General features: G+C 39.3%; 18 protein-coding genes and 3 long non-coding RNA genes across 35 annotated transcripts in view; 12 read left to right on the top strand and 9 right to left on the bottom strand.

Moving 5' to 3' along the window:
- The window catches only part of wdr20b (WD repeat domain 20b), a 6,057-nt gene extending 5,100 nt beyond the window's left edge, over window positions 1-957 (bottom strand). For 2 of the 3 annotated variants that reach the window (XM_086061605.1, XM_086061604.1), the window contains exon 1: window positions 665-957. In XM_086061605.1, the coding sequence (XP_085917731.1) occupies window positions 665-913 (249 nt within the window). In that variant the 5' untranslated portion in view covers window positions 914-957. The remainder of the gene's footprint in view (window positions 1-664) is intronic. The other variant, XM_086061606.1, reaches the window with a different exon arrangement.
- Window positions 958-2,208: 1,251 nt separating this feature from the next.
- Window positions 2,209-7,823, top strand: hsp90aa1.1 (heat shock protein 90, alpha (cytosolic), class A member 1, tandem duplicate 1). Its single transcript, XM_086060495.1, has 11 exons — window positions 2,209-2,535; window positions 3,382-3,531; window positions 3,649-4,015; window positions 4,100-4,233; window positions 4,310-4,615; window positions 4,697-4,862; window positions 4,946-5,136; window positions 5,217-5,364; window positions 5,456-5,724; window positions 5,798-6,131; window positions 6,727-7,823. The coding sequence occupies exons 2-11, from the start codon at window positions 3,382-3,384 to the stop codon at window positions 6,834-6,836; spliced, it is 2,175 nt and encodes a 724-aa protein (XP_085916621.1). The 5' UTR covers window positions 2,209-2,535; the 3' UTR covers window positions 6,837-7,823.
- A 229-nt stretch (window positions 7,824-8,052) lies between these two features.
- LOC147158623 (heat shock protein HSP 90-alpha-like) lies at window positions 8,053-14,109 on the top strand. The gene is made up of 11 exons (XM_086060494.1): window positions 8,053-8,221; window positions 9,553-9,693; window positions 10,103-10,469; window positions 10,550-10,686; window positions 11,208-11,540; window positions 11,703-11,868; window positions 11,950-12,140; window positions 12,215-12,362; window positions 12,448-12,716; window positions 13,311-13,644; window positions 13,740-14,109. The coding sequence occupies exons 2-11, from the start codon at window positions 9,553-9,555 to the stop codon at window positions 13,844-13,846; spliced, it is 2,193 nt and encodes a 730-aa protein (XP_085916620.1). The 5' UTR covers window positions 8,053-8,221; the 3' UTR covers window positions 13,847-14,109.
- A 614-nt stretch (window positions 14,110-14,723) lies between these two features.
- On the top strand, window positions 14,724-39,261 carry ppp2r5cb (protein phosphatase 2, regulatory subunit B', gamma b). Of its 4 annotated transcripts, XR_015090901.1 has the most exons (17): window positions 14,724-14,852; window positions 15,254-15,316; window positions 17,639-17,804; window positions 30,296-30,495; window positions 31,971-32,081; window positions 32,852-32,944; window positions 33,021-33,151; window positions 33,250-33,309; window positions 33,390-33,498; window positions 33,585-33,638; window positions 34,906-35,076; window positions 35,177-35,304; window positions 35,378-35,479; window positions 36,745-36,817; window positions 36,936-37,052; window positions 37,690-38,121; window positions 38,215-39,261. XR_015090901.1 is itself a non-coding variant. In XM_086061440.1 (16 exons), exons 1-16 carry the CDS (start codon window positions 14,826-14,828, stop codon window positions 37,822-37,824), a joined length of 1,740 nt encoding a protein of 579 aa, XP_085917566.1. In that variant the 5' UTR covers window positions 14,724-14,825; the 3' UTR covers window positions 37,825-39,261. The 4 variants fall into 4 exon arrangements, 3 of the variants coding, with proteins under 3 accessions (XP_085917566.1, XP_085917567.1, XP_085917568.1); XM_086061440.1 differs by having other exon boundaries at window positions 37,690-39,261; XM_086061441.1 differs by having other exon boundaries at window positions 17,642-17,804; window positions 37,690-39,261.
- Window positions 39,262-41,804: 2,543 nt separating this feature from the next.
- LOC147158625 (uncharacterized) lies at window positions 41,805-52,582 on the top strand. Its single transcript, XR_015090834.1, has 3 exons — window positions 41,805-46,003; window positions 46,093-46,201; window positions 52,424-52,582. It is a non-coding gene; the product is annotated as an uncharacterized LOC147158625 (long non-coding RNA).
- A 2,705-nt stretch (window positions 52,583-55,287) lies between these two features.
- On the bottom strand, window positions 55,288-57,349 carry LOC147158626 (thyroxine 5-deiodinase-like). Its single transcript, XM_086061388.1, has one exon. It carries the CDS (start codon window positions 57,253-57,255, stop codon window positions 56,455-56,457), a length of 801 nt encoding a protein of 266 aa, XP_085917514.1. The 5' UTR covers window positions 57,256-57,349; the 3' UTR covers window positions 55,288-56,454.
- A 24,745-nt stretch (window positions 57,350-82,094) lies between these two features.
- Window positions 82,095-87,053, bottom strand: slc25a47a (solute carrier family 25 member 47a). Of its 2 annotated transcripts, XM_086061793.1 has the most exons (8): window positions 86,842-87,053; window positions 86,446-86,676; window positions 85,560-85,594; window positions 84,742-84,785; window positions 84,575-84,646; window positions 83,646-83,825; window positions 83,319-83,574; window positions 82,095-83,245 (listed from the first exon to the last, which is right to left on the bottom strand). In XM_086061793.1, exons 4-8 carry the CDS (start codon window positions 84,772-84,774, stop codon window positions 82,932-82,934), a joined length of 855 nt encoding a protein of 284 aa, XP_085917919.1. In that variant the 5' UTR covers window positions 84,775-84,785; window positions 85,560-85,594; window positions 86,446-86,676; window positions 86,842-87,053; the 3' UTR covers window positions 82,095-82,931. The 2 variants fall into 2 exon arrangements, with proteins under 2 accessions (XP_085917919.1, XP_085917918.1); XM_086061792.1 differs by lacking the exon at window positions 85,560-85,594 and having other exon boundaries at window positions 86,842-87,052.
- A 204-nt stretch (window positions 87,054-87,257) lies between these two features.
- Window positions 87,258-94,322, top strand: LOC147158628 (mitochondrial basic amino acids transporter-like). The gene is made up of 4 exons (XM_086061387.1): window positions 87,258-87,629; window positions 91,332-91,375; window positions 91,564-91,647; window positions 92,945-94,322. Exons 1-4 carry the CDS (start codon window positions 87,602-87,604, stop codon window positions 93,707-93,709), a joined length of 921 nt encoding a protein of 306 aa, XP_085917513.1. The 5' UTR covers window positions 87,258-87,601; the 3' UTR covers window positions 93,710-94,322.
- Window positions 94,323-96,950: 2,628 nt separating this feature from the next.
- Window positions 96,951-105,248, top strand: sytl3 (synaptotagmin-like 3). 3 transcript variants are annotated; one of them, XM_086061324.1, is made up of 13 exons: window positions 96,951-97,009; window positions 99,734-99,945; window positions 100,447-100,662; window positions 101,348-101,415; window positions 101,508-101,559; window positions 101,652-101,718; window positions 101,796-101,868; window positions 102,093-102,211; window positions 102,946-103,068; window positions 103,329-103,498; window positions 103,585-103,681; window positions 104,069-104,239; window positions 104,384-105,248. In XM_086061324.1, the coding sequence occupies exons 2-13, from the start codon at window positions 99,848-99,850 to the stop codon at window positions 104,468-104,470; spliced, it is 1,341 nt and encodes a 446-aa protein (XP_085917450.1). In that variant the 5' UTR covers window positions 96,951-97,009; window positions 99,734-99,847; the 3' UTR covers window positions 104,471-105,248. The 3 variants fall into 3 exon arrangements, with proteins under 3 accessions (XP_085917450.1, XP_085917451.1, XP_085917452.1); XM_086061325.1 differs by lacking the exon at window positions 96,951-97,009 and adding an exon at window positions 97,440-97,541; XM_086061326.1 differs by lacking the exon at window positions 96,951-97,009 and having other exon boundaries at window positions 99,656-99,945.
- Window positions 105,249-106,719: 1,471 nt separating this feature from the next.
- Window positions 106,720-125,718, bottom strand: ezrb (ezrin b). Its single transcript, XM_086061241.1, has 13 exons — window positions 125,547-125,718; window positions 121,311-121,394; window positions 118,286-118,381; window positions 116,367-116,641; window positions 115,588-115,671; window positions 114,713-114,859; window positions 112,811-112,907; window positions 112,036-112,199; window positions 110,801-110,931; window positions 110,512-110,672; window positions 109,301-109,393; window positions 108,668-109,222; window positions 106,720-107,666 (listed from the first exon to the last, which is right to left on the bottom strand). The coding sequence occupies exons 1-13, from the start codon at window positions 125,556-125,558 to the stop codon at window positions 107,502-107,504; spliced, it is 2,064 nt and encodes a 687-aa protein (XP_085917367.1). The 5' UTR covers window positions 125,559-125,718; the 3' UTR covers window positions 106,720-107,501.
- A 358-nt stretch (window positions 125,719-126,076) lies between these two features.
- Window positions 126,077-144,023, top strand: LOC147158631 (uncharacterized). The gene is made up of 4 exons (XR_015090838.1): window positions 126,077-126,367; window positions 135,833-135,958; window positions 143,435-143,561; window positions 143,699-144,023. It is a non-coding gene; the product is annotated as an uncharacterized LOC147158631 (long non-coding RNA).
- Window positions 126,825-130,387, bottom strand: rsph3 (radial spoke head 3). The gene is made up of 8 exons (XM_086061244.1): window positions 130,141-130,387; window positions 129,731-129,812; window positions 129,312-129,456; window positions 129,094-129,239; window positions 127,994-128,197; window positions 127,635-127,797; window positions 127,463-127,549; window positions 126,825-127,313 (listed from the first exon to the last, which is right to left on the bottom strand). The coding sequence occupies exons 1-8, from the start codon at window positions 130,263-130,265 to the stop codon at window positions 127,243-127,245; spliced, it is 1,023 nt and encodes a 340-aa protein (XP_085917370.1). The 5' UTR covers window positions 130,266-130,387; the 3' UTR covers window positions 126,825-127,242.
- Window positions 132,210-147,904, bottom strand: tagapb (T cell activation RhoGTPase activating protein b). Its single transcript, XM_086061240.1, has 14 exons — window positions 147,736-147,904; window positions 146,600-146,685; window positions 143,448-143,618; window positions 141,965-142,129; window positions 139,154-139,195; window positions 138,886-138,970; window positions 138,756-138,803; window positions 137,069-137,138; window positions 136,660-136,805; window positions 135,779-135,940; window positions 135,364-135,473; window positions 134,988-135,174; window positions 134,816-134,897; window positions 132,210-134,043 (listed from the first exon to the last, which is right to left on the bottom strand). Exons 1-14 carry the CDS (start codon window positions 147,808-147,810, stop codon window positions 132,995-132,997), a joined length of 2,478 nt encoding a protein of 825 aa, XP_085917366.1. The 5' UTR covers window positions 147,811-147,904; the 3' UTR covers window positions 132,210-132,994.
- On the top strand, window positions 145,823-149,873 carry LOC147158634 (uncharacterized). 2 transcript variants are annotated; one of them, XR_015090840.1, is made up of 3 exons: window positions 146,966-146,993; window positions 147,074-147,131; window positions 149,279-149,873. It is a non-coding gene; the product is annotated as an uncharacterized LOC147158634 (long non-coding RNA). The 2 variants fall into 2 exon arrangements; XR_015090839.1 differs by having other exon boundaries at window positions 145,823-147,131; window positions 149,282-149,873.
- On the bottom strand, window positions 148,449-155,367 carry opn8c (opsin 8, group member c). Its single transcript, XM_086061243.1, has 5 exons — window positions 155,179-155,367; window positions 154,445-154,568; window positions 152,345-152,635; window positions 150,716-151,047; window positions 148,449-149,703 (listed from the first exon to the last, which is right to left on the bottom strand). Exons 1-5 carry the CDS (start codon window positions 155,218-155,220, stop codon window positions 149,191-149,193), a joined length of 1,302 nt encoding a protein of 433 aa, XP_085917369.1. The 5' UTR covers window positions 155,221-155,367; the 3' UTR covers window positions 148,449-149,190.
- A 446-nt stretch (window positions 155,368-155,813) lies between these two features.
- On the bottom strand, window positions 155,814-178,964 carry ppp2r5a (protein phosphatase 2, regulatory subunit B', alpha isoform). The gene is made up of 13 exons (XM_086061242.1): window positions 177,863-178,964; window positions 166,281-166,477; window positions 165,166-165,267; window positions 164,846-164,938; window positions 163,223-163,353; window positions 162,550-162,609; window positions 161,231-161,339; window positions 159,949-160,002; window positions 159,710-159,760; window positions 159,512-159,631; window positions 159,227-159,354; window positions 158,371-158,472; window positions 155,814-157,494 (listed from the first exon to the last, which is right to left on the bottom strand). The coding sequence occupies exons 1-13, from the start codon at window positions 178,008-178,010 to the stop codon at window positions 157,338-157,340; spliced, it is 1,452 nt and encodes a 483-aa protein (XP_085917368.1). The 5' UTR covers window positions 178,011-178,964; the 3' UTR covers window positions 155,814-157,337.
- A 632-nt stretch (window positions 178,965-179,596) lies between these two features.
- On the bottom strand, window positions 179,597-186,673 carry dtl (denticleless E3 ubiquitin protein ligase adapter). The gene is made up of 15 exons (XM_086061619.1): window positions 186,475-186,673; window positions 185,890-186,027; window positions 185,714-185,806; window positions 185,584-185,645; window positions 185,361-185,481; window positions 185,158-185,223; window positions 184,968-185,083; window positions 184,817-184,890; window positions 184,621-184,727; window positions 184,432-184,536; window positions 183,551-183,663; window positions 183,366-183,455; window positions 183,165-183,288; window positions 182,198-182,823; window positions 179,597-180,411 (listed from the first exon to the last, which is right to left on the bottom strand). The coding sequence occupies exons 1-15, from the start codon at window positions 186,524-186,526 to the stop codon at window positions 180,346-180,348; spliced, it is 1,953 nt and encodes a 650-aa protein (XP_085917745.1). The 5' UTR covers window positions 186,527-186,673; the 3' UTR covers window positions 179,597-180,345.
- A 458-nt stretch (window positions 186,674-187,131) lies between these two features.
- On the top strand, window positions 187,132-195,230 carry ints7 (integrator complex subunit 7). Its single transcript, XM_086061618.1, has 20 exons — window positions 187,132-187,313; window positions 187,474-187,603; window positions 187,729-187,875; window positions 188,084-188,221; window positions 188,374-188,420; window positions 188,551-188,750; window positions 188,846-188,968; window positions 189,156-189,273; window positions 189,377-189,505; window positions 189,606-189,703; window positions 189,852-190,091; window positions 190,938-191,075; window positions 191,502-191,708; window positions 191,945-192,139; window positions 192,895-192,998; window positions 193,292-193,360; window positions 193,701-193,833; window positions 193,915-194,013; window positions 194,453-194,641; window positions 194,874-195,230. The coding sequence occupies exons 1-20, from the start codon at window positions 187,220-187,222 to the stop codon at window positions 195,153-195,155; spliced, it is 2,880 nt and encodes a 959-aa protein (XP_085917744.1). The 5' UTR covers window positions 187,132-187,219; the 3' UTR covers window positions 195,156-195,230.
- Window positions 195,231-196,048: 818 nt separating this feature from the next.
- On the top strand, window positions 196,049-225,328 carry lpgat1 (lysophosphatidylglycerol acyltransferase 1). Its single transcript, XM_086061485.1, has 8 exons — window positions 196,049-196,625; window positions 198,367-198,626; window positions 206,153-206,271; window positions 207,519-207,614; window positions 209,767-210,046; window positions 214,925-215,051; window positions 222,070-222,176; window positions 223,146-225,328. The coding sequence occupies exons 2-8, from the start codon at window positions 198,389-198,391 to the stop codon at window positions 223,295-223,297; spliced, it is 1,119 nt and encodes a 372-aa protein (XP_085917611.1). The 5' UTR covers window positions 196,049-196,625; window positions 198,367-198,388; the 3' UTR covers window positions 223,298-225,328.
- nek2 (NIMA-related kinase 2) lies at window positions 223,840-230,417 on the top strand. 5 transcript variants are annotated; one of them, XM_086061483.1, is made up of 13 exons: window positions 223,870-223,976; window positions 225,368-225,458; window positions 225,562-225,670; window positions 225,775-225,922; window positions 226,707-226,838; window positions 227,283-227,488; window positions 227,579-227,819; window positions 227,892-227,974; window positions 228,055-228,181; window positions 228,267-228,495; window positions 228,703-228,757; window positions 229,159-229,232; window positions 229,827-230,417. In XM_086061483.1, exons 5-13 carry the CDS (start codon window positions 226,743-226,745, stop codon window positions 230,003-230,005), a joined length of 1,290 nt encoding a protein of 429 aa, XP_085917609.1. In that variant the 5' UTR covers window positions 223,870-223,976; window positions 225,368-225,458; window positions 225,562-225,670; window positions 225,775-225,922; window positions 226,707-226,742; the 3' UTR covers window positions 230,006-230,417. The 5 variants fall into 5 exon arrangements, with proteins under 5 accessions (XP_085917608.1, XP_085917609.1, XP_085917606.1 ...); XM_086061480.1 differs by having other exon boundaries at window positions 227,268-227,488; window positions 229,827-230,414; XM_086061481.1 differs by having other exon boundaries at window positions 225,610-225,670; window positions 227,268-227,488; window positions 229,827-230,414.
- A 943-nt stretch (window positions 230,418-231,360) lies between these two features.
- On the top strand, window positions 231,361-238,183 carry slc30a1a (solute carrier family 30 member 1a). Of its 2 annotated transcripts, XM_086061700.1 has the most exons (3): window positions 231,361-232,187; window positions 234,824-235,706; window positions 237,232-238,183. In XM_086061700.1, the coding sequence occupies exons 1-2, from the start codon at window positions 231,638-231,640 to the stop codon at window positions 235,696-235,698; spliced, it is 1,425 nt and encodes a 474-aa protein (XP_085917826.1). In that variant the 5' UTR covers window positions 231,361-231,637; the 3' UTR covers window positions 235,699-235,706; window positions 237,232-238,183. The 2 variants fall into 2 exon arrangements, with proteins under 2 accessions (XP_085917826.1, XP_085917825.1); XM_086061699.1 differs by having other exon boundaries at window positions 234,824-238,183.
- The last annotated feature ends 5,610 nt before the right edge of the window (window positions 238,184-243,793 follow it).

Consider the following 243,793-nt stretch of genomic DNA (forward strand, 5'->3'; position numbering starts at 1 on the left):
ATTCGACTTATAGTAAAAGCTATCACTAAGCCGCTGTGCGTGCGACAGCTCGCATCCATAATGTTATATTGTTTACAATATTAAAATATAAAGAAAGACGGACCTGCTATGCTACTGTGTATTATTGTTGTTCATGATGGCGGTACTTGTTGAGCAAAGTCACGTGTTGATTAGTGTACAGTACAAAGTTTGAGACCCACTGATAATTAGACAAAAGTCGCCAAGTCCAATAGAAACAAACGTGATCCTTTCCCACATGCAAATGAGGTGTCATGAACCCACCGTGACGTCACTACAACCAACCACACTCACTTCTGACCTCATAGTTGATAGCGAGAACCTGACATTTAGGCAATTACGTCATGTTATCGTCCCATTCCTGCAAGCACGTGAAACGTAAACAACCCATTTGCAGCATGGTGGTCACTCAGAACTAGTGAGGAAGTCCCACAAAGAGACGAGTTCACTGTTAAACAAGTATGGCGATTAGATTAGCTGGTGATGCTAATTAGCGTGTAACATAGCTGAACGCTACATGGCCTCGTCCGGACAATCTGCGACACAAGCCCGGCGGGTCTACAGCGGCGGTTGAACGAAGACGCCGAGCCGGTCCGGCTGCTACCTGGCACACGCGTTCACGGCGGCTGCTGTCAACGTTGTTTACCTTTCTCACACCTTTATAGATATAAAAGTAGAGCTCCCGGCCCACATTGAAGCAGATCCTGTCGCCGTTGCCCGACTGGTCGTTAACGTTGACGAAGGAGACCCTGACGGGGTTGGAACCCTGCGAGTTGAAGGGCACCCTGTTCGGGCGACTGTACTCGGAGTGCGTGAGGAGTTTGTAGACGCCTTCCCGGGTAGTGAATTGCGTTTTAATCTCGTTCGTCTCCTTCCCTCCTCCCTCCGCCGCCATCTTGCAAGTCGCCGTTCATCCTTGTCCAAGGCCCCGGATGTTGCAGACGGCGCATGTGCAAATCAGGGGGATGGAAAGACCAGCGGTCATGCGCACTGGGGGTTACTACAAGTCACGTGAGACGAAAGACGAAAAATAAACAGTCAGCAGGTGACGAAACAGGTACGAGAATATGATTAGATGTCGTAAATATTGAAAACACGTGCACAATTAACAAAATAAATTCCACTAAGCACGTATTATAATTTAAATTGCGTTCTCGATATAATAACATCAATGACTCATAACCTCAATGTTATATAAAGTTATTATTGTAAATATCGTCTTACAAGGATTGCGACACAGGAATCATGATCCGCAGGTAGTATTTACTCCCCCCTCAACTGCAACTATTTGGATTACATAACATGGAGTGACTTGCAAGTGTCATATATTGCTACGGCCGTATCATCTAGCGTAGTGCCTCCCAACCTATATTGAGCTAAGGTACATATTTTACATTAAAAAAAAAGGGTAGAGCTACCACACAAAGATGTCACGAAACTGTACCTGCTGAGGTGTGGGACACGTCGGTGGCATAGATAGAACAGAACAGCAAATAATGCATTATTTGGAGTAAATTATTTTCATTTCATTTTTGTTTGTCACACCACAAAACAAAAATGTCACAAAAAGTATATACACTGTGGACACACAAACTGGACACTACAATCAATACAAGAAGAAATATGAACACAATTAAGCAATTTGATTATTCCTGCCTTTTTAATCAAATGATTCATCCTAACATGATGTGTATTGATTTTATGCAAAATTGTCATCTCAATGCAACTATTAACACCAACCTGCTCAGTATGTCACCAAACGGGCCAGACTGGCTACAAAATATTATTTCACAGTGCTGAGGAACAGGCACAACTGAGATTATTGCAATGTTTCTTCTTTACATGAAATGAAAAAGATGAAAAATAAAATGAAATGACTTTTTTTTTGTGCAGGTTTTCCCATTTAGTATCTAATAAATAATAAAGATAATTCGGATTCTGATCAAAAACTATTGGAGTGGAAATTAGGCTCGGATCTGAATGAAAAGCTGTTGCAGATTGCTGATTAGTTTTAGAAATTCAGAAATTAAATGCACAGGCTTGTGACTCGTGTACCATATGTGAAAATGTGTGCTTCCAAAAAATAGACATCTTGCCCATAGGCCTGTGTGTGTGTCACAGCAGCTGATAGCAAAGGCAATGCACAGCTGTGAGGACTTGGAGGGCGGGTGGTGCGTAGTGGGGTGGTCTTAGGGCCTAATGGCCAGTCAAGCTATCAGGAAGACTTTGCTGCCCTATAAGGACACACCAGCTTTAGGACTCTGGTGTTTCACTCGCCACCCACTCCAACCACCACCTCCCCCGAACCCCCTGATAGTGGTCGTATCTTCTGGAACCTTCTGAATGGGAGCTTCCAGAAGCCCCCCTCGCTGAGGTATAAAAAGACACCGACGTGTCGTGGGAGCCTGTATCGAGTCCAAAGACACTCACCGACCGGTAGGAGCAGCACAGCACTCAGGCTTAGAACTCTTCACAAAAGCATCGACAAACTCGACCACCACAGAGTTCATAATCAAGGTAAGTCTGAAAAAAGCAGAATGAAACGCAGGGATGTAAATTCTTGTTGTTTTGAAGGAAAATAGCAGAGAAACAAATATTTGTTTCTGGATTGATTGCAGCAATTCAAGGAAAACAATATTCCATGTTGACGAGAGTGTCCAGTAGGACAGATCAGTAGAATGGTGTACCGCGACTATCTTAATGACACCGAAGCATAAGCCAAGCACATGGCATGGAGGGTGACCCTGAGCATAAGCGCAATGGCAGATGCCACAAAAGCAGGAACAGAGCAGGACTTTCATATTTTACATGTGTTTGTGCTACAATATTGTCTCTATATTAAATCGACTCAGATTTTAGTTGAAATCCTTCAACATAGGGGTGTTAGGTAACCCATTGGGGGATGGTCAAAGGTGTTTGATTGACAGGATGAACATGTGCTGTTCCACCATAAGCAGCTGTTAACCCCAGCCCCCCCAATTCCTTCAAGCTATGTGGTAGACTTTATCACCAGAACTAGCGTTGAGATATTAAGATATTTTGAGTTTTATTTGAAAAGGTAACACAGTAGCCTTGTTGTTTGCCAGTCTGTCTCACAGTTCTGAGGTTCAGGCCTTCCAGTGTCAAGTTTGCTTGTACTCCATGTGCTTGGTTGGTTTACTCCAGGTACTCCGGTTTCCACCCACATTCCAAAAACATGTATGTTAAGTTCTTAAAAAATGCTAAAATTGTCTATAGTCCATGCCTAGACTTGTGCTCTGCGATTGGCTGGCGAACCCTCTTGGCCAAAGTCACCTGTGCCCCCAATCCAAAAGAAATTTGATGGATAAACGGATGGTTCATTTGATTTATTTTCTCTGATAGATGCCCGAGAACGCCACACATGCCATGGAGGAGGATATGGAGACCTTTGCGTTCCAGGCTGAGATTGCTCAGCTGATGTCTCTGATCATCAACACCTTTTATTCCAACAAGGAGATCTTCCTCAGGGAGCTCATCTCCAACTCATCTGATGTAAGTGTGCTTCAACACAAAAAACATTGGCCAGCCCAGACGTATTTGAATTCCTAAAAATGTGTATGGTTTTAAAGATTGTGAAACAAAAGACCGTAATGTAATACCCTCTAACAGGCTCTGGATAAAATCCGCTACGAGAGCTTGACCGACCCCAGCAGACTCGACTTCTGCAAGGACCTGAAGATTGAAGTCAGGCCCGACCTGCATGCTCGCACCCTCACCTTGGTAGACACGGGTATCGGCATGACCAAAGCCGACCTGATCAACAACCTGGGCACCATCGCCAAGTCTGGAACCAAAGCGTTCATGGAAGCCCTGCAGGCCGGAGCCGATATCTCCATGATCGGTCAGTTCGGTGTTGGCTTCTACTCAGCCTACCTGGTAGCCGAGAAGGTGACAGTCATCACTAAGCACAACGATGACGAGCAGTATGTGTGGGAGTCTGCGGCCGGTGGCTCGTTCACTGTCCGTGTTGACACTGGTAAATGAAAATTTCACTTAACATTATGTCGCTCAGTGCACTTATTCACAAAGCATTGGTTACCTCTATATTGCTGACTTTCAGGAGAGTCCATTGGCAGAGGCACAAGAGTAATCCTGCACCTCAAAGAAGATCAGACGGAATACTGCGAGGAGAAGCGCATCAAGGAAGTTGTGAAGAAGCACTCTCAGTTCATTGGCTACCCTATCACACTTTATGTAAGGGAGTGTGTTAACACTGTTATTTTTCTGAAATGGAACCAAAAAGATCCTAAAACTGTCCATTATCCTCAAGGTGGAAAAGACGAGAGAGAAGGAGGTGGACCTCGAGCCAGGAGAGAAGGAAGAGGAAGCTGACAAAGATGCTGCAGAGAACAAGGACAAACCGGAGATCGAGGATGTCGGCTCTGATGAGGACGAGGACACCAAGGAGAGCAAGAACAAGAGAAAGAAGAAGGTCAAGGAAAAGTATATGGACCAGGAGGAGCTGAACAAGACTAAGCCCATCTGGACGCGCAATCCTGACGACATCACCAATGAAGAGTACGGCGAGTTCTACAAGAGTCTCACTAACGACTGGGAGGACCACCTGGCTGTCAAAGTAAATGAACGCTGCCGATCTTTGTCAATGTGATTGTTACAACATAATCCATCTAAACTTGTGGCTCTCATTTGTCTGCAGCATTTTTCCGTGGAGGGCCAGTTGGAGTTCCGAGCGCTGCTCTTTGTACCCAGAAGGGCTGCGTTTGATCTCTTTGAGAACAAGAAAAAGAGGAACAACATCAAGCTGTACGTGCGCAGGGTCTTCATCATGGACAACTGCGATGAGCTGATTCCAGAGTATCTCAGTAAGTATCTCGTTCTAAAGGTTCCCCTCAGGTGTTTTGTTACCTTTTTCATCACGCACCAGTTTGGCTTCCTTTCTTCTCAGACTTCTTCAAGGGCGTGGTGGACTCTGAAGATCTGCCCCTGAACATCTCGAGAGAGACGCTGCAGCAGAGTAAGATCCTCAAGGTCATTCGCAAGAACCTGGTCAAAAAGTGCATGGAACTCTTCACGGAGCTCAGCGAAGACAAAGAAAATTACAAGAAGTGCTATGAGCAGTTCTCAAAGAACATCAAGGTAGATTGATCTCAAACTCCACATCCCTCATGGACTCCTACAGACAATGTTAATAAGTTAACGTACATTCATAATTTTAGCTTGGCATCCACGAGGATTCCCAGAACAGGAAGAAACTGTCAGAGATGCTGCGATACTACACTTCTGCTTCTGGAGATGAAATGGTTTCTCTGAAGGACTACGTTTCACGCATGAAGGACAATCAGAAACACATCTACTACATTACAGGTTTGTATTAATTCTGTTGCGATCCCGATTTCCCCACATTTGCAGACTTATTTAGCATGTAAAGCAAATTAACTCCTGACTCTTGAAACAGGCGAGACGAAAGACCAGGTGGCCAACTCCGCCTTTGTGGAACGCCTCCGCAAAGCCGGCTTGGAGGTCATATACATGATCGAGCCCATCGACGAGTACTGCGTCCAGCAGCTGAAGGAGTACGATGGCAAGAACCTGGTCTCGGTCACCAAGGAAGGCCTTGAGCTACCCGAGGATGAGGATGACAAGAAGAAGCAGGAGGAACTCAAGACTAAGTTTGAGAACCTTTGCAAGATCATGAAAGACATCCTCGACAAAAAGATTGAAAAGGTTTGAATGCAAGACACACTGTTTATTATTGCGCTTTCGCTGTGCCAATAACAAAATGCGGCATTCTTTGAAGGTGACAGTTTCCAACCGCCTGGTCTCGTCACCCTGCTGCATTGTCACCAGCACGTACGGCTGGACGGCCAACATGGAGAGAATCATGAAGTCGCAAGCCCTGAGGGACAACTCCACCATGGGCTACATGACAGCCAAGAAGCACCTGGAGATCAATCCCATGCATCCCATTGTGGAGACCTTGAGGGTGAAGGCTGAGGCGGACAAGAACGACAAGGCGGTGAAGGACCTGGTCATCCTCCTGTTCGAGACCGCGCTGCTGTCTTCGGGATTCACGCTGGAGGACCCCCAGACGCATGCCAACCGCATCTACAGGATGATCAAGCTGGGTCTTGGTGAGTGTTTTTCCATCTTCTAAATTTCCCCAGTGTGGGACTAATGAAGGCTATCGTATCTTTCTTAGTTTCTTATAGCTGATCTTACCTTAATAAGAATAAGAATAATGCATCGGGTTTATATAGTGCTTTTCTAGACACTCAAAGACGCTTTACAATGGAATGGATACATTATTCATGCACTCACACATTCACACTGTAGTGGTGGTAAGCTACTTAAGTAGCCACAGCTGCCCTGGGGCAGGCTGACGGAAGCGTGGCTGCCAGTGTGCGCCTACAGCCCCTCCGACCATCACCAAACATTCGTACCTACCATACACCAGTGTGAGTAGCAATGTGTGTGAAATCACATGACTTGGGGAGAGCGGGGATCGAACAGCCGAACTTCTGGTTACTGAACGACCGTCTCTACACCCCTGAGCCATGGCCGCCACAGATTTCTTTAGGTTAGCTTACCTTAGTTAAGCTTAGCTTGTTTTAGCGTATCTTATCTTAGTTTAACTCATGTGATCTTAGTTTATTTGATCTCAACTTAACTTATCCTATATAAATTGCTAAGACACCCAAGTTGCTCACATGAATGTATAATTGCCAGGCATTGACGATGATGACTCGGCAGTCGAAGACATTGCTCAGCCTGCTGAGGAAGACATGCCAGTCCTAGAGGGCGATGATGACACGTCAAGAATGGAGGAAGTCGACTAAACGGTCCACCTGCTTTCATAATACTGTACTACTTTTTGTAACTTATTTAAGTCATTTGTTTCTAAACAGTAACTGTTTGTCACAATAATGTAGAAAAGGTCGCCTATGGAGTTGTTACAATAGTACCTCAGCTGCTTATGTTAAACTACACTAAACAAAACTTCATATTTTTATTTTTACCAAATCCATGCATTGAAGTTTTTGTTCCTTAAGGATAATACAATTCATTTGATGATGTCGCGGTACCCTCGCCTGATCTCCGTTCAGACAGCCTGTGTTTAGATCCCACTGAGTGACAATGTGAATATGAGTCTGAATGGTCGTCAGTTTTTATTGGTAGCCTGTGTTGGCTGTTGGTAGCCCAGTACTCCACGACCCTGAAAAGGATAAGTGATTATAGAAAATGGATGAATGGATGATTATACAGTTCATCCAACCATTTATTTTTTATACCACTTGTGCTCATTCGGGTCGTAGGTCAGCTGGAGCCTATCGCATCCTACGGACAATTCATAAGTCAAAATGGCGGTCTTAGTTGGTGAAAAGAAGCTCTCAGATAAAAAAAAAAAAAAAAGCATTGGATTTTAGATCGTTGCAATTTAATTTGTGAGGATTATTTTGATTTCAAAATATGATGAAATGTCATCTGACTACTATAACAAATCTGCCTGGTTTTTATGCTAGTCACAGGCAAAAAGAATACAATACGCCATTTGTTTTCACCGTGTAAAAGAAGCGTTGCATTACGGAATAACACATGCTAATTTACATTACTGTGCCATGTTATTATCTGAACAAACAAAATACCATTGTTTGGAATAGTGCATTCACTTTCTTTTTGAAATATACTTGACACCTCAAAAAAAATAATGAAGTCACTGGAAATATGTAGCTTGTGTCTTTTTGTAACTTTTTTTTTTAAAAATGAAAGCATTCGAATTTGTAATAAAATCAACTGAGAAATTCAAACGAAATTATTGCCTTGCATGATTACGGTTGCCTTTTATTTCTTCAAGGTAATTGCATCACAAAGTGAAGTTTCGAAATTTAACACGTTTGAACTTTTACCCGATGTTCTGGAACGTTCAGTAAACGCCTCACGGATTTGCATTCCGCCCCTTATGACGTTTCCGCGTCGATAGCTCCCGCCCCTTTTTCCCCGAATGACAGCCAATTTGGGCCAACCAGCGTTCGATGTTTTACCGGCTGTATCGAGGAAGATTCCAGAGAGTTCCAGAAGCTCCTAGGCTGAGCTCAGTTCGACGTTTCTCGAACAGTCTTTGAGGAAAGGCTATATAGAAGAACTCAACACCCCGTTCCTGTCACACTCGCTTGAGCACTTTAACGTCGGAGTTTACGTCCTGAAAAAAAAACTAGGGACCAAGGTAAGGGAGTGAACACCTTTAAATCCTGCGAGCTAAATCGTTTTTATCGCTCACGTTTTGACGGTTTTGTCTCGTATTAAGCTATCGAAATTATGTGTCGTGTTAAGTACTTGTGTTTTGGAGAATTTTTTTTAAATAGGCTCAATAAAAATAATAAAATTCGATTTTAATGTGTGTTGTTTTGTGAATAATCCAAATCCATTATCTGGTGATGTGAATTGCATTCAAGCTAGTAGCCACACAGTCTTTGCAGTATTGTTAGCAGTAGGTAAATGAATAAGATTCCCATTGATTACTTTTCCGCCTTTCTCTGTGTTATATTTACATATGACAACGATTCCTATTTTCTAATTGCTTGTTTCTCGTGAAAGAAGACCACATGGCCCTTGGTGGTGCACTTGCCATACTAGGATTACGAATAGGTGTACAGCATAATACAACACAAAGTTTTAACATTCTACGCACAAATGGTGGTCAAAGAGGCGTTTTTCCATACCGTGCTTAATCATTTTCTTAAAAGACTTTACAATAGAAACTAGAGTACCTTCTAGAAATGTGTAGTTCCCCACTTAAGTCGCTAGGTGGGGCCACCGAGCGCTCAAGATGACATGCAAATGACCGCGTGTCAAATGCAACACATCGGTCATCATTTTGCGATATTTCAAGGTTATGAACGGCGTCACGTGGAACAAGGAAGGAACACTCAGTTACTACTTGACTGGGATTATAAAGGGATTTAAAATTCTCAGATTTGCTTTATTTCACCTCATACAAACACATTAAAAAAAAAGAATTGCTTGCATGGAAACATGAAAAAATGACAGATAATGTGAAAATGTGCTTCCTCTTGGACGTATGTTATTTCTGTCAAAAACATTTTTGCATGCCAGGCCCTTTATTAAATTAAAACTAAATGTTCCAACAATTTAACAAAATCAGCCATTAAACTGTAAGGGCTTGATTGGTGCAAATGTCTGTCTTAGAATACCTCCGCTCCAAAGTTTTCACCATGTGAATAAATTGAACTGTGCAATGAACCAATTACGCCAAAAGCATCGTTGCAGCAGTATGCAATGGGATTTTAGCTTCAAAGGCCAAAGATGGATTAATGACGGGCAGTCTCTTTTACCACCTGTTTTGGGAAACTCGTTAAGTTGTCATAAGTTTTATTTCTCTGCAGTACTGCCCTGCAGGATGATGGATTTTTTTTTTTTTTAAGTTAGCTTAGTTAAGTAGATTCTGTATGTTCGCCACTGACGTATCGACCGTTTTGCATGTTGCGATGGGTAATGAATGCACATTTTAATGAGCATATGTCTCTTGTGCCAAAGATGCCTGAAGACCATCCAATGGAGGAGACGGAGACCTTTGCGTTCCAGGCTGAGATTGCTCAGCTGATGTCTCTGATCATCAACACCTTTTATTCCAACAAGGAGATCTTCCTCAGGGAGCTCATCTCCAACTCCTCTGATGTAAGTTGCTTAATAATGATAGTTATAAATGTGCCAGCTTTGCCTGTGGTCTACTGTGGGAAATTATCTAAATTCACATAACTGGTCAGACGTTTATTTATCACTAATAATTGATAGTCATCTATCTATGATGGCAGTGGCAACATACATATATTGAGAGGCAGAAAAATTAGCTTGTCCACTAGATGGCAGAAGCCACCTATTGCTTTATGGTTAACTAATTTATTTTCAGTATACATGTGATGCTTATTGTGACTTTGTTGTCTGGTATATTGTAAAAATAATAATAATAATAATATCATGTAAACTGTCTTGGCTCCGTCAAGGTTGGGAAACGCTTCACATTGAGTACATTCCATTTAAGAAAACTAGTCATTGAATGCATGAATTCTTTCATTTCTCTCTCAAGGCTTTGGACAAAATCCGCTATGAGAGCCTTACCGACCCCTCCCAGTTGGATATGGGCAAGGAGCTGAAAATCGAAATCATTCCCAACAAAGATGAGCGCACCCTCACCCTGGTCGATACGGGTATTGGCATGACCAAGGCGGACCTGATCAACAACCTGGGCACCATCGCCAAGTCTGGAACCAAGGCGTTCATGGAGGCCCTGCAGGCCGGAGCCGACATTTCCATGATCGGCCAGTTCGGCGTGGGCTTCTATTCGGCCTACCTGGTAGCCGACAAGGTGACGGTCATCACCAAGCACAATGACGATGAGCAGTATGTGTGGGAGTCTGCTGCTGGTGGCTCGTTTACTGTCATGGCAGACAAGAGTAAGTACACACGATGCGCTTAGCACAATTTATCACTTGAAGATTAACTGTAACCCGAGTCGACCTGTCTTGTCATCCAGTAAATGAACCAATTGGTCGTGGAACCAAGGTTATTCTGCACCTGAAGGATGACCAGATGGAATATGTGGACGAGCGGAGGGTCAAAGAGATTGTGAAGAAGCACTCGCAGTTTATTGGCTACCCCATCACACTCTTTGTGAGTAAAATGGACAGTCGGTTGTTAATTTATTGCAGTACTAGTTATCAGTTACAATAAGTTAAAAAGTGCAGCTTCTCTATGGCTGAGTTTGAGAGTTCAAGTCCTTCTGGTTGTGCGCTTTAAGTGTTGTTTTGCGATGGCAATACTAGTATCAGCCGCACTCTAGCAATTACAAGAAATAAAAATAAAAATAAATTTTTTTAGAAACATACAGTACATATTGGAGCAATAGCCTTGTAATTAAAAAAAGTTTAGCTTTTTTTGGGTGGAGAGGGCTTAATGTATCAAAGGTACTAGTGGTATCGGTGACTTACTCAAACCGAATGAATGCTCATGCTGGTATCGGTCCGAAAAAATGGTGGACATAGAGCAACATCATTCATCAGATAATTTCTTTCCTGGGTATGTCGCTTGTTGCCAGGCAGAATTCACTGGTCTCAGTCGTGTAGCTGCCCTAAAGGAATCAGTACTCTATTAAATATGAACCTCTTGGTGACTAACAAGTTGTTTTCCTTCAGGTTGAGAAAGAGAGAGATAAGGAGGTTAGCGATGATGAGGCCGAGGACGAAGGGGAGGAGAAGGAGAAGGAAAAGGAGAAGGACAAGGATGAGGAAGAGCAGGATGACGACCAGCCTGAGGTGGAGGACATCGGTGAGGATGAGGACGAGCACGAGCACGAAAAGTCCTCAGACAAGAAAAAGAAGAAGATCAAGGAGAAGTACATCGATCAAGAGGAGCTGAACAAGACCAAGCCGCTGTGGACGCGCAATGCCGACGATATCACAAACGAGGAGTACGGCGAGTTCTACAAGAGCCTTACGAACGACTGGGAGGAGCATCTGGCTGTCAAGGTTGGTCAGAGGTGGCAAAAAGCACTCACACTCTGTACTTGAAGTAGAAGCAGATACTCAAGTAAAAAATAATAATAATACACCCATTGTGATCCTGATTTGAATTTGAGTTAGTTCCCCTCCCCCAAAAAACGAACAACTCGATACTCTTATTTTCATCAGCACTTCTCAGTGGAGGGCCAGCTGGAGTTCCGCGCCCTGTTGTTTGTGCCTCGCCGCGCTCCTTTTGATCTCTTTGAGAACAAGAAGAAGAAAAACAACATCAAGCTGTACGTGCGCAGGGTCTTCATCATGGACAACTGCGATGAGCTCATTCCAGAGTACCTCAGTGAGTACACACTTGCCACTGATTTTTTTTTTTTTTTTGCTCCAAAAACAAAATGGCTCACCGGTCTGTCTTTGGCTTTAGACTTCATCAAGGGCGTGGTGGACTCTGAGGATCTGCCTCTGAACATCTCCAGAGAGATGCTGCAGCAGAGCAAGATCCTCAAGGTCATCCGCAAGAACCTGGTCAAGAAATGCCTGGAACTCTTCACGGAGCTCAGTGAAGACAATGAAAACTACAAGAAGTGCTATGACCAGTTCTCAAAGAACATCAAGGTTGGTTCATCACAAAGTTCACATCCCTCGAGGACTCCTCAACACCTTGTTACTAACACGCATTTATGTTTTAGCTCGGCATCCACGAGGATTCCCAGAACAGGAAGAAACTGTCCGAGCTGCTGCGCTACTACACCTCCGCTTCTGGGGAGGAGCTGGTTTCCCTGAAGGACTACGTGACGCGCATGAAGGACAACCAAAAACACATCTACTACATCACAGGTGAGCGTGATGCTCATCTCTCCACCTTGACAAAGCAGTTGAAACTATCAAGCCGTGGTAGTTACAAACATGTCTGCGTTGACAGGTGAGACCAAAGACCAGGTTGCCAACTCGGCCTTTGTGGAGCGCCTCCGCAAGGCCGGCTTGGAGGTCATCTACATGATCGAGCCCATCGACGAGTACTGCGTCCAGCAGCTGAAGGAGTTTGAGGGAAAGAACCTGGTCTCGGTCACCAAGGAAGGCCTTGAGCTGCCTGAGGATGAGGACGAAAAGAAGCAGCAGGAGGAGAAGGCGGCTGAGTTTGAAAACCTGTGCAAGATCATGAAGGACATACTTGAGAAGAAAGTGGAGAAGGTAAGCACATCAAACCAAAATAATCAGAATTGGCACCGTCATGAAGTGGAAGCTAAGGCCAGAAGTCTTCTAACACTTAACGGCACAAAGGTTTTGAACTGGTCAAAAATGTCAACATTTGTCTATATCACAAAAAAGATGGTCTGCTTTGAATGTCCTGTCATGGCAACAAAAAGGAAGTAGAAACCTACCAAAATAAAACCAGAAACAGCGCTTAACATGGGGGGCGGGGGGGGGGGGGGTTGTCTAGTAGTCAGTATCAGCTTGAGATGTGTCCCATTTGTCCAAAAAAAAAAAAAACTGAAAAAAAAAAAACACCTACCAAAATAAAACTAACATCAACAAAAACAGGAAGTAGCCTACCAAAATGTAACCAGCAACCTCAGTTGATTTGACCTCATGTATGACAGGCACAAAATGTCCCAGTTTAAGCTCTTGGAGTCACATTGTGACTCAAATGCACTGCTAGATATTCCCACCAACAGAAACGGCAGCTAAAAAACAAAAGGCTGCTATGAGATTTTGACAGCGTGCAATGAAGCCAACCAAGGGAAAACGACTCTGACGTAGTTATTCCCGGATCCTCCTCCACAGGTCATCGTCTCCAACCGCCTGGTGTCATCCCCATGCTGCATCGTGACCAGCACGTACGGCTGGACGGCCAACATGGAGCGGATCATGAAGGCCCAGGCCCTCCGGGACAACTCCACCATGGGCTACATGGCGGCCAAGAAGCACCTAGAAATCAACCCCGAGCATCCCATCATGGGGACGCTGCGGCAGAAGGCCGGGGCGGACAAGAACGACAAGTCCGTCAAGGATTTGGTCATCCTGCTGTTCGAGACCGCGCTGCTGTCGTCGGGCTTCACGCTGGACGACCCACAGACGCACTCCAACCGCATCTACAGGATGATCAAGCTTGGTCTTGGTGAGTAGATGCACAAGATTTTTTTTCTTCTCTCTTTTGACTCACTCGAATTTATTTTGCTATAAATTCTCAATTTCATGTTGGTCTTCTTCTAGGTATCGACGACGATGATCCGACTCCCGACGACACCAGCGCCCCCGTTGAGGAGATGCCGCCACTGGAAGGCGATGACGACACATCCAGGATGGAGGAAGTGGACTAAAACTGCGCCTCATACTTGGCCGATATGTCTCATTAAAGTTCTCCAAGCTCACTGTTAATACTGGAAGATTTCCCTGTTTGGACTTTCCCCCCCTCTTATGCAGTTCTGATTATTTAAAACTTGTCACTTTTTGTATTTGTTTTTTTTATGTTATTGTTGTTGATGCATTCCATGTGTTTGACTTGGAACTGCGTAAAGGCAGTGCAAGAAAGTTAATGCTGTAAAAAGTGGTGGGAACCTTGAATAAACGAACATAATGAAAAGACCGTTTACACTGAATGAAATTAGGGAAACATCAGCTGTTTGTCGTCAGGACCAACAAAGTCTTCTTGTGTAAACACTCAAGAATTGTTGACCTAAATTCACAATCTTAATTGTATTTGTAATACTTATGAAGAAATTATCTTTATTTCTGTTGAGCTATTTTCTTCATTTTGTAGCTTTTCTCTTTGCTGCTCTATATATATGGATATTTGTGTCTAATGGATTTCAGCTTCTTCTTGCAATGTGGCCAGAGCTTTCAGAATCAGCAGTGCAGTTTGGTGTAATCTCAACTATTCTAGCAATAGCAGTTTCTAAAACCAATTGATTTAAAATTTGTCGACACAGGGCCAGAGCACTAAGCAATTGACGAGCTACTACATGCCAAGTGAGCAGCACAAATTAACTTGGAGAATCAGCAACTCTAGTATGTATTTTTGGGGGGTACATTTTTGGGCTGAACATGATTGTAAACTGCTCCAGATGAGAGCCAGCCTACACCTCTCGCGATATCGGCCAGCTGGGGGCGCTTTTCTCCTTCCGCAATTGATATGACGTCATTTGTTGCGTGTGTGGGTCAACTGACTACCGGGAACCAATCGGATGCTGAGGACAGGATGAACCGCCTCACACTGTGCGACTGGCAGCAGGCAGAGAGTTGCTGTGGTTTCGCCAGTGGACGATTCGAGAGGGGAGAAAGGGCAGCGACGTTTATACAATGCCGAATAAAACGAAAAAAGACAAGGTGAGTTGCGGGGAACTCGTGCCGGCTTACCTTTAGGACCATTTTCACTACTTTAGGCTCGTGGGCGCGCCTTGAATGAAAGAGTAAAAACCGCCTTAGCAGAGGATATGAAGTATCAGTGCACCACCCCCTACCCACCACTCCTCATAATTGCTAAACCAACTATCTATCCGCAATCCTTGCGAATAGGTTACGCTGCCCTAGTTAACCGAAACACCCGTTTCCATCTACTCGCATGCCCCTGATCTGTGCAAAAGTGATTTTAATCGTATTTTCCCTCTCTCGGCGCCCAGAGGGTGAAATGCATGGCAAACATGCTAGTGGGGCTATTTTTATTTTTGTGTGTGGATTGTTTATGTATTTTTGTTTTCTAAATTGAGAGCTAGTTTTCTTTCTTTCAGGATTCGTCTAAATCTGGCAAAGTGAGCAAGAGTGGAGGAGGGCAGGAGAATTCACAACATGAGGTAGGGCTAGCTCTCTAAGCTAATTCGGGGGGGACATAAAATAAGGATATTTTAGCAAAGATGCAATTTGTGTTTTGTGAGTGTGTTACATGGTGGGGCCAATATTCCGGGATTTCACAGTTGTGGGGCCCACCGTCCTTGTGGGGCCATTTTGCTGGCCCCCACAAGTTTAGACCTAATTTTGAGGGTCAATACTTAGTTTTATAGTTATGGTTGAGGTTAGGGTAAGGAATGGGGTTAGGCAATAATTTTTTATGGTTGGGGTTAGGGGAAGGGGCTAGGAAATGCATTGTGTTAATGAGATGGCCCCCACAAATATAGTAAAACAAACGTGTGTGTGTGTGTGTGTGTTATAAACCCCATCCAATCCTTTAGGGGCAGCGGAAGTAAGGATTGAGCATAATAATATAATAATACACTATTGTGCTATATGACTTGCTTGTGCTTTTTAATAAGGAATAATAGCACACTGTGACATTGTACTTCATTAAAACATACAGTAACGCCATCATTAAATAGAATGTCAAGAATTCAATAGTTTGTGCATCATCATTTATTACCGCAATTATATTCATAGTTCTGCTCCTCCTGGTGTTCTTGCCTTGGCCCCCAGGAGGCAGTACGTGCAATACTTTACAGTTCTACAGACAAAACCAAAGAACAAGAATTCTTCTATTACTTTAAGTGACTCAGTAAGATGCTGTAATTTCAGGCTGTGGCTGAATGTGCACACTACTCCGCATTTGACAGAAATAATGAATTAGTTTTAATTTAAAATATGTAAAACAAAGGAAATAAAATAAAATTTAAAAACATTTTTATTCACAATAAAAAGTGTTTGGGGACATTCGGACACAGCCTCAGTTATTTGCTTCTAGAACTGTTAGCATGTGAATAGCGTTTTGCATTTGTTAGCATAAAGCTAAGCAGGCTTTTTTTTTTATACGGCAAAGGTTTGTTGTTTTACTTACGCAACGTGTAATTATCATAGTTTTATGCTTAGTGTGACATTAAAACTTCAACTCCGAGTGGCAATAAAAACTTTATTTGAGGAACAGTTCAATATTTGCCAAACTACTGCTTATTGTGCAATGAGTTGAACGGAGTTCAGTTGCCACCATACAGAGCTCGTGAGTCGTATCTCAAGTTTGCGCTCACAAGTCCAAAACAAACAAAAAAAATCTGCGGAGTGACATCTTGTATCTTGAAACATTAAACACACCTTACAATACATTAAACTGCCTATTCACAAGCACACCTGCTCGTTAACTCATTTACTTGGATTCGTTTTTCGCAGAACATACTTACTTTTAAAACGCAAACCTAAGCTATTAAAACGTAGCTATTCACGCCAATCAGCTCGTGTTTGTACGCCCTGCTTCTTTTAGGTCGTCACGTTAGTAGATGAGGAGCTAGCGATGTCCACACTAGCTGATGGTTGACTCGATGGCGAACAGTAGCACGATGTAAGATTACATTAGAGGTCCGAGGCTCCTCACTAACATGCACGAGATGTGCGTTGTAAACATTGTTAGCCACAGATGCTACTTTGGTAGCATCACTCATTCAAAATGAAGTGATTTGATTTGTTAAAAAAAAAAGAGCTAATCAGCTAGCTGCTTAACGGAGCAGTGGAGGTAGACACTCGCTGTGCTGAATTCTCATAAATATGCTTCATTGCTGAGTAATCGTGCAGCTTCCCTGGCCTATCTCCCTCCCCCCTCGAAAAAGACGTACAATCTACAAGCAGTTTCATTTTTCTTGGTCTCATGACACAGCAGCATAACTTAACGGGACATACTGTGCTTGTGGTCCCGCGGCCAACGATGCGATCTTCAGTGAACGCGATGGATCCCCCCACGTGACTGTGCGAATGACACACACTTTCACAGCTGCGTGTTGCTAAAGTCAGCTAGGTGGGGGTACACCGGGGTCGCGGTGAAGGTGCGGGGGTTCAAGGCTGTGAGAAACCTGCCACATCTGTCTGCCGGCACACAGCTGGCCTGGACAGATTTGTGGATAAGAATGTTTATCGCTTATTTTCTACTTGAGGGTGCTCCGTCTTGGAGAAAGAAGAAACGTGTATTTTTAAACCTCCTGTTATGTAAATTGGAGGTGGAACGCATGTCACACATCCAGGCTTTTTGTTTGTTTGCTAAAATGGGGTGGAATATGCTGTGTATGACCTAGAGGAAATATTTCGGGAATAAGTGTATACTATTTTTACGAGAAAAAAAAAGACATTTGATAAAGTTGACATCTGCCAGGTCAAACTATTTGATATACCATAATAGAGTAATATTTTTATTTTGTCCCTCTCAGCAGGGCTCCAACAGGAAGACCAGCAACAGCGTCCCGCCGACCACCCAGCTGCTCAAGGGCAAGCAACCGGGCTCCCAGACGCCCGTCAAGAAAGACAAGCGGCAGAGTTCTTCTTGCTTTAGCTTGAGCAACAACCGGGAGCTGCAGAAGCTGCCCGCCTTCAAAGGTATTTTGATGTTTGGAACCAACTCCCAAATCTAAAGCCATAAATCACCCGGAAGCTTTACATAACGAGGGATTTTCCTTGAATGATGCAATCAAACGGCTCGACCTTAAATTGTGCTTTAATCTTCACCACTGTCTACTACGTTTAAATTGCAGCGCATAACAAAGATGTTAAAATCCCCGAAATCTCGTTACAGAGATGTACAGCGGGACTTTCGCTCAAACATCCGAGTCACCCTCATTTTCATATTGAGCTGATGACACACGGAAACAAACACGGGGGGTTGGTGGAGGGGTTGGAACATACACGGCATTGACTTTGCGCTGGATTTATTCCAAGCGTCTATATTTAGTGGTAATCCAGATAAAGCTTTAATTCCGCAGGCCCTCGTGTTGCGCAATGTTAGCCGGCGAAGGAGATAAGCGACGTTTTTCAGACGTGCCGCTGTCCCTTGGTTCCTCATACCGGTTGGAAGAAAGTTTCGTGTATCCTCATAGTGTGGCCATGTCAGTCCCAGGCGTTTATTAGGGAGGAAGCTGTTAGTCATATAAACACATTTGCATATTACTTAATGCCGTGACAGACAGAATACATCCACTCAAACTTTCTGTGTAACGCCGTCCTAAGTGCTAATATAGCAGCGCTATATAACTTTAGTGTTTACAGATGCCACATATACCAAACAACATAACTTCTATGTTCCCTCATAATAATTGTCACTTCCATGTGTAAGGTGTTTAATCAGGGCGAGGTGTTTATTTATGTTTTTTTTTTTTTTACTTTACTAAATGTCACACTTCAATCAAACTGCAAGTGTGTGTGTTGGATGTGTGTTGTGGTAAGATGTGGTTGATAAAATTGACCACTTGAAAAAAACTTTTTTTTATAAGAAGTGTCTATTTGAGGTGCGGTGTTTATTTATTCTATTGGACGACTCATTATGCGATTAATTGGGGCAAGTTGCAATGTAGAGAAGGATTTTAGCTGTCGAAAGGTAATTTAAATTTTACTGAACACCATGTCCCGTGTAAACAAAAATCTTCTCCCAAAAGTCCTCACATGGCAGCAATTACTCTTACATGTCCACTTATCAGCTTTACAGATGCCTCATCTGCCCTTTCCGCTGTTTGAATTGTGGTAACGAGGTCTGATTCAACACATCAGTCATGGTAAAGGAAAAAAAAGGAGGCATCTATTTTGCGATTTAGCATTTATTTATGCATCTAGCATTTAATTTGGACACGTTGGTCTAGGAGAGTGGAGAGAATTCACAACACCGACGGCTATTCATTTATGTTTTTAAAAAGGATATAATTGACAGTGGCAACAGCACTGCAAACGATACAATGACTTTATGGAATGTAACGCAATAAACGATTGCTTATCAATGTGGGAGAGAGAGCAGTCGTTCTCACGCTCTTTAATCTGACATAATGCAACAGTCAATATGTAAAACTACACGGAGGCAGTTTTTCCTCTGACCTTCCCCATCGGGACCATACATTCTAATGAGTTTGTAACTGCAGCTGTTGCCTGGCAACGTGTCAAGAAGCAGCACTGTTATTGTTACTTACTGTTGGCTTTTTGCACGGTTCGAGCACATAGTTTACTTTGGAAAAGCTCTCGCAGCACACCGCCAAACAAATGTAATAATAAATAATTATGATCTTGTGACTCACAAATTGATTTACTTTGTGTAAAATCTAGTTTTGTTTATTTGAACTAGGGGTGTCAAAATGAGTATTTTGAGTTAATTTAAAGTTCCTTTAACGCGTCACCACTCATTTTTTTTAACGCACGATTAATGACAGCCCCTTACTTGGAAAGGCTGTACATTTGGGGAATTCCAGTCGCAACGCAGCAGACACATTCACGTAAAAAATTAGCAGTAATAAATTAAATAATAATGCATATATTTGTGGAAACTGGGGTCAAGTTGTATTTTACAATTTTAAAAAAGTGCAGAATTTCACAAATTACTTCATATTAGAGTTTAGATAGCTCTTAATATGAAAATAAAAATGCACTGAGCTGTCACCAATGTCTTACAAATGCAATTATGCCATCTAGTGGCAGACAAATGACTTCAACACAAGTCAACAAATCAATATCACACTCGTTTTTTACAGTACAGTACATCTTTTTAATTTTAACTCAATTTTATGAATTATTATGAAATTGCTGTATCAATGATTAAACTATGCAACCATATTTCTATTAGTTCATAGATATAAAATTTGCCATTAATCGTGAGTTAACTATTGAAATATTATGACAAAAAATCGCCTGACACTCCTAATTTGAACATAAAGGTATTGTTATTGTTATTGCACAGGGTAATTTTGCCAAATGGTGGAAGAGCTGTAGCAAATAAATAATTTTCTGACTGATTAAGTTGAACAAGATAATTATGGAGGACCCAAAATTTTTTTTTTTATATATATATATATATATATATATATATATATATATATATAAATAAATATATGTTGTTGTTTTTATTTCCATTTATTTTATTTTGTTTTTAGTTTTTGAATTATATTATTTATATCCATTTTTATTTTCACTGTTTTATTTATTTATTTATTTATGTATGTATGTATTTATTTATTTATAATTTTGGCAATTTTGGTCCTCCATAGATAATTTCCCACAGAAGGCTCAAGGCAGCCTCTGTGGTTTTCTGTAATCATTTGAATCTACACTTCTTCTTTTTTTTAATGAATTCCAATCAATCCGGCATCATTAACTTTTAAAGCTGAATTTATCCTTGTGCTGAAGTCGATGTACTCAGTGTGGCCATTTTATTGCCAACAGCAGACTTTTCTCTGACATGAACGCACACACAAATCACTAGCATACACAGTATATATAAATGCAATTACATAATGCCGGTTAGCTATTACCAAGCTGCTGTGTCAAGTTGACTCATTTCCGATAAAGGCCCCTCACTTCCCACATCCCGCTGAGCGTTCCGTGCAACATTATCCCACGGCGGCCGGCTGGATGTTATTGCGCCGTCCTGCCCTAACAGGCTCCTCGCTTGACCTGTTTTCATTCCGTGCATGTACGCCGCCTCCCGACGGAAACGCATGTCAGACAGCCTGTCCCGCGGTGCGCTTGCTTCGACTCCCTTGCTACGTCGGCGGCGGGTACTTAAACCGCATGCTCACCTCCCATGAAAACCCAATTGTCACCCAGATTAGCGCACTACTGCTGCCATATTGATATTTTCAAAAGTAGACATATTGTAAAGTGGATAGGGTGTGAGCTGACCAGATAAAGAGGCCGCGTCGTCAACAGTTGTCGCCTCTGCGTGTGTGTGCGTGTGTGTTCCCTTTTAAAAACAGGCGCTCTCCTAGCAGGGTGTTATCGATGCCATCTGATGGCCAGTTGTTGTTGTTCCCAAATGGAAACAACAATGCTTTGACACCATATAATGCAAAACAAGAGCAGTATCAAGAATTAGACGAATCACAAAGGTAATAACGTTCTATTTTGATTGACATTCATTTAACGTGGGGGCACGAGAGAGAACATTTCCATTAATTATTGTATTTTGTATATACACATTTTTTAATTTATTTTCCCTTTTAGTGAAAGTGGATATTGGCTCCAAACATCCGTTTTTGGCCTCCTTGTCTACTAATAATCAGTATTGGCCATGGAAAAACAACAACATATCTTGAGTTAAAATCAATTTATGTACATAATGTGCTCTTCAGGGAATTGCTATGCTCAATACTGTATTGTATTGAGCAGCCTCTTAACGAGCGCCTATTCTGATCCTGTGGTCATCCCATTTGATTTGCTACCACTAATACTACTCTGTGGTTGCCTCTGAAAAAAAGCAAAACACACGTGAATGACGTGATGATAATGATGGTTTGAAGTGTCATTGCCGCGTCCTTGCAGAAAAAAAAGAAGAAGACTTTTTCGGTGTTCGATCTCTGCTCTGGAATTAATGTTGACGAAACAAAAGTCACATTAGGGTGAAATTGTTGCCCAGTCGGGCTATAGGGAGTAAATGCGATTAGCCACACAGGCTCACATGGCAAGCAATTATTTTTTTCTCCTGGGAAGATGCTGAAGGGGGGGCAAAATGACACTGGGCTTCTGTTTTGAGAGCTCTTGCTCACAGCGTGTCAGTGGGTGTCTCTCTGCAAATAGACTCTGTCGCCTTGAGCGCTTGCAACAATGGGCCGTGACACTCTGATATAGAGGGAGGGCGGGTAAGATCGGTAGACCCCCACCCCCGCCCCCCGCCCCCCTCCTTTTTTTATTTTTTATATGAAGCGCTCAGCTGAGTTGTACCGCAGACAGTACATTTAGAGAAGCTCTGCTGCGTCCTCACGTTATCGGAGCCCGAAGTGGTCCCATGACCGCGTAACATAAGAAAGAGCCCTTTATGCGAGTCGACAGAGACCTTCCGGCCCGATGAAACAACTTTCTGTGGTGCTGTTGTTTTTGTTGACACAGCTTGTTTCTTATTATTGAAAAGGAACTAATTATGGAAATTGTGATTGGCATGTTTATATCACAGTTGAGAGGTTCTAGATTGTAATCTTGACTCAAGCCCTCTTGGGGTTTGTCACCCCCCCCCCCCCCCCTAAATATTGAAGACACTAATTTGTGAATGAATGCGCATTTGAATGTTTTTTTTTTGTCTTTGCTATGCTATCCTGCTATTGGCTGGTGACCAGTTCAGGGTATACGCGTTTTAGACAATAGATAGTTGTTACTGAAAATTAACTTTTTAATATAATTTTGTAGTTGGGTTTTGGGAGTTTTGGCCCACCCCATCAATTGCGAAATTAAAGAACCAATTTGGGGTGTCCCAGTCACACTTTTTCCAAGTTCGAATCTAAGTCAATTGATTTTGAGCATCTGCTGATACTAAATCCTGATCCAATACTTGTGCAATGGGTCATGCAAAAGAACGAGCACATACAAATTGTCTCAATTGTCTTGTGGTATTCGAAAAAAGGTATCGTAACATGAAACACCTTTATATAGCTTTAGTGTAGTGCAGCAGTGGTTCAAACTAGCGATAGACCGATATGTTTTTTTCAGGGCCGATACAGGTTATTAGTAGTCAAGGGCGCCGATAACTGTTATTTGGAGCCGATATTAATTTTCACTAAAAGGGAAAATATTGGCATAAAAAAAATACAAACTCCAACTCTTACATTTTTTGAATTTTTAATAAAAATATGGCTTTTAGGGTTTGTAAAATATTGGAGTAAAAAAAAAAAAATCTTATTCAATCTTTGTTTTAAAAATCTAGCGAAAAATTCAGGGATCTCCCAGGGGCAGGAGCATGTCTTCAAGAGTCAAATAAAAATTTAAGTACATAGCTACCTGTTGTTGTTTAACAGTAAATAAAGTTTTCCAAAATTTCTAAATATCTGAATTCTGAAGTATTAGAATTTTATTTTCATTTCAAACAAAAAAAGAAGGTGCAGAGAGTTCCAAGGATCAACAGTATCTCTGAAAATGTAAATAATTATATCCCTGAAGTTAACACTTTTTTTTTAAATGGATATATTATCGGCTGTATGATTCTTCAAAATGGCCGATATTTGTCAAAATGCTGATAATCGGTCTATCCCTGTTGTCCAAACTGCGGCCTGTGACTTATCATTGGGGTATTTTGACACAAAACATCTCATATATTAGGACACCTTTAAATTGTTTAACAAATATTGTGCATCATATTTCCCCAATTTAAAACTAACAATTCGATCAAAAACAATTCCTCTTCTGCTTTGGCTGTATTTGTCAATTTGGTGTTTTTTTTTGCTGCCTGGCTTGCGTGCGCTTGCATCCTGTGCGGCTGATGCTTCCTGCCTTCCTGTTTCTGTCACATACACCTGGGCACCTGCTGGGGCTCAGAGACAGCCATCTGTCATGTGCATGCACAGCAGAAGACCAGAAATAGTGTTCGTATGACAAGCGGTGTCACCCGAAAGCAGACGGCAGACTTGGTGCTCTCTTTAGTTTGTCGACTTTGGAATTTGACAGCAATTAGCATGAGAGCCTTATGCATGGATGTTAGCGGGTTTGCACAAAAGCTACTAAACAACACAACATGCAAATAAACCATTGTGTTTTGAAAAAACTTAGTTGCTCCCAAAAACGTACAAAAACTTTCTATATTAAACAATGTCATGCCCCCCCCCCCCAATTTTTTTTTATTATGTTTTTTTATGCTACAGCAGTGTCTCTCAACCGCAGTCCTCGAGTACCCCAGCTAGCCTGTTTTCCATGTCTCCAACAGCCAGCACAGGTGTTTCAAACGATCAGCTAATCAGCAAGCTCTGCATGAAGCCTGATAACGATCCTCAGCTGTGTTGGCTGAAGGAGACATGGAAAACAGGCTGGATAGGGGATACTCAAGGACCGGGGTTGAGAACCACTGTGATGGACCATACAGAAGGCTTTGATGCAGCCTCTGACCTTAATAGGTCATTTAAAGCAATGGTAGTAATTACCCAAAAAAATGGCCAGCAGGTGGCAGCAAAGTAGATCAACTAGGGCCATGTTGCAAAAAAGCTCTTTTCCCCAGTGTTTTAAACAGATTTATAAATAATGATGAAACTTAGCTATATTCTAATGCTAATTGCTGCAAAACAGAAACAGATAGAAATATACTTTTTTTTTTTCTGATGAAAGAAGAGACTGTAATCTTTCTTTTAGTAGGTTCCATGTTTTTATATCAATAGAACACAGTATTCTGCAGGCCTTGCAAAATCAGTCAAAATCCAGTAAAACAGCCGGGAGCGAAGGGGGTTGCTTCAGTGAAAATGGCTGGGAGTGAATGAGTTAAGGATAGACCAGCCAACACTTTGACGAATATCGGTATCGGCCTTTTTTAAAAATCTGACGACCGATAAAAGGTCAATCTAAAACCATTTTAAACTCAGGGAACTTATTTATTAAATTTTTCAGTTGACTTTATAAGGCCATGCTGCTGACCCTGGGAACCTTTTGTTTTTGGTTGACGTTAAAACAAAACATTGGAAAGTTTAAGATTTCAGGTATTTTAAAATGTTGGTATTGTCTAAGATAAAAATAAAAAAAAACTTCTACATTTTGTAAATTTTACAATAAAGATGCTTTAAGACATTACAGCAAAGTAAAGATTGCCATTTGTATTTGCGTTTTTTTTTTATGCCAACCCCCCCAATGTCAGGTATCTTCCTTGGTGGAGGTCTGCTCTCTCCTGATTGTCATTCTGGTTTTAATTTGGGTGATTTTTTTGGGTGCCAGTTTTCTATTTTGCATTGGAAAAAGAAATTGTGTCGCCACCCGTCCTCTAATCACTGCTTCAGCGTCGCCACTTCCCTCCTCGCTCCCCCAAAGAAGCCCTCCCCTCATGTTTATGTATCCCCACAGCCAGCCCACGTGAACGCTGCCGTCCAATCGGGGCGCCCGCACGCAGGGGGTGGAGGGTGTTGATGACATCACGGCGCTAGCCGCTTCCCTCCAGCTGCAGGGGAGCTTCATTTTCTGCCCAGAGCATTTGTACTAAAATGGAGGCCGTCTCCTCACCTTGTTAGCGTCGGGCCTCCCTCCCTCTGCTTTCCCGCCGCACCTCACTCATGCACTCGACATGCGCTAGAGAGGCCAGCGGGATGGTTGCGGACGTGCCGGGCTGCAACGGGCCTCGCCGGTTTGTGGCCCTCTTGCATTTTAGAGGTGAGAGCAGGAAATGCACCTAAGTGGCATTTGTGTGTGATGTGCCTTTGTTGCAAGTGGTGTAGTTGCCAGGTGACTTTTTTGGGGAAGTTGCTCCAAGTTGGTTGCTGCTGCTGATAGCAGAGCTTAAACCCAAGTGAGGAAGCAAAAGTGTACGGAGTGCTGTTTGGAGTCTCCCATCCCCCCACCAGGACTCAGGATGTCAGAGGAAGTGAAGTCAACGCTTGTCATCTCTGGCTTGTGCTTTTTATTTGTATTTTTATGAACTCGTCTCGCTAAAATAAGTACCTTATTTTCTCGCAGTTATTTTCTGCGGAAACAGTCGACTTATGACCTAGTTAAGGGTTTCCTGCGCACGCTTATGTGAGAAAAGGTTAGTCGTTCCATCCGTCTCCTAATATTTCAAGCTCGCAGAAACCTAAGTGCTGTTGTGCAACAGGAGCTGGCCGACCTCTCGACACCTGCCTTGACGAGATGTTGCGCTCTCGTAGGATAAAGACTGAATATGCAACCGTTTTTGAGTGATAACAAGGTTGCCAAGCATGCTTTGTTTGTTTTTTACAAGAAGACAGAATAAACTTGACATCTCCTAAGCAAGGTTATTTTAGTTAACTAAAAGTAACGAAATAACAAAAATGTAAATAAAATAATCATTAACGAAAAAATAAATACATTTCAGTTTAACTTATTCACTTCCAGCCATTTTCACTGACGCAACCCCCCTTCGCTCCTGGCTGTTTTACTGGATTTTGACTGATTTTGCAAGGTCCACAGAACATTCTGCTCTATTGCAATAAAAACATGGAACCTACCAAAACAACGATTAGAGTCTCTTCTTTCATCAGGAAAAAGGTATATTTCTATCTGTTTCCGTTGTGCAGCAATTAGCAATAGAATATAGCTAAGTTTAATCATTATTCACAAATCTGTTTAAAACTGTGGGGGAAACAGCTTTTTGCAACATGGCCCTGGTTGATCTCTTATACTCTGCTGCCATCTGCTGGCCGTTTTTGTAATAACTACCATTGCTTCAAGCGTTCTCTTTAGTTCAGAGGCTGCAGCAATGCCTTCTGTATGCTCTAACGTAAAAAATAAAAATAAAACATTAAAAAAAGGTATACATCCATTTTTTGGGACCATGGTAATATTTAAAATAGAACGTATTTATACGTTTTTGGGAGCAAATGAGTTAAAACACAAAAACTAGCTGAAACTACATTTTACATTTACAAAGCTAGCTAAAACTAAGTATATTTATTTCGATATTAACCGGAATAAGGATCTTTGAAAGTATGTCGCACAGACATCATCTAGCAGCAGCCAATAGAAAAGCACCTTCAGATGACGTCGTTTCTTGGTAGGTGACAATTTTGCATGCTTGACTTTTGGCTCCAATGTCTCGCCTTGCCTGCTTTTTCATTTCACTCCGCCAAAATGCAACGCTAGGAAAGAAGTGTGTTGCTTTTTTTCATTTGACCAAGGTGTTACATGGTGTTATTAGTTGAAACCTAATACTAAAACTAAGCATTTTTGAAATGACTAAAATTTATAAAAACTAACAGAGCTACCCTGAAAACTAATGAAAACTACTGTAACTAAATTTAAAAAACAAAACTCAAAACCTGCTCCCAAGACAATACATTAACTCAGGAGCAATGAACGGCGCCCTCGCACTGCTTTTTTTTTTTTTTCACACAGAGTCATCAACATCTGCCTGTCTGCTTGATTTGGTGAATTATGATATCCCAAAGTTTGACATGACAGGAAGTGCCTTGTGTGCAAACTCTAGAATGAGAATCATCCTAATTTGTCATGTACACAACACGTACATGAAATTTGATCTCTGCATTTGACCCATCACACTAATGGACACGGCGCTAATGGCGCATACTGGAAACAGGGGGCTACTTCTGCTTACTTATGCTCAAGATACCACCGCCTTTTGTCCAGGTGATTGTCTTGAAATGGGGTCACCACAGGGGTATTTGACGATTCTAGCCACATGACCACAGCTGCCATCTAGTACACGCAATCTCTAGTTCATTCAAATGCTTTATAAACATGGGAGCGCATAAGTGGTGCGAAAGTGCGCTGAAAGTTCACTGTGAATTCAAACAAATTTTTTGTCATGAAATTAGAAGCAGCACATCCATTTCCTTTTGTGAGTTCCAGCACCCTCTGGTGGTTAATTTATTAGTGCAGTTTAATTTTAATTAGGCATGTTTTGCCCACCTACGTTTAAGACCCATGCTAATCGCCAGATGGAGGGAAACCTAATATAATTTCAATTCCTCCACAAATTGACTTTATTCACAATGTGTGTGTGCATTAGCAAGTAAGCGCCTCAATATTTAATGTTATTAGTGATTGAAGATCGTTTATGTGCATCAAGGTTGATGTTACTATCTCTATATCATGACTTCAGCTAACTAGTAGGAGTGTGCCCAAAAATGTATTCGAATAAAAATCGCGATTCTCATTTTGTACGATTCAGAATCGATTTTAAATGTCCCAAAATCGATTTTATTTAAATTATTTTATACCGTCTTGCCTTTGTCTGTGTGCGCCTTTTATTTGGAGCGCTGTTCATGTTGTACCCGGTTTGGCCACTGAGGGGCAGTGTGGTTCCACGCGGTCTAATACACTGTTAAGTTGTAGCCACATTAGAGAGTAGAAGGAAAAGGTCACGATCAAGTTATTCAAGTTTTTTTTTTTCCAGCGTGAAGCCGTTCTTTTAAGTGATAAAAGTGCCGCGTGTAGCGCGCTAATTAGCATTAGCGAATCAGACTGGAATAGATTATTACAATTCGTTGCACATCTATAGAGTGAAGCAAAATCATTGTCAATCAAATCATTTTGAATCAAAAATCGTTCTTAATCCAAAATCGCAGGGCCCAAAAATCGGAATCGAAACGTGAGACATTCAAAGATTAAAAATAAAATGACTGGCCACAGTTATTTTGGGGGGTTTCTGCTGTTACGTACAAAACCACAATATTGTAGTTTATTTTTTATTTTTTAAATACAATGTTTTTATACAATTTCGTGAGCGTTTATTTATATCGCCAACCTCCCCACCATATCGTGATAATATCGTATGACTTTTGGATATCGTCACATCCCCAGTTATTAGTGCCTCCTGTGAAAGTTGCTTCTCTGCACTCGTACACTTAAAACTCACAAGAACAGAACCAGGTCAGTCACTCGCTGTTAACCAGTATCGTATCATTCAGCGTGAGCGGCGGCTGCTCGCATCTCGATTTGAACCCCCTTTGGTCCAAAGTCCTGCCTCGTCGTGACTAGACCCACGGTTGCCATGGTGACATCTGCAGGCCGGTTGTTAATGTAGCGGCGGCGGCCAGACGTCAAGTCCTGAAGTCGGTGCTGAGGGAGGTGCGGGGCGAAGGAGGTCAATTTAGTTGGACCTAACTGTACTTTTCGTTCGTCTCTGTCACATCATCGCGTGCGCACAAGCCACGGGAATGTGTTATCATTTCCAAATGAAAAGGCGTAGCGGCGCCATGCTGAGACAGGTGTGGCTCAGCAGCTTCATAATTAATCCATGCTAAATTATTGATTTAAGTTTTGATGTGTGCACCGCGCCTTTAAGCAGCAGTGAGGTTACTGATTAGGGTTGCGCATCGATTCTAATTTCCTCAATCGAGTTGATTTTGATTCACACGAGTTCAGTTTGATTCGATTTTGATTTTCTCTGATTCGATTCACTTCAATTTTCAATTTCAATTTTATTCGAGACTCAGGGTCCACTTTTTTAATCCGATATTGATTAATTATGGCTCGGGCTGGGCGATATATGGCCAAAAAATAAAATCCAGATTTTTTCATTTAGGACGATTACGATTTTAATGTATTTTAATCGAATAAACCCAACAAATATGTATTTAAAGGTTTCATCTATTCAAAAATAATTCCTGTACAAAAATGTTCAGACAACAATAATGTATACTAATTCTAAATTAGTTTTTAACATCAATTTAACATTCATAGCTTAAAGGCCACAATTGAGTAGTTGGTAGCTATTGTAAACCACCCATTCAGCATTCTGCCACATGTGCAAAATTACAACTCACAATAACATCTGGATATAACAGAACATAAGAACAACAGCTTTTAATAATCCAAAAGACAAAATTAGATTTCACGATTTTGCTCATTTTCAACGATTCGATTTTTAAAATGACGATGTATCAAATTAGTTCGATTTATTGCAGAGCCCTAATTATGGAACATCAATTCTTCTTAAATATCAAGGAAATTATCAAATTCCAAAAGCGTTAAATTCCAAATAAAATTTTGTGGAGACAGTAACTGGTTAAATGATTTAGTTTATTAATGAAAGTAACGTGTTTTACTGATACACAAACATTGACATCAGCAAGGATGAGATTTAAATATTTTCACAATTCTAGTTCAATAAATGAAAAAGATTGTGAATCGTCTTTAAAGTGCAAGTTTAAGTTTATTTCATGAATGTAAGAAAATATTTTTTAATTCATGTGAAAAGTAAATAAAACAGTGAAGAAAACCGTAATATACAAAAAAAAATTGTTCTTTAAAATTCCGTTATGAATTTATGGGAAAAAGAGATATAAAAATAACCGATTCATGGTTTTATGAATCGATATCAGGCTCAAAAATGAAAATCAATTCCATATCGATTATTCGATTTTTAAAATTATTTATAAGCCAGCCCTAGAAATCATTGGTGGCCTTGTATGAAATAAAACATGTTTCTCCTGTATTTAAAATTCTTCTCCACCATCATGCAGATGCTCCACCCACCGAGCAGGAGAAGCTCTTCATCCAGAAGCTGCGTCAGTGCTGCGTCCTCTTCGACTTTGTCTCGGACCCTCTGAGTGACCTAAAATGGAAAGAGGTGAAGCGGGCGGCGCTGAGCGAAATGGTGGAGTACATCACGCATAATCGGAACGTCATCACCGAGCCCATCTACCCTGAAGTCGTCCACATGGTCAGTAATCTCTTGTTTCATATCAGTTGATATTCATAACTATAGTTTTTTTTTGTACCCAATCAAAAGAAGTAAAAGTATTAAATGGGTTAAACTACAATAAAACACAACTATCAGAGAAAACATACAGTTCAAAATATCTTTTTTTTCATTTTCATGGAATGTACAATGTAGACTGTTGTGTACCTTGTCTAATGTTTACATCCACGCTCTCCTAGCAGTTATAAATGCGTACTTGCGGGTAATAAATATGCTACCCAAAGCAGTACTGTTAATATTAGTGATAAACCGATATGGTTTTTTTTCAAGACCGATACTGATATGATTAATAGTAGTCAAGGCGAGCAATAACCGATATTTCAAGCCGATATTCAATTACAGTAAAAGAGAAAATATTAGCGTAAAACCAAAAAAAAACGTTTTCTTTTCAGTTGAAATATATGTTTTTTTTAAATTACAGCTTTGTTAAAAAAATAAAATAACAAAAAATTTTAAAAATTGCAGGGAGCTTCCAGGGTCATCAGCATGTGTTAAGCTAAATTAAAAACTAATGGTTTCGTAAAAAAATTTTTTTTACTATAAATAAAGTTTTCCAAAATGTCAACATAATTTCTTAATTTATTTATTTATATATTTTTACTTTTTAAATATAAAAAGTGTAGGGAGTTTCCAGTGTCTGCATAATTTTTTAAAAAGTGGAATGTGAACGTAGCTAATTTGGGGTTTTCGTGAAAAAAGTTTCAAAAGATCTTCGCAGACAGTGAAAAGTTGTCGGAATATTTCCGAAATGTCTCTGGGACAAGTAAAAACTGTGAACATCTAACAAATCCTAATGAAAACCCTAAATTCGCCAGCATTCACTGCTCAGTGAAATACTAGTTTTATCGGCCTTCAGATTCATACAAAGGTCGATGCCGACATTTGTCAAAATCCCAAATATCGGCACCGATAATCAGCCCGGCCGATAATCGGTCTATCCCTAGTTGATACTCTCTTGGCCTTGCTGTGGTCAGCGTTGCTTCATTAGAAATGTGCCCGGCGGATGTGCTCTCGTGTTTGGCATTACCGGGATAACCGCCTTTGAAGTAAATCAAAGCGCAGCCTCAATGCTGCATGACATGCAGCTGCCGACCGAGGTGCAAATTTGCCCTCCCCGCGCCTCCTTTTTGTGTGGCTTCATTTGATCCATGCGGCAGAGTGAGCCAATCATCATGAAAACGTGCCCCCCCCCCCCCTCGCCCTCCACAATCAGGCTTTGAAACCCGCCGGCCACTTTCATCATCAAAGTATAGATTGACACACACTTTTGAGCCAAGCGTGACGTCGAGACTTCGTACGCCATGTAACGCGCACCTGAGTTTTGTGGCTGGCCTTTTGGACCTAAAGTGAAGCGTCATTTCCTAAAAAAAAAAAAAAAAGCTGTGTTTTCTATCTTTATGTGATGTGATGGAACTTTCCTCCCTGTTTGTCCTCAGTTTGCCGTAAATATGTTCAGGGCGTTGCCGCCGTCGTCCAACCCGACGGGCGCTGAATTCGACCCAGAGGAAGACGAGCCCACGCTCGAGGCGGCGTGGCCGCATCTTCAGGTGCGTTTATCAACAATGACCTCATTCACTCCCAGCCATTTCCACTGAAGCCAACCCCCTTCGCTCCTGACTATTTTATTGGAATATTGTGTTCTATTGCTATTGAAAGAAAGATTACCGGTATTCTTTTCTTTCATCAGGAAATACAAGTATAATTGTATCTGTTTGCTAAGTTTGATCAATATTCACATTCCTGGTGAAAACACTGGCAAAAAGATCTCTTATACTCTTCTGCCACCTGCTGACTACAATTTCTTTAAGCCACCTCTTAGTGTCAGAAGCTGCATCAAAGCCTTATTGTATACTTTTGCATCAAAAAACAAACATGAAAAAAAGGGTTGTCATCGGATATCCCTAATTTGTCAACATGGTGGGATATAATAACAGACATTTACAAAATGGAAGGCTTTTAACAGCATTTGTGAATCAGAGCCATGGTTGGTTTGAGAATTGTTGGGAAAAATGGTTACAGTACTATTAAAATATGTTGTTTTTCCTTTTTTTTCATTTTAGATGGGAATCTTTTTTTGGGGGAGATATTAATGATGACATGCATATTCTTGCATGTGTGAATTGTACCCATCTGTTAAAGTGTGAAAAGTTCTAAATAAAGAATTATAAAATTAAAAAACAAGCATGAAAAACATGTAAATACGTTTTTGGGAGTGAAGGACAAAAATAACAGATTTTACACGTTTTTGTGGTTTGAATGAGTTAATCCCGTTCGCCATTTGGCCACAGTGTTTTAATCCATTGTTTTCCTTCAACAGCTCGTCTACGAATTCTTTCTACGCTTCTTAGAGTCGACCGACTTTCAACCTAACATAGCCAAAAAATATATTGACCAGAAGTTTGTCATGCAGGTAAAGAACTCTCCTTTTCCGTTTTAGGCTTCTCTTTTTGTTTTGCTTTGTTAAATTTGTGTCACTCTGCATTCAGCTCCTAGAACTGTTTGACAGCGAAGACCCCAGGGAAAGAGATTTTTTAAAGACCACCCTGCATCGAATCTATGGCAAGTTCCTGGGTCTGCGAGCGTACATTAGGAAACACATTAATAACATATTTTATAGGTGAGTGTGCATGCAGTGTTTAATAACCAGTTACTTCAAATGCTGGTTCCGTTTTTTGTGTGTAATTTTTTTTTTTTTTTTTTTTTTTTTTTTTACAGTTTTATTTATGAGACTGAACATCATAACGGGATTGCTGAACTACTGGAAATATTAGGAAGGTAAGAAGGGAATTTGTTCATGGTTCAGAATGCAGTCCGGCACATTTGACTTCCCATAACCCTCTTTTTTAACCGTCCAGTATAATCAATGGATTTGCGTTACCCTTGAAAGAAGAACACAAGATATTTCTACTGAAAGTTCTGCTGCCGTTACACAAAGTGAAATCTTTGAGCGTTTACCACCCGCAGGTACCGTCTTTAATCTCAGGATGCGTCCATCAGAATCAAGAGTTTGTATACTAAGTATGTTGTGTTCTCTGTGTGCCGGTTTTTAGCTGGCCTACTGTGTGGTACAGTTCCTAGAGAAGGACAGCACACTCACAGAACCGGTGAGTTGTGATTCATTCTTGTAATGTTGTTAATGTTTACAGGATTTCCCCCCGTATGTCTGTGCAATTTCAGTAGCAGAACATAAAAAAGGTGTGTGTTGGGGGTTCCAGAGTGGACTCAGACGATTGTTGATTTACTTCTTACAAATCATTTTTAAGAATAATTTAAAAAAAAATACTCAATCCTATTTTTAGTTTAGTTTAGTTTTGACCCTTGCTGAAAGCAAAAAAAGAAATTTACAGTAATTTCTGGACTCTAAGCCGCTACTTTTTTCACTTGCATTCGACCCTGCGGCTAATACAAAGGTGCGGCTTATCCATCAGACCACAAGGAATCACAAGCATCACAACGAAAACTAAACAAAAATATTTTTCCTCAACACACATTTTTCACCAGACGAAAAGTTTTCGTTAATGAAATTAACACTAGCATGAGACATAGCCACCCCTTGAAAATAGGTTAATTTCAGCCTCTACTGTTATGCCAATGTCAAGTACAGCTGGTTGCCATAACGATGGAGACCGCCACCAAAGGGTGACTACACAGAAACCCCAAAATAATCTTAAAAAATCTGTGCCAACTGCAAAGCAAACAAGCTAAACAGGCACCTCTGCACTTTTTTAAGTGATTTGGTGCCCTAGGCGAACATGCAGATGACCCCCCCCCCCCCGCCCCCCCGGCAATATATAATTAAATAAATAAATACAATAAAGAACAGATTTCACAGACAACTACAAATAAAACAAAGTATGCCTTTACTATATATTTATTTACATTAAACCAGCACGCAATTCTTATCTTGTATACATTTATGTAGTTATGTGAAACTATGATTTATGCAAATTTATTTGCAGGTTTTCTGGACTGGACTATTTTAAAGCCAGCAAGCTTTGCCTCACTTTGATGCACAGAGTAGCATAGATGTAATGGTGGAGTAAACAAGTTACAAGCAAGCTAAGAAGCTAACCCTATTTACATGTTTGTTTTTATTCTCTACCCTGGGCCCGTTTTTCCTCCCCCTCCTCTTCCTATCGTCGCTTTCTTAATGCAGCACCTGACGGCTTGGACTTTTTCATTGTAAATGTTTTTGGGGATTAAAAAAACCTGCTTTTTATATATTTATTTTCTGCCCTGTAATTTGGCGCCCCCTCCACTAGATGGTGACCTTTTAGCCATTTATTGGTTAATGCTACACCCATAGAAAAGCCACAGTATGCCATAACTAATGTTTACCTGCTAACACGAAGACTCGCTTGCCCTGCACAGACTGTAATGGCTCTATTGAAGTACTGGCCGAAGACCCACAGCCCCAAAGAGGTGATGTTCCTCAACGAGCTGGAGGAGATCCTCGACGTCATCGAGCCGTCCGAGTTCGTCAAAGTCATGGAGCCGCTCTTCAGACAGCTGGCCAAATGCGTGTCCAGCCCGCACTTCCAGGTCAGGCGCTCCCTCGCTCGCTCGCTCGCTCGCTCACACGCACATACATACGCCAAGCACCGTGTGTTTTGACCGCCCCGCGTCACCTTGTTTGCGTCAGGTGGCCGAACGAGCGCTGTACTACTGGAACAACGAGTACATCATGAGCCTGATCAGCGACAATGCTGCCAAGATCCTGCCCATCATGTTTCCTGCGCTCTACCGCAACTCCAAGACTCACTGGAACAAGTCCGTTTCTCATTCCTCACCCAGTTTTAAAAGAGTAGCCCGTTAAATGTGACGACGTGTGCACTGCTTGCAGGACCATCCATGGCTTGATTTACAATGCACTCAAGCTTTTCATGGCGATGAACCAAAAGCTGTTTGATGACTGTACACAGCAGTTCAGGGCGGAGAAAAGCAAGTAAGAAATCAGCTGTTTTGTTTGTTTTTGTGTTTTAAAAGTGAAGTCAACCCCCATTAAAAAAAAAAAATTAAAAATAATATTGTCTATGTAGCCCCACTAGTCTAAATACGGTATTCTGGTTAATTAGCAAAATCGAGCCTTTTTTTTTTTCTTCTCAACATCAGAAGGCGGCCATTTTGCCACTTGCTGTCTTGTAAAAATGACATCACAGTTGCTTAGGTGTCAGGTAACAACCAATTACAGCTCAGCTTGAGAAAACAGGTGAGCCTGCGGTTGCTCGTTGCCTGAGCCCTGTGCAACTGTGATGTCATCTTCAGTCGACAGCAAGTGGCAAAATGGCCGTCCGCTGAGATGGATAAAAATGGCTTGATTTTGCTGCGTAGCTCGTATTCCACAAATGTAACATTAATCAGAATGTCATGTTTACACAAGTGAGGCCACATAGAACATATTATGGTCAAGAAATGTCTACGGTTGCTTTCCTCTTTAAATATGGATTTGAACATTCACTTTTGACATTGAAAAAAAAATAAGAATAAAAAATGTAGACCTACATCTAATTTGTAACCTGTGACGTGAATTTGTCTAAATTTAGATCATCGTCCATTTAATTATTTCTATATCTACTGTCCCACCTGCAATATTTGTCAGAGAGCAATGACACCAAAGCATGCTGAACCCTCCTGTTGTTTGGTTCTCATGACCCACAATAATGGAGCTTGGGTCGCTTTGACCCACGCTATGTTTAATTATCCAAAAGTGTTTTTAAAAAAATCCCAGTAAACACGTTTAAGGTTCATTCTAAACCCTTCTGTTGTTTGTTGTCATCGGGTCAATACCAGCTGTCTGTTAAATTTAAATAAAGAAAAGGTAATAAAAAGTATTGCTTTTGAACATAAGAAAATTTCCATAAATAAAATCAAGCAATATTAAAATAAAATATACTGTATTTTTAATTAAAATAAGAAAAAAACATGGTCATCTTATCAAAAATTTTCTTTAACATTTGGCAATTTGACCTACAACATTAAAGGAGGATAAAAGCATGCATTTGCCTCATTATGTCACATTTTGAGGTGCTCTTGAAGTGCAATTTCACAGTGAAATTGAGCATGTCTCTTAATGTTGGATTGAACATGCTCGGAATTGGCAAGAAAATGACACCAGCGGCTACAAGTCCATTATCACAGATGGTAGTGCATTGAAACGTTTACTCTCTGTTGTTATAGTTTCAGTGTTTGTGTTTTTGTGTTGCGCCACAGAGAAAAAGCCAAATGGAAGGAGCGAGAAGAAGCCTGGCTCAAAATTGAGAATCTCGCCAAATCCAACCCGCAGGTAGTCAACATTATCACACTGGGTCCAGGAATTGTAGTGTGTAAGGGCCTTTTTAAACAGCACTAGAAGTTTGACTACCAAAAAACAAAAAAAAGCTTTCTTGCTGTGTCTCTCACAGTTTCTGACTTGCACTGACCCGGTGAGCTCCGGTGGGCCAACAGACATGGAGACGGACGGGCCGATGCTAGATGACGTCGGTCTGCTGAAGAAAACAGTAGTTGAGGAGGCCACGCCGGTAAGGCGACATGTTTCTAATCAACCAGACTGAAACATGATTTGAATTTCACAAAAGGGTTCTTTCTGTCCAGGGTTATTATAGTTTTGGAATTTTCATTATAGTTCGGTTTTATTTTGTTTAGAGTTTTGTTTTTTTAAATGTAGTTAGTTTGAATTCGTTTTCAGGGTGTCTGTGTTAGTTTTTATTAGTTTTAGCTATTTCAAAAATACTTGGTTTTAGTTTAGTTTTAGTATTAGTTTTCGTTTAAAAAAAATTTTTTGTGTATTACTTGTGTGCAATATTTAATAAATACCATGGTAAAATGGAAAAAGCAATGCCCTTATTACATGGCATTGCGTTTTGGCTGAATGAAATGAAAAAGCAGGCAAGGCGAGCCATTGGAGCCAAAAGTTAAAGACGCAAAATTGGCACTTAGGAGCAACGTCATCTGAAAGTGCTTTTATATTGACTGCTGCTAGATGACGTCACTTCTGTGTGACACTCGCTGTCAAACGTCCGGTTTTATTAATTAATTAATATTAATTAATTCAATTCAAGTTTATTGATCAGACTCAGGTTTATATGACAAACACACAGAACATTATAAAAGAAGACAAATGAATAAAAGATAATCTTCTATCTTCCCTTTGTTCAGCTGCAGAAAGACCACCGACGAGAGCGGCCGCTGATGCGGAGGAAATCAGAACTGCCCAAGGACATTTCCACCGTCACAGCCCTGGAGCTGCACCGGAGAGCCGAAGAGATGTTGACCACGCACGACGGCCACTAACGGGCCACAAATACCGCCCCCCCGCCCCGTCTCTCAGCCCGGCCCAGCACAACGCATCCGTTCACGCCCCCATTCAGCCCAAAGCTGCACTGGACAAAGTGGCTCTGGGTAGTCACCCATCACCTCCTACCTTCGTCTTCGACCTTCCTCTTGGCTATTATTTCTGGGGTGCTGTGCTGCCCCCTTGTGGTCGTCTCACTCAGGTGTTCCGCGCTGTTGTCTTTCTCGATGTCATGTGCTTTTACAACACACACACAAAATAAAAACAGGATATATCCAGAAAATCTTCAAATGGAGGCAAGTTTTTAAAGTACAGTGTATAAGGAGATGTTTACGGCGACTTATCTCCCAAGTTCTCTAAGAATAAAAACTCTTTTATTTTATTTTTAGGAGAGACAGGTCGTTAAGCCTCAAATTCCTGAGAGACACCGCCACAATGGGACGGCAGAATCCACCTGATAGTCTTCGCTTCAATCCCTTCGCGACCCCTCACCCCCGCCTTCGCTCATAGTCCCAACCCCTCCCCCAGGTAGGGATGACACTGCTTCACACAGGAGGTATGTTTGTTTTTACTTTTTTTTTTTTTAGAAAGCGCACCTTTCTTTTTTCGCAGTGCCTTTTTAAGAAGGGGGATGTTTGATCAAGTAGAAATTTAAATGGGAAGTCCTCCAAAGCACACGCCTTGCTTAAAAGCCCCCTTCCCCCCAAACTCCCTGCCCCAAAAAGCGGGGGTCTCGTTAGAGGTGGGGGAGCCACTTGAACGAACGAAGCACTTCCTGATTACACTTGAACGTTAAAAACAAAAATCTCATAAAGAGATGTTGTCATGTCTCACCCATCGTCCATTTTGACAACCAACTTCTTGGTTTTGTCCCCACCATTCCTGCCCCTGAACTCGCCCACCCACCCACCAACACCCTTCACCATTAAGCTGAATGTGCGAACTGTAAATATGTCGCCCGTCATCAGTATTGTCTGGTTGCTGGATGCTGTCCTCTCTCTGGAAAAAGGCTTTAATAATGGCTCCATTTTGGAGGCTCTCCCGGTTCCACATAAGCTTTTTTTCTTGTCCTCACAGAATGAAGTGTCTTTTAAGTATATGTCTCCTTCTAAACGGCTTGTACATATGATGTTCTATTATTTTATGTTAAAAATAAATGTTTAGAGTTCATATTTTGTACAAAATACCCCCTCCACCTACCTACATGTACAGAATACAGAGAAAATAGTCAGATCGTTGCAAAACATTTAGAAGCCGTATAGATTTTTTTTAACTGTTTATTTTTGTCTCCCAACACGTGTTGAAATCCTACGTGCATAAGCTTTTTTTTTGTGTGTGCGTGTGCTTTTATCCAAATCTCCAGTGATGTATATCTATCTATATACAGCAAATAAAGAGAACATGTGAGTTTTATATTTTCATCTGAAGAAAAATCATCTGTAAGTCTATTGTTTTTTGTTTTGCTTCCAGGGTGACGTTAAACTATAAAAAAAGAAAAAAGAAAAAAAAAGAAAGAGGAAATTAATGTACTTTGCTGCCCCCTGCTGTACAGTATGCTCATAGATCCATAAAAAGTCAACCTGCCTTTCTACATTATAGTCACCACCCGATTCAATGGTAGGTACTTAAAGCTAAATCACCATTTATGCTTAGAAATTCACAAAACTGATTTACAGTAGATTCCCCACGTTGCTAGATTTCTACTTGGTAGCTTCCTGCTAACAAATTGCTACCTATCCCAGCTCTAATTAGGCTTTCTGGATGCACATGTTGCATCGTGTCTTCAGTAGCTAGCGTCATTTACCTGTTGCGTTATGTACTTGTTCTACTTGGTTGCAGTAAAATTTGCTAGCTTTACTTGTAAAGTTGAGTCTACTACCAGTACATCCAGCTATCTATAGGTACTTAGTGCTTTTAGTCATTAGCATTACAGTATGTTGCTAGCTCTAATTACACGTAGCGAACAAGCTAGCTTCTTTCACCTGTCTTTACATATCTCATTGTATCTGTCCACTTATTGCTACCTATCGAAGCTAGCTCTAGATACTGTACTTGCTACTTTTATTTTTATTTAGTTTGTACTAAATAAGCTCACTAATTCCACCGTGTCCTCAATGCTTTCAAGCTTGTTTTAAATTCCGCATGTGCTCTCGCGTTTCAGCTTTTTAACGACGAAGCAGGAAAATTGTGGTATAAGTCCCTTGACAGAACATTAATAATGAGCTCTAGACTAGATTGTCTTTGACACTGTTTCAAGGAGTTGCTATTTGCTGCCTGTCCTCAGCCATTCATAGTCTCTCGATTGGCTCCTCCAAGGTCGTTTGTGTTCTTCACGTTCCTTTCACGGACAACAAGGAGTGTTGGCGCCCGCCTGCTGCCTACGCTGGTACCCCTGCTGGGATCCGCAGGCGAACATGTGGAAATTTCCACTTTGGAGTCACCGCAGAGAGGGATAAGCAAATCAATTTTTCTCACACAGTCACCTTCAATTAGTATTTAGTCCAACGTACTTTGTTAAACGAGCAAAAAATGTTTCTACTTTTACTAATTGACTTGTCTGGAAGCCAGCCCATGACATTCTTAAATATCCCATCAGAAAACCGATTTTCTTGATTATCAACACATTGTTGCAAGAATTAACCAGGGAAATAATCTTCTGGGCAACGGGCATGGTACGTCATTGAGCGCCAAATATGCCAGTCTCCTGCATTCTCATCTTTTAACGTAAGGTCACTCGTGTTCATGGTTGGTGCCCACAGTCAAAGCACTAAACTTTAATAAATGTGGTGTGCTTTTGTTTTGATCAAGCTGCTCTCACAGCGTCTTTTGACTTGTGGTACACTATGCCCGTGTTAAACCCCCTCCGCTCCCCTTATCCCTCGTCCTAGCAACTAAAAAATAGCACGTCACGACCATAGATGTCAGACCCTATCGCTATGGAAACAAGGCTCCAAAAAAAAAAAGAAAGAACGTTTTTCAATGTTCATCTCCTGTGCATTCAGGTTTTAAAGAAAAAGCTTTCATATCAGTGTGTTACTTTACCTTGAATCATAACAAGTGATCAAGTGGTAGACTGGTAATGAGACTGTGACTCATCAGTCTACTTAAGCGGGCAACCTAATCAGTCTACCTGAAGATAATAGGCCTCCACTTGAAGATTCTTTCGATGGCCACTGTAATGGGGATGTTGTGCTCGAGGGTCTGCGCTCTGCACGTCTGTTGTTGTAACTTGCTTGCCAGACCAGTAGGTGCCAGTGTAACTTGTGAAAAAATACAGTATATATAATGGAATATCGTGTCATACTGTACATAAGAAAAACAGATACTTTTGAGGGGGGGGGGGTAATTCCACCCACTTCGCACGGCCTCGGAGCAGCACAGCGAGCACTCAGAAGTGTGTGTTGTCCCCATCAGCCATTTTTCCTGAGTTAGTGGGCACATACTTGAGTAGTGATTCACACCCAATTCAAATCTGATTATTTTGCAAGCCTTTTACCTTTATCAGCTATCACATCTATTCAACAAACGGCACAGATGTCACACCTATTTGTAGGAAAGAAAAAAAAGGATTATGACGGAAGGTCACCTGAAAAGGGTTGTGATTACCGCTTTTAGTTTGGTTGACCTAATGAATCTACCCAAAGATAAATGGGCCTTGCACTTGAAGGCTGTCTTTACGGCCATAAATGTGGATGTTGTGCCCAAGGAGCTGCAACTTTGTTGCGTTTGCACACACACTCGACCAGGGGTCTCCAACCTGACGCTCTGGAGCCACATGAGGCTCTTTAGTCCCTCTCTTGTGGCTCCCTGTGGAGCTCTAAAAATAAAACATTAAAAAAAGTGGAAATTTATATATATTTTTTTTAATTATTTTTAGTTTTTAGGTAAAATATTATTTAAATGAATTAATGATTAAATAAAATAAATTAATATTTTTAAAAATATAAATAAATATTAAAAAAATGTCAGAGTTCAAATTTTTAAGTTGTCAGGAAGAGTCAAAAGGAAGTTTTTTTTTTAATTACCGAGAAATTTCCAAAAAGTGATTACATAATGCCCAAAAAGGAAGAGGAAAAGCAGAAAATTCCCATAAAATGCCTGTGAAATTGCGAACATTTATTTTTTTAAACTCTGAAAACCCCCCGGCAATAAATAATTATAAAATGTCCGAAAACAAAAGAAAAAAATCCTGAAAATTACCATAACATGTCCACAAAATTGCCAAAAATGTCAGAAAATTGATAAAGCACAAAAGACCCAAAAAAGGAAGGAAAGGCAGAAAATTAACATAATGTCCATAAAATTGCCAAGAATGTCAGAAATTTGACAGATAGGCAGAAATGTCTAAAAAAGTATGAAAAATTACAACAACAACAAAAATCCAAATACACAAGACGAAAGGTAGAAGAAAATGAAATGGATGCTGCATATTTTCCGTTACGGTGCAGCTCTAATTAGCTCTTCGGCCTTCAGTACATTAAACTCACCCTAACACACTTTCGGCCATCACAATGTTCAAATATTTTCTAGCTCCAAGCATATTTATTTATTTATTATTTTTGGGGGCTTTTGACAGTAAACAATGCTGACCCCTTCACTAGACCAACAGGTGAATGGTGACCATCTTCGAGGATGTCAGCCATGTAAATAGCGTGACAGAGCAAGCCACCAATGAATTCGACAAAGACCCTGGACAAAATATCAAGGACGGCAATGATAGACATTCAGCTTGGTGTTATTTCTTTCAAGAAACTCGGTCTTCTTCCTGTTCCAATTCCAAAAGTAAATCAGTCATCGATCAGTCAACAGACTGTGCTGTCAAACTCCACCCATTCGTTCTCCTGAAAGCCACAAAAATAAATCTCAGGTTCAGTTATTTTGGGATCAGACTGTCCTGATTCTTGGAAACCAGGTTACAGGATTGTGATTGTCCTTTCCGACCTAAAACAGATCTTCATCTCTTATTTTTGCAGCAACCCGCACGAAATAGGACATCACTTAAATCGTATCTTGCAATTGATGCTCCCAGAGTGTGCTTGGGTGCGAGCCACACTTCTATTTATTTCATGTCTGACACTGGGCTGCATCAAAGCACCTGGCTTGGGAATCAGACCTCGTCTGTCTGGACAGGATCCTTCAATGAGGCCGTCTTCCTTTACAGAGAGCATGACATGGCTTTGACTGTCTCACGATTCAATTCGGTTCAGATTTTTGGGTCTGCGATTCGATTCAGAACGATTTTAGATTAAAAAAAATATTTGATTGACAATGATTTCTGCTTCAATTTATAGATATGCAAAGAATTGTCTTGATCTACTCCAGTCTGACTCGCTAATGCTAATTAGCGCGCTACTCGTGGCACTTTTATCACTCTTCTTACAAAACGCTTCAGGAATGTATACAGAGAAGCATCTTAGCATCCTACACTGCAAAAAAAACCAACCTTTTATTGGAATAACTTGATCATGACTTTTTGCTTCTGTGTGGCTACAACTTAACAGTGTATCAGAACGAGCGGAACCACACTGCCCCTAAGTGGCCAAATCGTGTACAACATGACCAGTGCTCCCAATAAAGGCACACACAAACAAGGGCAAAACTGTATAAAATAATTTAAATAAAATAGATTTTTGGGACATTTAAAATCGATTCTGAATCGTACTAAATGAGAATCGATTTTTTGGCACAGCCCCAGTTTTTATTGTGTTTACACTGAATGTTCTTTTGTTATTGATGAATGTCACCCCCAGCTTCCTCTAACATTACTTGTGTAAGCAAGACGTATGCAGAAGATTTAGCTCAACACTCCTTGCAGCGGTACACGTTGAAACGTTTAATTAGAGGAAGCGATTGGATTACAAACATTTGCTGATGTTCCTGCCCGTACCGGACTACATGGCAACATCACGTATGCTGCCAAAACACGGACATTCTTGCGTCTTCTGTACTTTAAATTTTTTTGGGTTGCTATGTGCATTTATCGTTTTTGAATTTGAGGTGCAGAATCTTTGATTGTTTTTAAACCAAGTTGGCTAATTTCCCGACCACGCTAGCTACTAGCGCTAGCATGTTACAACAAAAACAAAATTGTTGATTCATCACTTATTTTCCTACACTTTAACAACAATTTCAACTTTTGGGCTGCTGGGAAAGGAAAATAAGAGACCTTAAGGAGGGTATTTTGAAAGATCTCAAAATCAAACATCCTGACCACCAGATCCATCTTGAGCCAGAGCTAGCCACGGCTAGCGGCTCACATATATCAGAACACGCTTTGGTGGACTTTGTCGGTTGGAAATTTTGTGATTTAATTTCTTCTTTGTCCGTTCCCATTCAACATTCCATGGACCCGTGAATGGCACACAGTGTGGGGCACATGACATCATGTGAATACTATATACAACCATCAGCAGTACTTTAAGTTCATTTTTCAGTCGGCGTGCTATATACGCGTTGCGTCCAGCCGAATTGGCCTTCAGGGAAACAGGAGTCTATGCCAGAGTTTCCACCTAACGACTTAGGCTCTCTTAAAAATTGTCGTTTTGCATCCCAAAAGAATGATGCCATTTTTGGTGGTGGGGCGTGCCTCCGACTTGGAGCATGATTGGGTTTCCCCACACCAAGGTCAGCCCTAACCAAGCTGATTGAAGCCTTCTCGGATGAGAGGCGAAACGTCTTCTAAGACAGCCAGAGCAGTCCAGTTAAGAACGATCCAATGCCCTGAGCTAGCTTAAAAGAAGACGATTTGCTCTGCTCCTTTTGAAAGTAGTCCTCAACCGTGCCAGATAACAGGCAGCTCTGTCTGTACAAGCCAGTGCTAACATTTTCTGGCTGCCCATGTTTACTTATCGCTGGTTGCATAATTGGTACTATTTCAGACATGTGTTGCATGAAGCCCCTTTGGCGTTGCTATTTTTCTCTCCTTAGAAGCGTCATTTTAAAAACACTCTAGTAGGGGTGGGAATCTTTGAATGCCTAACGATTTGATTCCAATTTGTGGCTGTGCGATTCGATTCAGACTCGATTTTCGACTAAGAACGATATTGGATTCAAAATGATTTGATTGGCAATGATTTTTGCTTCAATTTATAGATGTTCGAGGAATCGTAATGATCTACTCCAGTCTGACTCGCTGATGCTAATTAGCGCGCTACTCGCGGCACTTTTATCACCCAAAAGAACGGCATCACACTGCAAAAAAACAACTTTTATTGGAATAACTCGATCGTGACTTTTTCTTTCTACTCTCTAATGTGGCTACAACTTAACAGTGTATCAGACCGCGTGGAACCACACTGCCCCTAAGTGGCCAAATCGGGTACAACATGTACAGCGCTCCCAATAAAGGCACACACAAACGAACAAATAAAATAGATTTCGGGGCATTTAAAATCGATTCTGAATCATACTAAATGAGAATCGCGATTCTTATGAGAATCAAAAAAAAAATTTGGGGGGGGGGGGCACACCCCTACACTCTAGTGTTTTCACAACCCGCAGAAGTCTTCAATTGTGCTGCTCATGAATCCTCCGCTGTTCATGGCATCAAAGCAGAACCCGGCTCTGGGGAAGAGAAGCCCGATGACGGGATGAAGATTAAAAGCCGTCATCTCCATTTGTGCGGTTGGGATTCAGTTTACCGGCCAGGATGTGTCTCTGAGGAGCCAGCACAATGCAACCGCTGTGGCCTCAGGTAACCTGACTGCCAGCCGGCTGGTTCTGGAAGTCTCGCAGACATGCTGTGTCATGTCTCAAAAAGCCAAAACATTTTCTTTGAAATCCCCCTTAACCCTACTCTGGGGATCGTCAAAGGAAATTAAACCACAATTCCCTGGAAAGTGGCTTGCGAGTGCTGTGAGAAGAAATAGACAAATCGAGGATGATTATGCTTCATTCAAGACCGCTTGGAAATAGCAGATTGCTGACAATACTCATGCCGGTTGTTGTCAATTAGGTTTATTGATAGCTTCCTGTTCTTTACAAGAAATGGTCGACTTCATAAACACCAGAAACATTATTGTCAGCATTTCGCTATTTCTGTGTTCAGGTTACTTAGCGACTAGCTTAAATAGCGAACCCCACCCCTCAGGTGTTGAATCCGGAATGGCAGCAGTGTGAACAAATATCCCCCTCGCACCCAAACAATAGAGGGCTTAAGATGACGACGCGGACCTAAAGGTAAGACATCCTGTTCCTCTGCAAAATAACAAGCGATTATTATGGGAATCTGAGACCCAGGCTGTTTTTTTTTTGTTTTTAATTCCCAGCGGAGCTACGACAAAACGGAACCTTTTCAAGTGTTGACCTCCACACGGTTTTGCATGACCAGATGGGACATCTAGTGACTCTTCCTCAGATCATGTAAATCAAGGCCAGGTAACGCAAAGTTCACTCATGGGACACTTTATTAGGTACACATCTCCAAGTGAAAGAGCTATCTTTGTAAAGGCAGATAAAATAGAGCAACAATCAGTGCTAGCTCCAAAGTTCGACACCCTAAAACAGTTGTTTTTAATCTTGTTGGAGGTACCGAACCCTTTTTTAGTGAAAAATTAAGTGATAACCCAATTATGGATCAAAAATGGACCGGATTGTTTGATACAAAATGACCATTTTTGACCCAACATTTTTTAGAGTGTAAGATGGAACCCAGGGGCAGCAGGATACAATGAAAACAGCAGAGGCCCCAGAATTAACCCTGTGGAACACCATACAGTACATTCCGTTATACATGTGAATTCATATTGCACATATTTATCCAAACACTTTTTTTTTTTTTGCTCGGCATAGTTACTATAAAGGGATTACAATAATAAAGAAATCACACGACGTTTTTTTTTTATTGTATTTTTAATTTGACATATTAAAATGTAATTGTTTTAATCCTAGGCACACCCATTCTTTAAATCATTTTTGCACTAAATGTTCCCAATGATTTAAATGTAATTTTTTTCAGTAATTTTTTTTAACTTTTGACAGATAAAATGAGGCCACTGCTTTGACATCGGATCTCAATGTGCAGCCGTACTTATTGTTGCAGCCCATTTATGATGCGTGTGTGTAAATACATTGAGGACATAAAGCAGCGGAGGACCTCTTAGTCTTCAGCAATAATGAATATGTTGGAAGCTGGCTTCAAGCACAATGCTCCTCTGACTTGACTGTCTGGAACACAAGCGTATCAAGAGCACCTGGGGACCCACACGCGCACGTCTGTATAGTGCAGTCAGTCAAAGCACACACGCACATGCTTAAGCACTCTGAGGCGACGCGGCATAGACGCCTCAACCTCACCTGACCGTCTGGGGCCGCGAGGCCGAGATGCACTTGCAGGGCGTCAAGTGCAGGAGAGGAGAAGCAGCAGTGATTGACGGGAGGAGACAGACACGGTGGCGTGAAGGGGGGGGTCTACTCGGATGAACAAAAAAGCAATATGCACAATGTCCCGGAGATGACCTTTTGCGAGAGGGATGTTCAGGCGAGAGGGTTTTGTCATAATCCGCAAGGGCGAACAAGGGTGAACGAGTTGATGTCGACAGATGTGTTTTCCATCTCAAGGCGTATTATACAGTGGTTCCTCGGTTTATGACATTTGTGAATTTATCGAGAAGTCTGAATCCACCGTCAGCTATGGTTGGGTTTAAAAAAAATCGAATAATCGATATAGAATTTTCCTTTTCGAGCCCAATATCGACTCATAAAACCATGAATTGATATATCTTTTTTCCCCCATACATTCTTAAGAAAATAGATTTTTTTTTTTGTATCTTACTGTTTTCTTGAAATTTACTGTTCACCCAAATTGAAAAGTATTCTCTTAAATTTATGAAAGATCTGACTTATTGCACTTTAAGACAATTCAGAATATTTTAAGTTATTAGAATTATGAAATTATGTTCATCTCATTTCCTAATGACAATGTTTGTGTACTTAAGAAATCGTTTAACCAGTTATTGCCTCGAAATTTAGGGTTATTATAGTTTTGAGGTTTTTTTTATTAGTTAGTTTTAACTCATTCACTGCCATTGATGGGTATAGACGTCAAAAATTCATTTGCACTATTTCTATTAGTTTAACATTTTTTTCCACGCATCAGGTGATTACAATTTTTTTTATTGTAATTAATTGCATGACTTCAATAGCATTAATCACACATTTTACATTTTCTAAATGTAAACCCCAAAATATACTAGGTTGTCATACTCTGAACAAAAGTGGGAAAAAAATGTTAAACTAATACAAATAGTTCAAATGAATTTTTGACGTCTGTAGCCGTCAATGGCAGTGAATGAGTTAATTAGGTTTTAGGGTGATTCTGCTTCAGTTTTTTTTGTTTTTTTTTAATAATTAGTTTTACTTTAGTTTAGTTTTAATGTGTATTACTTGTGTGCAATATTTAATAAACACAATGATAAAATGAAAAAAAGTTTTTTTTTAAATTACCTAGTGTTGCATTTCGGCTGAGTTAAATGAAAAAGCAGGCGAGCCGAGCCATTGGAGCCAAAACTCAAGAAGGCAAATTTGTCGCGTAGGACCGACATCATCTGCTGCTAGATGACATCACTTCTGTGTGACACACTTTCAAACGTCTTTATTCCGGTTAATATCGAAATAAATATCCTTAAAAATCACATTTAAAATGGCACCCTAATATTTTTTGCTAGAGATGTTCGTTACCACTTTTTTTTTTTCAGATATAGCAGTACGAATATTCGCCTCTTGAGTAGTCACCGATACCTAAATTAAGTACCGATACTGCAAATACTTTTGATACATAACATTTCCCCCAAAAAACAATCACAGATAATTTTACATAAAGACCTATATCCCAATATAGCATTTCTCCTGATACCTTTTATCGTTACTCGCTTATCCCTAATTTTTGCCCAATTGTGTGTTTTCCGTCAATTTAATTGGTATTTTATCCCCTAATATTCAGATTTGTAAAGGCTTATTTGTGTATTTCATCATGATTTTTTTTGAGGAATTTAAATAGAAAAACAATCGTATTAAAAAATATATATATAATTTGCTGGCCACTGAGCTCCATTCTCGTGCCACAGGACCCTGTATTAATAGTTTTTCCTTTTTTCTTTTTTTTTACCATACTATATAAAGTCAAATATGTTGGGGAAAAGAACAAATCCAGCAGATGGTTTTTGAATAAGCTCTTTTTTATTTTAATAAATATATTTTATTTAAAAAAAATTTTTTTTAATGAACATTGTTTTAATTTTACCTGTGGCATTACAGTAGGGTTTATATTAATAATAAATAAATAACAGTGGATCTCGCGTGTGTATGCACGTGTGAGACAATTAAGAAATATAGTGGGAATTATTATATCTGAAATTTATGTTCTGGATCAAATTGATCCATTTGAAAATCTATTAATATTCTGCTTTCTTTTATTTATTAGGGACCTTTCAGCAACAATACATATCTATATTTTAAAGATAAAATAATCTTAAAATGAATAAGTCAATCAGACATATTTTCTTTTTGCATTTTAAGAATATAAACGCTGGTCTTCTCACAGTGCAAAAAAACAAGATACAATTGAGCTGAGTGTGTCAACACAAAAACAAACCAAAATGGAGCAGGAATGCGAGTGATTTATCCCGAGTGGTGTCCATAAAAGGTCACACGCTCCACCCCAACGTGATGTTTTTTACCCCCCTAACAGGCGAGCCTTTCTTTAATTGGAGCGTGGCGGCCAAATTTGAGGTCAAGCCGCATTAATACAACTCCCTCGATGGCGTCATATTGTCTTATCGATTTTTCTACCCCGGTGGGAGAGAGCTAGCACGTAGCTACAGCAACTTAAGATAAGATCAAGCCATCACTCGCAATGAGATAATCGTGTCTTACCCTGATCGAATTATCCTCTTACATTGGATTGATAGTCATGCAGTACAATTTTGTCTAAGCTTCTTGGGCCTTAGCTGTTCTGTCCTTAAATTGCCTTCGCTACCACTATCGATTTTCACATAGTTGGTCCAAAATGGGATAGGTGATTGGGTTTGATTGAGATTTCGGAAATAACATAGATTTTCCCGCTGGTTGCTATATTGCTATCCGCTGGCGCCTTTTGACGTCACTGTGACACGGTTCACGAAGGGAATTTTTTTAATTTTGAGGGTGTGTTGCACGGCACGGCATTCCGTCACATACACTCACAATGAATGGATTCGGCGATAGCACGTTGCTGAGTGCAGTGTGAAAAGGCCATTATTTGATAAAATGTGGTATAGAAATGGCGATAGCACGTTGCTGAGTGCAGTGTGAAAAGGCCATTATTGGATAAAATGTGGTATAAAAATGGCTGCAGGCCAGTTTATTCTTCAAATACTCACTGTGCTGAAGTTTTGTGCTGTATATTTTCCAGAATTGTTTTCCTGTTTTCAACGCTATACTTTGGCAGCTCCACTGCACTAGCATGTAGCTGCATTTTTTTTTTTAAATATATAAATATTTTTTTATTTAAAAATGCATTTTCAAGTTGTCTTTTTTGTGTGATGATACAACCAAAAAAAACACGATTTAATTTTTTTTTTAACTCATTCACCGCCATTGACGGGTTAGGGTTAAAGGGAAAAAGCTTTACTATTACCTTTAACTCTAACTTGTACCATATTTGGGGTGTTTGACTTTGGAGGTTTCACTACATGAGCACGAGAAAAAGCCACAAGGATAGAAGGAAAGAAAGAAAAAAAAAACAGATTTAGGATTATTATTGTGGTTGTTCTGGAGCATTGACCAGAATATGACATTAGACTTTTTTTTCTCTCAAATCTCCAAACGACACCACGTGGCGCGTTTTCACTTCAGAGGTTGACCGCTCTTGCACGCCTCCAGGTTTGTCATATTTTAACAGTGTGTGTAACACGTGGCATCTGAAAACACTTGTGACTCAAAAGATAAGATCTACAACGCCATCCCAAACATGACTCCAACTGGGAACAAATCACCAAAAGGGTTGAGCGCCTTTTATCCGCCACCAAGGGGATCGCATGTTTGAGGCCAGTAAAAGTCTTGTATGATTGAGAACGTGGCTTAAAGCACCTCCGGAGTTTGGAGAGAGAAGCCTCACAGCGATGTTGAGAAGAGGGGAAAAAGCCGACACGCTGGCCAAAGACAGAAGCTCTTACATCCAGTATAATCACTCATCCGACATTTTTTTCTAAAGAACTCATTGGATGACTCGGATGGCTCTGGTGTTATAAATCAACCTTGCTGTCTGCAACTTTGCCTGGTTTGGACACTCCAAAAGCCATCAAACGTTAACTAGAGCAAAAGTCTTTGTGGGGTCTGGAAACGTCGGCGTTTCCACGTTGTGCGTACCGAGCTTGAGCCATGTGAGTCTTCTTCCAGGCGAACTCTTCCCACAATGTTGGAGGCATTCAGTTGTCCATTAAATGTAGCTTTTGTTGTAAACCATGTGTGAAAAAAGTTAAAAAAGTTAAATTTTGTCCACTTTTGTTAACAAGAGTATGAAAACCTAGAATTTTTTTTGTACATTTGTACAAAATTTGTGATTAATCGTTAACTATTGAAGTCATGTGATTAATTACAATTTAAAAAAAAAAAGTAACCTATAATAATAATGTAAATGTTTTAAATGTTTCATAATTAATTGCATGACTTCACTAGTTACCTCACGATTAATCTCACAAATGTTATATCTGTTCTAAATGTACAATAAAAAAATTCTAGGTTTTCATACTCGTGTTAACAAAAGTGGGGGAAAAAACTAATACAAATAGTTCAAATGAATTTTTTACGTCTATAGCCGTCAATGGCAGTGAATGAGTTAATTATATAAACTATATTCGGTATACTGTCGATACATGTTTTTTTTTTATTCTAATGTTTGTTATGCAGTACAGTATACCATAATAAAAGGAAAACAAATACTGATTTTGTTTAACCATTAATTGTTCAGTTAAAAAATCCACATTAGCCATATATTTTTTAAAAATATCTAGTTAAAAAAAAGTGCGGCATCTAAAATCACTGTATTCTCCATCGATCACCAGGTGTGTTCTCCACTTTCCTGCAGATGTCTCCTTTTTTTTTTTTTGCCTGCAAATAGGAATTGTTAATGTAAAGGAAAAAATACCTTTTTCAAATAAATGCTCATTTCATTCTAGGGTGATCTTAGCACCATTAAAACATTTCAATGTTAAAACGTTTTGGGCCGGTTTACCTGCTAAAAAGAAGTGCTCATGTGTGAGTGTTACAGCTAGCTCGCGCAACCTTAACACTTTAAAAAATAAATGCCCTTTTCAAATAAATAAATAGATAAATACATACATATGACTTTGTTGATTCGGACTTGAATAGGTTAGCCCTTGTGGAGGTTTTGACCCCACTGACTGCCTTCTAATGCGAGTTATGTCACACGTAAACAACTGCTCATCCACTTATATAAAGGCCGTGTTTTTCACCTCATAGAAAACTGATTAAAGTTCCCATAGAAACATCGAAGTAAAAAATAAATAAAAAAGAAGCCAATCATTCAACTGCTCTTTTTACACAAACTATAAATGCTTCCTTCAAATAAGACGCTGCCATATGCTACTGTGTGTCTTTTAGCGTCGTCGTGTTGACTGGAGGCGAGCGCAACACAGGTGGGAGCATGGAGGCTGCAGGTGAGCAGCGAGTAAACACATTTCCATACCTCACGCACAGGTTATTAACAACTGGAAAAATGAGCGGATGCAGGGGCAGAGACACGCGTCAGACGCGCTCAGACTTGCGTCATGTGAAGGAGGAGGAGGAGGAGGAGGAGGAGGAGGAGGAGGAGGAGGAGGAGGAGGAGGAGGAGGAGGATACAGCCAACCTGAATCATCTGGTTCCATTCATGAGTGCCACACAGTGCGTCGAGCTCTATTTATTATTTATTTTATTTTTTGCATTTAAACAAAAAGTCCACGAAGTCACCTGACTATACAGTTGGTGCTCCCTCTTTTTATTATTTTTTTATTTTTTACGTCTCCCCCTAATGTGTCTGCTGTTTGCTTATGACAGGCGGTCTTGTTATTGAGAGCGGTGCCCGGTGACATCTGCACCAGCAGACAGAACTCTCCATATAAAATGGATCTCATGGCAACCGGGTCGCCACGGCAACCGGGACACAGATGCCCTGCCGAGGTGATCCGCCTCCTTTTCTCACGCACACAGTTTCTATCCTATCGATGTTGGAAGTTTGGCGTCACGGGTCATAATGCAGAAGTAGTTTGTGCCTATGCAGAATTGTCATGCTATGTTTTCAAACTTATATTGAGGTGTCGTGCAATGTTTCTACACTATATAAATAATGCCTTTTCGCTCTCTGCATCACATTATTATTGCATGCATTAGGTGCTTATTGCTTTTTCACATCTATTATTAATTAACCGCTCCATTACATTTCTTTCATACATCAGGAGCAGTGTGTTTAACTACACCGGAAAATAATCATAAGAATAAAAAAATGTTTTTGTTTTTTACTCAGAAATAAAATCATTGAGTTGTCTGATACTTGGGGAAAAAATGCCCCCCTTTTGTGTAACTGCCTTGTCAGTTTAATTAATAACCATACAAATTCAATTAAAATTAAGTTTGAAAAATCTGCTGACAAGAATCGCATGCTTTTTCTTTCTTTTTTTTAAACACACAGTATTTATTTTCTAGAGTTTCAAATTAGTCAGTTTAATCCATTACATAATCACTAAATTTGATATATTCATTCACAAGGAAAATTGTTCCAGTGGTGTCCACAATGAAAACAATACAGCAGCGCCAAGCAAAACAGGCAGGCTGAATTCAAAGATATATGAAATTTTCAAATATCAAATATTCAACAGTTGTTGTTTTTTTAAAATACAGAAATAAGTTATAATTCCATATAAAAATCAGACTTCCATCATATGTTATGGTTAAATGTAAATGATTTCTCACAAGGTACAAAAATATATATATTTTTAATCAATATGCGACACTATTTTGATGTCTCTGCAAGTGTTTTTACATTTCCAAATGATCACTTCAACTCTTCCTAGGAAATCACAATGTCACACTTCAATTTCAACACCTTCTTTCATCGCTGCAGTCTTCAGCCAAGTGACCTGAAAACTAATAAGACAGCAAACTTCAGTCTTTTGTTTGCTCTTTCACAAGCATTTTGTTAATTTTCACCTGTGTTTATGGATTTATGGAACTATATTTCCAAACTCTGGTGAACTTTCTGCAGGGTGCAGACAACATGTCAAAGGTCAACTCAAAATGGTGTTGTTTAAAAGGGTGCAAGCAGACTAGGAATTGAGCTGCTGGCATTGTAGCGAAACAGATTTGAACCAATCCATCATAAAAAGCTTTTTCTTTATTAATTCTGAAATGTGTGATTTTTGTGTGTGTCCATTGTGATAATGATCATTTTCGTCTTGTTATTTGGGAATGAAACATCGACACATAACAATATTTTTCAAATTTAAATAGCATAAATCGCGTTGATTCGTCAAACTGTTGTCATCGTAACACTAATGTAGTAAAATTATTAGTAATGAAAGTTAAATCAGGCGTCAGGCGATTCAATTTTTTAATCGTAATTAATCGCATGACTTCTGTCGTTTAACTCACGATTAACCGCAAATTCTGTCCTAAATGTACAATAAAGTTTCATACTCGGTAATTTCATAAGAATTTATAAAATGGAGTAAAAAATATATATATATATTTATGACTGGTTATCTAACAATTTTATTGAACTTGCTTGAACGTAAATGTCACGCGACAACTTTATTTGGAGCCCTTAGTGGTGCTTTAAATGCAACAGTAAACAAGAGCAACATTAACAATTGTTTATCGGTCTGTCCGCTCTTATGTTACCCAGATAATTTTTTTATCATTGATTTTTGTATCTGCAGGCGTTAGGATAAATTGCATGTATGTGTGAATGTTTGTCTTCTCTATTATTATTGTTCGTTTTTTGTGCCCAGGCCCAGATGTGACGGGTCAAAAGTCGCAACAGCAAGGGAGCAGAGAAATATCCAATATGGAGGTGAGGGCCTTTGAAAACCAAACCACTTGGGACCTGTGTGCATCATAGCGCTCGGTAATCGCTAATCCTCTGTGCGTGCTTGTGTCATATAATGTACAGTCTTCAAAATGTTAATGAACAGCGCTCGACAAACGTTACACAATCCGCCATTAAGGGAATATCACGCTTTAATGCGTGCTGTTTCACTTTCAATGAGCTATCAATTTTGAATGAATTTCATATGGAATTTACCCTTGAGCTGGCAGGACTTAAACTCGCATCAATTATATGTACTCTATATACATCCATATAAATGTACATTAACATGTATGTGTGTGTGTATATTTGCATATGTGGTTATACGTTAATAACGCACACACACCTCTTATCTAACCTCATGTTGACACACCAACATTAAGAAACAGGAAAAACTGCATCATTATGTCATCACTCCAACAGAGTGTCCCTCATTTATTTTATACAAAAAAAAAAAGCTCGTTCAATCACACAGCGCAACGTCACGTCGTAATGTACCCTTCCGTCGTCCTGGCACCCACGGGGGTGGGGGGCAGTCACCCGCAAGCCCACTGGGGTGTCACAAATATCAGTGTCGGTTCTGTGGCTGGGCCGTTGGAGAACTGAACTTCACGCAGACACCCCAGGGTGCCACCTGGAACCCAACATCAAGTGAATAATAGTCATTTAGAGCAGCGGTTCTCAAACTGTGGTCCCCGGATTCCCGGTGGTCTGTGAGATGGACCTTAAGGGGCTGCAGAATCATTTGCAGTCAATTGTTGCGTAATGATAATAAAAAAAAAAAGAAGAAGCTCACTAGGTCTGCTTTGAAAGTTAAATAAACACTTTAAAACTGATTTCCCGGCATGGAAATGGTCGGGGTGTTTTTTGTTAGTTTTGTGTATTTTTACAGAAATATTTTTCTCGAACAAAATAATAATAGTTCTATTTGATTAGACAGCAAAGTCTTCTTTTCCTGAATAAAAGGCGCACTATTGCCCGAGTAAGGTTGTACGGTGTTTAGGAATGTTAAAATGTGACTTTTATCACTTGTTCAACTTTGATTTGAATATGTGGAAAAATAAAATGTTATTCTTGTAAGATTAAAATTTGTTACCCCGGTACAGTATTTGTATTTTTCATCATTTAGATCCGGGGTGCCCAAGTCTGGACCTCAAAAGCCCCTATCAAGCCTGGTTTCGATTTCTCCCTCCTCCAACACATCTGAAGCAAATGATTAGCTCATCGGCAAGTTCTGCAATAACGATTCAGATTGTTTGATTCAGGTGTGTTGGAGGAGGGAAACATGGAAAACAGGCTGGATAGAGGAGGTCCTGCAGGATTTACATGTTAAACTTTAGCATTATTGGAAAAAGTGAACTTGTGATTTTTATATTCCCCAAATAGGCAACGTTTTCATTCCTTTACTTATAGTTGATTTGGGGCTCCCTGGACCCAGAAAGTTTGAGGACCCCTGATTTCGAGGAATCGTCACACTTGTAACGCATGAAAAACATTCTGTGTGTGTTCAGGTAAAAAGAAAGTTTAAAAATATATATAAGGGGGAGGGGGGAGTGGTCTTCCCCCTTGGTTAGGCTTGCAGCACCGGACACGCGCTCATGTCCCTCCGGTACTGTTCCAGCCACTTCCTGAGCTCCGAGATCCGGTAGCCCTCCGGCCCCCGGCCCCCCTGGTAGACCACCCGCTGGTCGCGCACGATGTAGAGTCTCTCGAAGTAGGCTCCGTAGGCGGCGTTGGACGAGTTGTCCATGTTGTCCACCACCACGCTGCTTCCGGGCACCCGGGCCAGCATCAGGCGCGCGGCGCTCAGCCGGTCCTCCAGGCAGCGGTGCTTGAGGATCTGGTAGGGGGCGTCCGAGCTCACCCAGCCGTCGGCCGGGTGCGCCTCCTCGATGTAGACCACCACGAAGTCGGCGATGTCCGCGTACTGGCTGACGACGCGCTGGAAGGCGGCCAGGCGCGTCATGAAGGGCGGTCAGGAGCAGCTGCCGAAGTTGAGCACCAGCGGCCGCGTGCCGCGCATGCAGTCCAGGATGCGCACCGGGCGCCGCTCGGGCACCAGCACCACCTCCGTGTTGGGCGCCGCGCGTCCCAGCCGCGCAGACTTGAGCAGGTCCAGCTTCTGGCCGTACCACACGGCTCGCAGCGACTCCAAGGTGAACATGCGGTTGGAGTCGGACACGCACAGCGGCGGGTCGTCGTCGGCGCTGCGCGGCCGCGCGCCCATCTGGAGAAGCACCTTGCGGCGGATGCACAGGAAGTCCAGGAGCCACAGCGTCACCGCGGCGGCCAGGAAGCGAGGCACCAGCAGCAGGAGGAGGGCGGCGAGCTTCAGAGCCCGGGCCAGCTGCACCCCGCCGGAGTCGTGCATCGTTCGGCTCGAGACTCGAGAGATCCAAGCCAGCTGTCAGTCGCCTCGAAACATTTGGTACGGAACTCTACCGCCGTGCGCGCTCGCTCCTTTTATAGGGCCGGCACCGTTTGAGTCATCTCCGCCCACTCACATGGTGGGGGATTACCTCCTCTCACCTCCTCGCACTACACTCGCACATTATGTTATATTCACTTTCAAAACACACCCGTTCCGGTACATATTCATTACATTCTGCTCTCTTTCTCCAGTGGATGGTATGGGAGGAAGGAAAAAAAGTTTGACGTCAACACAGCTGGGAGCTCGTGAAGTGTAGGGACGTTTCTGAACGCTAGGCGGCGCTGGACACACGCACACACGCACCGAGGGAGTGAAGGTGAGTAGTGTAAGTGCAAGCAAACGGGATACGATTGCGGGGGTGACTCATTCATGGTTTGGTTGGACCGCTCATTAAGAAACAGCGTGTGTGCCCTGAAATGTTGCAATTTTTAAGACATTAAATGAAAATCAAATAAATAAATAAATCCTACTGGATTTATTTGTTTATATGAGCTGTATTTATTTAATTGCTTCCAATAAAATAAAGACACAAATCACAACATTTGATATTTTTATTGTACAATTATTTCAAAAATATATATATATAAAAAAATAAATATATATATATAATTGTGTTGCAATTTATTAAATATATTAATACTTGCTGGAATATTTTAAATTCAATTTTTTTAAATAAACACAACAGTAATAATTTACTTGCATAGATAAATGTATTAGCTGTATGTAATTCATATGATTTGATTAAACAAAAAAACAAAAATCACTTTTTCTTTGCATAATTACAATGTTCAGTGTAATTATTTAAAACAATATGAGCAATTTGCAATTTTGTAATTGCCCTTATTGGCACTATGACTTGCTAGCAGTGGTTAGTTTTATTTGAATGAATTAGTTTTAATAGTCAAATAATTACCAGACTGTATCCTTTAAAATAAGTTTTAGACAAAAAAAGAGAAAATGTAAGTAAAAAGTAAAATTGTAAATGCACTTGTCTGACTATATTAGGCTAGATTTGTTACTGTTATTAGTTTCATTAGATTAACATTTACTTACGATCACAATGTGGAGCTATGCTTTTCCATCGTTTTACCAGGATATTCAATTCAGTTGTTTGTTAATAATAATTTAAAAATATATATATTTAATTGAATTTAGTATTTGGCCTAATTTGCACTAATACTTGCTGGCATGTTTTTGGTTTATTGAGCAAAAATTTTAATAATTTATTGAATTATTAAAATTATCCACACAATTTAAAAAAATGATTTTATGAGCATTTATTGTTATTTAAAATAATATTATTTAACCTTTAATTTAAAATAAATATTATTTATTATTATTATTATTATAGTTGCACCGACTGTTCTCTACCAACTTTATTTTTTTTTAAAAAATTTGTGGGTGCAATGTAACATAATTACAGTTGTGATGCATTGATAGCACTTGCCATTCCTACCGTTGCCTTGCCAGACCCCCGAAAAACCCGCTCACCCCAGCCCTCCCCTCTTTCCTTGTGACATCATCGTGATCATCATCATGCCCTCCTCTCCCACTCTTTTCCTTGCTCTCTCTCTCTCTCTCTCTCCCTCTCTCTCTCTCTCTCTCTCTCTCTCTCTCTCTCTCTCTCTCTCTCTCTCTCTCTCCACATGAGAGGTGTATGCGTCATCGTCCGCCTCCTCGGTTAAGCAGATGGAAGCAGAGTATGTTGCCGTTAATGCGGGATAAAAAGGCTTGTCGAGGAATGCCGCTCGAGCACAAAAATGAGCATTATTTTCAATGTGTGGGCGGTATGTTTGATGCAGCCACTCATGTCTTGGCTGTGTATCAATTATATGTGTGAAGTTGGGGGGGGGGGGGGAAACGGGAGGTATCGTCGGCTCAAAACCACAAGGGATTTAATTTATATGTATTTGGTACACAGTGTACCGTAATGAGAAAACACTGGTGGAATATTGACGTCACAAAAGAACTTCCCGAGCGCCGAATAGAAAATAACCCCTTTAAGCCCTATTGATCCGAAGCAAAAATAACTATGTGGTCCACATCAATCTACCGTGTCAATCCTTCATAAATTAAAGAGGATCGGTTGAAAATCACGACTGCCTGAGCGCCGAATAGAAAAACGACAAAACCTTTGATCCTTATTGATTTGAGCTCAAAGTCGAGAAGCTTCTCCCGACAACGTACAATTGATTGATTGATCGGCAGAAGAAGATTGCTTGAAATTGAAGCGTTTCAGTTGAAAATCACAACTGCGCGAGTGTCGAATAGAAAATGACAAAACCTTTGAGCTCTGTTGATTTGAACCCAAGCTCAAGAGGCTGCTTGTTTTAGTATCCAGTATAGATCCTTGATTGATTAAAGAGGTTCGGTGAATATTGAAGAGGATCTGTTGAAAACGGCAGTTGCTCGAGCGCCGCTTAGAAAACGACAGAACCTTTGAGCCCGATGTACTGGATCAATGTCATCGTCTCATGTTATTCTCTTGTTGTTAGTTGTTTTTCATTGCTGAATGATAGCAGTTTCCTGTTGTTGACCAAGAATGGCGCCCAGTGGCGTGCAAGACCTCCACCAAGGCCTAATGCAATCAGCAGCAAACACAAACACAGATGAAAAAGAAAAACATCCAAAATACTAACTTGGTTAAAGATGGAGACAAAACAAGTGAACAGGATTTGCAGCCAATGAGCTCTTTCAGTTGGAATGGAGGCTCTTGCAAAAAGCGCCTCCTGCAGGATGCTTGTACTACTTTCTCTCTTTCTTGGCGGTTGAGAATTTTTTTTCTTCAAGAACAATCAAGCACGTTCGACCCGAGAGGGCAATATTGCCAAAAAATAAAATCTTGTTTTTTCCCCCCAGTGATTCACGATGATTATGATTTTAATCTAATAAACCCAACAAACATTTGTTTAAAGGTTTCATTTATTCAAAAATAATTCCTGTGCAAAATGTTCAGACAACAATAATTTATTCGGATTCTAAATCGGTTTTAACATTACGGAAAGAGGATTAGGGCCAGTGAAGAGAAAATAAAGGTTGGCAAGATTCTGACTTTAATCTCAGAATAATGACTTTAAAGTGAAAATTCTGACTTTAATCTCAGAATTCTGACTTTAAAGTGAAAATTCTGACTTTAATCTCAGAATTCTGACTTTAAAGTGAAAATTCTGACTTTAATCTCAGAATTCTGACTTTAAAGTGAGAATTCTTACTTTAATCTCAGAAATCTGACTTTAAAGTGATAATTCTCACTTTAATCTTAGATTTCTGACTTTAAAGGGAGAATTCTGACTTTGTGACGTAAAGCTATGAATCGTGGGGGAAGTCAGAAAGTCATAATTCTGAGAATAATGTCAGAATTCTCACTTTAAAGTCAGAATTCTGAGTTCAAAATCGGAATTCTGCGATTAAAGTCAGAATTTTGACTTTAAAGTCAAAATGCTGATAATAAAGTCAGAATCCTGACAACCTTTTTTTCTTCTCTTCACTGGCCCCAATCCTCTTCCGTATAACACTTAACATTCATAGTTTGTGCTTAAATGCCATAATTAGTAGTTGGTAGGAATTGTAAACATGTCTTGTAAACTACACATCCAGCATTTTGCCACTTGTGCAAAATTACAACTCACAATAACATCTGGTTGTAACAGAACGTAAAATCCACAGCTTTTAATAATCCAGAAGACAAAATTATTTATATATATATATATATATATATATATAAAAATGCATATAATGTTTTGAAATGTTTGTAATGCATTTTCATTTGGAACAGCTCACATTTTGCCGCTCATTATCACCGCAAAACTCCAAGTTCAACAATAAACATGACACACTACATTAATTAATATGCCTCAGGCAGTGTCACATATTATCTCTGTGAGTAGTCAAACATTTTATAATGCTTGTACAATTGAAACCAAGAAAAAAAAGAAGATCATAGTAAACCGTAAACCTCCAATTTGCTGCCGTGTTCCCACCGATTTGTGAACAAACAGTCGTCTTAGTGTTTTTTTTTATTAATTTTTTTTCAAATAAACTGTTGGAGGCCTTCTTTCATTAGATGCTGGCAAGCGACCGCGGTTCAAGCGAGGACATCCCAGAATAGGAAAAAGCAGGCTGGAAAGAGCCTGCAGCAAAGCACAAAGTATGGCTGGGGTCCCGCTGAAACCTTTTCGTAGTATGACTGGATTGTCATGAACTACTACATGTAGTGCGCACACACACACACACACACACACACACACACACACACACACACACACACACACACACACACACACACACACACACACACACACACACACACACACACACACACACACACACACACACACACACACACACACTTAAAGTGCGCGTGTGTTCAGTGTGTCATCCCGTGCGATGATACCGGGCGAGTCGAGACTGCAACTTGTGCCTATTCATGGGCCGTCTGCTCGCCAGGCGGAGTTTGAGTGGGTTTGTAGTTGCTAGGCAACCGTCACCTACTCCCTCTCGGCCTAATCCGTCTGGACCGCCGCGGACGCTGGGTATGCATCGCCAATTGAACCATATTTGGTGACAAAAAGTCATGGTTCAAAGCAAACCAAAAAGTGGATAAAGTGCGTCGACTGTGCTGCGATATGTTACTTTAATGCTGACGTGTTAATTCTTCGGAGTCGCAATTGGAGATTAGCGGCAAGGATGTGCAATCTAATGACATCCAAAACGAGATACGTCAACAATGCTGGCAAAACAACAGATGATAATACTCGGTTGTGAGAGATAAAATAGCACAAATCCTAACTTCTTTTTTTTTTTGTGCTCAAGGGCCATATTTGATTTTTTTAAATGGACAGATGGCCATAGATGAGGTTTGGGAAAAAAAGACATATGTAAAGTATGTAAAATAGTTTTTAACTCATTTACTGCCATTGACGGCTATAGACGTCAAAAATTCATTTGAACAATTTCTATTAGTTTAACATTTCTTCACCGTTTTGTTAACAAGAGATTGAAAACCTAGGGGGGAAAAAATATATAAAACCAGATATAAAATTTGTGATTAATCATGAGTTAACTATTGAAGTCATGCGATTAATAACAATATATTTTTTTACTAATCTTTTCTTTTTTGAAAAAAAATATTTAAAAAAAGAAAAGAAAGATTATTAAAAATTTAGGTCATCAGGTGATAAAATTTTTGAATTGTAATTAATCACATGACTTCAATAGTTAACTCATAATTTATCACAAATTTTATATCTGGTCTAAATGTACAATTAAAAAAAAATTCTAGGTTTTCATACTCTTGTTAACAAAAGTGGAAAAAGTGTTAAACTAATAAAAATAGGTAAGAATTTTTGACGTCTAAAGCCGTCAATGGCAGTGAATGAGTTAATAAAAATAAAAAAAGACACTCATTTTGTCTTATTTCAAGTCAAATATTTAATCAAGTAAATAAATAAAAATATATATATTTACGGTGTTGTTTTCAACATTCTTAATTTACACTAAACAATCATTTTAAGAAGAAGAAGATTTTGAAACTTTAAAAAAAAAGTATTTTTTTTGACAGCTGAGAAATGTTTTGCATTATTTCACATTTTTTCGCCTCGTCTTCTTTGTTCTCTCCTGAGCTGCCGTCACCTCAAATGCACCGTTGAAGGAATCCACACACAAACGCACTCATTCGCAATGCAGTTCCACTCCCGTTTTATTGAACGCGGCATAACCGACTTTCACAATAGGTGCTGCCATTATAAAGTGAGGTCGAGATGGCGTATTTGAGATTGAGACGGTGAGTGGAAGCGAGGGGAGAGGCGTGCGCAATCCGAGATGTTATCACAGGGAAAGTTCCAGCCTCGACTTGCAATGACGCACGCTCTGACCGATGACATTATCGAGTGAATCCGAAGCAACGATGGCCATTTTGACTGTCAACTCATTGGACATAACATTAGGTACACCCACTGAGAGCCAATGAGAGTCAATTAAAAAATTATATATTATACATTTTTGAATATTTGTCTTTTATTTTTATTGATTGTTTAATACAATTTGTTAAACCTTTTTGATTTCATTTGTTAATGTTAATTGTATCCATATTTTTTTTGCATGGTTTTTTTTTAATACTTGTACTTGTTACTGTTATTTTATGTTTAAAATAAATCTTAATAATTTTTTTGTTGAGATTTTTTTTTATTTTTAAACATATTTTTATTCCTATTTTTCTATATAATAACATCAGTTTTATTCATTTTATGTAATATTTAACTTCATGTTTTTCTATGATTTCAGTTTGTAATATATAGTATATTTGTGTCAATCAGAAAATGACCAGCATTTAATATTGGATCTCATAAGACGACACGGGTGTGCCTAATAAATTGGCCAGTGAGCGTGCCTGCGCAGTATATCATAAGTTGAACCTTCAAGTTGCTGCTGAGAAGCCTTTTACTGTGTTTGTGAACGACACCTTAATGTCCCAATAACACACTTTAGTGGAACAATAAAAAGTGGACAAAGTGCGCCCACAGCAACATTTCTCAACGCTATTAAAGTTGATAAACTTCTTAAAAGTCAATCATTAGTTCAAAGGAAACCACGCGGCCTACCCTGGCGATGCGTTCAAAGTCGAGACTTGAACGCTGACCTTGGAAGGATTCTTGATGCGTCGATGGAACACAAGATTTTGGATAAACGGCAATAAAATGCACTGTTGTTGTGAGTTTGGAAATGTCCCAGTTCCATTGATGCATCGTAACTGACAGTCAAGCCGCCGTTGTTGCGACATCTCCGGTCTTGGGTTTCAAATTCCAATCTCGAGTGGCATTCAGTTGCGCTTTTTCTTGTGGCAGATTAGGAAATTCCCAGCTTTCTCGGACACAACATGGGAAGTTTCCCATTTTTCTTGAATGCAGCATAAAGGACATTGCTGTGTGATGTCGGAATTTGTCAACTCGGCTTCATCACTTCTCCGACGGGAGATTGGAAATTTCCCAACTTTCTTAAATGCAATATTGGACGTTTCCTGGTTTTCTTGAATGCAGCATCAATTACATTACCATTGTTGTGTGATGTATTTTGTCAACTTGGTTACATACTTTTCTGAGTGGGAGATTGAAAATTTCTCAACTTTATTGAATGCAACATTGGAAGTTTCCTTTTTTTCTTGAATGCAGCATCAATTACATTACCATTGTTGTGTGATGTATTTTGTCAACTTGGCTACATGACTTTTCCGAGAGGGAGATTGGAAATTTTCCAACTTTATGAAATGCAACATTGGAAGTTTCACGGTTTTCTTGAATGCACCATCAATTACATTGCCATTGCTTTGTGGTGTATTTTGTCAACTTGGCTACATCACTTTTCAGAGAGGGAGATTGGAAATTTCCTGGTTTGATTGAATGCGTCATGTAAAATTTCCCTGCTTTTTTGAATGTATCATTATTTACATTCAGAATAGGTAGCTGCTGCCTTTGATGTGTGATTTTTACAAACTATGAATCACATTTGCATTAAAAAAAAGAATGATAAATCAATTAAATACTGTATACGGCAAGCTATTTAGTAGTTTTTCACTTTTCCACTTCTGTGCCACATTTTCTTTTAAATAATTTTTGTAACCGTATATATATATATATATATTTTAAATTCTAAAAGAGCTCAGTATTGTTCATTTGGTAATGTCATCATCATTGCTCTTTTTTAATTTTTTAATTTATTTTTTATTTTTGTTATTATATATATATTTACTTTAATGCCCTCGCTTATGGTAAAGGAGAGCCACAGTCACTATTTTGATATTGAACCTTTTAGTAGGGGATCAGTAAAACAGTGAGTGGACTTCAATAGCAAAAGCCTTTCTCTGAGATAATGTGAAAAAAAAATGTCCCCGTTAAGTTCTGGGAATCTTGACTAATACATTTAAAATCCGTCAACACGTGAGGAACGTTCATCTTGGTCTACTTCGCCGAGACGGCAGCGAGCCATGTCATTAGCGGGCGACGTGTTTGCGTTCAAGGCAGCGGAAGTAACGCGTGTTTTTATTAGCCTGTTGAGCGACGGCGAGCACGTGGAGACGTGTTCTGCTGGTGCTCTGTCAACGCGTGCTCGGATCATGCCAGGACACACGTGCACACTCGCACGTACACGCACACACATGCAGGTTGAGTTGGCTTAATACATCTGGACTTGCTAAAGTGGTACTTTCGAACTCAGCCGCGCGTGATGTGACCCGCCACCTTGTTGTTCGACTACTTTGCTCACTTCATTTCCTTCAAATTGGACCCCCTGTGACGTCATCTTGTCATAACAGAAAGTGAAGTGCTGGTTGTTTGTGTGCTACCAAGGGTCAAAGGTCAAGCAAATAGCCTTTAAACATCAATAGGCTTCCAGCTTGTTGACTTGGTGTGAAGTCCTAAGCGATTCAAACAAAGAAAAAAAGAAAGAAGAAGAAGTCTTGTCTGGACTTGTTTCGACAGCAAAATTGTATAAACGTGACGAGCTGGTGATGGCGATGTCTCCGTTTAACATTCTCGACTGGTGGCTGGCAAGGAGACGGTGCTCGGGCACAGCAGCTGTTACAACAGGACCGCCGTCATCATTTTTTTGCTCTCGAGATCGGTTTGTGCGTACGTGCGTGCGTGCGTGCGTGCGCGCCCTTTTGCGCCACATTCATCACCACATCCAGCGAGCACATTTTGTTTGTGTGTTGACGTTACGCAAGCGCTATCAACCGGTAAGCGGCGGCATCTGAAGAAAAAGAGAAAGGGGGCTCCTTCAAGTTGCCACCCACGTTGCAGCAGTGGCCGATGCGAAGCCGCGTGTGACGATGAGAGGAGGACAAACACGTCTTGCGGGAAAAATGGAGAAAGATATCGTTTAGTTTGTTCAAAGTTTTGGGTTGTTACACCTTTTATTGGGATGTAATTACTATGTATATTATTTAATTGAATTATCTTTTACTGCATCTTTAATTTGCCTATTAACTTATTCATAATGTATTCATTTTTTATATAATTCTACAGTATGTACTGTAGTTATAAATAATGAATGTTCTTTATCATTTATTATTTAGTGAAATGCTGCATGCATTTCTATGTAAGTCCTTCATTATACTGTGGTAAGAAATGAACTCTATCATATTACTGGTGCTACTGCTACTAAATAACTAAAAGGGAAAACAACTTGCAGTTTCAGAGAAATGTTTGTTTGTTTTTAAGAGCTACAACTTAATAACCATGTTATATATTTTATTTTTATTTTTTATAAAAGTCTATCTAAATCTACCTTCATGCCACTTGGCCACCAGCGGGTAACCGAGAAAATACATTTTCTCTTCAGCAGTCTGCTGTCATGGCCGCTTTAGAACGCCTCATTGTTGGCCACGTGCATGCATGTCACACAGAGAGCAATATTATAGTCAGGAGAGTGTAATTCAATTATTTCCTTTTTTAACATAACAGCCAGCATGCGGGGCGGGTCTTTGGGCTGGCGTGGCTGCATTAGAGCGCCTCGTTGTTGACCACAATAACACGCATGTCACACAAAGAATAATGTTAGAGTGAGGAGAGTGTAATTAAAAAAAAACAATTTCTTAACATAACAGCCAGCATGTGGGGCGGGTGTTTGGGCTGGTGTGGCTGCATTAGAGTGCCTCATTGTTGGCCACAAGTGCACGCATGTCACACAGAGAACAATATTAGAGTGAGGAGAGTGTAATTTAAAAAAGCTTTTTTTTTCAAATATAACAGCCAGCATATAGAGCGGATCTTTGGGCTGGCGTGGCTGCATTAGAGCGCCTCGTTGTTGGCCACAAGTGCAAGCATGTCACACAGAGAACAATATTAGAGTGAGGAGAGTGTAATTTAAAAAAGCATTTATTTTTATTTTTATATAACAGCCAGCATGTAGAGCGGATCTTTGGGCTGGCGTGGCTGCATTAGAGCGCCTCGTTGTTGGCCGCGTGTGCGCCCACATCACGCAGAGGTAATTAATTTTTTTCTTCGACAGCCAGCATGTGGGGTGGGTCTTCGAATGCTTTAGAGCACTTTGTTGTTGGCTGCGAGTGCACGCACGTCACGCAGAGAATGATCGTAAAACTGTCAGGTCCTCGTGCTGTCGTGGCCTCTTTAGAGTGCCTCGTTGTGGTCCCTGAGTGCACGCATGTCACAAAAAGGTTTAAAGCTTGGGGTGATAAAGTTTAGGATAATTTCGGCTCTAAATTTATGTCCTCCACCTGTGTCTGGTGTGCGAGCGTGTGTAGTTATTTTCCAGCTGCACGCAGCAGGTGCTTTCAAAGTGTGACTCATGCAACGAACGCGCTGGCCGTTGCAACACTTCTTCGGCTCGCTCTGCCGTCATGTTTACAAGAGCACCGTGTCCTAGTTTTCGGAAGGCGTGGACGCGTGGACGCCTTTCCGCTCATTGCACCACTTGACCCGGTGTTTGCGTACCACCTGGTTTCAACCTCCCACCCAAGCCGTGTTTGGCCCACAGGCAGGGCAATCCATCGAACCCACGTCAGATGAGCGGTAGCCTCTGTTGGAGTCGTAAAATGTCCTTCCAAGTAGCCGATTGGAAACGGGATGTTGGATCTCCATCAGTTCTTTCTGGTTCTTCTTGTACTCGTCTTCCCCTGAGACGTTTCCACGAATGCTGTGTTGGGGCTCGGGGATCGTGTGTTGATCCAGGAACTGACTTTTGCACAATGCTTGGTTCCTGTCGTTAAAGCACAAGATGGCCCCGGAGGCTTCCACTGTATCGGTCGCTGAGCTCATCAACCATAAATACACGCCTGCGCAATTCAATCAAAACAAAACAAAAATAATAAAGCTCACTTTGACTTATTTGATTCGCCTTGTGGAGCTAAATATGAAAAACAAAATGGATTTTGGATGAATTTGATTTTTTTAATGTTGCAGCCGACACTTTTTGTGTTTGGGTTTTGTTTAGAACGGCAACATTGTCTGTAAAAAAGAAAGAAAGAAGCTTTATTAGTTTGAATAATAATTTTTAAAAAAAAGACTAAAAATTTGATAATTCATTATTAATTTCTTATTAATTCATTCATATTAAAAAAAAATCCTGATAAATCTGCATTTCTTCTTTTTCGTCTTCTTCTTATTATTATTATTATCATTATCATTATTACCATTATCATTATTATTATTATCATTAGTAGTAGTAGTAGTAGTAATTTTTATAGGCCTGCAACTAAGTATTACTTTAATAATCAATTAAGTCATTCAGTTACTGGTTTGGTTTGTAACATTTCAGAAAATCAGCAAAAATGTTTTCCAAAATGGTTTTATTTTGAAAAAAAAAAAAAAACTACACACACAAAGCTTCCAGGGAGGACTACAGAAATCTGAGAATATTTACGGTTGAAAGGCTAAAATAATTTGGGATTTGGACAACTTTATCTTAAAGTATCTCAATAAGTCATCAATTATCCAAATAATTATATTTTGATAATCATTTAGTTTTAGAATAATCATTGCATTTTTTTCTGTATTGTTTTTGTAATGTTATTTAAAAAAATAAAAAAAAGTAATTGTGGTTTTGATTGGATATTTCATGCTTTGAGTTATATAATGATTAAATAAAAAAGTTCAATTGTTTTTTTTTGTACAATATAATTTGTATTATTAATAATTATTTTAATAATCAGTATCAATAACAATATACCTTATACAATTACATTTAATCATGTTTCTAATATTTTTTTTAATCACATTCGTATTGATGATTTAGAGAGAAAAAAAATCGATATAAAATAAGATTTTTCTTTTCTTTTTTTCAACATATGACTGCCATGTTTCTGTACTTGTGTCACTGCCCATAAAATACTATTCAGCTGCTTGGATGTTGGCCAGGGAGCAAACGTGCCCTTCCTTCTCAGTGAGGTTTTCCTTTTGGTCCCCGATTTCTCGTTTCTTCTGGCTTTCTTTGTATTCCTCGTGTCCTGTCCTCTCGTGCACTCTCTCCTTTTCATATCCTGTCCTCAGCTCACCTTCCCCGCCTCTTGGCGCACCAAACACTCACATAACTCACCGACGCGCTGTGTTTGGTTCGGCATGAGCTGAAGCTATGCGAATCCGTCTCATGAATTATTCGCAAGCGTTTTGATCAAGGTTTGTATTTTTCTGCCAGCATAACTGAGTTTGACTTCCACGACGCCTCGTCCAGTGCGACGCCATCATCCCTTGGCATACACTCGCACGCAAACGTTTTTTTTTTTTTGCTTTGTTTTTTGTTTTTGGAATCCGGAGACGGTTTGTGAGCCAACGCCTGAGGACACGACCTCGGCGTTAATGTCCCCGTTTGAGGTCTTTTGCAGGATGTCGTCCACGCAGGCGGGCGACCGATTCGCCTGACGTGACCCTGAGAAACTGTATTAATGGAGTGAATAAAAGAAAGGTTTTTCCCCAAAAAATATATTAATTATATTATATTTACTCATTCAATCTTTTCTTTTTAGGAAAGTGCATCATGAATAGTTTGTCTTATTTTTTGGAAAGTAAAACATCAATTGCTTGTCATCTTTTTAGGAATGTGCAATATAAATAGTTTAAGTGAAGCGAGTTTTTCTTTTTAGGAAAATAAAGCGTTAATAGTTTGTCATGTTTAGTAAAGAGCAACGTTAATCGTTTGTCTTCTTTTTAGGAAAGTTAAACATCAATCGTTTAGTTAAGAGCAACATTTCTTTATCATTTGTCTTCTTTTTTGGAAAGTGAAACATTAGTAGTTATTTTTAGGAAAACACCATAATTAAAGGTTTAAATGGGGCATAAATAGTTTGGGATGATTGAAAAGTTCAATATCAGTTGCTTGTCTTCTTTTTAGGAAAGCTCAACATCAATCGTTTGTCTTCTTTTTAAGAAAATTGCAAAATCAATAGTTTCTCTACTTTTAAAGAAAGCACCACATCAATTGTTTCTTTTTTTCATGTAACAAGCTTGTCTTCTTTTTAGGTCAGTGTAGCATTAATAGTTTGTCATGTTTAGGAAAGTACAACATTAATTGTTTGTCTTTTTTGAAAGTGAAGCATTCCGTTTTTTTTGGAACCTGCAACAACAATAGTTTAAGCGTACCGAGTTTGTCTGCTTTTTGGGAAATAGCAGCAGCATGTAGTTTAGTTAAGAGCAACATTTCTTTATCATTTGTCTTCTTTTTTGGAAAGTGAAACATTAGTAGTTTTTTTTGTAGGAAAACACCATCATCAAAGGTTTGAATGCGGCATAAATAGTTTGTGATGATTGAAAAGTTCAATATCAGTTGCTTGTCTTCGTTTTAGGAAAGTGTAGCAATAACAGTTTGTCTTCTTTTTAGAAAAGAGAAATGATTAGAAAAGTTCAACATCAATTGTTTGTTGTCTTTTTTTAGGAAAATACAACAACAATAGTTTGACCTGTCATGAAGAAAGGGCAACAACAATCGCTTATGTCTAACATCCAGAGTTTCTTTCTTTTACTTTTCATTTTTTCCATTTTTCCATTTTTTTTTTGTGGTTAAGTGCAACATCAAATTCAATAGTTTCTCTACTTTTTGGGAAAGTACCACATCACTAGAGTTTCATCAATAGTTTGTCTTCTTTTCCGCAAAATGCGACGCCCATAGTTTGTCTTTTAAACGAAACGACGTAACGTAACGTAACGGCGATAGCAAGTCTCAAGTGCGCGCGTGCCTGGCACACCGACTTGAATGCTTCCATGCTAACGTTAGCGCTCCTGTCCGCGCTCGCTACATGGTTTGCTAGAAGGCGATAGTTGGATAAAATAACGTTTACCTGAGAAATTTATTGAAATGATTCTGTTAAAAGGCGAATTATAGTAGTTTTCTTTGTATTTAGGCAAACCAGACTGCTATGTGAATGTTCAACATGTTTTTTTAAATACAATTTTAATCAAAATAAAATTTTGGGTAATTAATTAATTAACTCTTTGACTGCCATAAACGTTATAAAACGTTTAGCATAAACCTAGGGAAGGGCGCCGAGGACGTTAAAAGACGTCCCCTATGTTTTTTTTTTTTTTTTTTTCAAAAACGGGTGCAGGAAAGCCTTGGGCAGCTGTGCTGAAAGTATCAGGCAGATATGATTAGTCAAAGACTCGTTTTGGCCCCTAGAGGGCAGCGATGACTCTCTTTGCACAAGGTTGGATGGGCCGCCCACCGTGGGCGTCAGTAGAAGACGTGAGGCGGAGCTAGAGTGTTGAGGAGACAATGGCTGATGAAGCCCACAATGGCTGACCAAGCAACCGGTTGCAAGCAGCTCACGCTTGAGCATTTTTTTCAAAGACGGAAAGCATCAATCAATACTAAAAAGCGCATTGATGTCAACGATGATGATGACTCCGAGCTCTACGCCAAAGTTGGAAGCTTTGGCGCGACTGTTACTATCACGTAGTAAGCCTCACCGGCTAAGCGCGGCTAGCGCGGCTAGCGCTGCTAAGGCCGGAAAACGCGCACAATAGCCGGCCGGGTACTTCTGCACAAGCGGACATTCGATCGGACGATGGAGAGTAGTCGAAAAGCATCGACCAATGCACATTGATGATGATGATGATGGTCACTCCCAAGGTTGACGCCGGAGTTGGAAGCATTGACGCGGCCGTTATTCTCTCGTCATAAAGCCTCACCGGCTAGCGCTGCTAACGCCGGAAAACGCGGAGCTGCACAAGCGGACATTCGATCGGACAATGAAGAGTACCCCGAGTCCAATGCATATTCATCGGAGGAGCGGGTACAGTCTGATCACGGAGAAGACACTGTTTCTGGACTACGATGCCACCATGAATGGAGTGGATAAAATGGATCTTGACTTGATGACACACTGCAGTATATACTTGCTATTCCCCGGAAAAAAACGGCCTGCAAGAAAGTGGCGCACGCGAAGAGGCAATCTGTTGTGCAAATGCTGTTGCGTCTCCTTGCACGCAGGAGAGTGTTACAAAAAGAAAAACTGTCGTTGAAACATCCACATATTTGTAAATAGCACCACAGTTGCACACATTTGTAAATAGTTTGCCAAATTGTTGTCAAATTGTTACACTGTTGAATGTAAATAAACGTATTTTGCTATCAAAAAACACTTTTTCATTCTTGGTGGTAGTGTTTTATAGAAGTAAAGCACTATTTAGGTGTTTGTGGCATCATTCATGGACAAAAAGAAGTGTCAAATTCACTAGAATGCATGAAATAATATCGTTTCACTAAAAGCTTGATTTCTCCGTATTTTGGTCCAAAACAGGCGAAATTGGGTCAAACTAACCATTTTCTATTGTTGATTACTAAAGAACGGAATAAGGTAGAAACAAACTCTTTTTTTCTGATGAAAGATGAAAGTCCAATCTTTCATTTGGTAGTACGTGTGTTTCCATAGTCCAAACAGAACATTTTCTGTGGACCTTGAAAGATCAGTCAAAATGCTTAAATCGGCTGGCACTGACGGCATCCCTTTTCTGAAAACGTCTGGCAGTCAAAGAGTTAAATTTAAATAAATGTATTTTTTAAAGTAAATTAATTTTAATCATTAATATATTACATTAATAAAAGCTACACTAATAATACTAAATTTAATTACAAATTAATGTAAGTGAATCAAATTAAATTGAAAGAATGTTTTCATAAAAATCTAAACGTGCTGACAATTAAGTTTTATTTCATTATGTTTAAATAAACTGCAATTAATTTTTTTTTGTATTCTGTATTTTGGTTACCTAACTCACCTATTTTTTTTCTGCTTTTGTGACCATTGTGACATCCATTTTAAACTTAAGTCAGCCAAATATGGTTCCCTGCTTCCTTACCCTGTAAAAGATATTAGTGAAAGAGCCACTGTAACGAGATAGAGGGCTGGCTCGATAACTTCCTGGTACTAGGTTTCCCTCTGTTGGTGAGGGGTGGTATGTGCCAGTTCATCCACACTCCAGTACTAACAGTGTCTTTCCAAAGTCAAATTCACATCTTAGTAACATGTAATTGCTGCTGTTTTTAACAGTGAGGAGAAGAGTACATATGTTACGTTTATTGACTGAAACCTCTCCCGTGTGTTTACATTGAACTTGAACTAGGCCAAGTGGCAAATGCGTCTATATTATTTTAAGCTAATATTTGTAATCTTAAAAAAAAAAAAAAAAGAAGGCTAAAATCACATGTTTCTACTAAGGGCGTCAAAATTTGTGCGTTCATTTTGAGGTAATTTAATGTTCCTTTAACGCCACAAATGTTTTTAAACGAGCAATGGAAAGCCTTACTGGGGGAATTCCAGTCGCAACGCAGCAGACGTCCACGTAAATATTTAGTAGTAATAAATTTAATAATAATGTATATATTTATGGAGACTGGGGTCAAGTTGTATTTTACAATTTTAAAAATGTGCAGAATTTCACAATTTACTTCATGTTAAAGATTAGATAGCTCTTAATATGAAAAGCAAAATGCACTGAGTTGTCACCAATGTCTTACAAATGCAATTATGCCATCTAGTGGCAGAAAAATTACCAACACAAATCAATATCACTCTTGTTTTTTTACAGTACAGTACATCTTTTTAATTTTAACTCAATTTTATGAATTATTATGAAATTACTGTATCAATGACGAAAAGATGCAGCCATATTTCTATTAGTTTAAAAAAATTACACTTGTGTGTTAACAAGAGTATGAAACTTAGAAACAAATATTTTATTGTACATTTAGAACAGATATAAAATTTGCGATTAATCGCGAGTTAACTACTGAAGTCATGCGATTAATTACGATTAAAAATTTGAATCGCCTGACACCCCCAGTTTCTGCCACTTAAAATACCTCGTTACATCCAAAGTAGTGCCTTCTTTACGGTCCTTGAGCTCGGGACACATCATTAAAGGGATACTTGACTCATTGGGCCGTTTTCAGCAATAAAAAGCTAATATTTTGTCCAGAATGAATTTGATAACTTCATTATTTTTCCACTTGCTCTCGACTGAAGATGACATCACCTGTGCTGAGGAAGTAGGTAACGACCAGCCATGGCTCAGTTTGCTGACCAAACCCTGAAAACAGGTGAGCCATGATTGGTCGTTATCTACTTCCTCAGCACAGGTGATGCCATCATCAGTTGACATCAAGTGGGAACTTTATATATTTTTTAAAGGTATTAATTGTATACAAAAATTATATAGTTCAAATTCATTCTGGACAAAATACTAACACAGCTTCTCCTATTGGATGGCCCGTCCGTTGTGTCGCGGCGAACGGCTTGGTCAACGGCGCGCCGCGCTACACAGCAAAATCCCTAAATTGTGACTCATCGAATATATAAAGCTTTACAATACCACTTTCATACTTTAATAACAAGCCGGATTTACAGGAAACACCAAATAATCTCCGCGGTGTTGTTATTTAACTCGGGCATTATGCTGTATATGTCTAAATATTTGCATTGCAGGAATTTGCAGGAGGCATGTTTTCTGCGCTGGCACTGCTTGCGGATCAAAACTCGAAGGGAATCGGCTCGTATGCAAGTGGGACTAATCCGAAAAGAAACCGAGTGGTATTTTCTCTTCAAATGTTTGCTTTGTGATTAATTTTAATCTCCATGTGGTATATTGCTTCTTATTCAGCTAATACATGGAAGCTAACTGGATAAAATATGAATGAGATGACGGAAACGCCAAAACTTCTTTCGTTCATAATGAGGCTGTTTTTTTCTTCTTCCCCCCCCCCGTTCGCGGAAAATATTCGGAGGTGCCGGTCAAAATTCGTCTGAGCGGGGGCCGCTGGAGTTGAAGCAGGTCAGCGTGGACGGGGGATGATTTGAGGCAGCGTCATGCAAAGAAGCCCAAAAAAATTAATTTGGTCAAAGTCATTGAGTGTTGCTATTTGGTGTGCGGCCGTGCCAGCTCTCCAGATGGATGCTGACAATTAGGCTTAATAAGGCCCCTGCGTTTTTTTCTCATGACCCCACAAAGGCATCAGCGGGGAGATACTTCGTCAGTTGGGACGCTTTGGCCACAAAAGACTTTTAAGTAGGGCAGCTTTTTTTCATTTGGAGCGTTTACAACTGTTTGCTGATATCCAAAGAATACCAGCACTGGTTCTGTGATGCCAGCCTGCTGTGTCCGGTCTTTTGTACGAGCTGGAACACGCCCGCTTGGGTGACCTGTTTACTTTTTTTGGGTGGGGGGGCTCCTGCGCCCGAGACCTGATGTGAACTCTACTGTAAGCCAACCATGTTAGTGTGTGAATGAAAACCAGAGGTTACGAATGTAGTCACACTTCGGTAAAATGGCAAAAACTGATTTGAGTCCTTTGCTTGAAGTGCCCGCCAAGTGAAAATGATATCACGCCATCCACTTCTTTCTGCTGAAATTCCGAACTTAGATTTATGGTTTCGATAAAAAGATTCCTACAATTGCTTTATTGGTGTAGCCATCTTGAAGGTCTTAATGGGTAAACCATTGGAGATCCCCACCGAGTTTGTAACCGCAAAGACACCGCAGCAGGGGCCAAGGTCTGACGAGCGCCATCATAAAAACCGTCAAAAGCCCGGCGGAGGAATGTCGGCCATTATTCTGCCCAACAACCGTCGCGTTCCCCGTAGGTCAAATTCAATCCTTCACAAGCCATGAGAACGGCACTGTTTGTTTGTTGTGGGCTAAAACGCCCCCCCCCAACACCCCCCCCCCCCCCCCCCCCCCCCGGTCAATTATAAAGTAGGCTGGTGCTGTTGGGCAAACACTGCAAGGATGGACAGCGTCCGCCGTCCATGGGAACGATGGGACGCAAAATAGCAGCCGTGCGTAATTGAGCGTCGTGGCGAGGACGAAAACACAGCTCGATGATCTGATAGGTTACGCAATTAATTGGGTCCCGACTATTATTTTGATGTCAAGGGGAGGTCGGCGTCAAACGGCGGTTTGGACACAAAAGGTTGCGGACACAAGGGCTTCTTTTGTTTTTGTTTTTTTGTGTTTTCTTTCTTCTTCTTTTTTTGTTCATTCGGTAATTTTACCGATTTGACATGTCATCATCATTGCTCTCTTTTTCTTTTTCTTTTTTTTGAACGTGCGTGTGCATGTGTGCGTGCGTACTCATTAGTTCGCCTAAAACCTATTTAAAATCCCATACCATTCGCCTAAACCGAAGACTTCAGAATCCAGCTAGAGTCGTGAGGTTGTCAGGAGACCCGAGGAAGGATCAAAGAAAGGAAAGGAAAGGCTTCTTTTGTAAGGAAATCCGATGTCCTTCTGCGTCTGCGGGTTCACGAGGGTGGTTTGAAGCCTGCTGAATCTCCGGCCTCCACGCGTACCAATTCATAACGTCTTAAAGGGGAAGTCAACACAAAAATGTATATATTGGCGATAATACGTTCTATGCAGTTAGTGGAATATGAGTTATGCAGCAAAATCCAGCCATTTCTATCAATATCAGAAGGCGGCCATTTTGCCACTTGCTATCGAGTAAAAATGACATCACAGTTAATCAGGTCTCAGGTGACAACCAATCACAGTTCAGCTTCAGAAAACAGGTGCGCCGTGATTGGTTGTTGCCTGAGTAACTGTGATGTCATCTTCAGTCGACAGCAAGTGGCAAAATGGCCGCCCCCCGAGATGGATAAAAACGGCTGGATTTTGCCGCATAACTCATATTCCACAAATGTAATATTTATCAGAATTTCATGTTTAGACTCGGGAGGTCACATATAACATATTATTGTCAAGAAATGTTGAAGGTTGACTTCCTCTTTAAGCGATTTTTAAGGCTATTAATATCACACTTTGTAGAAAGACTTTTTCCTACTACTAGTGCCACTTTTGGTCGCAAAGTCGTTCAGCCAACAGTTTTAATGGTGCCCGGCAGTTTATCTTTAAAACTATTAAAACAGTTGGCGAATGTTTGCCACCTTGAACGAACCCTGACGAGAGATCCGATCAATTTGCAAACATTCGCAAACCTTCAAATCATACAGTCAGAGGTGGGAAGTTTAAAAGTACTTGAGTAGTTTTTATCTCTACTTGGTACACGTGACAACGTTTAAAATAATAGATTAGACCTGGATGAATATTCTCCTAACAGGCTCTCGCGAGTTCGTTTTAAGAACAGGTGGTTTGGGACTCCTAAAATTAAAACGATGCAGAATATGAGTTTTCGGACATGTTGGGACCTCCAAAATGGCCGTCTTCCTGTTCCACTAGACGGCCAAGATGAAAAAAAACATCACAAAAAATCTGTCGCAAACCCAAAATGGCTGACTTCCTGTTTCATTTTAGACATGGGTCCTTGAGACTCTTTCAAGTCTTTTTTTTTTTTTTTTTTTAACTTTCCAAGGGGCACTGCTGAGTTTCTTTTGAATCCACATCACAAGTTGCTGTGTAAGCAGCGTAAGGTCAAAGGTCAAGCTGCACAGGACGTTTAAGACTCTGCCTGTTGACTGTAAATCCCTAATCCAGCATGGAGACATACAGAATGTACACGGCGCCCCGTTAAGCACTACTTACCCACTTTGCATTACTCAACGCATCGAGCAGCGAGACGCACTAATGATACGCGTCCACTTTAAGATGTCCTGAATTAATAAGCGCAAACAACAACACGACTTTTGTTCAAGTAGGTTGTTTTTTTTTTCCTTCTTTTCTAATCAGCCAACGCTTGAGCCAGGTCATTAGCGAACACACACATGGGAAGGACGCACTGACAAAGTGCAGTCCAATTCTACACTTAAACGGTCCTCCGAGTGATGGATTTAGTTGGCCTGTTGTGTGCCTGACTTAAAAAGGACCGTTTCCAGGAATTACCCCATTGACTAAAGCCACTTCTGTATATCAGCACTAGTTTGATTTCTCTATTAAAAATCCCATCGCCTTCACCTAAACCGAAGACTTCAGAATCCAGCTGGAGTCGTGAAGTTGTCAGGGGACCCGAGGAAGGATCAAAGAAAAGAAAGGAAACTACCCACCGAGGTTACCAACCAGAATCTTTCACCATCCAAATTCCAACAAACTAGGGGAGACCTCAAGTGACCAAAGGAAAGACTAGGGAAAGGAAAGAAGGATAGATGAAGCAGAGTGAGATTCACAGACATCAGCCTTCACCGATTCAACGACCAGAGGAAAAAGCTGATTTTTTTTTTTTTTGGTCGATGCTGGTGTGGTGGATCTGGCATGCATGAAAACCTCCAGCCGAAGAGGGGACCCGTCAACCCCGGCCAGGACAGAGCAAGCACAACCCCCCCCCCCCCCCCTCACAGGAGCCATTCTCTAGTTCTTTAGTCTTCAGGGTCCTTCATAGTCCTGTTCTATTGATTGTTGTCTGAATCTGGTGAAGAAGTTCTTTCATTGGTTATCTTTATTGGCCCAAAATCCTCTAGATTCCTCTAAGGTCACTTGGACTTTTGCCGGCATTGTGAACGATACAAATGGGTTGAAAGTACACAGCTCTGGTAGATTGTACGGTTCCCGTTCTGGTCCCATACTGTCGAGCTAGCCAAACATTTTGACATCTGGCTTTTGCTGCGTCGATTCTGCGTGTCGTTGCCTGTTCCCCCAATCAGCCGCTGCTGTTGATGGATCTGCTCTTCGGAGTCATTGCTCCTGCGATTTTCCGGCTGATCTGGGACTTGATGTCTTTTCTAGAATTATGCTGACAGATATGGGAAGTCAGTAAAAGTCTTAAGAAAATAGGGAAGAGCGACGCGCGTAGTTCTCTTTGGTGGATCTTCAGCCGTTCGATGTTAAAGAACATGGCTGTGATCAACATTCCTGTTCTATGCTCGTTCTCGCTCGAAAATGTGCGGGGGCTACTGCCCCCCCCCCCCCCCGCTCTGCATTCCACGTACATACAGCCATTCGTTAACAAGCGCGAGCTCATTTGGGATTCCATACGCGTCACGAACGCTCCATAGGGTGTTGTAGGCTATCAAAGGCTTTCTCCACGTCTGCGAGATCCATGTGCAGCTGCGCCGTTGCCGCTCTGTGCATTGCTCATTAATGTCCTTCAGCACATTCGCTGTTTTTTTTTTTTGCGGAATCCTGCTTGATGTTGCCAAGGGTATCTGATGATGATTTTACCTTCTGTTTTCTTTGGTACGGACAATAGTGTACAGACTCTCAAGTTCCCGTTTGTTCGTAGCCTCAGAATTCATTATCGTGTTCAGTTTTCTCATGTTTTCTGTACTTCCCCTCTCTGGATGTCCTTGATATGTGGTCTTTCTCCTGTGTAGTTGTCCCTATCCATGTGTATACCACAGAGGAGGCGGGACTTCCGACTTCCTGGTTTTAACGCATCAGCTTTGTTTCCGTTTCCTGTTTGCGACGTGTGGGCGGCGTCCCAGTCCTTGCGCTTCCGCCTTTGTGCCCCTCGGTTTGCGCGTTCCCGTCAACGGGCGCGGGTGTGTCGTGCGTCTGTCTCCGTGCGAGTGTTGGAACCCGGAAATCGGAAGTCACGTGGCATCTACCCCATTTGCCTTGTCAAGATTGTGTCTATTGATTCTGGCGCCATTTTGTGGCATCTTAGACATTACAGAATTAGCACCCAAAAAAAATCTAAAAATGGGGAGTATCGGTGAATAATGAAATTGAACCGCAAATAGGGTGGGGATTACTTCATTAGACTACTTTGTCCGTAAGATATCATCTTTAATACCTCTTTTTGTTCATCGCTTCACCATCTTCCTAATTGCGCCCTTTACAACATGACATGCTATATACTCCCATCCGCTCTCTCATATTCCTCCATTTATCCCCCCCCCCCCCACCCCCGTTCTGATTGATGCCATTGTGCCGGGGCCCAGGGCCGCCTGAGCGGCTGCAATTTTTTTCCCCAGCAGCACACGTCACCGCCGCGAGAGCGCAGACCTCCCAAAATAGCCCAGGCGGCAATTGGCGCGAAAAGGGGGGCCCCGAGTGCGACGAGTGTTACAAGAAAGACCGACGGTGTGCAGACCATGATGCGGACGAGGCAGGAAGACTGATGCAGCGTCCGTTATTAGCGCGTTTTATCACCTTTTTTTTCCCCCCACACAGCTGGGGCTCGCTACGCAGCTTTTATGTGAAGATGTGATGTCAGCGAGCTGCTTGGAATGGTAATGATCTCACAAAGCCACTGAACCCATAAAAATGCCACCAGTCTAGTTTTTTTTTTTTTTACTACGTGGTTAACATAGTTAACGTCCCAAACCGTCTCACTTTTCTTCCACACGATTTTTGTCTTTGTGGAATACTATTAAACCATGTTGCAATATATGTATGCTGCAATATAAATCAAGTGCACGTTGAGAACTGTGCAGGGAAAAACAACATGTGCTACATTTTGAGCCCCCACTTCTGTTGCCAAAAGTGGTTTGATTGGAACGTTATCATTAAGCAAGGTCGTCTCCGTATAATGTAAGGTCATCTTTTTTTACAATTCTCATCCATTGCTAGTTAGGTTCCATAAACGCCACAGGTAAGTGAAATACAGGCATGTTTAAAAAAAAAAAAAAAAATAGAATTTCTTAAGTATTTGAACACACAAATACAGTAATACAGATGTATTTTTTATTAGGAGAGAACAAAACCAATGGATGACAAAAATACTTTATATATACTATATCGATTCCTCACATTAAACATTCAATGTTTTCCCCTCCAAACTAACAAACTCATTCTTTCACAATATATGTCAATAATCATGCCCAAAGATGTACATGATAAAAATGTAACTACCGCCGTCGCTTTCTGTAGCGTTTTAAAGCAGGATTACAGAGGATGACATTAAATCATTTTCAATAACACTTAGGTTGTTTTGACAACTTGAGAAGAGTCTAGCTGGAGACCACGGACGAGTGGAGCTCTACCGGAAACACGTGACCTCCAATTCTGTATTTTTATTATTTTTTTACTAAGCCTAACCCTAACTATAACACTAAATATAACCATAATATTAACTCAAATTAACGTAAATGTAGTATTATTTGTATTTTTTAGTATATTTCGCTGTTTTAACGAAGACTGCTGTTGGCGCTTCCGTCACCACAGGAACACGTGACCCCCATTTGAACACCAAAGTTGTAGCGCAGCGCCACCGAATGGCGAATGTAACGTAGCGTAATTGCAGTACATCGTGTGTTATACACTTCACGTTGGTTTGTCTGAACAATTAAATAAGGTGGATGAATGGAATCTGATTTATGTTGTGATGGAAATATTAAATAAGAAAAGTTGAGGCGGGTGCTGAAGAAGTACTTTTCATCATTCTGTACTGGGCACGAAGCTCCTTCTAGTTGTTGCATTCCTTTGTAGTACCAACTCTGATTCCCAGGATTTTTTCTTCGTAACAGCCGTTAAAATCGACGTAATTGTTGCGTGAGATCATCTGAAACAGATAAACACGTTTTAAGAGGCTCGGCCAAGCCTCTTGTCTGCACGTGAGCGTTGAAACAAAACAAAACATAAAAAGCTTTTTGGAAACAGCCATTACGGTTGTCACGCCTCGTCCATTGAGCCAGCGTAGTCGCACGTGTTTGTTCTCGTGGGTCTAACTGGAAATTATAAACATGAGGCAATTATGCGTACAAACTTTTTTTTTTTTTACTTGACCTCCTAACAAGTCCAATTTGCTTGAGCTGCACTGACAGGAAGAGAGCAATTCTAAAGATATCCACAAGGGGGCGAAAATTCCCCCCAAAACGCCAATGCTTGACATTGTAATTTTCCTCCTCGTTTGCGTACTGCTATTTAAATCTAGCCCCCACCCCCCAAAAAATTTATGTTTTTAACTTGGCAAGTTGAGGAGAATGAACCAAATTTGATTTTTCAACAAAATTTTGTTGAGTCACCTTTATTGTACTATTATTCAAGGCACATACCTTATTGTGACATGAATAAATCAGCAACGATAAACGCAAAAATATTAGGATGCAACATTTCACACTAATTTAAAAAAATAATCCAATTCAACAAGTGCAGATAAATATGAATTTTAATGTGCGTGTTGCAGCTTTGTTTTTTTTCCAGTCTTATTGCAGTTCTTTCCGGCCTTGACTTGACAATGGGGTGGCTTGGCTCGCCACCTAGAGGCCATAAGTGGTTACTTCTTAATGACCACATGTGATTAAACTGGTGGACCCTCGGAACCTCAACAAATCTAGTCTAACCCTTTGATTTAAATGAAAATGTTATTTTAAAAATCGCTAATTATAGCGTACACACACATACCCTGTGTAGACTTTTTATATGCACTTATGGGGAGAAAATTACTCATTCACTGCCATAGACGTCCAAAAATCATTTGAACTATTTCTATTAGTTTAACATTTTTTCCCCACTTTTGTTAACAAGAGTATGAAAACCTAGAAACAAATATTTTATATTTAAAACAGATGTAAAATTTGTGATTAATCGTGAGTTAACTGTTGAAGTCATGCGATTAATTACAATTAAAAAATGTAATCGCCTGACGCCCCTAATTTTAAGTGTTTATTTTCTCTTAAAGAAAATATTTTTCATGCCCTTGTTAACAAAAGTAGAAAAAATGTTAAACAAATAGAAACAGTTCAAATGAATTTTTGACGTTTATAGGCGTCAATGGCAGTGAATGAGCTAGCCAATTCCGAGCTCCAGTTAAGTTTCGACTTAAACAGTCGCCAAAACGCATTGTTGTCATTCCAAGCCCACCCGCGGGCTGTCGGTGCTGTCCGGCTTGGCCTGCAAGAGGCCGGTGAAATGCTCGTAGGTGACAAACACCACCAGGTTGACGGGGAAGGCTCGCAGGCAGTTGATGCCCAGGCTGCGGAAGAAAACCGCCACTCCCTCGGTGCGCGCGGTCTCCGCGATGCAGTGGACCAGCCCCCTGTAGCGCCGCGTCACCCGAGCGCCGTCCATCTGCCAGCGGGCCTTAATCACGTCCATTGGTGTGCTAATGGACCACGCCACCGTTCCCGCGAAGCCCCCGGCCAACATCACTGCGCTCCAGCCTGCAAGAGGAGACGAATGTGATTGTGTAAACAAACCCCAAGGAAGCGATAACATGGATTACTCGTCCGTCACCTGGCTTCTCCGCCCCGCTGCCCGTCAGCCACTCACAAATGGTGTTGTAGGTCAGAAAGTACATGGCGAACCCGGGGCCGTCCCTGAGCGCCAGCGGCAGGGCTCCCCGGTACAGCCCTCGCAGGTTCTCCTCCTTGAAGATGCTCAGCAGGCAGTGGACCGGCCCGCGGTACTTGGGCTTGGTCCCTCGCCGCAACGACTCCGTCTGACACTGGAGGCGCACTTTGATCATGTCGCCGGGCGCTACAAACAACACCTTGGAAAGGAGCAGGGCGCGGGATAGTCAAAAATGTTGACGGCGCCGCGTTGGCGAGTCGTACCGCTTACCTGCGTTATCCCGCCCACCAGCCCCGAGAGGAAGATCTCGGGCTTGGTGCCGGGGCTGCGGGCGGTGCCTCGCGCCTGCTTCAGACACTGCAGACAGTTTCTGTAGGTTCCGAACGCCACCGAGGACGTGACGGAGATGGTTGCCATTGGCAACGACATGCCTTTGAAGAAGCCGTGCGCCTGATGACATCACAGAAAATATTATTGGGCATCCAGTATGTGTTTCAAGAGCTAAAATTCCAAATTCAGAGAAATCTGATCTATTTTAAGTAGTGATATCAAAATTAGTGCGTTCGTTTTGAGTTAATTCAAAGTTCCTTTAACGCCACTATTTTATTTTTTTTAAACGTGCGATTAATGACCGCCCCATACTTGGAAAGCCTGTACAGGCAGCAGACATGTCCATGTCAAAATTAGTAATACGTTTAATAATAATGCATACATTTGTGGAGACTGGGGTCAAGTTGTATTTTACAGTTTTTAAAAATGTAATTAGTTCATGTTAAAGATTAGATAGCTCTTAATATGAAAAGAAAAATGTACTGAGCTGTCACTAACGTCTTACAAATGCAGTTATGCCATCTAGTGGCAGAAAAATGACCTTGACACAAATCAATATCACACTCGTCTTTTTAATTTTGACTAATGACTAAAAGATGCAGCCGTATTTCTATTAGTTTAACATTTCCCCCCAGTTTTATGTTAACGAGCATAAAAACATAGAAAAAAAATATTTTATTGTACATTTACAACAGATATAAAATTTGCGATTAATCACGAGTTAACTATTGAAGTCATGCGATTCATTACGATTAAATGTTTTAATCGCTAGACACCCCTAATTTTAAGTATTTATTTTCTCTAAAAGAAAACATTTCCAATGAACTCTCATCTTATATAATGAAGATGCCACGTGCGCATATTCTCACCCCTTCTCTGGAAAACGTGGTGGCAACACACTGCCATATTCCCGTAAACTGTCTTTGGGTTTGGATCCGGACCTGCACAATGGCAGCAGATGAGCGTTGAGCTTTACATTTAGTTTCAAATCATATTTGCAATTTTTTTTTTTCTCGAAAAATGGAAAGTGTTCAACCTTGACCGTGTCCAGGGGGTATCCCACCGCCATGCCACAGGCCCCTGTGCAAAGAAACAAGAGCATCAACGACACACACTCACAATGCCTGCCGGAACTTCTCCTTTCACTTTTGGCTCCAAGCAAATTGACTCGTTACATTTTTTTCTTTCTTTCTCGCCACGTCTTACCACTTTTCTATTTTACATTTGCAGTTTCGTTCAACGGCACATTATTGTCGCAACTTTATTCTCGTACGGTTGCAAATTAACTTTACTATCTGAATCTGAAATTGTTTTCTCATAACATCACTTTTTTTCTTCTTGTAACACTGCAAGTTCTTTCCTGTAACATCACTTGACTCTCAAACACAATTTTTTTTTTTCTTGGAACATTAATTCTTTATTTTCCTAATAGTCGTATGTCTTTCTTAGAGCTTTACGTATTTTTTCAATTTTTATCCTTTTTTTTTGTCTTGTAACAGATTTTTTTTTTCTGGTACGGAATGTTACAACTTTCTTGTAACCTCACTTTTTTTTTCTTCCAACTCTGCAACTACTTGTTGAAACATTGCAATTTTATTCCCGGCACTTTGCGATTTGATCTCATAACATCGCTCCTTAATTCTTGTAACATGATGACTTTTGACCGCGTAACTGCTATTTTTCTTTCTGGTAACTACTTTGTTACTCTCGTAACGGCTACAACTTTTGTCGTAACCTCAATTCTTTCTCATAACGTGGCAACTTTATTCTTATCCCCCCCCCCCCAAATCACTTCTGCATTCTTATAACATTAAAACTTTTTTCCCTTGTAAGTACAATTAGGGACGTACTTACCATTAGGCGAGATTTCCAGAGGCGGCCCAAACGTCCTATAAAAACTGATTTAATAAAGGTTGCTTCGATTTAAAGCAATGATTTAAAGCAAGGATATTCTTACATCTTGTGCTTCAAAACATTAAAATACTTAATCACACCTAATCGATCATAATCCACATTAATGTGAACTACTACCACTTCCAACCGCATCCAATCAACGGACTAATCGTTGCTCTTCTTACTATTATAAAGTTAAGGGGGAGGAAAATGCACTTTTAACAAAACTACAGATATTAGGATATTTTCATCACGAACATGTGAGTCATAATATTGAAGCTGTATCATGATATTAAATGTTAATTCATGTTAGCAATTACAGTAGAAGTACTGTAACGATTCACTCAAGAAGGAATTTAAGGACTTCGGTTAGCTCAAGAAATAAGCTTTTGTCTGATAATTTACTTTTTAGTTGATAATAAATAATATAATAATCTTTAACTAATTTTAAAACAATGATATATATATATATAATAAAACTCCATAATTCAGGAGAACAAACAGATATGAAACTAGTAACTGACAAATTTCAAAACCTGGCCTACATTACTCACCATTTTTCATAATTGAACTAAGTAAAAAAAATAATAAAAAAAGCATTTAATTTGAGCAGGGGCACCTAAAGAGAGAGAGAGAAACGCTACCGGCACATTCCTGACTAAATTACTACGGAAGCCGCGTGGTTCAAATTATAAACCAGTATGCCAGGTTCGTTAGTTACGTGACTCTCTACAAGTTGTTTATGATCTAAATGTTAGTTAATACGTACGTTCACTGTACAATGTCGATGGTAGTTAAAACACATAACATCGAATTTAGTAGCCGCCATGTTGTCGTCCGCTGTTACCTGCCAAGGAGCCGGACACGAAATCAGCGATGTGCATCCTTGTCAGCATGCAAACAGAACGCGGCGTGTATTTGTTTCTCGGCACGAAGCCATTCTTCTTCTTTCCGCTGCTGCTGCCTCGCCCTGCATCTGCTTAACCTTGCATGCGTGACTGACTGTTGCGTCACTTCGAGTGGTGGAGTCACGTGTCGGAAGAGCCAAACGTCACAGCCATTTCCGGGTTTAGCCGAACTGCAAATAAGTAAATAAATAAAAAAATATGAATGGCATGTATTGGTTAAAACAAACACATTTCGTTACATGGTATCTCTTTTCGAGACATTTCACATAAACAGGCTGTGGTTCTGAGTCTGTTTAAAGGCACATTCCGAAGCAAAAACCGTTAAGGTTACGTACCACGTGACGTAAATAAAAGCCTCGCTCCCCCTTATTATGGTACTTCCGGTTGTCGTTTCACTGTGAAGTATTATACTCACTGCATCGGTTTCATGTAATTTTGTGAAACAAATATCAAAGTTGATTCTTCTGTGACGTAATTCAAAGCCAGGAGCCACTTTCCCCGTGTTAGCCAGTAGCAGGCGAGAAGCGTCCACGCAGGTGCCTGCTTCGTTCCAGGTTTTTGATTGGTCAGAAACCACCCCGACGTAGTTCAAACCTTTGGAGCTCCATCTCACCACTTTAGCCAATCATAGGACATTATTATTAATGTAAGCAGGTGTCGGCTCCGTCCTCGGCCTCTGATTGGTCGGATAGCTACCAAGCCCCTCCCCTCGCGAGTTTACTTCCTTTGACGCTCACTGCTCCAAGGCAACCTCTGTGAAGCACGGGACACCGAGAAGCTGTCAAGCGCGCTTCTGGGAGGACGAATAGGTCACACGGCAGTTTTGTTAGCATAAAATAAACACTAAATTATAAATTGGCAGCCTAACGTGACAGAGAAGTCAATAAGGAGGGAAGAGGCTCGCTAAACGTCGCTTTAATTAGTTGATTAGCCAAGATTTAGGCTGTCACGAGTGTTGTCATTACGCGCGTCGGCTTCCGGGTAGTCGATTCACTAACTAGGTGTGGAAAAGAAACGAGGTTAAAGTGTTTTCCTCAGAGTGGCTATTATTAAAAAAAAAAAAAAAAAAAAAACGCAAGCAGGTGAGGAGCGGTGATGGACTTCGTTGCTGGCTGCATTGGCGGTAAGTGCGGCTCGTCTCCCCGCGCCTCCCGCCCGTTTTCCTAAAGTGATGCAACTCCGTGTTCACATTTCGACTAAGTGCATTTTCAAAGCACGAGCGCGGGTGGGCACACTCAGGTTCGCTCATGAACTTGTCACCGCAGAGTGCACAGTCGGAAGGTGTGACGGTGGTCGTGGAATGGAACATCACTGGTGTGTGAGAATATGCTAAATTGCACAAAGCGATAATAAGCATCAGCGATGGAAACGTCTGTTATTTTGCAAAACATTTGTTGTATTACATGGGAAATGTGATGATTATTATTTTTTCTACATCAATTTGTAATGAGATACAAAGTCTTGTTTTTATGCAAATAATGCAAAGTCGGAATATTACAAATTTGCATATGATGAGGAGTGTAATTTGAGGTAAATACAGTTTATGTTGACATAATAGATTTGGATTATCACGCGCAAATGACTTTAACTCATTCACTGCCATTGACGGGTATATACATAAAAAATGCTATTTATTTAATCCCCCCCCACACACACACTTTTGTTAACAAGAGTATAAAAACCTAGATTTTTTTTATTGTACATTTAAAACAGATATAAAATTTGTGATTAATCGTGAGTTAACTATTGAAGTCGTGCAATTAATTACAATTAAAAAATGTAATCGTCTGATGCCCCTAATTTTTAATCATCTTTTCTTGTAACTGCATTTCTTCATTGTAACTTTTCAATTCTCATAACTTTAAAAGTCTTTCTTGCAACTTGGAAAACAATCTTGTGACATCATTCTTGGCTTTAAAAAAAACAAAACAACTTTTTTTTTAATGTCTCTACTGTTTACTGCGATCTTTACCTGTCGACTCGCATAACACACGGTCCGCCACTACGGCGGGCAAGGCGAATGAATGACGTTTGGTCAAGGTCAGGCCCTCGTTGGTTGTTGTTCCGTTTTGGGTTGAGCGCGAAATGGCAACTCGAGCTCGTCACCCAGTGGCGGGTGTGTACAGGTTACACACGCGCACACGACACAGATGATAGGACAGGGTTTGCACGCGCCCCCGCGCTGACCAATGGCAGGCTTTGTCTATACTGTAGTATGCTGCTGGAGCATGTGCTTGTCAACATTAGCCTGGCCTACTTTGTTGTTTATTTCTTAGTGCCTGTTCTTATTCGTTAAGACACAGTTGTCAAAATAAGTTGAATTTTACTGTAAAGCTTTAAGAATCTAATTGAATTAATTACAAACCCAATTCCCCAAAAAGTTTGGACACTAAACAAATTGAATACAAACTGAATGCAATTATGTGGAAGTGGCAAATTTTTATATTTTATTCAGAATAGAAGATAGAGAACAGGTCAAAAGTTGAAACTGAGAAAATGTATCATTTTAAGGGAAAACTATAGGGCTGGGAATCTTTGACTGTCTCATGATTCGATTCGATTACGATTTTTGGGTCTGCGATTCGATTCAGAACGATTTTAGATTCAAAATTATTTGATTGACAATGATTTCTGCTTCAAAAGAATTGTCATGATCTACTCCAGTCGGACTCGCTAATGCTAACTAGCGTGACACTCGTGGCACTTTTATCACTCAAAAGAACGTCTGTTCATACAAAATGCTTCAGGAATGTATACAGAGAAGCATCTTAGCATCTTACACTGCAAAAAAAAAAAAAACCTTTTATTGGAATAACTTGATCATGACTTTTTGCTTCTGTGTGGCTACAACTTAACAGTGTATGAGAACGAGCGGAATCACACTGCCCCTAAGTGGCCAAATCGTGTACAACATGAACAGTGCTCCCAATAAAGGCACACACAAACAAGGGTATAAAAGTATAAAATAATTGAAATAAAATCGATTTTGGGACATTTTAAATCGATTCTGAATCGTACTAAATGAGAATCGCGATTCTTATGAGAATCGATTTTTTGGGCACACCACTAGGAAACTATGTTGATTTTAAATTCCATGGTATCTGTTGTGGTTGTTTTTTTGTGTCTGTGACACACTACAGGTAGTAGTAGATTGAGGTCAATGGCCGGCGTCATTTGTGTCAAACACACACATGCTTGTGTTCTTTTCCTGGCGCTCAGCTGACGGCCGCGCTCTTTACAAATAGGTCATGTGATCAAGCAGGTGCTTATGTGGGATTAGCACTCAGACGTTTGTTTACAACCGATAGTCGGCAACCTCCACAGGCTTTGACGCAACAGCCCTTCCCTTTTGAATCTTATCATTTATGAAAAAACGATATAAGATATAGATTTTCTTTCATTCTCACTTCAAAGTCACTTGCATTTTTTGAGTTTTGCTTGTCCAGCAGGACTTCTTGTATCATCTGTAAATATCATGATTATTAACTCATTCACTGCCATTGACGGCTCTAGACGTCAAAAATTCATTTGAACTATTTATATTAGTTTAACATTTTTCCCACTTTTGTTAACAAGAGCATGAAAACCTATACTTTTTTTTATTGTACATTTAGAATAGATATAAAATTTGTGATTAATCGTGAGTCAACTAGTGAAGTCATGCGATTAATTACAATTACAAACTTTAATCGCCTGATGCCCCAAATTTTTTTTAACAATGTTTTCATTTTTCTTTTTTTATTCATTCACTACCATTGATGGCTATAAAGGTCAAAAAAATCATTTAAACTATTTCTATTAGTTTAACATTTTTCCCACTTTTGTTAAGAGTATGAAAACCTATAATTTTAATAATAATAATAAATAATAATGTAATTTTTTTATTGTACATTTAGAACAGATATAAAATTTTTAGTTAACTAGTGAAGTCATGCGATTAATTACAATAAAAAACATTGAATCGCCTGTCGCTCCTAATTTTTAATAATCTCTTCTTTTTTTTAAAATAAATGTATGGCAGTGAATGAGTTAATATTCCTCTTATAGCTGCAAATTATGTTTTATGTTCAGTTCCTTCCACTTGACTAAAGTCTTGAGTTTTACGATCATGCACTTTAGCTGCCTTTGAGGTGCCGAGGAATAGAATGCAGCGCCATATTTTTATCCAGTGTGAAGGTGCCTGCGCACTGCACAAGACTCTACAAGGACTCAGGTGACTCAGGACGTAACTGATCTTTGGTCAGCCCTGCCTATCGCCGCTCAGAAAAACAATGGTTTAATAATTTAGCCGCATGCCAGCCACCAATAAATAAATGAGAGAGACTCTGAAAATGAATTTGTCCTGATCGTACTAATAAAAAGGTGTTGTTGTTTTTTTTCCCCAAAAAGCCTGAATCTTCATTTTTTCAAATCATACTTAGAAAAAGTCATTTGATTAAGAAAAAGACAAATAATTTTTTTAAGAGTCCTAATCTTATGAAAATATTTGTTTTTAGTTTTAGGTTTAAAAATAAATTCAAAAAAGTAAAAAAAAAAGTTTTTTTTTTGTATTTAATTTTAAATTTTAAATTTTAACATTTAAATTAAAAAAATGTTATTTTTTTTTATTTTTTTTTTACTAGCAACAATATATCGATCTTACATACAGTGAACCCAGCATTCACATTTTTTGGGTGGGAACCTATTATCTGTGATTTACTGAAAAACTCAATATACCAGCTTTGCAATATACCAACCACATTCCGTGTTGAGTCAACAAGATGGATGTGCATGCTTTAGAATAAATTAATATATTTTGAATACCCTGTTTGTGGTTTGTCCTCAGGTGCTGCTGGAGTTTTAGTTGGTCACCCATTTGACACAGTGAAGGTAAGAAATGCTGTTTGTACATAAGCACGTGAACAAAATTAATGAATTAATGTTAATGAAAGGGGGGGAGCACAAAGGTCACTGAAATAGCATAAAACTGAGAAAACTCAGTGAAACCGCAGCCAAATGGTCTGACCCTCATTGCCATCAGTGCGTTCACAAAGTGCGTGTTTGTGTTTTTCCTCCAGGTCAGACTGCAAGTCCAGAATGTTAATAAGCCTCTATACCGCGGCACCTTTCACTGTTTCCAATCGATCATACGCCAGGAGTCGGTACGTATATAGACTTGACTCCCTTCTGTTTTACATGAAATATGAAAAATGTGTCCTACAAACATAAACAATAACGAATTGGTGGGTTGGAGGGGCTTAGAGTAGAGCAGCTGCTCCTCCACATCGAGAGGAGCAGGACGAAGTGGCTCGGGTATTTGGTTAGGATGCCTCCTGGCTTCCTGGTGAAGTGTTGCGGGCATGTCCCATCGGGTGGAGGCCCCAGGAACAAAATGGCCGCCCGCACCCCTGAGATAGATACAAATTGGCAGATTTCTATTTCTTAATTTATATTCCACAAATGCAATATTAATTAAAATACTGTGTTTAGAGTAAACCAGTAGGGCTGTATAAAACATAATGTGGAGAACATTTTTGAGTTCTCCTTTTAAAAAAATTTAAATGAATTTTTCCCCCCCAATATATTTCAATGGATATCCATTATACACAGATTTCTGCTAATTGTGGGCCGGCAAGTCCCCTTACCCTGTAGTCTTATTTGTTTTTGTTTTTAAAGTATTTTATTGAAAAGTCATAATTTTGAGAGAGAGAAAAAACGTCATTTTTTTTCAAAATTCATTGTCTTTTTTTGTCCAGAATAGTTTATTTTTTTAAATATATTTTTAAAACTTATTTTATATATTTATTTATTCTTATCTTAGTAGAACCTTTTTTAAGATTTGTTTTTAATATTTTCTTTACTTTTTTAATATATGTATTATAAGTTACACATGTTTTCAAAATTCCTTGTCTTTTATTAAATATGTTTTATTTTGTCCAGAATAGTTTTGATTAAAAATATTTTTTACCTTATTTTTATACTTTATATATATTTATATATATATATATATATTTTTTTAAATAAAACACTTTTAATTAAGATTTTTTTTAAATATTTTGAGGTAAAAAAAAAACATATTTTTCCAAAAATTCATTGTCTTTTTTAAAATAAGTTTTATTTTGTCCAGAACAGTTTTAGATTTAAAAATATTTATTTTATTTATTTTAATTTTAGTATAAGTTTTAATTAAGATTTGTTAAATATGTTTTTAACTTATTTTTTATATATATTTATTATAAGTCAATATTATATATTCAAGTTTTATCTTAGAACAGTTTTAATAAAAAAAAAAATTAAAACGTATTTTTATATATTAATTTATTTTAATTTTAGAAGTTTTAATTAAACTATTTTTAAAATATTTTTTTAACTTATTTTTGCTTATTATTATTGTTTTTTTAAATGTACTTATTTTCACAACTCATTAGTAGTAATCATCTCTTCTGTACCTCCTTCCAGATGTTTGGTTTGTACAAAGGCATCGGCTCCCCCATGATGGGCCTGACCTTCATCAACGCCATCGTGTTCGGCGTGCAGGGCAACGCCATGCGCATGCTGGACCAGGACACGCCCACCAACCAGTTCCTGGCGGGCGCTGCGGCGGGCGCCATCCAATGCGTCATCTGTTGCCCCATGGAGCTCGCCAAGACGCGCATGCAGCTGCAAGGCTCGGGCGAGAAGAAGTCCTCCCGGAAGATGTACAAGAACTCGTTGGACTGCTTGGTGCGTATCTACCGGCGCGAGGGCGTGCGGGGCATCAACAGGGGCATGGTGACGACTTTCATCCGCGAGACGCCCGCTTTTGGCTTCTACTTCCTGGCGTACGACGTGCTGACGCGGCAGCTGGGCTGCGAGCCCGAAGACCGCTACATGATCCCCAAGCTGCTGTTCGCCGGCGGGATGGCGGGCATCGCCTCGTGGCTCTCCACCTACCCGGTGGACGTGATCAAGTCGCGGCTGCAGGCGGACGGCGTGGGCGGCGTCAACCAATACGGCGGCATCGCCGACTGCGTGCGGCAGAGCGTGCGCAAGGAGGGCTACCTGGTGTTCACGCGGGGGCTCACCTCCACACTGCTGCGCGCCTTCCCCGTCAACGCCGCCACATTCGCCACCGTCACGCTGGTGCTCATGTACGCGCGGGGGCCCGAGCAGGGCCGCAACGACTGCGAGGCGGCGCCCCAGCCCGCCAGCCGACACCCTCAAGGTCAGACCTCCGGCCTGTGAGTCTCCTCCCCTTCTATACTGATATGACATTTTACAGCCTAGCAAGGGAAAGTCCAAAGCGCTAATCGCTGTGAGCGCCGACTGCTTTTCTCGAACTCAAAACTACGTCAACTTTTGCTACAGAGAGGCTGGAAGTGGAAGGAAAAAAAAAAAACATGTTGAGATTTTTGCTGTTGAGTTACTTTGGTACTGAACAGATGGACTTGTGCATTTAGAGGTTATTAAAGGTCAAATGAAGTTGACCTGTAAAGGTTAGAGTACATTTTAGGCTCATCCTGAAATGGCACCTATCAAATATCTGTAACCTTTTTGTGAGTAAGTGTGTGTGTGTGTGTACTCGGGTTTGTATCACATCATGGGGGAGCATTTTCTGCTGGGTTTCTATCATTGTGGGGACGGACCACGCGTCCTTGTGGGGACATTTTGGTGGTCCCCATTAGTCCAGACCCCTTTTTGAGGGTCAAGACTTGGTTTTAGAGTTTAGGTTTGAATTGGGTTTTGGTTGAGATTAGGGAATCAGTTGTGATGGTTAACGTTTCGGGGGGTTCGGAAATGCATTATGTCAATGAGATGTCCCCACTAGAAATGTAGACCCAACATGTGTGTGTGTGTGTGTGTGTATACATATATATATATATATATATATATATATATATATATATATATATATATATATATATATATATATATATAATATATTTTGGATTGTTTAAGGACAATTGTCTTCCTGTAAAAAATGATTTTTGGGACCACATTTAAAAGATTACTGTAAATGTAATACCACAAAAGTCATAATATGAAGGAAATGGAGTAATAGTTGTATGTTAAGTTAAAGTTAAATATTTATTGGAACCAAAAAAGCCATATTTTTGCAAGAAAAGGTATTGTTAAAAAATAAATAAATAAATAAATAAAAAATTGCATCCCACCGCCCCAACCCCCCCCCAAAAAATCTTATTTTCTTTTTTTTTTAAATCATAGGATAGTAAAATATATATATATATATATATATTTTTAAACTATTATCTTAAAATAAAATAATAATGGAATCTTTTTTGTTTTTTAATCTCAGGGTAGTAAAATATATATATTTTAAATTATTATCTTTAATTAGTTAATTTAATTAATTAAAAAATAATTCTCAACATAGAATCTGAAAAAGTACGATTTTACTTTTTAGAAAAATTCCTAAAAAACAAACAAACACGATTGCAACTAATTTTCCTTCCCCCAAAATACAACCATATCATCATAATATTGCACCTTATTGTGTCAAAAAGAACACAACTGTAATCTTAACCCCCCAAAAATAATTTTATTCTTGTAAATTTACCAAAAAGATTCTGGTATCCTCGTTAGCAAATGTTTCTTTTTTCTGTGGCCCCACTGGTTGGTCTTCCTGCCTTACTGAGGACAAAGCACCTTGTTGTCTCCGAACAACAAGAACAACAACAACAAAATCTCTTGTCAATGAGTTAAATTGTCATCGCAGCTATTTTGTGTCGAATACTGAAAATATTATTTGATTGACACAAGGGAACAAAAGTGCTTTTTGAAATGCACAAGCAGGACATTTTTATGATGTGACTTAGCATGAAAACGGCGCGTGGGGGGACCAACGACCCGAAGAGGAGTTGAGCATCTTATACTGAATCTGGAATGTTTTTTTCTTTTTCTTTGAAGTTAATTGGTCAATTTGACGAATGTACTGTATTTACTCATTTGTGTTTTTGAAAACTGTTCAAAAATAATCATACTGTCTCCCGTGCAGCCTTTTGAATCCTGAATGCTGGATTTTGTCGAGCTATGCAATCAGCCTCGCATCAAATCAAAACATTTGCATTTTTGTTTTTATTTATTCTGTCAAAGAACGGTTCAAACTTCCCATATGAACTAAGAATGTTTTTTGTTTTTTTTTCCTCTGCATTGTTACTGAGACACTTGAAAAAATCTATAAAGGAGTTTTAGGGCCACACAAAAGAGGTCAATGGCAGTAAATGAATTAAAATGACTTTATTTTCATGATGAGTTTTGCTAAAAAAAACAACAACAATACAATAAAATGCCTTGGCTACTTTTTCCCACTTTCGGTGTCGCTCTACTACTCCTTGCTAATTGTTTGCAAAGGCGGATGAAAAACTTCACCCCATTCTTGCCATTGGACTGTTTTTGTGGCTTTACTCCTTACACAAGCCGAGTTAATGTGATGGAAGAAACGCTTTGGAGATTGTACAAAGAAATACTGTACATATGCACAGTATAGATTCCTATTTTTTCAGTCCCTTGAATGTCACAAATGTACAGTTGGAAAGTTTTACCTCACGGAGTGGGCTGTGAAAAATTTGACATATATGCTGTATATATAATATATATTTTGTTGTTGGGGTACGTATCTGCACAATTAAGTAAATAAATGTGTTCTGTTTCAAAATTCCATAGCATCTTTTTTTTTTGCTTTTTAATTGCTTATTTTAAGAATTAAATCATATTTCCTCCGTTTTAAAAAAAAATATTTTATGCTAGTATGTTTACCAAATGTAGCTAAAAGGGGGAGTTTGATGAAATCCGAAGCTGCACCTTTCACAGTGGCCTTTTATTGTGGGCAGTCTAAGGCACACCTGTGCACTACTCATGGTGTCTAATCAGCATCTTGATATGGCACTCCTGTGAGGTGGGATGGATTATCTCGGCAAAAAGAAAAAGTGCTCACTATCACAGATTTAGACTGGTATGTGAACAATATTTGAGAAGAATGGTGATAATGTGTATGTGGTAAAAGTTTTCGATCTTTGAGTTCATCTGGGAAAAAAAATGGGAGCAAAAACAGAAGTGTTCATATTTTTGTTGATAGATCGTTGTCCGGCGCTATGCACTCGAGCGCCACCCGGTGGTGACCTGTCATGATGACTGCTTTGGTTTTGGTTGGTTTTATATATATATATATATATATATATATATATATATATATATATATATATATATATATATATATATATATATATATAATTATTTGTATTATATTTTTATATTCTTTAAAAATATATATATATATTTAATTTTGCCGTTTTTTGGGGTGATTCACGTTCATTTTTGTGTGTAACCATTTCTAATGGTAATCCAAAACCCTGCCAACAATAAAATAAAAATCGGAAATTGGCCCAAAAAACAAAAAAAATACACACTCAGGAAGCCTTCATCACAGATTGCAGCTGTGCGACTACAAAAAAAGGAAGGAAAATGTGTTTGAAGTCAGCGACCACATCGCCACGCTGACTTCTCTGGGGTGCACTGAGCCAGAAGGTAAGCATTTTGTACCTTTAACTTTGTACCATTTACATTGTTGTGTTTTTTTTTTTTGTTCAAGGCAATTCATCCACATTTGATAAGGAGGGTCATTGTTCCTGTTATGGTACTTTGTTAAAGCCTCAATTAGTTAAATGATCACTTTGTCTCGCTGTCAAGCTAAATAGGCTTTCTTCTTGTGTCATGACATTTACATTATGGTACGGATTGTCACTTGTCTTTTGTATTGAATCAATATTGAATGACTATGCAAATTTATATTTGAAATAACATGTCACCAGTCTGCGCAAACAAGCCTGACAAGACAAGCGTGAGAGTTTACCGTCATTTGGACTGTGGTGGTCATTGTGGCTTCTCTTTTTTTAGGGCTGGTAGCGGGGGCGTGGGGGCGGGTTCAGGAAACTCAGCTGATACTTAGGAAATACGTCTGCTACCTCATAATCAAGCATGAGGTGGAAATGTGACTACAGTTATTTTTACCACCACGACTGCAGTTGGCTTCTTGTGTGGCCCGACGTCTCTTCACAAAGTACGAGGCAACATTCACCACTAAAACTAGTGTGACTAGCTGAAAATTAAATTCTCACCAGGAACTATTTATGATCAATTTAATCGCTTGTCAGTCTGTTGTGTTATTACTTTAGCTAATGCTAATGCTCGTTTATTTTTATTTATTTTTTGTTGGGTAACGTGTGGCGGTTTCAGACAAGGACAGCCATGGACAGGCGTTGCTGGACCAAAAATATAGTCTTTGGCATTACTACGCGTGATGGGGAAAGTGTAGCAGTCTTGTACACATGATCGTTTAAATTCATGGCAAAAAAAGTACACGGAAAGGCAAACGAGGAAGTGACCAACAAAACGAAGAGGCGCGGTGCCACACTGCGGACTTTTACAATTGGCACAACATACCTTGCGGGCGCACATTGTAAGGTTAGAAACGCGCCACCAGAAACGCTGAGCGGGTGTTCGGCCTGACTACATTTCCCATGAGTCTTAGACACAGAAGCAGGAAGTAGTTCTAGTTCCGGTATTACGTAAATAGGAATGAATTTAACAGTTAAATTTGTTTTTAATTGATTTATTGTATGAACTGCTATGACAACTGTGTGACTGACACGTGGTTCAAACAATTGCTTTGTTGACTAGATTTTTTTTTTTTAAAGACGGGATGCCGGGACGGGACCTGCGTAAAAGCGGGACAAAACAATGGGGAAGGCAAAAATCGCCATTAAAGCGCGTGTGATACATAGTTTAAAATCTAGTTTAAGGATTTAGTCCTGTGAACTTTCAATTTGAATAGATTTCCGACCTATTTTCCGCAAAGACCATAATGCTAACTGCATTAGCTGTCATCCTTTTAGATGGTTTTGGTTTCAATACAAGGTCCACTCTTATGTCCTGCTGTTCAGTTAAGATAATTTCATTATCATTTCAGTCCACAAGATGGATCTTGTTCCATTACTCAATGAGTTTGACGTTAACTCATTCACTGCCATTGACGGCTATAAACGTCAAAAATCAAGTTTAATATTAAAAAAATTAGTTTAATATTTTTTTCCACTTTTGTTAACAAGAGTATAAAAACCTAGATTTTTTTATTGTACATTTAGAACAGATATGAAATGAGTGATTAATCGCGAGTTAACTAGTGAAGTCATGGAAATTAATTACAATTAAAACATTTAATCATCTGACGTCCCTAATTTTTAATAATCTTTTTCTTTTTTAATTAGGGGCATCGGGCAATTACATTTTTATTGTAATTAATCACATGACTTCACTAGTTAACTCATAAATTAATTAAAATTAACTTAACTATTTCTATTAGATTAAAAAAAAATCTACTTTTGTTAACAAGAGTATAAAAACCTAGATTTTTTTTATTGTACATTTAGAACAGATATAAAATGAGTAATTAATCGCGAGTTAACTGGTGAAGTCATGCGATTAATTACAATTAAAAACTTGAATCGCCTGACGCCCCGAATTTTTAATAATCTTCCCTTTACTTTTTTTTATTCATTCACTGCCATTGACGGCTATAAACGTCAAAAATTCATTTGAACTATTTCTATTAGTTTAACATTTTTTTCATAATTTTGTTAACAAGAGTATAAAAACCTAGATTTGTAAAATGTAAAATTTGTGGTTAATCGTGAGTTAACTAGTGAAGTCATGCGATTAATTACAATTAAAAAAATTGCCTCTTGCCTTTAATTTTTAATAATCTTTTATTTTTATTTTTATGAATTTATGGCAATAAATGAGTCCAAAAAAACCGTTAGATGAGTAAGCAGCCACCTCGCTCTTTTGTCAGTACACTAAACATGAAAGTAGAGCTGGTTTTCCGGCGAATACGAACGTGCAAGAGACCGAACTACAAAACCGAGAGGAGGTAAATAATGCAAACTTTGGCATTTGCCTTTGGTCTGCAGACGTGCTCTCGCTGCCCGGAGAGGTTCAATAGACGTCAAAGTGATTTAAAGGGAGGCTGATGATGAGTCCAAATGGATAGTGACAGTGATCCTGAGAGAGAAAAAAAAACATTAGCAGTACTCTTGCTGCCTGAGAGGGAGGAGTTTTATATTCAGAGGGGAAGACACAGTTTTAATCATCCAAGCAGAAAACGGTAGCAGGTATTGATATCTGCTCAGGAAGTCTTATCTGGTTCTGACGCAGAGCAATAACCTTCGCATGCGCACTTCTCGAATCTTTCAGCTCCGGGTGCCGACCAGGTTTAAGAGGCGTTCAGGATCCAGCGCAGAGAAGGGGAAAGTGACACATCGTTAAGGACGGTCGGCGAAAGGTCCGAATGACCAGAGATTTAAAAAAATGGATTTGAGTTTGCTTCAAGTTCTGGAGAGGGAGAGGATTTTGGAAGTCCTTCGGAGAGACAAACTGTTACGTGCAATGGAAGAAGACAGGATCAGGTGAGAGATTTCATCCCTGGGGAATGACTTTTCTGGCACTCTATTGTTGGAAATCGTGACTAACGATACCTGTTTAATAGCGCATAGTAACTGCGATTGATTCTTGTCCGGACTATGAAGGACTGGCTATTCACTGGCAGAACTGTCCTTGGGCTTTTGTACTGAAAATGCTTTAACACTGGCCTCATTAGCAACCGGATCAACTGGTGGTTCAGTATCTTGCTCAAAGACACTTGGTCACAAAGGGTTGGGGATGGAACTCACAACCTTCAGTCCCGCTTCATAAATATATTGTAAGATCTTGGAAATGGAATGGTTTTTTTGGGGCGGTTCTGACAGGAGCGAAAAAAACGTTTTTGCTTCTCGCCCAAATTCTCTGAAGTAGCTTCAAGCTCGCCTGGCACCTTTAATGAGGACAAAAAAAAAATCATGGATTGATGTAAAACACAATACTCAACGATAGATTCACGTTTCTATGATGTTTCCAATGACCGACATCAGGAGGATGAAAGTCCAGCTCCAGGATCTTCGACGGAAAGGCGCAAAGAGTTATTCCAAGAAGTATGGCGAGCGGACGTGTGCGCGGTGCCAGAGGCAGCTGGGAAAGTTCTGCAACGCGGGCGCGGTCTGCCGCGGATGCAGTCACCGAATCTGCAGCAGGTGCCGCGTGTGCGTGGGAGAAGTGGCGTGGAAGTGCACCGTCTGCTACGCTTGCAGGTAGACTGCCTGAAGCGTGAGTCATCTGGTGACCTTAAGTGCAAAAAAAAAAAAAAATCACTTTAGCTAACCGTGGCTTTATTTGAATTATTTAGTCTTACACACATACAACCTGAGAACCTTGAAAAACCGAGTACCAACGGGTACGCTCTGCAATATGTCCTTATGGACTGCGGGTTTTTCGGTCAAGAGACAAAGATTTGAAGAGGCACTGACTTCATTCAAATCTCCGATTTCTGCTTCACCGGACAACAATTTATTGAACCATGGGCAAAAAAGCCAAGGTCTGGGCCATACCTTTTTGTTACTTGTAACGTCCCACCTTAGTACATGTGTCCTTGTCCTTTGTCCATTTTTTTTTTTAATCTAGACCACAGGTCTCAAACTCATCAGGTGCGTTGGAGGAAGGAAACTCCTCCAGCCCTCATGGACCAGGGTTTGAGATCTGTGACCTAAACTTGATTGAAAACCCGTAAGGTCACGAGGGGGGCAAATCGAACTAAAATTGGAGTTCTTATGCAAGAGTAAATATTTCGATTCCAACTGATTTTTGCTGATAGAACGCTGACCAAAAATGTAAAAAAAAACCAACTAAATTCTTGGTGTAAAATCCCCAAATGCTTCAACTTAGTTTCACAAAACACTGTAAACGATAAAACTGCTTGTCTTGTTTGATCGTTCCCAGAGAAGTAAAGGTCCGGTCTGGAGATTGGTTTTTGGAGGAAAAGACAAAGAAATTTCCTTCTATGACAGGTTCGTTTAGGTCAATTCATCAACATTGCAAGGAATCGACCACAAAATTCACAATGGATGCATTTCTGCTTTCCACTTGTTTTGTTTCACAGACAAATATGAGACAGCTGGGGAAGAACTGTTAAAGACCTACAATGTGCTGAGGTACCTTTAACTCACTCCGTTTGTGCGTGTACATCCATTTAAATTGTTTTTTTTTTAAACAGTTTTATATTTCTCTATAATATTTTGCACAGCCACATAGCAATTGTGCCACCGACTCCGCCGGCCTCCTCAATATTCGACTATGTGAGCAGATCTGTGGTAAGGCGCATACTTAACTTACTCATTTAAAATGAAAATGATACGTAAAGGGCCATCATTTGTGTGTATACCATCAGAATTCCAAAAAGTCCAGCGTTCTACACAAATCAATGGATGATCTTCTATTTTCATTCGCCAGCGATGATAAAAGTAAGTCATGAGTAAAAAAAAAAAAAGTCTGCAGAACTTGAATCAGAATTGACCCCCCCCCCCCAAAAAAAAATGGAAGCTCTGTTTCAAATGTGACACTTCCTTATGATACTAATCAGCTAACCACTACGAACTGCAAAGTTGTATCAGGTGTGACAGTAACAGCGTTGCGCAAAATCCTGTGACACCACCGAGATGTTGTCATGTTTTTTTTTTTTTCGTAGAGATGTCCTCATCTCAAAACGACGTCTCAGCAAACCTGCTCAACGTGGACCGCGGCGAACATTTGCACTACAGCGCCCAGAAGAGCCACTCTGACACCAACATCAACAAATCTGTCAAAGTAAGTCATGTGAATTTGAAGTCGCACAATTCATGTCGTATCAGCATTAGCGTCATAGCTCATTTTATTCGCGAGAGTTGTATGCCGTCTTTCCGCACACGTTAAAAGCATTAAAGTGATGTCAGTTAACAAAAAGATATTCCCATTGCCCAATAACAACTTTTCTAATTGGACAAACAAAGTAAATGTTTTTCTTCAATAAAATAAACCAGAGCAATGGAAGCTAACCTTAAGCACCTTTTTTTTTTTTTTTAGGTACACTACCCTGCTAAGATTCAAACAATGAATTTCAGAACTCTGTAGTAAACATGCTAACCACTAGTACCCCATGCTACCACGTGCTAGCCGCTGTTATATTTATATATCAAAGTAACAAAACACTCTTTAATGCGCTCTCCTTGATTAACTCACACAAGTCTAAAATCAAAATAATCCATGTAAAACCAACATGTACAAAACAAAACTCTTACCTTTGATCACAAGCGATGGCATGTGGCTAACGCTAACTAAAAACATTAGCATAGCAGTCGACCACACTTTTTGGACTTCGCGGTCTCTTTAGCCTCCTAATCTTCGCTCAGTGATGATTTGATCTAGTTTTGTAACTTTTGAGGGATTTTTATTTATTTTTTTGCTCCAAAACAAATTAATGTTATCTGGAGCAGTTAAGAATGAGTATTTTATAATGAATGGTCTATTCTACCCCACTAACACTTTACAAATGTCACCATCAGCTCTACCATGGCCCAAGTCTTCCCAACCTGTTCAAGAGAAACAAAGACAGCAACCAGGAAGGCTCCTCCACCGGCGCAGAAGAAGAAACCTCCAATAGTTCGGAAAACTCTGATGGAAAGCGAGTGCGTGCAAGCTAATACATGAAGCTAGCTTGAAGCTAGCTTAGCATATTATCCAACATTCTCTCATCACTTGATGCTTTCTGGTCTTCTTAGGCTAAAACGGAAGTTGTGTTTTGTTTTACAGCAGGATTAGCACTAACACATGAAGCTAGCTTGAAGCTATCTTAGCATATTATCCAACAGTCACTCCTCACTTGATGCTTTCTGGTCTTCTTAGGCTAAATCGGAAGATGTGTTTTTGTTTGTTTTTATCCCCCCAGGGCAGCTACAGTAGCATTAGCACTGAATGCAGCCTGCTTGAGAGCATCAGTGCTAGCGGAGACATGGAGCTAGCACTAACCTACAACTCCGACACTTCCTGTCTGGAGATCACAGTGGGAGCGTGTCGGAACCTCCCCCACGGAAACACCAAGAAGAAGAGGTGTCACCCGTAAGGATAAATTAGGATAATTGTTCTGTCTGTTTTGGTGCATGAGTCCAAAAATGGCTAAAATGTAGCGCGTCGTCCTCGCGCAGGTACGTCAAACTCTACATGATGCCACCCAAGAGCGACAAACGAAAGACAGCAGTCAAGAGAAACACCATCCATCCCGTTTTTAATGAACTTTTTCAAGTAAGACACATTAAGGCTGGATTTATTAGAATAAAACAATACCACTGACATCACAGTACCTAAGGGCTCAGGTAACGACCAGTCACGGTTTACCTGTTTTCTGGGTTTGGTCATGTGATGTTGGCAAGCTGGGCTGTGATTGGTTGTTACATGAGCCCTGAGCAACATGGACAAAATGGATATAATATGGATTAAAATGGGTGGATTTTACTGCTTAATTCATATACAACAATATTAATAATCAGAATACAATGTTTAGACTGTTTGTGGTAACATCACCACTTCATTGGCATAACATTTTTTATTTTTTATTTTTTTATTTTTTTACATGCTCGTTTGCAATTGTCAGTCTACCTTTTACTTGGATTGACTAACCTCTTTGAACAGTATCCCGTAGAGCGCCACCTGCTGACTGGAAAGAGACTGCAGGCTTCTGTGTGGCATTCTGGATCTCTGCACAAGAAAGTTTTTCTGGGCGAGGTCCTCATTCCGCTGGATGGTTTTCAGTTCGAAAACCAAGACTTCCAGCGCTTCAACTGGTACCCGCTGTGTCCGCAGGTAAGAGCACACATAACATTTATAGTTAGTTGTTAGTACAAATTGTGCATTATAATAGTCACTGAGACAATGGAAATGTAAATAAGTAAGTGTGACACCTTTTTCTTGCGTCGCAAAGTTCCATGTTGGCTTGTGTTTCCTCAGCGGAGTAAATGTCCAGAGGGTGGCGCTGTGGAGCTGAATGAAGGAGATCTGCTGTCCAGATTGCATTTCGGTTTCAGCAGTCAGTGAATGACTGTTCAGCCGTGATTTCTGGCATATATTTAAGCAACTGCAGACGTTTTTTCACTCGTATTGCAATCCAAAATACATACATGAACACATACAGATATAATATGTTATTTATTATATATATTTTTATTTAATTTTTTAAATTATTTATGCCAAAGAAATTACTACTTTTTTTTTATATTTGCACTTCCACATCCATCCATTCATATGTAACTAAATGTGATTAATTATTGCTTGCAGAAAAATATAAATTATGAGTATGAGTATCTTGTAAATTAATAGAACAGGGAAAAGGAAAAAGTAGACAAAAAATGATAAAAACGCAAATATGGATGATGGATAAAATGTGTTCAAAGGAAAATTTCATTAATCACCATTTACAAAATAAAACTATACTTTAAAAATGTAATAACAATACAGTACAAATAATAGAATAATAGTACCAAAAAAAAAAATGTTAAAAAAAAGTTCAGTCAATTAATTATAAAATTACAAATAACCTTCTTACAATAATCGCCTAAGCTATTCCCCCCCCCCCCCCCCAGATTTTTCAGGAAACACAAAAAATTGAACCATTTGCATCATGAGAAGATGAAAATGACATTTATTTAGAAGGTGCCGATATGAAAAATATTAAATACAGTACATACAAATATTATATAAATAAAAACAAAATCAATACTTTAAATTCTAATTAATTGGTAGAGTTTAATAGACTAGTACCATACTGTATATAGAACTTCTTTCTTTTTTTTTGCTGTACTCGAATGAAGTGTAATTGCACATCCACTACAGCAGGTGGCAGTGGCGCTCTCTTTGTCAGAGAGTGCACAACATGTATTATCTTTTTTTTGGACAATTTTATGACAAATGATACTATTTATAGTCGCAGCTAAGATTATTTGGGGGGGGAGGGTTGCGGGGAGGCTAATGTCTTCTTCCTTGGGGGGTGCAACAAAAAATAGAGAAGTTGTGTGTTGACTATGTGCTCCAAAGTGCTAATGCGCTCACGGATGTTTCTTCTTTGCGCATGCCAGTGGGTGTGTTATGTTCGTGTATGTTTTGGTGTGTGTTTTTGAGTGTGCTAGGAGTGTTGAGTGTTAGATAGGAAACAGGGTGTGTCTATTTGTGTCTGACTGACTTTGGGAGAAGGCTCAGGCCAGCTTGGATGCAGGTGGATGGGCGGAGTCCAACAAACATCACTTCTATGGGGACATGTTTGCTTTTGTCTGGTTGAGCTGATCAATATTGCATCTAAAAGGAGTTGTCGTGGAGAATTGTGGTGGCGATTAACAATGTGTTCTGTTTTATATTCGTTTTTTTTTTTTTTTAAATTACATCACAGTTGGATGTAAAAGGAAGCAGGACAAAAGTATTTATTGATGTATTTATTTTTAATATTTTACCATTACATTTTGGTGGTATTTGACAGTTTAGTTTTACTTATAAATGTTCCCATGGTGTGTTTTTTTTTAATTCAGTTGAGTTAATGTCAAATTTGAGTTTATTGACTCGCTTTATAAAAAAAGAAAATAAAAAAAGCTCTCATTGGATCTTATTGATTGTGCAGGTGTGCGACTACGCCACACAAAGAGGCCTTTCTCTCCGAGCGTGTGAAACAAAACCTTCAATGTCCGGTTTCTACAAAGAATACAAAACATATTCTCGCAGGGGTGGTGATGTCATGCAATCACAATTCTGCTCTCAATCACAACAGCAAACTTGGGTGACACAAGCTCGACGCCGAAAAATACATCAAATGAACGTAGGAGGAATCTGTTTGAAAAGCTTGCATACTGCATACAGCAGTATCTGACATCAAGATCATGCCTCCAAGTTGTAGGGAGTACATACGTGCCTGGAAAATATGAAATGTCATGTTCTGAGAATACATTTGTATTATATTAGTAATATTTTATGAGAGAAAAAAAATATGTTTATATCACGCGGCAAAATAGAGTATATAGCTCTGAGGAGACATCAGAAAAAGACTAGAAGTTGTAGGGAGTGCATACGTACCTGGAATAAAGTAATATACTGTCAATACTTCATGAGAATAAAGATGTAATATTATTTATTATAGGAAGAAGTCGTAATTGTTCAAGTAAAGCACGTGTCGTTATGGGAGTCAACTTTATTGCCTACAAGTTGTAGGGAGTGCATACAGGCACGAACATTTTTTTTTGCTTTCCATTCATTTTGTTCTTACCATCAAAGATTCATCGCCCAAAAAAAAGACACCAGCGTAATCGTTTTTAAAATAATTTTATTGGCAATATTTATCAAATACATGGATTTTCCGTGACAGTGTTGTTGGCGACCGTCAATGTGACACCAAATGCAATAACTCGCCTCAACCTCAAGGAGGTCTCAGACTCGACAACGCATTATGCTTTTTAAAAGTTCTATTATACGCATGCATCTTTTCTGCTAAGTGAGACGCGACGCTTCAACTTGCACGCGCATCCGCTCGTAAAGGCACTTTTTTAAGTTTTAAGGGTCAATGCTGATCTGAAGACAAAAGTTACGGTTCATCCTCCTTTCGCCTCAATGGCAACGTAAACATTTGGCAACTGATTTAATGGCATGCCGCTGCATATGGACTGCGATGATTTACAATAAAACCTTTTGATCTGGCACTAAAAGCAAAACATAAGACAGCCATTATTTGATCAATTTTCATCGCTAGCAAAAATATACAAACCAAGATGAAACACCCTTTGTAACGTCCCGTATACTTTATAAATATTAAACTAGGCATGAATTTAAATGAGTGTAGCGCCATCTTGTGTTCAAAAGCAACGTGGGCCCTTTCTGAGAGGTCACTATGAGTCTTTTTCTTTCTACGCCAATAACGCCATTTTCAAAGGGCTGTGTCCTGAATTGATTAAATCACAACCACTTTGCACGAATGTGATCAGAAACGAGTTGGTCGGAATCACTTATCACGCTCCACTGTGGCGACTTGTGAGCGTAAAAACCCGAGTGACCATTCAGAAAGGGTTTCCTAAAATGGCAGAGGTCTCATTCCTTATAAGGCCTCAAACTCGTCAATCCTCTGCTTGGTGTTGCCTTGCCTGATCTGCTTGAGGGTTTTGTATTTGTCTCGTCCTGCCCGAATATTCTCAGAGTGGAGGAGGTCGTTCTGGGTGTACTTGGAATCGTCGCGCGAGTGGGCCAGCTCGTCGGTCAGTGCCTGGAAGAGAGACGGCGGCGAGGGAATGAGGCAAGACATTCGTGACTGATGATCTAATATGCCCAAGTGCACCGTTGTAAAAATACTTTTACAATCATGATCATTTGTTCAATGAATTGATTTTTCCAGAGGGATTGTCCGAAGCTGTTATCATAGCAATGAATGAAAAGCTACAATGACATCTTTACTCTTTAACTTTTTTTTTTTTGGGGGTTATTCATTTGACCCAACTTTTTAGTTCAAATAAATAACCCATAAAATGTTGGGTCGGCGCCCCAGAAATGGTTTGTTTTTTGGATTAATTATTTGACCCAACTTTTTAGTTCAAATAAATAACCCAAAATATGTTGGCTCGGCCCTCCAGAATTGGGTTGGTCTTTGGGTTATTCATTTGACCCAACTTTTTAGCTCAAATAACCCATAAAATGTTGGGTCGGACCCCCAAAAATGGGTTGTTTTTGGGGGTTATTTATTTGACCCAATTTTTTTGTTCAAATAAATAACCCAAAATATTGGGTCGGTCTTGATTTTTTTTGGGGTTTTTTGGATTATTCATTTGACCCAACTTTTTAGTTCAATAAATAACCCCAAAAATAATAATGAGCCACCCACCCCCACCCCCAGAAATGGGTTGGTTTTTCGGTTATTTATTTTATCCTACTTTTTAGTTCAAATAAATAACCCATAAAATGTTGGGTCGGCCCTCCAAAAATGGGTTGTTTTTTGGGTTATTAATTTGACCCAACTTTTTAGTTCAAATAAATAACCCATAAAATGTTGGGTAGTCCCACCCAAAAATGGGTTGTTTTTTGGGTTATTCATTTGACCCAACTTTTTAGTTTAAATAAATAACCCAAAATATTGGGTCGATCTCCAAAAAATGTGTTGCTTTGTGGGTTATCCTTTTGACACATCTTTTTGTTTTAGAAGAATGCAACCAAACGTTTTTTGTTTTTTTTGCCCAACTGTTTTTAGAGCGTGAGAACATTTCCTGTGGGTACCTTGAGCTGTTTCTTCAAACGGTCGTTCTTATTGGTCTCCGTCAAGCGATCCTCCTCCTGGCGATAGTCGTGGTTGTCCACGCTTTGCAGGTCGGCGCTGTGCATGCTGACGCTCTCATCGTCGTCGCTGTGGCCATCAAAGTTGTACAGAGGGAGAGGGGGAGGGGGAGGCGGCGTCGGTAGCCTCTCCATCGCATTCTGCCTCGCCCTCTGCAGCTCCATCTGAGTCGGCATATACATCGGCGTCTGCATCGGCGTCTGCATCGGCGTCTGCATCGGCGTCTGCCCCGGCATATACATCGGCGTCTGTATCGGCGTCTGCATTGGCGTCTGCCCCGGCATATACATCGGCGTCTGCATCGGCGTCTGCATCGGCGTCTCCGTGGGCATCTGCAAAAACGTCTCCGTCGGCATCTGCATCGGCGTCGGCGTCAACATCTGCATCTGCATCGGCGTCAGCATCGCCATCTGCATTGGCAGCATAGGTGGGGGCGCCGTCCTGACTTTGTTTAGCTCCTGCTTGGTCTTAATCAGATCATCTTGGGCCTCCTTGGCCTGGTGAGGAACATAATGATGTTTTACAGCTGTTGGCATGTAAGAAGTTGCTTGCTTCGAAGAAGTCCATCTTCTTACCCTAAGCTGCCAAGTGTCCACCTCATTCTCCTTGCGTCTCCTGGCCTCCTCCAGCTGAGAGATTCTGCTCGTGTGCTCCCTCAGCTCTGAAGCCTTGACACAAAACATGACAAACTAATGGTTCATAATGACATTGGTAGTCTGAAAAAAGAATCTCCAGATTGACACGCACGTGCAAGGTACAGCTGAGAGTCCCATTTTCTCCGTATTTGTGTAGAATAAGTTAAATTTTGTTTATGCTGTTTTGCTCGTTTTCAAAGCTTGTAACTATTTCATCTTAGTGTTTTATTTACTGTATATTACATTTGGCGTGAAAGAAAAAAAAAACTGAAATCAGGTTTGGATTCCGTACCCCAAAACTAATTCCCTGGTGTTATCAGAGTGAATAATATGAATTAATAAAGATTTAAAAAAAATATATATATATATATAGACTACTCTGTAAATGCTTTTAAATCCAGGTTAAGAACAATGATCTTTTCCCATACCTATGATGGAGGCCTTTCAAGGTATTTTTAAAATCAGATTTTCAAAAATCTTGTTCTTGCATTGTAAATTTTAGTAATTTTGTAAGCTAATTTTCATTTGCTTTTAAATCTCTTCAACTCAAGCTGGCGTTTTACTTTTAATTACAGTACACTCTAAAAACTATGGGTCAAAAATGGACCGATCCTCTACTTGGGTCATATTGACCCATAAAGTAGATTGGTCCATTTTTGATCCATTATTGGGCTAATTTTGACCCAACAGTTTTTAGAGTGTATATGTCAATATTGAACTTCAAATTTCAATACTATTGACAGAAAATGTTTCAAAAATTGTTTTTTAACAACCCCTAGGTATTGCCTAGGTACTGGTAAAAGTCTATAAAACAATGTGAAATATTTTTTGTTTCTTCTTATTATTATTATCCCCCCAATAAAATGTGTGTTATTCACGGATTTAGCAGTATGTGTACGTTTATCCAGGGGCGGTTTTTGGTATGCGCAATATGTGCAGCCTCACACGGTGGCACCCCCCACCCCACCCCCACCCCAACAAAAAAATGAATAAAGAAAAATTGTGAAATGCTTTTCATTATTACGGTAGTAAATCATTCCCATTTTTAAAAAAAATTAATAAATAGAAGCGCGTTGTTATTGATACGTTGAATTGACTATTTTGTAAAAAATAAATAAACAAACAAACATAACCACAAATCAAGCACTGACCAGCTGATCCTGATTAATCTTCTGGTTCTCAGATTGGCGAGCCAGCGCTTCTTTCGCCAGCAGGGCGGCCTGACGCTCCGTCTCCAGACGAGTGGCCTCCTCCTCTGCCCGGCGACCCTCCTTCTCCAGCATAATGACCCTCTGCGTCTGCTCCTGCAGATCTGAAATATGGCGTGAGAAAAAAATAATTGTGAACGGCTCTGTTTTTTTGTGTGCGTGGGTAGTCATTGTTCCCTAAATAAGTATTTTTTGTTTATTATAAATGGATAGTAGAGCTCTTTTTCCATACCTTGCTCTGCCTTCTTGGTCTTCTCCTGAAACTGGGACAGCCTCACCATAATGTCCTTCTTCTCCCGCTCCACCTGCTCCTTCTCCCTCTCGATGGCCTCCCTCTTCCTCTTCTCTTTCTCCGTCCGGGCCCTGCAGAAAAGCGTTTAGCCATTAGCCAACAAAGATGCATGACAGGGCGAGACAAAGAAATAGCCAATGTGTGATCTTACTGATGGCACAGAAAAACATCCCTTTTTGTTTTTCACAAATTTCGGTCTAATAGCTTTAATCTGCTGCACGGAGAGAAGTCTTGAGAATTGTTGATATAATAAAAAAAAATTAAAAATCTGAATGGAATTTTTAATTAGTTAATCAAGTTATATAATTAGGTTTAATCATAAGTTAACTGAGGAGCTCAATCCTAAATCACTAAGTTGGGCTCTTCTCGTTTCAGGGGTTTTTCTCCGAAGGCTTTAAAAGCTGCTTAACGCAGAAAATTCCATTTTGAATCGCTACTGCCACCTGTAGCTGAAAAACTAACCTACCCGCAGCCGTCTTTACGTACACGATGCACACATGACGTCACACCCGCAGACAGAGGGTGGGAAATTCGAACACGAATCCGGTCTGAAAACCATTGTGAACAGCTAAGGTGTTCATCTACTAATTAGAAGATGTTTCAGTCATAAATGGTCAAATAAAAAGGTTATTGTAAAGATATTTTTGGGGCAAATTGTTACAAAGAACTCTACATTGCACATAGGTGTGAATTTTGAGTGTGAATGGCTGTCTTTTTGTACCCTGGCGACCAGTCAAGGGTGTACCTCACCTATTTCTACCCTAGCTGGGATAGAAACTATGCAAAAGCAAACATGGTGAGGCAGCATTCAGCTGTTATGCTGCATGTAAATGAGATTAGTTCCAAGTTAAAAATGTTGCTTTTTTCCCCACCCAGACCTTTCATTAAGTGCTTTAAAACAATTTTAAATCAATTTCGCAGAATTATTATTATTATTATTATATATATATATATATATATTTTTTTTTAACCCGACTTTTACTTAAAAAAATAAATAGTTTAATGCACATTCTTTTTGTTAAGATGCCTTAATTGCCTTGCCTATAATTGAGCAAGGACAATCGTTCTAAAAATGGATGGATGGATGTTCTCACTCATCTAATTTGCTTTGGCTGGTCAATGAAGTATTATAAAAATTCTAACGCAATCCCAATAACACCACATGCTCAGCATACTTCTCCTTCTGCCTCTGCATCTTCTCCTCTCTCGCCTGTGTCTTCATCTGCTGCACCTCGATGGAGTCCGGCTTGCGTCGGTTCATGTAGAGCTCGTGGTTGCCCATGCACAGCTGGAGGATACGCTTGTTTAAGCGCAGTCTCGGGGAATAGAACACAAAGTCCTGAAAGAGAAGTGATGGTATATGGTAAGCATTGTGAACAAATAACCGCCACAGAATCTGCTTTTGGGGGTAATTTAGTATGAATTTGTAAAAAAAAAAAAAATAATAATAATGGAATTTTAACTCATTCACTGCCATTGACGACTATAGACGTCAAAAAATCATTTGAACTATTTATATTAGTTTAACATTTTTTCCCACTTTTGCTAACAAGAGTATGAAAACCTAGAAAAAAATATTGTAAATTTAGAACAGATATAACATTTGTGATTAATCGTTAGTTAACAAGTGTGTCAAGTCATGTGATTAATTAGAATAAAATAAAAAAAATCGCCTGACGGGCCTAATTTAAAATAAAAATAAAAATAAGGGCAGTTTCATTGTAATTAATCTCATGATCATTTTATATCTGTTATAAATGTACAATAAAAAAATCTAGGTTTTCATAAAAAAATTTAATGAAATGAAAAAATTGTTAAACTAATAGAAATAGTTCACATGAATTTTTGACGTCTATAGTCATCTATGACAGTGAATGAGTTCATGAAGGTACAGATGACGTTTTACAAATCCACTTTAAAAATGACATTGTCGTGAAAAGAATTACTCACTGGTGATTTTTTGTCGATGGGCTTGATGGTGAATTTCTTGTCGTTGAAAGAAACATTTTTAATTTCACTCCAGGGGAAACCGATTTTTGGGGTCAGTCTGATGGGGAAAAACACAAGAGCATGGATACATTAAAACGGTGAAATATTTTCAAAAATACGGATGGCGGGCCAGAACCGGCCCTTCAGGCGGTCCAATTTGGTCCGTGAGGACAAAACTAAAACTACAGTTTTTCATTAAAATGAACTGTCCACTGGAAGGTGCACTGACAACCACTTACATAACATTTTGGTACGGATTTGATGCAAAAACTGCACACATTTTTACTAAGAAATTTGAGGTTATTATTTAGTTTTTTGCACTTAAAAAAATTGAAATATTTTGACCTGTTGTTATCTATAGCTTATTAGTCCACGGACATATTGATCCAGCCCACAAATAAAATGTTGCTGAAAGTGGCCCATATTAACTTATTCGCTGCCATTGACGGCTATAGACGTCAAAAATTCATTTGAACTATTTCTATTTTCTATTTAAGATTTTTTCCATTTTTGTGACCAATAGTATGAAAACCTAGAATTTTTTTTATTGTACATTTAGAACAGATTAATTAAACAAATTAATTTTAACTCATTCACTGCCATTGATGGCTATAGATGTCAAAAATAAATTTGAACAATTTCCATTAGTTTAACTTTTTTTTCTCTTACTTTTGTTAACAAGAGTATGAAAACCTAGATTTTTTTATTGTACATTTCGAACAGATATTAAATTCGCAATTAATCGAGAGTTAACTATTGAAGTCATGCGATTAATTACAATTTTAAACGCCTGACACGGTTTAAAAAAAAGATTATAAAAAAAATAGGGGCGTCAGGCGATTATTATTTTTAATCGTAATTAATCGCATGACTTTACTAGTTAACTCATGATTAATCACAAATTTTATATCTGTTCAAAATGTACAATACAAAAATCTAGGTTTTCATACTCTTGTTAACAAAAGTTAAAAAAATAAAAATTTCAACTAATGGAAATGGTTGAAATTAATTTTTGACATCCATAGCCATCAATGGCAGTGAATGAGTTCAAATGAATTTGACACAACTGGTCTCGAAACGGGCAAATTTGACAGCCGTGCACGTCCATCAGTCCACCACAGCAAATCCTTCCTCCCGCTTAGTTCTAAAAAAAAAAAAATTGAGGGATTATTTCAAGGTGTGGCCGACTAATGTTTTCTTGAGCCAGTCTCACTTGACGGGACGCAGCGAGGCACAACAATCACCGTGTTGTAATAAGAGCGACGTGCACCTCGTGGCGAAACTCCCGTTTGAAAGTACACTGCCTAAACTGGAATTTCACTTAATTACTCTCGCTGACACACGCCTGTGGAATTGAGACAACTACCGGTATGTGGATGCCATTACAGAGCGTTGCGTCATTAAGTTTGCTTATGAATGAATAAATTGGTAAACGTAAGCTTTAATTTCAATGAAACTTGTCAATGAAGAAAAGCAGGCTGGTGAAGAGTTGGGACAGGCAACCCGAACGCGACGTCTCAGCTCTGCTTCGCGGTAGCCAGTCCGCCCTCATTGGAGAGACGCAGCAGGTTGGCTTCGCATTCTTAAGTGCTGCGCGGCTTGAAAAACCTGTTGGCGTAACCGTGGTGACGGCAGAGGTCACCGCAGAGGAGAGGATCGCGAAGGTGTACATAAAACAAGATTCGCGACTGATTTGTCGCTCTTGTTTCGTGGCGATTAAATTGTAGTAAAGCAAAAAATATTAATAATTATTGACAACTTTCTCCTTTGCCTCCTTTGGTCCACACTTATTATTTCTGTGACCCACTGTGGGTTTGGGGGGAGAAAAAAAAAAAAGACTGCCAAGTCGTCGTTTCATCTTACTTGTCATCCTTCTCATAAATGTTCAGTCCCAAAGCGTCCACTCCCAGCCACAGCAGCGTTCCCTTCTTATTCTTGATGTCGAAGTAATTGACGCCATACATCTCCAGGTCCTGAGCGATCTTCAGATACTCCATCATGGCGTCGTCCCTGCGAGAGACCACCTCAAGTTTAGCGCCTATGACGTTTCACGCACTCTTAAAAACAAAAATAACCCAAACGTAGGTTCAAAAAGGGACTGACCCAACTTGTTGGGGTTATTCATTGAAATGAATTAGGTTGTTTTTACGGGTAATTCATTTGACCCAACTTTTTGGGTTATTCATGTAAACCTTCAACTGGGTGTTCATTTAACCCAAAAAGTTAGGTCAAATGGATAACACAAAATTGGGTTGTTTTGTGGATGATTCTTGACCCAACTTTATGGGTTGAATGAATAACCCAATTCAGTAAAATGAATAACCCAATTCAGTAAAATGAATAACCCAATTCAGTAAAATGAATAACCCAATTCATTTAACTTTATGGGTTAAATGAACAACCCGACGACAGTTAAATGAATAACGCAATTCAGTTAACTGTCATTGGGTTATTCCTTTTACCCATAAAGTTGGGTCAAATGGATAACACAAAATTGGGTTGTTTTGTGGATGATTCTTGACCCAACTTTATGGGTTGAATGAATAACCCAATTCATTTAACTTAATGGGGTCATTGGGTTATTCCTTTGGCCCATAAAGTTGGGTCAAATGAATAACCCACAAAACAACCCAACTCATTTAACCCAAAGAAGTTGGGTCAGTCCTTTTTTTCACCCAATTTGGGTTATTTTTGACCCAACTCTTTTTAGAGTGCATATAAAGCGCGCGCGGACTCACTTCAGCATCCCGCGATGCTCCTCGTGCCACACCTGGATCCTCTCCTCCCACTGTTCTTGTGATAACTTGTGCTGATCCATCACTCTAAAAAACAGAAACACACGTTTAAACCTCGTATGCCCAAATATGGTCAACGTCGTCTTTTTTGGACAAATCTCTACTATTGGTCTGTCGAATTGGCAACCAATTTAAAGTGTTTGAAGTAGCTGTTGAACAAACCCACGAACTGTCTCAAACACATCTGAGAACTTCCTCCACTCTGCTGCACGGCATTGCTTTTTTGGGGATAAAAAACGAGTGAAAGGAGCTCAGTTAGCTACATGAAGTTAGCCTGCGTTGTTAAAACGGACAAATGACAGTGGCTTCTTCGTGATTCTACCTTATCAAAACTTTATAGGTGTTACTCAGAAACCAAGATAACAGCGCAGAAACCATGATTCATACATAACCTTTCTCTTTTGTTTCTTTTGTTGCCAAAGAGGACATCATGATTTCCTCAGGGCCAGGTTGTGTCAAAGTATTGGAACAGCAAGGTTCAATTCCTTTTGTTTTGTCGCGTACTGAAGACAGAACTTTTTGTGCAAACATTCGAGCGTAGCCAATAACCACAATTTTAATTGCTACGTAATGCCGTATTCATCTTTTGATCTGAAATCTTCAGAATACAACAAAAAACAAAGAAATTGACCGTTCCAACACTTTTAGAGGGTGACCGTAAACAACATATCATATCACACAAATGACAGCAAATCAACACATTTTTTTCCCACACCCCTCACCTGCGGGGCAGCAGCCGCTCCGAGAGGAGGTATCCCGGCTGGTGCATGACTTTGTCATAGTCTCCATATTTGGCTTGGACAGAGTAAGACGCCAGCAGCACTGCCGTTTCGGGCGGACAGTAAACCTGGTCGCTCAGGACGCCTTCTTTCACTTGCATGAAGAAGAGCTTCTGCGTGGCCTCCTGAATGAGCTCCTCGTTCACTTCCTCGGGAAAGTACTTGGCCCGAAACTTAAAGTGCAGCGGGTTATCTTTCTTCACGTCCTGTTGTAACACCTGAAAAGGAATTACAGACACACTTAGGGCGAGCCACTTGTCGGTTTTGTCGCTCAAATAAATAAAATAAATGCATAAATACATAATAGAGAAAGTAAAGGAAATTTAAAAATAAATAATATTTGTTGCTGAAATAAATAAATAAATGAATAATAAAAATCATATAGGTAGTAAAAAAAAAAACATAATAAATAATAATTGAATACATTTATTATCCAAAAGCATAGCAAATAAATGTAAAAAAATAAATAATATTTGTTGCTGAAATAAATAAATTAATAAATACATAAATAATATACAGAGATCGTAAATAAATTAAAAAAAATAAATATGTGTTGCTGAAATAAATAAATAAATCAATATAAATAATATAGATAGTAAATACATTTTAAAAAAATACATACTAAATAATAATTTAATACATTTATTATCCAAAAGCACAGTAAATAAAATATTTGTTGCTGAAATAAATAAATAAATAATATTTTAACTGGTTTTATTCCTATCTCGCAGATGGATATTTTTTTTTGTAAGTAAGGATACATGTTCCTCTGGAACCCATGGAATTAAAGGTGGGGTTCCCCAAGGGTCAATTTTAGGCCCCTTACTTCTTAATCTTTACATGCTTCCCCAATGAGTAAGTCATCAGGAGACACGGCGTCAACTTTCACAGTTACGCTGACGACACACAGCTTGTACATCGCCGTGTCTCCTGATGACATGGGGCATATTGATACCCTTTTAAATTGTATTTTAGATATTATTATATGTGACATCACTGGTCTAAACATGACATTCTGATTCATATTACATTTGTGGAATATAAATTATGCAGCAAAATCCAGCCGTTTTTATCCAACTCAGGGGGCGGCCATTTTGCAATTTGCTGTCGACTGACTCAAGGTGAGCTATGATTGGTTATTGCCTGAGAATTGAGCAACTGTGATGTAATTTTCACTCGACAGCAAATTGCAAAATGGCCGCCTTCTGATATTGATAAAATACGTCCGGATTTTGCTGCTTAACTCATATTCCACTCGTGCAATATTAATCCGAATACAATATTTAGACTAGTGGGGTTGCATAGAACACATTATAGTCAAGAATTTTGGGGGTGTTGACTTCCCCTTTAAATATATCTTTACAACACAGTCATAAGAATGAAATAAGAACGGAATGAACCCTTAATAGCGTACGATTGGTTGAAAAAGAAAAATCAGTTGCACATTACTTCTATCATGTGCCAGACTTTCAGTCATCTGATTTACAGATTAGAGCGGATTATGAGCAACTCCAGGAATCCGGTGGCACGGATGTTGAGCAATGTTGACGATGCGACAGAAAGTAGTTCTGGTTTCAATAAGAGTTTACACTCCGTCGGAACACACAATACGCTTATGCAACAAGTAAACACAGAAACCAACGAGGTCCGTTCCAGATATTTGTTCTTTCGGAGGAGGGAGGCGCTCAGCACAATAGAGAATATCAATGGAGCGCTTATAGCGCGTACGGTTGCTACTGATTGACTGAAAGGGAAACATTGCGTCATCCAGCCGACATTCTTCTATTGTTTGATTGAATTTGACTTGGCGTGTTGCAAAAATCAATTCCATAATTGCGATTGTGTTTTAAAACATATCTCACCTTTTTTTCCAGTTTGAGCCAGGTTAAATAGTCTTTTCCATCCATATACTGGAGTCCAAAGTACCAGATCTCACGTAAGCCAATTGTTTTCACCACCTACGGATTTAAAGAAAAAAAAAAAAAAAGAGTAATTACTCTGAATAGGATTAACATTTTCAAAATAGCAATGGCGTAAACAATACTTGATTTAAAAAAATAATAATTAAACTTCAGCGAGACAAGTAAGCACATGCAAACATCCACAGCATTGTGATTTTCTAGGAATGTTCTAAAGGTGATTTTTAGAAAGTGATTTAAATATTTATTAATTTTACACTTAACATGATGCATGTTTCTTTTGTACCACATATTCTATATTAAACAAACAAACACCAATTTTTTTTTTTAACTCATTCACTGCCATATAGACGTCCAAACTTCATTTGAACTATTTCTATTAGTTTGACATTCTTTTTCACTTTTGTTAACAAAAGTATGAAAACTTACAAAAAAAAATTGTATTGCTCATTTACAACAGATATAAAATTTGTTATTAATCGTGAGTTAACTTGTGAAGTCATGCGATTAATTACAATTAAAAAATTGAATCACCTGACGCCCCTAATTTTTAATAATCATTTTTTTTAAATCGTGAGTTAACTAGTAAAGTCATGCGATTAATTATAATTTTAAAAAAATCACCTGTCACCCCTAATTTTTAATAATATTTTCTTCTTTAAAAAAATAAAAGATTATAAAAAATTAGGGGCGTCAGGCGATTAAAATTTGTCACATGACTTCACTAGATAACTCACAATTTTATATCTGTTCTAAATATACAATTAAAAAAAAGTCTAGGTTTTCATACGCTTGCTCACAAAAGAGGGGAAAAAATGTTAAACTAATAGAAATAGTTCAAATGAATTTTTGACGTCTATAGCCGTCAATGGCAGTGAATGAGTTAATGGGATTCGCATTACAATTCATGTTTTTGTGCTTCTTGGAGCAATGAAGTATTCATCGACAACAAAGACCGTCCAAGCACTGCCTGCGTCCAAAGATAAGCCTCATTGTCGGCCAAATGCCAAAAACATAGCATTATTTTTCTCATAATGCCGCAGGGTATTTCCCCATAATGCCATGGGGCAATGCAGCAATTGCACATGCCTTTACGAGGAAATAAATGCTTATAGCATTTAGCCTACATTTTTTGAATACGTTGAACGTCTTTAACAACGCGTTTAATGAACTAATTAACTTTGAACTTTGAAAAAAAATGTCCCTAAAAATGCAAATGAGCTTTACAGGGCTGTGATTTTTTTTTTTTTTTAACACTGTTGCTCAAGACTAAATGAGATGAGCTGCAGGGCGTGTAGGGGAATGGCATGTGCTCATCTTTGGTACGACAGATTCTACGTTTATGATCAGCGATTGCCACAAAGGACTGACACACTCTCGGGAAAAATGAGCTTAAGGCTGTTGCCCGGCAGCCGGTTGGCTTAGGGCAATCAGCTACTTAAGACTACATCAAGCTGCTTACATACAAAGTGCAGCGACATGAACCAATCTGTCATTTAGTATTAAATCATTGGAACGTTGACATTTTGCAGGGGAAAAAAAGTATTTTGGTGCTACTGTCAAATCTTCCTGTCCTCGGTCAGTCTTCTGCTGCTGCAATCACTATTCCGAAAATGTGCCATACTATTTTTGTTAATTACTTTAACTCATTCACTGCCATTGACGGCTATAGACGTCAAAAATTCATTTGAACAATTTCTATGAGATGAATTTTTTTTTTCACTTTTGTTAACAAGAGTGAAAACCTACAATTTATTTTATTGTACATTTAGAACAGATATAACATTTGTGATTAATCGTGAGTTAAGTAGTGAAGTCATCCGATTCATTGCGTTAAAAAAATGTAATCGCCTGACGCCACTCATTTTTAATCATCTTTTCTTTTTTTTTTAATCGTGAGTTAACGAGTGAAGTCACGGTTAGTTACAATTAAAAAAATTAATCACCTGATGCCCCTATTTTTTTAATAATCTTTTCTTCTTTTTTTTTTTTTTTAAAGAAAAGTTTAAATAAAAAGATTATCACAAAAATTAGGGGAGTCAGGCGATTAGAATTTGTAATCGTAATTAATCGCATGACTTCGCTCATTAACTCATGATTAATCATCTGTTCTAAATGTACAATAAAATTTGTTCTAGGTTTTCATACTCTTGTTAACTAAAGTGGGGGAAAAAATGTTAAACTAATAGAAATAGTTCAATTGAATTTTTGACGTCTATAGCCGTCAATGGCAATGAATGAGTTAAATAAGATTCTGAAAAAGAGCAAATTCATGCACTCAAACATAATTTTTGTTTTATGTAAAAACTGATTTGCAGCAAAAAAAAATTGAACAGCCATGATCATTAAGGTGAACTCGTTTGGCGCCGTGTGACAGCACCGTAGAAAGAAAAGCATTGTTTAGGACGCTTCCTGTCGAACTCGTTTTCCGATAGCTAGCGTAGCCAATTTCTATTATATGCTGTGGTTGCATTTCAGGGGACCTGTTTCCGCTGTCGGGAACATGTTGATCAAATGAAATCCCGATTCTGGAAATTTCTGCAACGGTTGTTTGATCAGGCTGTAAATATTTTTGGCAGCGTAGCGATGGAATAACAGTTGTAGGCGTGTGCCACAAATGATGACGGCCGCTGTGAATTTATTTTGAGATCAGCATTTATGTAGGCAGCCTACCAAAAATAACTAGAGCAAATGCAATGAATGAACAAAAAAATATATATATTTTCTTGTGACATGTCAACCCACACATAAGATGATACATTTGAGCAAGAATTAAAAATATTTTTTTTTATCTCAGATGAATCTCTGCTGATAAATGACTCAATACTCAAAAGACAATACTCTTCAGTTTTCGGACTCGCTTATTGTTTCATTTTCTAAACAGTGAGCAGGCGGAGCTTTCTTACAGGAATTGTCGCAGAATGAGTAACGCATTCAATATTTGAAACAGAGATGGTGCGCATCGTACCTGGTCAAAGACAACTTTGCCGTAAGCGCTCGGCAAAACGGCAAACTCCATCTCGGAGTCTAAGGCGTTGACGTTAATGTTGACCTGTGGGGAGAACACAAAATAAAAATGACATTTTATAAATAAAATAATAATAATAATAAAAAAGGGTCGGCGGGTACTAGTTAGCCCCAAGGACGACTAAGCAGCACATGGGTCTGTTCTAAATGTAGCTCACCAGTGATGGGACACCGTCTCAGAAGAATTAAAACAGAATAATAATGTTAGCATTCATTTATTTGTTTATTTATTTATTTGAACTTAACATGATACATTATTTACCCATATATATATATAAAAAAAAAAAGAAGTAATTTTAGAGATATAATTTAATACCATGATATTTTTGCTCACAGTTATCATACCATCAGAATTTAATATTGGCCCATGCCAAGTCCTCATTGAAATGAACTGGAAAGAATTTGAACTGATATACTAGTTAATTGCTAATCAATGTAGCACCATATTCAAAAATTACAATTGCTTTGTTAACTCACTGCCATTAATGGCTATAGACGTCAAAAATTGATGTGAACTATTTCTATTTGTTTAAAAAAAAAACATTTTTTATGAAAACCTCGAATTCTTTTATTGTACATTCATAACAAAAATACAATTTGTGATTAATTGTGAGTCAACTATTGAAGTCATGCGATTAATTACGATTGAAATTTTTAATCGTCTGATGCCCCTAATTGTTTATTTTAATTTTAATTTTAATTAGGGGTGTGAGGCAATTTTTAATTGTAATTAATCACATGACTTCACGAGTTAACTAACAATTAATCATACATTTTATATCTGTTCTAAATGTACAATAAAAAAATGTCTAGGTTTTTATACTCTTGTTAACAAAAGTGGGGAAAAAATGGTAAACTAATAGAAATAGTTTAAATTAATTTCTGACGTCTATGGCCGTCAATGGCAGTGAATGAGTTAAATGCTCATTTTACCCAAAGTGAATCAAGCAAATGTAATCAATTCCCAAGTGCCTAATGCAGTATGTATCTGAGAAAGAGGATGAAAACATTGTTTACAAAGCTTATTACCACTCGATGAAATGTATACAAAGACGATGCGGAGGCCGGAAACGAGCCGCTAACGGAACACTTCGGCAGCGCCTTTCATCTCCGGTCCATTGTAAACGTTGCAGTCTTGCTATAGGCTAAAGCTGTGACCCCGCCCACTTCCAATCAACTAACTGGCTTACATCTATCTTGCAAGGACAGCAAATCCAATCACGGCATCTCATCATCGTGTACCCCGCGAGACTGCCAGGAATGATTACGAGGGAAGTTTTGGAAACGTTCGCCTAATGTGAAGGAGCTCTCAAAGTGTGCACATGGCTTGGAACACTCGCAGTCGGGCAGAACTTTATATCCTGGTTTTGAGTCACAGTGGTGAAATGCAGCTTCTGCTCAACAACGAGACAAAGAACCCTTTGAGCTGGAGACTGTTGCTGCAGTCTTGAGGAAGCGACGTACCAAAAACTGCTCCCAAACTCAAGAAAGAAGCACGCTGTAATGAGGGAAAAACGGCTCATACATAGAAGCCGAACTTGCTGTATTTGCATTTACAGCATTTACTGATGGAAGCGGTTAGAAAAACAGCCACAGCGGAGTGAGTGATATGTGATCTCGGAGCAGGTCGCCCAACAGGAAGTCGTGATAAACGGAGGCCTTTCAGAACCTTCAAATTCACAACCTTATTCAGGTCAAAGTTCACATTTGTCCAGCGGCAAAATGAAAATGCGATTTATCCCTGCTTCCATTTACTATTTTGCAAATATTGCAAGGAGACGAGACTGCAACAGGAGATGACATCATATGACACAAAATCTGTTTGAATAGGCACCATTTAAAAACTTGTTTGCATTTCCATTCAGGTGTATTTCCGCAATTCCTAAAAATGAAATAAATAGAAATAGGTAGATGGATTAATGTTCATTGCCCTAAATAAATTCAAATAAAGGGTGCCATTGGTTACTAGTTAGCCCCAAGGACAACATGAGTAGCCCACAGGTCTGTTCTAAAAAAAAAAATAGCTCAGCAATGATGGGACACTGTGATTACTAAGAGAAAGAAGAATTCAAAAAGAAGAATGTTAACATTTATTTATTGAAACTTAACTCATTCACTGCCATCGACGGCTATAGACGTCAACAATTCATTTGAACTATTTCTATTAGTTTTTAATTTTTTCCAATTTTGTTAACAAGAGTATGAAAACCTAGAAAAAAATTATCGTACATTTAGAACAGATATAAAATTTGTGATTAATCGTGAGTTAACTATTGAAGTCATGCAATTAATTACAATTTAATCGCCTAACGCGATTTAAAAAAAGAGAAAAGATTGTTAAAAATTAGGGGCGTCAGGCGATAATTTTTTAAAATTGTAATTAAATCGCATGACTTCACTAGTTAACTCACGATTAATCACACATTTTATATCTGTTCTAAATGTACAATAAAAAAATTATTGGTTTTCCTACTCTTGTTAACAAAAGTGGATTTTTTTTTTTTAAATAATAGAAATAGTTCAAATGAATTTTTGACGTCTATGGCCGTCAATGGCAGTGAATGAGTTAACATGGTACATGTTTCTTCTGGACCAAAGTTTTTTTTAATGCTGCATTTATTCACCTAAATATTACAAAAAAATAATAATAATAATTTAAGAGCTCTAATTTTAATACAATGATACTGTAATATTTTTGCTTGCGGTTATCATATCATCAGAATCGGATAACGACCCATGCCTAGTTACCAAGCATTCACCAAGGCATACATTTCAATATTTACATGAGTCATTTATAATGGTGAGTCACATGTATGGCAAACATTGTCCTCATATGTCTTGTTGTAATAAAATATGATTTATTTTCATGCAATACACTAGCAAATATTAACCCCATACAGATTTTTTATTTATTTAGAATTTTGGACAAAAAAAATCAATACCTATGACGTCTACGTGTTGCATTGAGGTCATGACTACTTGAAAAGTAAACAATGAGACAGTATTGTGAATAAAACCCGACTCAGTTATGATGTCACTTCCACAGCAACGCACACAAGAACCTGAAGGCCGTTCTAAACAAAGCATCAACATACTTTATAGCGATGACCACAACCTGTTGTCAAGTACACTCAACTGCTCTTTGTAACCACCTTTTGACTGGAATAACCAAGCAACTTCAAGCAAAATAGAACATTTTCACTCAGTGTCATTAAGCAATTTTTTTTTTTTTTTAATAAATAGCTCCCATGTATGGATTTGACCTCATGGAAATACTATATAGCCCAGTTTCCATGTAATCAAATAAACAAGACGTTGTTCTAAATGCCAGCAAGAAGTTTCCAAACTGAAGTTTGACTGTGCAGAGTGTAATAGCAGGCCGGGGTGGGGCAAGCTAGTCAGAAGCAAAACCTGATCTGTTAGAAAACACGGGAGAACTTTTTTTTTTTTTTTTACCTTCACTGAGAGTTTGGCAGGGAATTGTACATTTGAAATCCAGCACCACAAAAGTAACTGTGTACAGGTCCAAATTGCCTCAAGGATGCACACACACACAAAAGCACTTTCAAGCAACCAAAGAATTTGTTTTCTACCGATCCTATTAAATTCTCATGAGACGCTTTTATCATAATTTGTTTCAATAATCGCAAATTTCCCATATTTTATTTTATGCACACCGAGTACACGTAATCATCTCAAGACGAGTGGGACACTCCAATCCATGGCTTTGAGCACGAGTGATTTTGAGTGGCTGGTGGCCTTCGAACCAAAACCTCTGTCATAATGATTCGACCATGGAAGCAAACAGACACTAATGTATTGGCATCCCTGAGACAAAGGCTAAGTATGTGATGAATTATTGTGAAGTTTTTATTTTTTTTTACCAAAATGTTGTCACCAATTTTTATTCTGCAAGGTCATATTAAATATTAACACTGCACACCTATATATTCAATTAATAGCTCTAAAATAGTATAAGATCTGCATTAAATGTCAGGAAACCAGTAAATGAGTCTGCTACAAAGGAAATCTTCACAAAATGTTTAAAAATATATATTTTTGAAAAACTCTTAACACGTTACATTGTGTTTAATATCCTTTTTACCTGTGAGAAATAGCGCATCCGGTGAAATGAACACAAAAGAACAAAATATACATACACTCTCTAGTAACTTACCGCTTTCGGCATTTTGTGTCCTTTTTCCGCCTTTTGCCCGAGAACGAGATGATATTAGTCAGACCCCGTGTAGTCACGGTACATTCGCAGAGAGCGAGCAGGAGGAGAAACAAGTTGAAGCCACTTGGGTGTTACTGCAAGCCGTCTGAAAGGAGCCGCTTGGCACTCCTGCAGGTGACAGTCGACATTGAATGAGTTCCACGACTGACAAGCTAGCAGCAGTCAAGTAAAAGAAGCGCAGGAAACGACAAGGATGATCTTTCAAAATAAGAGTAAACCACCTATATTTGACATTTTCTCAATAGCTAATGAACGTGTGCGTATACAATAACAATATAAACCATTTAGTTGTATCTGCTTTTGTTCACCAAATGAACAATTATTGACGATTTGCATTGTTGGTCCGTCTTTTACTACTTTTAATGTGGTATTTAAACTAAATACACAGGAAGCTGTGTAGTTTTTGATTGATACACTTTTAATTATTCGCGAAAGTGCTTGCCTCGCCTGATGGGCACGGTCTAGACATCCACGCCTATTTTCGCCTCATTTCTTTATTATTTTTTCTTTATTACGAGCGATACTCGAAGAAAAAAAAGTAACTTGCCGTCATTCAAACGTCATTATATCTGTATGACGTCAATAGACAACAATTGTTGGGCTTATAGTATGAAACAAGCCAGTATCGTACCATTGTAGTCTTTAGTAATTACAATTTACAAGTACTGTATTAATCCACGATGGATATTTACATATTCTATACAAATGTAGTATTTTTATTATTCAAGTGCCTGTTTCGTGTATTGGTTGACAACATATAGGTAGGCATGACCTTCAAGTATCATAAGGAAGATATTTCTGGTATGTGTTGCAATTTTAGAAGGGATAATGAAAATTACATTTGATATAACAAACAATGATTCCGACTTTTATTAGCGACGTCTTTTTAGTGACAATGCGGTTCAGCAATTTTAACCAATTTATAGTTATTTTTTTTCAGCTGGGCACTTGCGTCATCCACCCTCATGCGTGTAGGCGGAGGTGTTGACCAATAAATTGACCGTCGGTATTAAAATAGACGCCTATAATACTCATGTTCGGACCTACGTTTTGAAAGAAAGTAAAGCCAAAAGGTGAAACACAGAACAAGTACAGAACGTGACAAAAAAAATCTTTGTATTTTTCCAACAGTCTGGATGCCCACTGGCAACATGCTGCCTCTCTTAGGTCAGTCTTGGTACTACAACAGGCATCTGGTTTGGGAGATTCTTTAATTTATTTGTGTGTGTTTATTTATTTGTGCTTAATTTCTCATTCAAAAAAAATCTATTATGCGTATACACCTCTTCAGGGACACTACAAGAATGTTACATTTATCTCAAACAGGAAAGGTGAATCAACTTCAACAGTTTATAGAGTGATGCCATTAAAAAAAAGAAACACTGAAAGTAAAGATAATTGCTAACCTCTTAAAGTGACATGAGGGCACTCAATCTAAGATAGCATTTAGCGACTGCACATGCATTATTTTCATGTGATTAAAAATTCAAACATATGGTAAAAAGGCAGGACGTTGCCAAGTTTACTGTTACTAATCATTAAGTCAATGAACAGGTTTACTTTTAACAAGCAGCAACACAAAGAAATACATGTGAATTATGTAGTCTGTTTTTGTTGTTGGTGTTACTGTTAGCATCTACTTCTCTGGCCGTGACTCTAAGTGTGTATAGAGTGACAGTTTCTCCTGGGCCACATCATGGATGAGTGCTGAAATAGATTAAAAAAAAGGTAAATTATTGAATCTCTCTCGTTTTCCCACAACTTATCTGTGACATTTAAAAAAAAACATCCACTAGGTGGCAGTGTAACAGCTCAAATCCTGCAAGGGACCTGAATTCTTATGCTTTCAAACTTACTGTCCAAAAGCTGACTTGCAGCATTTTTCTTTTCTAATTTGTTGTTCACCTCAGCCATCAGCCATGGAAAAAAGTTTGTCTCGATATCTGAAAATCAGAAGTACACGCAGAAGAACACTTTCGGAAGCTTCCATAAAATGTGACCTCATTACTGCTGGTGTTCCCCCCCCACCTTTCTCCACTGGGTCATAGAAGAAACCTTGGATCCTGAGGGATTTAAAAACCGTTGGGACAAGGTCAGCCAAGTACTTCTGAGTGTAGGCCCGCGCTGCAATCTTCTCCACAGTCTCCTTTTCCATCATAAGTGCTTCGCTCTGTTGGGCAATACGGCGCTCCTGGAGAAAGATAGATTTACTAATACCAGCCAGACATTTTTTTTTTTTTTAAATAGAGTTTGTCATTATTATGCATCAAGATAGGGAATATCCAAACTGGCCCTCCAGTGTGGAGTTTGCATGTTTCCCCCAAAACATGCAGGCTCTTTTCACAGAAAACTTTCAAATTGTCCCATCAAATCATCAATTTGCGTACCTTTTCCTCCCCGTGGCGCCTCTCGCGCTCCTGCAGCCGCTGCACCTCAGCCAACTCGCCGTTGCGGAGCTCCTGGAAGGCCCTCTGCCGGGCCCTCAGGCAGGCCAGCTCCTCCTCCTCCATCACCTCCAGCAGACACTGCTCAATGGTCTTCCCCACCAGGACTTCCAGCAAGGGCTGCACCTCTCTGTCAAAGTCGAACAACTGCGGAAGACAATTATACAAGAAATGAAAAAGATCATAAGGGAAATGTTAACCAAAGGTGTGTCCTCCAATTAGCATCACAGGTGCCTTCAAATTTGTAATCAGTCCGCTTGTTTAACTCATTCACTGCCATTGACGTCCAAAATTCATTTGAACTATTTCTATTAGTTTGACAGAGTATGAAAACCTAGAAAAAAAGTTTTTATTGTACATTTAGAACAGATGTAAAATTTGTGATTAATCGTGAGTTAGCTATTGAAGTCATGTGATTAATTACAATTAAAAAATAATAATCGCCTGAAGACCTAATTTTTAATAATCTTTTATTTTTTTAAATAATCTTTTTTCATTTTATTTTATTCTCTTCATAGCAAATAATATTTCCCCCCCCCAAAAAAGATTATTAAAAATTAAGGCGTCAGGTGATTAAAAATTTTAACTAATTAATTTTCTTTTCTTTTTTTAAATAACCTTTTATCAAAAAAATAAAATATTATAAAAAATTAGGGCGTCATGGGATTTTTTTTTTATTGTAATTAATTTTTTTTTTTTTTTAAATAAACTTTTATCAAAAAAGAAACGATTATTAAAAATTAGGTCGTCAGGCGATTACATTTTTTAATTGTAATTAATCGCATGAATTCAATAGTTAACTCATGATTAATCACAAATTTTATATCTGGTCTAAATGTAAAATATTTTTTTCCCTAGGTTTTCATACTCTTGTTAACAAAAGTGGGAAAACAATTTTTAAACTAATAGAAATAGTTCAAATGAATTTTTGACGTCGATAACCGTGAATGGCAGTGAATGAGTTAAAGAGTGAAATGTACAACTTTATTTATAAAGTGTCCTCTAATTGACTTGTTTGACCTGAGAGGTTCTGGAGCGCCTACCTCAGCCTCCTCTATTTGTGTCGCGACATCTTTACCCGATTTGGCGGGTATAAAAAGAGGCGTCGCTGGTCTGTCCAGGAAAGGGTCCGTTTGGCACTCAATATCTGAAACTTCAATGTTGTAGCTCAATTCTTCCAGATAAAGCTCTGAAAAGAAACAAATGTTGACTCTCATAACAATCACAAACATGCTCCAAAATTGATTGGAAAACTATTTACCCGTTTGGACCACATTGTGTTGTCTGCCTTGGACGGCCTCGGGAGTGGAAGATCGTATCTGCTCTTTGGTCTTCTTTTTATGAGCTACGGCCCTTTTCCTCATCTCTTGCTGTTTTTGCATTTCGGCAAGGTCTTCCTGCACCATCTGTACATTTGCACAGCAAATATTATTTTCCTTCCACTGTGCAGGAAATAAAGAATGCTGCATGAGGACCACAAGTGACATTGGCAGTTAATAATTGCTAAAATGGTCAGAAATGCCACCACGGGCTGTACTTTAAAATTCATCCATGAGGCTATAGCAGGTCAAGATAAAAAAAAAAACTGCACCAAACAAACTCTGGTGCTCATTTGAGAACTACACTTAAATTATGTTGTTCATCCCTGTTTATAAGTCCAAAAATAATTGATCTACCTACAGTTGATAGAAAGCGTTGGGCGTAAGTGTTTCCCCTGATGACACGGCGATCATACATGATGTTTCCATAAGTACTGTGCGCCCTGTAGACAAAAGAGCAATTAAAAATCATTCTGAGACGTTTAAATTGATGAAACTACTTATGTATACCGAAAGGTGGGAGACAGAAATATTGGCAGGCTGGCATCAGACAATGTACAATGTACTGCAATTTAACAAGTCTTGCGACGATTCGAATTGGGTCAAAATATTCTCAAACGTACTACAAATGACACAAAATTGACAGCGTTTATCAGCAGTTTATGGTTGAGTAGCCTATAATATTTCATATGAATTTGAATTCCCCCACCAACATACAATGTTACCAATACCGGTGAGCGTAAAAGTTTGCGTTTTTGGAAGCAACCATACTTTTCTGTCTTTTCCGTCGACTTTTCTCTGTATTTGGAGCGGTTCTCAACAGGCCTGGGCCGACTGGAAAACGTGTACGTCCCGTGTACGTTCGTGTCTTTCTGACTATGTGAAACAAAATACATTGTTTCAACAACAACAACAACAACAAAAAGTCAAGTAAATTTACGCTCCAGTTACGCTTTCTGCGCTTTTTTGCTCGTGTGGAGTTGCGAGAACGGCAGCAGCAAAGCAACACGCTACCCTAGCAACCGTAACCAGGAAGTGAAACATAGCAACCGTAACCAGAAAGTGCGGCAATTGTCGTAGCGTATTATTTTGGAAACGACGTTTTAAGTCACGTTACATTGAACGATTACATTGAACGATACATTTTCCAATTATATAATAATTCATACAACTACTAGCAGTTTTAGACTGAATGACATCTTTTGCAAATTGTTTGCTCATATGTTGTTATACAATACTGTATATCAGTTTGACTACCTACAAAAACGCATTTATTGCTCATATGTTGTTATACAATACTGTATATCAGTTTGACTACCTACAAAAACGCATTTATTCCAACTTTATCAGTTGTATTCTTGATTGGAGAATTTCTGTACACATTTGCACGTGTCCGTGTTGTTACATAACCAGCCCTTCCAATAATCAAACGAGTTACGTAATGTTGTCATCGTTGATAGAAATACATCTGTACTCAGATGAGTGCGTTCACTTCTTTCACATTGTTTATGCTTGAGCTGTCATTTATTGTTAAGCGGCATCGAAGGCCAAGCGGCATCGAAGGCCAAGCGGCAGATCGCCTGGTTTGGCCTCATTAGTCCGCTATTGCGATTACGCAATAGACAGGGCATCGTTCTGCTTTGGCCTCGTCTCATTAGCCCGCTATTGAGATTATGCAATAGACAGGGCATTGGTCCACACATGGATGTTTTTTTTTCTCCCCTCTACTCACAGAATCATCTTTGTTAAGTACTCCAGACATCCTTTTTCCCCAAAAACAATTGACATAATAGGGGACGTTTATTTTAAAGCAGCAGTAAAAACAAAAATTCATGTATTTAAGATCCTACAAAATGTATTAAAATGGGACATATTATGGTCAACTGACTTTTTATTTCCTTGTAAACAAAAGAGTATGGAGTGCATTACGTTGCAGTTCAGTGTGGTTAATCAAGCCTGATAGATTGCGGCCTTTAGGAACAAAAGTTGTTCCTGACTACAGATCAATACACAAACTGCTGCATGAAGAAGAAGGGAAAAAAAATAATAATTCTGCTGATGCTGATCATCTAAAAATGTGGTGATCAGCCACAAATTCCGATTATGTTTTCAATGAATTTTCTTGGTAAATCTATCTACAGAGATCACGCAAATTGATTGCAACTGATAAAGGTGCTATATGCACACAGATATGCTTTCGTACAAAATGGCACAGCATGTCCAATGCCGCCAGTTACTTCTTGGCTATTTTATGATTACGCTGCAAGCTGGCTAACAAGCTCAATCTGCCGTACAAGCGTTGGACCCTTACTGTGCTATAATGCTAGCACACAGCGACTTGACTGTGGCGAGAGGTATTATTAGTAAGTTACATTTCACGAACTTTGACACTGCAACCATCTCTACGAGGCAAGGAAATATAATCAGTGTAATGCTATTTTAGTGCTAGCATATAGCCCAATATATATCAGTTGACTTTGCTTATTTAGCTCCATGATTTAATAAGCTTAAATATGAAATGGAATATTTCAGACGTCAGAGATAATCAGTTTATCCAAACTGTAACGACATCATTTTGGTCTTGAATGAAAGCAACTTGCTGTTAACAAACACGGAAGGAAGCTCATTTAAGGTCGCAGGAAAGGAACAACAATTCAGAGAAAAACCAAAATCCGTCCATGTGACCATGTCTGGTTTCCTTCTTTTTGAGCGCCAGAACACAGCGTTGTCTAAATGACTCGTGTCACTGTTGCATAACTCGCATCGCAAAGGGAAGTTGATCTTAACTGTTAAATTCTGAGAAAATTCCGTTATTTTTCAGTTGACAAATTCAGAAGTCGTATCATCAACATTGTGATTTAATGTAGTGGAATAAGAAGACCATTACAAGCAAGAAAAAAACATACACTATACTAGTACAGTATACTATACTAGCAAGTGCAAAAGTCTTAAGGCCGTTTTCATAGTGTCGAGCAGATGACACAAAAATGAAACCAAAAAAAAAGAGAGGCTAAAGTGGGACATATTTAGTGTCACCTTCCTTTGCAGTACACTTTGCCACACGTGATCATAGCTTGCAAGAAGGTGGACTATTCATGGCAACGTTAACTAACGCAGCTTGTGGTGAAAAAAAAAAAGACATTTTTTTGCACAGTACTGCATTAAATATTAGTCAAAAAGAAACATACCGGTATATACATTCATAGCTTCATTTTGATAGACTAAATATCTACCAATACATTTGTACTCATATCATAGTACTACTCATGAATGACACGTACGGTATTATACATATATACATAAGTGGTATTCAACTAGCATATATCTGGAATTCAGAGAACAAACATCTTGCATTGTACACGCATTTTTCCAGCAAAGTTTAGCCGCAGTCAAAAATAAAGAAAAGTTCATTTGGTCCCTTTTGTTATGACGCTGCCAAAGTTACGTCATAGCACAACATGAACCGTAGCGGAAACAACTGGGGCGCAATGTCCTGCGAAGGCACAATTATCAGGACGGAATCCAATTCCGGCTGAAAGCAGAACACCCGAGTGATAAGTGGTTCTGAAGCCACGGGTTTTCGTGCCTCAAGAGAAATAACAAGTCATTGGCGTTTGACGCTTGATCAAACATAGGACTCTTTCGCGTATGGAAATTCCTCAAACACGGGCTGGCTGCATCTCCGCGACGCGGCCTCCCGGCGACCCGCCGCGGACACCGACTCGGACATGGCCCTCTGGCGGAAGACCAGCCTGCGCTCCAAACTATCTTGCGCGCAACTGTCAAAGTAGCTCGGCGGGACGGATCTTATCTCCAGAGCTATGGCGTCATAAACGGTCATGGAACCGTACTGCGGGGCGGCGAGAGGCGCGCTGTGCACCGCCTGTTCGTACGAAGGAGGCCTGCAGGGCAGCCTGCTGTCGACGTGCCTGAAGACCTCGATGGCGGACAGGGGACGGCGCTTGGGCTCGACCGGAGAGAGCGCTTCGCTTTGAGAGTCCTCCTGGAGAGTTTCGCAAGGGAAGGCGTTTTCATTCTGCCGCTCCTTCTTCAGGCTGCTCCTGCCGAAGCCTCCCAAGCTCCTGGTTCGCATCAGGACCTTGCAAGCGGCCCTCAATGAGTTTGTACGTTTCATCTCATCTGAATTCAAGTCCCGCTGAGGCTTCGGAGGAGTCGCGGCGCTCTGGTTTGCTCTCCTGGAGCACGGCGGCGAGCCTGCCGGGGAGCCGGTGAATACGGAGCCCTCGGATTGGTTGGAGGCGGCGCTCTCGAGGGACGAGCTCGAGCAGCCCATTATTTGATTCCCAGAGTAGCGAAACCGATCTATGTTGGAGCAGCCGCTTAATTTCGAGGAAGACAAATCAGGCCGTTGCCAGAAGGAGCCTTCGGAGATCTGTTTCTTTAAAGGCTGCGCCGCAAAGTTCTCAGCGGAGCAGTCGTCGTGGCTCCTGGAATGGCCGCGGAGGTTCGCCCCGTTCACCGAGGGCAGGATGATGGGCTCGGAGCAGCGGCGGTTGAAGGCAGGCTTGGAATTGAAGATGGCGTCGGACGAACATGTGGAAATGGTCACGCTAAGGCTGAGGGAGGGGGACGAGCCGCTGCCCCCGGCCTCGCCGTCTCCGTCCGGGTCGGTGCTGTCGTATGCCGAGTCGTGATGCTGGGAGGACACAGAGTCTGTAAAGAAAGCCATTAGTGAGAATGTGGGTAAATACTTTGTATATGGACATGAGTGCACTTTTCGGCTATTTGTATTTTACTTGAAATTGTATTGAATTTGTACGAAGATATAATGTTCGTTTTTTCACCTCAGCCGCTAATTTAGTATATTGTTTGCCAGTTTACAACATTTACAAAGATATGGAAACATGTTTTAATGGCACAACATAGCATAATATTAAAGCCATTGCTAGCTTTTTTTTCTTTTCTTAGTATCTTGCTAGCAGCGTTGACACCGCTAACGCCCCTGTTTCTGGCATTCGCAAATGTAAGCCTCTATTTAAAACAAACCAAAAAAACAGGTAAGGTGGGGGTTTTGTCATCTGTTAGCTAATTTATAATTTTTTGGTCTGTCAGTTTGCAACATTAGCAAAGCTATGGGAACATGTTTTGATGGCATAACAGTAAAGCCAACGCTAGCTAAATTTTGTTTCTTCTCAGTAGGCCTTTTTTGCTAGCAGCTTGACACTGCTAACGCCCTCCTGTTTCTGGCATTAACAAATGATGATTAACATTAACACAGATGATGTGTTAGCTTAGCTGGTAGCTAATTTAGCTAATAGCTAATTTAGTCTTTGTTTGTGCAGTTCACAGCATTAGCAAAGCTATGGTTTTTGATGGCATAAAAGCCAAAAGCCAACACTAGTAGATTTTGGTTTCTTCTCAGTATCTTGCTATCAATTCCAACACTACAAACTCCTTCTTTAAAATGAAAAGTTTGTTCACGTGCCTTCATCTGTATCCAGAAGGTGTGGGATATTCTCTCCAAGGATCTCGCAGTGTTCAATCAGAAACTGAGTGAGCTCTGTGACCTGAGGCATAAAAAAAAAAAATATATATATCATAACATGTCAAGGCTTTCCGCACCATGCTGCTCAAAAGCGCAAGATGATATGAACTACCTTTTTCATCGTCTCCTTCGGGTCATCAAGCGGTGTGACCTCCATCTGCAGCAAGGTCGGCGCAATGCACACCGCTAGGTTATAGGCGTCCATTTTGTTGTGGTCGGCATTGTCAAGGATGTGATAGAGGACACAGGCGAGGTGCTGCAGGAGGAGTTTGTTGAGCCTGGGGAGTTTGTCGACCACACTGATAAGAAGGAGGAAGAAAAAAATAGAACAGGAAAAAAAGTTTTAAAATTGGCGCTTTTTTTTTTTTCAATGAGTCAGAAAAAGAGAAGTGCTTTGTCTTTGGGCAAATGGGAGGCATGCCTGTGAAAACTCACACTAAATTAACTCACCACACGTACTAATACTAAATTGCTTGTTATTAGCCTACCTTTTGAGCTCTTGCTCTCTCTGCTGGTTCTCTTCCCTATGCAGAGCCGTCATCCACTCTTCGTAAAGGCCACACACCAGCAGGCTCCCTGGCAGTTCTTTTAGAAAATTCTGAAAGCAATAATAACCGGCAAAATTTAGACCTGAGTGGCGGTGAGAGCAAAAATGATTATGGAAAATTAAAAGCATTTTGACAGAAGGAAAATTACATAGTCAAGTCAGAAAGTAGGATTATTTTTTTTTTTTTTGCAATTGTTTCCACTTATCTACTCTTCTAAAGTTTTATCCATAGAGGTTCTAGCATTCGTTTTCAATCAAAGTTTGAGGTGTGCAGGAAGTAAATGTGGATAGTGTTTATATCAGAGGGGAAATAATAGCATTCCCATTGTCACATGTTAATCAGAAGAGGGACATACTTTGAGCAGCCCAACCAGCAGAGTGACAGGCTGTGTTTTCATGTCCACGTCCAGACCGTTGTTGAGCCTGTCCCTGACGTCCCTCATGTTCTTGTTGTTGCACGGCTTCCGGAACACGCCCTCTGTGGACGGCCCCCGTTTCCTCAGCAACACCAGCATCTCCTGGCCGGAGGAATCGAGGTTAGATCACCGTGTCATCATTGTTGTATTATCAATATTATCAAGTATACATAACATTTTTTGTTAATAATTGTCCAAATTCAAATTTGTTTGCACAATGCAGTTTAATGGTGAATAACAGTTTTCTCAGTATCACTTTAGTTTTTTATGTCAACAGAGGGAACTAAAATGTGACTCTTCTCTGTGGTCAGCAAAGTGTATCTCTAATTTTTAACATCAAAACAATGTTACTCATTTGCTCCATTAGTGTAAGATATTAAATGCCTCTTTCGGAAATGAAGACTATTACAGTGCATGAAATTTCTACCTTGTCCAAAAATTGATCAGTTATCTGGTAGAAAATATGAAAAAAAAAAAAAAACTCTTCGCATCTAGAATGAAACACTTTTAACCAAAACTTATTAATTCAATTACAAGGAATAAAAACAATATATATTTTTATTGCATTTCAAGTGTAATGGACAAAACCAAAATGTATTATTAATAATATAATTCTAAATGTTTTTTAAAGATAATTTTATAATTAATCAATTGTAAATTATAAATAAAAATAAAAAAATAAAAAAAATTATACAAATAAATTATAAATAATAATTTGAAATGTCATTACATTTGCATTAAAACGGCTATCATTGTTTAAAAAAAAAAGGAAGCACATGACAATGACCCCAAAGGGTAAAGCCAAACTTGTAATGACTTACTGTGATGGGTTTTGGGAGTGAGTTGTCATCGGGGCACACTTTGCAGAGGGGCCGCCCAAAAAGCCGAGCCTTGGCGTCCGATTGAGCTACTTTGCTGATGAAACTCGAGCCCTTCCTCAGCTTCCTCACCAAGTTCCACTTCGTTTCTGCCGGGATCAATAATGTTCCATCCATCAGCTTGACAAAAGTTCGCATTTCGACGGAACTCAACTCATTCTAAACTGCGCTGTCCACGAGGAGTGCCATTGTGACTGCCAGTTTTTGCACTTGTCTATTTCCTCCCTCTGTACATGCGGTTTTCAACTTTGCTTTCGTGCCATCGCACATACGGCACATTTTGCAGGGCCCCTCCCTCGTGCACATTTGCCATTGAGGAACATTTGCAAGAAGGAAGTTGAACTCAACTCACCGAGCGTTTGCATCAGTTTGTCCTCTTGGTTATTCAACAAGTGGGACACAGCTGAAGTATTTATATCTCCCTGGCAACAAAATAAAACGGATATTGAGTATGAAAGAAGAATGGGGGGTAATGAGTAACAGTGGCAATGAGTACTCATCAAAGACTAAAAATAAGACTGTACCGTACAATAAGCAATTTATGTAGTCTGTATGATGAAGTCTCACAGCACTCAAATCTCATTAAAATACATTACATAAACATTTTTAATACCATTTTAAAGGAGAAGTCAAGTCAATGTTGCCATTTTGCCAAGAACATTTTTGACTCAACTTCCCCTTTAAGGTCTAAATGATCTTTTAGAACATATTTAGTGATGTTTATTTATTTATTTTAAGCAGCCCACGTAGCCCGAGACCACACTCGAGTGGCTCCTTGATTAAAACCAACCCCAATTTATTTTCTTTTTTAACAACAAATTATAACATACATATTTCCTATACTACAGTGGACCCCCAAATAAAAAAAAAAATAAAAAAAATAAAATATATAAATATATATATATATATATATATATAATTTTTTTAATCGTTTTCCCTGGAAAATATATATGTGAGATTTATCAGCGTTAGTTTTTTAGTTTTTTGTAGAATATATTGGGTTTAAAAAAAACAACAAACGAATTGTTTTCCCAATGTATTTGAATGGCCGTTAAGTTGTAATATCACCATTCACCACTAGATGGAAAAACCAACCCCAATTTATTTTATTTTTTTAAACAACAAATTATATCATACATATTTCCTATACTACAGTGGACCCCCAAATACTTGTAGCTTGGCACCATTAATAGATTAAAGTAAAAAAAATAATTTTATATATATATATATATATATATATATATATATATATATATATATATATATATATATATATATATATATATATGAAAAAAAAGTTTTGATCGTTTTCCTTGGAAAATATATATTTGAGATTTATCAGCATTTCTTTTTTTTGTGTAGAATATCTTGGGTTTAAAAAAAAAACTTGTAGCTTGGCACCATTAATAGATCAAAGTAAAAAAAAATAATAATTATAGATTGTTTTTGCAATGTATTTGAATGGCCGTTAATTTGTAATATCACCATTCACCACTAGATGGAAGACATGGCTTAGTTGTGCTTGCACCTGATCTGCTACAGCACTTTATTAATGAGTAGGTCTTAAAAAACAAAACAAACAATAATAATAATATTAATAATAATTATGAATTTGTAATGACATGCACGGCAAACAGAACCTCAATAATAAAACTTGTATGAGAATTTTTTTGTGGAAAACATACACACAAACAAAATGAGTTCTTACACTTATTGTGCGCAACATCAGTAGTAAGTGCGACAGTATAAGCAGTATGATAAGTCTAATTATTCTATATAAATATACACATGGTTATTGTTAGTACGTTTTTGTGATGCATTAATATTCATGTTCAAATGAGTTGACAAGTTTCTGAAAGTCTTCAGAAACTAAGCAACATTCGAGTTTATTTAAAAAGTAGATGCGTGGGCTATTCACATCTCATAAACTATACCAAATGTGCGCGTACCAAAAATCTGAATCAATGTATACTTGTCTTTCACATTATTGCGTAATGAATTGCCTTTGCATTTATTTATTATCAAAAGAAGCGACTTACATCAAAGTTGTCAAACTGTTCCATGCCGCCTCCAATGAGAGTTTTAGTCTAAAAATAATACAGACAAATAATTAGTCAGACTTTCAAAGATACGATTTTCTAATCTGTAAGGACAGTAGCGGTTACTTACTGCAGTGATGCCACCTAACACCTTCATGAGGATGTCTGGACAAGAAGAAGCACAAACAGCCCTGGCTCTTGCCTCTTGGATTTTACTGCCAAAAAATGTCAAATATAAAAATGACGATTTGGGGGGATGCAGCCGTCTCATCATTTTCATGTAGTCCTATTTTCAATGTATTACTACAATTATTTAGACACGGTTATCAAAACTACTAGTCCAAGTAACCTTTCACATAAACAAAACAAAACAGCATCAAAGAGTTGGTGTCTCCTACCTGCGGAGGGTATCGAACCAGCGCGCCTTCACCCGAGGAGAACTGCAGGACAAACGACAACATGAGTATAACTTTCTAACCCGCACCGCAACGATCAAAGGAGGGGAATGAGACCACGCGAGCCGTCACGGGGCTCTTGTGGAGGCGGAAAGTGTAACTCGGTCATGGGAACAGGAAGATGCGTCACGGCGTCCCCCCCCCAACCAAACAGCCTCCACTTCCTCCTTGCTTGCTCTTTGCAGTCCATTCGTGGAAAGTGACAGGTGCCTACACCTTTAGGACTGGTGGGGCTTGAACCCACGTAAGCTGCATGATTGACGTAGTGGAGCACTAGCTTATTGATCGATTTGAATATTCAAAAGTGACTTAAAATGGGGAATCAACTTTTTGCTGTTCATATACAAAAACGTGGGTTTCTGAAATGCCTGCCCACCCATCAAAAGTAAAATCAAAACAAGTCAATTTGAAATGTGGTTAAGTTACAAAATAACCAATATTAAATATATAATATAAAATATTAGGGCCGTCAGACGATGACATTTTTTAAAATTGTAATTAATCGATTAATCACAAATTTTAAATCTGTTATAAATGTACAATAAAAACAATTCTCAGTTTTCTTACTCTTGTTAACAAAAGTGGAAAAAAAATTGAAACTAATATGGTTCAAATGATTTTTTGACGTCTATAGCCGTCAATGGCAGTGAATGAGTTAAACACAAAAATGTAACTAGAACAAAGAAAAACAAAAAAATACACAAAGCAATAAATGAAATACAGTATATAAATTTCACATGTTTGTAAAAAAAAAAAAGGCAGCTAAAGAAAAAAGAAAAAAAACGCCTGAGCTTGTTAAATGAATTGTCCTCTTCGAAAAGAGTTTGCAGCAGAAGCAGGAAAGCCTGTTGTTATTCTCTGAATAGACTGACCAGCTTCTGGGAATCTTTTCACCGTTAACCAATGTCTTTTTGAAATCTCGTGGAAGATGACAACTCATTTCTGCGGAAAGCAAAGGCAGCGGGTACCTCACTTTGCCCTCTATGAAGAAGCTGTGTCCGAATTTTGTCAGTCCAAACTGAAGGCAAGGGTCAGCCGGGCATCCTCAGGCAAAGGATTTGGTGGGAATTTCATTTCTGATTAACTCATTCACTGCAATTGACGTCAAAAATTCAATATTAATACTATTTCTACTAGTTTCAAATGTTTTTCTACTTTTGTTAGCAAGAGTATGAAAACCCTAGAATTTTTTTTACTGTACATTTAGAACAGATATAAAATTTGCGATTAATCGCGAGTTAACTATTGAAGTCATGCGATTAATTACGATTAAAAAAGAATAATCGTCTGACGCCCCTAATTTTTAATAATCTTTTCTTTTCTTTTTTTAATTAGGGGCATTAGACGATAACATTTTTTCATTATAATTAATCACATGACTTCACTAGTTAACTCACGATTAATCACAAATTTTATATCTGTTCTAAAAAAAATATTCTAGGTTTTCATACTCTTGTTAACAAAAGTGGGAAAAAAATGTGAAACTAAGAAATAGTTCAAATGAGTTTTTGACGTCTATAGCCGTCAATGGCAGTGAATGAGTTAACTTAACACATAGCGTATAGACATTTTTCCACCGAAACTCTGCAGAGGGGAATTGTTTTAACCGCCGACTACACCATTCCTATTTTGCAACATTTCATCTTGTGATGCCGTGGAGTGAACTTTCTCTTTGCTATTTCCTTATTTTGACGATGGCAACATATCACACGAGTTCTTACTGTGGGCCGTTGCTTTTCACGATCGCTGAACGAGATGGTGAGGGTGAAGTGAAAAACGAAGAAAGTGATGAGGACTCATTCAGAACGTGCGTCATATGCACATTGTGCTGTTGACAAAAGTCGATCCCACCTGATGAGTTTTTCATTGGCATGCGTCAATGAACTGAGTGGCTTTTGCAACACGGATGCCGACAAAGACATTGCCAAACAAGCAAAAATAGATGGATTGATTTTGTCTCAGACTGACCTTAACAAACTAGCCTGGACCATAAAAACTGATTTTCAAAACACCTACACAAAGACACTCAATAGTCAACAAGGCACTATTTTTTTTTATTAACTATTGTATAATCACACAATATATGTCTGCAAATGTAATAATACAATTCGTCCCAAAGCAAAAGATTAAAATAGTGTGTGTACAGTAAAGTACAGGAGCATTTCATTCCATAAGTGTTATGGAGAATATTTAATTCAAACGACTTGACTCTGTCCCAATTGGATGGAAAAAAAATTTTTAAACACCTACTGTTGAAAGATTTAGTAGTAACGAAAATCCTTAAATTTGTCCAGTTGCAGTTAAAGTCCAATAACTATTAAATTAAATAAAGTACCCCTCTATGCTGTTCTTTATTTTATTTTATTTATTATTATTATTATACTTTTTTTTTTTTTATGCTGTGTAACGGGCCCGTGAAGCCCTCTGAAAAATCTGAATTCCCTGACATATTTGATGTTTTTTCACAATAATTACTGATTAACTTATGAAATAGTAATTCAGTAAGTAATTTGATTACTTTTTGGAGAAAGTAATTAGTAACGTAATATCTCATTACTTTTTAAAATTAATTTGCAGAACATGATGGATGGATAATTATTCATCAATTAAGAGCCCCCTGTTCTTTCCCTATACTGTAGTTGCGTTTCCGCCATTTACATAATAAAACTCTGGCTTCCTCTGTTAGCATGCCCCCCACCCCCGCACCCCCCCCCCCCCCCCCCCCCCCACCCACCTTGCTGAATGTCAACTCACCAGAAACACACCAGACAAAAAGTGAAGCCCCAGGCCAACGCGAGGGTCACGCCAAGATCCGCGCCTCCCGCCGTTCCCTCGTCGCGCTCGGCCTCATCTTGGAAATGGCTCAGCCACACGTCCTCCAGTTTCACTCGGCGCTTGAGACGGTAGCTGAATGTGGACCTGCGCGCGAGCAAGGGAGGCAATTTGCTGCAAATTTTCCAAGCTCGAGGGGCGTTACGGCGTACTTGTCAACAACACAAAAAAACAAAAAAAACATCTCATCATGATTTCAAATACTCCACGGAGTCTGTTTACAGTAATTACTGTACGCCCTCAAATGTCGTCCCTGCTGGAACAGTGGGCAGACTGTGGTTCGAGAAATGAGAGCGACTTGCCTCCCACTTAGGAACTTCAAACCTTCAACATCCGCTGTGGCAACAATTATATCATCATTTATTGAATGTTGGCGGCACGATGAGATGAACAAAGATACATTGTTTGTCGTAAATAACTCTTGTGAAAATGAAATGGGGAAAAATTGGATAAGGTCCATTCATTGGTAAGAAAACAACATTTGTCCACCGCAAGGGGTTTCTGTTTAGTCCGTCACGGTGACTAAACAAAGACGTTTGGTCTCTGTGGAGATTCCCTCGCAGTCTACATTTGAATTCTAAAAACAACCGTTTAGCCTTTACTTCCCCTTTCACTCTCCTATTCTAATTCTGTTATCACGCTTACAATGCTCATACTACAGTATACATCGAAGCACTTTTAAATTGATTATTATTACTGTATATTTTTTGAAGAAGAGAATTGAATGCGGTACGCCGATTGTATCCTATATTGCTATACATATATTTTTTAATAAAGATGTTGGGAATTATATCATTCGACGTATTCATGAAAATATTTCATAATGTTGATCCTATCAGGCAATTTTAAGGAAATATTTTGATCCTGGAAACTTCTATAAGCATGATCTATTTCTGGTCAACTATAAACTTAGAAATTGGGATCTGCATGTACTGAAAAAGGGTATGAATCATTTTGGAAAATATGTGGCGGTGGGAGTGGTTTAGCTCAGTGGTTTAGTGGTTCCAGCCTGCTTATGTAAGAATCGCAGTCGGTTCCAAGCTAAAATTGTTCCTTTCCCAAATATGTTTTGTGTTACTAAGGCTGCAAGGTTCAATGTTTATATAACATATCTATGTATATATCTATGTATATATATATATATATATATATATATATATATATATATATATATATATATATATATATATATATATATATATATATATATATATATAATCAATCAAATGTATAAAATATGTCTAACATCTGGACAGCCAATGCATAAAATATTTTGAAGTGGTTTCACTGTGTTGTGTGTACAGTTTATGTGAAACCTTGACCTTTCATGTGAAGCTATAACGTACTGTACATGGGAATTTCCGCCCGGGCTAAAGGGTGTTTTGTTCACAGGTGGGCGTCTCACTTCAGCTTAGCAAAGATGATGACGTCACCGAAGAGGAAGAGGTGTCGCTCCCTTGTTTTCGTGCCCTCCGTCACGTGAACGCTCTCGTCCAGCAGCAGCTCTCCGTTCTCACTGGTGAGGCCGTGCACGAATGGACTGTGCTCAACTGACACCCAGCGGGAGGTCTCTTCCCTGAGAGAGACAACAAACACGCGCGCACACACTTTTTAGGTATGAATGGGTTAATCTGCAGCTGTTTGTTTATTATTCAGGTGCAGAAACTTGACGGGAAAGCACCTGCTGAATTCGAAAGCCCAGTGCGGTGGTGTACAAAGACATCTGGTAAAAAAAAACAAGTGCACAAAGAGCCAATAGAGGCACACTGTCCAAATGAGAACAGGAGCACAGAACATGTTTTCACCCTAGTTTTCCTCCAAATTGATTTTGCCATCATGTATGCAACACATCTGATACATAGATGGAGACATGCAGACACTTTACTATAGACTTGACAGAATTTATTTATCCTCAAGGACAATTAAATATGGAGGCAAAAGCCTTGACTGTAAAGTACAGTGGCTTTCAAGGGATGATTTTGTTGTTGTTGCAAACATCAAACTTATTAAGTCTTATTGTTCCTTTGCCCAGAATGGATGAATGGATGGATGAAGGCAGATAGATGGATGGATGGATGGATAAAGATGGGTGGCAGGATGGATGGATGAATGGATGAATGGATGGATGGATGGACAGATGGATGGATGAAGGCTGATGGATGGATGGATGGCTGGATGGATGGATGGGTGGGTGGGTGGGTGGGTGGTTCGGTGTATATAGACAGGTGGCAGGCTGGATGGATGTACGGACAGAGAGATGGATGGATGGACAGATGGATGGATAAAGGCTGATGGATGGATGGATGGATGGCTGGATGGATGGATGGGTGGGTGGGTGGGTGGTTCGGTGTATATAGACAGGTGGCAGGCTGGATGGATGTACGGACAGACAGATGGATGGATGAAGGCTGATGGATGGATGCATGATGGATGGATGGATGAAGGCAGATGGATGGATAAAGGATGATGGATGGATGGATGTATATAGACGGGTGGCAGGCTGGATGGATGTACAGACAGACAGATGGATGGATGAAGGCTGATGGATGGATGCATGATGGATGGATGAAGGCAGATGGATGGATGGATGGATAAAGGATGATGGATGGATGGATGGATGGATATAGATGGGTGGCAGGATGGATGGATGGATGGACAGACAGATGGATGGATGATGGATGGATGATGGATGGATGGGTGGACAGACGGACAGATGGATGAATGAAGGCTGATGTATAGATGGATGGATGGATGGATGGATATAGACGAGTGGCAGGATGGATGGATGGAAAGACAGATGGATGGATGAAGGCTGATGAATGGATAGCGTGATGGATGGATGAATGGTAGGTGGGTGGGCGTATGAATAAATGGATGCATATAGGTGGGTGGCAGGATGGATGGATGGACGGACAGACAGATGGATGGATGAAAGCTGATGGATGATGGCACAATAGACGGACGGATGGATGGATGGATGGACAGACTTAATATTAGACGGACTATCTGGCTAATTTTATACATCCCCTGACATTTTTTCCATATTCTTCATTGATTAAGAGCTTTGATGACATTCAAAAAATGGTCCAAAAACAAACATGCTTTTTATTAAAAAGATGCTGCTGCCTTCGCAGCCAATGTGGACGTTCAAAGCAAATAGAACGATTCTTGGACATAAATGTCTGTGAAAGCAGAGGTGTTCGTGATGACGCGTTTGACTCAAGCAGCGTGTGGTCGGTCATTTTAATTTTCCCTCTCACCTAAACTTGCCATATTGACAACCAAGTGTCCGTTTTGTGTAGACAACAAAAAGGTACAAAATAGCCATTCATTTTACGCAGCACTTGATCCTTTGGACAGTGGTCAAATAATAATAATAATAATAATAATAATAATAATAATAATAATAATAATAATAATAATAATAATAATAATAATGATGATAATGATGATAATGATCATTATTATTATTGTTACTATTATTAATATTCTTTCATAAGAAACATAATAATAATAATTATTATTATTATTAATATAATAATAATAATTATTATTATTATTATTATTAACATTATTATTAACATTCTTTCACGAGCAACATAATAATAATAATAATAATAATAATTTTGCTCAGGAAAAAAGAGTGGGTCTACATTTGATTTAAATGTTCCCCCGCGTATCCTGCCAATTATGCTAAGATAACCGGCGCTTTCATACCTTATAATAAAAACTGTGAGTGGCGTCAATTATACTTCCTAATGTAAAGAAAATGAACGACCATGTCTCTCAAAGTTCAACAGCCATGTAATAATGGATCATTTCCATTTGGAGCTGGCCATTATCAAATTATAATAACCCCCAATTACAACTTAAATGTGTCCAGGGCTTCTTTTGTGTGCATTATTTCATGTCCTTCGGTATGATTTTGAATGCAATCTTAAGGCCTCTTCAAGAAAAAAAAAAGGTTATTACGTTTGCCCACTCATGAAAGTTGTCAGCTGCCGTTCGAGCGTTTCAGTTTGTGGTGGTCTTGGCCTAAGCTTTTGTGTTAACATATTTCAAAGGTTGGTGTACAAATCGAAAGTATTCCACAAGGAAGTAGCCCACACGTGAAAAATGTCACTCGACCGCATAGTGGGTGTGCTTAACATGCAGTGAAATAATTTATTTATTTATTTTCTGTGGTAAAGAAATTGAAATGAATTCTAATCCTTTTACTTTTTAAAATGAGTCAATTCATTTTTTTGATTGGATTTTATTCGAGAGAGAGAGATTAGAGCAGGGATGGACAAAGTTATGCGCTCAAGGTGCACATTTGATTTTCATTAGAAATGAATGCATACGTTTGTGTAACCCTTCAATTGGCTGAATGAATGCATCAATGTCGGACTCTAATGTAAATGCTGGGTGAGCCGGACATTCTTCCACACTTTTATATGCCTATTCAACTACCATGTAGTCTATATTAAAAAATGTTTTTAATTTTTTTATAGTATCTTTACTGTAATGCCACTATCTATAATTTAGTAGTAGCAGCTTTGATGTCGTCCTACTAACCTGACTGGAGACCACGGCATGCCCAAAGCCTTTCCCAAAACCAACGACGGGGCAGAGCGACGTCTCTGAGCCATATTTCGGAAGTGCTGTAAAGAAAACAAAAACAGAAATGCTGAAACCATTACAGCTTTTTTTTCAAGTAATGTAACGTGTCATTCAGGAACAAAGGTGAGAAAACAAAATTAGCTTTGAAAAAATGCTAAAAGAACGACATTTGTAAATCATTTAAAAGAAAACAAAAGTAGCTTTTTTTAATTTTTCTTTTTCTTCTTTTTTTTTCCTTCTTTTTTTTCTATTCTGTCCTTCCTTCCTTTCCTCAGTCTCTCCTTTGGTCTCTTGAGGTCTTCCTGATTTGTTGGAATTTGGCTGTTTCTGGGGTTGGTGAAGGACTCTGGTTGGTGGCCCGGTGGAGGTGGGTGGTGTCTGGTCTGTGCTGGATTTCACTTTCCTTTCTTTTCTTTGGTCCTTCCTCAGGTCTCCTGACGGCCTCACGGCTCTGGCTGGGTTCTGAAGTGTTCAGTTTAGGTGAACGGTATGGGATTTTTTTTTTTTTATAGTTTTTAGGTGAACTAATGAATACACACACACGCACATGCACATACTCACCCACATACAAAATAAAAATTTATAATAAAAAATATATATAAAAAAATAAGATTAAAAAAAAGAGAGAGCAATGATGATGACATGTCAAATCGGTAAAATCACCGAATGAACAATACTGAGCTCTCCAGAACAAGAGTAGCTTTCTAATATAACCGTAGAGATGAATTGATTGAGACCTTAATCAAGGGTATATGGGGGGAAAAAAATATTTTTAACCAGAATTTTAAAAGCGTACTCAATTTGCGTGCAGCATAACCGCTTAAAGCCGCTTCACCATGTTTGTTTTGAAGTCTGGACTCCACTAATTGACCCAAGAAGGCAGACCTCAAAGCGCCAATGGAAAATGTTCATTTGTAATATTTCGCGGCCCCGGTGGCGGCCAGGGGTTCTGCACCCCTGCTAGCCCGGCCCATTGAAATGAATGGGGCCATTCAAACCAATGGGGAATTCTTCCCCCCTCGTCGCCCGCCATTCATGCCAATGGCGGCTCTCGAACCCCTGGTCGCCTTCGACGCCAGAACAGTACTCACAGGACGCAGCGAGGCCGCGGCTTCGTCGTAGCTTCCTCTCCTCTTCGCGATGCCTCCGCTAAACGCATAGTCCATACTGGTACTTTGTTGGGAGCTCCCTCCCGGTCTGCTATGTGAACGGAAAGGACTCGAAGTGTTCAGTCCAGTGGCGCTATTGCAAATGAGCAATTATAGACGAGATTCACAAAACTCCCGCTAATGAGGGTCAGGATGGAAACAATAGAGGCCCAGCTGGCACAAAAAAAGAGGGCTGGAGTGGGGGGGGATCCGATGGTGCCGGTCTGATCCCAGCTGCCCTCCCCCCCCATCCGTCCCACCTTCTCTTCATCCATTGATGCATCTTACTTATATAATCGGATCAGCGTGTGGAAATGACTAAAGGCTAACAAGGTCTGCCTCTCACCCAAAATCAGCTAAGATAGTTATACGATAGCATTTGAGGTATCTGTTTAATAGGATGTTTCTTTGAAAGACTTTTACTGTTATAAAGTGGAAGTCAAGTAAAAAATACATTAAAAAAAATACTTCTTTATGAGTCCCACAAGTCTAAACACACAGTATTCTGAATTAATCCGAAAAATCCACTTGTTTATACCCATCTGAAGGGGCGGCCATTTTGTATTGCAGTGCCACATGCTGTCGATTGAAAATGACATCACGGTGCCTAAAGGGCTCAAGCAGATATTGATTTGCATGTAGATTTATTTATTAGACACTTTCTCTCTCATGTCACAGAATTAAAGAATTCCAATGAATCAGTACATAAAATATTATTTATATTTCCATTTACTATCCTGGCAAAAACATAATATTACACAGTAGGTGGTTTGACAAGATTAAGACAAGCACAACACAAAAACATCATAGTACAGTATTTGGTACATTTATAGTTTTGAACATGTAAAGGTGGTAATTCAGTCATGTGGCATTCAATTTTTTCAGCTAACAAAGCTAACAACTGACAAAGGTCAAAATACCGACACAATACGAGCATACGTGTGAAATACGTGCTGCCAATATAGCCATTTCATTTTTGATATTACATTTCTCAATGTATAAAAGATGCACTATCCTCACCCACCAACAAAGCGTTTGAAGCAAACAATAACATACCCACAATATGTAATTAGTTTTTCCAGTGTAAATGGCTCTCTTGCATAAAAATGACAATTCAAGGACGGCGAAAAACTGCTTAACGAGAAAATCACCATTATGTGCAAGAACTCATTTTTTGACAAAAATCAACTCACCCAAAATGTTAATATTGTCGAGGTACAATGCTATCCTGCATATCATTTCAAATCAGCAAAAAAAAAAAAAAAAAGATTACGCCAACTCACACTGTAGAACTTGGTGTAAGTGAGACATTTCTGCCATCTAGTGGTGATTGGTAATATTTCAACTTAAAAACTAAACTTATATATATATATATATATATATATATCCTAGCTTTGTCTAAAAAGAGGTCACAGAGGCAGGCAAAGAAATTTTGACAGTTTTCTTTTTCAAAACCTTTGAGACGTTCTTTGGCGTGGACCCCCAGCAGGTGTTCACCAGTCTTGTCTGGACTCGGTTACCGCTGGTATCTTTCGTGGCTTTGCCTGCGCTTTTGCTCTGCGTCGGATCCCTGGATAGAGCAAACGCCTGACGGATGTCGCCTCTCTCCTGGAGCTGGATTTCGATGGGGTCAGGAGCCCGGTGGTTTACAGCAGCGTGGACTCCAACCCGATTCGCTCCCATTTTGGGACAGATCAAGACCAGTAAGGACTGGAGCTCCCTCTGGAAGGTCTTGTTGAAGTAGAAGTAAATAAACGGGTTGTAGATGTGGGAACTTTTGGCGAATAGGGCAGGGAAAACAAAGCCCTCGGGAGCCATGTATTGGCTCTCCTTGTGGAATATGTAGAGAAAGGACACGATGGCGTACGGCGCCCACGCGATGACAAAGCCAAGACTTATGCAGAAAAACATCTGGGAGAAAAAAATGTTACGTAATAGAAAAATGACATAGGAAATATTGAAGGATGAAGAGAGATTACTTTTTTGTGACAACAAAAGATCACAACCCTCTGGCACCGTTCTACTGTGAATGGGGACAATAATTACGCCCACGGAAAATAATAAAGACTCGTCGCCTGCTTTGTGGCCTCAGAACTGCTTTTTCACAACTCACATAGCTGCCGCGGCATGACAGCGATGCGATCTGCCTCGTCGCGTAGCAGTTATTATCAAGGTAAACATGACACGTTGTGTATAACCAAATAGCTTAGCTTTAGTCCACTAGCTTAAGGCTAATGCTAAGATAGGCCAAGGTAAGTATCTGTGTGGGTGTTTTAGAACGCTTTATGCCAGTGTTTACCTACTTTTTGGTTTGTTTGTTTTTTTAGTACGAACTGTTTGGGCGTTGTTTCGGGTTAGCATCAGCTAGAATGAATAAATATTAGACTTTAAAAAAAAAAAAAAAAAATGTTTTTAATATAAAATAATCATTTAAAAAAATTATTTAAAAAAATAAATAATGCAAATTAAATTACAAACACAAACAAAAATAAAAATAAATATTTAACATTATTGCCACTGTTTAAATTTACTGTCAAACAAGGCTAATGCTAGCATAGACAATGATTACGATCTGTGTGGGTGTTTCAGAATGTTTTACTATAAGCCAGTGTTTCTGTACAAGTTTGCTTTTTGTTTAGTCTTTTTGCGAGCACTGTATAGTGTCAAGGTCATATAGAAATTAATATTCTTAAAAAAAATAAAAAATTGGTAGCCATCTGAAAGTCATGTATTTCAGTGATGTGATTAAACACTTCAGACTGAGTCAAATGCATTTGTGAAGGAAAAAAACGAGATCAGCATTTTTGTTTGGTCGTGCACCATTAGATGTTTCTCCGGTAAAATGGCCGCCGTTCAGAAACACTACTTAGAGAATAGCGAAGTGAAAAAAAGTGAAGAGCTGTAAACAACATACACAGCTCACCATTGAGAGTCGTTTCTCAGCACGCCGCAGGTTGTTGTGGATGCCTCGTGCCGACAGCGAATAGGAGAAACGGGACACCTTGTAGAGGATCTGGCAGTGGGACATCACGATGACCAAGACAGGAAGCAGCGTGAAGCACACGAAGGAGCAGATGACGTAGAAGGCGTCCTTGGCCGAGGTGTGGTAGCCTCGCCAGGCGATGGTGCAGGACAGGCCGTAGGGCTCGGGGACATACTCGCCCCAGCCAAAGAGGGGGAAGCTAGACCAGACTGTGGCCACAAGCCAGATGACACAGCACACCAGCCTGATGCTGACGTTCTCCAGCCACGCAGCTGCGGAAAAGAAACAGCTGCTATTGAAAGATCCATCCACCAATTATTATTATTATTTTTTTTTTTTTTACAGCTCGTCTCCATCAAGGTTAGATCAGATTCAGATTATTTTATTGATCCCTAAAAAGGGCAATTCCCCCAGTGACAACCCGTCGACGAAATCGGCGATCAGTCATCTGAGAATTTGAATTTACTTTTTTTTACTAGGGGTAGGAATCTTTGAATGTCTCGCGATTCGATTCCGATTTTTGGGTGCGCGATTCGATTCCGAATCGATTTTCGATTGATCGATTTTTGCTTCAGAATGATTTGATTGACAATGATTTTTGCTTCAATTTATAGTCATGATCTACCCCAGTCTGACTCGCTAATTCTAATTAGCGCGCTCGCGGCACTTTATCACTCAAAAGAACATCTCCACGATTAACTTTTTTTTTTTTTTGGAATTACTTGATTGTGACTTTCTCTCTAATGTGGCTACAACTTAACAGTGTATCAGACTGCGTGGAACCACACTGCCCTTGAGTGGCCAAATCGGGTACAACATGAACAGCGCTCCCAATAAAGGCACACACAAACGGAAGACAGTATAAAATTATTTAAATAAAATTTGAATTTGGGGCATTAAAAATCGATTTTGAATCGTACTAAATGAAAATTGTGATTCTAATGAGAATTTGGCACACCCCTATTTCCTACACAATACTTTGTGACCTCTCGCAGAACTCGACACAACAAAAAATTACAAAAATACAACTTTGCAACTACAACACTCTTCTTTCTGGCAGTCTGGATGTGCTGTGATCCCATACTGCCTCTCACAGGTCAGTCTTGGTACTGCAGCAGCAGAGAGATGAGAGATGTTATGATTGTGTGTGGTGGTCTGTTTTGGTCAACTCAAGCACTCACTCACTAAGTAGTAGATTATTTGTCCCTTTGTCTCATGTTGAGTCTCCCACATTTTAAAAATCAGTTTAAAGTGTTGAAAATCGATATGGATATATCCCGCTTTAGCTCGCGAGCTAGCAGGATTCAGAACGCTACTTACAGTATTGGCGTCTTTTTTTAAATATTTGCTTGGAATGGATTCTAAAGAGAGTTTAGAAGTCACTTTTAATTTTATAAAAAGGCAACATAGAGTACATACATTATGTACCTCACCTCCCGTGTGCAGTTGAGTAGTTTTGTGCGTAACCATAACAAATGCCCATAGGGGGGGGAAAAAACCAACCTCTTGCCATGAGTAGAAGTAACAAAAATAGCAGTTAGCTTTAGGGATAACTGTGACAATACCCACCATAAACCAAGCTGTAGCACGTTTTAAGGTAGCGGATAATGCTGATGGCGGCAATGGTGAACATGGCGCACAGGCCAAAAATGTAGCAGCCCAGGCCGTAGTAGATGCACGTGACATATTCCCCCAGCCACGCGTGGCGAAAGGATGACAGGATGGAGAGCGGGTAGAAGCAGATGCAACACAGGAAGTCCACCACGGCCAGGTTGACGCACAGCAGCTCGGAGCCCACCATCTTCTTACGGCGCCGGTAGCAGATCACCAGAACTATGCCGTTACCCAGGACTGACAGCACTACTGGGGCAACCACAAACAGGACAATTATGGTTTACTATTACCGACTCTTTCATCTCATCTTACTTTCAATTACCCCGCAATGTCATTGATATTTTTTTATAGTACAGCATTGTAGTTCCCAACATTTCTGAAGTTATATTTTCTAGTTTTAACACGGTATTCTGATTAAATTTGTGGAATATGAATTAAGCAGAAAAATCCATCTGTTTTTAATCCATCTCAGAGGGCGGCCATTTTGTCTTGTACTGCAACTCGCTGCCGACCGAAAATGACATCACAGTGGCTAAGGGCTCATGTACGACCAAATCCAGAGTTGACAATAAGTGGCAAAATGGCCGTCCGAGGGATAAATGGATTAAAAACGGTGGATTTTTCTGCTTAATTCATATTTCACAAATGTAATATGAATATGATTTTTTTTTCCCACTTTTGTTAAAAATCGTGATTTTTTTATTGTACATTTAGTTTTGTACATACAATTTGTGATTAATCGTGAGTTAACTAGTGAAGTCATACGATTAATTACAATTAAAAACTTTAATCGCATGACGCCCCGAATTTTTTAAATATATATATATATTATTTTTTTTTTATTCATTTACTGCCGTTGACGGCTATAACCGTCAAAAAATCTTTTGAACTATTTCTATTAGTTTAACATTTTTTTTCCCACTTTTGTTAAGTGTATGAAAACCTATAATTGTTTTATTGTACATTTAGAACATATAGAATTTGTAATATTTGTGAGTTCACTAATGAAGTCATGTGATTAATTGCGATTAAAAAAAAATAATCGCCTCTTGACTCTAATTTTTAATAATCTTTTTATTTTATTTTATGAATTTATGGCAGTGAATGAGTTAAGACTAGCAGCGACCGGCCTAACGCTAGCTGAGGTTAGCGAGGCTAATGGCTTTGCTCATCCACTGCCAGTTTATTTTCAAATCTCAGACCTGCGGTACTTAACTGCCGCTTTGTTAACTTGTGCCACAGAGTGTTGGTAAAAGTGACACATATCCCTACAATAAGTAAAAAATCTGTAACAGAAATGTTAAATATAAATATTATATATAAACGACGGTTCTCCACTACACATTATCACCCAAGTACTTCCTAATCAAAACATTTTGGTTATGAATGAAAAGACACTGATTAACTTGCAACGCCCAGCTTTTTAAAACATGCAATAATTAGGTTTGTCTCTCCACCCCACAAAAACGACAGTTCCTTCATGTATAAATTGCTCTTATTTAAGTAAGTAGCCTACTTCCTAATCAAAACATTTTTGTTATGAATGAATAGACACCCATTAAAATGCAATTTCTGATTGTCATTGTATTATAAAAGATTAAGATCACTTTCCAAATACAGCACGATAACTATTGTACTCATGAATAATAACAGTACAGCCATAATGCAAATATATTTAATGGAGAATGATCATTCTTAGTAAGTAATTCGCTAACATTATATTTATTTCATGAATTCCCCATTGGATTTCATTAAGAGTGTGAAGGATACAAAGAAAAAAAAGGGGGGAAAAATATCACACGATAAACAGACTACATCATTCACCTGAGAAATTAAAGCTTTAAACTACATTTAAAAAAATAATTTTGACCAAAACAATCAAATTGCACAAATGGGAATGAAGTTTGGGAATCATACTGTCACAATAATGATCGAATCTAAATTGCTTTAAAAAGTAACTTTAAAATTTGTTTTAGACGTGTTTGCATTTTTTTTTAATGCTTTTAATGGGAAATAAAAATAATTAATAAACAAATAAATAATTGGTGCACGTACCCACTGTGAGGATGGCAAGTCCCACGCACGTGTCAGCAGCGGCGCTCAACTTGGACGTGAACAAAGTGTCGGTCCGGTTATCCGGAGTGTCGTTCAGGGACCTATGTTCCAACATCTTCTGTCGCTGGACCAAGTACAAAGAAAGAACAAAACCACTACATATGTCACTTTTTTTCTCACTACGTGCACATTATTTCTTCCGAGGCGCACGACGTGTCGCCATGGCAACCGCACTTAAACCCGTGCAGGGGAGAAACCTGTCAATTAATCGGTAAGCAGAGTAAAGGTAACACCTATGGTTTGAGAGCCGATGCTGGCTTGAATACATTTTAACATCTGTGCTCTATAGGTCTGTGAACTATAATGTGAGTCAATTAAGTAGAATTAATCAAGAAAAAAAAAGTAGAATTAAGCAAATCTGTAATACGTTCGGCCGATATTTAATTAAAAAAGACGGCAGTGGTGTGGATCAAGTTCATGCTGCATTTGAGGAAGTTGGGGAAATCGGAATCATTTCAGTTGGATTGTGTCAGTTCCAACCTCAAAACGTTCGAGACTGATGTAAACAAAAAAAATATGGCTGAATGTGAATGGTTCGTTGTTCTGGTTCATTCAGTAAGCACGAGGCACATTGCGTTACGTGAAGTTATTTATTTCAAATAACTATAATAATAAAGACAAATGTATTTCTAATCGTGTAAATTATGTTGTGCCGTTCACGGTCTGTCACTCACACCTTTCTCGAATGCAGCATTATCTCGGAAGTACAACAGCATACTAGATCAAGCCGCAACGGAAATGCTCTGTGGAATTGCCCTTTTCCTACTCAAGGAAATAAAAAGGCATTCACACACACACACACACACACACATCATGCATGAATCAGTTAAAAACAAACTCTAGAGCACCACCACGTGTACAGGTTTACTAGCATCTCTTGACTGGTAGTCAACAGGAAAACGATGTGTGAAGTACAGTGTAGCAAACAGTACGAATTATGTCGCCATCTTGTGACCACCATGGCGTACTACAACTGCTACGAGTAAAACAAAACAAGCTTGTTCTATGCTTGGAGTACAAAGATAAGAGTGGACTTTATTTAATGAAGAAACCTCGGGGAAAATCTATCTGCGATTACAAAAACAGGTTCCATCCGTTCCCCCCTGAAAAGAGTTAATTGAAACATCAAAGACGGTGGAATGCTGTACTGACAGAAAGGTATCTTGAGAATCCTAAAATATTTAAAGACAAAAATGTACCCTTTCCTATGATCTAGTTGTGTCTTTCCCCAACTACAACAACAACAACAACAACAACAAGTAAAAGCCTATTAAGGAGATAAGAGCATGAGAAAGAACAGGTAGTAAAGTTTACTTCTCAAAACAACCAGGTGTTTATTTTCTTGTTTCACTACTTCATAATACAGCTTAATGAGAGGAAATCTGGAAAATGTTTGTTTTTCGTGACCAGTTGCTGTTCCTGCGCTACAACAGCACTACAGTGAAGTGTGAACAATTCCAGCAGTGTTATATGTTCTGTGAGAAACTAGCCCACTTCTGATTGGCCAAACGGCCAGAACCCTTTTCAAGTGAGGCAGAAGAAACTTAAAACTTTACATTTCTCTACTTAAGTTGTCAACCACATGACAAACTATCATCATCATCATCATCATCATCATCATCATCATCATCATCTGGACGTGACAGTCATATGAAAACGTTAATCTTACTGTATGTTACTGTACATTTACATTAATACTTTGAAACTACATTTAAACTGAACCAACAACGTCATAATAGTCAATAGGTCCCCTTTAAATAGAGTGGCATTGTCCTTTTAAGTCGCCTCCAAACTAGCAGACAAATTAGGGACGCACTGACACCAATAGCAGTTGAAGTCTTTTCTCCTATTTGATTCGACCTGTATAGTGAAACTGTGGACATATTAAACGACAAAAAAAGAACCTGTCCTTCACTCTTTTTAAACAGTCCCGAGTACTCAACATACAGTATTAAACTTATATGATCTTGTACTCTGATTTTTTTTTGGGGGGGGAAGGGGGTCAGTGCATCCCTAATACAAATATAACCACTCGACAAATATACTGTACAATCAAGCCTGCCTGGCATCCCAGCTTAGTCCATTTGCAAAATGAACCGCCCAAAAATACACTTTGGAAAAATATAGTACTGTATGTCTTATTTTCGCTTCTATCATTTTTACAGAAATAACTCAAAGTAATACAAAAAAAAAAATACTTTGCTTCCCTGCCTGTATTTAGACATGACGGAAATATATCCTATGCTGCACTTCTTTGCATAAAGACTGGAAACGTGATTGGGCGAAAACTAAACATAGTCTTTAGTATGATTTTAAATAAAAACGGATACATTGTCTTGTTTAGGTTTCCAGGCTTTATGCTAAGCTAACAGCGACTTGCAATATATCGTGTTTAACAGAAAGACATGACAGCAGCGTCACAAAATTCCCCAACATGATCCAGCAACTGCCACTTGAATTCCTCGCACTAACCCAGATAACCCAGACGGCAGTACAAAATAGACATCTTTGTTGAGAGATTCAGCTGGTCGCAGAAACAATCTAAATTGCTGAATTCAAGTCAACCCCCCCCCCCCCTCCCACGGGACATTTACACCGAATACAGCAAGAGCAGACAAATCAACAATATACTGCCGGTAACATCAAATCTTTTTTGTGAGGCGTTTAAAGTCACTCAATGTTTTCGAAAATGCTGCGGTGTTTTTTTTTTTAATGCGCCCCCCCAGCCCCCCAACCTCCCCCCCCACCCCCTTCCAGGCAGTAGACGACGTCAGACCACGAAGGACGAGTGTTACAAGCTGACGCCCGGTGTCGTTTGGCACGTGCGTTGCTCTCACTGGCTGTGCTGGTTATTATTATTGCTATTCTTGTTGTTGTTCTGGAAACTTAGGAGCTTGTGGCTGTTGTTCTGTTCTAGTGTGCTGTTGCTGAGCTTCAGCTCGTCCAGCTGCTTCCACAGTTCGTCGCGCTCCTGCTCCTTCTTCTTCTCCCTGACAATGACAACGTCAAACCAGAAAAATTAAGCTTTTGGCTTTCTTTATCCAGTTCGCTTTGTGGTAAGTAAAAACTTTTTTTTTTTTTTATCAAAATGCAAAAACAGAGTTTCTTTCTGCAGGTATCATCAAATTTAATTTAATGCTTTTTATTTTAAATGCAACTCAAGATTAATGTAATGCCCACAAATATAGTTACCAAATACAAATGTGGCTGTATCTTTTAGTTTATTGATAAGAGTAATTTTATAGCAAGTCATTCATAAAGTTTCAGTTAACAATTACAAAGAATGTGAAACATCGAGTCTTGGATTTGTGTTGAGGGAATTTTTCTGCCACTGGGTGGCATTAGTGTTTTATGTTAAATAGTAAACGCAACCTGTGCAACCTTAAGCGTAGCCATCCGCTGTCACGCTAAAGACTAATCTATGGTCAAAATGAATAGTGCGATTAATCTGCGTTAATTCATGATTAATGCGATCATTTTTTGGGATTAATTAATCAATTAACGCTTTAACTTTGACAGCACTAGTTCAATACCTCTCAACATCGTATGTAATGCTTCTTTAAGGTGGGTCTCCACTTATTTTTACATGAATTTTCAAGAACTGCAAAAGTAAACCTCAATGGAAATGCTTAGAGATAATAATAATTTTAAAAAAGGCCTAAAATTTGCAAAGAAGCTTATACGCTTTGGAAAGTGAGCATTTTTCAGCATATCAATAAAAGCAATAAGCAAACATTCATCTCATGTTGACTGTCAGCCGAACGTCTCCTTTCAATATTTGCAAAAATGATACTGAATGGAAACGGGCATAATAGCACCTGAGACACTGAAAACTATGATACCAATGTTTATCGGTTTTAACTCACCTTTGCCGGTCTGATTTGTAAGAGGAGGTCAATTCATCAAAGAGCGTACAGTTCATCTCCATCAGCGTCTTCAGCACATTATAGACCAGAGCTATGATAGTCCTGAAATGTCAACATTTGAGTTTGTATAAAATAAACAATGTTAAAGCCACAACTCATTCAGAATGTTTACAATTGGACAATTAATACATTATTAAATCATTCACTGCCATTGACGGCTACAGACATCAAAAATTCATTTTCATTCATAACTATTTCTAGTTTAACATTTTTTCCCACTTTTGTTAACAAAAGTATAAAAACCTAGATTTTTTTGTATTAGAATGGATATAAAATTTGTGATTATTCATGAGTTAACTAGTTAAGTCAGGCGATTAATTACGTTTAAAAATTGTAATCGCCCGACGCCCCTAATTTAAAATATTTTTTTCTTAATAAAAAAAAAAATTGTTAAAAATTAAAAAGATTGTTTTTTTTAATTAAGAAAAGGTTATTAAAAATTAGGGGCATCAGGTGATTCAAATTTGTAATCGTAATTAATCGCACGACTTCACTGGTTAACTCATGATTAATCACACATTTTTATATCTGTTCTAAATGTACAAAAACAAATCTAGGTTTTCATACTCTTGTTAACAAAAATGGGAGAAAAAAAAGTTTAACTAATAAAAATAGTTAAAATGAATTTTTGATGCCTATAGCTGTCCTACGGAAATTCACCAGTTGTTCTGTAGTATTCCAAATAATTTCTACATACAATATAGCAAATACCAACGACACCTGTTCAAAATGTTAACATCTCATGTAAAGTGGCGTCATAGTGGAGTTTTGTCGTCTTAATGTCATGAGTACGTACGGATTCCAGTGCTCTTTGGAGATCCTGTACAGGCTACAGAACATGATGGGGAGGACCTTGTCGATGTTCTCCTCGATGAGGCTGAGAATGTACTCGTTATTCCAGAAGTACAGCGCTCGCTCCGCTACCTGGCAGGGGCAGAGGAAGAAAATCAGCAATGATTTCCCGTTTCCATACAATTGCGGTGGCTAACAAAAGGGTTGACAGCATTTTTTTTTTTTTTACCACAATATCTTAACATAAAAAGGACACATCAAAAAACAACAGCCGCAAATACAAATCTACCTGAAAATGGGGATTAGCCACACATCTGGAGATCTGCCTGAACAACGGCTCCTGGATTTTCTTGAACTGCGTCGGCTCAATGACGTCCAAAATCTCCTCAATCTCACCCAGGAACATCACCTGTTCAGTCACAAACACCAAGGCATAGGAAAACCAGGCTACACTGTAATTGGTGAGCGTGTATTTTTGTAGGCGCACCTCTTTCTGGCTGCAGGTCTTGGGCCAAAACTTCAGCAAGCCTCGGATCACCTAAATATAAAACAAGACAATTCACTTGGGACTCCTTTAATGTGAATAATGTATCTTTATCTCGGGTGAGGAGGTGGTTTGTAGCACCCACGACACATTTCTCTGCAGCTTGACTAATTTTAGCGCCCCGGGATAGTGTGTGGAGTGGGAGGAATATTTTTTCTCTCTCTCTCTTTTTTTTTTTTTACCGGTTCAGTTAGTGTTGGATCCTTTTCCAGGAACTGGACCACACAGTATGCCAGCTGTAAGACAAGAAGTGGCTCCAATTGAGATTCCATGACAAGGTTAAACTACCGTCAACATGACGGCATGATACACCAAACTCAGCTAAGAATGACACCTTTTTTCTATTGTCACCAGTCACACATTTTTGTGCCAAGAAAGCTTATATATGAGCATACTCTTTATATAATCAAGGTTGTCAGTTGATTATATGTAATCATAATTAATTGCTTGATTTCCAAGGTTAATTTGTGATTAATCGCATGTTTTATCTGTTCTAAATGTACAATAAAATATTTTTTCAAGTGTTAATTATTATAAATGTGGACAAACATGGTTACCAAACACAAATGTGGTTTCTTTTAGTGCATTGATAAAGTATTTTTAGTAAGTAATTCTTAAAGTTATTTGAAGTCAAGAAGATATACCAAACAGTTAAGAAGAGTGTGAAGCGTGTCATTTTGTTGAGGTAATTTTCTGCCACTAGATGGCATTAGTGTTTCATGTTGGACGTTGGCAACAGTACATATTTCTTCTCAAATTCAATTGGCATTTGGAACATGAAGCAACTACTCATTGTAAATTACAACTAGTCACCAGTCCCTACAAATACATGCATTTTTATCACACTTACTGCAAAATTGTGTTATAGTGACTCCTTTCCACATTGATGTATGTAAAATAAAGAATTAATGTCGATGTTTTTACATTAATTGCATTTAAATTTTCAACACCCCTGAACATCGTATTTAATGCTTTTTAATGCCATTCAAAGCCTTAATTTGAGCAATTTCTAGTATTTAGCCCAATTACTTTTAATGCTTTGTAATAACTTGTGGAAACCGTGCATTGTTTTGGTTTTTTTTTTTGGCTCTAGTTTTTGAGATCTTCCATATTCTTGTTTAAAAAAAGGGCTAAGAATATGCAAGTTATGACATTGGTATTGTGTTTATGATACAACTTGGATGAGGCTGTTCCTGTCTTTTCAATCATGTCCACAGTATTCTTTCATTTTTGATGCAATACTGTAAAGGACAGTAATCATGATCATTTCCATTCATTATCAGTCAATTAATTGTCAAAAATATTGATGTATCAAGAACTAGAGCCAATTCAAAAGAAAGGATGTCATTTTAAGACTCAGCGGCCCAAAATTACTCAGAAAGCAGTAAAAATATCTTTGGCACTAGAATTTTGTTGTTGTTTTAGTTGCATATCCACTAGATGGCGTTGTAGAAACATTTTTACCTGAGCATGAAAGAGGGCCAGGGCCTTGGCCGTGTGTAATGGGATGAGCACCTTCATCAGGAACTGTTTGTGTTCTGCCTTCAAAGGCAGTGCAAACCCATTGATGATACTGTAGAAAAGAAACACGGTCGTCATCATACTGATAGGCAAAAGGGGAGGTATTATATTAAAAGTAGAGCTGTCAAACGTTTTTAAATCAGATTAATCACATCTTAGAATTTTAATGAATCACGATTAATCACATCTTAGAATTTTGATTAATCACTTCAATAAAAAGGCTTTTTTATGAACATTTTTCCCCCGCCAAATTTGAAGCGCACCGATTATGCGTTAATTATTTTGACATTTAATGTTATGAGGATGTCTTCAACATTTTTTGATCCACTGCACGCGCTCTTCCCCCTCTTTTTCTAATCAGTTAATTACTTGCATAATTTTAAATTGTAAAAAATGACCCCAATATTTTGATATGAACAAATGTAAATACGCAAACATTTAATAAATGCTTTGCTTTAATGCATGTAACTATTTTTATTGCTCAAACACAACCTGTGCTACCTTAAACGTAGCCATCGGCTGTCACACTAAAGGATCATCTTCATCAATGGTCAAAATTAATAGTGCGATTAATCTGTGTTAATTCATGATTAACTCATTCACTGCCATTGACGGCTATAGACGTCAAAAATTCATTTGAACTATTTCTATTAGTTTACATTTTTTTCCCCATTTTTGTTAACAGAGTATGAAAACCTAGAAAAAACGATTTTATTGTACATTTACAACAGAAATAAAATTTGTGATTAATCGTGAATTAACTATTGAAGTCATGCAGTTAATTGCCATCAAAAAAATTATCGCCTGACACGATTTAAAAGAAAAAAGAAAATATTATTAAAAATTAGGGACGTCAGGCGATTACATTTTTTAATCGTAATTAATCACATGACTTCACTAAGTTAACTCACTATTAACCACAACATTTATATCTGTTCTAAATGTACAATAACAATAATTCTAGGTTTTCATGCTCTCGTTAATAAAAGTGGAATTTTTTTTAAACTAATAGAAATAGTTCAAATGAACTTTTGACGTCTATAGCCGTCAACGGCAGTGAATGAGTTAATGCGATCATTTTTTTGTGATTAATTAATCAGTTAACGCTTTAACTTTGAAAGCACTAATTAAAAGGAAAACCACTCCTTCACTAGACGCAGTTACATAACCAGTAGTCGAGTTCAAATCAAAGCAGGCCAAAAATATAGCAGTCTAAAGTTGTTTTAAAAAAACGTCGACTTATAGACTGATGATACACTCACCTTCCCAGAATTTCTAGGAGCTCAGCAACTCCGTTGAAATGTTCAGTCTCATAGATGAACCTGCAAGTGCAACAAGCAAATTGCTAAATGGCTGATGGAAACAACCAAAAGGATTGACGAATAAGTGATTCATCTCATGTGTTCAGTAAGCCATGCCTACACACTTGTGGTATGTACATACAGCGCCTGACAACGACAGCACTATTTTTAACCCTGCGTGGCAGATGGTCAAAGTGGGTGCATCCATTCTGCCACCCTTGCCTATTGGAAATGACACTAAGGGCCCCCCGGTTTCACTCATCTAAATCCCATTGTTACGCGGCAACGGGAGCTGTAAAGAATCAACACGTTGTCTGGAATGTCTGGCTCCTCTGCACTTTGTACTTTGTTGTGTCAGGCAAGCAAGACAAATGGCTTTGAGGTGCAAAAGGCACGGTGATAAAAACGCATGGTAGGTTGAACTTCAGCACTACGTCTTTAAGAGATGCTATCGTTTGGATGTTTGTCGGTGTGCACATTAAAAGGAACGCAAAAAAAGGCTTTCGTTAGCTTTGAACTTCCTTTCTCTCCCACATGGCTTCAAATGTAAAATGTTATATTTGGTGCAGTTCAATTTCTTTTTGATTCTCCCATCGAGGCCTAATAGTGGAATAACAAAACATGTTCAACTCACCGCAAGAAGATGTTGTTAATCTGCTTCCTGATGAAGGCTCGTAACCCGAGGAACTTTCCGTAAATCCGATGAAGGATGGTCTTCAGGAAGTCCCTCTCCCTTGGATCCTCGCTGTCAAACAGTTCGAGAAGCTATGACAACAGAGAGAGAGAAAAAAAATTAAGAAAAGTCCAGGAAAATGTAAGTTGTCGCTGCGATTTTGTTATGATGTAACCACTTAGCGAAGAATTTGGGAATGTGTCATTATAATAACCATTTAAAACAAACAAACTCACTTCCATACAAAAGTAAGTAAATAATTTCTTTGGAGAAATGACTTCTTAACGCACACGTTGCACTCATTCGTGTAGGGCTTGTACAGGCACCACACACCTTCCTATTATAAAACAGGAAGTGTGTGTGTGTGAAACAAACGCATTGAATACACTGCCATGTCACATCTATTTGCGGCATTACATGTGATGAGTCATCATTACGAGGCGTGGAGTTCAAAAGGAAATTGTATCTTCCAGTTAGCTTGTCGTCAGCTGATGGCTTATGTTTAAGCTTGCATACATCCTCCAAAAAAAAAAAGGTCATTGTGCATGTAAGCTCTTTTGAACTGTGACCGAAATCAGGCCCAATAGAGGCGAGGAAAGAAGATTTAAAAATTCTTATTTTATTGATATACAGTACATGTAGGCTATCATTTTGGAAAATTACAATTTAATGCCTTCCATATGTTGCATTTATCCTGGAGAATTGAGAGTGGTATTAGGTTGAAGATGTGATTGGGCAGCGTTGGGCTCTGTAGATATAATTTATTGGAATTTCATCAAATGCAAAAACATTATTATTATTTTTTTAAAATTAGGGCTCCACCAATTTGGATTTCTTTAGGCCGATAGTATGATAAATAAAAGTACTGTAGAATGCAGAATTAAACATATAATATATTGCGCTTGTGGAATATGAGTTAAACAGCAAAATCCACCAATTTGGATCCATTTCAGGGGGCGGCCATTTTGCCACTTGCGGTCAACTGCAAATGACATCACAGTTGCTGAGGTAACGACCAATCACGGGCTCACCTGTTTTCTGCGTTTGGTCAGCCATGATTGGTCGTTAACTGAGCTCTGAGGAACCGTGATGTAATTTTCAGTTGACAGCAAGTGGCAAAATGGCTGCATAATTCAAACGTGCGCTTAAGAAAATGTCAATGACCATTTTAGCACACGACTCATCAGCAGAGGTGCAATTTTCTCCGCGACGATTTTGTACGTCTTTGTATACGAGTACTTAAGTGAACCAAATTGCTGAACTGATGTATTTTTCCCACGTTGCACTTGCCACCCAAACCTCCATCCATCCACAGCCTGTCAATTTGCTCCCAACCGCAGCCCTCTCATCTCATCCTAAAGAGCAAAACAACAGGCGGCTATTTAAAGCTCCCCACGACACGCTCACATCATGGAAAATCAGTCCCGGCACCTCTGATGCAGCCAAGCCAACATTCCAGGCCCTTTGGTTCCTGTGGAGCTGCGGAGTGAGGGACTCCTGTACACTAACTACTAACTCAGCCAATAAACATGATTCTATTTCTGAAACAGCTTTTCAAATGTAAATGCTGACAAAATGGCTTACCTGGAGTACAAACTTCTGATCAATGTAACGTTTCGCAATACTGGGCTGGAAATCTGGATTCTCGAGAAAACGCAGTAGAAACTCGTAGACAAGCTGAAAGATAGGATTAAAAAAAAATACATTCAACTAAATGGTGCACTTTCTTGATTGATTTCTGCCCTTGTGGGACTCGCTACAATGTCAGTGCAGGGATACGACATGCTTAGCATCAAAATTTATTTTTGGGAATTCCAAAACATTTCTGCAGCCTCAGCGCAGCCCCTCCAGCTGAGGATGCAGCTCTATGGAGGCATAAAGAAGCAACAAAATCATATCCTTACTTGGATATGCGGCCAGGAAGCTTCGAGAGTGGGCTCGTCCTCCTCCGGGTCAAAATCTGGGTTGTCGCTTGGAGCAAGTGTACGGAATATGTTTGTGCTGATCTGTGGAAATAATGATGCTGTTAATTAATCATACAACTAATAATTAAAAAATAAATGTTTACATCTTCGTTCTGTAACTGCCAGTCAGTTGTTTAATTCAATGAAAGAGATAGCTTGACTGTGTGTGTGGAACTGCCGATGTGGAGTTGACTGAAAAACATGTTTGACCGTATGTACAAGTACGTTTTAATGCTTTAATGTGTTTGCAAATAATAATATTTGCCAAATGCGTTCAATTCATTTTGCCCATAATACTACAGGGTATTGACTTTTTTTTTTTTTAATTAAGTAACTACTTTATTATCTTTTCACATTAACATATGTGCAAATACATTCCAATGTATTTGCCAGTCAAAAATGTTTACTCCACATTGACAGTTAGTTCCACGCTTCCGTACTATATACTTATCATGAAATAAATATATACGTTAAAACACAAACACTTCCTGGATTTTAGCTAGAATAGACATGGCACAATGGGGGATTTTTAATAGCCATGGCAATGTACAGTATATCCCATATACTGCTGACATGACAGAACCTGTCTAGACAGTCGACACATGATCAGCCTCCATTTTGTAATCCCCTTGAGTGCACGGGGTGTTTGTTATCTGCTGGCTCCTAATGCATACAAACCTCAAACTTTATAGTGGACAAAACAAATGAATAACCAAGTGCATCCTCAAATGACATCATTTCCTCATATAATGGCAGCTAAGAGTGCCAAGCATTTATTTGGGGGAAGGCCTCGTTTTTTCGGTCCATATTTTTCCCTAGTTTAGCAGGTTTTCTTATGGATGCCTCTACATAGTGAATAAATTGACATTTTCGCTTTAACTTCAGCTTTACAGATACCACGTTCCTTCTATGTATCAGTTTAGATTCAGTATTTATATTTATGGCATTCATTACAGTGGAGGCCACTATTTGAAAAACGACAGCCCCATATCCTTGTTTTTAATTTTACAACGACACCCTCATAGGGCGAGCCCCCTTAAGCACAGTATACTGACCATGGTGGTGATCTCAGGGTATGCGGATTCAACAAGCACTCCTCTGTTGGTGGACACATAGTCCACCAGCTCGTTCAGAGTGGCCCTCTTGATCTCCTTGCTCTTCAGGTCCGTCACAGAGTCCAGGAAGTCAAAGAGCATGCAGCACTGCTGGAGTTTCTGGGTGAAAAGTTCCTGCTGCTCAGTGGTGGGAGCGTCTGAAAACACACAAAAGGTAAACAGGGAAAATTGAGAACGTGCTCGCCACCATCAGCATCAAATCACTAAAATGAAGGAACATCTTTCTTGTCCCACAGACAAAGCTGATATTTATTCAAAAATACAGATTTTTTATTTTTATTTCTATTAGTCTATACAGATTTTGCAGAGTTCAAATCCAAAACTGAAAGTATGGTGTGTATATACAATACATTGTTATTCATATTTCTGAAGACATTGAGGCACAAAGAGGCAGTCTAGTCATTCCCAGCTTTGACTGTAAAGCCTTTTATGGATTAGACTGCGAGTACGTCCATGGTTATTAAAGCTGTCCAAGCCAGCCAAGCCATTAACAGCATTTGGAAGCCACCCAGACAGGCACACTGATGTTATGTTTGGGCACAGCGTAGGTAATCACTGTGGCCACAGGACAGCATCATGCTGAGAGGAGCATCGCTCAGGGGTCAGTCACTTTGTGCAAGGTCAAACCCTTCAAAGTTGAGTTGAACACTCGAATTTGTGCATCCTATAACTATGGTAAAGCGTGGATTTAGATCAGGGGTCAAGCAACCTTTACTGTCAAAAGAGCCATTTTAGGCCAAATAAATATTTAAAACAAAACTGTCTGGAGCCATAAAACATTTGAACAGTATGATGAATGAAACAGTATGGACATATTACGGTAAAATTTTTTGCCCCTCTTCTTCCTTTTTTGGACTTTTTTTGTGTACATTATATGATAATTTTGGGGATTTCTTTATTGGGTTTTGGACATTTTATAGTTACTTTTTGAATATTTTTCTTTTCTGACTTTGTTTTTGTTTTTTTAAATAAGGAATTTTCTGACTTTTTTTAATGGCGATTCCAAAGACATCTTATGGCAATTTTCTGCCTTTCCTCTTTTGTTTTGGACATTTTATGGTTACTTTTTGAATGTTTTCTTTTCTGCCATTTTAAAAATAAATGTTCTGATTTTTGGCGATTTTGTGTACATATTGTACTTTTCTGTCCCAGCCCATTTGGACTCTGACATTTTTTAATTATTCTTATTTTTTTTATCTACGTAAATTGTTAATTCATTCAAATAATATTTGTATCTAAAAAAAATTTAACACATGTAAAAAAAATTTTTTTATTTCTACTCTTATTTTTTCCTCTTTTTTTTTGTTTTAAAACAATCCTCAGGGAGGCACAGAAGAGGGACTAAAGAGCCACATGTGACTCCAGAGCTGCAGGTTGCAGACCCCTGATTTATATCAAAGTCAATATTACAAATGTGCTTGAATATGCTCATACTCTCATTTTGTACCCCAAAAGAATGATACTATTTTATATCATTGTACTAGTTCACAAAATATTCAACTTAGCTTTGCAAAAATGCATTCATATTGGGTTCACTAAGAATGAATTTGACAAAGGGTGAAACACTAACCTATGTCTCACTCTTAAGCTGCAACCTTTATACGATTACAGTCAGAGTGATGCAACCTAAACTACTGCGACTATTGTGTTTCAGATCACAAAGCAGTCAGAGCCATGTTTGAAGAACGGGAGAAGAAGAAAAAAAAAAGCAGCTGGTTTTGACATGTGACAAAACACTTAAGCAAACTGTAAGGGTCACAGTGCTTCCATACTGGCATTAGAAAAGGTGAGATGACCTGAATGTTTTTTCGCTACAAAACTGGTGCAAAATTTACATGTATAACCAGAAATAAATGAGTGTAGAAGAAAACTGTGTTTTAATTAACATTTTAGAAAGGAATTACATATGTATGTGTATGCTTAATGATAATAACAATTCTAAACTAATTATTGTACGAGATGAGCCTTCCCTGCGCAACCTTAGGCCAAAGTCAACTTTTTTTTTTTTTAATAGATGGAACACAATCTACAGTATTATTGTCCTCTTGTGAATACTCTGCATAATTATTCACAATTATTTATGTGTATTCATGAGATGACAGATCAAGCCTGCTGTTTTTCTGCACACAATTACCACCGGCAATAGTCGATCTTGGATTAGACGTACCCCACTTGTGTTTGAAAATCCTGTGTTTGAAGTTTTTTTTTGTCTTTGTCTCTCTCAAGACGGCTTTAGAGTCAAACCCCACCCCCACCCACCACCTAAAACGTGATGCTATTTTTGCCATGTAGATACAGATGCATTAGTGCACAAACTCCTCAGGGTGCTTCAGAAAGAAAACAGATTTCCATTCCAGTTCTGTTCCTGTGCATGTGTAAAGAAAGTAAGGACACATTTGAGAGGACACAAATGAACCAACTAATCCAGTTACAATGAGTCTGGAACACTTCTTTACACACCAAGACATAAAACCATGTAAATCTGAAGAATACAAAAAAAAGAATTGTGAATTGTAATCACTCAAACGAAGATCGTTTGGCGACCTGCACGGGTCGTTGGTATTTCCACAGCATTTGGTTGCACATCGACAAGTTACACAAGCAAGTCCTCTTGAAAATAGACAAACATATACAAATCATAGGCACAACTAGGTATACTAATCAATTCAGCGTCAGGTTATTTATCAGAATAATTTGGACCTAATGTATATGTGAGTATTGGCTAACGTGAAACAATAATGAACAACTGAAGTCCTTGTTCCTGTTTTCATGACGCAGCATGTTTTTGTATACAAGTCAGAACGTGCGAGACGAAGGACTGCAGTGTTCATAAGAAAACAACACCGGTCATAAACTGGATTAGGAGAGATAAAGATCGTGAGCTACTTCTGAATTGTTCACAATTCCCTGTAATGCATATTAGGAACAACAGAGAATAGTGTACATAAAATGGATCAAAAAGAAATGAAGAATTTCAATCATTCATTCATCGTGGTCCAAAAGAAAGAAAGAAAAGCGTTCCCCCTTCGATTTGCTTTCTTTAAAGAAAATGTGAAAATGTGTGGTTCCTCTTGGAAAAGTGCCCCTTTTGGCAAAGGCAGGCCTCTCGTGGTCTTTTTCTCATTTCAAGTAGTACAAGTGAGGCAAGCGACCTCAACAAATTTTTTGCAGCTTGCAAGCACATATGTCTGTGTACAAAAACAAAAACGCATTCCAATTTATTGATAAATCACTTATTTTTCAAGGTATGCATAAATGTGAACTACGTCTTCGGCAATTAATGTTAAGTGCAGTTTTGCGATTCCCTTCCGACTCACTTCCTACTGTATCTTGTCATATGCGCTCAACAAAAATATAAATGCAATACATTAGTTTTTTTAACTCAGAGATCTAAACCTTCTTCCACGCAAACAATAAAAAAACTGTCCCTTTCAGAGTGGCCTTTTATTGTGGGCAGTCGAAGGCACACCTGTGCACTGGATAATCTCTGCAAAAGGAGAAGTGCTCACTTATCACATATTTAGACTGGTTTGTGAACAATATTTAAAAGAAATGGTCATTGTGTATATGGAAGACGTTTTAGAGCAAAAACAAAAGTATCGCGTTTAGATTTGGAGTAGAGATCACACAAAAAAATCCGCTCAAAAAAATAGCAAAAACTGGATACACGTGGCATTATTATTAAAACACGTCGCATGTTAGCAGAAGTACTGCATGAGAGAATGTGGCTAAGTTATGCAACACTTTTCCATTTTAGCACCCTGCATTTCAGTAACTCGCTGCAGCAGAGGTCAACCCCCATGGGAAACAGATATTCAATACGCCGATGGTGCATTTGTAGCATGGTGGCTGTTGTTAACAACACAGAGACATGCCAAAAAAGAAGAACATTCGAGGAGAGTAGGTCACGTTATTTCCAGCCATATCAATGCAACACCCGCAAACACTTTTAATTTAGCAGTGTTTTCTCTGTGGTTCGCTTCTTTTATAATTGGATCATATGCCTGCAGTGGTAAATAAAGGTTGGACAATGGTGACAGATGAAGTCTGAATCTGAATCAAATTAACAATATTTGCTATGAGGACAATTGTTTAATTAAAAATTTCAATTCATTTAGAATAGTTGTGAAGTCAACGGGCCTTTTTATTGAAATTGACCAACAAGCTGAATATTGTAAATGTACAGGACATGCTTTTGCAGGAGCATCAGTATTGCGATTCGTGTTTGGAACACTTATATTAAACCAGTTTGTACTGTGAATTACCATGATGGTAAAAAAAAAAATTCACAGTTGATATGGGACATACGACAAATATATGTATACAATACTTAAGGAAACGTAAAGAGTTTTTACATGCTGGAGTTGACACCAATACCCTCCCTCCCCAAGTATCAACACTTCGTAGAACTAACCTTAACAAAAGTGGAACCAAAACAATCCGAGTATGCTGGTCTGGTGACCTCGGAACAAACGGTTTTGTCTTGCCCCCAAAGATGACTACAATGACACAACATGTTATTTTGTGCTTCAAAGCAATGTTTGGATCATTCTATATTTTTGCTGATGGGCAGAAACCGCGTACAGCATTGTCCGAATGTAGTCAATTTCATATTTTTCACAAGTCTCCCAACTACTAACTAAAGTGTTGAAAACAACTTGAGAGCAAATGTCAACTCCATTGGACACTTCAACTCTGAGAAGATGATATAATGTACACTCAGCAACCACATGATATATAAAGAAAATCCTGGGAGGGGATGTGGGGAACACTCTAGACTGCCTCTTAATTCAGCACTGATGTTGTTTTCTCGTTCGACAACTCCAAAATACCGAATCTAAAACACTTTGGTGCGACAAACCAATGGGTATCATCAAGCCAAAGAGCAAACTGCGGCCGTCCCTGTAAGGTCATACAATGACAGCGGTGCTCTGCATTACCACGAACCACGAAATAAAATCTGACAAATAACAAAACATCATGAATTTAAAACATATGAGCCAGACAGGATGGAGTTAAAAAATAAATCAAGATATCACATTAATAATATGTAAATAATACGAAATTAATTACAAAGTGAGGTGCAAAGTTATTTTTAGATCAGTGATACAATGAATCTCTGGTTATCTGTAAAATTTGCAAGGCTTTTATTTTGAAAGTTGTACTTTTATCTAATGTGTACAAGAGTGGACATTAGTACTGTAACTATTGAATATTTTTAGAATCGATTAATCTATCGATTATTCAATTAATCAGATTCATTTAAATTTTGCATTTAAGTGTATTAAAAAAAAAATCCCCCTGATTACTGTTTATTAACCAGTCATTGGTGTTTACCTTCAATTTAAAAAAGGGGATTGATGTACTATGTTAACGGTTCGGTCATTAGTTTTTCAAAGTAAAAACAAATGTTTACAAATGGGTATCATCAAGCCAAAGAGCAAACTGCGGCCGTCCCTGTAAGGTCACACAATGACAGCGGTGCTCTGCATTACCACGAAGTGACTTGCTCGACATGAACAAACGGCAGCCACATAATAAAAATCCATAATGCCAAACCCTAATCAGTTTGCACGCACACACACACACACACACACACACACACACACACACACACACACACGACTTGATTTGTAAGATCAGAGTGACAAGTCTTTAGAAAGCCGAGCCATACCACAAATGGACAGCAACGAGTTGCTGTACCGGTTGGATGGGATGTTAGCAGTTGTAGCAGTTGATAAAACAAATCTCCTTCCCCGTGCACAGTGAGCACATTGCAAGCATTTTGGTACAGCAGAAGCCGAATGGAATTTGAAGCGCGCGTCACATTATTTAAGTAATTCACCGCCATTGCCGAGTATACACAGTCTCGCGTTCTCATTTCTCACCACTGAAAACGGATACAGATGCAAGACATATGCAGTATCTGGTCAAGTGAGCATCTACGCTAGGTCTCGAGCACATTACTATAACCGTCTTAACTGATTGAGCTTAACACGTCGGGATCTGACTTGACATAATCCTAACGGTCTTCATGAGGGCAAATTGACACTGCTGCTGTCAAGCTGCCAGCGCTTGTTTTTATTTTCAGGGAGAATGGAGACACTAAGAAGATGAAAACCGAGATTTTTTTTTTTTGGAACTGGCACCGAGGAGGAGAAGCAGTATGCCTCGTCCTTGACATTTAAGTACCGTTCAAAAAAGCCCCACTTTATGAGGTTACACGAAAGAAACAGTGAAGAAGTCAAACTCAAATGTCAGGCGCCCTAATTAGGATTGAAGGAAAACAAAGTCATGATAATTGGGAATGTTGTACCTGGGATTCCTTCATGGTGAGTATATTCATATGAGAACATATAACTCGTTAAACGGGTTTGGGGGGGGTGCAGTAGACAAAGGGATGGCAAATTTTAATGATGAAAATTTGATGGTGCCAAGAAAAACTGTTTGCGAAAATGAGAACATCGTTGCTACGTTTATTGGACTATGGATGGATGTTGAAAAAAACAGCATTGCACTGCCTTCAAGTAGGGATGGGTACCTTTTGCATTTGAACCCGTTCAGGTCCAATTGTCAGTACCGTTGTATCGATACCAGTACTGAACAGTACCAATTTTCGGTACTTTTGTTCTGTTGTTTGTGGTAATAAATGTTAATTTATTTAACAATAAAATTATATATATATATATTTTTTTAAAGAACATTCACTTGAACAGTTATTTTTCATGACATAAAATCTGACAAATAACAAAACATCATGAATTTAAAACATATGAGCCAGACAGGATGGAGTTAAAAAATAAATCAAGATATCACATTAATAATATGTAAATAATACGAAATTAATTACAAAGTGAGATGCAAAGTTATTTTTAGATCAGTGATACAATGAATCTCTGGTTATCTGTAAAATTTGCAAGGCTTTTATTTTGAAAGTTGTACTTTTATCTAATGTGTACAAGAGTGGACATTAGTACTGTAACTATTTAATATTTTTAGAATCGATTAATCTATCGATTATTCAATTAATCAGATTCATTTAAATTTTGCATTTAAGTGTATTAAAAAAAAATCCCCCTGATTACTGTTTATTAACCAGTCATTGGTGTTTACCTTCAATTTAAAAAAGGGGATTGATGTACTATGTTAACGGTTCGGTCATTAGTTTTTCAAAGTAAAAACAAATGTTTACAAATGTCTTATTTTGATTAAACACAGAAGAATCAGTCTTCTTTCACGAAGGACTACAGAAATCAGTGACCAATTACTGTTGATCAGAGGATTTGGACAATTTAAAATTAAAAAAATGCCTCCAAGCGATTACTTAATTATTAAATTAGTTGTCGATTAATTTGATAATCGATTAATTGCTGAGTAATCGATTAACTTTGACAGCTCTAGTGGACATTGGTAGAACATGCACCCCAAATAATAATGACAAAAATAATCACTCTCAATATTATACTTCCCATTCATCTTGGGCGTCCTGTCTAGGAATGGCTAATATGAGAGAATATGGCAGTTGGTGCACAAAATGAATGCTCAAATTTTGAATATGTAAAGATGTCATTTTAATGGCTGCTTATAATTCTGAACCAACTTGAACTGTCGCGAGTGAGCCGGGATTCCACCCAAAGATGACAAATTTGCCGTTGCTGAAAATTTACAGAACTGGTGACTATGTGTCACAATCTTGCAAGAAGAAACATGGCAGTGGCGGTGTTTTAAACATATGTATTTATTATCATTATTTATTAATTTTTTTTGAATAAATACTTTGTTTTATGTAAACAGCAGCAGATACAACCGAAAGTTTTGACGACGGTTTGATGCTGCATCATGCTGTTAATTCTTCCCAGTAGGGTTCCTCAATAGGCTGAACTATATGCTTTTTCTATGCTGACCAGGCCTATTATAAACTTTCATTTTTAACAAATGCAACTTGGGGGGGGGGGTATGTTTGTCTTAGTGAGCCTGTGCAGCATTCTGGTAGCTATTTTGGTCTTTGCGGTAGTAAAATACTCAAACCAATCAAATCGTTTATTCAGAGCAGCTTTTCCAGTGGGAGTGTGAGAGGCAGGCAAGCTACACAAATGCATCCATTTACATCTTCCCACAACACAATTTTCCACCGACGCCGATAAGGAAGCAATTCTATTCAAAAAAAAAAATTGGGGGGGGGGGGGTTTGGGGGGGGGGGGGCAACCAAGCCTGCCAAAAGTCATGATTATGACTTTCATTTTAGTACATAATACCGTTGCTGAGCGATGCCGTCATCTTGCTTGACATTATTTATTGACTGATCTTCTACTGGCAGACACGATGTTAAAAAGACTATTTGGTCCCCACTTGCCAATCAATAAGCCAACAGAGTAAAGATGGTTTTAATAAACTGTCAAAACTAAATATGCCAAATATTTAGTAAACAATAATATGTGTGCGCCCGAAACACTGATTCACATCATCACATCACAGAGTACAGGTGTGGCAACGCATGATAGTAATGCAACTAAAATGAATAAATTAACACATTCATTTGCAGTGAAGCTGTCAGCTTATTAATCATCACATGATTCTGGTGTGAGATCAAAGTCACGTTTGAAATCTCCCGGCTACAAAAAATATTAGCCTAAATTAAGAAGGTTGTATTTTGAATATACAGCTTTTTCCTGATCTGCTCTGAAGGCTTCCGGTTGCCACAGCAACCATGATGGTCTCTGAGTGACTCATCTTTTCGGTGTCTATCACACAACGGGAGCTCTACGCGCCCCAACCGCGGGAGGGCTGCCTGAAACGTCCTCATAGTCCGCCATGAAGGACCCAAAACCTGACGTCTAAAGAAATGTCCTTGTCACTGCAAGGTTACAATAGTAAACACAATACTGTAGTGGAGTTGATTCCTAATATATATATATATATATCTCAACATTTTGTAGTATAAAAGACAGCTCTTGGGTCACATAACGGTTATCTCCATCAATGAGGCTACGCTTTCAGTTTGAAGTTTGTTAATTTTTACAAGCTGAGAAAAGAGGGCGTAGACTGCAGAATTGACAGTTAGTGCGACTGTACGAAAGGCAGTAGTAGTAAAGTGTGTCATTATGGCATAACACTGAATCATTAAACACATGCAATAGACCAGAACTTTAAAAGTCGAGCGATTTGAAAAATGACTGCAGAACCAAGTGGTTCCACTGTCGGTCATTATCATAAACCTTTAAGTGTACAGTTAAACTAAATTCTACCTTTGGCCACATTGTGACGCCGGATTCTCGTTAAGGTAAGCCATTTTAAATTAAAAAATAAACTTTTCCTTTTATAGAAGCGACAATTTGGCCCAACCGGAATGTTTGCTGCCGTCAACGCGGGGCGCGTTGAGAAATTGACTCCGACGCCCAGTGTTCGAAGACGCACGCACGCACGCACGCAACCATCACATCACATTAATTTCCAAATGCAGCCTACCGGTATGTTATAAAGCAATCAGCAGCTCATGCTTGAACTCTTTCCATCTGTACTTTGTCAAATACATATTCCCCAAAAATGCAACGTCTATGTTTTGTTTTTTTGTTTTTTACTTCTTCATGCTGCATTTTTTGACCGCTGCGTATTATATGGGGCAATTCATGGTCCGAAAACTACGAAAATAATGTCATGTAAAACTAAATTGCTGTCTACCTTATGTTTGATAAAATAAAAAAGGTGACGCAGAATATGTTAACAATTAGTGGCTATCCAGGTTGCCTAACATAATGAGCACAACCACCAAGTGTTTTTTATGCATTCCTCAGTGAAGACGACAACTTCCAGAATTTTGATGAAAATGTACCGAAAATTCTTATGGATCACAATTTTTTTCCTAATCTAAAATTTTGCTTTGCGAGATTTTCACTGGCACATTCTTATTTTTGCAACATTCATTAATTTGTTAGAAATAATATAAAATTGTTCCTACTTTACATCAATGACATGTATTTAGTCTCAGAAAAACTAAAGTTTGTCCTATTTGCAGATGACACAACAATATTATACTCTGGCGAGAAGAGATTACAATTGAAATGTGTAAATTATAAAAACGTGTTTGCCATCAATAAATTGTCTTGAAATATACTAAAAACAAAAATTACGTCTTTTGAGATACGTCAAAAAAACCCGGAACCCCAAATTCAAATGGATAATGTCCCAATTGAAAGAGTTTGTGAGTACACATTTCTTGGTGGAACTCTTGACCATGAAATAAGCTGGAAGTCACATATTTCAAAAGTCACAAGGAAGTTGGCAAAAGTTGTGGCCCTGATGAATAAATCGAAATATCTCCTCGATAAGAAATCATTGTATACCATATATTGTGCTCTTGTCTTACCCTCATTTAATATATTGCGTTGAAGTTTGGGGAAATGTATATAAGAGCAACACAGAAGTTTTGTGTAAATTACTAAATAAAAGCAGAAGACATGATGGTTCTGAAATTACATTTGTACTTAGCAGCTAATGTTAGAAGTTGACTCCAGTCCTGTACCTCAGCCCCAACATCATCTTCACCTGCTGCGCCATCTTACTCACTCACTCCGTGATGATACTCAGGATCAACTCATGGCTCAATATCGAATCATCTGGCAAGCATGACGCTCAACTACTTTTGAACTTAAGTCTCCTCCTTATGTCATGTAACTTTTGGTATAAACCTTTTTATGTCTCTTAAAAAAAAAAAAATATATATATATATATATATATATACACCATTGTTGAGATTGGTCCTTATTTTGAATGAGGTGCAAAAAACAAAACGTTAATAGATCTGGTGAGGTACACTGACCTTTTGCATGTTAAATAATGATGGGTCCACATTAGTTTGATGTTTTCTGACTTTTTATACCTTACCCCATATTTTGAGTCCTGCTCTGAAATGTATGACTTTTGGAGATTACCAGTGAAGCACTATGGTGCATGTAGCAATAAACAAGCACCAATACGACAAAAGACCCAAACCAACGGCACCATCGTCAATATTACACCTTATGCTAGCATCGCTGCAGACTGACTCATATTAACACACGCAAAACACACAATATAACAATATTCACAGTGATATATTTGTATCTTCTGCCAGCGAAATGGTGACAGGCGGAAAAATGCAATGCTCTTCCACTACATTTCAGGAAGTTCAATTAACCAAACGTAATTGGCATTTTGTTGGAAGGTGTGCCCTGAGATTTTTGTAATGTAAAGTATGTGCCTTGGCTCAATAACGGTTATGGAACACAGCACTACATGGCTAGAACTGACAAATTCAAAGCAACAGGTGGTCCTTGTCTTCTTTTAGAAGGCTTGCCATCTTGAATCTGTATGTGCGCAAAAAGCACTTCAAAGTTACACGTTCAGTTTCTCACACTTGGTTGGATAAATAGTGTTGGAAGTCAAGGTGTGATTCTGAGGCAGTGGGCATAACGTGTCACCGTGATGGCCTATTTAATTCACCCACCAGACCTCCATCATCCTCCTCCTCCTCCTCCTCTTCTTACCTTTGAGCTGAGGCAGCGACGAAAGCTCCACCGGGGCGATCTGAGTCCTGTACTGAGACGAACTGGGCGACTTTCTCTGTTTCTGGGCCTTCCTCACAGACTTTCTCGTAAATCCGTCCACTTTCTCGGCTGCAGAGATGGCCGACATTTTGATGCGGGTGCCGACAAGAGCCCCGAGGGCGATTTGCCGTGAAGCTCCTCGTCAGATTCGCAAAAACAAGGTCTTCTCCTCGGTGTGTTTCCCCCCCCCCGCCCCGAGCGTTCGCATCCGCACAAAAATGTGGAGCAACCTGCGCAACTTGACGCTCGCCACTTGTCAAAAAAAAAAAAAAAACTGCGACGTTATTCAGCGTGATCCGACATTGCTTGTTTGAGGACGTTGCATCTTATGTACGGCTCGCTGTTTTCTCGGATCGATCTTCGAAATAGCCAAACTACAACTCGACATAGCCTCTTGGTACCACCAACAAGTCACTCGCCTGTAAGAAAATGGCCGTGGACTTCCTGCTTACGTTGTTTCGCTTGTAAAATACTGACCTTTTCACCACATATCCAATCGTATAGCCTCCATAAAGTTGTCGAGAGGCGTGAATGTACGCGGCTAACTACTGTACTGTACGCTGGCAGCTAACACGTACCTAGCATGACTAGCTTGTTAGCATAGCTGACTTTAGACGGATACGGTAGAACATCGCTCCACCATCGAGATCCGAGACGAAAAAAGTAGTAGCTCCATGTAAATCCGCGTGGGTCTTCGCATAAGCAAGCAAGCCAAAAATAAAAAAAAATAAAATCAGTGTTCACAGGCCGCTTTTTTTCAGGCTGGTTTTACAGCCGCTGAGTATTTTCACTCGCGGTCGATGAAGTTCAAATTCCCTCTACGCCTTAAAACACTTAAAAGTTAGCCGCCTGCCCAGTTGTGTCACGCGGCGTTAGTTACGTCCCCTATCGAATCGACGGTCGCACCTTTCGGTACCACCCGCTAATGTGAATATTTTCTTCGATGTGTCAAATTACCAAATGTCGGTAGCCATAAACAACCCCACCACCACCGCTGTGTCGTTGTGTTTCGACCTACAGTACAGTTAGGTAGACTGCATCGCCTGACGGGTTCTTGGCGTCCCCAGAAGCCAATCGCGGAAGAGATTGTTCAAAACAGGAAACTTTTTAACCAATAGGATAGAATAACGAGCGGACCTTAACACGTGACACGTGAAAACAAATACAGTAGGGACAGTAGATTTCATTGCAGCTAGACATAAAAACATGATCATCTTTAAATATTTTCTACTATTATTCTTGCATTTACGATGAAATTTAATTTAAAAACAAAATACATGTATTTATTGTAACACTGTTCGGTTCAGTTGCAGCGTTGCGCGACCATTTTAGATTGACGTTACTACCAACCAATCAAGGAAGACATTGTGAAAAACAGGAAACTTTTTAACCAATTGAATTGTAAAAGATTTAATTTGTGACACTGTGAAAACGAATTAGTAGCCACAGGCGACAGTACTCTGCAAGTAGTTCAGATTATTTCACAAAATTATTGTTATAGTCCATTATCACAGCAGTTTAAATGTAATTTTTTTTTAAGTTAAAACAAAATTACAACTGTTGTAATGCACATTCATCTGCACCATTTAGGAAGTTTTACCACAATTTTTTTATATATTTTTTACATATTTATAAAAGTAGTAAAATAAAATTAAGGATTCTTTTTTTTTTTTTTTAATCAATTTGAAGCATTACCTGGCACCGTTATGTTCATTTTGCTATATCATGAGGAATAAAAAACAAAACAAATTCAAATATATTCCTGTCACCCACATGGGTAGTTGATGGGTTGGAACATAACACTTGATTCTAAAAAACGCAAAGCCAAGAACATAATTTACAGTCTTAAAAATATTTTCATTTTAATAAAAATCTGCCCACTCAACTGCGTCACAAGCAAACCATACAACAATCACTTGCTGTTTTGTACATATTAACAACTGGAGCTTTAGCTCAAGAACGAAACAAAAAAACAAAAAATAGTGAACAGATAAGAGCTGATGTGCTTAAAGATTTAGTTCCACATTTATAGAAGGACTCCAAGACCAAATGAATAATTATACATTTAACTTTTATACTTCATGGGACATGCCGTATATTCAGATATCAAAAGTCTAAAGGTTTTTGCACCAACAAGCTGATAAAATGGAGTAAGTTATGTCAAATACCCTCCTAATTATAGCATGTTGGAGTAAAAGAATTACTCATTAAAAAATCCACTACAAACTTGTCAATCAGCAACTCTGCACAGTATCAAAAACGTTAAGGAGGCACTAACAAACTATGCCCCAATAAATATAAATAGTCAAATGTGTCAAGGAAAAGATTCAGTGATTAATGGTACAGTCCAAAACAGTTTGTTGGCTCCAGTTAAAACGACCTATAACACAGTATCACAAACAGAAACTAATTGATGTTGACGGTCACTCTGTGGGTCTCCTCGTGAAATAGGATGAGATTTTTTTCATGTTCTGCGGTGAGCTCCAAGTCTGAAAAAGTAGATTCGAGAAAAGGTTATACTCTACTACAGTTGTCGTTTCATCTGTAGCTTACTCCGTGGTCTGCACATTTCTATTTCTTCCTAATAGTGACTCTTGATGAAGTGGCAAGAGAGCTGAGCGTGATTTTCTCGACTGGCAACATATTCAGAATGCCTGAATCGTGATGGCCGGCCTTAACAGCAGGAAGCAACTAAAATAAATGGCTCCTTTTGTGTCTTGGGAAGTGCAAGTTAAACGACTGTGTCATGTCAGTGTGCTGGTTCGAAGTCCTTAATTGGTGGAGTCTGGTACAAAGCCTGGACCTTTCTATACAAACCCAGACTTAATTTGATCTTATTTGGACTAATGTTTGTAATTTACTGCAGTAATTGCAAGCATCCAGGAATAGCACAGACCAATCATGTGCATTTTAACACATTCCTTGTGATTCAGCCAACCAAAGTCCTTCTTATTCAACATGAAACTCAACGATATATATATATATATATATATATATATATATATATATATATATATATATATATATATACACACACACACACACATTACACATATATACATATATATATATATATATATATATATATATACACACACACACACACACAGTGAGGGACAAAAACTGAACTGAGGGACTGAATTGTTCAAAATGCACATCTGCCTCAGTTCTCAGGCTAGGGGTTCAAATTCCTCCCACATTCCACATGCATGGTGACAATGACGACAGACAGTATAGAAAACGAATGGGTGCTATACATTATGCAGGGTCGGACATTAACCGTGACCCAAAGTTCACTGATACTGCCCCAGCTGGGCCACCAGTACAACTTTCATAAATAAATGGGATGAAAACAACACATTTTTTTTTGTTTTTAAGGGGAAGTCAACCCAATTTTTTGGCAATGTTCTATGCAACCAAATTGGTCTAAATATGGTATTCTTGTTAATATTGCGTCAGTGGAATATGAGTTAAGCAGCAAAACCCAGCCGTTTTTATCCATCTCAGGGGCAGCCATTTTGGCACTTTGACCTAAAATTACATCAGGTAACAACCAATTACAGCGCAGCTTCAGAAAACAGGTGAGCTCTGATTGGTTGTTGCCTGAGCCCTGAGCAACATTGATGTCATTTTCAGTCGACAGCAAGTGGCAAAATGGCCGCCCCCAGAGATGGATTAAAAACAGCTGGATATTGCTTCATAACTCATATTCCAAAAATGTAATATTACTAGACTACTGAGATCACGGGTAACACATTACTGTCAATAAATGTTTTCGGTTGACTTCCACTTTAAATTTCAAATAATCAATATTTTGAGTGTTAGCCACTTAAATTAATCAATCATCTTTGCTTTGCTTTTTTTTTTTAAACCAGCAAGCATTTTTGGCCACTTAGTCGACACGCTTCACTATTCCACAGGTAGGCCTACATACAGTATATAATTCTGAATTTTATTATGTATTGTTTTAAATCAGGACTACTGCCAGATACAAGCACATCTTAAGAACAATATTAGTGTTCCCTCGTTTTCCGCTGGGGTTAGGTTCCAAAAAATATCCGCAATAAATGGAATCCGCGAAGTAGTTAGCTTTATGTTTTAAGGCTCGAAAACCTCTCACCACACACTCATAAATTTTATAAAATAGTTACATTATTGAAAAAAAACAAAAAAAAAACATGCAAAATTGCACTAAAGAAAAATCCGCGAAACAACGAGGCTGCGAAAAGTGAACCGTTTTATAGCGAGGGAACACTGTTTTGCGATTGTGCTTACCGGTGAAGCTGGCGTCTTGCTTGCTTGTTTCTTTGCAGCACTTGGGCTTCGGGGGCTTCCTCTCATCTTTTGGCCCATCGCTGACAGCCAGTCTGTCACCCCAGGGCAGTAGTTCTCCTTGCCAGTCTGTCTCGATGACGCTCGCTCTTGCTCAATATGATTGTCTGTCTGTAGCAGACCCTCCTGAGCTGAGCGAGAGATGCCAGCTTGCGCCCGGCTCCTTTTGGCAACATGGTAGAGTTCTGAGACACAGTCGCGCGGATTTGCGCCCTCACGTTCGTCAGTTGAGCCGTTGGCAGTCTCGAGCCTGCGTTTGGCTCGTGGTGCCATTGCGGACGGGAAGCCCGCTGAGGTCTGAGAACACGGACTCAGAACTTTACACAGCGGAGGGCTCTTCTGGCTTGGAGATCCTTGTTTCGGGGATAGCCACGATTTGATGGAACGTGGTGTTCTCTGACAATTAGCAGCTTTGGCTTGCTGAGAATGTACGGGTGATGTGGTGCTTGAGGATAGAGGTAAGGCGGCGCCACTCGGGGCACAGGCGGCGAGACGTGGAGAGGCCAGCCCGCCAATGCTCTCGGCACTATGTTCCTTAGCAGGGGTTGTCTCAGTGGGATTTGAAGTTTCTGAAAATACAACAAGACCCAATTAACTCATTCACTGCCATTGACGGCCATAAACGTCAACAATTCATTTGAACTATTTCTATTAGTTTAACATTTTTTCCCCACTTTTGTTTTCATTGTACATTTAAATCAATATAAAAATTTGCGATTAATCGTGAGTTAACTAGTGAAGTCATGCGATTAATTACAATAAAAAATGTAATCGCCTCTTGCCCCTAATTTTTAATAATCTTTTTTTTTTAATGAATTTATAGCAGTGAATGAGCTAAGATTTGGCAAACTATACTGCGCTAAAACAGCTGTATGGTAATTCAACAGCTGTTTACAAAAATTGTCCTTACTGCGTGGACTCTTAGGACGTGCCCAGCCAACGAGATTGGCCTCTCCCACTGATGACTGCGCTCCGTCCATTTCACGGTGAAGGCGCCAGATGCGTACAGTGTGGTCATCAGAGCAGGAAGCGATCTGCCATGAGAAGACACAATACATTTGTTTTTAAAAAGAACAAAGGAAATTCATTTTATGTCAAGTTTAACGCTGACCTTAGTGAAGTCTGTTGGGCACCATGCAACAGATGTCACTTCCTCACCATGGCCTTGAAGTGTCATGGGAGGATGCGTAGGATCAGAGATCTGGAATAGACAAATATTTACAGGTACTCCGATCATTTAAAATCACAGTAAATAAATAGGAATTTTTCCTTTTTTTTAACAAAATAAATATGGACCTTCCAAATGTATGTGTGGTTATCACTTGAACCACTGGCCAAGAACTGGTCATTTGGGCTAATTGTGGACTTGATGTAAAAAGATGAGTTTTGGTGGCCACCGAACACTGCCTCTGTAGGTGATATAACATAGTGGAATGAGTAACAAAAACATGATTGCAATTCAAAATGATTTAGCAACTTCAGCAGCGACTGTTAAAATAAAGTATCATTTTTAAACTGTGCATGTGTTGTAATGAATTTCATAACAAGTCAGTCTTGCAAACCGACCCTGTCAACATCACGACCATGATAAGACTGTGGTGAAACTCCCAAGTCAAATGGCACTGAATGGACAACATTTTTGAGAAATGATGCGACTAAAGTCGGACGAGTTCAAACTGAGACTTCAACTGAACTATTTTTGGGGACTTACTCAAAAAAACAAAAACAGCCTGACCTTAAAAGCAGAAGAACGTGGGTGGATAAAAAGGCAAATATAATATTACAAAGTCTTCTCTCATTCACAAAAGTACCCAACAACAAGGTTATCTTAGTTCATGAAAACTAACGAAATAAATATTACTAAAATGTAAAAAATAATTACTGTGATGTTGTTGTTTTTTATATCTTGCACATAAAACATGCAAAAAAAGCTTAACTAAAATGAAGCATTAAAAAATAAAATAAATAAAAAATAAAAAGCCCATTTTGAAAATTAATTAAAACTAAATAAAAAACAAAACAAAACTCAAAATGTAACACAAAGCCCTTAGTGCTCCTTATAGTTTATAGCGCCATCTAGTGATAAGTACGGGTATTAAAAAATAAAAATAAATTAGAGAAAGCCCCGCCCCCATGTTGTTTATCAATACACATTTTAAGTGTAGATGTTGATTTACCTGGTGTAGTTTTTATCCCACTGACATTGAACATGTAAATATTGTCATCAGTGCAGTTGCACATGACATTTGACCTCGTGGAGTCCAGCACAAGCCCAGAATAACCTGGCATACAAGCAAAACAATATGAATTTCACTGTCATTTGAATCGAAGTTCATGTGAGCATTAGTCAAAAGTGCAAAACTAACCAAGACGCACGCGCATGGAAGAACCAGGATATGGGTACGTCTGCAAGGCTACAGGGTCGTGATGGTGTGCAGTGTAGTTTTTCCTCAGGTCCCACATCTTAACGAACCTTTTAGGATCAGTAAGATAAACACGATTTAGTGAAACTCATTTAGTGAAGTCAAATATCATGTAAGCATATGACGGGGTGCATCTAACCCATCAACTGCCCCTGAGGAGATGAGAGTGTGCTGATCTTGAAATAAAACAACAGTGACGCTCTGCTGGGTGTCCTGCAAAACACGGGAAGGTCTGAATTCCCGCAGCATGAGACTATTTGGTTGAGCACATTTTTGTCGAGGAAACTCACCACACTGGGAGCCATGCCACGGATGCCGAGTCGTCTCTTCTTTACTTTTGATAGGGAGTTGGTCTCTGCTTTGTTATGAGCACCTTGGATTTGTTTAACTGGTTTGTAGAAACCATCTGTGAAAAGTACAAATTATGAGACATTGTTATTAGTCAAATTTAAGGTGTGTTAGATCAAATGTAAATTGTACCTTTTTTGCTGCATCTGGTATCCCACACCAAAATATTTCCATCTCTCGCACCAGTACAAAACACAGCTGTGAAAAGATAACGGCAATATAATATGAAAAGATTTGTATTTGCAAACATAATTATGATTATCCATCCATTTCCTTTATCACTTATCCTCACTAACGTCACAGGTGAGTTGATTTGGTCGTAGATGAAGTTATACCTTTGTCCTCTGAAGTGAATGCAACTGATTTCAGGCTGCAGAGGTGGCCCTTGAAACTGCCCAACAGCTCGCCCGACGTCACATCCCACAACCTGGCCATCTGGTCGCCTGCAGCGGTCACCTAAGATGGACACATGACAATAAAATAAATGAGAAAAACAAAGTTTGTGTTTTTTTACAGGGTATTACACACCATACAGGATTACTATGGACTATATCTTACCAATTGAGACTCCCCAGGCACCCACGCTATGTCAAACACAGCATTCTCATGAGCCAGCCATTCTACAAATATACACAGAGTTAGCATCTTCTATTCCAAAATAATAAAATGAACATGCGTCATGATGCACCTCTCAGAAGTGGATTTCCTCGCCCCTCTGTGTTGTAAATCCTAACAATGCCTTCTTCATTTGCCACAGCCAGAATATCCTGAATCGCCCTTGCTTTGAGAACATGTACACGGCCCGGCGTCAAATTTATGATAACACACACTTGGTCATCTGACGGTAAATATTAAGTGCTCTACCAGAGGAGAAGGATAACCCAAACGGGGGCACGGAATCGCCGAGGTTGCCGTAGGAGATGTGTTCATCGTGGCGAACACACTGGTAGCCTTCCAGGAGGGAGCTCAGAGGATACTTGGTCCAGGGATGCGCAGGTAATGCTGGGCAGATCAAGGCATAGAAATATCATTCTGGTGTTACTTTTTGAGTCAACTTGACAACTGCTACTCTGTCAAAATGGCTACGGTAAATGCAAATCAATCTTATCAACTCACGTGTTACTGGTCACTGCACTAGGGCAACTATTCGATAACAAATATCATAATAATGTTCAATTGCAAACGTTTTATGTCACAACTTTAACCAAATAGAGGAGTCCATTAGTCCAATCAATACGTTAGTTGTACATTGGTCAAGTCAGTTACTGAAGATGTAGGAAAATAGTGTAACTAATTCAAAGCACGACCACAGACAAGTAAAAGACCAATGTTAAATGGTAAACACCGTAAATTCATGGACAAATCAGTTATTTTTAGTTTTAACTGACGCTTAATTCGAGTGAAATAGCAAATAATTGTTCCTGTCAAAAAATGCATATAATATCTTACCATTCTGCCGTTGTCTGCCTAGGCGATTGTCAATAACTGAACGAAAAAGCATCCCTGTGCTTCAATGGGACCCGATCAGATTATTCTAAAATATATTTATGTATTTATTATACTGCAAAATTGGTAAGGTCCTTATAAGATGGTGTTTCGCGCTATTAACGTGGCTGTTCTTTCCCGCGAACTGACCGTCTGAAAGCAGGGACTGAATTCCGCGCTAAACCAGCATTCAGCGCCACCATTGGTCCGTACAGCCACTTCCGCTCCGGGGGAACTTCCAGTTCCGCTTTCTGTGCGCCACTTGACTTTAAAAATAAAACTTAAATTTTGAGATTTCAAAAATGTAAATAAATGCTATTTGATTTTTTTTTTTTTTACATGAACTGTTTCTAGTTGAAGTAACAAAAAATCGAGTTTAAACCCGTTTCTAAGATTATTGTAATTAAACATTGTTTACTTTCGGTGGATTTCTCTTTTATTGGAATGCGTGTATGTTTGAAATAAGATTGAATGAGAAACGCCCACTTGGATAAGCAATGACATTTTCTATAGAAAATGACATCGCGAAAAAATATAATTTGTTTAGAGCAGCATATAAAGAAACGGACGGGTAGTTGTATTTTATTGTGATAATGCAATGGATAGAGGATCTGTCGCGTCTACATCCGGTTTGAATATGACCGCAAAATAAAATGTGCTCATGTTTATGCCTTCAAATGTGAAATATTAAAACGGAAAAGAACGAAAAATGTCTCTCTCAACAGCGCGTTCGTTCCTTTCGGAGGCCTGCTATGGCGAGCAAGAACTTGACGCCAATTCCGCACTCTTGGAGCTTGACAAAGGTGCCGACATGCTAGCCTGCTAACGAATTAGCATACCTTCCTGTTCTTATTGATTGCAGCAAAAGAAGCAGGACATGTCTTCATCCGTATGATGATATTGTTGTGATTGTAGGACATTAGCATGTCTTGTTTTCACTTATCGAATGTGTTTTTATTTCAGGGCTGCGGTCGGGAAAGCCCGGAGAGCAGTGTGAAGCTGTGGTGCTCTTCCCAAAACTCTTCCTCAAGTACCCCTTTCCTATCCTCATTAACTCTGCTTTTCTGAAACTCGCAGACATATTTAGATTGGGGTAAGGCTAATCAATATGGATTATATATTAATTATTGTCAAACGATCTGTAACTCATAGTTGAGGATAGTGGACTTTAAACAAGAATGAACACATATTAATACAAGATTGTTTCTCTGATTATAGGAACAACTTCCTTCGCCTCTGTGTACTGAAAGTAACACAACAGAGTGAAAAACACCTGGAAAAAATCCTCAATGTGGACGAATTTGTCAAAAGGGTGTTTTCCGTCATCCATAGCAATGACCCCGTCGCTCGAGCCATTACTTTGAGGTAATCTATATTGGACACGTTGATTAGGAAATAATGTTTTAGTTAGTCAATTCAAATTGTATTTGTTTTAATTATCGTCTTCTATGTTTTATGTACAGCGCTTTGTCACAGCTGTAGCTGCTGTTAAAATGCTATATAAATAAATGAAAAATCCTGCACTGATGTAGAAGCAATGATCGTTTACCATCATGTTTTTCATTCTCATCAGGATGCTTGGCAGTTTGGCCTCCATCATCCCAGAGAGGAAAAACGCCCACCACAGCATTCGCCAGAGTCTCGACTCGCATGACAACGTGGAAGTGGAAGCTGCTATATTTGCTGCAGCCAGCTTTTCTGCACAGTCAAAGTAAGGATTGTAAACATAATTGCTGGGGGTATTTGGTTTCCGACAGTTACACGATTTTGAACTCAAGTTGGAATCTACACCAAAGCAGTAGTGAAGTCTTACAGCAGCTGCGGAAAGTAGTTCATTATTTTACCGCTGTTGACTATTTTCAGAGTCTTTGCAGCTGGGATTTGCAACAAAGTCAGCGAGATGATTCAAGGTAACACGACAGTATTGAGAATTCTCTAAACGGTAGTTAACACCAATTCCAATCATTTTCTTTCTGCAAAAAGTAGCACCTGCAATATGTGTGATATTCTTGTTTAGAAGTCTCATTTATTTGCCCTAAGGTTTAGAGACCCCCGTTGACCTGAAACTGAAGTTGATCCCCATGCTGCAACACATGCACCATGATGCTAGTTTGGCATCCAGCAGTCGTGAACTTTTACAAAACCTGGTCACCTCTTACCCCTCCACGCCCATGGTCATTGTGACCCTGCACACCTTCACTCAGCTCGCCGCCTCCTCCCTGATTGACATACCCAAGCAGGTTGTGCCTTTTGGATAAATATACCATTTCTTCCATAAGTTTCTTCTTTTTTTTCTTCTTTTTTTTTTAAACGTCTTTTTATTTTGATCGTATAGTTGCAGCTCCTCCTTCAATACCTGAAGGATGACCCACGGAAAGCCGTCAAGAGGCTGGCGATAAATGATCTAAAGCTTCTCGCGAAAAAAGCTCCTCATCTTTGGATAAGGGAAAACACTCAGGTACTGGTTTAGCTGTGGGCAATAGTCTTCATTTTGTTATGAATGTAATGGTATAAACTTCACAATCAGAGTCTATTTATTATTATTATCCGGTCACCTGTTGCAGCAGTTTAACTTGGAGTTTAAGTCATGGTTTATTGTCCAAACTGTATTGCAAACATGACCGGATTTTCATTTTCACTCGCAGACGCTGTGTGAGTGTGCACTGAGCAGCCCTTACGTTAGTTTGAAGCTGGGCATGTTAGCTGTGCTCTCCACCCTCTCTGAAACAATTGCAATTAAGCAGTACTTCACTCATACAACAGGTATGATGAGCCTTTCTGTATTATTATTATTATTATTATTACGCAATTGATTTGCGCTAAACTTTTAATTGAATCATATTCATCTAAAAAACATTTTCTTCAGTGTCCGCTCCCCCGCGAATCACTGACCTGGTGAAATTGGCACAGGAGTGTTGTTACCATAGCAACCTGGCTGTCGCTGCTCATGGGGTCATTGTGCTCTCCAACATTGTCATTTCCTGTCCAGAAAAAGGTATGTTAGATGTCCACTGACATATTGACACTTATTGTGCCAGCTCCTTTCAAGCGCTTCCTTCTCAGTTATGTTTGTCTATGTGTGTGTATATCCTCAGATATTGCTCATCTGGAGCAGGATACAGTATTAGGGCAGGAGTCTCTGCTGATGCTTTGCAGTCAGGATGGCAGCCCCAGTGCCCAGGCTACACTTAAAGTAAGACAACACAGTGTCGGCATTCATTTGCTAAGGACAAACTAGCTTTCCATTTAATCCTGCAAAGTCATCTAATGATTGATTGAGTCCTCATGATGTCCTAAATAGTTTCAAGTTTGCTTCCAATTTTCCAATTCTTTCATGTTAGACCACCCTCACCTCATTAGTCAAGCTGCTGAAGTGTCGAGCACACCTGAGCCAATCCGCCGTGGAGTTCCTGCTCGGTCAGCTCCACTTGTCCTGCGACTCCTCTCGCGTTCTCATCTGCCACACTCTGTCAGCCATCGCCACTCATCTGCCAGTGCTCGGAGACAGCATGCTGGGAGATCTGGTGGACCTCTACCGGGTGGCCAGCCACTCGTCCACCGACAAACAGCAAGAGCTTCTGGTGAGAAAAGTGCACACTCATAACATGTAAATGTCATTTTTGTGTGTATTGACACTTCAACCAACGCTAGCTACTCCGCCGCTAACATGCATTTTTATTAAAGACAATACAGCACATTGAAAGTCCTTTAAAACACAATAAAATAAGGTATAAACTTCCTAAAAAGCACTTGGGCAGTAATTATTCCAAGTTCCAAAATATCACATGCCACTCGGTTTTAGGTGTTCATTGCTCAACCAGTAGAAGGCAGTCATGCACTAAACGTGCCCAGAAGAAGACAGGAACAAGAAGTTATTGGCCTCATGTAGCTAACAGGTAGCTTTACCCTTGTTTAATCATGGAATAATGTTGAAGCATCATCTATGAGTTACCTTTAAGACACTATTATATGTGTAATGTCGATATAATGAGGTATATGTGAACTAAATGGTAGTTAGTGTTTGTTCACCTTAAGTGGTTATCGATAGCGTGCTAATGCTAATCGCGATTGCTCACCGTTTAGCATAGGCTAATTTTGTTGGTGTTTAATCATGCTAATGTATACTTAAATACTTAAATCCACTCAATTCAACTTGCGTCTAACCTTAGTGGATTAACAACAACAAAAAATAATAATCACGGGGGGAAAACGGAATTACTCGATTATTTGATAGGATCATCTATTTTAAAAAGATTTGATAGTGACAGAACTACAGATAGGTGTGAATAGGCGAGTTTTTCACCAAATATTTGTTGGTTTCCACAAAAAGAAATTGCTTAGTGAATTATAAGTCACAAAAGATTCATGCTACACTATTGCTCCTTCTGTCCCTCATTTTTCTTCCCATCTTCTATGATCCCGCTCAGGTTTCTTTGGCAACTGTGATTTTTGTCGCCAGCCAGTCATCACTGTCAGCAGAAGTAAAAACCGTCATCAAACAGCAGCTTGAGAACGTCGCCAATGGTTGGACCGTCTACCGGATCGCTCGGCAGGCTTCCCGCATGGTAATCATGGACTTTACTCATCACGTTTTATTGATCGTGAAGCAGTTCTAGCAAATGGTTTTGTGCTTTACAGTGGAAGTGAAAAGTGATATTTTTTAGTATGAGACTTTTTTTTTTTTTACTTTTGTATTCTTGCCCGGGCGAAGGGGGCCGCTGCCCTGCACTGCCATCAACATGCCACTAGTTGAACAGCAGGCAACTGACAAAAGGACAGTTTTGTCTGAAGTCACAAAGGAGGCATTATAAGAGTGTTTCGATGTCACTGACTGGTTCCACTACATAATTAGCACAATAAAATAAAGTTGAATTATATGTGTACCTGTAAAGGGAAATGGAGTCGTCACTATGTTGTATCACAATGTTAAACTTTTTACTGTTACGTAGAGCTTTGCGTGGTTGCATGAAAGTGTTCTCTTGATTGCGCAGGGGTGCCACGAGTTCTCCAGCGAGCTCTACCAGAGTCTGCGAACCCGCGTGGCGTCAGAGCACTTCTACTTCTGGCTCAACAGCCTCAAGGAGTTCTCCCAGGCCGAACAGTGCCTGACACACATGGAGGACGGAAACTACAGCGGAGCCATGAGCGCCATTGCTGAGGCCCTGCGCTCCTACCAAAAGGGCATCGCCTCCCTCACAGTCAGTTAACTGTCGGGCATCTGGCTGCCATTAAACATTTATTTCACTAACTCCATCACCGGTGACAGATGCTCCCGGCTGATGATTCTCTTGATAGTCTTGGTGTTGGATCGGATCCCGCACAGCCTGTTAGCGGATTAATGTGCATAATACCTGCCTGTATCTTGTCAATTCATCTTGAGACATGTGCGACTGCGGCGTTAATGTATGGTTATGTGATTAATCCTCCCCTCTAGGCGGCCAGCACGCCTCTAAATCCACTTACATTCCAGTGCGAGTTCATTAAGCTGCGCATCGACAACCTGCAAGCGCTGTCCCAGCTCATTTGCACCTGCAACAGCCTCAAGACAAGCCCGCCTCCCGCCGTCGCCACCTCCCTCGCCCTGAGCACGGGTCATGACCTGCAGAGCTGCGGGCGCATCTCGCTACAGGTAAAACCCTGCAAAGACCAAGATTATTTTACGAAATAACTCAAACTACAATTCAAAAATAAAATAAAATAATGCTTTTTTTTTTTTTTGTTTTATGAAATGAAACTACATTTTATGTTTGCAAAATTAACTAAAACTTATAATTATAGCGAAAATGTCCTTCATTTTCGTCTTTGGTAATTATTTTAATGTATGGGCCTTAGGGATTGACTTAAAGTATATTTATTTTGATATTAACCAGAATAAGGACGTTTGAAAGTGTGTCGCACAGAAGTGATGTCATCTTGCAGCAGCCAATAGAAAAGCACCTTCAGATGCCGTCGCTCCCTATGTAACAATTTTGCGTGCTTGACTTATGGCTCCAATGGCTTGCCTCGCCTACCTTTTCTTTTAGCTCAGTCGAAACGCAATGCTAGGTAAGAAATGCGTTACTTTTTTTCATTTTACCATGGCGTATATTAAATCTTGCACACAGGTAATACACAGCATTTGTTAAATGATAAAAACTAATACTAAAACTAAGCTTTTTTTGAAATAACTAAAACTAATAAAAACTTAACAGAGCCGACCTGAAAATGAATTAATTGATAAGCGGTATGGTGAATGGATAAATACTCAAATAAAAAAAATGAGAATGAATTATCTTAATATTAACATGTGCTATTTTACATGATTTAAAAAATAATAATAATTGGTCCATCTGTCTGTTTAAAAAAAATAAAAATAATCTGTCACTGTATTTCTCCGCTTTTCAGATGAAAGTGTGCATGGACGAGTTCAAAAGTCTGGCCGCCCGCTATGCTGAGTTACACCAGTCATCGTTTGACGCCGACTGCGCCACTCTTCGAAATGTGGAGCTGTATCCTATTACCAGGAATGCACCGATACCGGTTTTGGTATTGCCGGCAAATGGCAATACTGTTTTCAGTCGTAGTTGTACTTTAAAAAAATAAAATAAAATAAAGGTCCAATACAACTTTACTAGCCTAACACATAACGTAGGAGCAGATGAAGTGCTCAAATGTAAATATTTGTACTTAGGGGGGGGAAAAGTGACATCGGTGCATCCACTTTGATCCTCCGTCTTCGCATCTTGTGACTGATGTACTCTGCTCTGCCATGTTTTTTTTGTTTTCTTAACTGCCTGGTTAGACAACAACAGAGCTGTCTGCTTGTCTCTCATGTGATTGAGGCTCTGATATTGGACCCGCAGGCCGTCAGGTAAGCCCCGCCTGCACGAGTGATTTATGCTCCAATATACAGCAGTAATACATTTTTAATAGAATTTGCAATGCATTCCATAGCGACGCATTGCCAACTGCTATTTAGTCAAACATCTTTTGCTTCCATTTTTTTCTGATCCTCCACTGCCCTGATATTTGAGAAGATGAGTCATTTCCATGCGGTGCCTTGTTGGAGTCGCGTCCGTAAAATGTCAACTTAGTTTATATGCATGCTAATGAGTTTGCGCTATGTTAAGTGTTGCGTAAATACATGAAAACATTGCATACAATCAGATGACAACTGATCACTTTGCTCTGCGTGTGCGTATGCCGTGTAGTTACCAGGAGTATGGCCCTCTTGGATCCGTTCAGTCAGAGAGTGAATATGAGCGACGGATGATGTCAGTCTTTACACGCGTGCTTGAGGAGGTGGAGGCCCTAAGCCAGAAGCATCCACCTGTGTCATACCTGGTAAAAAAAAACAAAAAAATATATCTCATGTTATAATTCTTCTGATTATGTCAGATGTAACAATTACTATGTCTTCTTCAGCATACAGGTTGTCTTTGTGACGCCATCATAGCTCTGCTGAAGGTCCCACTGTCTTTCCAGAGATACTTCTTCCAAAAGCTTCAATCCACGAGCATCAAGGTAACGGGAGTTTATCCCAATAGACTAGAAAAACACAAATTATGAACAGATTAAGCCTAAAAGAGTGTTCATTGTCTTCTAAAGTTGCATTTCGTCCTACAAATGTTCATTTATTTCTGTAGTTGAGTTGAAAAAGTGAAAGTCATGTTACTCAGATTAAACAGCGTAAAATGCTTTTCAGAGGGCTACTTCCTCATTTCTACATTACAGTCATTTGACGTTTTTTTTTTCTTGTGAAACATCCTTATTTCTAGAGATTGTGAATTTGACGTTTTCATGAGCGGTAAAATAATCATCAAAAATTCCAACAACCAAAAAAAAACATAAAAAATAAATCGTAAAGTATTTTACTTTGTGTCGTGAATGAATATATTTGATAAAATTCACTTTTGAGTTGAGCTCCTGAAGTGAATTACATTTTCCTGTCTTATTTCTCCAGCTTGCCCTCTCCCCATCCCCACGAACACCAAACGAGCCTATCCCGGTGCAGCACAACCAACAGCTGACTCTCAAGGTCGAGGGGGTGGTTCAACACGGTTCCAGCCCAGGACTCTTCAGGAAGATCCAGTCAGTGTGTCTCAATGTCACATCCACTCTCCAGACCAAGGGACCGGGAGCAGACTACAAGGTATTTATCCTGTCCTTATATCCAAATCTTGCTGGAAATACTATTTTTCATTCATTTTGCTTCCTTTTTCTGTGTATTTTTTTTATATGAAAGAAAGCAACAGTGATCGATGCTCTAGTACACTATATTTATTATAATGCATGTTTTAATCTATTTTTTATAATTGGGTACAATTTTAAATTGCATAATTCATGAGCATGTTTATCAATTGGACCGATTTGATACCTTTCAGATACCTCTGGACAGTACAACCAATGAGATCAAGCAACGGGTCGAACCCCACAACGACTACTTCAGCACCCAGTTCCTGCTCAATTTTTCCATCCTGGGCACTCACGCTGTAACCGTGGAGGCTTCTGTGGCGGACGAGAGCGGCATCGAATGGAAGACCGGGCCCAAGACCACATTGTCGGTCAAGTCCATGGAGGATCCGTACTCCCAGCAGCTGCGCCACCAAATGCAACAAAACGCAGCTCAGCCTGCAACTCAGAGGAGCGCATACAGTCGCTTTTAGTTCATGTTTTTGATGACGGCTACTCACTTGTCTTTATGTACATATTTGTTCCAGTGATTAAAAGACTTGATTTAATTTCTGATGCTCGTGTTTGACTGTGTAAAGGACACTATAACTGAATTCCACCCAATATTCTGTATAGACAGTATGAGGTCCAGGTGAAGATTTTCTGCATAAAAGCCAGTCAACAGATAATGCAAAATTGCTTGGAAATCCATGACCCTTTCTTAATCCACTAATATTTCATGCAGTAATCTCTAGGACATTTTAGTAATGGATGCCCTTGGATTACAGAGTTGTTTTTCACGAAAAGCACCATCAGGGGGCAGACTAATCATGATCATCTGGAAGCAACATTGCAAAACATTGTTGTTGCGTTTGTTGCTTTTTTTTTGTGTGATTGTAGTAATTCTCTTTATTCTATTTCGATGGAAATTAAGAAATCCCGTGTAAGATTTTTTTCACGGTTAAAATTTAAGCATGTATTTTCCTTTCAACATTAAACTAATGCCCCTTTTCTGGTGAAGTAATGCAACTGTACTAGTATAAAGCGACCATCGATTTCCTAACAAGATAATAAAACCATCATCATTTGACAAGGGAGCTTGCGCACTTCAGTGATGTGGAGACTGGTACCAGGTGAGTGCAACACAAAACAGTGAAATGCATGACTTCCGCTTTGAAATTTCAGCGTATATGACAATTTTTTGTAATTAATGTAGAAAATTAGCCCATCTTACTGTATAACAAATTCATACATTTAACTTTATTCACTGAAACGTTCGGGTTTTCAAAAAACATGCATTTTGATGTCAATCAAGAATTGTTTTTTGGTCCAAACGTGTTTATTTTTAAGGCGTAAGACTCACTTCCGCCTGTATCTCCATACACGCTGTTCAACTCGCCGCCGTGTGAATCTCGACTTAACAGATAACAGATCCTGCCAGCCTGCAAGAGAAACATCGCTGTTGAATCCATTTGGCTGCTATATGTCTCCATTGGACGCTTGCCGTCGCAGCCCCGACGCCTGATTCGGAGCTTCTCTTCACGCAAGCCAGGATCTCGATAGAGATCTTAAACCAGACGACCATGATGATGATGATGATGCATAGGTGGAATTATCACCCCGGTGTCTGACTGCGATGGAGCCGACCGCGCTCAAGTGGCGCTCCTTGCTAGCTAGCTAGCGAGCTAGCTGGCTAACGGTGCCCGCCGGGATTCACTCAACCCCCCGAGCAACCCTGGATAACCCACCCCGATGGGTGTGATTGCGGTTCGTTGCGACGCCACCAGACCAATTCAGCGATGTCCGTCGTTTTGACCAAAAAACGGACTATATCTGCTCGAAAATGTGCTAACTTATTGGTTTAGTATTTTTTTTTTCCTGCACATGACGGCGTTCGCCTGGCTTCAACACATTCGCTTTTTTACTACATCTTTAATGCTCTGGATGCTTCTGACATTACTTCGGTAAGTAACGACCGACCAGACGTCAAGTCAAAATCAGGGTCTGACTATATCCTGGAAGTGCAATATAAGATACAGTATAGCGCATCGGCTCTGGCTTTTGGCGCTTACATGTAATGTCCTAGTCAAGTATCTGCTCTTTTTTTTTTGAAGAGCGTACAACCGTTATGTTTTTTAGTTCAGCATTTACACACACGGGTTTCTGCTCTCCTCCCCGCTGTGGTAGCACAGCCCACACTGTGCTAGCTAGCTTGTCATGAAAGTCCTTTTATGGTCCAATCTGTTCACGCATTACGGTGGCGCCAAGGCAGCTAGCTCGAAGACACACAGCCTTTTAAATCATTCTCATTTAAGTTTCATATTATGGCCTCACTCAGAATTGGCAATCGCTACGGTTGTTTGCGTTTCTCCCGAAGCTTATCTATTGCTGCCACATTGCACGCAATCGCATTTAAGTATCACGTAATTTACGTGAAAAGTTTCTCATAATATATATTTTTTTTATTCACGTGACTTATCGCGTTGTTTATTTAAAGATGTTATATTTTCACGTTGTAACGTGAAATTATTGCGTTATGTTTTCAAAATTTGAAGATTAGGGGTCACCAACATGGTGCTCGTGGGCACTAGGTAGCCCCCCATGGTCCACGCCTGCACTGTTCTAAAAATACCTCAGGAATGATGAGACATTGTGATTTTCTAGGAATGTTGTTGAAGTGATCATATGGAAATGTAAACACTGGCAGAGATTTATAAAAGGCAGTGAATATTCTCCTGCTATTTTGCCGTGAACGGCTCTGATTTAGCCAATCGACGGACCGGGTCTAGCGCTTGGCGGGGTTCTTGCCTCGGTTCACTTCCTTTTCTTTTTGTCGCTAAAGCACCATTCACGGTAAAATAACGTCATGTCATCTGCGCAGAATTTGTACTTGCAGTTCTCGTGCGTTTCACGGCAAAAATAACGCTAAGATGGTGAGTTGCCAATCACGGCAAAGCAACCAATGTTTCCTAATTATTGTGAGAAATTGTTAACATAAGTGTCTACAGTATCTTTAATGAATAAATAATCACATATCGGTAATTTAAGCAAGAGTATGTCTTGTTTACAGAATTCAATTAAAACTCAAAACTCAGCCACAAAATAAACACAGGATAATTTGTATTTAAACAGACTAAAAATAACTGTTTTGAAAAAAGATGTGTATCAAAACAAGCAGAATCAATGTTATTATTCTGAAAATAAAAAAACTTAAATAGGTTGTGCTGCATAAAAAATGGCAAAGATATGAACATGCAGCAAGAAACTTAAAAATAGAAAGAAAAGTTGTGCTTTTCAGTAAAGGTTAAAATAATTTATAATCAAAAAAAGTCAGTGTTCTTAACGGCCAGATTCCTTGCATCTCCCAAACCGTCACTTTTTAGGAAAAATAATAAATTGAGCCATTAACGTTGCATCATCAAACAGAGTCATTTTCAACACTATAGACTGGTCAGTCATTCGTAAAAATAACAAACCCACGTGAGGACTGACCAATACACTGGATTTTGTGAGAAAATATCAAATGGACCACATTTAGAAATAGGAGGTAACCACCTGACAGTGACGTCATGCTGTTTTGTCAGAGGTGAATACTTGGCATGTGTACCTGGCAACAGTTCGTTTACGTAACGATTCTTGTCTATTGACACACACTCACTCACACACGCATTTACACGTCTCAGGGTGGCCTTCCCTCTCTTCCAGCCTCTAGACGGTGTGGATCACGATGGCCCAGCTGTTGGACGGGGCCGGCAAACTGGGCTGGACTCTGCTGAAGGCTGTGCTCCGTTTCGTGTTTATGTTCATCAACAACTGTGTGGCCATCCCGTCCTACTGCCTGTACCTGCTGGTGCTGCAGCCCCTGAGAATATGGCACAGCGCCACTTTCTGGCACCTCGAGGGCGTCATGTTTAAATGGCTGCTGGCCATGGTGTCGTCGTGGGGCTGGATCGCAGGCTACACGGGTAAGACGCTTTCGATTCACACGAGCAGAAACCTCCAGTTGAAGAAAAAAAATGTTTTTGTAATTGCCTATATATTAACTCATTCACTGCCATTGACGCCTATAAACGTCAAAAATTCATTTGAACTATTTCTATTAGGTTAACACTTTTTCCTCCCACTTTTGTTAACAAAAGTATGAAAACCTAGACATTTTTTTGTTTTATTTTTTTGAAAAAAGAAAAGATAAAAAATGAGGGACGTCAGGCGATTACAAATTTTAATTGTTAATTAATCGCATGACTTCAATAGTTAACTCACGATTAATCACTAATTTTATATCTGTTCTAAATGTACAATAAAAAAAATTCTAGGTTTTCATACTCCTGTTAATTTTTTTAAAACTAATAGAAATAGTTCAAAAATAATTTTGGCGTCAATGGCAGTGAACGAGTTAATAGTAAATATACTACAAACGATTATCTTAAACACTTAAACTAAATATTGGACTCATCTCACGTGACTCTTAAAAAATAAATGGAAAAAAGTTGTAAAATTGACTCCACTAGTCTAAACACAGCATTGTGTTTGTGTAATATGAATTAAGCAACATTATGACGTCACAAATATGCGACACTACCATAGACACAACCACAACAGATAGACCAACGTGGCATGTCTATTATTATCGGCAGATTTCTTTATTATCGGTTTTATCTGTTTGACGTCAAATTGGTCGACAATTGTCACCGATATTATCGTGCATCCCTAATTTAATTCTTGCACTTTTCCCGCGTGAACATTCGGCACTAGACAGGGCCAAGCCATAGGAAGTATTTTAATTGTTACTCCTAACCAACAAAGAAATTGATTGCTGTGTAATATGAGAGGAAAAATCACCAGGGTCCGCCGGTATTATTTCCCACATCTACCGGGGTGAATGTCTGGGAAGTGATTCATGCAGTCGGCGGTGTTTGGTTGCACGGGGGCTGTGAGCAAAATGCTTGCTAATTGTAAGTGATGTTCGTAGGGCATAACAAGGTGTACTGATCAATAATGTATAGCCTATAGAACACCTGGTATTTTGTTATGCAACATTTGCACGACAATGCAGATTGACTTGAGTAGGTTAGACATCAGAAGGCCAGAGTCTCCACATGGATGCGCCGCACTTACGCTAAGGATCAGACGACTTGGTTTGGAACCGAGCCGGAGCCATGCCTCGTTTAGACTGTATAATAATGAGAAGCAATGCTACATTTGGAAAGTCTTGGGTGCCAGTGGACCTCTCAATTTGTTTGGATTCAGAATCTATTTCTCAGGAAATGAACTATTTATGTAATCATGCTTTTTTTTTTTTCATTTAATCAATCATTCATTTTGTTGTATCATTAATTAATTATTAATCGTCAAACTTGTCAAATAAAATGTACGCATGAGTAACTGCTGTATCGTAAAAGTTAATCAGCTGTCTTATCACAGTGTCATCTTATCTCTGGCTATAGGTGAAGTACACGTGATGCGCAAAGGGAAGGTTACTCTCCGTGCGCTAGGAGTTGAGTCTCTTGACATAAAACACGTTTACACAGAAAAACTAGCTGTGCTACTGTTAATTATTAACCTATTATTTATAACTTGTTGAAAATGCAGCCTTGATGTATTGGTCTGTCCCAATTTTATTTACGATAAGAAATGTGTCTTCTCTTTGAAATAATTTTTGTATTGTGTTCTCACAAAAAGGAAAATAATTATTTAAATTTTCAGAGACGTTGCTGACCCGGGGCACTCTCTGCACCTTTTTTTGTTTGAAATAAAAATTAAGATAAGTATATTTTAATACTTCAGAAGGACATTTTTGAAAATTTTATTTAATGTAGAAAACAATAGGGAGCTATTTACCCAAGTTACCTCCAATATTTTACAAACTCCAAAATTTGTTCAATAAACCCATGCTTAAAAATTCAAAAAAAATAAGAGCCCAGTTTGTTTTTGTTTTTTTAATTTTGATGCCAATATTTTCCCTTTTAGTGAAAATGAATATCGGCTCCAAATATGTTATCGGCATCCTTGACTACTAATAATCTGTTTTGGCCCTGAAAAAAACACATCGGTCTATCTCTAATTTTTAAATGAAAATAAAATATTTCATTTTGCAGCAGTAAGTTATTAAGTTCCAAATGGGCGATTTCTTTCGCTTGTGTCTCTTGTCAGTCATAAGATGGTTGACGCTTGCAAATTCATGACATGTTGATGCTATGTTTGCAAAAGGAGCAGCCAGAGAAGTTGCTCATCACACCCTGTAAACATTGTTGCTCCAGTTAAGTTGGTAAAAGCATGCCAAGTCCGGACTCCTTTAAGGCACTGTTTCTCAACCGTTTTAGATCGGAAATAATCGGGTAAATTATGTACCCTGTCGTGTAGTGGAAGAGCATTTGCCTGTTGTGCATAGCATAGATAAATTAATAAAAAAATATAATATAATTTTTTGGGCCAAAATTGACATTGGATAATTTTGCGCGGCACACCTGATGCTCACTCATGGCACACTGGTTGGTTGAGAATCATTTCCTTATGGGTCTGTAGGTTCTCTTGTGGGTTGTAAGTCATTAGACCTGTTTTTGATAAAAAGCACTCAAACTGTCTGATGTCTCACTGAGATGTTTCACACACACGGTGGACACAAACAGGTGCATCAAAGCCTGCAGTGTAATAACCCCCCCCCCCCCCCCCCACACACACACACACACACACCTGCATGTTACACAAGCACGTAGTGGTCTGTTTCCACATCAGTGATGCAAATGGTTTGTGTCACAACTTAACCCATTCACTGCCATTGACGGCTATAGTTAAATTAATTTTTAACTATTTCTATTAGTTTAACATTTTTCCCACTTTTGTTAACAAGAGTATGAAAACCTATATATATATTTTTTATTGTGTTAGAACAGATATAAAATGTGTGATTAATTGTGAGTTAACTAGTGAAGTCATGCGATTAATTATGAATTAAAAATGGTAATCGCCTGACGCCACAAATTTTTAATAATCTTTTCTTTAAAAAAAATGTTTTATTAAAAATTGGGGGAAAATATAAAATTTTTATTTATTTATATATAAAAAAAGAAAATATTAAAAATTAGGGTTGTCAGGTGATTACAATTTTTAATCGCATGACTTCACTAATCACACATTTTATATAAATATATTATATTTTATATAAAAACAAATTTCTAGGTTTTCATACTCTTGTTAACAAAAGTGGAAAAAAATGTTAAACTAATAGAAATAGTTCAAATGAATTTATGACGTCTATAGCCGTCAATGGCAGTGAATGAGTTAATGACAGTCACAGAATAGACAACGTCAAACAGTGTTACCCAACTTAAATTGAGTCAAGGTACATATTGCACAAATTAGAAAAATCTTATGGCACACCAGCAAACAAAAAGTATACCTAGTGAATTAACGAGGGGCTTGTCTCAATTTAATCACAAATACACGTACTCAGTGTGTGACGTTTGGGCCTGCTTAGTTGTACACAAAGCTATTATTCTCTTGTATGAATGGCAATAGGTAGCCACAGAGGTTAAATGGGACATCTCTCATTCCTGCAAGAGCATTAATTGTTCTGCCTGTCACCACGTGGAAGGCGTGGATAGATGAACAAAAATACAATCGCTCATTTGTATTGAAAAATAAATCTCACTGGAGTAAAGGACATCACAGACTTGGCATTGTCAATCTTCTCTAGTTTCTGATGAGCTGTCAGCCAATGATCGCTCACTGGACAAGTACAGGAGGTTTGGATTCAAAAGATATTTTTGACATATTATAGTCTTCCACAAATGCTGGCCATAAAACGGGCTCATCAACAGGGATCTAGCACTTGGCCTGGCCCAAAAAAAAAAATTGCGTGTGAAAAATAAACGTGGATGATCTCCACCACTCGTCATTTGTTAATGCCTGTGCGCAGTCATGCGGCACCCACACACACACGTGTTGCCAGTTACTTGGCACAGACCTATTTTCTGGTCTGTGTGGGCATGGACAGACCGTACTTGATTGACGTGGTCCTCATTATACAGTGTTTACCGCACCTGGTTGTTAATATGGTATCCAATTATCAACTGCGGGTAATCTTCTTATATCTTCCAGTTACCTGTATTATCATTTTGTCGGCAGATGTGGCTTTTGTCGGAGGGAATATTGGAGCCAAATTATAATACGTAAGAAGTCACAATGAGGACTTTTTCAAAGCCGCCAAGCTTAATTTTGACACCAAGTTCGAGAAAGATAAAAAAAATTCAACATCGTCATCACAATGAAGAGTTTTTTTGGGTGATTGTGTCAAAAGAACTACATTGGATTAAAAAGATGAACACTGAGAACCTTTTTAGTGCCTGCATAAAAGGAAAGGTTATTTTTGGCGTATCACTATTAGACTTTGGTAAAAGTGTACACTGTGACCTGCGAATGAAAACAATCCAAAGGCGAGGTGTGTTTGAAGTCGCTTGTTTTCTGTAGTTGAATAAAAATGTGTTAATTAGGTGGGGGTGACATTTCAGAGTAATATGACCCGCAGCACTGCTTTAATCAGAGCACACGCACAAAAAGTCTCACCCAATTTGGCGCAGTCTTTCGTAGAATATCTCAAGCGTCATTGGAATAATGAACATTTTTATTTATTACCTCTCATTCACTGCCATTGTCGGCTATAGACGTCAAAAATAAATTTAACTATTTCTATTAGTTTAATATTTTTTCCCACTTTTGTTAACGAGTATGAAAACCTAGATTTTTTTTTAAATTGTATTAGAACAGATATACATTTTTTGGTTAATCGTGAGTTAACTAGTGAAGTCATGCAATTAAAAATTGTAATCGCCTGACGCCCCTAATTTTTAATAATCTTTTCTTAATAAAAAAAAAGATTATTAAAAATTAAAAGAAAAGATTATTAAAAAATTAGGGGCATCGGGCGATTACAATTTGTAATCGTAATTAATCGCATGACTTCACTCGTTAATCACAAATGTTATATCTGTTCTAAATGTACAAAAAAAAATCTAGGCTTTCATACTCTCACAATTTTTTTTTAAACTAATAGAAATTGTTCAAATACATTTTTGACGTCTATCGCCGTCAATGGCAGTGGATGAGTTAATATCCATGTCACAGCAGTCACACTGGTATTTACGGATAAGGATTTTCGTCCAGCTCTGCTCCAGATTTAAATATCCTGTACAATTTGGTCTTCATTCACTGGGGGTGACAAGAGATTAATTAGAAGGGTCAGCGGCCAAATTGTCATCCCCCTCCAGAGAGGGAGGAGTGCGAGCCGGCGTGGGTTGAACTGACCACCGCCATTGGATTAAAACCCTGCGCCTGTGGCATGGTTGTCACCCCCGCTACGCTAACCGTGTCGTCTCTCAAAGACAATTTCCCTAATGTATTCTATCTGACAGATGACCCATCTCTGTGATATCGTTAATGCTCGTCGTCTCCGGCGACGATGGGGACGCGAGCGACCAGGAGAGCACGCTCCTTATGAAATGATATCGCCTTCAGGGCAAACGCACGGCGAGCGTCACAGATGTGTCATACTGTCCTCAAGCCGCTTTCGCAGGAGAAAGTACAGAGAAAATACAGCTTTTTAAGGGTGGTTTTTGTGAGGGGACGTATTATACACGGGTGTTTGTTATTCACGGGATTTTACAGTATTTTATAACAAAAAAAATGTTTTATCGTAAACAGTCAACGGTCGGTCTTCTTGCTGTCCTCAGCCTCCACTTTGATGAGTTGCGTCTCCGTCCTTAGCCTGACCAACACCCATGTCGGGCACTATTTGATAGTAAAGCACATTGTAAATGATTACTCAAATGTGTCCACATTTCTAGGGCTGGGTTTAAAAAAAATTGAATAATCAATATCAAATAAATTTTCCTTTTCGAGCCCAATATCGATTCATAAAACCATCAATTGATTATTTCATATGTCCCTTTTTTTCCCCATAAATTCTTAAGAAAATAGAATTTTAAAGGACGATTTTTGTGTGTGTGTGTGTGTGTGTGTGTATCTTAAGTATTTTCTTACATTTATTAAAGACCTGACTTATTGCACTTATAGACAATTCAAAATCTTTAGAATTCATATTTACAATTATTGAATTGGATTATGAAAATATTTTCATCTCATCCTTGCTGATGTCAGTTTGGGTAACGCTTAAGTGATAATAAAACGTGTTACTTTGATTAATAAATGAAATCATTTGACCAGTTACTGCCTGCGCAAAATTTACTTTGGAATGTAATATTTGTGGAGTTTTTAATCATGTCCTTGACATTTAAGAAAAGATCGGATTCTTGTGAATCGAAATCGAATCGATTCAGGGAATTAGAATCGATACCCAAGCCCTACCAATTTCTTCCTGTACATGACATGAAGCTCAAATTTGGGTCATCTTTCTGCTGACAACCTTGCTCCAGATATGCCTTTTCTATTTTGTCACCATCGTGTAGCACGTTATGTTCTCTGATTTCATCAAATGTGAAGTTTGATAAAGGAAAAAGCTGCTCAGGCGTCTCCCACCCCCCCTTCCTCGTAACCCAAATTCCACCTTCCTCTTTTGCAGAGGAAACGGTTTGACTGCTGCAACATTTGCATCACACATCTTGAGCTGACCCACCCGTCCCGTGACTGTGGGGATTCCCCACACACACGACTGCAGCTCAGTTGAATCCTTTCACCCTCGGGCTTTTTAGCCGATCCCCGCGTCTCTTTCTCTCGCTTAATATGCCGAGCTGCTGATGTGTACTTTAAATTGCAAATGCTTCCACGTGTGTTCTCGGGGAGAGCTATTGTTTCCGGCCCTCGTCACACACGAGCCACATTTCCCCTTTTTGTTTAAGCTCCTGTGTGTGCTGTCAACAATCGCACGCCGGCAATTGGCTTGCAAAATAGTCCGCGTGCCCTGAATAGGTGCTCGACAATGTAAATCAGGAAAAGAGGACCAGAGGCCACTTCAGATTTACTCCTAATTCATGCTGGGTATTGTCATGTTGAAAAGCGCTTTGCTTGTCACAAGGGAACACGGTTCCAAGTTAATAACGGTTGGGTATTATTCTCTTGGTAGTTAAGTGTGCACGCTAGTTTTCTCCATATTATTTTTGTCACTTTGACTACAAAAGGGAGCGTTGGTTCTGTGTGGTACAGTCTTAATAAATCAAATGACACATTTGTAAATTTAATAAGCAAGAAATTTGGACAATTTGTGGGAAATAAATATGTTTTGCCTGATCATGCCTGTTTTTTTTTTGTTTTTTTTAAGAATTGTACACATCTTACAAACTTTGCATATGAAAATCAAAATCAATTGAAAAATATGATTCTAGTATTGTCCTCAGGTTTTGTCGGGCAACAAGAATCGAATTGAATGACTATCATCAGGCTGTTGGATATTTATCATTATGGAGAGTTGCAGTTCTCCTGCCGTATTTGATATGAAGGACGCAAGCTCAACCGCTTTGTATCTCGTTTTGCTTCGCAGTAACGGAGTGGGGCGATGATGTGCGGCCCATTTCGGAAGACGAAGCCATGGTCATTGTCAACCATCAATCCACGGGGGATGTATGCACCCTTATGATGTGCCTGCAAGACAAGGGCATGGTAAGAAGACAGCTGCTGCAGTATGTCACCTGTTTATTACAATGCTGGGGTCGAGTAAAGTGGCATCAGAATGCTTGAAATAATTCTGAAAATGGAATTAAGTTGCTTTAAATGTAGGGAAATGTACTAAAGAGCAATTGGGCCGGTACGCACCTGCTTTTATGACTAATTAAGTTTATTCATTCATACTTTATTAAGCCATATTACAGATATGCTTTATTTCTTCATATCAGGCTCTTTTTTTTTTTTATACCACATGTTAATTTGGTTGCAGCCGAAATCCATCTTTGACGTCGATAGCCGTCAATGGCAGTGAATGAGTTAAAGCAGAGCCAACTTTCGGAGGAAATGCAGTGAAAATAAATAAAATAAATATATAAATTATTCATGTGGGGCAATGATGGGAACATAGAGCAACACAGTTATTTACACAAGTTGACATCATAAAATAAGTAAGGTAAGTACAAAGGGTGAAGTGGAACAAAGATATACGTTGCAGAGTTAGCAGGAGTTTCGATATAAATTGCACAAGAAATGATAAGGAAGAAGATAGCACAATCATGTACGCATGATATGCGGAATATACTCTACCGGGTACGTTATTGCAACTGGTAAGGACTTTTATGAAAGTAGGACGCGCCGAATATATTTACTAGGGGTGGGAATCTTTGAATGTCTCACGATTCGATTCCGATTTTTGGGTCTGCGATTCGATTCAGAATAAATTTTCGATTAGGGATGATTTGATTGACAGTGATTTTTGCTCCAATCTATAGATGTGCAAGGAATCGTAATGATCTACTCCAGTCTGACTCGCTAATGCTAATTAGCGTGCTACTCGCGGCACTTTTGTCACTCAAAGAACGGCTCCACAAAGATCGTGACTTTTTCCTTCTACTCTCTAATGTGGCTACAACTTAACGGTGTATTAGACCGCGTGGAACCACACTGCCCCTCAGTGGCCAAACCGGGTACAACGTGAACACCGCTCCAAATAAAGGCACACACAGACAAAGGCAAGACAGTATAAAATAATTTTAATAAAATCGATTTTGGGACATTTAAAATCGATTCTGAGTCGTATAAATGAGAATCGCGATTCTTATGAGAATCGATTTTTTGGGGGGGGCACACCCCTAATTTTTACATATATATTTTTAGAAGTATTGTGGGATTAATGATGTACAATAACAGTAAATTACTCTTCGAAAAGGAGAGATCAAGAGTTGTTGTTTTTTTTTTTTCAGGTGGTGCGAAAAATGATGTGGTTGATGGACCATGTGTTCAAATACACAAATTTTGGCCTAGTGTCCCTCATACATGGTGACTTCTTCATTAGACAGGTAAGAGCTCATTATTATTCATCGCTCCTTTTTGTCTATCACACTATAAAAGTATTGCCACACTATTCTAGGCTTTTCTTTTTCTTTTTTCTTTTTACGGATTGGATGAATTCTTCTCAAATTACCGGTAAGACCTTTTCTCACCTGCCCACATGCTGATTGTCCCTGAAGGCATCAGGATTAAAAACTACTGTCCATAAGGCTATTACCAAACTCCTTTTAACCTCCCGGCTGCTGCTGCGAGTTTGTGTTTTTTTTTTTTTATTATCACAAATTCCACAAAAGTACAGTCACTAGTACCCATCTGCTTGCCCCAGCTGGAATGCTTCCGCGCGCTTCGGCTTCTGAAGGCCGTGGCGTCTTCCGTGAAGGTCAGCCACTGTGGACAGTAGTGTGCGAAGTCCGGCGGGTGCGAGCCGCGCAGCCCTGCTGGGTCAGACTAACCTTTTTGTTGCGGGGAACAGAGCGGGCTGCTTTGACCTGCCGACACACGCTGGGAATATATTGTGGACGCTATCTTCTACGAAATTCCTGGATTATGATGAGCGTTTTAAAGATTCATTGATTCGTTTTAGGGACAGTCAGCATTCATCTCGTCTCGTAGCGCGCTTTGTCAAGCCTGACTGGGCTCGGTCATTTCTGTGATCCCTTCTGGGATTCTAGTGTGCATTGTTGACATCCTTCCCCAAAATACCTCACACGGCAACAACCAGGCGAGCGTCTGCTGTTCGTGGGGCCTCGCTGGCATATCTCACCACCTTGCGGCTGCACATTCACACGTGCAACAGGGTCCTATTTTCAACGCATTAGCGTGGTGTTCATGAATATCACATACTGTACATACATGGGCGTTAATGTCATATCCCAGTCAGTAAAACCGTCTTAATATCAATTACCGTCTTTCTGTAAATAGCAGCCTTTATTTTTGCAAACACATTTTTGGATTCATTATATGCAGTGTATAGTAGACTTTACAATTTACAACCATTTGATCGATCGGGATCGGACGATATTTGAGGTCACTGATCAGTTCCACGAAGGAAACTTACATTATTAATTGTATTTAATAGTTATCATCATTTATGAAGAATTTTTGTATTTAATAGTTATCAGCATTTTTTGAAGAATTTTTGGGGTTAATATACTTTTTTCATTTTCATATATCATATCATATTTTCATCCCCACGAATAGGAGCGATCAACTGTAGAGTAAATATAAAAGCTGTTTAAAGAGATATACTGCTCCACTTTGTTTAAAAAAATAATAATAATAATCCTGATTGTGTAAAGCCTAATTTACAGTAAGTGTAACTGTGATTAATTATATAAATAAATAAAAACATATGGATGAATGAGGAAGATTGGGTGAATGATCCCAAAATACTGTAATCGCTTTAATTTTATGTACATTTTAGAAAAAAATACTAATGTGCACCGATAGATCAGCGCCGATTTCCTTACCTTTGGCTGATCGGCTGATCCCTGAAAATCCCTCCGCAGAGCGAGACGACTAAGGCTTTTCATTTTTATTAGAGAGAATTACTTTAGAAGCCGTTTAAACAATCTGTTTGTATTGTTTCGCAGGTATTGTTCAATATTTTACACACAAAAAAAATAAGAACATTGAGGGTGTATGCTGTTGGTTATTGTGATTGCCCCCCGCCCCCCCCAAAAAAAAAATCGGTAAATATATCGTTTTCAGAATATACAATTGACCTGTCTTGAGATGAACATTTTTGTCCATATTGAAATTGCACACCTCCAGTGTACCGGTAATCTAATCCTCCAGTGTGGGTGGACTTTGTAGTCGCCCCAACCTTGACACATATACGATGCAATGATCTCCTCCATGATTGGTGTGCCGAGCAAGTTTATAACCTCCGCTGATGCATTTAAATTGGCTTTTGACCAACTGAACTTTACTGGAGATCAATCCCCTAATCTTCTTCCTGTCACCGCTAATGTCCCTAATGTCATATTTTTTCACATCCATGGCGTGACATTGTCGCTGACCAGAGTGCTCTACAGTAGTGCTGCCACTAACTTGTTAGTGTTTGCTTCTTTGTATTATCACACAAATCTGTATTATAAAACATGTTTTGTTTGTTTTTTAAAATCCAAATTTTAAAATATTCTTGGTTATTCCCTCTAGGGTAAAGCCTACCGAGACAAGCAGCTGATCTACTTGAAGGACCACTTAGACAAATATTACCATAACCGTGACAGGAAGTGGATAGTGCTGTTCCCCGAGGGCGGCTTCCTGCGCAAGCGGAGGGAAACCAGCCAGATGTTTGCCAAAAAGCATTCGCTACCGCACCTGACCCACGTCACGCTGCCTCGCCTCGGTGCCACCCAGGTCATCCTGAAAACGCTATCGACCCAGCATGAGAATGGCAGCGTGGGCAACGAGAGCGGGACGCCCAACCAGACAGGTAACTTAACCACGTACATGTGCTGTACATGCTAATGCTAACAACACCCTAGTTTCAGCTGCGGTTAACCACATTTGAAAGGTAATTGTCCAACTTTTATTTTATTTATTTATTTTTTAACATTAATGGCAACCAACAAAAAGCACATTCATTTATATACAGTAATTGCTAGTTTTGATGAAGTGCTGTAACGTATCCTTTAGCATGCGTGGGAAGCAATTAGTTCTTCCTCAAATAGGTTCATGACATTGCACTGATTGACAGATGGCACTAATGAGACAAAAAATGCCGGGCGAGGCTGTGAAGAAAACTGAAGGAGAGGCTAGAGAGCACACAAAAAAAAAAAGATGCTGCTTTTATTATTTAGAGATGATATTTTCAGGGTCGATACCGATTATTAGAAGTTAAGGAGGCAATTAAAACCCGATATTTGGAGCCAATATTCATTTTCAGTAAAAGGGGGAAAAAATATTGACATTAACATTTTTAAAAATACAAATTCCAACACGTAACTTGAAATGTCATAAATAATGTTTAGTGAACAACTTTTCCGATTTGCAAAAATGTTAATTGAAATTGTAGACTTTCACGTATCCGTGTTTGACTTCCAAACATAAGCAAAAGGCAGTGCGAAGAGATCTTTTAGAAAGTTAACTGAGATTGTAAATAAATAGTTAACCGAAGTTATCACAGTATTAAATTGATCTATTATCAACTGTCAGATTTTTTTTTTAAGGCAGACACTGTTATTCGTTAAAATGCCAACTGATAATTGGCCCGGCTAATAATCACTATATACCTATTCTAAATCCTAAATTAAATCTGAAAATATGCCTACAGCTTTGGCCTCTCACGGGCTAATTTTTCTGAAAGAAAGGGAGGGAAAATCCGTTCCAGGGTCAAGTAATTTACATCATGAAACCTATGATGACAATTTACATAGGCAACGCTTTAAGCAACATTTTAAAATAGGGGTGTTAGAAAAAATCGATTCGCCAATATATCGCGATATTGCAGCACGCAATTCTCGAATCGATTCGATATGCGGCCGAATCGCTTTTTAAACATCATTTTTTTATGGGAATATTCAACAAAACGTCGTACTTAGGGTTAGGATTCACACATTAAACATGGAAGAATGTTCTATTAATGGAACATTAAGCCTTAATGTTTTATTTCAGTGCTGTTCAAACATGAAACAGACTGCAACCTGTTTGTTAAATGCAGTGGCTCAGTTATAAGCCTGAATTTTCAGATAAATAAACACATTTTCATACAAATCTTACAGTGTACATGTACAAGTTTATTGATGAGTATTTTCTATATTTGAGTTTTTTTTTTTTTGTTGCAATAATCAATTTATAAATTTGTATCTGGATTAATCGGAATCGAATCGTGACCTATGAATCGTGATACGAATCAGATCGGCAGGTACTAGGCAATTCACACCCCTATTTTAAAATATTACCTGTCGTACAAGTACATTGAATTTAGGTGTATGTTTACTAAAAAATTATCTTGTACTTGACATTTGTATGACGTTGGGGACATTCAAATTTCAAATTCTCTTGAAACAAACACATCCGATCAAAAAAACAATTTAAGGGTGATTTTTGTTTGTTTGTTTGTTTGTTTGTTTGTTTTTTAGCCAGCGTTGTTGAACATGTGGCTCAGCTGCGTACCGTATAGCCTTAGCGCTTGATGCAAACCACTCTCGGTTCATCCATTTTTAGGACGAGTCAAAACAAAGGAGATGTACAGCTTAATCGGCTGCACGTGCTGTATGTGCTTGTTCTCTTTTTATTGCTGCTTCCTCTGGATGCTGCAAGCAGGTCGGTGCCGGAGGCTTTGTCCTTCCGCTTGAATCTAGCTAATGGCATTTAAACGTAACACATACTCTGAAGAGTACTATGTCCCTATGTCCTCTGTGTTCGTTTGTCTAAGCCCCGTCTCACCCTGATGCTCCGCAGAGGTGCCCACATTTTGCTGACTCACTCGGAGACAAACGGACCACTCGCAGGAAAAACAGGATTTGACGTGAATACGCGTGCCGCCGCCTAACAGTTGTTCAGTGTCTCCCGGGCTTAATTGCTGATAAGCTATACGCGTCGTACAAATAGATAGCGAGCACGCCGGCAAAGTTCACGCCTCGCATCCGTTCACGATAAACCACATGACCCAACCAATGGCGCGCATGCTTCACGGTGTCATTCCGACCAAGGTACCTCCCACGGCATTTGTCTCCCTGGCAGTGTTTGCTGAAGGACGCACCTTTGTCGTTTATTACAGTCTGGCTTGTCACTGTAGCGCGACGGCTTGGCTCGGAGCCTCGTTCGTCCTTTGGCCCCGCTGCACACACGAGACGGCGGCCGCCTCTTCGGCGCTCGGACGAAGCTTGGCATCCAATTACGCACGCTGTGATGGCTGTGGCACTTCCCATCAATACCAAGTCAAGTCACTTTGTCTGTAGTATAAATGAGCCGGCAACACGTGCTTTGGTTTTTTGGCCGCCTCGCTTGTTCTTAGACGACTATGCTCGAATTAAAGGGGAAGTCCAACCTTAAGGGTTTCTTTACGTATATGTGTCATATGTGTCACTACTAGTCTAAACATGGCATTCTGATTAATATTACATTTGTGGAATATGAGTTATGCAGCAAAATGCAGATGTTTTTTATCCATCTCAGGGGGCGGCCATTTTGCCACTTGCTGTCGACTGTCGGTGACGTCAATGTTGCTCAGGGCTCAAGCAACGGCCAATCACAGTTCACGTGTTTTCTGAAGCTGAGGCCTGAGCAACATTGATGTCAGTCAACAACAAGTGGCAAAATGGCCGCCTCCTGAGGTGGATAATAACAGCTAGATTTTGCTGCTTAACACATATTCCACTAACGCATTATTAACCAGCATACCATATTTAGAATAGTGGGGCTGCATAAATATTTTTAAGGTTGACTTCCTCTTTAACTCTTTTGCGCCCCAAAACGTAAAATATGTTCTATTTTAAATGTTTTAAGTGTCCCAAAGACGTATTTATACGTTTTTATGATGGTTTTTTTATGTTCGAGCATACAGAAGGCTTTGCTGCAGCCTCTGAACTGCAGAGAAAAGGTGAAGCAATGGTAGTAATTACAAAAACGGCCAGCAGGTGGCAGCAGAATCTAAGAGATCAATCAGGGCCATGTTGCAAACAAGCCGATTTCCCCACAGTTCTAAACAGATTTGTGAATAATGATGAAACTTAGCTATATTCTAATGCTAATTGCTGCAAAACGGAAACAGATACAAATATGGTTTTTTTTCCATGATGAAAGAAGAGACTAATTGTTATTTAGGTATGTAACATGTTTTATAGCAATAGAACACAATATTCTGTGTGCCTTGCAAAATCAGTCAAAATCCAGTAAAACAGTTGGGAGCGAAGGGGGTTGCTTCAGTGAAAATGACTGGGAGTGAATGAGTTAAATTAGACGTCAGTTCATACGCCACTAAAATAGCCATTTCTCACTCAATTGATCTAAAAAAACACAACAAAAAAACTGTGTAAATGCATATTGATCAAATTTGTTGTCATTTTGATGAAGTTTTTATTTTTTCAAAATTAAGCCTATTTAGTTTCATTTACTTTGCACATGTTTGCTACATTACGATTATTTCTTTGGCTCTAACTCACTATGGATTTTTACCTTGCGCATGGCTGGTGCTATACAAATAAACTTGTTCAAATATTCATATTGCATATCACGCCCTGTACATATTGTAGCGTAAAGCTGTGTCCCTTCTCTTATGAGACCATCCACTACAGCCTTATTGCTTGACATATCATTTTTGGGATAGAACGATTATTTAAAAAAATTAAATTAAATTAAACACCAATGATAATAGACACATTTTCAAGTTAGATGGCAGCTGGTAATTTTTTTTTTAAAAACAGCAGCTAACCTACCTCACATAAGTGCTGTTCTGGTTTCATTCTTGTGCGTCAGTTGCCAAGACAGCTCTGTGACATGTTTGGAATTGCTTTGTTAGGTCTGTGACAGCAGAGGGGAACCCTGACACCTCTGGCCGGAAAAGTAAAAGGATTCACCCACGCTGCTTTTTAGAAAACACATTGACTAGTAGCTAGATGTTTTTACAAATAATTCAAATATACGTAAAAGTAATAGTTTTCTGGATGTTTTTTTTTGTTTTTTGTTGTTGTCAGTTGAACACTTTGACATGTTTGGTTTCTTTACAGTCACGAGAGTATAACAGGCGAGAGATTACAACACTGGATTAATGCATTTGAACAATTATGCTATGCAGATTAGGGAAATGATTTATAATACAGTATGTTGATTGAAAAGTGTTCACTGAATTCATGAATATTCATCTCAGCCAATAATACTTCATTTATTATTATTTATTTATTTGTTTGTTTTGTTAATACACTAAGGTTGAATTGAGTGGATATAACTACGAATTATTATCTTTTGTACATAAGCATAATTAAAAAAGCAACACAATGAATCTATGCTAAACAGTTAGCAATTAGCATTAGTGCGCTAGCGATTACCATTTAAGGTAAACAAACACTAACCACTAACTGGATTGGCTGGCAACCAGTTCAGGGTGTAACCTTGCCTACTGCCCCGGAGCCAGCTGGGATAGGCTCCAGCACCCTGGTGAGGAATAAGCAGTTAGGAAAGTGCATGGGAACACTAACCACCATTTAGTTCACACATACATCATCATATCTGCATTATACATGTAATAGTGTCTTTTTTTTTCACATTCACCGTTGATATGCAAATTTACTAGTACCGCTGTCCAGATTTTTCAAATGAGCTATTTAAAATCATCATCATCATTATGGTGTTTGTGTTTGTTCTGTTGCAGGTAAAAAGCGCAAAGGCCTGCAGTGGGTGATAGACGTGACCATAGGTTATCCCAAAGCACGGCCCATGGACATCCAGACATGGATTTTTGGATACAGGTCTGCAACAGTCACCCATGTTCACTACAGGTAAGGGTTCAATAAAAAATCAGGTGGTCAAAGTTGCACAGGCAGGCGCGTTTTCATTTGCTACATAGACTTTCAGGCTAATGTTGTCACTCTCTTAAACTGTTTACTTTTGTCGAGGGAGAACTTAAGAGTCCACCCACTGAAAGCTTGAGATTGCACAAGGAAGTCCCCACACCAACTTCCTTTCATACTTAGTGAGTCAGCAGAATCCACCAGAGCTGAAGGAGTTATTAGAGGACTTAATGCACCACTGTCCTCCGTTCTGTCACCTTGATACCCCCCCCCCCCCAATCCTCTGTGTTTGAGTGGAAAAAGAGTCGAGAGGATACTTTGAATTTGAAGCCAGCTGTAGCACTTTTTTTTTTTTTTTTTACAAAGTTCTTCTTATTTTTATAGAAATCTTTTTAGTTGCTCTTTCGGTGTTAAAAAGATACAAATGGCGCTCTGCTGCGGACTCATTAGCAACCACCAGATGTTTCGTGCTGTTGTTAATAATATCGCTGCTCTTGGCAGCAAAAATGTCCTCTCGCTGTCCTCAAGGTCTCCTTCTATAGTTATACATTCACTTAACTATAAAAGGTGCATCTGGATTAGCTTTATTGCAAGACTCCATTCAAGATGAGATGAAGAACCACTGCTCTAAATAAACACCGTCCATCGCATTGGTCAGCGGCTCCGCAGACAGGCACGCGAGCAAGCTAGCGGCACAGCTGTTTTAATTTGCACACGCCGTTCCAGCCACATCACCGATCATAAACTATTTCGACCCATGCTGGTCCAGGTGCAGAGACGAGAGGATTAATGCGCCGGCTGATCAACTGAACACCGGGGGAGTGAGTAGAATGGTGCACTTTGGGGTGCCTGGCGGGCCTGCAGTGCCCCGTCCTGCTGCGTTGGGTTGGGGGCGCGGGCCGTGTAGGGGTGGGGGGGGGTGCGCTCCTGCTCCTGGGTTTGCTCTCCGGCCGGGGCTCGGGGGTTGTCCCTTGGCGCTGCCGTGGCTTGGTGAAAGGACTCTGGTTGGTGGCCCGGTGGGTGGTGTCTGGTCGGTGCTGGATTTCACTTTCCTTTCCTTTCTTTGGTCCTTCCTCGGGTCTCCTGACGGCCTCACGACTCTGGCTGGATTCTGAAGTGTTCGGTTTAGGTGAACGGTATGGGATTTTTTTAATAGGTTTTAGGTGAACTAATGCATACACACTCACACGCACGCACGCACATGCACATGCACAGCCACATACAAAATAAAAATGTATTAAAAAAAAAAGAAGAATGGTGCACTTTGGAAGGCCACATTTCCGAGCAGTAGCGTTCACTTGGCAATTTCAGCCACATTGGAAATACCCCAAAAAACTTTTAAGTAAATATTTGCTGCATGAGTGAATTAGGTCTGACCACTGGCTGAATTGTTGTAAATATTAGTCTGTTTTTCTGCAAAGCCTTCGTCATATCTGAAATATAACACCAAGTATGCTTTTTTTGATGACAAGACAAACATTCAATTGAAAGCAAAAAGAGGAATATTATACTCTGCTGAGAACCATGTTTCATATTTCCGTTTTGACTTGAGCTAAAAGTTGGTGTTATCCAAAAAAGCACCAGGAAAAGACCTTCAGTCACTGTCTGTTCTGAGTGGTTGCCCTGCCAAGTAAATCACCCACTTGCTGTGGGGGCTCCTTATTTATATATTTTTTTATTCATCCCAGCATGTGGGTTTAAACACATTTAGAGTAGGATTAAAACGGTTTGTTTCTATCATAAACATCTCAGTCATGTTAGAAGTGGGTGGAACATTATTTCTTCCTTGCCATCCCTCCATTTTTTGTCGTTTGCATTATTACATACATCAACACTTCTCCAGGTGTCTTTTGTCTAATGAAACACTTGATATCAGTTTTCCTCGTAGGCATGACAGGATTATTGATATACTGTCAATGAAGCATCATTTCATATTGTGTCGTCGGCGTAATCGTTCGAGGGTCTTGACTCCACCTGCTCCCGCCTGTTTTTTTTTTGCGCGTCTGCTATCAGATTACTGGGGCCCGAGTCTCTAAACAAGCAGCTGAGCATTGTGTAACATTCTAAATGAATCTGTGCTCTGCACTTTTTCTTTTTTTTTTAATCCCCCGTCCTCCCTTTTCCTGTTCTCCGCTACCCGTGGTCCACCCAACCTTTGTCTCGTGCCCTCTCATCGTATAATCTCAGTTTCACAGATTTTAAACCTCTACTGAGTGTCACATGGGAGAGTTAGGTGGGTGTGCAGAGGCAAGAGAAAGGGCAGTTGTAGGTGTTGAAGATGTAGCTTTTTTTTTTTTTTTTTTTTTTTTTTTTTTGTGATGGCTTCTTCTTCCTTGCTTAATGCTACTGTCTGCTTTTCTGAAAGCTGCTCGTGGAGGGGGAAAAAATCAGCAAGGTGACATGATTTATGGGGTTGGTGTCTCGCCAGGTCATTACAGGGGGTGCTTTACAGCTGCTCACCTGGCAAGATCGTCGTCGCACGCCGAATTGTTGAGCTTGCGCTCGTACTGCTTTCTCAAGCTGTCTTTAGAAGATTTTTCTTCGGCTGTGCTGTCTGTGAGGCCTGCATGTGGAACGCACCAAGTTTCCTACTTTGGTTGTCTTGGCTTTAGGGCATAGGTGGGAAACTCCCGGTCCTGGAGTGCCCCGTAGTCCTGCAGGTTTTTGGATGTTTCCGTTCTCCAACACAGCTGATATATGATCGGCTCTGATTAAGCCTGATGTATAACGATCCTGCTGATTGGAATCGGCTTGTGTTGGAAGAGGGGAAACCTCCCAAAACCTGCAGGATCGCGGCCCTCCAGGACCGGAGTTTGACACCTATGATTTAGGGCTTCCACAATCAATACGTCACACTTTGAGTTTAATAATGAGGTCTTTGGTGGTTTATGTTTTGTTGTTGTTTTTTTCCAAGCACAAGAAGCATCCCTTCCATTCATCTCTTCCGAGCATGTCTCTGGAAAAGTACTGATATTATTCATTAAAATCTTTGTAGTCAGTGATGGGGTTTGCATCCAAATGTTTTGAATTTTTAAAGCAAATTTAGTGAAAAGCAAACATTAGTATCCGTTTTTATTTTATATTTTCCCCCCAAAACCAAGACAATATTTACTGATTTTGTCTGTAATGTGAGGAAAATAGGCAAAAAATGTTGATCGTTGTTTTTCAAAGTGAAAGTTTTATTTTGGTTCAAACGAAAGATAAGAGGGCTACAGAAATTTGAGAATATTTACTGTTGAGGAACTGAAATTCTGAACATTTGGGACAGTTTTAAATTTGAAAAAGATATCTAAACGATTTATTGATTATATTAGAATAAAATAGAATTATTGATTGATTTGGTAACAGATTAATTGTTGCATCTCTAGAGGAGAGACTACTGCACAATTGTCATAAGAGAGCATGTCTCTGTAACAAGACACTTGGCTGATTGTCAACAAACAATTAATGTTTTTTTTTTTTTATTCCACAAATATTTCCCCCCCAAAACATTCCTTACTTTATCGTCCGCAACCATTTTTTGTACAATACGTACGTGTGTAATATCCGGTCAAACAACGCGGTATCCAATCCAGAGCCAAAATTCACTTTTTCCTTTTCTCGGTAAGCAGAAAAATCCACCCCATGCAAACCTAAATTTATTTTAATTTAATTTATTTATTTATTTTTTACCTTTTTCTCTGATTTAATTTTTATATTTATAGTCGTTCATGTGAAGCACATTCAGATTAACCCTAACTCAAGTCATAAATAGTTTATAGAGTTCTGAGTGTCTATCCTATAAATATATACATTTCAACCATGACCTTTTATTCTAGCATCCAGCAGCTTCGGATTGACATCTCGAACCTTGTCCGTAGAATGTAGCTTAAAGTTCATGACCACCTGTGACAATGACTTTATAGTTCTCTACTCATGACCTCTGCACTGATAAGAGGCACCCAGCCTAGACAGTCATTAACTTCATCTCCACGCAAATTTGGTCACAGTGACTCTTGCTCCATAAGCAAACACGCAGTGAAGGAATAACTGTGTCGTCGCTTAACTTGCGCCGCGTCAATTCGTACCTTACGGCGATTGAAAGGTGTTAAATGTCAGCACGTTCGTTGTTCGCTCAGCTGTTTCCTCCGGCCGAGCCCTTTTTACATCTGCCGTGTCCATTGTTTCTGACCAAAGCGTTTCCTGGAACATAAACAGCCTTTAAGCTAGAGAGGAAGCAAATTGAAGAGTTAATGGGGCAATTATCAAGCACAACCCTACTACTGTTCCTCAACGTCTTCCCGATGATGGCTGGGCTAGTTACGAGTCTTTAAGAGCCATGTCATTTGGGATTTAGAAATCAGAGACACATACTGAATAGTTTTACCACAAACAAAGTAGTAAGACTGATCATTGTCCACAGAAGTATTGGGAAAAAAAAAATAACCTACGGACTTCTCTATGGGATTTTGGGGCCTCATCGGCACACATTAAGATAAGGACCCCCTTATCTTAACTAGAACAATGGAGAGAGAGAGAGAGCAGGACACCCAACTTACTTCTTGGTCCCCACCGTCCATTTGTTAATCTCTATGTTCGGCTTTTATGACATTGTACCCTCAATCAACTATAACAGGAACCCCCCCCCCCCCCCCCCCCCCGCCTCTCTCTCTCTAGTTTCCCACGAGAGAGACTGAAGACTGAACAGGGTCCCTAAATAATAATGGCCTCTTTCCTGTAAAAGTGGGCAGCCTTTGCCTGACACGGTCCAAATTTAATTAGCTTCCTCGTCCAATTGGGAAGGGAAGCAATATCTTGAGAATAAGAAATGTGAAGAAGCAAAAGTGTGTGTTTCCGTTCACCACAAATGATAAATTCCCAACATCTGTAAAACCACCTCTGCCAATAGCCATCGGAATTGGATTAAATAGTCAAACCTTCAAGGTCAAACACAATCGGTTCCAGGTCTTCAGTCAAATGTGACTCTAACGTAAATGATGAAAACTGTGATGACCTTGACCAATCAGTGATCCGCCTTTTTTGCGATGGGGGGGAGATACGCCGGACACACTTTTTTTCCCGTTTTGAAATGTGGGCAAAAATTTGTGTTTGGAGCTCTAAATGGGAACTTTTAACTCATTCACTGCCATAGACGATTATAGACGTCAAATATTCATTTGAACTATTTTTATTAGTTAAACTTTTTTTTTTTTCACTTTTGTTAACAAGAGTATAAAAACCTAGAATTTTTTTATTGTACATTTAGAACAGATATAAAATTTGTGATTAATCGTGAGTTAACTTGTGAAGTCATGCAATTAATTACGATTTTAAAAAATTATCCCGACGCTCCGAATTTTTTATAATCTTTTCTTTTTTTAATTGTTATTAATCTTCAATTGTTAACTCACAATTATTCATAAATGTTTTATCCGTTTCTAAACGTACAATATTTTTTTTCCTAGGTTTTCATACTCTTCTTAATAAAAGGGGAAAAAATGTTAAACTAATAGAAATAGTTCAAATTAATTTTTGACGTCAATGGCAGTGAATGAGTTAATTGTGATTAATCGCATGACTTCAGTAGTTAACTCACGATTAATTTTATATCTGTTCTAAATGTACAATAAAAATATTTTTCTAGGTTTTCATACTATTAACAAAAGTGGATTTTTTTAAAATAGAAATAGTTCAAATTAATTTTTTACGTCTATAGCCGTCAATGGCAGCGAATGACTTGAATGCAGCAAATAGTGAACCAATTTTCAAAATAGATGCCAAGTGCTTGCTTTATTATTGTTATGACCATTCCCATAGAACAGATTCATACATTAAACATGTACTTAATCAAGCCACGTTATTTACAAATGTCCGCTAGCTTCATGCTCGCACACAATGCAAAGCGTCTTCGATGGACTAACAAACCTAGCATCAATGTTGCCATATTTATAATTCGTTAAACTGTGGATATTTCAATACAAATGGTGCGACAGTGCACGTAGAGTAGACAGACAATACAATACACAGGCATATATTCTTTATCTTCATATTTTCAATCATTCTTTATCATACATGTTAGCGTTTGTGCCCATCGCCCGTAAACTACCATCTGAAATGGTGAAGCTACCAAAATCCGATTATTGTCCTCTGAGAAACCTTTCCCTGAAATGCTCATTAGCATCAGCTCACGGATTCGTTTTATTTCCTGTCCATCCGGTCCACTGGTCTTTTGTAAGAGCAGCTACAGCCACCGAAAGATTTTACTATTATCAGTTTTTTGTTGAATAATTATTATTGATTCATCAACTGGTTATTTCTCGACCGATCATCTTGACCTGAGATTTTGTCTTTTTTTGGCTTTAGGGTTTGGTTTTTTCTCAATCGTTTGTCTGACCCTGCAGGAAATTTCACTGAATTTATCTACAATTATTTATCACTAACAAATGTATCTTTATAACTATATCTCAAGTCAACAGTCATGCTGTAAATGTAATCTTATCACAGCAGAGATTAAGATACGCACTCATCTTTTTCTTTTTTTTTCCCTGAAGTATAGAAAAAAATGTTCCCCCGGTATAAATGGCTTAACCAATCGATACTTATTAAAGAGGATCAATACTGCATCGCCCATTGCCTCCCTCCTCCAGATCCTCTACACAGATGTCCTTTTACAGTGGACGTTAAATGGTCAGGAATATTAAAGTAACGCTGAGTGCAGAGGAAACGCTCCTCCGAGGGAGGAGACTTAACCTCTATTTGAAGGTGACCAGGGGCTGTGTCAGCACAGCCCACTGAGGCCCCCTTGTGGCTCGACTCATGGTTTACTATGCATCCAAAAACACACTCGACAACACTCTCATGCAAGTAGCGTCACTTCCATCCGCCCCGCAACACTCTGCGAATGACTCTCCTAAACAGACAGCTTTGAATAGTTTGTCGTTTTAAATAGACGTCTGGCTGTTGCTGACACGCAAGTTCTGCGCCCGATCTGTTCACACACACATCTCTTTTGTGTGTCTTCTATCAGGATGTACCCAATTAAAGAGGTTCCTGTAGGGGAGCAGGCTCTGACCGACTGGCTGTATCAGAGGTTTGTGGAGAAAGAGGACTTGCTGGCCCACTTCTACGACACAGGTTTGTTTTTAAAAATCGTTTTTATTAGGGCTGCGTAATTCATCGAAATTAAATTACAATTTCAATTATTATGCTCCACAATTACAAACTCAGCATAATCGTAAATAAAATATGAATACTAATTTTGAGTTGTTTGAATGTATACATTTGCACCTTATTTTATTTTAAAATAACACATTTAATACATTTTGTTTCATCCAAAAAGAACTTGCAGAATTGTAGTGTTTTAAAGAATTTTATTTGTCTTAATATTTTTTTACATTTGGACATTTTCTTGTTTTGTACCCCCCCCCCCCCCCCCCAAAAAAAAGATCGTCCTAATCGTTATTTTTAATTATTACCAATATAACGTTAATCGACCAGCCCAGGTTTTTATTACATTTTGACTTTTGTTTTTAAATGTAATGCGTTTTTGAAACAGGTTTTAGTTTTTATTATTATTATTATTTTAAACATATGCCGTATTAGTGACTTTTTTTTTTTTTACCTTGCACTCGACTAAGTATTGTGTAATAAAGTAAACTACAGTTCTTCCTTCCTCTGTATGTAAAATGAACTCTGAAAGCTCATGTATGATATTGACAAAGTTGAAAACAAAGGACATTTTTGCTATAATTGCAGTGAGTTTTACAAACAGAAGATGCAATTTCAGTCATTTATTTTTTGGGGTGGGGTTCTTCCAAAGGAGCCTAATAAGATCTGAAGCAAAATTCCGTGTTGCCAAAAGATTAACAATAGACCACCAGATCTTGGCTAAAGAAAGCAAAATGCAGGCAATGCTAGCACTTTTCCATGAATCCAAAGACAATGCGGCAAAAACGGCAAAATAGCCAAAGAAAATAACCACCCAGATGTAATCCTTTGTTGCGTATCTAGCGTTAACTCAATTAGCAATGCTAACGTTCCGTCGTAATTCCCACCAAGATTGCATCACTTCACTACTGCCATTCCTTCTGTCCTTCTCAACAGGAGCGTTCCCGCCTCCCGAGGGCCAAAAGGAAGCGGTCGCTCGGCAAATGACCCTTGACCCCGTGTGGCTGTGCGCCGTCCAGTCGTTTGCTTTTGTTTCCGGCTACATGTGGTACAGTCTCTTGCGGCACCTCTACTGCGGTATGTTTTGAGTCCGCCGACGAGGCGAGCAGGAAGAAGCCCCTCGGGATCCGCCAGTGTCATGCGATGACTGTACATTAGCAATTAGCGTGGCGAGGCTACACATGGGGTGGTTCAAAAGAAAAACAAAAACAAAAATATGTATAGGACGTGTAGACACTACACATGATCTCTCACGTCATGGCTCTCATGTTGATGTTTACACATAGGCCCTCACACAGTCATGCATTCAAGAGGCTCAGGACAAAAAGGACCGGTTTAGTTCCATGGAGTGCGTATGGACGTGTGAATACTGTGAGAGTAGAAACATCAAGTCCGCCCTTTAGCCTGCCCTTTTTACGACGCCAAGTGGACGTCTCGAAGCAGCCGTGTGGACGCTCTGCTCCTCCTCCTCCCCTTGGCCCACATTGCACTAAAGATCCAAACTGCTCCCTGTCCCAGGATTTTTTTTCCTGAGTGGTAGCTGCCTATGTTTTTTTTGTTTTTGTTTTTTTTCCCTTTTCCTTGTTAGCCCCCCGCATCTCCACGACAGCCAGCACATTTATCTTTTCGTTGTCGTCCGGGCTGTTTACACTGGCGAACCCCCGCTCCAAGTGAAACGCCGTCGAACTTGAGTGGAAACGTGCAGATCACTTGAAAAGGAACTCGTGTGGACTCGTGTGCATCATCTCAACAAGATGGACTGAGAAGGTGAGACTTCCCCCCCCCCCCCCCTCACCCAACCTTTTCATCAAACTGCGTAGTTTTATAATTATTTAAGCCATACGCTCAGTGTTGTCAACAAACACAAGGGAACATAATGTTTGTGTTGAATGCTTTCCACAGCATCAAAAAAAAAAAAAGACGACCGTTCACTTTGGCTTTAAGAAGTGTAGGCATTGATACAGTAGGAAGAAAATGTGGGTGCCCCCCATGCCCTCTTTTTTTATTGAACTTTTCCCTCCCCCTTGACTAATGTGCTTTATGTGTTGTTACTGTGTGACGTCAGAAAGTGGAAACAATTCATGGAATATGATTTCATTTTCAAGACACCAAATCCTCTGTACATAACAAACCTCAAAAAGAAAGTCACCAGTCTGTGAATAATTCAGATTTTATTTTTATTTCTTTTTCTTTTTTTTAGAACAAACATAATTTTGTGTTTACTTCTCATTGGTACACTGTTGTGGTTTTCATTTTATTTTCCCAAGCAGTTGTTGGCAGCCTTGTGTCATCCCAAACATTTTTGGGTCGGGAAGACCCAATGTATGTAAATCTTCTTTTTGTCCTAAGCATTTGCCGATTTACCTTTGGACAGGGTTTCCCAAAATGTTGTCTTCTCAAAACTTAAATGTCGTTCCTTTGGTACCAAAATCGACTTTAAAAATATCATGAATTGTCATAACATAAAACCATAGGACTTTCTATTTTTCTTCAAGCTTACATGTTACTCTGACAATCGGCAATCCAAATAAAAATGGACGCAGACATTATTTTGGGGGAAACCTGTCTAACACTACATTCCCCAGTGATACTGTTTTCTTAAGGGGGAAAAAAATAATAATGATTTGTTAGGATGAATAGTTCTAAAGGTTTGATCTGAAATGAATTCAGCAAGGGCGGAGGCCACATTATGGCATAAAAAGTTCTTTTAGTTCTGATTTCAATTGTTGTTGTTCTTTTTGAGAATTCTAGAGGTGCTGCATTTATTGTTAGCAAAAAAAATTGCTGGCCCTCATTCTTTGTCATTGTTGGCAAAAAAAACTGTGTGAAATACAAAAAAAGCGCTACCTAATTTAGCTGGTAAAATGTTTTAAAATCTGTGTCATTCACTGGCCCTTATATATATTTTTTTCTCATCTGTGTTTCCAAAGAAGGCAGGGAAAGTGATGTTTTTCCTAGATGTGGTTTTAGGAAATAAACACAATAGGGATTAAAACAAATGATACTAGAACTGTCTGTAATTTCCCATTTTGTACTTCTCCTTTAAAATTCCTAGTTACACAGCCATTTTACAACACAAAAAAACCTGTGCTGGAATAAAACATCAAAGATCGTAAAAAGGCCGTGTTCTGCTTGTCCTCAATGCTCTTTTTAACCAGGTAAATGAGACATGTTACCGACAAGCTCTTCACCAGAGGAAAGTGTCCCGTCTGTGTTGTGCAGTGCCACTTGCAATGAACCATTTCACAGGTATGGGCCCCAGGGCGCTCAATATCACGGTTTGGTGGGTCCTCCAGCAATGAGAACGTTCCATGTGGCAGCAAGAAATAAAACATCCTTTTACCCCTCACAGGACTAATAAAGTATCCATCTATCTGTCTACTATGTCAAAATACTGCAGTGAAGAAGAAGACCCGGCTGAATGTTGCAGCCTCCTCCCTTTAAACTCCTGTTCTCCCTCAGTAAGATGTCTGTTGTTGTTATTATTTTTTTAAGATGCCTGTTTTCCTCTTGACCCAGCAAGCCTGTATTGACACAGCTACAACTATACTATGACATCCCACAGTCCTCAGGCTCTCTGCAGGAGTGACCTTCGCGGAGCCAGACTGACAGATCGGTCCCTGGATGCTCTCCCTCCCCACGGTGTGAGCGGTGTCAGTTTTGGGTTGTCGCGACTCCCCAGGAGAGCAAATAAATGAATCATTTGAGCAAGTGTAAGTGAAGCGGCAATGGAAACTGACCAATGTACCGCTAGTGAAAAAAAAAAAAAGTCAATTTGTGGTAGGGGAAAAATGGCTTGGCGATTATTTTGTTTACAATGTTATTCATACGCCTAAAGAATTACAGCAGCTAAATATCAAAATGGCAATTGTAAATAAATTGCCTCATACATATTTAAATATATTTTATAAATAAAAAATATATATCTGTACTGTATGTTTAAATATTTGTTTTAAGATTACAAGAATAGATACAAATAAATTGTTTTATTAAAAATGAAAAACAATCAAAAAAATTAACAAGTGTCCAATTATCTTTTTAGGCCAACAGACATTTTAAACAAAACATATTATTTTTGGTTTTGTTCTTACCTTTGCTTGAAAATTTATTCAGAGAGCTACTGTGTTTATGAAATGTCAACTGTTTTTGCACAAGATAAATACAGTACTGCGCATTATGCGACTATTTGGCGTACTCTAGTGGAGGGCTGGTGCGTTTACCGCTTTAATCTCGCGGTTCTTGGGCACAGCCGTATCCCTGGCAACGTTGCCACGCCCACCCTGTCTCTAACCAATCATGACATCTTTTTCCTGGTGAGTAAACCAATCACAATCGAGATTCGTTTGCTAAACTAATTTAAAAATTGCGGAGTCGCTTTCTGTTTCCCCAACAACGGCAAGCACACGGACACTTGCTGATCTTTTGACATCTGTTCAACAAACAGCCAAAGCGACGCACTTTGAAAAGTTAATGTAATGTAATCTAACATTTTAACAGAACTTTTGCGTCGTTCGCTTGTGTGACGAAAACAAGATGCCGTCCCGCATTGAAGACTACGAGGTGCTGCACACCATTGGGTCCGGTTCTTACGGAAGATGTCAGAAAATAAAACGGAAATCTGACGGAAAAGTGAGTAATCATTGTATTTTATTTTATTTTTAATTAAAACTATGAAAAAATAAGGCTTCATGTCTGTTATGATTGGAGCACGTGTTCCAGGAAGTCACTTCATTCGAAAAAACACGCTGAGCGTGTGACGTCGTCGAATTCTTGCGCCAATGCGCAAACTAGTCCCTCGTGTGCCATTTGTAACATTGAAATGTCATAATTGCACTAAATATGTTTTAAATAAATATCTAATTCGGGGTTGTACTTTTTGTATGCGTCTTCTCCAAAGGCTCTTGTTAACGGTGTACGATTTCCCTCAAATTTGAGTCCCTTGTACTTTGATCTCCACGTCCTTGAGTTTTTCTTCATCAGACTTCCAGACAACCTCAGCCTTGCTTCTTGTACTTGTCATGCCTGTATTGCCCCCCCCCCCCCCCTTACTCAACCAAGGTTCTGGTGTGGAAGGAGCTGGATTATGGCACAATGGCCGAGAGCGAGAAGCAGATGCTGGTGTCGGAGGTGAACCTCCTGAGGGAGCTGAAGCATCCCAACATAGTGAGATACTACGACCGCATCATCGACCGCACCAACACTACTCTGTACATTGTCATGGAGTACTGCGAGGGTGGTGACCTGGCGAGCCTCATTGCCCGACGATGCATCAGGGAAAGGTGAATTTGTGGCCCTCGGTAATATGGCACTCAACGATACTCATTTAAAAAAATAATAATAATGAAATATATTTTCTCTTGTTTCCGCAGACGCTATTTAGACGAAAAGTTCGTCCTGCGTGTCACGGCGCAACTCATGTTGGCGCTGAAGGAGTGCCACAGGCGGAGTGACGGCAGGCCCACCGTCCTTCACCGGGACTTGAAACCAGCCAACATCTTCCTGGACGTCAAGCAGAACGTGAAGCTGGGTGACTTCGGCCTCGCCCGGATCCTCAACCACGAAACCAGCTTCGCCAAGACGTTTGTCGGAACGCCTTACTATATGTCGCCTGTGAGTTCTCCTAAATTCTGAATAGTGCCAGTTTCGAAAAAGGTTATGATTGACGCAACGTTTGCCTTTCAGGAGCAAATCAACCAGATGTCATACAATGAAAAGTCGGATATCTGGTCACTGGGTTGTTTGCTGTATGAACTGTGTGCCCTATCGTAAGTTTGCTTGAGAGCGTTTCCTCACCGCTTGCTTTGTTTACTATAAAGCTAAATAAAAAAAAAAAATGTCTTTCCAGGCCCCCCTTTACCGCCTACAACCAAAAAGAGTTAGCCGTTAAGATCCGAGAGGGCAAATTCAACCGAATCCCGTATCGATACTCCGAGGAATTAAACACCCTGCTCAAGAAAATGCTCAACTTGAAGGTTCGAAATGACATAAACGTAACATCCCATATTAAGGAATTTTCCAATTGTGATTCATGCTGTCTGTTGTTGCCGCCGCCGCCAGGACTATCTGAGGCCTTCTGTAGAATCCATCCTCCAAAGCAGCCTTCTAACCCAAGCAGTCAGCGAAGAGCAGAGGAAGGCGCGGCAGCTTCGGAGGCGGTCCGCAGACTCTGACGGCGCTTCTGAAAAGCCCACAGGATCGACACCTTCTGCCGCAGAGCTCAGACTCCGAGAGCGGGCCCTGAAAGAGCGGGAAAAGGCGCTCCAAGAGCGCGAGGAGATGCTGGAGCGTGAGTTTGGTTTTCTCTTGTACTTGGGAGTCCACATGGGAGTTGGTGACGGGGGCAGCCGTCAAACCATTGTTTGCAATTTTTCAAAGTGGAAAGAGTAAATAATGGGGACAAGTCAACAAGAGCTACAAGTAAATGTGAAGGGGAGGACCACATACTCTCATATTTGGACAAATGCAGAGTTGTTAATTTGCCCTTTGTTTACAGGACGAGAACGTGAGATGTGTGTCCGTGAACACCTCGCAGCTGAGAAACTATCAAGGTATTGATTCGGTTTTGTTGCGGGGCATAGCGTAGTTAGGGTTAGGGCGGCGTGTGAAGCAAAGTCAATGTATGACACAACAAATCGATTTATTGTTAGTTTTTGAATCAGATGCCAGTAAAAAAGGGCATGTTCAAATATTACTTTTATTTTAAAAGTATCTCAATGTTTTAAAAAAAAAATGAAGATAATGTTCGATCGGTTTGCTATGTCGGGCCACATAAAACAATGTGGCAGGCCAGATCTGGCCCCCGGGCCTTGAGTTTGACACCTGTGACATTGGGGAGTTTGCATGTCCTCCCACATAAAAAAAAAAATGCATGTTATATTCATTGGATATAAAATTATTCATAGGTGTGGATGGTTGGATTTATGGTCTACCCATTTATGTTTGGTTCCAGAGCTGAGAGTTTATTGAAGAATTTGCATGTGGAGCATCAGAGGGAGCAGGCCCCCCTTTTTGATAAAAGCTCAGGTATGCACAGCCAATGAAGACCTCTGGACACACACCAGCTTGGAAATTTCTGTATGATTTTATTCCTGTATATTTAACTATTTTTTTTTTAATAGGGTAAGTGCTATATATCAATAAAGATTTTACCGAACTTGAAAAAACATTCACTGCCATTGACGGCTATAGACGTCAAAAATTCATTTGAACTATTTCTATTAGTTTCACTTTTTCCCCACTTTTGTTAACAAGAGTATGAAAACCTAGAATTTTTTTTATTGTACATTTATAACAGATATAAAATGTGTGATTAATCGTGAGTTAACTAGTGAAGTCATGTGATTAATAACACTTAAAAATAAAATAAAAATTGCAATTAATCACATGACTTCACTAGTTAACTCACAATTAATCACAAATGTTATATCTGTTCTAAATGTAGTCTTTTTTTTTTTTATAGGTTTTCATACTTTTAACAAAAGTGGAAAAAAATGTGAAACTAATAGTTAAAATACATTTTTGACGTCTATAGCCGTCAATGGCAGTGAATGAGTTAAAAAAAAAGAAGAAGAAGTAACTTAACTGGAATTGATGAAAAATACTATTTTGCTCCCCTAGGTGTGTGGGAGCGGTACTCTCCGGGCAAGAAGAGGGTCCACTTTGCAGGCGGCAACAAGGAAAACCGTCAGTTGAATCACTCTGTGGCAATGACGCGACGGGACGACATCGTCAGTCGACATGCTCAAATCCTGACTGATGTGGAGAAAGCCTGTCAGATCCTCGGCTTCCGCGTCTGACAGCTGTAGCGGGTCCAAGTGTAAATGTTAGCAAAGTGCGGTGACTACTGAGTGTAATTTAAGCTTGTGTGTGTGTTATTTATATGGTTGTGTGCTTGTACAATATATTGTAATTAAGCCAGATGTTATGATTAGAAGTCTCAAAAATTGATTCAAAATACAACATGTGACCAAACTAATAGGTTATAATTGGCATTAATGAACATATCAGAAGCATTCTTTTGTCAAAAGGATCAAAAGTTGACACTTTCAAAACAGCTTCTTTCTTTTTTTTTGCCATTGTGAAATTGTATCACTATAGCGGGCGGGAATGCCTTGCAGCTCTGCTTACCTTTTGACTTTGACATGATTTGACCGCCACGTCAAAGTGTTTTTTTTCACTTTGCAACTTCACTCGGTTGGGAAACTCAGTGTTGGGGTGGTTATGTAAATTAGCCCCACTGTTTAGCAGACGTGCAGAATGGCTGGCTCATTAATTTTTTCAACCATTAAACAATATAAAATTAAGAGATATAAAATGAAATACAGAAAGAAAGAAAATATACAATAACCAAGCTAATACAAATTTATAAAAAGTAAAATAAATCAAACTAATTCCAATACAGTATATGAATACGCCTGTTCAAATACCTAAATGTGCCACAAGAGGTCACTCGTTTACCATAATTGTCCATTGATTTAAGTGTCTAAATTTGCCACACAGTGTCGCCAGTTTTCCACTATCGTATTTTTTTTTTAGCAATTCTTCTTAACCATTAGCGTAATTCTTATTTTTAAGTGACTTTCAATTAATATTGAATAAGTAATTAGGACTACCCTCAAATTAAATGTAATTTCTACACCATAGTCGATGTAATGTAATGTAAAATGACAAACATGATTCGGGAGGTGTGGGGGGAAGACACCCTTAACCAAAGCACACGTCTACAAACCATTATTAGTTTTGGTAATATAGTGAGTCACCATATTATATTACATAATATAAGAAGACGAACACATGCGTGTCAGTCGTCAAGAGCTCACGTTGTTTACGTCAAAGGTGTAACATACGTACATACTTTTGTAAGCTATGTCTATCGGTAAGTGTAGCTAGGCTTGTTGAAGTCATACTAGCGGTCGTTATTTCTATTTTATTTGATAGGAGTAAGTTGTACACGATAATGCGCACGTCAATCATCGCGAGACTACGCTCGTGTGGCGTGCGTAGCAACCACCGTTGCCCGGTTACTATATCCCACCCTTTTACGTTGACAATGGCATCCAACCAATCGGCTTGAACCTTTTGTCCTCTCGTCCAATAGGAACCCGCATAGGGCGTGTCCTTTCCCCAGTCATTCTGTGTTCCGTGTGGAAAGTTTACCGGCTCGGGTGCAAAGTTTCAGCCCGTCTGCAAACTGGAGCTAGGGAGAACGTCGGATCATGGTGGTTGAAGAGTCACTATTTGTCGGATGAATTGTTATCCCATTCGAAGTGCCGCTGCCATTAAGGGGCAACTGTAGAGTGTGTGTAGTGCGGGGGGCTCGTATTGTCTCTCGGGCAGCCAGTTAGCTCGAGTTGTTAGCTCGGAGTTCATTCTTGCTAGCTAGCTTTGACAAGCTAGTTTTCCCCCCTTTCTATAATATCGAGAGCAAAATGGCTTGTGCGCCTAATCGACTGCGGCTGCTATGCATGCTCTTGCTGACGTTCGCCTTTTTCATCGTGGAGGTGGTGGTGAGCCGGATCACCGCATCCCTCTCGATGCTCTCGGACTCCTTTCACATGCTTTCGGACGTCATCGCTCTGATCGTGGCTCTGGTGGCGGTGCGCTTCGCCGAGAAGACCCAATCGACCGACAAGAACACGTTCGGCTGGATCCGGGCCGAGGTGATGGGGGCGCTGGTCAACGCGGTGTTCCTCACGGCGCTGTGCTGCACCATCGTGCTGGAGGCTATCGAGCGCTTCACCGAGGCCCGAGAGATCGAGCGGCCGCAGGTGCTCGCCGGCGTGGGCTTCGCGGGGCTGGTGGTCAACCTGCTCGGGTTGTGCTTGTTCCACGGGCACGCCGGCGGGGGACACGGACACTCGCACGGGGGAAAGAAGGGCAAAGGCGCCAAGTCTCACCGGGCCGGCAACGGGACTCCTGGGGAAACCAACATTTTGGTGGGGAACCACAGCACCTCCACGGACGCCTCTCAAACCATCGGTAAGCGAATCGGCGGAGGGTTTGAAGATTTTTGTGCTCAATATAAATAAATAAAACTTTTTTTTTTTTAAGAAAGAGACCTGACCAAACTCTCACAGGCTCGGTTGGTCGCCTGCAGTTCCACTAGCGGCCTGTAGGCGTTGGCAAATGGACAGATGGGCCAGGTCACTTTGAGACTGTCAAAAATTAAAACAAAACATATTAATATATATATATATATATTTCTGTGTATGGCGATCTTAAGTTAAAATAAAAAATATTTAATTAAATATTTGTCATTTTTACATTTAATCTTGAAGCTAATTTTACTTGAATTAACTACTCTATTTAATAAAATACTGTTGGCTATATAGAAATATTTTACTATTATTGATTAATTAATTAATTAATGGTGTCATGTCATGCGGGGTAAAATGTGTATAATTCTATATGTATATTTAGTATAATAATAATTCAAATAAATAACCAATTTACCGCCCCAAACATTCCATCCATTAAAATCAATTAATCAATTATTTAATGTGATAAATGCATTGAAAAAAATAAAATGAATTCATTTTAATTAATCATTCTTCGAGATTTTTCTATATTTTCAGAAGTCCGGCTTGAAGAACAGAGCAGGGCTATCTCTGGCCATATTTTGCCCCTGATATATACTCTCACTTTTAAAGAAAAAAATATATATTTAGTTGTTTTTTTAGCTAAACTAAAGGCTCGAGGAAAAGCTAGAGGTTTTCTCTGAAATTGGTGAAGTAAAATTAATGTATAAATGGTTAATCGAGTTCTTGTAAATGGGGAAAATATTAGTAAAATGTATAAATATGATATATTTATTGGCCCACAAGCCGCAGGTTCCCCACCCTTGCCTTTGATTGAGCATTATGTTCAAGTTGACTGGCCCCCCACCCGCCCTCCCCCTGCCCCTAACGCTATCTTCATAGTCAGCAGTCCACATTGCATAACAGTCCAATCTATTTCCTATTATCCTATTCAGAAACAAGCGGCCTCATGATAGTTGTATGTCTTTTAGTTTCGAGGCGTGTATCGTTCTTATTCGTTTGGGCCCTGAAGGGTTAAATCCATTCCCGAGGCCCAGGTTTCTCCCCCACACGCACTGTTTGGCCTTGACATTTTCAATAAATGGAAACTGCTTGCACCCCTCCTCCACGTCCCTGGTAGCAGTTACTGGACCGTACATCAGCGTAATGGCGGCGTCAACGGCCAGAACCTCACACCATTAGCTGCTGATGAACGAGCCGCCATTGTGTGAGAGATTGAGGCAAACGGTTTCTTACCCACCTTAATCAATGATTGGATTTTGATCATGAAGAAACGAGTAGTGTATTTAAATTCTGCTCTAAACGGCCAGGGCTTTTATTTAGCTCAAGACAACAACAAAAAAAGTTATTCCTCTGTGGTGCCCAAAAATATAGCATGAAAGCTGAAAAACACAAAATACAGTACATCGATTTAACCCAACAAAGATGTTTCAAAAAGTTCTTAGCCCAGAATTTTTGTGCCGACAGCATTTTACTATTCATGACCATAAAAAATGTCAACTACCCAATAAAAATGGACCGTCTGCCCATTTTGGGTCCTGACCCGGAGTTTGATTAAATGAGGGTGTCCCCAGAGAGTCTAACCCACACAAACAAACTCTTGTCGGTGAGTTTTGGGGCACATGTGGACACTCCGAACCAACTCACACCCTCCCAAATGAAGACTGAACGGAGTTTCTTTTTTTGCCAGAATGTAAACCACACAAAAGTCTTCGCATAACCTGCACTATGTGACCGCAAAATGCCCCGGGTTTCTTTCTGCCATCTTGTCAAACCTGATTTGATTCAGACTCCAATTAAAAAATGGATGCAGATAGATTGTAGATCTAAAAAAAGAAGTATAAAATAACTTCTACATTTTTATTTTTTAAATAAAATATTTTTTAAATTAATTAACGATTTAGTTTAAATATGAACAATTAAATATTAAAAAAATGTCAGTCTACAGTTTTATGTTAGAAAAAGAGACACAAAAGGTAGATGAAGAAGTTTTTAAATATTACCAAAAAATGTCCACACACGAAAAAGACTAAAAGCAGAAATTTACCATAAAATTCCATGAAAGTTTAATTAAAAAAAAAAAAGCTGGGAAAAAAAGTTCAAAAAGTAACCATAAAATGTCATTGAAATGTCCAAAGAAGTCAGAAAATAGATTTTTTTTTAAAGGCAGAAAAGAAAACATAAAAAATGCAACTATAAAATGTCCAAAAAAAAAGATGAAATCCTGAAAATGACCATAAAATGTTCACAAATTTGCCCCAAAACAATACATTCAGAAAATTGATAGCAAAAAGGCAGGGGAAAAAACAAAAGAGGAAAGGTAGAAGAAAATGAATCTCAGAAAATGCAAAACTGCACATTTTTCTGTTATGGCGCACCTCTAATTAGAACTTGGGCCCTCAGTAGATTAGACGCACTGTTTTGTTCATCATAATGTTCAAATATTTTGCGGCCCTAAACAGATTTTTTTTTGTGACTTATTTGGCCTAAAACGGCTCTTTTGACAGTAAAGGTTGCTGACCCCTGCCCTAATATATCTCTATATGAGCTAACTTGGAACTCTGCTTTCATCCGCAGACTTGAGCCCGAAAGAGAGCGCCGAGGTGCAGATCAACGGCGGCGCTCAGTACGAAGAGATGGAGAACGAGCACGGCTCGTCGTCGCAGCTCAACATGCGCGGCGTCTTCCTGCACGTGCTGGGCGACGCCCTGGGCTCGGTCATCGTGGTGATCAACGCGCTCATCTTCATCTTCGTGTGGCAGCCCTGCAACAAAGACGAGATGTGCGTCAACCCGTGCGTCGACAGCCACGCCAGCGACCACTACCACGGCAACCACACGCTACTAGATCTCATGGAGGGCCCCACCAGTCCCGCCGCCAACGTGGCGGGCCCCTGCTGGGTGCTGTACTTGGACCCCACGCTTTGCCTCATCATGGTGTGCATCCTGCTGTACACCACGTACCCGCTCCTGAAGGAGTCGGCCCTCATCTTGCTGCAGACGGTCCCCAAGCAGATCAACATCCACCGGCTGAACGAGCGCCTGCTGAGCCTGGACGGCGTCCTGGCCATCCACGAGCTGCACGTGTGGCAACTGGCGGGCAGCCGCATCATCGCCACGGCGCACATCAAGTGCCACGACCCCACGTCCTACATGGAGGTGGCCAAACGCATCAAGGACTTCTTCCACAACGAAGGCATCCACGCCACCACCATCCAGCCCGAGTTCGTCACCTTCAGTTCCGAGTCCCAGGACTCCCTGTGCGAGCTCTCCTGCCGGACTCAGTGCGCCCCCAAGCTGTGCTGCGGCACCAGCGACAAGCAGAACCCCGCCGGCGAGAAGAAGGCGGGCGGCGACCTCAGAGTCACCAGCGGCGAAAGCCAGGAGCCGGCCGCCGAGCCTCTGGTGCAGCCGCAGGTGATCGTCACGTCGGAGGTGGAGTCGTCTCTGTGAGAGAACTGGTAAGGCGGATTCGGCGCCGTCGGGTAATATCGGAAAAATGGCGCCTGTGTTTTTCAACCTCAAGTCTTTTGTCACAAGCCTCCGCAAACCATGTATCGTTGTCCAAAAAGTGACTGATTAGTTTGTTTGTTTGTTAAATCGAATTTTTCGTACTTTCATTTTTCGCTCGGATCAAAAATTGACAAACAGGCCATAAGATTGAGTTTGATTTTAATATTTATTGTCCCATACATTTAGTAACAAGCATCCTTAACTCATTCACTGCCATGAATTCATAATTTTTTTTAAAAAGATTATTAAAAATTAGGGGCAAGTGGTGATAAAAATTTGTCATTGTAATTAATCGCATGACTTCACTAGTTAACTCGCGATTAATCACAAGTTTAATATCTGTTATAAATGTACAATAAAACAAAATCTAGGTTTTCATACTCTTGTTAACAAAAGTGGTTAAAAAAAAAGTTAAACTCATAGAAATAAGTTTAAATGAATTATTGACGTTTATAGCCGTCAATGGCAGTGAATGAGTTAAAACGGTTTGGCACGACCAAGACCACGATCCATCAAATGTTCCATAGTTTACATGGAGAGTTATGTATTGTGTAAAGCAGTTTTACATTATTGTTGAACAAAAATTTATATAAAAAAAAAAAAAACTCATGCACTCTGGTTGGGATCATTGGTTTAGAGCACGGGTTTTAAATTAATTTTCATCATGGACCACATTGTAAATCTAGTTTCTTTTAGAGACAATTTAATTGTATATATTTTTAACAATGAAATCAATCATACCCAAATAAGCATACTATTGTTTAATTTATGCTGAGAAGAGAAAAAGTATGCTTGTAATATTTGTACGAAATTCACAAACTGGTTCAAATTGTTGCAAAAGCACATCTTCAGTTTTGGACAAAATGCACATTGATTAAAATAACGCTTCCAACGTGTTTGTCCGTCTGGTCGCAGTCTGGACTGATTGTAGCGGGTTTTTAGTTGGGCCCGATCGATTACCGTAACCGGTTGATAGTAGCGCTTTTAAAATTGTTGCCACCCAAAAATATATATATATCTTAACCTTTTTTTTTGGGGGGGGGGGGGGAATTTGAAAAGCGAATTTTTTAAAGATTTTTGCAAATGTTTCTCTGCCTTGCAAAGTTAAATACTGATAGACAAAGTATTGTAAATTCAGTATTTATAAAGTGTTAATGGACCAAAAAAATATTACATTAAATATATGTATATTGTTTCATCAAAAATCCATATTAGTTATACCTTGTTTCATTTTATTTTATTTTATTTTTACTAATGATTGCTACCAAATGTCCTGGTCACCAATCAAATATTAAAATCAAACTGCACTGCGAGCTGTTTTTCAAATTCTAAGCCAAAAGTGTAAATATGAAAAATCTATTTCTTCTGTCACATTTACAAAAACAACAAAATGAGTTACTTTTTCGCATGCCAAGTGAAAAAAACGAAACAAATGATACACACAGATTTTTCTCTTCATTGGTGGCATGTCAGGGTGGGCTGTCTTCGGACCCTTGTGCCATGATGTTGCTGTGCCAAAGCTTCTCTTCAGGACCTCAAAATGTCCTCCACAGCACACGTCACGCTCCCTTCAGCCTGTGGACTATTTCGTGTGCATTCTCTGAATCCCCCGACCCCTAAAAATGGAGTATTGTATTGCTTAATTAAGTATTTAAGTTATTAGAAATAATCTATTTCACTCTGTAGATGCTGCTTCTCTTTTCTCTTTGGCCCACCATCTATGCTGGTAGTTAGATTTTTGGCCGTTTTGGATACAAAGCTGGATATAAAAATTTAAAAAAAAATAAACTCTCTTAGCCTGCCTTGCGCTCACTGAGTGTAGTCGACGTAAACTGCAACTACGCGGCCGCATTCATTGAAGATTTAATGCATCCGGTCGCTAAGAAACGAGCCCCGCAATGTCGCCAGTGGGCTCCTGATGACGGCCGGTCGTTATTTGGCGGCGTTCCGCCGGTGCTCCGGGTCAAGAGCTCCAAGGTGCCAGAACTTCTCAAGCATACAAACCACTGTTCGAGGGACTCGTCATGCAGTTTGTCTGTCCGCTGCTTTTGGACGGCCGAGCAACCAAGAAGTCCTTATAGTGGTGGCCTTGAAATTGTCTTAAAAAAAAAAAAATCACTCTACTCTTTGTCAAGGTGCAATTGAGAATTCCACTCCTGATTCAATGTGTATGCAATGTAAACAAAATGTGCTGGGAAATGTATTTTGATGTGTTCCTTCATTTTTATAACGTGCAGTCACTTCGACACTGTGTCTCTCGGCACATTTATGTGGCTATATGTGAAAAATAAAAGTTTTTTTTTTTTTATTATTTTAGATATGAAATGTCAGCTGATGTTTTTTGATATGTTATCTACAGTTGCTGTCCACTGTGTCATCATGAGACATAAATATATGGCTGTTTGGTACAGTTGATGAACTCAAACGTGTCTCTTGCTCTTTTGTATACTCAACAGGAATTGCATAAGAATTGATAGAGAATTATCTGAACTTGGATCGGTGCTATTTAAAGGCAATTCAATTTAAATCAAGGCTCATACCCCAAATTTCTGTCCTCGGCAACTTGAGCCACATCAGCTAAACTTTGATGTGCAAAGACAGTTAGTCTTGTTTTTAAGCGGATCCCACGCTGGCACAACTCAAATCAGAATTAGTTCTCAAACATTTTTACCTGGTTAATTAAAACAATAAAAAATAAATCTTCAGGCATCTGGTTTTTTTTTTCCTCTCCTCAGGAAAACAAAAACATGTTTGCCAAGATCAATCCCATCACGTATTACAAAAACAATTGGAGTAAGCAAGCAGAAGCTGAGATGCTAACTCCACACAGGGATGCCTGAGCCAAGATTCAAATCCAGAAAAAGCAAAGCAAAAACGACGATGTATTATTTTAAACATTTGTGAGTCACTGATGTTTAATGAAAACTAAAAGAATAAAGACTAAAACAATATGTTCTATGCGCCCACGGAGGAGGCGATACTTCCGGGTTTTCACGCATCAACTATGTTTCAGTTTCCGGTTTGCGACGTGTGGGCCGCGTCCCAGTACTTGCGCTTCCGCCTTTGTGCCCCTCGGTTGCGCGTTCCCGTCGACGGGTGCGAGGCTGCGAGTGTGTAGTGTCTGTCTCAGTGTCCGAAGCATTTCAGATAGCCGAGACGCCCTCCCGCCTATGAGCGGGAGCGCGCGGTTGGGGGCGCGCAGGGGTTGGGGGGGGCGCGTGTTGGAACGCGGCCTGCAGTGGCCGGAAACGACGCTGATGTGTAAAGCCCGGAAGTCCGTGGCATCTACCCCATTAATATAATTATGTCATCACAGTTGTTTAGGGCTCAGATTCAAAAAAAAAAAAAAATCAGTTTGCAGAAAGTGTCAAAATGGCCACTCCCTTAGGTATATGAAAACAACAGGTGACTTTTGCTGCTTAATTCATATTCCACAAACATTAATCAGAATGTTGTGTTTAGACTAGATGGGTCGCATAGAACATATTGTAAATAATTTTTTTGACTTGACTTCCCTTTTAAAACAAATTGGAAAAAAAAATACAAGCTATCTTAAACTAAAGCTAACTAAAACTGTCGTAACTATAATTATATAGAATATCGTTTTGGTCTTTGTCACTTAATTTCATACATGAGCTTTTGGGGTTTGTTTTAAACATTTATTTCTGTATTACACCGAAAAAAGAATGACAAACAATCATTTGGAAATTGCAGTACTTTACTACGAAGGAAGTGGCCAAGCGCATCAAGACCAGGACTTACGTGGGGGCCGCACATATTGTTCATGCCAAAAACTGCCATGATTACAACTGTAGGTCAGCATCTGCTACAGCTGCCGACCATACGACGGGCGGCCACATTGAGGCAGCGCGGGGGTGTTGGGGGATCGAGGGGTCATTACAAAGGCAACATGCACACACACACAGGGCTTTACCCAACATTCCTGCCTGCTGCTGTGATGCACTTGTTTCATGTTTTTCCGCGCATACAACGCGCTCTCTGTTCACAACAGGTGTTCTTTGCACCTTGCCTTCCGGCTAGTGTGTACGTGTGCAACATGAAAAGGCCAGTCAGCATGCCGTCCGTCCGTGTTTGCGTTGAACCGATTTGACTTCACAGTCAAGCATCAGCAAAAAAAAAAAGAAAGATGAGTTATTGTTTGGTGTTGCTGAAAGCCGAGTGAACAGCCTCGCCCCGCTTTTTTCTTTTTTTTTTAAAGTTCATAGTAAACCCCCACACACATTTACATGTAGTAAAACACACTTATTAAAACTCACTTTTCATTCATTAGCGCCGTTGTACTTTTCCATTAGCACAGTACTAGCTGTTGAAGTTTACTTTTGATATAAAAGAACACATTTAAACACCAAAATGTTCAGCCAAATCGTGACGCGTAATTTTCGTCCAACCAGTCTGCTAGCTTAATGCTACAGTATATGCTTCAAGCTTTTTATTTGCCGCTACCAGTTGAAGTTCAGTTTTTTTTATGTTCACAGAAAACTTCAACTGTTGAAGTTTTCTGTAAACATAAAAAAAGAGAGCATTTAAACACCAAAATGTTCAACCAAATCATGTAATTTCGTCGAACGAAAGCCTGCTAGCTAAATGCTAACATGTATTGTATAGCAGTAATCGGGCTAATGGAAATTAGCATCAACGTTATAGCAAAAAACCTTAAAACTTGTGATTTTTGTCAGTTTGACAATTTAATAGAAGTGTGACAGGAAATCTGAACAGATTATCAAATTAGGCACAGAAAATACTGTAATTTACTGTATTTATTTTTTATACGGGTTGATTTGACCCGTACTGTAACAAGGGTTGAATTAAACCCCTCTTAACTAGCTGACTACGATTTGATTTGATTTGATTTTTTTTTTAATCAAATGGGTCAGTTGGACCCGCAATGTATCACAAAGGGATTCAAGCAAACCTTTCTTAAAGCAGCCAAATAAAACCTTGGCTAACAAAATGTGTTTATTGCCTTTTTTTGGGGGGGGGGGGGGGGGGGGGGTTCAAACGTGACAACTTGACCCGCATTGCCAAGGAATGAAATCCTGGCAGACACAATGTGACACAATTGATTCGGAATGTCCCTGCGGCTTAGAACCATGAACCTGGAGACTCTGCTGGTTGCCTGGCAACTCCGCAAAGCTTCAAATGAATAATTAACTCATTTACTCAAGATAATGATGTGTGTCATTTCTACGCTAACCTTGATATAAAAAAAAGTCAGATGGGACTTGTGTGGCTGTTGTTCCCCTTTTGGCTGAGCCCATTCCTCGTTTGTCCTGTTTGAAAGCACACACTCAATGTTTGACGTTCTTTCTAAGGACTGTATTGTTGAGGTGCCCTTGGGCAAGGCACTTGTTTCCATATATGGTAGCTGGAGGGCGTTTATGTTCTCATCTGCGGGTTATGAGAGCATCCATTTGCACAGTTTCTTTGTCTAGCAGATGATGATGCACTCGATGACTTAAGTGACACTTATCAGAATAGTTTCTGTTTGTCTGTTTGTTTGTTTTTTTGCTGAAGATATCGCATAAGGGTGCTGATATGAATGCTTAGAAATGAATAAATAAATGAAAAAGCATTTAGAGTGAAGAAATTTGGACTCGGAGATTGTGGATTAAAAGTGCCGGGGGAAGACAACCTTGGCCTCTCCCACACTCTGTAAGAGTTTTTTTTTTTAATCTGACCACATGGCAACTCGAGTTTTAAGTCAAGGGGGGAGCCTAAGCCGGCTGGAATGTTAACTCCACTGACCACCACGTCATGACGATGATAAGAATGGGGATAACCTATGCTCTTTTTTTTTCTCTCTATCTCTCTTTCTTCGTCATCGGAGTTCGTCACCCCCAAAATTATTCAATGCCAGCCCCACGAGTCTAAACAATGTATTCTAATTAGTGTCACATCTGTGGAATATGAATTAAGAAGCAAAATGCACCCGTGTTTATCCATCTCAGGGGGGCAGCCATTTTATGACTTGTCGACTGGAAATGACATCACAGTTGCTCAGGTAACGACCAATCGCGGCGCAACTGTTTTCTAAAGCTGAGCCACGATTGGTCGTTAACCTGAGAAACTGTAATGTCATTTTTAATCGACAGCAAGTGACAAAATGGCCGCCTCCTGAGACGGACCAAAAAAATAAATAAAGTGGATTTTGCTGCTTAATTCATATTCCGCAAATGCAATATGTACTCATGGGTGGATGAATAATTATTGTGTTGCTGTGTAAAAGTCAAATGACAAGCTTTGTCTTTGGAACTTTGACCCCCCCCCCCCCCCCCGCACAGACAATGATTTTTTTTTAAAAGCCTATGAATAAGATAAGATAAGCTTACATTATATGTGAAGTTGACGTGTCACAGTGTTCATACATAAATACAAACACTTTGTATACACGTATTATGTATGAATAAATAACATGTCAACAGTTGTGAATGAAAAAAGTGTTGGCTAATTTATCCCTTCTTCCGCCCATGCTTTTGATCACAGAGCTGAATAGGTCCAATCAGCAATAATTAATTGCCTGCTAATCAAAAAATCTTTTTTTTTTTTTTTTTTTTAAAGACGGCAACAAAGGATGATGGATGATAAACGCGTTTCCTTTCCCACCCTTGTGAATATATCTGCATACAGTAAAGATTAAAAAAAAAAGAAAAAAAAAAGCAGATGTTATCAGTCAGGTGAGCGGTATCAGAACAAAAGACTGCCGAAAGTTAAACATCAACACATCAGCCATGATGACATTTACATTTAAAAGTGCCACACGTCTGCACCCTCTCGATGGGGACTGAATGGGATTGTCAGAGTTTTAGGGATGAAACAAAAAAAAAAAAAAAAAAAACTTTGGAGGCAACACTGCTGCCATAAACAGTGTTCCCTCCAAGGTTTATTTTTGTTTTTTTTGTTTTTTTTACAGTACGGCGTTATCGCAGGACATTGGCCTCACTTGTCGTGCTGCAACACTGAAGTCAATTCCCATTGATGCTACAGTTGACACCATATAGCAATGAACTGATACACAACAATAAGCTAACAGCGTAGCAGGGTCGGTATTCGCAAAATTCGCCTATTTCTGGTTTTTATATCAAGAGTTTTCCCATTCAACTCCTTGTTAGAAAACAGAAAGTTGTGTAAAAAGGAATTGAAACACAGACCTTCTTGCTCATTTAAATGTTTAGAGAAATCAAATCAAGTCCCTAAGCTAACTAGCTAGCTTTTTTGTGTGCTGTGTGTATTTAAGCTATTGCTAAGCTAAGTGTTTTTTCTCGTTTCTAACTGAAAGTGAGTTCATGGACGAAATGTACGCCGTGGTGTTATTGAGCTTTGTGACTATTGAGCTGTGAGTGTCGGAATGGCAGAGGCCTCAGTGCATAGTGCTTATAAGGCTTTTCTATTCAAAAGGGGAAACTGGACAAAGGCCAATGAAAAGTGGATGTCAGCACATCTGTGACCCCCCCCCCCCTCCTCCTCCTCCTCTGCAGTCATGTGATTAGTCCAGAACTTCCTTCCGTATCAACCTCGTCGCGTTCAAAAGAAACGTTATGAAACTTAGTGGCAGCGAGGGTTACGCAAAGATGTGTTCGAGGTGGCGGGTCAGATTCAACGAGACAAAAAAGGGTGACGTTTGTGCCTGGTTGACACATTTGATTCTTCTTTCACTTCTCCCTTTTTTGCTCCCTTAATGGCCATAAAGGCCATAGTTTGGATACTGCTAGTTTCACGTAAAAGGCAGAGTACAATGGTGGAATGATTGATTGAATATGTGCTCTGTCAGTGGGCTGGCAACCAGTCCAGGTGGTACCCACTGATTTGGATTGATGCCAATTTCTTGCAACCCTGAACACAAGAAGTGGTTTTGAGAATGAATGGAAGGATGGATATAAAATATTAATAGTGTCCTAAAAACACAAACACTAACTATCTTGTCATAAATTTTCTGCGGCCTCCTTGTATTTTGCCGTCACTGCTGTGCCAGAATCAAGAATGTATGATTTGGAGGATTCCCATATGTTCAGTTGGT

Source organism: Leptonotus elevatus, chromosome 18 (assembly GCF_054856555.1).
Source record: "Leptonotus elevatus isolate MCC_2025b chromosome 18, RoL_Lele_1.0, whole genome shotgun sequence".
NCBI lineage: Eukaryota > Metazoa > Chordata > Actinopteri > Syngnathiformes > Syngnathidae > Leptonotus > Leptonotus elevatus.

Bases quoted from the DNA above. Each gene is read 5' to 3' on its own strand.
- opn8c (XM_086061243.1), bottom strand. From the start codon at position 155,220: ATGCTGTTGTACTTCCGAGATAATGCTGCATTCGAGAAAGGT. The intron at 151,048-152,344 runs GTGGGTATTGTC...TCTTTTCCGCAG, and splicing joins GTGCTACAGCTTGGTTTATG to CTGCGTGGCTGGAGAACGTC. The intron at 149,704-150,715 runs GTGAGCTGTGTA...TTTTTCTCCCAG, and splicing joins CTGAGAAACGACTCTCAATG to ATGTTTTTCTGCATAAGTCT.
- dtl (XM_086061619.1), bottom strand. From the start codon at position 186,526: ATGCTTTTTCGTTCAGTTATTGACAATCGCCTAGGCAGACAACGGCAG. The intron at 183,664-184,431 runs GTAAATCAACAT...TATCACCTACAG, and splicing joins TGGGATAAAAACTACACCAG to AGGCAGTGTTCGGTGGCCAC. The intron at 182,824-183,164 runs GTAAGGACAATT...TTGTATTTTCAG, and splicing joins ACGTCCTAAGAGTCCACGCA to AAACTTCAAATCCCACTGAG.
- sytl3 (XM_086061324.1), top strand. From the start codon at position 99,848: ATGGATTTGAGTTTGCTTCAAGTTCTGGAGAGGGAGAGGATTTTGGAA. The intron at 103,499-103,584 runs GTAAGGATAAAT...GTCCTCGCGCAG, and splicing joins AAGAAGAAGAGGTGTCACCC to GTACGTCAAACTCTACATGA. The intron at 103,682-104,068 runs GTAAGACACATT...CTCTTTGAACAG, and splicing joins TTTTTAATGAACTTTTTCAA to TATCCCGTAGAGCGCCACCT.
- rsph3 (XM_086061244.1), bottom strand. From the start codon at position 130,265: ATGTATTTTGTTTCACATAGTCAGAAAGACACGAACGTACACGGGACG. The intron at 129,813-130,140 runs GTATGGTTGCTT...TTTTGTCTACAG, and splicing joins TCGACGGAAAAGACAGAAAA to GGCGCACAGTACTTATGGAA. The intron at 127,550-127,634 runs GTGGGGGGGGAA...TCTGATTTTCAG, and splicing joins CTATGACCCAGTGGAGAAAG to ATATCGAGACAAACTTTTTT.
- nek2 (XM_086061482.1), top strand. From the start codon at position 226,743: ATGCCGTCCCGCATTGAAGACTACGAGGTGCTGCACACCATTGGGTCC. The intron at 227,820-227,891 runs GTGAGTTCTCCT...TTTGCCTTTCAG, and splicing joins CGCCTTACTATATGTCGCCT to GAGCAAATCAACCAGATGTC. The intron at 228,758-229,158 runs GTATTGATTCGG...GTTTGGTTCCAG, and splicing joins GCAGCTGAGAAACTATCAAG to AGCTGAGAGTTTATTGAAGA.
- LOC147158623 (XM_086060494.1), top strand. From the start codon at position 9,553: ATGCCTGAAGACCATCCAATGGAGGAGACGGAGACCTTTGCGTTCCAG. The intron at 11,541-11,702 runs GTTGGTCAGAGG...TATTTTCATCAG, and splicing joins AGGAGCATCTGGCTGTCAAG to CACTTCTCAGTGGAGGGCCA. The intron at 12,141-12,214 runs GTTGGTTCATCA...TTTATGTTTTAG, and splicing joins AGTTCTCAAAGAACATCAAG to CTCGGCATCCACGAGGATTC.
- LOC147158628 (XM_086061387.1), top strand. From the start codon at position 87,602: ATGGACTTCGTTGCTGGCTGCATTGGCG. The intron at 91,376-91,563 runs GTAAGAAATGCT...TTTTTCCTCCAG, and splicing joins ACCCATTTGACACAGTGAAG to GTCAGACTGCAAGTCCAGAA. The intron at 91,648-92,944 runs GTACGTATATAG...ACCTCCTTCCAG, and splicing joins CGATCATACGCCAGGAGTCG to ATGTTTGGTTTGTACAAAGG.
- hsp90aa1.1 (XM_086060495.1), top strand. From the start codon at position 3,382: ATGCCCGAGAACGCCACACATGCCATGGAGGAGGATATGGAGACCTTT. The intron at 5,725-5,797 runs GTTTGAATGCAA...CATTCTTTGAAG, and splicing joins TCGACAAAAAGATTGAAAAG to GTGACAGTTTCCAACCGCCT. The intron at 6,132-6,726 runs GTGAGTGTTTTT...TATAATTGCCAG, and splicing joins GATGATCAAGCTGGGTCTTG to GCATTGACGATGATGACTCG.
- ppp2r5a (XM_086061242.1), bottom strand. From the start codon at position 178,010: ATGTCGGCCATCTCTGCAGCCGAGAAAGTGGACGGATTTACGAGAAAG. The intron at 161,340-162,549 runs GTGAGTGTATCA...TCTTTTCTACAG, and splicing joins CTCCTAGAAATTCTGGGAAG to TATCATCAATGGGTTTGCAC. The intron at 159,632-159,709 runs GTGCGCCTACAA...GTGACTGAACAG, and splicing joins AGACCTGCAGCCAGAAAGAG to GTGATGTTCCTGGGTGAGAT.
- ezrb (XM_086061241.1), bottom strand. The intron at 118,382-121,310 runs GTACGATGCGCA...TTAAATCCGTAG, and splicing joins GCAAAGTTGTCTTTGACCAG to GTGGTGAAAACAATTGGCTT. The intron at 116,642-118,285 runs GTGAGATATGTT...ATTCCTTTTCAG, and splicing joins GGCTCAAACTGGAAAAAAAG to GTGTTACAACAGGACGTGAA.
- tagapb (XM_086061240.1), bottom strand. From the start codon at position 147,810: ATGGACTATGCGTTTAGCGGAGGCATCGCGAAGAGGAGAGGAAGCTAC. The intron at 137,139-138,755 runs GTAAGTCGCTTC...TTTTGTTGCCAG, and splicing joins AACAGTTTGACAACTTTGAT to GGAGATATAAATACTTCAGC. The intron at 135,175-135,363 runs GTAGGCTAATAA...CCTTCTTATCAG, and splicing joins AGAGAGCAAGAGCTCAAAAG to TGTGGTCGACAAACTCCCCA.
- ints7 (XM_086061618.1), top strand. From the start codon at position 187,220: ATGTCTCTCTCAACAGCGCGTTCGTTCCTTTCGGAGGCCTGCTATGGC. The intron at 191,709-191,944 runs GTCAGTTAACTG...CCTCCCCTCTAG, and splicing joins AGGGCATCGCCTCCCTCACA to GCGGCCAGCACGCCTCTAAA. The intron at 194,014-194,452 runs GTAACGGGAGTT...TTATTTCTCCAG, and splicing joins TTCAATCCACGAGCATCAAG to CTTGCCCTCTCCCCATCCCC.
- slc25a47a (XM_086061792.1), bottom strand. From the start codon at position 86,494: ATGCTGACAAGGATGCACATCGCTGATTTCGTGTCCGGCTCCTTGGCA. The intron at 83,826-84,574 runs GTGAGAATATGC...TGATGTCATCAG, and splicing joins CCACGTTTTCCAGAGAAGGG to GCGCACGGCTTCTTCAAAGG. The intron at 83,246-83,318 runs GTGACGGACGAG...CTCCTCTTGCAG, and splicing joins CAGCGGGGCGGAGAAGCCAG to GCTGGAGCGCAGTGATGTTG.
- slc30a1a (XM_086061699.1), top strand. From the start codon at position 231,638: ATGGCTTGTGCGCCTAATCGACTGCGGCTGCTATGCATGCTCTTGCTG. The intron at 232,188-234,823 runs GTAAGCGAATCG...TTTCATCCGCAG, and splicing joins GGACGCCTCTCAAACCATCG to ACTTGAGCCCGAAAGAGAGC.
- ppp2r5cb (XM_086061440.1), top strand. From the start codon at position 14,826: ATGCCGAATAAAACGAAAAAAGACAAG. The intron at 33,639-34,905 runs GTGAGTTGTGAT...TGCCCTGCACAG, and splicing joins ACAGCACACTCACAGAACCG to ACTGTAATGGCTCTATTGAA. The intron at 36,818-36,935 runs GTAGTCAACATT...TGTCTCTCACAG, and splicing joins TCGCCAAATCCAACCCGCAG to TTTCTGACTTGCACTGACCC.
- lpgat1 (XM_086061485.1), top strand. From the start codon at position 198,389: ATGGCCCAGCTGTTGGACGGGGCCGGCAAACTGGGCTGGACTCTGCTG. The intron at 198,627-206,152 runs GTAAGACGCTTT...TTTGCTTCGCAG, and splicing joins CTGGATCGCAGGCTACACGG to TAACGGAGTGGGGCGATGAT. The intron at 210,047-214,924 runs GTAACTTAACCA...GTTCTGTTGCAG, and splicing joins CGGGACGCCCAACCAGACAG to GTAAAAAGCGCAAAGGCCTG.